At 40.2% G+C, this 259476-nt stretch overlaps 1 protein-coding gene and 2 long non-coding RNA genes across 3 annotated transcripts; 2 read left to right on the top strand and 1 right to left on the bottom strand.

The window, feature by feature from the left end:
- Positions 1 to 23016: 23016 nt before the first annotated feature.
- LOC119155485 lies at positions 23017 to 24847 on the top strand. Its single transcript, XR_005106738.1, has 2 exons — positions 23017 to 23264; positions 24307 to 24847. It is a non-coding gene; the product is annotated as an uncharacterized LOC119155485 (long non-coding RNA).
- On the bottom strand, positions 24482 to 226904 carry HMCN1 (hemicentin 1). The gene is made up of 107 exons (XM_037404235.1): positions 226581 to 226904; positions 193495 to 193565; positions 189277 to 189435; positions 188655 to 188777; positions 175558 to 175729; positions 173725 to 173831; positions 166862 to 166982; positions 166049 to 166312; positions 165634 to 165778; positions 159468 to 159589; positions 154393 to 154668; positions 142449 to 142590; positions 141917 to 142044; positions 141100 to 141213; positions 139733 to 139891; positions 138225 to 138419; positions 137179 to 137277; positions 135679 to 135806; positions 133418 to 133562; positions 131797 to 131909; positions 130336 to 130495; positions 129333 to 129507; positions 126724 to 126851; positions 124552 to 124824; positions 123569 to 123664; positions 122961 to 123155; positions 121760 to 121890; positions 120967 to 121114; positions 120353 to 120479; positions 119195 to 119349; positions 116306 to 116584; positions 115417 to 115698; positions 114215 to 114323; positions 113455 to 113624; positions 113069 to 113223; positions 112158 to 112281; positions 110742 to 110843; positions 108375 to 108551; positions 105724 to 105875; positions 104820 to 104943; positions 100764 to 100939; positions 100361 to 100457; positions 98351 to 98473; positions 96471 to 96632; positions 95481 to 95762; positions 94144 to 94311; positions 90464 to 90577; positions 86881 to 86967; positions 86108 to 86299; positions 85175 to 85348; positions 83855 to 83968; positions 82315 to 82460; positions 80264 to 80414; positions 79349 to 79552; positions 78199 to 78312; positions 76845 to 77032; positions 76189 to 76285; positions 72998 to 73159; positions 71901 to 72014; positions 71566 to 71768; positions 71253 to 71334; positions 71002 to 71133; positions 70627 to 70776; positions 69695 to 69854; positions 68990 to 69114; positions 67300 to 67483; positions 67036 to 67133; positions 66374 to 66652; positions 65593 to 65783; positions 64318 to 64399; positions 63384 to 63520; positions 60091 to 60232; positions 58877 to 59021; positions 57867 to 57994; positions 57318 to 57474; positions 57018 to 57139; positions 56651 to 56815; positions 56332 to 56439; positions 55692 to 55829; positions 55415 to 55549; positions 54872 to 55141; positions 54320 to 54507; positions 53731 to 53944; positions 53020 to 53154; positions 52373 to 52563; positions 51560 to 51641; positions 50491 to 50760; positions 49800 to 49970; positions 49423 to 49593; positions 48173 to 48343; positions 46748 to 46918; positions 45805 to 45975; positions 43673 to 43843; positions 43069 to 43218; positions 42599 to 42736; positions 42158 to 42279; positions 40414 to 40651; positions 38620 to 38682; positions 37023 to 37142; positions 36639 to 36773; positions 36034 to 36147; positions 35563 to 35688; positions 34636 to 34764; positions 30608 to 30958; positions 27722 to 27841; positions 26949 to 27075; positions 24482 to 25899 (listed from the first exon to the last, which is right to left on the bottom strand). The coding sequence occupies exons 1-107, from the start codon at positions 226849 to 226851 to the stop codon at positions 25533 to 25535; spliced, it is 16920 nt and encodes a 5639-aa protein (XP_037260132.1). The 5' UTR covers positions 226852 to 226904; the 3' UTR covers positions 24482 to 25532.
- Positions 36156 to 42752, top strand: LOC119155484. Its single transcript, XR_005106737.1, has 3 exons — positions 36156 to 36280; positions 37856 to 37935; positions 42686 to 42752. It is a non-coding gene; the product is annotated as an uncharacterized LOC119155484 (long non-coding RNA).
- Positions 226905 to 259476: the final 32572 nt, after the last annotated feature.

Raw genomic sequence — 259476 nt, 5'->3', positions numbered from 1 at the left:
ACTAATTAGACAGCTTGTTAAACAACACTGCCAATGACAGCTTATGACAGCAAACTTTCCACATGAGTTGGAAGAGGTCCCAGATGACTAGACTAGCGCAACATCTGGAAAATACTCCCATTAAGAAAAATGATTACAGAAAAAACTAAATAGGGACTTACTAGTCAAAACACATTTTGATTACTGAGTGAAATGAACAAATTGTCCTGAATGCATCTGGAAGGCATTAGCTACTATTGCACAGCAACACAAAATCATTATAGGCAAATGCTGAGTATATTTTCTTTCCTGTCAAGTGTAGCTTAGGTGACAGCCACTTAAAGTTATGCAGTATTAATCTGCTACTGATGGTGTATCTTCTGCAAAAACTTTTGAGATCTAATTTATACAGTCGTAAGTAATTCGCCGGTTCTGCACTGAATATACAGTACTTTTTCCCTGAACTGAATGAAAATTTTGCCAAGGTATTGGCTAGAAATCAAAGAATTTAGTTGAATCTCAAATTTTTAAAATGCATTATATGTGAAGCATCAACAATGAATGAGAGAGACCTAAATGGTTTCAGTGGGTTTTGTGTTTATTGATTCCAGACTCAGAATCCTGGGAATAGTTATTTGTAACTCTCTCTCAGAGCTAAAGGAAGTTTCCATTGAAACTTTTAATGGTCCTGACTCTCAGGCTTTGGGAGGGACTTTTTATTCAGAAACTATCCTGAAAGAAAGGGAGCTTTGATACTTACATCTTACGATATTACTTGAATCCCAACGTAATTCTGTTATCCCAAAACAATAAAATAAAACCAGTAAAATACTCAGTGATCCCAAGTGCAGAAAGCATGTAAAATGAGCTTGAGTCTCTTAAGGAAAATAATGTAGACGCCTCTGAAAAGGAGTGCATTTAGATGTGTGCTTGAATGTTTTCCTTACTTGGCCCAATGATTGTGCAGCTTCAGTATTTTTATGCTAGCATTTCTTTCTCATTTCTGCATTATCACAATAGAGGCAGTTTCATTCAATCATTGTGGATGCTTCTAATTGCTTTCATATCACAGCCATGCTTTGATAAATTAATTCCAGTCAATAAGAGTGCTTTTTTCATTGCTCTAGGAACACATACAATCGTTGTAAAAGTTTCTAGAGTTACTTAGACAAGTGTTAAGTGGAAGCACTGACATAGTGTCAATTAGCTATTCAGGGTTCTCTGCCCACTACCGACCTGCTTATGAAGTAACTATTGCTCTACATTGTGGGAAAGGGAACCCAAGGGTCCGAGATTTTATGGAGTTTGTTCAAGGTAATACACAGAAAAAAATATATATTACATGTCTTATAACAAGACCTTCAGTGCTGTCTTTAGCAGAGCTGACTGTAAGCTCGATAAAGAAACTCTGTGGTTTGAGAAGAAAGGTACCTGTCTATGGATAATTAAAGCCTAGTGAGGAAGCAGGTTTTAGGGTGGCTAAACAGGATCAACATGATGAGATAGGTTTTCTAGAGAAATACTAAAATCCTCGTAACTTAATTTATAAATTCATCAAGCAAAACATTTAAGATTGCATTGTTGAGTATATCCTCACTTTGTTATCTATGATATGGAGGAGGTTTGTTGACTCTTACATCAATTCACAGCCAGTACAACTGTGAGTCCAATTTAATACTGGCTAGTTGCCTGAGGTGAAGAAATATATCTAAAGCAGTAAATAAAATGTAACAGAAGACCAAAATTATTATCATGCTTTTGTTAACATGCTGATACTCAATTAAGTCACAAGATGACAATTAGGTACATACACAACTTGAAAATATGGGTAGTCATGATTGGCTGCTACAATTATTATGTTACAGGTATGTTTGTTTTGGTAGGATTGTATTGTTTCATTTCTCCTACAAATTAAGTTTTTGGATTGTCAGATGTGACATGGGATTGCAAAGTTTGAGTGACGAGAAGATAATAATTCCGTAAGGGTTAACAGGACGCAAAGAGCACTTCAGACACCTTCAAGCAGTAGTGTCAGGATTGCATTGAGATGGTATCTATGCAGGCACTTCACAGCGTGTGATCAGCTTCTCCTGGTCTTCCCTGTATTTTCAGGGATGGACTTTGAAACCCTGCTTTAAATTATTGTTACAGGTTCTGGGTGGTGGTAAGAAATACATTTACAGACACAATCAGAGCACTCATGGTGGACAGACTTTACTTGCTGCTCTTATGCGAAGGTTTGTGTGCCAGTGAAAAGGGCCGTAAGGGCAGCAGTGAAATAGTAATCAGGGAGCTGTGTGTGTAGGGAAGGGTTAGGTGGGGCTACATCTCAACCATTTTCGGGTTGAGGTCTATCTGAAGCAGACTTAGAGCTATAAAAAAGGGAAAGTAGAAAACATTCTGTTTCCTTATTTTTATTTCTATTGCATTTAGGGGAACAGGACTCATTACATTCGTGATGAGGAAGTAAAGATACACAGCTTCACCACCCTTTTTCTTCATTTTGGAGCAACATAAGGGATGTAATATTGTGGTTAGCCACCCCAGTTAGAAAAAGAGAACATTTTTTTAATCAGATATTTCATTGCTTCAGTTTGATATCAACTGACCAGTCATCTAATTTGGCTAGGGTTTCAGGCAACATAAACCCTTTTTTAAATCTTGTCACGTGTATCCAAAATCTTATCTGTATTTCCCAACTTCATCAGTGGATTGCATTTTTTTTGAAAAGGTGGTGGTAGTGGGGCAGGTAGCCTTTCCCTGTAAATCCTGCTTTACTTATATACTGAGATCATCACAGTTACAGTACTATTATTGTTATCTTTTATTTCTGGATTAATGGATTCCTTACATTGATGCCTGTGACTCAGCTATATTCTTATGCCCTTTCAAGCCCTGGCTTCTTCAGAAGCTCATCAGTCACATTTATGACAGTTTTTTTGCAGTAGTATTGCAATGAATTCTACTGTAGTAGAATTCAGTGGTCACATGGTCACACGCATCATCCAGTTGATGTAAATATAGACTTACTGCATTTTAAATTCCTAAACATTTGAGAGAATTGTTTAAAAGTAAGAAGTAGAGATAAAAATATGATTTAGAAATTATATTTGTCCTCACAGAGATAACAATGAGCCTATAATGATAGGTGGAAGATGACAGATAGAATCTGCATGTTTGCGTTATTTTTATAGTACTACCAAAATTAGTAGGAGAAATCTTTTTGTTACCAAAGAGCCTTTCAGCTCAGTACAGCTGCAGACATTACTGAATATCTTGAAGAGGAGGAGGAGCAGCAGATCTGCAGCTGTTCACATCTGTAGGTGTACATGACTTCCTCTGAGCCTTGGCCCTAAGACCATTGCTTTATAGCTATCATAATATTTCTCAGTGGGTCATAACAATTTCCTCTAAAAGAACTTTAAAGGTTTTTTTTCCGGAAGCTGGAGCATGGATTTATTTGAACTATGCTGGAATTTCATTTTATGTGGAATGTGTGTTCTGATTCATACAACAGGGCAGACTTTTAGTAACAGAAAGTTGCAGGGAAAACTCAGAGAATGTTTGCCAGAATAGGACTTTCCTAAATCAGAAATATTTAACTTTTCTTTCTCTTTTCTTCTTTCTCTTTTCTTCTTTCTCTTTTCTTCTTTCTCTTTTCTTCTTTCTCTTTTCTTCTTTCTCTTTTCTTCTTTCTCTTTTCTTCTTTCTCTTTTCTTCTTTCTCTTTCTTCTTTCTCTTTTCTTCTTTCTCTTTTCTTCTTTCTCTTTTCTCTTTCTCTTTTCTTCTTTCTCTTTTCTTCTTTCTCTTTTCTCTTTCTCTTTTCTCTTTCTCTTTCTTCTTTCTTTTTCTTCTTTCTCTTTTCTTTTCTCTTTTTCTTCTTTCTCTTCTTTCTTTCTCTTTTCTTCTTCTCTTTTCTTCTTTCTCTTTTCTTCTTTCTCTTTTCTTCTTCTTCTTTTTTTCTTTCTCTTTTCTTCTTTCTCTTTTCTTCTTTCTCTTTTCTTCTTTCTCTTTTCTTCTTCTCTTTTCTTCTTTCTCTTTTCTTCTTTCTCTTTTCTTCTTTTCTCTTTCTTCTTTCTCTTTCTCTCTTCCTTTCTCTTTTCTTCTTTCTCTTTTATTCTTTCTCTTTTCTTCTTTCTCTTTTCTTCTTCTCTTTTTCTTCTTCTCTTTTTTCGTCTTTCTCTTCTCTTCTTCTCTTTTCTCTTTCTCTTTTCTTCTTTTCTCTTTCTCTTTCTCTTTCTTTTGCTCTTTCTTCTTTCTCTTTTCTCTTTCTCTTTTCTTCTTTCTCTTTTCATTCTTTCTCTTTCTTCTTCTCTTTTCTTCTTTCTCTTTCTTCTTTCTCTTTTCTTCTTTCTCTTTTCTTCTTTCTCTTTCTTTTCTTCTTCTCTTTTCTTCTTTTCTCTTTTCTTCTTTCTCTTTTCTTCTTTCTCTTTTCTTCTTTCTCTTTTCTTCTTTCTCTTTTCTTCTTTCTCTTTTCTTCTTTCTCTTTTCTTCTTTCTCTTTTCTTCTTTCTCTTTTCTTCTTTCTCTTTTCTTCTTTCTCTTTTCTTCTTTCTCTTTTCTTCTTTCTCTTTTCTTCTTTCTCTTTTCTTCTTTCTCTTTTCTTCTTTCTTTTCCAGTATAGGAATTACTCCCCTCCTAACTTGGGTCTAGTGAAATGGTTATTGATTTGGATCCAGATAGCCTGATTAACAAGTGACCACTGCCTCATAAAAATGTCTCACAATATGAATTGTATTCCATATATTTTTTCTTTTTTTATTCATACAGTGTATGGACTAATTCTACTGAATAATAGCTAGATGAAAATGAGAGATTCAACAACAGGAAGAAACACATTTCGTGCAAGATTTGATTAATATGAAGGATGACACAAGATAAGAAGGATAAGGAAAATTAACATGAGAAAAGCAGGGTGCTTCAGGTAGGAGAAGGAGGTAAATCTAGGAGAAGAAGAATTTATACATGTCTATTTATAGCATAAAATATTATGTTTATCAATTAAACAGGCAATTAAGTTAAACAATTAAGTTAAAGCAATTAATTTAGTTAAATAGTAGTAGTGAATTAGCACTGGTTCCTGGTTAATTTGTGAATGAAAGATGCAGAATTCTTTCAGACCACAGTTACTTCATTACCACCTACAGGACTGTTAATAAAGACTCAGAGAGAGAGTCACCACTGTTTATATGGCTGAAGAATAACACCCTTGCTTTGGCGAAATAGCAGTGAAAAGGTGTCAGTTTTTTTTCAGACTTGGTATGAAGTAATTTTCTTGTAACATGAAGAATCATTTTTCTTAGACATCACACTCAAGCTACTATAAATAATCCTTTTAACACATTCTTGAAGCTTTCACCTCTTACATATTCAAGCAAAAATGGTCTGTTCAAATATGTATATTCAAGGGGGAAAGACTTGCTGGATCAGCATAATTGTACATAAGTGTGACAATATTTATACTTTTCTGAGATTTTTTCTTTTTTGGAACTTGTCTGCTGTTGCTTGACTTCAGAGCAAGAAATGAACAGTAAAACTTGTAATGTGTATTCAACAGGAAGGTCTCAAAGGTCAAATAGTAAGTTCATGTACAAAACCCACTCTCTTGGCAGTATTGAATACTGAATATTAATGCTAGTAGAGAAAGTTTTAGTTAAAGTTGCCAAAGGCTTGTGGAAGCTGCCTTCTATTCTTCTTATTGTAAACCTTTTTTTAAATCGTTCATAGTTTTATAAGAATCTGAACTATTAATCCGAAATGTCTACTGCTTTGCTTCCACCTTTTAGGGTTCTGTTGTGTAAGATGCCTACAGTGAATAAGAGTTGACTGGGCATTTGGCAGAGTAGATTGTCTCAGCATGATAAATCCCTTTTTCTTTATCGAAGGTAAAGATACCAAAAAAATGGAAAACCGACTCATTTTCCCTTCAGTTTCAATGACCTTTGAAGTAGTTGCATTCTCTTTTAAGTGCTTTCAACATTAACTCTGCCTCTGAGAAATCAGTTTTCTTCTTTATCCTTCTGCAAGAGTTGCACACACAGAGCATGATTGCAGGAGCACAGACCTGGACACAGAGTGAGCAGCACGTTTGCAGTTTAACAGGAAGATTCTTCCAACAAATAAAATGATTGTAAAACTTTAAATTATTTAGCATGGTACATCACAGGTTGTGCAATGCTGATCTAAGTCGGAAAAAGGAATAATCTACAGCAAAGGCAGGGTTATTAACGTGATCTGAGGGAATAACAAGACAAAATGAAGTTGTCATCCAAGTATCCTTCTGCTATATCAGGCACTTTCTAGGCATTGGTCTCTGCCTGTAATTAAGTCCAAGTTAGAACTGAAATAAGTAGTAGGTTTTAGAAATCTAAAACTGAAAGTCCACGGAATTACCTGTTTCTCAAGGGCAAAAGTAGCTGGGAGCATGCATGGTAGGAGCTCCCTTCTGATAGGGAGTTAAGTTCTTTACTTCCCCTAAACATTCCTCTTTCACAGCGTGGACTACTATAATTAAAAGCTACTGTTAGGGTTGGGGATCTGGACTAGTCCCCATATCCTTCCTCTGGTGTTACTATGCTTGAGGTTGGGGTCAAAGTCAAGCTTTGGGAGGACGAGTCCTCAAGAACTCTGTGGATTTTAAAGACCCTAAGAGTTAAAAGAGGGCTAGAAGTAGTAGGGATTGGTTTTTTTCCTGTTTAAATGATTCACCCTCCTTCTAGACTTCAAATTATGTTTATGGCTTGGATTAAAGTTACATTATAAGACTCTAGTGATTCATCTTTGCGGCTTTCAGTTTTAGGATGGTGTCTGGCGGGGCCTGTTTACTCCCATGTACTGTAGGGATTGATCACTATATTGATATTACTAAGAATATATTTGGGCTCAAGAGTTAGGGCTTCTGGTTTTGAAGCTCAGGTACTAAGATCTTAAAAGGAGGATGGAGGATTGATGGAGATCTTATCTTTTGTGTTATTGTAGGAATTGATCTCCAAAGTAAAATTCAGGTTTTGAGGTTCATGCTGTTAAGATCTTCATTTATAGTTGCATTCAGTATATGCTTAGTAATAGCATTTCAGTGTATTTCATTCACATTCAATTTCTACTTTTCAGTTTCAATCTACATTTTTCAGAAATTTCTGTGTTCCAGTTGCTTCCTGTGCCACTTACTGTAAAGATGGGCCTCATTCTTGTAACTGAGGTTAGCATAGGGATGTGGCCTGGAGTTGAATATTTGGGCATCTGCAGCTTTTAAGATGTGGGCAGACATGAACCAGAGGCATGTATTTTACTTTTATAAGGGGATTAATCTCTGGCTGTAAAGAAGATTGGATTTAGGTTTCAAGGCTTTAACAACATTCAACACCAATATATATGTGTCTGGGGACTTCAGAGAGAGGGGTAGAGTGGGAAGAAATCTGAGAATTAAAATGTAAAGATGTCCTTCTGGAATCTGTGGGTGGTTGGAACTGGAAAAAAACGGTTTCAGAAAACTTTCAGAATCCAAATCTTCAAGAGCATGTACTATTACAAGGTTCTCCAGAAGTTGTCTGGTACCAGTAAGTGCCTAGCATCTTGTGTTTTCTTCTAATGTTTGAATGAGTCTCATAAAATTGAGTCCCATAACTGAGTTACAGTGGGCTAGGGTAAGAGTATGAAAAATGTCAAGGCCTGTTTTATCTGTTAAAAACAGAGGGGTAAAACTATACCTGGATTAGGAATGGTTTCATTTTTTTTAGTGATTTTAGCACCATACTGTATTCCACAGACACTGTATGCTTAAGCAGTGTTTGATGTTAGTAGGAGATAATGTCTCATGTTTTGGGGGTGGTTTTGCATATATGAATCCCATAGTCAGGTTTAAAAGTTAGAAACTCGAAAGTCAGAAATCTGTGGCCTTCAGATAATCTGAAGACATAAAGAAGACAATTCAGCATCATAAGGACAAATGCTTTATATGCTGGTTTAGTATGCAAATAATAGGGGGTTTGTAGGCAGCTAAAGGGAGTTTTAGTTAATTTAGGCATAGTGTTACATTAGGGTTTGGAAAGCCAACAGCACAGGAGCCTTGCTCATTGATGAGCTGCGCAGGGTCAGAAGAGGTGGTGTTGGCAGGGGTCTTAAAAACTCCAGTAGTCTTTAACTAAATAGATGAATTTGGTACTTAAACTCAGGGTTAGAGGCTATAACTTCAGATTATGAAGTTTGGAGCAGGTATTCCCTCTTTGGTATAGATTCTGGAGGCAAAGATTGCACATTTTTGACTGTTGACGTGTCTGTCCCTTAGTTTTAGTTGGGGATCACCTTTGTGTTTGGAGTCTGAAGTCCCAGGGCCCTGCTTTTTTGCTGTACTTTAGAGCGCTATTAATTTGCGCTGATGTCATTCATTGGCTGTAAATACATAATAGTATTTTTTACTGCATAGATGGGTACGTTATATTTCTGGTTTAATGTTTAGGAAATTACAGTGTCAGAAACCCATTTTATTGATTGTTATTATTGGTATTACTTATCCTACCCAGTGTTTAGACTAAACCCATCACAAAATGTAGCCTTAGTAACAACCAGGGAACAAATCCCTGCAACGATCCCAGAAAGAGAAAACAGAAACATCTTTCCACCCCAGCTGACTCACACCCTTGTAGACTATATGAACATGGTGTATACTAGGCAGTAGAAGAATTAAGGGCTATCAAGTTCTGTGATCTGGGACATTATTAATCCCCAGTTAGCAACAGGAAAAGACACCTTTCTCTTCCCTAAGGAATAGCATTGAAGTGTTGGTGCATCTGACAGATTTTTGCACCTTAGTTGGCATCGTTGTGAAAGGAAGGGACAGGACACAATTCTGGCAACAAATTTCCATGTTTTCTGTAACTAACATCTGACACTGAATCAGTAGTTTAGTGTCACCCAACATAGCCTGCTCTGTTTCTGTGGAGTATTTGCTGATGGCTGTTTAACTCAACTTTTTGAGGGAATCTGAGTTGCAATGAGGACTGCAAGTAGAAGAAAATCTCTAGTAGGTAGAGAATTCAGGAGTTTGCATCACTCTCTGAATCGGGTGGCAGGTTTATAGACGATACCTGCCTGCAAGAAAAGAGTAGTTTGAAAAATAACTTATTTTTCATGGCTGAACTCTGAAGATTCCCTGTATAGTGTAGCCTGTGGGAACAATTATTTCCCCGCCCCCCCCCCCCCCCCCCCAATAAATAGAACAGGTTTTAGATGTTAGTATGAAGTGAGGAAGGAGGTAGATTTGTAACTGGGATGCCATGAGAAGGTGTTTAAAGGGAGAGATCATCCTTACAAGCTTTGTTCTTCCAAAGAAAATCTCATCCTTGGCTTTTATACTTTTGCTAGCCTATTCCCTTGCAGGCTGTTCTCTGCTGGACACTCTTAAGTTGGCAACAGATATCTTCTTTTTGTATGTGGCTGTGTCAGCGAGTGTTCATAATTTTTTTTAATTACTGTTGTTTCATAGTATTATTTTCATAATACTCAGAATCTATTAGGTGCTTTTCAGAACAAACACAAAATTGTCCTCACCCTGCACATCTAACAGTCTCATTTTAGTAAATCATCGGAGATTTATCTGGAGGATGAGACTTCTTACAGTGAGACTTCTTACAGGCAGTCTCTTTTCTTTATACCTTTCTTGTTACTTTTCAGAATGTAAAAATACTTTCCTTTATACTTTTCAAATGAGTCATAGGTTTTTGTGAGCAAAGCAGTTGGTTTAAAGATTAAAATCACAAATAATGCACCACTCTTAAGACAGTTCTATTCCAGAAAGATTAGGCTCAGTCAACATCCTTTGCTGAATTATTTTTCAGAAAACAAGAGAAAATTCTAGGGATGCTGGTAAAGAATATGTGTTGAGATAAGAATACTCTTATAAGAAAACATCATTTACCCTTTGTGAGAAACATGAGAAACAAATCTATAAAGACTTATCAGACTGGAAATCAAGGAATTTGCATAACAAAGATAATACACAATAACTATGCTGCTTAACAGCATGGCCTCCTAGAAATTGTCATTAATAAAATGGCATTGTTAATTCATTCCTTTTCTGCTGAGGAATGAAAACCTTAAGCAAGAAGTGTAGGTGTATGTGCTGAATTATTGGCAACGGATGTTACAGTCACTGCTCTGCCTATACTTGGGTAAATGATTCAAAGCTGCTATTAAATCCAGAACATGAGAAATGAACAGGATGGACAGACAAATTTTTTGGCAAAGCGCAATCTAACTGCATGCTAAAATCAACTCTTATGTGAACTTAGTGACTATATAATGATGTGAATAACTCTGAAAAGTCTGAGATGAATGTGAGGGGCCACATGAGAGAGAACAGTCCAAAGAAAGATGCTACAATGGTATCTCTTTGGGACTTGATAATCAGTTCTTTGTTGTCCTGAATCCATTGAAAGGAAAATGAGTTGAAAAGGGAAGCAGCTTGCTTAGCTTTTCATGCCAAGCTCAATGGAAATTCAGATCTCTTGATGTTTTAATTACTATTTTTTTCCTTGATTCTTCTTTAGGTATGCTAAGAGTAGGCATATCAAGTATCTGAGAATATGGTACATATTTCAATTAAGTATATGCTCCAAATTTACTAGTCTTTTCAGGAGAACAGCAGTTCCTTCTAAAAGTTTAGCTTAAGTTTTAGATTAAAGTAATTTTCTGTAAACGTAATATGAACTCCACACTTTCAAAATTCTTTTTAGAATCCTTAAAGTTGACATCTACTTTAGAATTACTAGAAAAGGTATAAGGACAGAGAAGTTAAAACAGGTGGACTATGGGCAATTTGTCAAATTCTAGGAAATTAAATTTAAGAATGCCCAATAATACCCAACTTGTATTTGCAGATAAAGAGCTCTCGAGGACAGCATATTTAAAATAAATAAACCTGTTCTTCTGTGAAATTATGAGATGAGTTTAAACCAGCAAGATATAAAGTATAAATAGAGATAAGGTACTGCTTTTTAGGCAGTGACCTTTTCAATTGGGTGTGTGTGCTATTATCAGTTTCTATGAAGAGATTTTTTTAAGCTCCATTAAGCCTAGAGAAGGGTAAATTTGTGACTTTGGCTTGAGTAAAAATTGTTTTATAAGCAAAATGTTTCAGGCATAGGTATTTAAATTCCAAATCCATTTGAATTTTAATGATTGAAGTGTTTTTTATATCCAAATACTAGAGTTGTGAGAATAGGATAGGCTAAAGGGTTATATTTCTGAAAAAAATCAGAGTATTAAATAGGAATTTTTTTCAAGCCTATGACATCAGATGTGCAGATCACAAATTGCGAGTGCAAGACTATTCCAAAACAGTAACACAGTGGCTTGAATTCTCTGTATCAGCCACAGTAGACCAGCAGGAAAATGGAGAGATGGGCTGATGTAGCATTACTCAGGTATGAGCAATACAGAATATAGGCATCGCTCTGCATCAGATCTTCTGGTGCATTGTTCATTTTACTTGATGTAAGGCTTTCTAATCATGAAACTGTCCTAAACACTTTAGTAGAGTGGAGACTGCTGGTGTTTTCAGTATAGGTGGCAGCAAAGTAAATCGTTCTGCATTTTGGTAAAGAACCAGCATAAATTCAAACCTGTAGATATTAATATAGTGCAAACCTCACCTTCATTCAGTTTGCTTCCTACAAGGAAAACTAAACAAATGTGCACATTCTTCAATCTCTGATGAAGCTTGAACACTTATTCCTAACACTATGTTGAAAAAGTGTGTAAATGTTGTGCCTAATTTTCATAGAGTGAAGAACAAACAGAAGAATTCAGTTATTTGCAGTACTTCATAGATGTGATGATAAGTACTTCATTTAGGACCTTGCAGAAGTAATTACTAAAAGATCGTAGGAAGGCATCAAGTAGGAAAATGCCCTAAAGTAGTTATTTACATCATTAAAATATATGCCTAAAATAATAGATGATATTGTAATCTATACCAGTTTATTACCTCTTAGTGAAAAACCACAAAAGAACCAAACCTTTTCTGAACTCTGTGTATAATAGAATTTAAACCTTAGAATGCTTTTAAATTCCCAAGGGTTACGCAGAAGGTAAGTAGTTTTCAGTTCTAAAAGAGTTTCAGTGTACGTGCGTATTCTGCATATTGTCTTGAGACTTTATTGAGATTATTGTGATGTTTCTTTCCAGTATTTTTGCTGAGGAAAACATGAGGGACAGGCTGGCACTATCAACTGACTGTCCTGTTTTGTAGGTGATGTAGGTGTGGGATGAGCCCTTCTGTTTCACCTCAAATTTACTGAAATACACGGTGATTAGAGGGTGAACAGTGCTGGTAGTTGCCTTCTGTTTTGACCAGCTGCATTATTAGATCTAGTGACAATTTGGGCCAACTAAGGTAAACTTGTTAACAAAAAGTTTAGCAGCAGTGTTACAGGCAAGCTTGAACCTTGAGTAGTTAAGTTCAAGGAGATGTTACAGGACATAACTAGAGACTGAGAGGCACGGAGAGCATAAATGAATACCTCAGTATTGGTGGAGATGATGTATTGGTTTGTTTAGCCAGCGGGGTGTTGATGGTAATAGGCTGGGCTGCAGACACAGGACGTGTGAGGAGAAGTAGAATTTGGCATCGGTGACCAGCCACCAAATTGTAGGCACTGGGGACTGACTGGAATACAGAGTCATGAAGGAAACGGGAATGGCCCTTGCTGCCAGGAGATGGGTTTATGTGTTTTTGTCTTTGGGAATCCTGTGGGGGTTGGGTGAGATGCCTGTGGAATTCACAAAGGTTGCAGGAGTCTGGCACCATTTTAGGGCTGATGTTATATCCATAACATTCTGTTCCAGGGCTCTGGCTTGGACTGATGACTCTGCATTACTTAATGGTAACGCCCTAGCGTTTTCTCCTGAGGGCTCGGGTTACTCAGTGAAGTTCATTATGTGGCCAGATAAAACTTCACAGTTATTGTGACATGTTGTTGAGAAGATTCTGGTGACATTTAGACTAGCACACTTCAGAAATTCTGGTTCCTGGTTTCAGTGAAAGTACAGAAAGTAGTTTAAAAATATTAACCAAACCCCAAGGTCTGATGCTGTGGGTATTTTTGGCTGCTCACACACAAGTTACTGAAACTGAGACAGGTGAAAAGAGAGGCTGCGACAATAAACAAATGGAAAGGTGCAAGAGGAGACCATAGAAGTGTTTAGCTTGTTAATTCTAGCAAAGAAGGGCTTTGATTTCTGTGTGTAAATGCCTCCACATGATAAGGATCTGGGGAGATCAGAGGAAGACTTATTTAAACTAAGGAGCAACAGCAGCCAAAACTCAAGTAGTTTTAAGCAGCTTGTAAGAAAGATTATTCAGGAAAGTAGAATAAGGTTCTTAAGCATTGTATCACTGAGGTTTTGAAACAGTCTAATCATCAAATGAGTTTTAAGATGGAGCTGGACGTGTTTTTGAATGAGGTGAAATGCTGTGGAAGAAGGATCTCGGTGATGCAGCAGTTCCTTCCTGGTGTCCCTCCCTTGCTGCCCTTGGTCTGCATCACTGAAAGAGAATAGTGAAATTGAGGTTGTGTTATTAACCTGTTGTGATTTTGTAAGCCTATTACTGTAAGACAGTAGAGCAGGGACAGTTATTTTAGAGACATTACTTCACTGTAAATGGATCTGATTAATTTCCATTTACTAAGTCATACATCATGGCCATCTGCTGAAGAGTCTTATTTGGGCCAGTTTAACTTTGCCATTACATAATTATATGGAGAGACAAACCCAGTCGTTTCCCACTTCCTGATGCTGGAGTGCAAACACTGATGGCCCTCATATTTTACTTCAGTCCCTTTCCTGCTGGGAGTAGTTGCAGTTTTCTCAGTGGCTCAGGGTACCTGGGATGAGGAGGGGAATCCTTCATTTGTTCCTCTGAACTTTGTCCTTCCACTTCTGTGAGCTCTGTACTTCACTTAGTGTTTTCTCTTGCAAACTGTGAAATTTAAGTAGATTTTGATGAGAATAAGAGTAAGAAAAACCATGGGTATGACAGTAGTCATAGAAGATAAGAAAGTAGTATCTGCAGCTTTCTGTGTCATATGAAATTTTGTAAAATATTCTTTCTTGCTGTTCAACACAGTTTCCCATTTAGGGTTGGTTTTGGTTGGTTTTTTTTAGTATCCAGAGGAATGTTTAAGTTGATTATATTGTTAGAGGTGATGCTGTTAAAGCATCTTGATCAGAGCACAAGGCCGTCTTTTAATCCTGTTTTGGAACCAAACCTAAATTTAATTTTGTGTCTTCTCAGTGACAAAGATGATCTCTGAAAAATATCTCTCTGAAATAGCAGTTCAGGTTAATACAAGATAATTTAAATGCAGCTTTCCTAGTTCATATATTTTGTAGCAAAATCGCATTACTAAATAGTGAAGAGTGAGAAACTGTAGTTATTTGTCATTAGTCCCTTCTTGCAACTGTTGAATGAAAGGAAATACTCGTACTGGCCCAAATGTGAAATGTTATGTACTTTTGAAGACCATTCCAGTCTTACATTTTTTAATGAAAACAATTTAATTCCTGCATCTCAGACTTAGCTATCTCTGTTAATCTACGAGTAGGCACTTGAACAATGAAGGTGTCCAATAGAGCATGATAAATATCATTTTCACTCCCTTTTTCTTTTCTGTTCCCTACCCCCCGCCATGAACATCATGCGTGTTCACCCTCTGGGATCTTTGGCTTCTGCCAGGACGGTAGTTTGCTTGTGATTCATACATGAACTTCAGAAAATATGGATGCATAGTGATGATTTCAGGGATATGATGTTACTTCCATCCTTTTAAGCTTTTTACATTTATAATAATCACTGTGACTGGAAAAACATTAAAGAGCATTGTAAATAACACTTACTTGCAGTGATTACTCTTTCACAAGACTGTCTGGCAGATTGCAGGGGTTTACCAGATGTTCTGATTTACAAGTACTGTTGCTCATCTTACAAAGTAAACTTAAATAGGACCAAACCAGCTTAACCCCCTCCACTACATAATAGGTAAATGCAATAAAATATTTTCTTTACTTACAAAATCTATCTATGGAAAACTGGGGTAGAAAATTCACTGAATAACTGTTATAGCAATGCTGCTCTCACTTGGACTAAATCTGTAAATCCATGGTGTAATATGAAATGTGATCTGGTGTTTCCTTGTGCCCTTTCTGATTTAATCTAGAGAAGGTCTGTCTTTGATTGTTGAGAGGTTTTGGTACTGATGAGAGACATTCATGTTCACCAATGTTCACTCATCTATGGAATTTTTCTTCTCTGTGGCTATCAGTTGAGGCCTACAAATGCAGATGGCAGCAGCTGTTATTTGCAGCACATGGCAAAGTCTAATTGTACCAATCTGGGTCCGTCCTCATAGCACCACTGGTTTATCACCGTGTGCTCCTGGTACTTAACAGCAACAAGGACTCATTTTAGTCATATCCCGCTGGCTACAGCTCTGTTTTCATTGGTAGCAGTGTTCATATTTTCGAGAATACTTCTGCTCACGAGTTTTGATGTAGCATCAGTGGGCAAATTTCAGTGCATCATTTATATCTAAGACTGTGGCCCAGAGGAACCCCCTGCCCTTACCCTAGGAGCACATTGTAGAGCAGGTCTTAAAATCTCTGCACACACATCTTGCATGTTTTCTGTCTGTAATGGAACAGAGTTTATCTGGACTGTAGATAGAGTTTGTAGAACTGAAAAAAGAAAACCAACTGAATAATCAAACCTTTCATAAGGTAAGTCATTATAAAAGTGCTATTTACCAACATGATGTTACACTGGAAGGTGTTTAATACCTTCCAAAACTATTATTTCATTTAACTTCTGCAGAAAAAGAAGTTAGACTTTCCCATAGTTATGTGCTCCACTATCTTTGTCTTTTGTCTTTGTTATCGTAACAGGAGTACTCTGGGGAAGGATTTGAAAGAGCAAAATGAAGTGCTTCTGTGTTGGCAGGAACTTCTGCCAAGTAAAAAGGCCAGTTTGAGAGGAAGAGCAAACATACTTGAAAGCCCACTAACACTGTTTCTTGACAGTAAAGAAAGGCTGCAGAGGACCTGAAAGCAAAGAAGTACTTGATATTATTAGACTAAGCAAGGGTCTGTGTAGGAGCAATCAGAATTATTGGGGGGTGGGGGAAGGATTTGCTGCAGTCAGAGGTAAAGGTTATTGTTGTTACTGAGGGGTAGCTGGGAAGCTGATGCTCAGGCATGTGAAGCTCATGCTGTTATAGGCGTTATAGCTTTTTAGGTGTGAATAGAGATGCCGTATTGTTATATGTGTAAATAAATAAACTTTGACTTCAGTGTAACTCAAAGCAAACATCTAATTTGAAGATGTTGTCCGGTTGTGTATCTGACTGTCAGAAGCAGTTGTTGAAAGAAACAAAGGCTGCAGAAAAGTCGGTGAAAAGATAGTTTTCATTTTGCCAGGTTGAGCAGACATCTGTCCATCCATCAGGGGATGTCAGGCTGAAATTTATCCTAGCTAGAAGAAAAAGGTATGGGGTTTTTTCTCGGCTCAGCTTTAAGTGGTCAGAGGTCTTTGTCAAAATGCTATCAACGTTTGCATCTTCCACCTTTAGGACTCTCTTTGCTGGAAAACTAGCTGAGTACCAGACCATGGCACTAAAGGATCATGTTAAGCATGGAATAAGTCGGTATAGAGACATACAGAGACAAGCTCTGTGATAAGCCCCAAGTAAAGGGCTATCTTGTCAAAGACAGTACAACGTGTATTACAAAGTATTAGGCAAATTCAATGCCCAGATGCAGCCAGTTCTCACTCATACAAATATTGTGAAAATCTACTGATGGTTAATTTATTCACCTGTCTCTAGATCATGAAAATGTTTCAGATTTTAGCACAACTGGGTTAGATTCAAGTTTCAAGCTGGAAATCCAGCAATTGGTATTTTCTGTTAATTCTTTTCTAACACAGAAGGTGGGTGCAAAACCAGTGCTATGTGATTTATTTAGATAATCAACAGGGCCTTGTAAACAGTAGCTAGTCTGGCAAAGGCTGAACTTCACTGCTGAACCTGACTGCTCAAATAACAGCTTTATTTCTCAAAAATGCTAGTTCTTAGCAAAATGCAGACTGTTTTTACTAGCTGCTCTGCAGATGCTCTTTTTCATGCTGTGGTTATTCATTCTGTGATGTATCCTTTTTGTGCTGTTTATTGTTCTCAAATGCCTATCAGGAAAATTCATTTTACATCAGCTCTATCTAAAACTTAACTTTTGCTATTGTTCTTAGTGTCTACTGAGAACCATTTATACGATTAAGAAATACTTTGATTAGATGAGGTGTCCAATTTGAAGGCAGTCAGGGTTTTTCAGCAAGCTTGTGACTAGCTTTCATTTGATTTGGCCTCTTTGGCAAACACTGATGGCTCTTTGCTTGTCTATAGTAAAGCTACCACACACGGTAAAAATACCGTGACAGTACCTTGCTGTGCATTTCAGTTGGAGAACACAAACCACTTCTGTGCTACAGGCTCATCTATTAAAGGACAACATTGTTTATTCACCCAAAATCTTTTCAAAACATGAGCTGTGAAATGTTAGCGGTAATATTTTGGCAAAGGCTTTGCAGGGTTACACCCAATTTGAGGTTCTCTATCAGTCTCCACATCACTGCGAGCATTGCAGAGGAACCAGTAAGCAAACCACAAATAATTTTTTTCAAACAAGGCCAGAGCAGAGAAAAGCACTCTGACCTGTACGATTGGTAAATACGTGAAGATTTGTGAGCTAGCTCTGTTAGCAGACGATGGTGAGGAAGGATGAATAAATTTGATGTAATCGGTTATTTACAAGATTTCTATTCAAAGTCTAGTTCCTTTAAGAAGAAGAGAAATCAAAGGTGTGATAGTTATGGTGTGGATTTGAACATCTTTTCAGCGTAGCTCCTACTCATAAGCGCTGTAGCATAAAAATTTGTCCACAGGTGGTGAATTGACAGGACATTTCTGCAGAAACAGTGCTGTTGTGGTACAAGAATGCCTAGCCCTCTCTAGTTGATCACCAAGGTTCCTGTAGTCCCTTCAGCATGTGTTTTTAATGCTGTTTTCTCATTTTTTTTGCTTCAATTTCAGTCACTCGCAGAGTGCTCTGCTGCAACTCTGTATTTTCTTCTTCGGACATGGAGAAGTCCTGTTTGTTTGCCTGCTTTCAATGACGAGCTGGTGTGCTTCTGTTGTTTCAGGAACATTTGGGAATTCATTGATCTCCCAGCTTTTCCATCCTCACTTTTTAGATCTACAGCGTCAGGTTCTGTAGGCAACCTGGCTAAAATCCTGTGAAGGCTGTTAGAGGGAGGAACTTTGACACTGCTTGGAATTTAGCTGTGGTGTTTCATGCACCACTGTGTTTATTAGGGACAGTAGTAACTAGGGTCACTTACAGGATTCTTCTCTTCCTGGATCCTGGCTGAGTTTTGTCTCTGAACCTGTAGATAATGTTGCAGCTTCAGAGCTGTGACAAAATTAGATAACCTTTCTTCATTTTTGAAGCTTTTACATACAACTTTAAGTGTTTGCCAGTGGCTGTGCTACAGTTTTGCATAGCAAAGGAGTTTGGCCATGCTTTGATTATGGGCTACATCATACCTGTACAGTCCAGATCTTGATACCTCTCAGGCATCCTCTGCAAGAGGCTTCCTTGAACACTTGTTGTGATCCAAGCAGAAGAAGGGCTGGACAATGGTTTGTATGATGGGGCCTGCTATTCGGTAAGTGGTTAAAAGGTTTGGAGGGAGGCTTTGTTTCAATCCTTAACAGGCTGAACCCCTCTGAATTCCAGGTGAATTCTGCACATCAGAGTTACTGTGCTTTTTCATAGGCAGCACACAGATTTATTTTTTTATAAATCATGCTTAGAGTGATTCTACTCAAGATGTCTTCTCTTGACCTGGTCATAAACTAGTGTATAACTTCCTGTGTCATGACAAGTTATTAATAAGGAAGCCAGCTGCATCTCACTACATTTCAAGCCCTATGAAGAACCACAGGAATTGTGCAGTCCTTCTTCTTGTGTGCTAGCTTGTCCCATTTTAGGAAAGATCTTTATAACACAAGCACTATATTTGCTATACCTTTTTTTTTTTCTTCTTCTTATACATATTTTATCCAAGAAATTACCTCAGCTTGCTCTCAGTCCCAAAATGGCCGCAGTTTTATAATCCTCATGTACATTGAAAGCTTAACTGAGATTCTCTTTTCCTCGCAGCAGTCGCACAGCATTATTTAAGGGCACCTCTTAACCTTTGCTCAGTAATCTGAACAACTTCGTGGCTTGATCATGTTTCTGATGCCCACATCATTTGGCTATTCATAAATTATCATTTTAATCTGTGTTTGTGTAAGATATTAAGGAACGCTTCTTTATGTCTGTGTGCCTTTATCTATAGCAGGTATTCTTTGTTTCCCTTTCTAATACTGTATTTATCAAACCAGAAGAATCGGCTGTTTGGCACGAGTTGCATGCTGAAGATGCTGAACAGCTGAACTCAAACGATCTGAAAAGTGTCTGGAGTTGTGTGGTAACTGTGTTCAGACATGCAAATGTGTTTATAAAAACCTACTTGCCAGTTAGGGATTACATTTAATATTATTCACAGGGCATGGCTGGATATGCTGTGCTTGGATGTTAAATTTATTAGTGCAATGCTGCTGGATGTGTGATGTGTAACACCCCGTTTAGCTCTGGCAGTCGGCTGGCACTCTCTGGTGTTTCCTTTCTCACATTCAGCTCACACCCAGAGCTACCCTGTGCCTCCCAGTCTGACCAGGGAAAGAAAGAGCAAATAAAGTCATTCACTAAGGACATCTTATACTTATAGCCCATGTGGAGCAGCAACTCCACGTGAACAGAGCATTGCTGTGTGTGCAGGAGTTGAAACAGTCTCTGATTTCCCAACAAGAAGTACAGATGCACTTAAGCAAGTCATTGACTGTTTGGGCTTTTCAGCATTGATGAACACTAATGAACTTCCAGACTTCAGTGTTTGATTTCTCAGTGTGGTGCTGAATCATTGCAGATGATACCTATTTGGTTTTGTGCCGAATCAAAAATCTTGTCCGAAGCAGAGGCTGAAGCCTAGGAGGCTGGAAGAGCCTTAACTGCTCGCAGGCTTTCTGCAGAAAAAAATGCGTGTGACCTGCCCAGCAGCCCTCACCCATCTATAGTTTGTACACTGCAGCATCTCAGCAGGGATTAGTTTAAACAGAAATGCGCTAGACGGCTTGCTTTTGCATCTCTGCCTGGGGGATTAACCGCAGCCGGCATGGTGGTGGCGATGCACAGTGCTGCATGTCCTGTTCTCCGCCTGTGTGCAACTGGGGGGTGGGTGGCTGGATTCCAGCCGCATAAGCTAATCTGTGGATTTCAAAGGTGGTAACATGCCAAGTTTTTATTGGCAGCAGCCTTAGATTTGAGCTGTCAGAACTAGAAATGTCTCTGAAGTCAAAGGGTACCAGAGCTCCCACTTGGACCCCAAGAGCAGAGTCCTGCCTGTAATTGCCACGCCAATGTGAGAGTGATGACGACTGCTTTACTCATTATCCTTCTGCTTCGTTTAGCATCAACTGTCTGGATCTGAGTTGGCAAGTGGACACTTATCTGTCAAGCACTGCTACTCTTGTCTTTTCTGAGCATTGTTCTCATCTGATAACTTGTTTTCCCTTTAACCCACAGTGCTATGTATTCTGCATTGATTTGTTACTGTACCCACTCAGTAGCTTTGAAATTCAGCCAGTGTGTGAAGAAAAAGAAAACCTCAGTGGATTTCCCCTCTCAAGGGACTGGCAAGCTGGATCTCCACAGAAGGTGTGACGGGGGGTGCCTCACCTGCGTTCAGTTCCTGAACCTTGGAAGCAGTGGTGGTGGTTGTAGACTTCCAATCCTCTCTGGCAATTGTCCCCAGGTTTGTCTGTGAACTCCTTTTCGTGCCTTACTCCTCTGCTAGAACTTACATTTGGAAGGAATTGTGCATTTTTTTTTTTTTTGCAAAAAAGTGATGCACCTAGCTTTCTTTAGGCTTTAATAAGGAAGGATTGTTTGCAGGAGGAAAAGTGGGTCCAGTTGTGCCCTGACAAAGGCTCAGACGTAGCAGGATGTTTTCCTGGAATACATGCTTGGGCCAAGCAGTCTCGGGCAGTGCTGCAGCAAGTGGGGAGCCAGTGTCTTATGTGTGTTCACCTGGAGGCGAGCTCAGCTGTGTGCTGCTGGAATGCCAAAAGATGTCACACAAACTACCAGTATCTATAAATTAACCTCTGTAAAGTATGAAACTTGTCTGCCATCTTTCATAGGGTACGTTTAATTTTGGTAGTGTAGTTAATGAAATGTTGTCATGTTTATGCCTAGGTGAGGCTCAGGAACAGAGGAGGTAGCTGGTGTCATGGGGCGGTGTTTCAGGAACAGGGTCAGCAGGGAATGCCGTGTTACCTCCCCAGGGAGTCAAATGTGCTTTTTTTAGCATAGAAGTCTGTAGATAGAAGTCTGAAGAAACAGTAGGCTCCTATGAAAGGATGATAGCACAGGCACGGGGTAACACTGAGGTATTAACTGTTTCTTCAGCACATCTCTGAACTACCCCAAAACAGTTGCTCTCACTGGGACCTCCTTTGTTTTTTTAAGCAGTTATTTGTTGTGGTGGTGTGGGGTTTTTTAATGAGAACTGGCTGCTTGGCATGCAATTAAATAGACATTTGTGGAGGGACCTTCATGCTTTCTGGGAAAGAGATTGTATCTGTCCGAAACACACATTCATACTAGACACTATGAAGAAAATTAACTCTTATCCCAGCCAAAACCAGCACACCGTTTAACAGGGCTCCTGGTTCTTTGCATGGTGCCTTTCATCACACCCTACAGATCTTTGGCTCTGTTTCCATAGTGGCTTCACTGTCAGGTCTGTGGGTCTGGGCTATATAATGCTGCCAGTAAAGGCACAGTTACAGGGCTGTGTCTATTCCTCAAGCTGAATGATAAGCAGCCTTCTAACTAGGAAGTCACCGATTTCCAACATTCTTCGTTGTGTTCTTTAATTAAAATATATCACGACGATTGAGATAAGGCCAGCAGAGAGTCAGCAGGTCCCATTCAGCACTGATGCAAACATAAACGGGCTTCCTCTAGAAAAGCCAGGATTGCTTCCTGGACCAGCCCTGGTTATCCCAGCCAGTGAGAGTTGGATAAAAAAACCTGATGATATATCTGGCTTGGAAGTAGGACACCAGTCAGCTTCTAAAATCCCACCCAACAAGCTCACCCTCCCACTGACAAAATCCTTACAAAAACATGTATCCTCAGCCTCTCTGTTGGAGGGGCAGTGTCTGTTGATATGGGGAACAGCTGTTCAGTTGTGGTCTGGACTATACCTGCAGGTGAAATTACTCAGAATTAGCTATTTGCATGTTGTCCACCACAATTTTCAGCTGCATTTCCTTTTGTATAGACAGTCTTTTATTTGTATAGGTTGGTTTGTGACAGGAGGACATCTGTGAAATGTCCTGTGATAAATGATGTTGAGATCGTATCATCCTTTCATAGGATTGCAGTGAACCTTTGATCTTGGGAGTATTTCTGCAGACTACTGGAGAGGATTGGGCAACGTGACTGCAGGCTCAGCCCTACAGCCCTTAGCTACTGAAAATTGCATCCAAGGTTTTGGTAGCTTTACCTGAAGTAGTAATACATACAGTAGAGTATTTACAAAATACATACAGTTGTTGTATTTACAAAATTTACAATTTGGATCTGTGAAATAAGGATTTTTGATCTTAAACAAATACACAATTTTATGTGGCCATGTACATACGTACTAACCTGCCTCTTACCTCTCAAGTTACAATTAACAAACGACAGCCTTTTCAGCCTGTTAGCAAGAGGGGCAGATAGATTTGCAGCAGGTGTTATTTGCTCGGAGATTTAATTTAATGTGTTTGCAATTCTTTTTCTTAAAGCAGAATAGATTGTAACTTTGTAATACAGAACCAGATGTTCAAGGAAGAGAAGGACATGGCACAAGTTCTCCTTTATTCGTAACATCCCTGTAACCAGTCAATGAGTGAAAATCATGAAGTTCACAACCCAAATCTCCCTGGTCCCTCAATCCTGTGGCATCATCTCAGTGTAACCAACAGCTTCCATATGGACAAGCAGCTCCTTGCTCTCAAGCTACAGCAGGGCACCTGAAAAGCACAGGATGAAACAAAGCTGTGTCTGAGTGACTTCTATCTGGTAAGTTCCTAACCCTAAAAGAAGTAATAATTTGCCTTAAAGCCTGTGAGCTCTCATACTGGTTGGGATTGTTTTGTTTTTCTCACAAAATATACCATAATAGAAATTTTCTTTCTGTCTCACAGTGGAGTTAAAATTCCCTTAAGGACATAATTTTCAGTATGATTCTCATGCTTAAAAGACATTGAGGTAACTGCCAGTACTTACTATAGCTTACTTTCATGACAAAGACACAAAGGCAATTAATTTTCTTTTTCTTTCTAAATGGCTTTTATGTTTCAAGTCAGGCTGCCAAGAAACAAACCTCATTTGTTTGAAGGCTGTCACTTGTATAAAGAGCAAAATTATTTTGTCACCCTTGTTTTGCAGGATTATCTATCTCACCTGTTGCAATGGAAACCGAACAAAAAGCAATGATAGGGGAAGACTGGTGGGGCTTTTACTGTGGATTGTTAATAATATTCAAGCATAATGTCAAAAGTCCATTGCAGAGCAATTCAGCCCCATCACTAAAAATGCACTTTAATGCTGCTGATAATCTTTTACTACCTATGAGTGACAGGTAGAGGGTAGATAGCTGAAGCCAGGTGTGCCTTAGTGAAATGAGTTATTCTTGGTCCATTCCTTGCAACCCAGACACCTGAGTCTGCAGCTCAGCCTCAGTGTGCAGCTGGAGAGGCTCTGGTGTTGCCTCTGTGTCTCTTGGACCAAAAATAGCAAAACTTTCACAGTGAACATTGCTGATTTCCAGCGGGCTCCAATCTTAATGTCCTTCACAGATTTTTCTTCTTCTTTTTTTTTTTTTTTTTTTTTGTAATATAAATTGGAACTATAGTGACTTATTTCATGTTTGGCAATGAGTTGATTGTATTTATGAATAAACACTGCCTTAATTTTTTGTAGTATATAAACTCTTAGCAAAATCCATCTTCTCTGAGAAAATGAGATATCTCTTAGTCTAATAGGCTCTGGATAAAATAAGAGATCTTACAGTAAGTGCATCAGTTTCCTGACCATTTTTTTTTTGTTTATTTATTTTTAGAACTTAAGGATGTGGAGAAGCCAGTAGCACAAAAAACAGGAGACGTGGTTGCATTGGTGCAAGTTGCTCCCTGGTTTGCTGGACACACTACCTTCTGCATCCTCCACTGGCACTAAAGGCAAGTGCTTTATGAATAGGAAAGAATTTTTTTTCGAAGATAAAACTCACAGCAATCTCAGAGGCAATGGGAACCTTTATTTTGATTACTTTCAATGTATTGACATTGTCCTTTTATGCAAACTTAACTGTAAAACACTCTTGAGATACTGCATAGAAAATACACATAGGAAAAACACATATATACACTTTCATAAAAATAGAATACATCTTTGCAAAATTACTTGTGTACAGTGTATTGACATTACTGAACCAAAATTACATCGTCTTTGGAGAAAAACATTCCATTTGTAAAAACCCCAAAACATTTTAACTGAGTTGGGAGTACTGAAATGAATATGGTTTTGAGCTAAATAAATGGCTATACCAGAATGTCAGAGTAAAAAAAAAAATAAAAAAAATTATAAAATACCTGCTGTATAAAGTAGAAGTAGCCATGTTGTTTTTTCTTCCAAAAAAGTAGTGACATGTCTAAACTTGCATGGAAATCAAAAAATGTAGCCGTTCTGAATTCTGCTGTAGATTCTTCAGCTGAAAACAAACGTTAATGTCACTTGTTTCAGCATTTGCAACCATTAGGTACAGTGGTATTTGGTTTTTTTGAGCACACGACATAGTACATTACAGCCCTAATTCTATCAGATATTTGACAAGAAAAAATCTAATAGGTATAAAATTGTGAAACACTTAGCAAGCTTTAAAATATGCAGACCACTTGAATTTTTTTTTTTCTTTTGGTTAGGCTTTTCTTTAGCTGCTTTCAACAGAGGCTGCTCCTTGCTTACTGCTTTGACCACATACTTTAGCTCATACTTTGGTTTTTCTGCTGGTTTTCCGAACAAACTGTTGAAAATGACTACTCCAGTGTAATAAATAAAGCAAGTGGTAACAGGTCCTCAAAGCCATGGATTTCCCTCTTGAATTGGAATAATGGGACAGGAGGGCAGCCTCGGGGAAGAAGGGGAAAACAAAAGAGCATAGCACCACTTTCAAGTTACATGGTTCACAACTGTTTGGCAGGCAGTAGAGTCAGTCTGGAAGTGGTAATGCCCACCGGCATTTACAAATGTGGTTAAAATACTGTGATTACTGTCAGGTAGTTGGAATGTTTAATAGGGATAGGCTGACACAGCTATATAAACAATGAAAGTTGTCCGATACTCGATATTTCCATCGACGCTGTAGGATAAGGCTCTGACTCCCATGCGGTAAGTCTTTGGCTCTCGCAGTGGTCGGGTAGTGAACACGACTCCTTTCAAGTTCTCATCTCTCAGGGCAAATGGGATTGCTGGCTCCTCATCTGCCATTAAGAAGGTTGTCCTTGGGTGCATGACTTGATCATGAGTATAAGCAACCAGGCGGATTAAATCCTGACCAGCAGCTATGCCGAAGGGGAGGGAAAGGAGTTTGTACTCCAAAGCGTAGGTACTCAGATCACACTCCAAGTCATTGGCTGGGCAGTTTTTGAGGCAGAACCTAAGAACAAGCAGAGCACCTTAGCCCAGGGTGAAGGCACAGTATCATAAATAGTGCAGTAGGTCTTGAAGAGAATTTCTTCCCCTGTTTACCCTGTCACAGTATGCAGATTAAAACTTCACTAGAATATGCTCATGCATGATTTTTATCCCTTGTTCCTTTGAAGTTGGAGCCCAGTTTAATGCCCCATTCTCCCTCAAAAGGTTCATCTCAGAAAGCGCCCAGAGGCAATATAAAGATATCAGATACAATAGCTGTTGCAGCCAATGGTTTACGTTTTAGTGACCTTGCTCTTAAATATTATGGTTGGAAAAGCTGGTTTAAAATGTCCAGGCAGCTCCATTTGAGAGATCATAAAGAACTGGAATGAAGGGCAAAGTGAATCTCATTTTATTAATCAGAAATCAGAACAGGAGATATTTCCTAGCTCTGCTTGTCAGTGCTAACAGATGTTAGCAGGTAGCATGACCCATTTCAACTTAAATGTCAGTCGAGTTTGACTGCAAAAGATGGTTTCTGATTAGGAAAGAAGCTTTTTTCCTTGAGTATATTGAAAGATTAAAATAATGTCTTTTCCAGAACAGGGGAATAAATAGAGCAACTTAAAAATAACAAAAGTTGCCGTGAACTGTAGCGTTATTTTCATGACTAAAAGAAAGTACTAAATGTTTTGAAACTGATGGCAACTTAGTCCATTAGGGAAGTCGGAAACCTTAGATGCAAAGGCAGCCCTGTAAGTGACAAATGAATGACACTGAATCAGCAGAAAGAATTGCAGCATGCTGCCTGCCAGGGTTCATATAGTAAAGGACCATTCTGGTGCTATTTCCTTTTGAAGTAATTGTAAAATACTGCTTCTGCTGCAGGGGAAGCATGGATGGAACACTGCTGCTTGAGAAACTGATGATCGTTTTGGCTATCAGTGCTTTACCTTTTGCTAGTACGAGCTTTACTGGTGTCAGTCAAACTTAAAAAGTTTCTTCTTTAGCAAATACAGGTTGAGGATCTGAGCTTGGGGTGGGCGACAAGAGGCTGAAAATAAAACGTACCCAGAAAGAGGCTCTCGCTGATAGTTTGGTGGACAAGGTGTGTCTATGCACTGGTAGCTTCCTCTCATGTTGAAACACATCTGATTTGATCCACAGTTAATGCTCTGTTCGAGGCACTCATCAATATCTGAACATAAAAAAAAACACATGCAAATGATGAGTTGCTGGAAGAAGAATTTAAGTATTAAAAACAAGCTGGGTAAAGGCTGAGCAGACTCCAGGGCATACCTCTACACACAGTGAGATCTTTCTGAATCCTATCTTGCTGTCTGAGATACTGGAGCTGCTGGTTCCAATAATGTGCATTTATTCTTGTCAGCACTTTATTACTGTGCAGGATGGCGTACTGTCCAGAAGTTCCCTACAGCCATGATCCAACATAAGCCATAGTTGTCTTATCAAAAGATGCCAATTTTTTTTAAAAAAAATAGTATTTTTTTTGTGGATCAGAACATCTGACTACCTTTTTTTGACAGAGGCAGGTTAAGGATTATATTGGGTTTGATGCCAGAGCTGGTTTTCTACTTGCCTGGAGTTAAATGTGTAATGTCAGGTCACATGAGGAAACTTCAGAGAAGAAGTTGCAATTGTCTCATTTGCTGATGTTTTATGAAACATTAAAATGGGAAATACAAAAACTTCTGAAACTTGAAATTTTGAATGCCGAATCGTGTATAGCAAATTCAAAGAGGTGGCTTGCACATGTACTGAATATTATTTGTATCTCGTTTATTTACAAATGTATTTCTGAACACTCAAAGGCATCTCCATACCTTGACAGGTTTTGCCGTTGGGCATAAGGCGATAACCAGACGGACAGGTACACTGATAACTTCCCAGGGTGTTTCTGCATTCGTGCTGACAGGTATCTCTGGTTTCACATTCATCGATGTCTGTGGGAAGAACCATAAGCACCTCTGCATCAGGATTATTTGAACCTGGTACTGAACTTAGGTATTTTTTGTCCTATTTATGTACAAGCGTATAGACAGAGTTGGTGGATGTTTTCTGGATCTTGTTTTCTGATGGGGTTGAATGTCTAAGAATAGCAAGTCCTTTCACACCTTACCTGGGCCATTCCTTGAAACTTTTTAATGACTAAAGTCAGCTTTGAAGGGATCCTCACCTCTCCTGGCAGCGGCCACAAAACATATTCTAGCTGAAGAAACCAATCCTGATAGAGACTTCTGGGAAGAAAGGGGGATGTGCTCTCTGTATACATCGACAAGGTGATACAAACACGGTCTTGCACCAAACAGCAAGCTGAGCTGCCTGCTCAGAAGGTTTTAAGCAATATGCTTAGGAAACAGCCAGATTACTTATCTCACCAGAGGAAGCCTTGTCAGCGGGCAAGTTGTTCTTACAGTTACTCCCTTGTCAGGCAAAGCTGTTCCCTTTCCAGACTGGTCTTCCCCATGCCATGGGGATGAAATAAGCTCGGTATCTGGGAAGACTATCAATAAATGCTTTTAACTTTTTTTTTTTTTTTAAATCTCCCTCTCAAATACAGAAGTAACAGACTACTTTATGTAAAATTTTCAGAGCAGGCTAGTGTGACTTGATCTGTGACACAGATCATATATAACTGTAATTTCTTTTGAAACACCTGCCTAATTCAGGACGGAAATAGAGACCCTACTCAAGTTAGGCTTGTGCAAGAGTTAAGACTTGCATGGTTAAAACAGTGGAAGGAAGGTCTTTGCTTCCCCTCTCTGTCTGATTTACATGGGCTGCACTAGGTAAAAATGTAAATGCAGAAGAGAAACAGACATGACTAGAAATTTATGGTATGTTGTTACCAAATTCTGATAATTGTCTATTGAAAGAACTTTCTTTTAAAAAAGCATCATTTGGGTGTATTTTCCATATTATATAATAATTTTTGAATTTCAGTCTTTGTTCCAATGAAACAGAAGTGCAAGAATATTAACTAATTCTAACTGGAAGCTGGGGTAAAGACGATAGATTTTAGCTTAACCCTTTCATCAGTGGCAGCTAAATTCCTAGGCCTTTCAACTAAACTGCTGTACCTATAAGCTGCATTATAAAGACATTTCAGTAGCTGTATACATGTAAACGCAAGGTTTGATGTCTGCCTATCTAAACTTCTTATTAATAGAAGTATATTCATATTTGTCAACATTAATATATTATATACTGCTATAGAATTCCAGCAGTAATTCTAGCTGCTAGAATCTAGCTGTAGGTCACTGTTCATCCTGGAAGGATATTGTGCCTCCTATGAAGTGTCACTGCATGTGACACTAACGCACCACAAACTGCTACGTTACATGCAGTGGGACAAGCGCTAGTAAGGCCTGGACTGTGGTGCCCTTAGTCTTGAACCCAGCAGTATTATCACAAAATAACTTTTTTTTTTGTTTGTTTAAGATACTCAAAATGTGAGTAAAGTTGGCAAAATCTGGCTTAAGAGAAGCATCCTTCAAAAGATGAACTCGTGTTTTACATCCTCCTCTGTCCTGTGTGTGAAGCATCAGGTCTCGTGACCCCTCCTGAAGCAGGCGGCGAGCCCTGGCTCCCAGCACAGGGGTGGCCCCTTTCCAGCCCAGGTCTGTTGGGCTTCCCAGGGCAGGGAGCGGAGCTTGCTCGGGGGGGGGGGTGCTGGGCCCCAGCGTCCCTTCTCTGGCTCCGGACCAGCAGTTACAGAGGGTCTGAGGGTCTAGATCCATAGACACTAGCTACTGCCACATGGGACAAACCTAACTTTTTTTTTTTTTTTTAGCAATAATTTCTAGGGGGGTTTCTTTGTTTGTTTAACTTCTTCACATTTAGTACAAATCAGTCCATGAACAGGACAGGCTGCTCTTCATTCTGACTTTCACAAGGAGCCGAGTTAAATTTTTAGTATTTGTGAAAATAGCAGCATTTCACTGGAAAACCTCACAGAGTAAGGAGGAGGTGAGCTAAATGCTTGATAGTTAGAGATGCCACATCCCTTTGTTTCCTGTTGATCTTACAGTGTATCCTGAGGCTTTGCACCTCTTAAAAAAAAGAAAAAGGGAGGGGAGGGGCATCTGATCTTGCCAGTTACCATAACTACCCTGCTCTCCTCATCACAGCAAAAGAAATGGCAGTGCACAAACCCATAATTGCTTACTTATAATCAATCTCTCCATGCTCAGTGAATGATATTACAACCTGCTATATATCATAACTACAGATAATTTAAAAGCTTCTGCTTATATTGCCTGTATGGCAGTGACTACCATCCTGTAGCAGTGCTGGCTTTGGCTCTGGTGTGCTCAAATCTAAAATCTTCATTCAAAACTTTTTTGAACCCGACTATTAGTACCATCAGTGGGAGTCTGACACAAGCAACATCCCCAGGACTAGACTGGGTCTACTGGTGTTTTCTGAAGTGTGAGAAAATTCATAAAAGGTAAGCTACCATCATCAGAAAAAAAACAGAGAGAAATAATTTTCAAACATTAAAACAAGTGGTTAGAAGGAGGTGGTTTGAAAACACTTTCGCTACAACGTGCTCAGAAGACAACAACATGCAGAACACTCTAATATTTATCAGGATAATATGAAAAAAAACACAGCACCACAAACCATCAGCCCCTGGTACATATGAAACAGTAACCTGAGAATAAGGACCAAAACAAGAGAATTGCATAGATATGACTGACATTTACCTACACATCTGCCATTTCTTGCCTCATAGCCTTCAGGACAAGTTTCTCTAATGTTCCTTCTAGTCCTGGAGAAAGGTATTCTGCTGTTTCTATACTCTGAGAAGGAGCTGTAGATATTTGAGGAGTGCCTGTAATATTGTTGCGGTTGATAGTTGTCTCTCACAGGGGAGAATTGAGCATAGTTATAGCTATTGTAATAGGCACCATAATTTGGCAATCTCTCCAATCCAGCGCAAGATTTCCCATCACCTAATAAATGTTGTCCAGGTGGACAGATACACTTGAAGCTGCCGGGGGTGTTGGTGCATTGAAATGCACAGGGTTTAGGCACTTGTTCACATTCATTAATGTCTGCTCATGTGACATGATCCAGAGCAACAAACCATGTGGAAAGGAGAAAAAACAAACAAACAACAACACATAACTATGTGTCTATATATACATATATACTTATCTCAGTCTGCGGAACAAACTGAAGACATAGAAGTGAGATCTTGAAGGCAGTAAAATACGGAGAACACAATGCTGAGCAGGCAGGTTATCCTGTCCTGTACAGTAATACACCTTGATTCTTCCTGTAAAGCTACGTGTGACATAAAACTGTGCTCATGCAGGACCAGAACTCTGCTGCAGGTTTTGCCTCAGGTGTTACTGAAGGTAAGACGCGCCTGGAAAATGTGGATCTAAGTCTGTTCCCCTGTTTTTACAGAGGCAGGGCTTTGTGATAGCCTGAAAGCTGCCAGCTGCGATGTCTACTGTTTACCAGAAAAGCTGCACTCTTAGAAGTTAGTGGTCCTTTGGACCCACACTGTTCATCATTCCATCCTAAGCTCTTCACTACTACTTTAGCAATTATTTTTTTTCTTAAATGCTCTACAGATGAGTGGGAGAAGCTGTCAGGCCCTTCTTTAAAGGAGGATACTTAACACAGAGCATTCTTGACAAGCACAGCGTTAGAAATTCATTCAAACTGGCACAGAGGGCTGCTCAAAAAGCTCCAGTACGGTTATTGCATTATGCATCAGAGGAAAAATCAGGTCTCAACGATGTGTCACAAGGCTGCAGGGGAAGGAGGTCAGGTATGTTCTAACCTTTGATGTTGTTATTGGTCATTCCAGCTGTGAAAGGTTCGAGACTTAATGGTAAATATTAATTCACTTAGGTGCAATTAAAAAATAGAATTACTTCTGTTTTCCTAAGGAATGCTTTTTTTAAAAAAAAGTTCAGTTTCCCTTTGAATTGTAATCCAAAGTAATTTGACCAACCCTAGCACTAAATGTCCATCCTTAAATCAAAACAGAGTGGTGAGCACACAAAGTATGGTAAGGGGTTTAAGGATATAACATGATTGGTGTCACTCACTCAAAGTAAATATGAGTGTTCTTGGATACTGTAGGACCAGGCCTTCTCCCACAGTCTCTCTGGCAACACCAGAGAGAAATTTTCTAAAATTTTCATCAAGTTGCTTCAGGCCTAGCTGAAAATTTGACACACATGGTATTCCTTTGAAAATTTACAGTCATTCTTTACTAGAAAAAGACAAAAATCTGCTAATAAAAAGGAATGTGCAACTCTGCAATGACCAAAAATAAATAAATGGATACAAAGATACATAAACCATATCTATAATTTACATATATTATAAACCTTTTTATGCTAGAATTTCTGAACATAGTACTTTGAGCATAGTTTGTAACCCTCCAAGACACAAATGTTTGATAATGCTATTTAAAAATTAACACTGTTCAAAAACATAATAGAATACTAGACTGCATTTTTATTAAGTTTAACATTTTCTATATTTTGAAGTTTTAAAGTAATTTGGGAGTATTAATAATCAATGTTTTAAGAGTTGGAAATCCAGGAGTAATTATGGCAAAGTATTACAGTATTTTCCAATTGTTATTTCACAAACATGTAACTGAAACTTTATATATTGATTGAAATGTCATTAGTGTTGTCAAGTGGCACAAGCAAGGGAACTTTGTAATATGGCAACAACTAATATGAATTTTGAGTTTATTGATTTCAGGGTGTACTTAAGATGAAAATTTTGTTACTCATATACATGTAAAAGAATACCAAAACTCATAATTTCCTTAGCACTCAAGTTAACTGCCAAGTTTTACATTCTTTACCTGCATCAAAATATTGCTTTTATATCACAGCCACCCCTGTGAGAAGTGTCACTGACTGACTGGTATGCCTAAGTCTCCACTGGACAGTATCCCTTTGATTATGCACCATAAATGTAACAAATTCATGAGAACAGGTGAAAATGAGTTTGAAACTTTGATTTTAAATTTCACGTTATAAAGCATTTTTGCATGTAACACCTTTTGATAGTGGCCTTCCATCTATCATATGGCATGTTGAGATCCACCCCAGTTCACAGAAATATTGTAATTCAGTTCGAGTGCACATATATCTATGGGTCTTGTGATGGCAAATGAGCATCTCAGCCCCATCCAACAGACATGGAATTATGGCACAAAGGATTTTACCCGGGGCAGAAGGTAGCACAGGTAAGAACAAAGATCAATTCTTCTGTTTCAGTCTGGGGTCCTGCTTACTTTTCAACTTTCCCCTGTGCTCGCTGGAAACACTAACAATTACTAACACATAAACTAGTATCTTTGATGAATCTATGTTTTAAATTTTTAAGTGGATAAAAAAAATATCAAAGGTGCGTAAAGGTCATACTTTAATTTAAGAGGGAGTTTTCAGTGGTCCTTGGTCAGAAGACAGCTTTAGGGCAGCTGCCAGTGTTTTGTGAAAATCTGTAGTCCTAAACTTTATCTAGCTTATTACTGACAGAAATTTAAATGGTTTCAATATACGTTAAGGAGTCTGGGATTGATTTTATTTCAGTAGAGAGCTGCTGGTGGAAGTAATGTCTTGGTGTACAGCCAGATGTTTCTAACTGGCATTTAATCTCTTGTGAACAAAAAAACCAACAAACCAAAACATTCCTGGCTTTTGGTAGTACAGAATCTTAGGTTGTTTAAAAAGAAAAAAAATCCTATTTTCCACAGCAGCTATTTATCACTTAGGAAAGCTAATCTTGAAGAGGTAATCATGGAGGAATGCTTCTCTGATATGATAGATGAGAGCAACTGAAACCAACTTTGTGTCATATACTAACATTCATAAATCATTATTATCAGGGTGGATCAACTATTATATTTTAAATACAGAAAGGGTGAAATACATAAATAGAGAAAGGGTGAATCTAAGTGATCCTAGTGCCATTCTAAGGTCTATTAAATGCCAAGGGAAGTGTTTTATGCACTTACACTGACACCATACATTAAACTCTCTTGCTATCCCTGTTAGAGCTACAAGAGCATCCTTCAAATGCTGCCCCTGTGTGCGTGGGGGAAAGTTCTGCACATTTTTATGCCAAAAGGTTCTGTGCAGATAGCACAGGGCAGTAACTATGTGGTCAGCATTCCACTGACTGACAGGAATCCTCCTTCCCTGCTGTGATCCACCCAAACCAGAAAGGGGAGTGCTGAGCGATAAAGGCGTATCAGCTTCCTCCGCCCTACCCGTTCGGAGCACCCTTCGCAATTCTAGCAGGCAGGGAAGTGTGCCCATGGCTGTCACTTGCAGGGGTGAGTCTGGGTCTGGGTGTATCATGCCTCTTGCAACACACTTCCTCTGGGTGTTCTCCTTTAGCGGAACCCACATCACTCCCTGCTTGACTGCCTTCAGCTGTGCATCAGTGCAGTGCAGGGTCTAGCCAGCCACATTTCACTGCCCTAGCAGCTAACAAACCTGACCTGATTTTTATAAATGAAGCCTCATGCAGCAGCAGCTTGCCATGCACCAGCACCCCGAGATGCTCGTACATTTTGTTTTCAGAGTATGGTCGTGTAACAATCTCCCTTTGGAATCATTTTGTTTTGACTATTTGAGTGGGACACTTAGTTTTAGATGGGCAGTTTTGAACTTCAGAGCAAATTCGTCTGTATAGCCTGGTCTTCAGATGGGATTGCATTGTTGGATGTTTCTGGACAGCTTACCCACACAAGGTCTTCCAACTCCCTGGGACCGGTATCCTCTTGGACATACACAACGGTAACTTCCTCGTGTGTTTTCACAAATCTGGTTATAGCGACACTGGTGGGTTCCATCCCGACATTCATCAACATCTGCAAGCAAGACGGCAAGGGGAAATAGTCAGTTTTTTCTTGAAACTTCTAAATGTAGAAGGAATGCAGTTAAGCAGTGAGTGAATCTGGCCACATAGATAGGTTTGGCCTCTGAACGTACACTTTTCCCACCTGGTGCCATCATCAGGCATTACTCTATAACAGTTTGTGTTACGAATCACAATCTGCGTTTCACAATCTAAAAGCAGATTTTGAGCAGATACACAGATGCATTTTTCAACCATATTATATTTACACACTCTTTTCCTGTTAATTTTCAAAACTTTTCAATGAGGTTTCCAATGTGATCAGCTACTCTTCAAAGAGATATAATCCATTTTCCTGTCACATCCCACTAGAAAAAAAGATTTGGTAGTATATGTAACATCGGTTCTGTTGAAAAGCATCCCTGATAAGCAGCAAGGACCTGTGATCATGATTCAGAGATCCTGAGATAAATTCATAAGCAAGCATTCACATGAGGCAAAACATTTTGGTCAATGAACAGTTTGTAGAATTCAAGGTGACAATGCAGAAAAGATGCTGAGGAAAACCTTACTGCTATTTTTCCGTTTCTCCGAAGAAAGAAAAGTGGCAAGGGTACATCTATTATTTTAATACCAATTACAAAAAAAGTTAAATACATATGTTCTCATAAATGAACAGAAGTTGGTGCCTTAACATGCAGATCTTAGTAACTGGAGATGGACTATCTCCAAGATTATTATTTTTTGAAAAAAATTCATTGTTGTCCCTTCCTTTACCGTCATTGTACAGTGCATTAACACTTCTACTCACCAATACAAGTTCCATTTTCTGCTTTGGTCATTCCATTGGGACACAGATCAATGCACTTATAGCCACCACGTGTGTTTTTGCAAAGTTGATCAGGCCTGCACACATTCTGCCTGCACTCATTTACATCTTATTTGGAGAAAAAAAGAAAAAAAAAGGCAAAAATGGAAATGAACTCATTTCCTTATGTGCAATTCCTAAAGCACAGAATAATCCAGCTGTAATTTTACTGTGTACGTGCATCCGAATGCATTTCATGCATCTTTATCAGTCAGGCCAATTCCCACTTCCTCTGGCTTAAAAGCTGAATTTGTTTGTACTGCTTTACAAACAAATTCAGAAATACATCCTAAGTAGATCATCCACAGTAGTTTTTTCATTCATAAAGACTCCTGATTACAAATATAGCAACACCTACATGTCGAACTATGTCCGTGGGAAAGAGGTAATAAATACTCAAAAATTTATTCATACCCATGCATTTTCTGCCCTTCAGCTGATATCCTGGATCACAACCACAGTGGAAACTTCCTATAGTATTGAAGCAATGCTGATGACAGGAGTTGGACTCTTGACACTCGTTAACATCTGTTGAACAATACAAAACCTTGATACCATAGCTCTGAACTGTTGTCGTCATTTACCTGAACTGTGCAGTGTTTCGGTTGAGTCAACCAATGTTCTGGACTCTGCTTGGAGCTCTAGTTACTACACTATGGAGGTATGTTCAGCAGTGTTTACTTCGATCACTTCTTGGTAAAGTAATATGCACGTGTGACACAATAGCAAGAATGTTAGGTCCTGACAGGACTTTACACTTTTTTCTAAAGATGCAAAAAGCAAATGTTTCAAAAAACAAAACAAAAAACAAAACAAAAAACCCAACCCCAAAACCCAGAACAAACCCCAACAAAAACACAAAAGAAAAAACCAAAAAACAACCCCCCACAGTGTTAATAATGAATATTTATAGACACTGTATTTGGAGATGCAACTTTTTAAAAGTTAGTTCAGTTGTGTGAAAGACAACATTTTCAGTTTATGAAAGCTAACACCAAAACCCAGAGATGTCTGCATACCTTGGCAGCTAAATCCATCAGCTGTCCTCCTAAAGCCATTCCCACATCTAACCACGCAGCGGTAGGAGCCGATGATGTTTTCGCAGTCCTGGCCAGCATGGCAGCTGTGTCCCCCTAACACACACTCATCAATATCTGTAATTAAAAACAAGCTGTAAACCTCACGGTGTCAAAATGGAACACAGATTAAGCAGTGTCTCGAGCATGATCAGCTATGAAATACTTGATTGCAAATATATTCAGTTATTAAATACTTGGAATACCACCAATAAATTATATTCTTATAATGAGAAAATGGCCCAGCCCCAACAGAACGTTTCCTTAGTGATTTTATTGCCATGGGGCTTTTTGTATCCAACCTGTCCACAGCAACACTTCTCTTACCCTGGCATGCTCTACCATCCGCAGAGATAGTGAGGCCCTTTGGGCAGGAGCAATAGTAAGATCCCATCGTGTTATGACAGGTATGGGAACAAGGATGTCGCATAGCACATTCGTCTTCATCTGGAAGAAGGAAACATTTGAAAAACCAGTGAGACTTTACAGCAAGCTATACCAAACACACCCTTCGTAAGAGATACACCTGGTAAAGCCCACAGGGCAACACCAGATGTAGCAATGGAGCAGCTTCACAGAAACCATTCAGTGGTGTGTTCTCCACTATTTTTACGGTTTCCAAACCTCCGCTAACACTGTTTGCTGGAACCTTGTGTTAGCTTTGCAGGACTGGGTCAGCTACCCTTGTAACGGATGTTTGATACAATCATTTCCAGAGAATCTCTACAACAGGACAGATGGGTTTCAGTGTTAAACTGAAGATTTCCTAGATACGTGTGCAAAGGTTACTACATGTTCCATGTTTAAAGTTTTAGAACTCATACTGTTTTACAGACAATACTGCAAGTGGAGAATTGTTTTAGTGACCTTATTTTCAGTTTTCCTAGTTTTAAACCTTTTAGAGGGTATAGTGTTTGCTTCTTGTGTAATTTCCTTAACTTACAAACTTTCAAGGGGCAATGAAATAAGCCCACAAAAGTATATCCGATGATTGTTCCCTAAACCAAATATGACTCGGTCACCTAGAAGAGACCGCTACAATGCTTGTAACCTTCTCTTTACCTCCATCCCCCAAGCAGGAGCTTGTGGGCTGTTTTCTAGGTTGCCAACACTTGTCCTTCCTTCTGTGCAGATCATAAAAGCGCTTCATTGCTTTGCAGGCTCAGCAGATACTGTGGCTCTGGTCTGACTAGTAGCTGAGTACTGATGAAAAGCTGTCTGGGCACTACTTCTATTCTAGGTGAGTACAGAAGTCTTCATCTGCCTTTGGACCCACAGCCTTTTTCCAATCGTAACTTACGCTTTTTGAAGTATGTACTGCTAACTTACGCTTTTTGAAGTATGTACTGCATGCTTTGAAACTCTAAAGGTGATGTAAATTCCGGTGGCGAGCACTGCAGCCAGCTGGGGGGCCCCCAGCACAGGACAGACATGGACCTCTGTGTGGCAGGGAGGCCACAAAGGTGGTCAAGAGGGCTGGAACCCCTCTGCTATGGAGGAAGGCTGAGAGAGTTGGGTTGTTCAGCCGGGAGAAGAGAAGGCTCTGGGGAGACCTTATTGTGGCCTTTCAATATATAAAGAGGGCGTATAAGAAAGATGGAGAGACTTTTTACCAGGGCCTATAGGAGCTCTGGTAAAGGGCCAGGACAAGGGGTAATGGTTATAAATTTAAAAAGGCTAGATTTCGGTTGGAAATAAAGAATAAATTTGTTACAATGAGGGTAGCCAGGCAACAGGTTTCCCAGAGTGGATGACCCGTACCTGGAAGTGTTCCAAGGCCAGGTTGGATAAGGCTTTGAGCAACATCGTCTAGAGGAAAGTGTCCAAGGTAGAAGGGGTTGGAACTAGAGGATCTTCAAGGTCCCTTCCAATCTAAAGCAATCAATGAGTCTAGGATTACACACTACCCTTGTCACATCATTACCTGAACAGTAAGGCCCAGTGGAGTCCAAACCAAACCCAGCAGGGCACTGGTTGCTACGATCTCCTGCATGGTAAAGAAAGCACATGTTACTTGTGGATAAAAATATGGCCATTTTATTACTTTCAAAAAACTTTAACATTAAGAATTCCAGCCCAGCTATTTATAAAAGATTTATTATACTTGGCCACTAAAATAGGAACTTTTAAAATCCAGACTTTAGTGGTTTTTCTACTTGGGCATTAAAAGTCAGTAGTACATAGTTTTTGCTGGTTTGAAAAACATTAAACTCTGAGGGGTTTCCCTCAGGGTAAATGCAAGTTGCATCCCAGCCCAATACATCCTGCAGAGTTCCTCCATAAATTTTTCGTTATTAGAAGTATAAAGACCATTTGGTTTCACTTCGTGTAAAAGGAGGGAAATAAATACAAACCAAACCAATCACCACGTCGCAGACTGTGGGAAGTCACTGTAGAACACCACAAGTGCACACTACAAACTGTAATGTAGAACTCTGGCAGAGACTGCTCAAAGACCACACAGTTTTTGCTGCTTGAAAACTGATTTAATAAATAGGAAATTTTTAAAAAAGCAGTCTATTAATTGTTGGAGGAACTAAATGCAAATTCAGTAAAGACCTGGCCGGATTTATGCATAGGCATAACTTGATCTGGAGACTTCCTTTTGACAGACTCCTTTTTGAAATGCTATCAACAACAACAAAAAAAATCTTACTTGGTTTTCAAATTGCATAATGAGTTTGTAGTCTGGCAAGTGGAAAAATCATTATTTTACTTCACTTAGAATGTCATAATTGAAAAGAAAGACTAAGGCAGGCAATCTCACTGTTTCATTTACTTTCGAACCTGAGTTATTTCCGTACTATGTAAAATAAGCCCAAATAGTATTTAAAAAGATAACAGGACATTCTACTAACCAGTTATGACTTCTGAAAGGAAAACCCATTTACACAAACACATGCCCTATTCCTTTAAGATCACCTGGGTTATTAAAAGCCAGCAGTTAGTAATGCTGACACAGTGCAACAGACGATAGAGCTACTAGCTTGCCACTTCTGTGGTAGGACTCACCGGCTTTACAGACTGTACGTAAGCCTGTGTCTACAGAGCACGGCGTAACTGTGCACCATTCATATCTGGCCTTAAAAAAATGCATCCATAAAACACCAATAAAGTTTTCAAGATGCAGCTTTGCATCATATTTTCCATATATGCCAAATAATTCCAGAGAAGTTCAAACTGAGGAATGACTTAGGACATTTTACCCATTTTAGTGCTAAATTACAAATGTTCTTCCACTTCATTACTACCTTACTTACATTTATGTGGGTTTTGCTGCTAGAAGAAAATACAGAATCCTTTTTCTCAATAGCTATGCAAAACCAAACTCAAACATAAAAACCCACCGACAGCTGACCCCATGAAAAAGCAACAGTAATTTCATTTTAGAGAATGAACGGTAGGTGAAAGGAAATGGAGAAGTATTCTAGGTTGACTATCTGAAGCTACTGACGACGCTGTTGGAAGTGTTAGCAAATGCAGATGTACATCATCGATGACAACTACAGCTATAGTCAGTGCAAACAGCTTTTACATCAGTTTATGGCTATATTAACAAGACACATAGGTTCCAGGATCTACGATAAAGTTACCCAGGTTTCACAGAATTTCCTCTTTCAAGGCCGTAACCAGATTTTAAGAATACAGGCCATGAATTCTAGAAAGATAGGATATCATTTTTGAATTGTTTCATTTTGATGAAAGATTAGAACAATACCTTTTGCAATGGAAGCATGGATTTTAAAAGCCACAGTTTCTTCCAGTGGGTTGTACTCTGTTGTAATAGAGGAAGCATGGAGCGTTTCCACCAAGAAAGGCATCTTTCCCTTGGTGTAGTCATAGGTGATGGTGTGGTTCCATGTATAGGGAACACTAACTCCATCTACAGTGAAGAGACGGGTAGAATGGGCATACAGTTGCCCAGGGCCGGTTTGAATATAGTCTTCTGTGTAATCCTGAAACAGCAAGATTCAGGCATCAGCTGCTGGGTACGGCCAACACCACTGTGGTCTTCGTATTTTAAAGTGGTACGAGATGTATTCTGAGAAAGAGTCTTTTTTTAACATCAGAACAAACTGTGTTTTCCACAACACACGCCTTTTCTAGTCTTACTTTAGCGGCCAAATCTTAACAGCATCTGGTGTATTTCTTTAAATAACAACATGTGGATGCTGATGATGGGGGCCACGGCAGAGCATTTCCCAAAAAACCTGGAAATTATCTCACCGTTCAATAATCATCTTTTGAACTAAGTATTTTTTTTTTTTTATTATTCTAAGTCAGATGCTGACAACATGTATGTGCTAAATAAACAGTCAGTAGAGAAAAATCTTGCCACTGAAAACAGGTATATATATCAGACATGCTATATATTGCAGCGTATTGAAGTATCAAGAACTTCATGTATATTTCTTGTACTGTGGGATTAATATATTAAAGCATTTTCACTGGTTACCTACCAACTAATTACCACCTTTACAGAACGTTCTTTTACAGTAAAACCAATTATCAAGCACCTGTTTTTAAACCAAAACTTTCATACCACATATTATATTAAGCAAAACGTTTTTTGTGTCTTAAACTAAATCAAAAAGATAAAAAAACAGTTCCTTTGAACTCCATCCTTCTATCAGGAGTACAAGGTCTGTGAGAGAAGCTATCTTACTAGGAGCAGTAGAGTATCTCCTAGAAACAACAAGCAGAGAAATTCAGTAGCAAGTTTACAACCTTTTGCCATATGATCCCACAAACTGCCCCCTCTAACCGCTCCTGAACAAGTTCATAGAGAAAAGTGTCATTCTTTGAAAAATCAAATTCTGTAAAATATTTCCGATTAATTGTATAACGGGACTATTTGCCATAATAGATATCTCCACAAGACAAAGTTGTGATGCTAGAGGAGAGAAAGGAGCACATCACTGACGGCATCATGACAGTGTGCACAGTAAGAACACATAGAATGCCCTGTGATATAATCTGATTTAGAGTCTGTTAATCCCCTGTCTTTGCCATTTTACCAGCCACAGGAATGTGTCTCTGCCAGACCACATACAGTTGTAGCTGCAAACAAATCATCAGCAATATTCAGAAATTTTTGCAAGATGCCATGGTGTAAAAGGGCTGGTGGCATCCTCAGGGAAGCCAAGAAATCAGACAGGTTTAAGATGCACCTTTATAGCTCTACTGAAAGCAACACCTCACCTGCCTGCCTCTGATAACTAGCCCCAAAGACACCTCTCAGTACTACCTTCTAACATCTAAAAATCCTGAGTGACCAACACTACCTTTCTGACAACAACTTGTTTTCAAAGGCGATGTTAACACCTGTCAGTTAAACCAGGCACAAAATAAGTTTCACACAGTAGAACAGTGTTCAGGACTTAGCGCCTACTGCTTTAATATAGGTGAGAGAGGACGTATATATCGATGAGAGAAGGGGTAGTATCCCAACGCAGCTTTACCTTCACATTAACATCAGCTACTGACTGGAGCTGAAGCACGTGGCCACTCACAACAACGTCCAGCAGCAAGGCTCCGTCTGAATCCAAGCCCCGGGCAATATGCGTCATTCGCAGAACCTCCCCTGTGAATTGTAAGAGCACATTGGTTTATAAAACATCCTAACCAGAGACTCATGTTAGCCACACGGTATCTGAACTGGCATCCCTTGACCAGTTATTTTATACTCATGTTTTTATAGTGTGTACCATGTCTATAAGAAATTACATGTTTCAAATTACAGCTCTAAAAGCTGTATTTAAGCCTCAGAAAGCCATAGTCATTCAGAAAATACTGATGTAAGCACAAGACTCAAAATTCAGCAATAGTTATGTGCTCTTTTTTAAGAAATGCTGTATCCATCAAGCTTATTGAAAAGAGACGGTATATCACAGGGAACTAACCAGTTGCAAACTCCACTTGCGTTTCCCTCTTGAAGACTGCATCAGTGAGGGTAAACCCATTCATCGCTTCTCCGATTTCTTTTGCAGTTGTCCAATAAACTGGGCTGAGTATAGAAACAAGCTTCCTCATCGCTGGACCTGAAAGAAACGCGACATAACATTTGAGAGCTTTTTACTTAACATCATACGACCCACGTCAGTAGGAGATGACGATGAAGACCTAAAACTAGTGGAGCCCTTAAGATTTAAACCAGAAAAAAGTATGTATTGGTGTATTCAGAGGAATCATTTTACTAATACTAAAGTACTAGAAGTAAATACTGAAGATTCCCTTTTTCTCTCTCTGTCTGTGAAAAGTTTAGAGCAGTTTCTTCAGTGAGACTCAACAAAATGAAGTGGTGAAAACTGCCACTGCACAGAACTCAGCCTGGCTCAAGGAGAAAAAGTGATAAAAAGTAAAAAAAGCTTACCGAGGCTCCAAGGGACATTTGTAATCTTTGCTTGTATTACTCTAGTTTCAGAGTCAGGGCTGTCTGTTACTGTGGCGTTCAGGAAAGCAATTCCAAATTCAATGTCATTAATATTTCCAATGATGCTGCCTTTGGCATGTGAAGGCCCACCTGTGCGGTGGAGGGAAGGAAGGGAAGAGGGAAAAAAAAAACACGCCCATGTGAAAACTCTGATGTCTGATATTTTGGGGGACAGAAAATTCAAAAATATTGTCCAGCATTTTAAGAAGCAAGGACATTTCTGCAGATATTGCTACATTATTTGCAAGAGTAAAGTTCACAACCTGCAAATAACAGGATGCTGCATATGCGCAGTCGGAGGTACACGCACAGTAACACAGGAATCACCTTATGCACTCACCTCTGTCTGAAAAGCAACAGTTGTTTAACAGCATACTGTAGAGCTATGGAACAGCTTAACAAAAAAATTATCCAGCTGAAGTTGCAGGGGATACTTAAGCCAAAAAAAATGAAATTACTCAGTCAACTGGCTGAGACAGTCAAATCAGGAGTGCTGCAGGCTTTCACCATATCGGCATTGCGTGCAGGCTGTAAGTGAACTCACCGGGACATGCTTGGGTATTACACCTGGATATTTGGGAGGAGTCTCCGGGACAAGGACGTCCACGATTTAATGGGGCTGGATTGCTGCACAGGCGTATGCGAGTCTGCTCTCCTCCTCCACAAGAAGCAGAGCATCGGCTCCATGTTTGCCACTGCCCCCAGTTTCCATCCACTGCAAAATAAAGAATGAAGAAAACTTTTTTGAAAAAAAAAATGTTTCAGGCTGCATCAGTGATGCTATAGTGTCATTCCTTCTTGATGGAATCAATGTGTTAGAGAAACACAGTAACTCAGGGGATGACAAAAACACCTTAATGGGCAGGCATGAACACTTCTCCGCTCAGAAAGATGCTACCTGTAACATTCTGTCTGTTGCTGTACTGGAAACAAGGCGGCTCCTCCGGGGGATGTTTCCGTTGTAACAACTGGGGATTCAGCAAGAGCCTGGCAAAGTTCTTCCCTACGTCACGCTGAAGAGGTACCATGTCACGGCTGACCAGGGAAGCTCTGTTCAGCGCAACCTACGTGCGCCCTGCACAAGCCTGCGAGCCCCGCCGTGGCAGCAGAGGCCGGGTGTGCAGGCAGCAGCTCAGCTGGCTGTGGGTGGCCACCCACGCGTGGCTCCGTGGCCGGGAGCTGTATGACCAGCCGCGCTCCCTGGGGGGGTCAGCCCCAGAGCCGCCTCCTGCCAGTCTCCGTGCCCATGCCCTGAAAGTATCTCTGAAGGGCTCCAGAGAAACCGATCTCAAAAGTAAAACACATGGTTGGATGTATGTGGAGCCATCACAAACCAGTTTATAAAGAACAGCTGTCACACTTTTGGGCAGCCTGTCACAAGAGACAACCTGTCCGTCTAGAGCTTTGAGTGATTTTACTGCTCCAAAGAAAACAGCCAAGGCTGCATAGGTATAACACCGATGGAAGAGTCCAAGAAACTAAACCAAACGTAAATCTTGCAAACCAAGGCACATTTTCTCACTATCTGAACTCTCACAAGAGACCAGTTAGAGTTGGCTTGAACTACACACGTGTGGGAGTCTGCACGGCCTCGGTAACAACAGTACAGGAACATGAGTGCGTGTTGAACAGTTATCTGGGAACGCTTGGTCGGATACAATGCTTGCCCAAAACTAGCAACGATAAGAGGAAAGTAACAAAACTTTGCTTCAGACAACCATTAGCCAAAATGCCAGTAATGAGGGAACTGGGAAGAATCACAACAGCAGCGTGAAAATGAGTGACTGGGGCGGATAAACCCAACCAAGAGGAGGGTGCACCAGGAACAGCGTGGGCTTGGTGCTGTAACCTCTATCGAGCCGTGATGGCGTCTCCCTCCACGCCGCGAGCAGCTGGCACCCAGCTATGGGGGCTGAAGGTGGGGGCTGCAGGAAGCAGGGTCCTGCATCCCGGGGGGGCTGCGGCCTCGCCAGGGCTTTGTCACCAGCACGGGGGTCAGTCAGGTGCCGAATGCGGCACACGTACGCAATAATGCTGGCTCCCACAGGAGGAGGTTGTGTAAAGGGGTGCATACAGAGGAGGGACTTAATAATTTTTTTTTTATTACACCAAAATTAATAATAATTTGATAATAATCCCTTTCTGGCATGAGTTATAGAAGGGTGTTTAGAAATCTGTAGGTGTTTAGCTAGTCTCCTGCATTGTGGTTTATCTTCTGTATTGCTTGTATTGATCCTGCACGTGCAAGTTCTCCGACTGCCCTTTAGCTATGCATTGACAATAAATCAGTCAACTGCTTTGACTGTCATTTTATTTAAAGAATTTGAGCTAAGCATTTTTCCCTGCTCCCAGAATACATTATGAGAGTTCACTGGGAGCCTCAAACTATTTACTGTAAAAACTAAGTAGAATTACTAGATGCAGGAGAGCTTTTCATATGCTGTTTCCTGTTTGGAATTATTCCACCTCGTTTTGGGAAAATTTAACATGTGAAGGAAGAAATGCTTGTAAGGTGACAGACACGTAAAGAAAAAAGTGAGAGTGGATTATTAGATTCTATGAAATGGTAAATAATTACAGCTACCTTCATAATACGAAAATCTTACACGCTATATATACCCTGAAGTCTCCCAGGGAGAGCTGCAATTTCATTTCTCTGGTGGCCTGAGCACTCACCGGGGCACAGCTCAGCGCTGCATCTCTGGACCTGCATGTCAGGCCCTGCACACGCCCTTCCCCCGCTGGCAGGGCGAGGATTGTCACAGGTCCGGTATCGCCTCATCTGGCCTCCGTTGCACGTTCGACTGCAAGTTCCCCAACTACTCCATGGGCCCCAGTTGCCATGAACTGTAAAAATAAGTCAGATTTGATCTGTCTTCCTCTTAACAACGGATGCTTAAAACCAGAGAGTCAAGCTAGGAAAATACTCCTGTTGGAGAGTAACTTTGAAATGTCTTTTCCCAAAATAAAAGAACCAGACAAGTAAAGATCTAAGAAAGTTATCCGTCCAGCATTCAGTGATTTCTCGCAGTATATTAACCAGCTCCAGAACATCGCCGTTCGCAGGAAGGTACGCAGCACGCATTGCCACCCAAGGGAGGCACCACGCTACCGGGAGGCACACAGAGCTTCACTCCCCGGCACTTACTGACTGCACCGTTGTGACTTCAGGGGTGTGTGACCTCCGGCAGCCTGGCCAAGATCTTACGGACCAGCTGCTACTGCTTTGTGCTCCTGACAGTCGATGTTTACAATGTCCCCATCGTGCTGACCGATGAAGACAGGCTTTCCCTCTTGCCAGGCAGCTAATACCGCTACCTGTGTTCAGACCCACTGAGTTTTGCGGAGTGCGGAGACTTGTTTGACAAGCAAGTCAAACCAAATACAAAGCAGTCCCTGAAACGGCCCCACTGGGGTGCGGCTGGTACAAGTGCCATCCCAAAATCCCAGTCCTCCCTTGCGTGTCCTCTGGCTGCAGCTGCACTGCCTGAAGTTGCAACCACCACCACCTTCTCCCCGCCCCTTCCCAACCACTCTCCGATATACTGGCTCAGCTGTTGATAGGAGTGATTACTGAATTACCAGCCAGTGGGTAAGCAGCCCAGCCCAAGGTACTTACTCGGACAGGGATCACTGTTGCAAAAATCAATCTGTATGTCATTTCCTTCACATTTGCGACCCCCGAACTGTGGGGCTGGGTCTGAGCAGTGGCGCGTTCTCTGCCTGCTGCCTCCTCCACAGGACACGGTGCAGGCACTCCAGCTGCTCCACGTGGCCCACTTCCCATCCACTGGCGAGAAAGGCATAGCACGGTACAGTTACAGCCTCTGACATCAGAGATAACGAAGTAAATCAGCGCTACATCAAGGTAAAACTGACTGTAGGATGTTACTCTTTCTAGAGCATCTCAGGTACACAGGGATTTCTGTATAGGGATTTCCAGGACAGAAACCTGGCACAAATATTTTCAAAATAAAGGTTTAAAAAAAATCTTTTAAATAACCTGTAAGCCTGACCAGAATCACGGGCATGGACCACCTGGGGATCCAGCTCAGCGACACTCACGTTTTTAGGTATCTGTAAGCAAGTCAAACCAAATACAAAGCAGTCCCTGAAACTGCCCCACTGGGGTGCGGCTGGTACAAGTGCCATCCCAAAATCCCAGTCCTCCCTTGCGTGTCCTCTGGCTGCAGCTGCACTGCCTGAAGTTGCAACCACCACCACCTTCTCCCCGCCCCTTCCCAACCACTCTCCGATATACTGGCTCAGCTGTTGATAGGAGTGATTACTGAATTATCTCACAAGCCAGGTCTAAGCAGCTGAGTGCTAGCATCTCTGATCTCCCAAGATGTGGTGACACAAACTGTCAGGGGAGCACTGGAGCTGGTGGCTGAGAAGAAGCCGACGAGTCCCAAACCAGCTGTAAGCAACAGCATCCTCAGCAGCAGCACATCGAGCTGGATAAACGTGCAACATCAAGCCCTCAGCTGCTCAACTACTACAAGGTGAGTTGGCAGTTACAGTGGGGACTCAACATAGGGTTTGGCATGTGCAAAATGGAGCATGAAGCCAGAAGGCTCTCGTCTGAACTGCTGCACGTTCCGCTTCATGAAATATCCCTCTGTTATCCCTGCACTCAGCCAAATACAGAGGTCGTATTTCAAAAATACGAGTTTTCCTACCCAGTCATAAAGGACTCGTTGAAATGTGGAAGAAAAGGATAAATGAGTAACAGAACCTAGGAAAATTTTAACGAGAAATGTTTAAGAAACTTGTAATTTAACTGCCAAGGATTTAAAACGCAGCTTTTGCACGGTGGCAGGGTAAAGGAAGAAAGACAAGCACAGGAGAAGAAAACCCGTATGTTAGGTCTATAGAGGGATGTTAAAGACAGCGACGGGGACCAGTGAAAAGAAAAGGCTTGAATGGAATTTTTTCAAGGACCACACCTGTAGAACTGGAAAGCTTTCAATGTACGGTCAGTAGAATTTGGAAAGGAAGTGACAAGTTTGTCCTTGTTCTCTCTGTGCCCGACACATCTTACCTGGGCAGCGTCTCTTGTTGCAGACCTGCACCTGCGCGTCAGGCCCCGGACAGTACGACCCGTCGTGGGCAGGAGGAGGGTTGCTGCAATGCCGCAGGCGGCTCTGGGTGCCCTTCCCGCAGGTCTCACTGCAGGGACCCCACGGCAGCCAAGGACTCCACTCACCATCAACTGCAAAGGCAGCACAGCTATAAAACTGTTCAGGCTACACAGCTGCTTTAACTTGAAATTACAGCTCCTCAGCCTCAGGCAAAAAAGCTACGTCATTTAATATCAATAAATGAAATATCCTGGATAAGCCTGTGAAAAAAATCTTTGCCTTAAGCATCAGCTGGAACAGATCAACAGTTTGCAAAGGAGATGAATTCTTTCCTTTTTGTTTTCTGAATACATCACTGCACCTCACTATAATCTCGGAACCACGGACCTGAACACTTGATCAAATCTGGTGTTTTCCCAAGGCCCCTGGCTCCGAGTGCCCCGTGCCAGGCGGAAGGGGTCGGCGGGGCGAGGGGCGCACTAGCCACAAGCCGGCGCACAGCCTGAGCAGCTACTGGGAAGCAAGAGCCAGAACGGACTTTGTTGCCAAGATCCAGAGAAATGAATCTCAGGCTGGTGGATGAACATTTGGCATCGTGGTGGTAGCAGAGCCAGGAAAAAAGGGAAAAATCAATGTAATAAAAATGGATTAGAAGGAAACACACCGGTGGTGAAGGGTTATGAATAAACTACAACCTGTCAAACACGGGAAGTACTACCAAGGCAGGAAGAAAACCTGAAGATTCAGTTAGGAGAAAGACGTGGCCAAAAATTAAACCAAAGGAAAATATACAGATAATGCCTGAAATTACTAACTATCATGTTTTACATGGCTTTTTAATGGTTGGTGGTTTGGGTTTGGGGTTTTTTCCTCTTATTTTTATTAGCTTTGCTGCATAGGTTTAGAGTAGCAAGTTTTACTCTGTGGGAACATGTATTGGAAAACATCAAAATTTAAAATTAACGTTTTTATTGAGGGTGGGGAGAGAAATTCCTTAGCATATTCCTTTCATTTACTTTTGTGACTTCTGTTTCTAAGACCTGGTGCCATTCAACAAACTACAAGCAATTTTAAGACAAAAAAAATGGGAGCTTAATTCTTTTGTAACGTAGTAAGTGGAAACAAACTGAGAGAATTCAGGTTTGGAGAGAAAAAGAAACATGTATGGGAAGCCCCTTGTGCAATCAATTTTGAACCACTCTTCTCTTACCTGGGCAAGGCCTAATATTACACATGACTGAATCCACAGCGCTGCCATCACAGGGCTTCCCACCGTGCTGAGCTGGTGGGTTACTGCACATTCTGGTTCTGGTCCTGTTGCCTCGTCCGCAGCTCTTTGAACACTCTTCCCATAATCCCCACTCTGACCAGTTGCCATCCACTAAGAAACAGAAACCCCCGCAGTTTTAATTTAAAAATATTTTCACGGTATTTATTGACATTTTCTCTTTCTTTCCACAGAAGTCAAAATGAATTCCAGCTTCTCAGAAAAATTAATCTGTCATGAAGATCTCTGGTGATTAACAGTTCACCGTTAGGGCACTTAAGCTAAGGCACATGAAAAGTATCGATTCATTACAGAAATACCTGGACATGGTTTGCTGTGGCAGCTGCGTACGTCTGTGTCAGGCCCCTCGCACCTCCTCCCACCGTTAGCTGGAAGAGGGTTGTTGCACTGACGGACTCGCTCCTGGACACCCTGGCCGCAGGTGACGCTGCAAGCTCGCCAGTCAAGCCAATCAGAAAATCCACCGTGCACTGCAACGGGAAAAACGATGCTCTGCCGGTACGTGCTTGTGCTTAGAACTCCCTTAGCTTAGCAAAGTGAAAAATGCACTTCATAAGCCATCCTTGGAAAGCCAACTCACTTCTTAATTACTGGAGAAACAGCTTACTCCGGTTCAGAGAATACTTCAGCTGCTCTGAAATATTTATTGCTTATGCTCCTAAATGCTTTTCTTTAGAGCTACAATTAAGTTATGATATGTGTTCTGAGGATGGCATCTAATTCAAGATCCTTTCATCCTTATTTATGTCTTTTGCTCCTACACACTCCTCTGTCGCACACAGCTGGATGAGTATAATGGAGCAAGATTCCATGAAAAAGAAACCTAGTCTGAGATGTCAAGTAGCTTTAAGAAATGCCTAATGCACATATGGAAGATAAAATACCTTATCTATATAATATGGATAAGATAAGATCTTGATGGTAGTTACCCTCAATTAATGCTGCAATCTACCAGTTTGACAGTCACTACCCTATATTTTGTGCACCTACCCTGGACAGTCAGTGGCACTCTAACAAGAACAGATCCCATCAGATTCCTCGCTACACACTTATATTCAGCCGTATCCTCCTTCTGTGCTGCAACAATACGCAAGGAGCCGTTAGACAGGGCAGTCACTCGCTCGTTGCTCACAACCGGGTGACCTTGGCGGGACCACGCGATGGTTGGAGGCGGCTCTCCCTTTGCCTGGCAGTTCAGCATTGCTGTGGCACCAGCTTCAACAACTGTCTCTACAGGTTCAACAGTAATGACTGGAGGACCTGAAACAGAAGGGTTTCTTTAGGCAATAGCACATGTTGACGTTTTTTCATTGCGTTGACTATTAAAGGTCTGGTCAGAACAAAGGCAAAAAAAAATAAAAATCTTAAGTCAGTCAGTTTATTGTGACAAAAATGATTGTTGATCTTCCACTGTCAAAAATATATGCAAGTTAAAATGACGACAGGCTGTTTTTAATGTGCTGCGATCTGAGTTGGGATCGAGGCCTGACAATATGAGCAGTCTGCTTTATTGCTAAAATGTGTCGCTTTTCATAAAGCCTGCAGGAAGATGCTATTAATCATGTCCAGAGGCAACAAGACGTAAGTAACAGATCCATACTGCTCAAGGGAACAACAGAAAGGGGATGTTCAGAAATTCTATTGCTAGTGAAAAAATAATTCTAAAATACGATTTCTGCCAAAAATTAAATGTTGTCAGCGAAAGCTGGGATTCAACTCACCTAACTTTCTTAATTTAAAAGTATGAGTCTAGTTTAACTCAGTTGCACAGACATCCTTGCTAGTCAACTAACAGAAACAGCCCTTTCAGAAGGGGATTCACCCTGCTCTAAGCTGGTTTCTAAGATGCAGCTGAATCACCCTCCACATGCTTCTCCTCTTCCACCTCAATCACTACCTTAGACTAGACTCTGAAATATTACTGGTGAAAGATGAGATGAATCTTAACCTACAGTGCAGCGCCCACCCTCCAAAACTTCAACGGGAGCTGCATGCACCTATCCAAAGGTAGGTCATCGCTCCAAACCAGCGGCATGACATTTATCACTTTGAGTCTTACTCTGAAGTGTCAGCGTCAGACTGCGTTCCACCACCCCAGCATCATTGGTAGCCACACACTTGTAGTCACCAGCATCTTCATTCTAAAGACAAAAAGCCAACAGTCAACATGCATGTAACGGGGGGTTCCATTTACACTGCAATTCCTGCAAGCTGGCATTTTCTGCTGGCACGCCACAGATCTTAGGAGGCACGCTGTTAGATTCTAGAGTACCTCAGTCTCTAGGGTATGCCTTTATTAACATTAAGCTGATATTGTGAGTTATTTTTATATTCCATTTTTTGCTTCCTTCAGCTCCTTAATGCTGAGGATCAAATTGTGTGTGTGTGTATACATATATATATAGTATTTTTTTTTAACTGAAATTCAAGGGAGCTATTGTTTTTAACCCTGTTTCAAAACACAGACATGAGTTTATGGGGGGGGGGGAAGGATCTTGCCATTCATATTAGGCATTTAGATGCCAAGGGATTTCCACAGGTAGAACACAATTGCTGTTCAGCTGACCCGATCTGCAGAACCCAGGCTTCCTTAAGGTCAAAAGCAAAAGTCCCATTTGATTGGGCACGACCAGGACTTCACGCACCAACAGTCAGGATCAAGTTTCAGCCCTTCTGACAAAGAGAACGATAGCCCCCTGGGTTTTTATCACACTAATTTGAGTCTAATTCTAGTCTGAATTAACATTTCCTAAAGGTAAAAAGCAAAAGTGGATTAAATGTCTAGCCTCGCTCTTCCAAAACAAGGTGATCTGGAATACCTTTATTAACCAAGTACAATGCAGAAACACATTGTAACAGACCAGTGACTCACTACGGTGCTGTAGATAGCAAGAGAACCATTGTTAAGCTGTCGGATCCTGTTGCTAATCTGAATGCCAACTCCTTTTTTGCTCCACTGGATGGTTGGAGGTGGATCTCCTCTGACTTCACAATTCAACATAGCATTGCCACCCAAGGGCTCGATTCGGCTAGAGTGGTAATCCCCTTTGAAGACTGGAGGCTCTGAAAAAAACAAGTGATAGCAGAGAAATAGCAGAGTCAAAATAAAATGCCCTTAATGAAATTGCTGGCAGGGATCATTCACCTCTGACTTTCTGAAGTGTGAACTTCACCCTGTTTCAATTTTTCTGATTCAGTCATATACAAGGCATTGAATACGAGGGGTAATGGTTTCAAACTGAGAGACGGTAGGTTTAGATTAGCTATCAGGAAGAAATTCTTTACTGTGAGGGGGGTGAGGCACTGGAACAGGCTGCCCTGGAAGCGTTCAAGGCCAGGCTGGACGGGGCTTGGAGCAGCCTGGTCTAGTGGAAGGTGTCCTTGCCCACGGCAGGGGGGTTGGAGCTCGATGATCTTAAAGGTCCCTTCCAACCCAAGCCATTCTATGATTCTGCTATCAAAACAGATGACACTGTGGAACTGTGCAATAGTAACTACAACTACTGTTATTTTACATACCTTTGACATACACAAAACCAATAGCCTTGATTGAGCCAACGGTGTTTTCTGCTGTGCATACATAGGTACCAGAGTCATCTTTAGATACCCTTTCGACAACGAGTTCGCTGTGTCCATTTACATCGTCGTATTGTGCTGAAGGGAGAACACACCGTAAAGGGTTACTTCAGTGATTTTAATCAGCATCATCTCAGTGCCTGGTGGGGCATAAGCCTGTTTGAATTACAGCGCTGTTCGGCAACGCAGCTCGGCAGCGCTGGGCCACTTTTTTTCCGAGGCGCTTCAGAAATGCATAGAAAAGTCACTGCTATGACGTTTGCCCACATGCGTATGCTCGCTTAAGGTGTCCCTTAATTTGGAGCTTTGTGCATCTGCATTCTATGAACTGCTGAGGTTTTCTTCATATTTAAAAGAAACAGCATTAGTTGTTGGATGCTCAGTAAATGCCATCTGATACTGAGTGTTTTTAACGTGTTACATTATTGCCTATAGAAGAGGAACAATTTTGTAATTATGTTCCTCACAGTTTTGTCTCAGAGGCAATTTAATTACATGTTTGCATAACACTGAAGATATTCCTCACACAACCACTGCCCAACAAGTTTGTTCCCTCTAGATTTTTTTTTCTTCCTTATCTTAAACTAATTGCAATGCTGCGTGGGGAAAAACAACTGTAGAGTGGAATGGCCAGGAAGACCCGGTGTCCCCCACCTGGAATGATGTTATTGTTAAAGGTCCATGTTATTTTGGGTACAGGTATCCCAGTTGCTTTGCACGTTAATCTGAGCTGTTCTCCCTTAGTCAAAGCTACATCTCCAGGCAGTTCCGTAAAAGCTGGAAGCACATGAACGATCAACGTGACGGTGTGTGTGTCTTCTCCAGCAGCGTTGTTGGCAATACAGGTATAACTGCCGGCATCTGCAGGCTGAAAGAGAAAGCACGTTGGGGAAATTTCAGCTGTGATATATCCCACACAACACTGCCACCTGTAACGACAAGAGCCTCTCAAAAGGTTTGGAACAGGCATTCAGCAGAAATGCTGACCTGAACGCTGTCACTTCCTCTAGATTTGAGTGATGACCTATACTTCTTTTTGCCCTTCCTGAGAATTTATCACTACAAATTCTTCACAGATTTTGTTCTTCAGTGGAAAATGAAATGTTTATAAGGACTTTGGAATATTAAGAACAAGAAAACAGAACAGAACAGTGACTAATCCAGAGGTGGCTGAAAACGAAGAGAAGCGAGGTCTTATTATTGCCAAACCTGTCAAGTCATAGCTTGGATTTAGGGGACTTACAACAACGTTGTCCAAAATGAGGTCTCCACCTGGGACAGCCCGGTATTTTCCTCTCTCTGTTAACAGCGTATTGTCCTTCTTCCAGTTTATTGTTGGTGTTGGAATCCCATCAGCCACACAGGACAGCACAGCCTGGGAGTCTTCTGTGACTGTGTACTGCGCATCCGTTCTGCGAATCTTGGGTGGAACTGTGAGAAGTTTATTAAAAAGATTTACCGCTATGTGTGCTTTTACAGCAGTGCTTGGATAGTGCAATACTGGACTGAAGAAACCATTGCCTGGACCTTCTCTGTTGTTTCTTGTCTCCATCAATGACCACCATTAAGTATGTCAGAGAAACGTGTGACATTCTTGTAACAAAATATAAACCGAGTTACAGAAATGTGACGTTCTTCCTGAATTCAAGCAATGTGGCTGATAGATACTATAACCCAATAAAACTCACCATTAAGTAGGCTAATTTTCCTGAACACCTCCCTTACATCCTAGCTCCTTACTCTCTGCAGTTACACGCTGTGACAACGCGCCCTGTTTCCGTACAGCCCCACTTACTGTGCACAGCGAGCTCCATGCTAGAAGTGCTGGACCCTGCAGGGTTCGCTGCTATGCATGTGTAACGGCCAGCGTCACCAGGCTGGACAAACACAACCTGCAGAGCACCAGTGCTAAGGATTCTTCTTCTAATAGACTCCGTTATTTGCTGTCCATCCTTACGCCAGCTGATCTCGGGCTCAGGGTAGCCTTCAGCCTCACACTGCAGTGTGACAGCCTGATCAACAGGAACAACATATTCCTTGAGGTGTGGCTTGGTAACGGGAGGAACTGAAAAGAATTCAGAAATTTTTTTAAAAGAAATTGATGTTGTAAGAAACATGGAACGCTTCAGTTCTTCGTGAAAATAATCCTGAAAGATTATTTTGATGCTAAAGTAGACAGCCAACTAAAGGGAATAAACCTCCTGGGCTCTATTCAGCATCACATCAAATAGGAAAGCATGAGGTCCGTTTCTATTGCTCAGAATTGTGTTTGACTAACAGAAAGCATGCACAAATTCCTTGTCTGTAAATCACTACAAGAGTTTAAAAGATTATTTACCTTGAACTTTCAGTTTGATCTTCCCCAGAGCAGTGCCAGCTGGATTTTGAGCAACACATGTGTAAGTGCCGGCATCTTCAACACTTGATTTCGCAATCTGTAAACTGCCACTTGGAAGAACCATGTAACTGTTGCCTAAAACAAATTCAAGCAAAGTATGGCACTTTTGTTCTTAAATTAAGGGGTTCCTTATATCTAAGTTTGAACATTCAGAAAAGAGAAAACAAGTTTCTAAGTTAGAGCACTTAGGCTGGAGGTACAGGCTTTAGGAGGTTACCTGTTGTGACTACATTGATGCCCTCCTTTTGCCATGTTACTACGGGTCGAGGTGTACCCGTCGCTTCACATGGTAGTAGGATGGGATTGTTCATAATGACATCCAGTGCCCCTGGCTGAGTATGGATAACTGGTGGTTCTGCGGAATGAAATAAAAAGAAAAATGCAACAGGTTTAACCTTCAAGGCTACAAAATACAGGAGATGCTAAAATTGCAAAACCCGAGAGTCTGAGGCCGTACGAGCAATGGTTTTATTCTGCTACCCATATGAAGAGCTCAGTGGAAGCGCTTTTAACTATAGCAACACGTTCAGCATGAGTGTGTGTGTAGAATATGGCCCTACCTCATGCAGTTTGCCATCACAAATACCTTTTAACTTACCAAAAAGCAAACAAAAACCTTACTAAAAAATAAAATAGTAGAGCAGCATGGAGTGGGGGGACTCTATCCAAGGTACTGGAATTGTAACACACAGAGTAACGACTTTGGGAATAATCAGCGCATCCACAAGAAGTCAGCTGAGCAGGACACTACTCGTGATGGTCCACCCTGGCCTCGCCGTTACTGCGCAGCACAGGTATGTGTTAAATGGGCAACATGTGCTGAGAGAATGCACCTTCTCTTCAGCTTCCCATCTTACCCTGAACGTGCAGAGTGGCGTGCCTGTGGGCTGAGCCGGCCGCGTTCCGGGCCACGCAGGTGTACTGCCCCCCGTGCGCCAGCTGAGCAGCCGGGATCTCAACAGCACCTGCAGCAGAGAGTGCGCGTCACAACACACAGCAGCAGCCGCATTCACAGGAAAACGCTACTGCAGCACCGTCTTAAGAGGTGTGTCTTTTTATTCCAAGAAATTGGAGAGGGGTTGTTTGCATTTAATTAATTCATTACTTCTGGATGTGCACAACTACAGCCTTTCACTTTCTGACTTTCTGCAGCTGAGCGCCAGTCGTGCACAGTACCTGAGGAGAGAATTCTGTAGCCATCTCCCCTGGGAAGCAACTTTATGCCGTTTTTGGTCCAGTGAACTGACGGGGCAGGAATCCCCGATGCAGTGCAGGAAATCACTACTGGAGACAGCTTTGTTACCAAAAGGTCCGTGGCTTCATCTGCTATGGACGGGGGCACTGAAAACAAAAATCAGCATAAAGGTTACTTGCCCGTTTTCATTTTTATGAATTTTTGGAAATAACTTATCTCTCTTGGGAATACCAGAGACTTATGGATATCAGTATCATAAAAGAATGATATAAAAATCTCATCTCAACATTGGAAGGCCCCAAAGCAATTCTGGGTGCCATACACATGTAATAGCAATATCCCCTCTACCTTGAACAGTGAGCTCAACTGCTCTTTGATCTTCTCCTGCATCATTTGACACAGAGCACTCATAGACAGCAGTGTCATCCACAGTGGGAGAAATGATTACTAAGGAACCTGAAGATAGAAGTCTGAACAAAGAAAAGAGAAGAAAGTAAAAGCCATTGAAATACTTCTTTTCTTCTCAGGTAATCAGACCACTGAATGTGCTGGCTATACAAGATTACATTTAAGCGTGGCTAGATTTTTAAAGTGCCAAAATCATCCCTGAAAACTTTAAACCCACGGTGAAAAGAAAATCTCTCTCACCTGTATGTATTCTGGTTCTGGTCAACACTAAGCAGATGCCCGTTCTTTTTCCAGCTAATTGCTGGTCTGGGAATTCCGGTGGTCTCACAAGGCAAGGTGGTCTGCACATTTACAGTAACTGTAATATTTGTATGTCCAGGAGCAATAGTTGGAGGAACTAAAGACAAACAAAGCATAATTATTCAGAGTAATTATATATATATGTATGCCCACACCCCTCTCTCACACCTATATAGAGCTGAACTGCCTGAACACATTTACTCGGTTTTTATAAAGAGTAACTTGACAGTATTAAAGTTACTAAACATTTAGCATGGCATGTGTCAAGCCTTTCTAGTTCCAGTGCACAAGGAATAAATATTTTCTTTTCATGAATATTTGGGTTGTATTCCTAAGGCCATAAATTTTATTTTTATTTTATTTTTTTTTTAACCAGAGCAGCTAAAAAGGGGCTAAACTTAAAATTGGATCTGGCAGAACAGAAAAATTATAAAATTGGACTTCAGACTTATAAAAATGCATATATTTATCTAAAACAAAAATATCTACCAAGAACTTGCAGATCAATTCGTTTGCGTTCTGTGCCAGCTGTACTGGTTGCCATGCACACGTATCTTCCCGTGTCAGTCACGTGTGCCGAGTGGATGTGTAGAGACCCATCCTCTAACATGGAGTATCTGAAACAAAGCCATGTGGTTTTTTTCTGCCCCTCAATCAACAGAACCGTAGGCTATCCTGGTAGAGCAGAAGGAAAAGATGACTCAGGGTACACAACAAACAGCCTAAACACATGGTGTCTTAATCTGTGCACATGGTTTTCTCATTTATTGCACTTATCCTGAGCTCACTCTTTCCCAGGACATCCATTTTTCAGAGAAATTATGAAATTTAGCTGACACAGTGGTTACACATAAATGATGCCAGATTTGCAGAAAATATCCAAAAGCCCTTTTTATGGTTTCTCATTTAAGTTTAAAAAACACTAATTAATGCTTTCTTTTTTTCTTTGAAATGTAACTGAATTCTTTAGTGTTTGCTCAGTTCCAGAAAATGCCAAACTACTTCCCCTTAAAACAGTCAGAAGACGGAAACCATTCACTGTAATAAAAGTTGATACTAAAACATTTACAGAAAGTTTTATATATTAGAAACTGCAAAGTACACTCAGGTAGCTTCTGGTCTTCATGAAATTGCTTGGCCTAATCCCAAAACTCCATATACATAAAAAAAAGATAAGGATCTTTCACGTTTACTGTTCAAAATCTTTAATATCAGAAGAATTATTACTACATTTGGTTGTCAAAGGAGATTTTTGTCCTTCACAACAAAAGCATGAAACCTTTGGCATGCTACTTTTCTGTAGAACAACTTCTTTATGTTACTGTTTCTATCACTGTATTTTCCACATTTAGGTCTGATCGAGATAACAGTAGATATGCTAGTTCCGATCTGTGAAAACAAAACTAATTTACAAATCACAGATGTCTTAATTAATCTTTCTGTAATTAATACATTCTTAAAAAACAATGAAGAATATTTATGCTGCTTCTGCACAATACCTCGTGTTGTTTCCAGTAAAAATAGCTCCATCCTTCCTCCATGTAATTCTCGGGGTCGGCACTCCTTCTGCAACACACTCCAGAACAGCAGAAGCATTTATACGCACGACAACAGCCTGAGGACCACTTCGGATTGTAGGTGCCACTGTAAAGGGAAAATTGCTGATAATACAAAGCAAATAAAAAACTTCACTCCGCAATGACTGAAACGAAACACTTGAAACCAGATGCAGTAACAGACACGGGAATCACTGCAAAGACAGAAACAAGTTTCTTACCGTTTTGTGTAGTGCACAGTAATTGCCATGATGCAGTAGGGAACGAGAAGGAAAGTTTGTATGAAATGCAGTGTAACAATCATCTTTGCAAGTTACTGCAAAGGTCATCATATAGCTAAAACAGTAAAAGAGTTCAGCATATTTAAGTCAGCAAAATAAGGCTAAGGTTATATCCGTGCTTCCTAATTATAAATTAAGGAGAAAAAAAGAATTGTCATTGGACCAGTAAGGACAGTCCCGGGGAGGCACAGTGTAATGCAGGTACACGTGACTGGGTCATGAACAGAACAGAAATAGGAAAAAAGTTCCTTATCATCACCTGAGTGTGTGAGAACAGAACAGTATCTCATCAAAGTACAGGTGAGAAAATATCTAGGTTTAAAAGGAAACTGAGGGCAAGGCTGTGGTAGCGCAGGACAAGTATCGAGATGCATAGGGCCCTTCAAGCCCTGTCCTCCTACTGTCTCCTGCTTACAGGTCCAGATAAGCCACCACAGCTTGCAAGTAACTTGCCAAACTGTTGGCCAAGCCGGCTATGAAACCAGTCACCCAAGGTGCCAGTCAAATGCTTTTAAGAATTTCTCTGAATTTATCCAAAAGCATTTCTCAGTCCTGGACCTGGGTGTTCATTCTGGATGTATCCTGACTCCCTATCAGGGTAACGGCCACACGCACAGCACCCTCCACTAGCAGGAAGCACAGACAGATGGCGAGTGAGCCATGGTGAGTCCCCAGCAGGTCCTTTAGTGTAGGGGACAGCTGTGGACTCCAATGGTGGCACCGGTGTGGTAATACACGTAGTCCTACAGTTTAGACACAACTGACGTGGCCAACACTTGGCTAGGAGTAGACTACTAATGTTTCTTTCTTGCCATTTCAACTCCTGCAGAAATACCACAAAGATCAAAATGCACAAGACCGGATCCATGATTTTACCATGTACTGTCAGCATGAACTCCCTGGTCATTTTTCCTGCGATATTACTTGCCACACATGTATAGCTTGCGGTATCGCTGAGGTCAGCGTTATTGATCTGCAGGTATCGTCCGTTGGATAGGATTCGAACTCGAGGAGTTCCCTAAGGGGAAAGAGAGAGAGTTTGACAGATTTAACTTTACCACTACTCTCTTTATGAACACAGCACATTCTTTCGTTGTGGAGTAATAAAAGCCATGAAAAGAGGCCAAAGATAAACCAGGGACAGAACTCATTGCTGGCTCAACTTTGTTTACATCCGTGAAGATGATAGGGTAAACAAAGCTTTTAAAAACTGCTTGCTTAATGGCTCCCCCTTGAAACCCCTGCTGGGACGTGTGTCTGAACAAGACAGCTTTTTGGGGTTATGTACCCAAAGGGCTTTTGAGTTTTTATAGAAAGGGACAGCTAATAGCACATGATGAATTGTATTTCTTTTTCAAAAATCCATGCACGCTACAGGCAGAATAAAGGCAAGCTTCTCTACACTGTTCGTCACACATCACAGCCTTGACCAGGTGACAGCCAGCATGAACTCAGCCTACCAAGTTTACTAGCCAGTAAGTTTACTAGCCAGCGTTTCTGAACAGGAGGATACCACTCTTCTCAGCTCTACGCTCCCTCTACAGCACCGCTAGGCAGCCCCCTGAAGTCACAGCTTTTTTACCACATCAGTCTGGGTCATATCTGCACGAATGACTGGCAGTAACATCAACTACAAGTGTTCAAAAACCTGAGTGGATAAACAACAACAAAAAAAAGACCAGAAACTCAAACTTTTTCAGTATGTGCTACCCACACTTGAGATGAAAGTGAAAGCTGACATTCCCATCTGCTCTTTTGGTTAGAAGACCTGAGAACAGCATCAGACAGGCAAAACTCCTCCAGTTCTGCACCCTCTGCTCTAGCACCCCAGCGCGCCCATCTGACACCAGGCACGACTCAGCCAGTGCAGAAGGAACGGCACTGCTGAAGCCTCACGGGTGACATGATTCGCCACCAGAGCGGATTACAGACAGATTTTGGGTAAAGGCTGGTATCTCCTGTCGAGTACACAGCCTGTGCTACGGTTCCTAAACACAGAAGCATATCGATGAGGAAAGACAGGCAACAAAGCTTATCATTTGATCCCTACGGTCTACTCAAGGTATGTCAGAAAACCCAGCTTTGAAAAAATACGAATTCAAGCAGTTATTTTAATGTTTAAATAAAGCCAGGTTAGGTCAAGATGCTCCTACCTACCTACATACTTCTTTATTTAAAACTCAAAACACATTTCCAAATCAATGAAGAGTGCAAGGACGAGGCTAGATCTTCCCATAGCTCTGCTACCAGAACCAGTGATGCTGCACAATTACACCCCTGAGCATACAGGGGTCTGGAGCAGACCTCAAAATCTGCACAGTGGAAGACAACAAAACCAGGAGGAATGACACCCTGTGAAACAAGGCTTTTTCACAAAACCAGTGATGATTTAAACTGAAATCACACTGCAGCCTGATAACCTTTCTCCAATCCTGTCTTGTCGCTGTGAAACCTCATTTTTCCAAGATAACGAAGATGCTGTGCCACAGAGCACCTCTCTTTCCCTACCCGAGGAGAGCTCTTTTCCAGCTGCTTAGTATTAATAGGCTATTACATTTCTTTAAGGTTGAGAAAGCAAACAGGCATTCCATAGGACACCAACATTTTCCTAATACCTGGGGTATATATTTATATAAGCTAAACTGAAGACTAAAAAGAACAGTAAGGAAGAGTAAACCTGTCTGCTACCCAAAGTACACGTGACAAATTAAAACTGCCATGTCTGAACTAAATTTGTAACTGAAATTTAGTGCTGGTGGAAAACTAACTCTAGAGACTGAAATTCCCTAGTCTATCATAAATCAGAAAGCGGGGGATTGACCATACTGCACAACCAAGATGCCTCCGCCCTCACACACCAACATGAACTCATGAGGCAAGAGGAGAACTAGTACTGTAAAGGTTAATTTTTTAACTTTTTAAAAAATACTTGTTAAAAAAACTCAGCTGAGTACCTACACCTATCATAGTGCTCCTCTATTGCTTTGTTTTCTGGGGAATATTTGTAACAGTGGCTTCTTCTCATGGTTTATTTTTCTTAACTACTGCTTTTAAAACACAATCTTTCCAAGGAGGACCGAGGCAAAAAGTATTCACGTATTTAACTTCCAAGCCTCGTTCAACCTTTCATAAAAAAACCCCACTACCCAAATCAACGGATCAACCACGCAGAAGAGTGCTTCTGTTAAACTTGTTTCTAGCTAGTTCTTGTGCTACATTCAAGGTCGCATGCCCTAGCAGCGCTTAGTAACACATAATTGCCCACCATATTTTTACTTCTTGCAGTAATACTTCATGCTTTTTAATTTACAATAGAGAAAGAGTCTGAGGAATGGCGTATGAGAAGGAAAGGCAAATAAGCAGAACTTCAGGTGAGGACTACTGATGGACTACAGTTGAGGTTGTGTTAAGGTTGAGTTAAGGGAGACACAACTCATAAGCTGAATTTGTTTCCTCTTGTTAATGAATAAAGATCAATTGAGGGAAAATTATCAATTAATTGAGTTCAATTAATAACTGAACTTAAATGGTTCAGTTGGAAAGCACCTGGTTTCTGAGTGACCCCAAGAAAGAGGATGGGAAGTAAAAAATTCTTTCTGTATAAACCATCCTCGTCTTGCTAATTTTCTCTCAACCAGCAAAGACTCGATGCCTTAATGTGACACTACACAGAATTCTGAGTGAAAAAGATGCATTTGATACAAAACTGTGGTGATTAGAAACCCTTTTTCTTTCCTTTTCTTTTTTTTCTCTTTTCCAACGTAAATTAATGTAAATTCCTTTCTAAATGCTACTAGAATATGAGGATGCATAATATACCCAAAGGAAACATATAGTGTAGTCTTTTCTCAGCTACCTTTCCTGGGAAGCCATTCAGGAGTATACCGAAGGCTTCTAGCATTGTTCAGAGGATCCAGGAGGAGCAAGGGATCCCCCTAAAGGAAAAAAGAACAAGTAACAGCGGGATGGCCACTTCACATGCTTGCTAGCTTCAGGTACTCATTTAGGACTAACTGTATTTGCACTGGGGCTACTCAGCTTCTCTCGATCAAGGCACCGTAACTTGGACTGCACTGAAGGGGCAAGTGAGCAGAATAAGAAACCTCAAGCACTGTGTGTAAAAAAATCAAGGGAGCAAAAGACTAGTACAAATAATGTAACCGCTATACCTCTAAAAGTTCTCCATTTTTAAGCCACGAGATTGTTGGAGGTGGCACCGCATCTGACTTGCATTCCAGTATAACTTGTCTGTTCTGCAACACAGTGAGGTCCTGTGGACCACCGGTACCAGCAATGTTAGGAGGAACTGTTATAAAAATTAAAAAAAAAACAAACACCACCACACATATGAGCTACCATTAAAATCAGTCATTGAAAATTTCCAATTTATTTCTTAAGTTTAAAATAAATGCAAAGTTACAGTAACATTAATTAGTTCTGCCTTTCAATACCTGTGTTAAATATGCCACAGCTCTTTAACTGGTGAAACCTGTTTCCCAAGTCACACAGTGGAAACTACTGTGACAGAAATTGAAGTCCCTTCTCAGTGAGACTACCAGCATTTAAGCCAGACAAAGCAGACATCACCAAAGTTCCATGAACTGTTCATCAATAAGCATGGGAGCTATAATCAAGAAGCAACTCAAGGCATATTTTAGAACTGCAGAAATCCCACTTAAACTTCCTTTACTGTTGTTACATTTCGTGTGTTCATTTCTAAATACATTTCTTACCTTTTTCTACCGAAACCCTACAATGATCACAGGTATCGGTATACTTCACATCCTTTTTCAACAAGCGCAACAAACTCAATCTGCCTGCACACTGATATCTATAAACTTCCTAGGTATTAAAAAATGTGAGACTTAGAATTATAACAGAAATTAGTTGCATGACATGGAACTTTCCCTTTTAACTGTGTATCACGTTCAGAACAGTTACCCTTATTTAGAAATGTTTATTATGTTAATACGGTATAATATCACTTTCTCAAAATATGTAATATTTCTTCTTTAGTAATATTTAACATGTAAAATAAGATCGGGTATGTACCTTAGTAGTTTACACTTTGAAGGAATACATTTTTTCCTAAATTAAACTTACCATGCACTCTTACTAAATACTCCTTATCGTCATCTCCTGCTGGGCTAGATGCCAAACACGTGTATCTTCCCGTGTCCTCCACCTAGAAACACAGGAACAACTTCAGCAGAAACCTCAGAATATGGGAACAATTCAAAAAGCCGTGAAATACAAACATGGACAACAACATATAACAGGCAGCACTTGAGCACGAACACAACAGAAAAGGAATGCCTGAAAATAAATTAATGAAGTTCTTGAAAACTTGGCTATTTTACCATGATAGGATTGTACAGAGATGGATTAGGAGTTGCAGGATCCCATAAAATATCTCTGGATAATGTGTCTCCAGCAAGAACCCTTCTCTCTGTGACGGTTTTTGCAACAGGTGATCAATAAAGATGGAACTGGTTACAGGTATCCATCTAAGCAAGGGTCACTTTTGGGTATTATGGCAATTTTTTTTGTGCACACATGCTCATTAAAACCTTTATACTTTCTCCTTCCTGTAAACTCTTTATTGTAAAGACAAGTGTTTGCTTTACCAACAAAACGAGCAGCAATCAGTCCCGAGCCCTGTCCCATGTCTGCTTGGTGAACTGCAGTCTGGCTGTCCACAGCTGAATACAGCCTTAGTTTATCGGTGCAGGTTTTTAAAGGTTATTTTTCCCTGGGCTCTTTTATTGTCTGAATTCATCTGAGAGTCTTTCTATTGCCTTAAATTATTTTTCATTAACTTGCACACAGATGACTGCAAATGCAGCTTTTCTCTGTAGTCTATGGCTTATACATGTGAGAAGCAAATGGATATTAATAACATCTGGGCTGATGGAAAGAGAGGAAAGGCTGAGGAGGAACTGCAAAACACAAAAGAAGAAAAGCAAGAGCTAGTAACAAGAGTCAAACTGGTAGGAAATGAACACGAAGCGATTACAAACACAGGCTAAACCCAGAAATAACCCCAGAAAAAGAGGAGTCCCTAGCAGTAGTTGTTCTGCTTTGTAACAAGAAGCACCAATAAATAAAACAATTACAGAATTCTGAAATGAAGTTGAAACAGTAATACTCAGAAGAGGCAGAAGTGCTTGAGCACTCTCAACCCATAATACTGATGTTTGTTCTGTCTGGAAAACTCCAAGGCAAGGCTTGAAAAATATATTCTCTAACCGCAGATGCAGGTGGATGATTTTATAGAGGCTTTTTAGGTCTTCTCTTAGGATGGTCCTAATAGCAGGCAGTTCTGCACACTCCTCTAGGCTTTGCAAAACTGAGCTTGTTTGGCCACCACAACTTCACCTGAGCACTGGCTATTCGAAGGACTTCTCTTAGGACATGAACATTGTCATTCTGCAACAGCGGGCGCCCATCCTTCATCCATGAGATTTTGGGGACCGGAATGCCAGACGAGATGCAGAGGAGTTCCAGAGGGTTGTTAACGATGACAGAGAGCTCTTCTGGTTCATCTGTACCGTTGATGTGAGGTGGCTCTGCAGAAGGAAAAACATTTGAGCTCTTTCCTGACTCAAAAAGCCTACAGAACATGATACACAGGCTCGGGGTTAGAGTTCGCAGAAGTAGTCTACATTGGTATTATTTCTGACTCTGTCATGAACTCACTGAGTATCTCATGTAATTTCCACCTGCCTCTATTAATTTGCATATTTTATGATTTGGAATTATTAGTTAGAAAATGTTTTCACAATCCAAGTAAAATAGAGTATATACTATCGGTGAATATATTTATTATCCCTTTAGCTGTTTTACCTTCAGCTATGCCTTCAGTTCTGCTATCATCCTGTCAAGCTACATTTCTACTAACCAAAGTTATTAATTTAAACCATATTTTTTGTAAATTAGTTACTATTAATTATAGCATATTTCAGTACTCCAGAACTGTTGGGAAATATATACTATATTACACATTCACAAGTCTTTAGGTATCTTCCATTTCTCTCATTATGACAGCAAATGTTCCTTGAAAATACTCCTTATCCCTAGAGCATTCTTCTTAATTGTTGTCCTGAGTAAATACTCACTAACTGCTCACATTTTGTTCAACTGAAAGGTTAACACTTACCCAGCACTTTTAGGGAAAAGTGCTTGCTGGTATCTCCAGCTTCATTGGATGCCACACAAGTGTATTTGCCTGTGTCACCGATCTCTGCTTTCGCAAAATGAAGGACCATTCCTTGGTTACTTGGCATCAGGTGAGCCCCGAGGCTTACAGGATGTCCATTTTTAAACCAGGACATGGTGGGGGCAGGAGTGCCATCAGTGAGACACTTCATCGAAGCTGAACTGCCTCTCACTACAGTCACGTCCTCTGTTCCTCCGGCGTTATCCAAGTTTGGTGGCACTGCCGAGAAACGACAACTGGGTTCATACAGAGCACAACCCAGACGTTAATTCTGAATATAAGAAATTCGGAAGGCAGCTACCCTTTTACATTTCCCTGCTTACATTCATGTTTAGCATGTGTTAACACATTATTATTATTTCTAAAAAATCTGTGACACATTATGGGTGCCAATTCCAGTAAGGACTCTTCTAGGGTTAAAACAATTTAATTATTAAAAAAAAAACACTGAAAAGTTACTGTTTCCCCCATGTTTCCCCTACCTACATAAGAGATACTTGTGACTGCCTGCAGGTTCGTGTTGGTGAGAAAGAAAACTGAATATTAGGTTTACAAAATTAAGAAATAAGATTCTTTACATAAAGCACTGCAAAGAAACTCACCAAAAATCTGAAGTTTGAAATGTTTGTTGTCCACTCCAGCCCTGTTAGATGCTACACAAGTGTACACACCAGTATCAGGTATCTGCACACGGGCAAGTCTAAAGAGAAAACAATTTTAAGCAAGCTGTAAATGGCATACATTATTTTTATTATGGCACACTTTGGATCAAATTTTACTCTCGCTTCCAAAAATACTAGCAGAATCATGCCGATATAGCAAAAGAGAACAGAAAACTCAGCTAGTTAAAATAGATGAAAACCAACCTGAGAATTTGCCCAGCTGACAACAACCTGATTTGGGAGGAGACAGACAGAGGAAGGCCATTCTTTAGCCAGTTTATCTGTGGTGGTGGGGTTCCAGTAGCAGTACATTCAATATTTAGGGAGGTGTCCAAAAGGGCAGTGAGGTCCTCTGGTTCGTCTTTATTATCAGCTATTGTCGGAGGAACTACATTTTGTAAATGTTGAAAAGGAAGATATTAAAACTGGCTCTTAAAATAATTCCACAATTGTTACCTTGCTGAAAATCCTGCACCTAATGACCCACAGACAGTTTAACAAGATCATCCCCATTTTTTTTTAAGAGTAAATCCTCTAACAATTATATTGAGCACTAATAAATTATCTGTTTACGTATTTTAAATCAGATGCATTTTAGTGCATCTACAGCAGTAGGATTACCTCTTCGATTTGTCAGGCTGTGGCAAACAAGGGGGTTCAGAGCCTGAAGCACATGGGGGGAGAATAACAACGCAGGAAGGAACAAGTGGTCACGCCTCAGAGGGGATGGGCTGAACTGCTTAAGGGCCACGGGGGACTTGGCAGTTTGCTGCCAAACCTACCTCCTTAAATAAATCTTTTATACAGTGAAAGCTAGAATCATGCAGGAAGAAAGCCCATCGACTTCTAAATGCGTATGCTGACTTCATTCTTCAACACAGAACATTTCAAAATGCCTAGTTAAGTATTCTGGCAGATTATTCTAACAGGACTGCTTCTGGGGCTTTTTGGTTTTGGAGGTTAGTTTGAAAGCCTCGGTCCTGGGGGCAAGGGGGGGGACTCACTAGATAAAGGCGGCACAGCCACGTGCAGCTCCAAGCTCTGGCTGACTCAAGATCCCACCACACACCACGGCAGTTGCATAGATAGGACCACTGAAGCTGGTCATTACTTGAACCTCAACCGAAACAAACTGATCCCCAAAATCCCCACTGCTGTGCAGTGCCATGCCGTCCCAGACGCGTGTCCTGTGCCATTCAGCTGTTATCTGTTACATCAAAGGTCATCTCCTGCTACTGTGCTCGTGCCCATAGTCCAATTGATTCTGAGTCTGTACAACCAGGACAGACACACCACTGTGAAATGCTGCCCAGTTTCACTCTTTCACACTATCATTGTACTTAATAGGCATAAAATAAAAATATCCACTCTTTACACTGCTGGAGAAGAGTTATGCTCACTATCTTCTGTACGTCAAACTGTGCAAGAGACGAATTTCCTCCAAAACTATCGTTTTTCTTTTAAACTCTAGGGACCTTTAACTATTAGTTCCCTACCACACTACTCTGGGTTTAGCTGATGTACTTTGATTGGAATTAGTGAAGATAAACTAACACATCAAAAAAGCAGTATCATAGTAAATCAGCCTCAAGCAAATCTTTCTCTGCAAGAAAAAAAAAAATAATCACCACAAGCAGAATTCCTCTATTATGAAATATACCAAAGGAATTAATTTCTGTTTATCCCAAGACACACTCACCAGCGATTTCAATCATTTTGTCATTAACAGAACATCCTGTATAATATACCGTGGTATCTACGGTACATGAAATTGGAAACACGTGCAAGTACTATTACACTGAAGACAGGCATTCGTTTCTTGGCCCTCTCCTGGGAGTGCTTACAAAGACAGGATTATGGACCAGATCTCAGCTTCACATCTGTGAAAACTCACCATATACATTCAAGTTGAAAATCCGGTCTTCCTCTCCTGCAGGATTGGTAGCCACACAGGTGTACTTGCCTGTGTCAGAGCTGAGAGCTCTGAAAATGTTTAATGTGCTGCCATCTGGAGTCACTCTGCGAGGAAGGACATAAACCAGGGTGAGTTCATTTACGTGTTCCTGTGACCTGGTAAATAAACGGGTTTGTACATTGAAATCAACTACCTCTATCCTCTTGGGAAATCAGGGAGAGAACCTTAAAGATAGGCCAGGAAGTTTTTCCTGGAGATGCCCTGTTTAACCTTGTATTGAGATTCAATTTCAGGCAGGCTTCTGAAGAACCCATAACGAAAAGCATCAAAAGTAAAATGTTTTAACATCTCAGATTTTTTCCCCTCCAAGGAACTGAGTGGAACTTACTAACCTTCATAAACTTTAATGAACCTGATGAACTTTAATGGAAATTATTAACTGAGACAGTAATAGGTATCATATGCTTATCTCTGCACCAAAAAAAAAATAAAAATCAAATTAGTAACAAAGTATACTAGATTTATAGAAGCTAAAGAGGGAGACAATGTTCTTGACCTGGCTGAGCTAGGGTTCAGGTCCTCTTTACAAGACCTCCTAGGGCCCTCCCTCATGCTCCCTCTCTAAGACCCTCTAAAGGTTTAAAATTACAGAAGAGAATGCAGTGTCTGCTTAGTTCTGCTTGCCTCATTCTTTGTAAATCGTCACTGGCAACTGGTTTTCCATCTTTAAGCCATTGCATAACAGGTGTGGGCACTCCATTGGCATTGCAGACGAGCTGGAGGCTTTCTCCCAGGAGGACGCCAACCTCACTAGGCATCTCAGAGCCCACAATATTAGGAGGAACTGGAAAAGCACAATGGAGGGAGGAGAAGATTCATCAGCAAGAAACATAATCTAAACTATAAAAACTTACACTGCGGTAGCTCATGAGTGATAGCATTTATTGCAGTACCTCCATTCAAACTCAGTTTAGAAAGTGTGTAATTACATTGTTTCTAGAGGGAGCTCTGCAAAGATAAATTCAAAGCCGCTTTAAACATTACTTAAAACAGCTAATTTAAAAAAAAATATTACAAACATGTATCTTTGCCCTTATATTTAATATCTACAGTTATCTGCTCAAACAGTGCTAACAGGTACAATATTGTGGCAAAATCCCATTTCATTAAATAAAGGGTTTCTCATTTGACCAGGGTAGGGAAAAAAATCATAAGGAAATTCTGCCGGTATTTCTTCCCTATCTCCTCCTGCTGGCTCTGGCAAACAAGGCTACAGGTATCACTGCTTCCAAATGCACAGATGCGTGGTGCTCCACACTCAGTCAACCAAGGTAGCTTCAGTGTTCAGCAGGAGGAAGGATGTGATCCCTCCTGATTGCTTTCAAGTTCTCCTACAATCAGAGGTTAAGAATATTCTTTTTCATGCAAATTTCTGACTAACAGTATATAATCCTCTAAGCATTTTTCCCCACTGCTTGCAGCTAATAGAAATAACGATCCAAATTCTCCGCATTTCTACATTTCTACACTGGTCTTATCTCAGTGTCTCTAGCACAGACACAGCGTCATACCCAACCAAGTATTAACCAGTTCTGCTCATCATTCTCATGCCTTACCTTGAATGGAAAGCACGTAAGTTTTCTGGGCTTTTCCCTCTATATTTGAGGCAATACATGTGTATGTCCCACTGTCTAGAAGCTGAGAACGAGCAATCTGAAGCTTGCTTCCACCAGATAAAATATGAACTTCAAGAGAATCGGAGTTTTCTGAAAATATGTAAACAAGTAGTCATTCCAAGCCAGGCCACAGAAAGCAAACATATCCTGAGAATTTTTTTCATCGAAATTTCCAAGAAAAACAAAGATACCAATCAGTTAACATAAGAGTCTGTCTAGAAACAGATGAAGAAGAATCAAAGAACAGACAGCAAATAGCACAGTGGTGCCCCAAAGGGGTAAAAAAGAGCAGTAAAGAGCATGAGAGAACATTACCTATTGGTTTTCCATTCTTAAGCCACAATAATGTTGGTGGAGGAATTCCAGCAGCATCGCACACAAAGGTAACAGGATTACCGATAGCTTCATGGACCGACTCTTGCTCAGGGCCCTCTATATTTGGTGGCACTATAAATTTAATGGAAGCAATAAGAGCGGTACATTTTTGTAAACTCATTTTGAATTGTCTGCTCTACAATGTCTGTGGTATCATAATAACTACTGCAGATAATGCAGAGTATGCTCACCATAAACATTAAGATGGAAATTTTTATCATCTCGCCCTGCAATATTTATGGCTTTGCACACATATTGGCCCGTGTCAGAAACCTAAAATGAAAATAAATAAGGAAAAGCCTTATTATGGAGTTTCATTTTAATGCTACCGTTTAGATTAACAGCCTTTGCCTCTGCCAACTTAAGGTCCCTTCCACAGACTAAAAGGCCTCCAGCAAATACATCTCCTACGTACAGCTAGCAGAACACCGCAACAAAGAGCAAAATAACTGCCTAACAGTAGCAGAGTAGCGGCAGTTGCAGCATCCCACAAGCCTGGCCTACCTCAGCACCCTTGATTCGTAACGTTTGCCCCTCTGCTAAGATCTCCACATTTGCCGACTCTGAAATTATGCGCCTGTTCTTGTACCAGGTGATGACCGGTGGGGGAATAGCATTGGATTCACACTCTAATGTCACCGGGGCACCCACTCTCACGTTCAGCATGGTCAGTGAGGTTCCACTATGGTCTTTGATGCTTGGGGGCACTGTAGAAGAAGCTTAGAATTATTTCTGTGTTGGTTTTGTGAAAGGGCAGAAAACAAGCTAATGAAAATAAATACAAAATACTGCATTTTCAAAGCAATAGATATTATTTCAGAAACCAGTAACAAACGAACCAAGGATGGTTAGGAAACTCTTCTTCTGGCTTTCCCCAGCTTGGTTTCTGGCAATACAAGTATATTCACCATCATCCGGTAGTTTGGCTCGGGGAATCTGCAGAGTCCGAGCACCTGACGGAAAGGGAGAAGGCTTGAGCTTTATTCTGTGGTTACCGTATCAATCTCAAATGCTACCTTAAAACTGCCGGTTGAACAGACTGAGCACAGACACCAAATATAACCTCAGAATCCAGTCAAAGTAGTAAAATTTTAGGGTAAATTCTATTAGCATTGATAATTGGAAGTTAGAAGCACAAATACTCCTTTTAGACCTGTTTGTGACGTAGCTGCTAACTGCTGTCACCTGCCACAGCCGTGCCCTTCCCACTGAACTGTCACTACCCCATTCTTGATTCCCCACTCTCACCTTCTCCGTTCGTGAAGCTACGTAACTGATCTGCACGTGCCTCTACTGCCATTAGCGATTTCCATGCCTGTGCCTGACTCCGTGCTGTACCACAGCCCCCAGCCCCATTATGCCAGCAAGACAGGACAGAGCAACACAGCGAGTGACCTTCACTTGATACCCTGGGCTGAAGATAAGCAGCAGGAGCAGAAATGGCACCAGCGCTCATGGACCTTATTTAGCAAGCGGCTTCAGGAGATCTCAGAATGCAAGGATTTCTTCCTGAGAGTTCAGCAGGGTGAATCCAGTTTCCCACTGAATTCAACATGAAGGTTGTTACTTTTTGTCATCTAAGGCAGCAGAATTTATCTTGGCCTCTGTCATAATTTCTGGTCATTTCTTTGAAAAGCGAGTCTAAGTGACTCAACTTTAATCAATACTTACATCAGCGTATCTCTGTTCTGTGGCTTGCCCTCTAAGTCTTTTCCCCGCAGTTAATTTCAGCAGCTTTCAGCCTGAGCCAGTTTTCTTTAAGGGAACCCACCCAACAGCCAAGAAATTATTAAACACAGTAGGCCAAGCGTCTTGTCTACTCACTGGAGCAACAGTAAGAATATACCAGCTCCATAAATAGCGGCCATTGCTCTTATCAAAACAAAAGAGTCAGAAGCTGAGTCCAAAGGCTGTAGAAATAGCTGAGATTCCTCACCAGGCACAATAAAAGTGTTGGTGTTGGAACTGATAGGTTTTCCATTCTTGAGCCAGCTGAGATCAGGAGGTGGAAAGCCAGTCACCTCGCAACTCAGAGAGATGAAATTATTCACCACCACAGTCAAATTCTCAGGATTATTACCAACAACACTTGGAGGAACTAGAGAGAGAAATACATTTATAGTATCTATCACAGTATCAGCAAACAATATTCCACAAGATCCTGATTTACTCAAAGCTGAATTGCTGAGTTTTGCCAAAGGGCCAAGCTGCAAAAATCTTTCACATGCTGTGAATGGATCCACTGCTGTTTTGGATCTATCTGGAAATACGACTGAAGCTGATCTAATGGTCATTCCTTTTCCTGTAACTCACAAAAATGTCAGTTATTTCATTTGCAGTCCTGTGCTTGAGATTTGGGAAGGCTAATTAACCTGTAAGAGGATCCTGCAGTTCCTGACTAATGCACTATCAGTTTTAAAACGCTGTACTCGTAGGGCATTCGCTATGTCGGGCAGGACAGATTACATTTACCTTGTCAGGATATGTGGGATGACTGAGTATCGTTTCTTCCTGATAACTGTATTGCTCATACACTTTCTGAAATAGTCCATTTTATCATTATAGAGAACCAGAAAGGATTCCTTGTGATACAGTTCAGAGCTCTTCTGTTATCCAGACAAATGCGTTGTTCAGTAGTGAGCTAAGCAGTTTAAAATTCTGGCATGCCAGCACTGCTCTAAGGGGTGCAATTTCAAGCTTACAAGTCCCAGTATTTTTAAATACAATAATATTTTGGCATTTCACCTTTCTACAAGAACTATTTAAAATGAAATAGCTGTAAATCTCTTCCTTTTAATAGATCCCAAGTTTTAGTCTCTATGTCTTTGCAGTGTGGCTATATAAAACGCTTAAAAGGAAAGCAAAAGCATGTTCTTGGCTCTATTGGGTGGAAAAAACATTCCAAAGAACACATGGAATCCTCTTCTTCAAAGACAGAAATGTGAAAGTATTTTGGATCGTATCCACCAGAAATACTCCAGCTGCTTTCTGTCACTTGAATGACACAAAACAGTCATTAAGCCAAGTTTATTGCTCCTCTGTGGCACTGCAGAAACAAGAGGAGTCAATGTAAACGGGGGAATTCAGTCCATATTTTTCAACTTGGAACAAGTGAAGTTTATTTCCCTTATAATGAGCACTACATGGTTCACTAGAATAAACGGAGAATTCTGATCTGATATTTTATAGTTACTTGTATTTGTTTACTTTTACAGTTACTTTCCCACAGATGTGACTATTGGCAGTGCAAGACAGTGGTCAATTTAATATACAGGGCCAAATCTGAGCTATCTTTTAATGAATTTTCCTTAAACTATGCAAGTGGTAGATTTCAAATTCCACAGCCGCCCCCCCCCCCCCCCCCCCCGTGCAAAGCGCTCACAAACGCACCACAGGTAATCCACATATGCGAAGGTATTCCTGTGTGCCTACAGATGTAGTAAGTGGGCTCAATTTTAGTATTTAGTGTGAAAATTACCTATTTATTATATATTAAGGTCAGAGGTTAAGATTTTAAAACTGGGTATTTTTCATGTTTTCAAAGGTTTTATTTTAGTTTTATTGCTCACCTTTGAGTTAAGAAGTGAATTTCTCAACTTAGTCAAGAGCATCATCTTTAATATTTTATTATAATCTATGAAAGTAGTTCCAACAGAAACTTACAAAAATGCTGGAAAAAGACCTTTTTTTGACACTGACAAAACAAAGATCATGCTGCTTAGTGACAAGGCGTTTTCATCAGTCCTTCAATCCCTTCCTGAACCTATAGTCTCTCTCTTCAAATGAAACCACATACATAGAGAGTAATAGATCTAAACTGGTGATACTGTTAAGCTAGAATTAAAGCTTCATTCAGATATTTCTTTCAAAATAATAGTATTAAACTATAGTCATTAGAAATAAATATTTTAAAGACAATAAGTTTAAATTAAACCACAAATGTAAATAAAGGCAAAGTATTTTGATTTAAAAACAAAACTCAAACATCGGGAAATCTGGACAGACTCCACTGAAAGAAAATAACTTCTCAGAGAATGACTCCAGGGCAACTCTTCCCATGACAATACTATTTTTGACTATTTATATTTGTATTACAGAGCAGAAAAATGCATCATAAATTCACTTAGTATGTAAATCTGCTGCATGTATGAATGAGAAAAAAAAATTTATTTCTTCTGTATGTAACAACTCAAATCGTCAGACTCCTGGGATGCTGGTACTAAATTTAAGCAAGAGAGAGATAAGACAGCACTTGTTTTCTATCTGCTATGTAATCAGAATATTAGCTAGCTAACAAGGATGTGAAAAATAGTACTGTGGAAGCAGATAGAGATGTTGTGGCCAGTATTCCTGGGTAGGTTTTAAAACGTAATGGTGGGGATGAATTTGTGGGAATAATGCTTAATTTGATCTTCAATTCATAATGGAAAACTGAAAGCAGTGGGGTGAAGAGTGGGCAGAAACAAAAGGGAAAGTCAGGGTTTACTCTGAAATGTTATTTAAAAAGATATCCTGATTTTCTGAAGCTATCAGGAGAGGTAAGGGAAGGTGGTGGAGAGACTATTTTTTAAAATAATGGAAAATATCTTAGTTTCTGGCTTGTATTTGTTTTAGACTTGTGACGCTTAAGGCCAAAATTTATTTTAACTTTAACTCCATAACAAAAGAAAAATAGAAGAAAGAAATCTTAAAGAGTAATTTTTTTAAAAAGTTAGCTTTTACAATGTCGTATCTCTGTTTAACGCTTTCTAATCGTTAATTTTCTTGGAAAATGCATTTTATGAACATATCAAAACAGACTATAATCCAACCTGTTTGTAATTCATGATTTCAGGGCTTAGCAACCCCTACACAGTGTACACATACAGCCAGTACATAAGGTTCCCTCAATAATAAATTCAACCTATACGGAATACGTAAAAGGAGCTAAAGGCACGTGGTATCAAAAGCCATGTGCTATCACGGTACTTTAAACTTGGTATGTCAGAATCTCCATTACATCCAATAAGATGACTTTACTTGCATAAAGCTAAGTATGTGCCGAAGCACTCTGCTAAATCTAACACATTCAAGCTAAACTAACATTTGAAAGAAGATAATCAGATAATTATGGATTATTTTACTTACCATGAACATTTAGGTTAAAATACTTCTTGGCGCTCCCAGCTATGTTTTCCACAATGCACACGTACCTGCCTGTATCTGTTACTTGGGAATTCAAAATCTAAGGGGAAAAAAACCCAACAAAACAAATAAAAAAAGAGAAAGATAGTTGTTGAGCTAATCCATAAGACAACTTAGTGTCAAAGCATCAAGCGGAGAGCATTAAGCTCAGCTCTCTAACTGATTTAATACTTTCATCCAATTTCTTTCATTGATCAGAAAGGGTCATTCTTCAGAACACAATATTTTCTTAAAAAAAAAAAAAAAGAGGAATATATTTTGCAATAATTAAACTCCATTAGGGAAACTTGGACAAAATTGACAGCTACAGGCTGTTCTTCACGAAAGTCAATGTTATTTTAAACCAAGTGATTTCACCGATGCAGGTCACAGCATGACCTCACAACCAGTTGGGTTAGCACAACTGAGGGAACTGCACAGGAGTGAGAGGCAGCAGCATCTCAGGGACAGGAGCAAGGGACAACAACTCCTTGCTTCTGCGACACCTTGTAGAAAAAAAATAGTAATTCAGAATCGCATGCTCAGCATACCTAAACAGTTTTGTCTCTATGGCAGCTTGTGTTTTTGACGCTAGAAATCAGTTTTTCACGAAGAGCTACCTGTAACCTCCTTCCGTTGGACAAAAATGTGTGTTTGTCATCTTCTGCTAGGAGATGGCCGTCCTTTTGCCAGGCAATACTTGGAGAAGGGCTGCCACTTGCAACACAGTCCATCGCCGCAACCTTGTTCACAAGCACAGTCACTTCTTCAGGGAGATCACTATCAGCTCCACTAATGGACGGTGGTACTACAAAAGAACAAAATGTAATAAGAATACTGTGGCTTAGCACCACTCCGTGTTTTCTGTTGTCTTGTTGGTTTTTTTAATATTGCAGACAAATTTTTTAGATGAGGCTTTTAGAAGAAATTAGTGAAACCTTCAGCGAATACGGTGAGAGCTAATAAAATCCCAAGACTAGTTTAGCTACTAACTACTAGATTTAGAACAGATCAGTACAATACAAAGGACTTCAGGAGAACTACACTTATTCATAGCAGCCATAAAGAAGAGGTAAAAATTCATCTTCCAGTTAGTCCATCATAGAATCATTTAGGTTGGAAAAGACTTCTGAGACCATCAAGTCCAACCATTAACTCAGCACTGCCAAGTCCAGCACTAAACCGTGTCCCTTAAGCACCGCATCTACACGTCTTTTAAACACCGCCAGGGATGGTGCTTCCACCACCTCCCCGGGCAGCCTGTTCCAAGGCTTGACCAACCTTTCAGTGAAGACGCTTTTTTTAATATCCCATCTAAACCTCCCCTGGTGCAAGTTGAGGCTGTTTCCTCTTGTCCTGTCACTTGTTATCTGGGAGGAGAGACTGATCCCCGCCTGCCTCCAACCTCCTTTCAGGTAGTTGTAGAAAGTGATAAGGTCCCCCCCCCCGAGCTGCCTTCTCTCCAGACCAGACAGAAAAAGCCCTTTCTGTGCAACGTTTGTGAACAGATCGTACGCAGGCATTCAGTGGTTGATCTAAATCATCAATTCCCTTAAGCCTTTGGGAGTTTTGCAGGTATTTTAGACAGCGATGACCAAAGTAAGGAGAGAAAAGTCCAGCAGGTCAGAATTTTGAACAGAAAACTGGATAGGGAACAAGAGACAGCAAGATAAATCCTGGATTTCTACCTATACTTTTCTTTCTGGTGAAGCCTGACAGGGGTAATACAATTGAGTTCCTGTAATAATAACCTAAAACCATACCAAACTAACAACATTAACACTATTTTCATCCAATTGTGTATACTTCTACAAAACTCTTAGCACATTATATAACCACATTAATTCCATAGTTTACAAATATGCAGAGTTTATGAACTTTAAAAACATTAAGTAAATCTGGACTATAGTGCTTCAGAATACACTGAACTTTTTTTTTGCTATTAAAAAGAAAAAGCAAAGCAGGAAAGCTCACAGAGCACGTGGACATCGTAATGAATGGAATCCTCCCCAGCTTCGTTTACTGCCACACACATGTATCTCCCGGCATCTTCAGCCTGCACCCGCGGAATCTGCAACACTCGGCCTCCTGGAAGGCAAATGCATTCAAGGTTTAAATGCATCATCAAGCAGTTTCCATCATTTCCACACCACATTTCACAAGAGACCTGAGCAAGCAAATTTATGAATGGTCAACATTTGTTCTGAATTATAAGTAACTGAACACTTTTATTTCTAGCTACTTTTTCTACTGGCAGATACTTGGAATTCAGCAATGTCCATACTGAAATGTTAAAAAAGACTAATTAATTCCACATAAAGAAATAACATTCTTCAGCAATATGCAGCCAGACATTATTTTTCAATCAAAAAGATATATTTCTCAGCAAGGTGACCAAGGACAGAAGAAAATATAAGCACATAATATTCTGATAAAGCTGTTCCAAACAGAAAAAAATTACTTCTGAAGCTTACAGGTACTTTTCACTCTAGTCCTCATTCAAAGCATAGCCGCATAAATGGCTTCAGAGAGCACACATTGGGAATACATTTTGGGAGTGGCTGTCATTGGTGTCCCAAGAGATAAGCAATAGCCGGACAAAAAGCCATTATCCCCACCACTGCCCTTCTTTACACACGCCATCCCAAACCATCCTCTGCACAGGAAGGCTCCCTTTTTGTACTCTCAGCATCGTAAGCACCTTTTTCCCTTTTCCGTATGACGTTAAGTAGGAGCTCGTGGTCATTTTTCTGCTAAAACATTATTTGCATCCCTCACTCCCTGGTTGAGAGGCTTTTCTACACCAATTACGATTTTGCCAAAGCAAAACTTAACAAGCCAATAAATCAGGAACACATCAGGGAGAAGGCATCATTGTTGTATTTCATTTTTCAACACATCATATAAAAGTTAAGTGGTCACATTCACACCATTTTAGGGATGATTTTTTTAAATGAAAGAAGGAAACAGCTTAGTCCAAGGACCAGAGAGAAACATTTCCAGTCAAGAAAGTCTGAAAAGAACATTAAAGCAGAGTTTTGAAGGGGGAAGGTTTGTTATTACTATGCAAATACTAGCACTAACACCATTTCTTAAGGTCAGAGTGTGACATTTTAATACTCACCTGGTAATATTAGTACTTTATCACTGGAGCTCAGAGGATAGCCATCTTTGTACCACGTAAGAACTGGGGGAGGAACAGCACTGGTCTCGCAGTACAGCGAAAGGGGATTGTTGACAATCACATCTTTACTTTCTCCACCTCTTCCTGTATCTACTGTGTTACCAGCTTCCCATTCTTTGTAAGGCTTTTGGAAACTAGGAGGAACTACAACCCAGGAGGGGAAAAACATTAGAATTTTCCAGCAGAAACAGCTGGTTTTAAAGAATTGTTAAAATACCAGCAGTAAAAATTAAGTGTATTAAACTAACCCATCCCCTCAATTCAAATCACCCAGGAAAATTCTAGTTCTTTTCACCAGAATGAATAATTGAGCAATTTACTGGGTATTTTCTGAAGACTAATAAATAACAGTGTAAGAATACCTGATAACAAAACACAGGTGGTATTAATCAACTATAATATTTAAAGAGTAAGTCCTCTGGTTATAATTTCAGCTAAATTTTCTGAAATAAGTAATGATTGTTTTCTTGTATTCACATATAGTGTGTAGGCCAATGGACAGCTTTTGTCTGGGGTCTGTAAGTACTACTTAGTACAGATTAATAAAATATGACAGCTTAGTTAAAGCTGAATTAAAACTTTTTCATGTCATTTATAGGAAGATCAGAGTTACTATGTCGTTCCACTGACTTCAGAAATACTGCATAGGTCACATAATATGAAAGAAAGAATAATCAAATACTGTATTTCTTAAAAATGAGCAAAATATACATGAAATGAAAATCATACAAAACATAAAAGCATTGCATTGGACCAAGCAGGCCTAAAGGATACAAAATTGTAAAGAATTCCAGCATCCCAGAACATTAGAGAAGAAGGCTACCAGAAGAATTTTATCATCTGAACTCTGTTTACCTTGTATATTTACATCAAATTCCACTTCATCCTCTCCAGCAATGTTGGATGCCAGACAAGTGTAACGACCAGTGTCTGATACTTGAGCCTCTTTAATCTGCAGAGTCCGGCCACTAGCTTGGATAATGAGATGATCATCTGGTTTAAGTGGCTGTAATGTAATTTTACATGGAAATTAATACTTGTCAAAACATAGCCATATTTCTGGAAGTAATATCTGTCTCCTGGTCACATTCAGTTTGTTTCAAAATCCTTCCTAGGCAGTATACTGGGAGGAAGAACACGTTTTGGTATTCTGTCTGTTTTGATACTCCTAACAACAGAACATCCTTCAGTTTTTGTTAATGCTTCCAGCAAGGTCTGCTTTCGATCTAAGCAAAGCAAGCAGCTGCTTAAGACACCAAATTACTGAGGGCCACCACTTCAGACACAGTCCTAAGCCAGATGCTCTTGGGATGGCAGCCTTGGCCACTGGTGGGGCAGCCCAGCTCTCCTCTCATCTGCTCCTCCTCTCCCTCAGACCAAAAGCCCTTCCTCCCTGAGTAAACTTGAACCTAGCTCCATGTTCCTGGAGATGGTTTTCTTTTCATGGTTGTCAGAAACTCTGCTTCTTCACCTTTCTGCTCTTGGCAGGTGGTCTCCTAAGAGGATGCGGTTTTACATCACTCCCAGTCCCAGCTGGAAGTTGCTGCTGGAAGGAGCAGCGCTGTCCACAGCAGGTAAGGGCTCTCATGAGTTCAGTCACCGGCCAAGTCAATGAGCTGATGTAAAACCTACACATGTAAAACTATCAGGTGTTTTTTATGAGCTGAACAACTCATCTAACTCACCCTAGAGCCAAACAACCACTAGCATCTGCTGCCCAGCAAGGGCACGGTGTGACCATAAAACGGATGCAGCAGCAATGCAGATACACAGGATAAGGTGTTACTGTCCCTAAAATTTTCATCACACATGACAGCAGAGACTACACTAATAAACCTGTATCTCTCATTAATGAAAATGGAACACATTAGGCAGTCAGCCCTGAACTCCTGGCCTGCAGGGGACAATGAATTTAGTCCGTGGATGTGAGTGAAAGCCATTTACCCAGGGGCAACATATGAAAAAACTGCTGCTCTGACAGTGGCAGCAAACTGCTTACAGCCACTGTCTTTCTTTGGGGACCTCTCAACTCGCCCCAACATAATTTTTCATTAGCAATACAATCAGTAGACCCAGGAGATCCTAGAATTACAGCATACGCTCAAAACAGACAGTAGATACACACAGCCTCTCCTGTGACTCCAAGCTGTTTCTGCATGCTCAGCAAACCCAGGAAGAGCTGGTCCAGCTGCAGAGGCCAGCAGCCTGCCACTCGGTAAGTGCCCTCTCAAGAACAGCTAAAGCAAGAGATTATCTTGTCCTTTCTTACGGAAGCATTGCACTGTTTCTTTTTTATTTATAGCCAGCCTCCAGTAGACTGCACATCAGCGCAATTCTGTAGCGGTGCCCTTCCAAACTGCTCCTCCTCCAGACCCACGTTGTTGTGAAGACTGTGTGTGGCACGAACCATGCCTCGCTCCCCCTCGCAGAGGATCCAGATGCTTTTGCGGCTTTGTGAGCTCTGCCAGAACCAAGTGGGAGGCTGATCTCTACATCTGCAAGGGCAGCACTTAGAGGAACCAAGCATGGGGGCATTGTGTAACAGGGCCTTTGGGGACTTTACACAACGGGAAAGGGACATGTGGCCATGCTATGGGATGCTACTGCTAGGCAGCACCCTCCCCCTTTACAGCCCAGGCCAGCGGTACGCCCTGGAAACTCCAGCAGTGAAACCTCAGTGGCACTGCCAAGCACCCACAAAAAAGCAAGGGTGGCAATCTGCAGAGGTCCGGCCAACAGCAAACATCTTAAGATGCACAAGGGGTGCGATCCTGCCAGCAGGATGGTGGGAAGGTGACTTCCTGCTGGCCTCAGCACTGCAAGTGAGCCTGTTACAAGTGACAGTGAATATGCACTTGTCTCTGTATGAAATGCACCCGGTAGAAGGAATCAAGTTTGTGACTGGCCTGTCCATCCTTGTACCAGCTGATGGCAGCAGCAGGAATGGCATGAACTTCACACTCCAGGGTCAGGCTGTGGTTGACTTTGATCTTCACTTCTTTAGGGGAGAGACCCATCCCTGAGATATTCCCTTTGTTAATGGCGGGTGGAACTGCACGAAAACAAAATGGAGCGAGAGTGACTTTCCAAACTTACTGTCTTATGCAGAACTTCAAAATTTACTGGACAAAGGGAAAACCTGGACGATAACTTCAGGGAAAGGAAGTGCATTCCCCCTATAATCTGCCTCTTCCCCATAGGTGAATTTTAATTTTTTTACACACACACACACACATATATATATATATGTATTTTAAACTATTTTTAGTATATGTATTATACATAAAAATATACAAAACTGTGTTCAACAGTTTCACACATGCAAACCTAACTATCGCCTTACCTAGCTGTAGCACTTTATTATGTGTTCGGCTTGAATTCTCTACAGTTCAGTGTACTACAAAGCATTTTAATGGAAACTAATATTCTCAGAAACATATGTTTGAACTGAAGTCCACACTCAGAGTAGCTGGTCAAAACTCAACATTTCCATTCCATTGAAATCCCAGTGTTGCAAAATCTCGTCTCCTTCTGAATCAGAATGAAACCAGAACATTTCAAAATTCTTAAGCTACTCCCCATCCTGGTCTCATAATATCTTTTAAATTATTTTAAATGCTTTCAAAGCATTTTCCGTTCTTTTTTCAGTGGGAAATTTTAAATTCTCCCTAATGCATACAGTACCATAACTGACAGTTGCAATGGCATTTGGAAGTGGGGAGCTTGATGTTGCTACGTAGCCATACTTCCATAATGAACTTTTGTCATCTTCTCATTATTCCAAATCCAATGGGGCCTTATTAGGGACTTGGTGTACTTAAAATAACAGCACAGTTACTGTGAGGGAGCAAACCAAACTCCAATGTAGACTAGGAAATAAAATATAGATGAAAAATTATGCTTGACAGCCAATAATTAAGGGTTTGAGCATTAAAATAGAGTATTAGGCACAAACGCTCAAAGACAATGTGCTGACAGGAAGCCATGAACGGGAAAGCTTTTGTGCATAAGGTATTTTATGGAAGGATATAAAAATAGCATCCTCCCGTTTTACCTTACTCAAAAAAGTTTCCAATTAAATGTTACAGGTCCCCTCCCCTCTTTTGTTCTATCATAGTTTCTTTGCTCACATCTCCCGTTGTGCTGCACTCATCTGATTTGAAAATCAGTATCAAAAAAAGCATTTTGGAAGAAACAGGAGTTGGATGTTTCTTAAATGTCTTCCCCTGGGTGGGATAAAGATTTTTTAGCCCAAAAGCAGCATTTGTAAGGGATGCAACAGCAAACTCTTCTGGTGTCTTTACTCAAGCAATGCCATGAGCTAATACAGATGTTTGCTAAACAAAGCTATGAACAGAGATCCTTGTATTCGCCAGGATAGGTAACACTGCAAAGGGGAAGAAATGGAAAAATGAAAAAAAAATAAAATTGTAAGTATTTACGTACTGTAGACTTTTACTTCATAGTGTTTCAAAGTTTCTCCAGCCTCGTTTGTGGCTATACATGTGTATCTTCCAGCGTGGTCCTCCTCTGCTTTTAGAATCTGCAGTGTTCGCCCACCTTCCAAAAGACATCATTCTTTATAGCATCTATGTTACACTCTTGCTTCCCAATTATTTAAATAGTTCCTGCAGCACACTTTCAACCCTTTGGTCCAAATTCTGCTCTTCAACAAACATGAAAACCCGATTGTTTTATATATACTCCATGTATACTGTGTAATAAATGAGTGCACAATTTGCAGGAGCGCTTTGGATCACAACTCCTGTTGCATACAGATTCTTGGAAGATTTGTTAATGTAGTTCTGTACAAGAAATTTCTTGAAGATATTTAGATAGGAAAAAAGTGATTTAGGGTTCTGCACTTCACAGAAAAAGGGAAAGGAGGCACAATCAGTAAGACTAAGCAGAAAGAGTCTATTCCACATACAGGGGTGGATATGAGCCTCTGGACTGCCTGTTTCAGAGCACTAGTTCATTTGAAAGAGGCCTTAACCCCCTCTGGAGAACCGACAGAAGCAACAGCTACAACGTGAGAAGTGTAAACATGAATGAATCAGTAGGATTTAAGATTTCAGGTGGCCTCTACAACTCTGACGTCCATCAGTTTCTCTCCCATAGTGTCTTGTTTGCTTATGATTTATACTGTCTGCGTTCTCAGAGGTGAGTCACTATTTCGTTTGGCTGCAGCTCTTTTCAGTCTGCATTCCTAAGGACTATTCCCCCATGTAGTAATTCAGCTCCTTGCTACCAGTATCAACGCATCCTTCCTCTGAACACCTGCAGTTAACAACGCTAAAGTACTTGTTTATCTACATTGCTTCAGTGTTACCGGTGAAGCTTGTTCCTGTTTTGCACCTCCATAGATGTGCTAGGTAAGAGTTACTCCGCAAATTAAAAATGGCAAACTACTAATGACCTAGAAAAATGCCAACTCGTTCTTTTTACTGATGTTGTTTATATTACTATCTAATTCTCACACTTAATTTCGAGTTATTTACCATTATTATCAACTCCAATGAACTTGTTTACCATCACTTAGCTTTATGGAACAAAAGGATAAATACCTAAATACGAATAAAATACAAGTAAATAACCAGTTATTTGTGAAGCACTTAAATATTTGAATGGGAATTGCTACAAAGTACAAACATTGCACTTAACAGAAATACATCCTTTGATTTTTCAGGAAAATCTGTAACAGGAAACTAAACAATAAAAGAATAGAGTGTGATGTTACTTCTCGATAACAACAAAAAAATTTACCTGGCAAAATGCGGATATTTCTGTTTGATTCTAAAGGATTGCCATCTTTCAGCCAGGTGATTGTAGCTGGAGGATATGAGTAAGCCTCACAAACCAACGACATTGGACTGTTGAGGATAACAGTGACATCTTCTGTATTTCCATGGCTGTCTGCACCCACAATGGTTGGAGACACTAGGAACAACAAAATTATTAACCAAAGTAAGGACCTCTGTGAAAAGCCAATTTTCTGTTCCCTGTTCAGTCTAGGAATCTGGCTGCAGCCTTAAATAGCTGGGAGGCGGTGCACTGAAACCTAGAACCAGACAATGTTCCTCTCGGTTTACGTTTTGTCCAGAAGTCAAGGGTCAGCCCTTGTCGGTGGAATCCCTCCCCCCTGAGCCTTTGTCAGACACAGGTCACCAGGACGCCAGCCACCACTTCTTGCACAGCAGCTGGCAGAACTGCTGCTTGATGAACCTGTGAGCACAGACTGGTAGGAAGCATGAGCCTAGGAAATAAGGATGTGGAAAACAAACTCACCATTGTCTGCACTTGGTTATGCAATAACTGTCATTAAAAAAAAAAAAAAAAAAAAAGAACTGCAGATGGTTTCAGCTTTTATGAAGAGATCACAATCTGAAGTGCTCTTCAGATACTCCCTCCTTGGATCACAAGAAGCCAACGTACTGTCCTGCTCATTCCATACAACGTCCTGTTGCAGTTCCATGCTTTCTAGCTCTATATTATCTGAAGCACAGCACTGCTTTTTCTATCACACTACTATTATTTATCAATTAATAAGCTATAAAATTTTAATTGTAGACAGGTAACTTAAGCATTGCTGTAACTAAAGTGCTACAGAATTCAAATATGATTATCTTTTTCTTACTGAGATGAGTATTTTTTCTGCAAGAGCCAGCCCAGCTTACCAAGTACATTACCAAGTCTTACCAAGTACATTAAGACTGTAACTTTTGCTCTTATCTCCAGCTGTATTGGATGCAAGACACGTGTATCTCCCTGTGTCAGTGACTTGAGCATTGATGATTTGCAAGAAACGCCCACTGGACAGGACCTTGTGATCTTCATCCTCAGTCAGAGATTGCCCATCCTTTATCCAGGTGATCTGTGGTACAGGGTTCCCTTAACGGAGTAAAGAAAATGGCAAATATTAGTTGTTGTATAGCCTCTAGGATATGCCAAGATTTCTGAAAAACAGAAAAAACAGTTTCAGATGCCCTTTTAAAACACATCCTTCAGAGACATGTACTGCAATATGCACTCTAAATTCTTTGAACCTCCTAAAGTAATATACACATCTTAAATTCCACAGGCCTTTAGAGAATAAATATCACAGCTACTATCCTCTTGGCTACATTTTATACAACCTTTATAAGAAGGACTGCTTAGTCCTGCCATAAGCACCATGGTTAAATCTGAAATTTAAAAATCCCATGAAACCAAAAATTCCATTAAAAACAATCTGTTCAGAACAAATGATTGTAAAATCATAGAATCATAGAACTGTTTAGGTTAGAAAAGACCTTTAAGATCATCAAGTCCAACCATTAACCCAGGACTGACAAGCCCATCGCTAACCCATGTCCCTAAATGCCACATCTACATTTCTTTTAAATACCTCCAGGGGTGGTGACTTCCCTGGGCAATGATGACTGACATCACGGGTTTGATAAGCAAAGATAAGTAATATTGTAGATTTTTACCTATCACTTCACACGTTAGGGTAACTCTGTGCTTCTCTTTCACTTTCACATCTTCCAATTTATTTTCACCGACAATCCCTGGAGGCACTGCAAACAGACAAGACAACAACATCAGCAAGTATTACATGCAACAAAGACAGACTCAGGCTGTATCTCAGCATATGCTTCCCTTAATGCCATCAACTGATGAACGGCTCAGATCTACCAGAAGCAGGTCCGGTGAGAGACATCTTATAGCTAACCAGCTGTGTTCTGCACCCCTGAGCCTTACAAGTTCACACAAAGGGCAACAGAGGACCACAGATCCATAAGTCTCACTTCACCTTCAGAGCTAGGGAGATACTCAGGGTGCTGAGCGGTACGGTCTGTAGGGCAATATTTCTGAGTACAGTCAGTAGGGCAATGGTATTGAGCACTTGTTAGCGGGGCCAAGATTGATTTTATGCACCAGCAGGTTTTAAGTTTGTGCATAAGTTCTATCACCCATATTAACCTGCAAGTGATTTACTTGTGCAAAACCACGTGCTTAAGTTGAAGAGTTGTTTGGTTTCCAACAGTAATTGAAAGCATCTATCTAGAACTCTAGGGAAAGAATATACTGGGGGGGGGTGGGGGTGGGGGTGGGGAAGAGCTTATCTATTCACATACTACGTGGGGTTTTTTCTTCCCTTACCGGCATGCTCAAAGCAATACAATAGATTACCAACAAGTCGATGCTGCATAAAGGCATACAGGCGTTTTATGTAAATGCAGCTAACTCCATACAGGCAGTTGAACAAATTATATAGGTCTAAAGGACAAACTTATGTTTCTCTAGGGAAACAGATGACAATACCTTAAAATACCTATGCATCCCTGAAATAGCTAACTCAATACAAGGAAACCCTTACTATACGGCTGACCACTCGATGACATGTTTCCAAATAATCCTGGTCAACAGGACTGCACAGCCTCACCGGCTTCTGGATGAAGGAGGCCAGATTATGAGTGCGTTGGTAAGTAGCTGCGGGGGTGAAGAGCTCGGATCAACTATTTCTTTCAAGATAGAGGCATTTGTAGATTCAGGCCAGCAGAAAATGGCACAACAAATCAAAGTAGGTCGGGGGTATAACACATTGAAAAGGAGTTCTATAGTTATAAGAAAGCAAGCCCAATCTCAGAAGGACTTTGCAAAGTTTTGTAACAAAAATGCCAGACTAGGGAGCCAGATACCATGCTTTAATATCCTACCAAATGCAGACTTTCAGCTTAAACAGAAGACTAAAGAAAGAGGAAATAAAATATATTCAGCAGATTATTTATGATCCACCACTAAGTTGGAAGCAAAAGTTTTATAAAAACACAAATCACGGCAATATGCAACATTTATTGTCAACAGAGAAAAATAACATTACACCAGATTTCTGAAATAATAAAAGACACAAACTAGAGTGAAGAAGGAAAAAAAAACTGAAAGAGGTTTGTATCTCACTTGACTGGAATGGCAAAGATACTACTACTGCAGTGTGGCTAAAAGCTGGCCACCGAACAGGACGCACGGGGAGATGCGGGTGAGCAGACTTCAGCGTGCAGGAAGATGTGGCCAGTACTGGCACGGTCACCCACTGGTGATGCAGTTACGATCAAATTCCCTGCTGTGACTGTACAAGCAATGCAAAACAGACTTTTGTATGGTTTCTAGTGTCCAAATGCAATGAGACAAAGATGCATTAACTACTGAAGGAATTAGGTGGGGGAAAATACAACCTAAAGCCATAAAGTTCAGGACTTGTAAGTCAAGTCAAAAGTTACTATTCATAAACAGACCAGCTCATCACTTTGGCCCCAAAATAATACAGTAAGATGTCAACACGCATTAATTTCAGAAATCTGACAAAGCCACACCAAATACTTTGCAAATGCGTAAATATTATGCTTATTACACCAAGCTCTCCATGCAAACTTGCTCGCCTTTTGCACCTCCTACGACAATTTAGAGAAACACTGGTATGTCTCTGTACAGTTCTTATTTACAGTCAGCCAGTGAATATTCTGTGTCACTATCAGGCCACATTCCAGTAACTTTCCTCTAGAAAGACAAAGAAATTACCGGGGGGAGGGAAGAGAAGACTGAACAATGGAATTTTCCACTTAGCCCACTTGAAATCAGCTTCACCGAGCATTTTTCTTCAAGGCAAACAAAGCCTATGCAACAGAGATTCCCAGAACCCTCAAGAACACCCTGCTACTAAAATCCTCCAAAGAAAACAGTAAAACAATGAATGCTTTTCAGTGTTTACCCATCTCTTCCATTCTACCAGAGTTACACTTCCATGAGCTCATCAAATAAACATGAACTGACATGAATGTGAGTTATCATTGACAGGCTGAGTGTGCCTAAGTCAGCTGAAGGCAAAGGAAGCTGACAGCGCTCAGCACCTTAGAGAAAAGCAACTTACAGGAAAATGATTTACAGTAATGCTGTAAGACAACCTGCATCAGGCCTGGTAATTACTGATAAAAATAACAGTTACTAACCTGAAAAGCAGTATTTTCGGGGGAAAACACTGGTTTTATTTTTAAAAGTAAGTGACAAAATTACGTATTAAAAGTTCCAAATAGCTATCTAAAGAGCTGGCTGTGCCAGTCCTTGTCTAAATACATTAGCAGGATCACCCACTACCACACTTGGTTTATATCCTTCCCAATACCAAAGGTTCTACAGACTGAAGGCTTCCACTGGATCAAAGATCTTTATTTTGCAGAAACAGTTCCAGCTCCAGTGTTTAATGTCAGTGTTGGTTCTGGCTCTGCCTTCATGTCTTTGTTGCGAGAGGTTATTACCATCATGCCACTCAGCTATACATATTATACCCAGCACTGCTGGTTTTAATTCATGAGTAATATCATACAGCATTGCATCTATTTGCATTTGAGCACTAGATACAACAGTTACATGAATTTCATATGGTTTCCTGGGGCCGTAGTTTTCTTTTGACTGAAATTCAGGCCGGTGCCAAAAGAAATTGCGCTATTCCCCTGACCCCTCGACTCTTGTTATCTTCCTTTCACCAAAACTGGCATTTATAGGCTGTGTGCTGAACCAGTAGGGAACCGATCTGGCTGAAAGCTAAATTGACCAGGAAAACACAAAAAAGCCACCCTTCCAGATCACCTATGAACTGATTCACTTGTTCATGACACCCAAGGGATAGCGAAGCTATGAGCAACAAGAAAGAGAGGATGGGAATCCAGCCATGGGCATCTCCAAGACTTCTCTCCCACTGAAGCAACAACCTGACTGAAGCCAGTTACATAGACACAGCTCCTTTCCAGAAAAGAAACAAACAAACCACAAAACTGAAGTAACTGCCATTTACTCCAAATTATGCCCAAAGAATCTTCCTTTTAAAACTAACAAACAGCAAATTCACATATAGAAGTTCTTTTTAAAACCTGATTTTCTGAACCATGTTAGCAAATTCACTTTTCCCCCCTCCCCTAAGGATGTAGGTTTTAGCATAACAATTTTTAAAATACCAGCAAAGGACAGGGTAGACCCCCTTATCATCTTCTACTATAATTAAAATTATCACATACTTACCCAGAATAGAAAGGTCAAAATCCTTCCTCACTTCTCCTGCAGCATTGGTCACTACACAGGTATATTGACCTTCATCTGCTACACTCGTGTGTGTCAAACGGAGCGTTCTGCCCCCTGACGAGAAAGCCAAAAAACATCAACATTGAAGTCCTGCTCCAACCAACATGCTCCCAAACTGTCTGTGCCAACCTGTAACTTTCTTTTTAATGTTTTGGGTAAATTTACAGCTCTGATTTTCTTTAATGTAGTCGATTTATTTAATATGCTTTCTTTTGTTGAAAAACAGGAAGAGAAAGTGACGGACCTTACTCCTACTCCCATCACTTCTTTATGTCTGCTCAGGCCCTCAGCTCCTCAGTGCTTTTAGATCTGTGCTTAATACTGATCATACTATTCCTTCTAATTAGTAACTTACAAACTACCCTGACACATCCCCCCCTTTTTTTTTTCCCCCCTCCAGAAATTACATTTAAGTGAACTGTGAGGTAGTCAGACATTTTCCAGGAATTTCTGGATGAAGTCAGTGACCAACCAGAATGATCACTGCAAAGTTCAAGACCACCTGCAGCACTGGCACAGAGATGGAACACGCTCCACACAGGTCACTCAAACTACATACAGGGGTACAGTGCACACATGATCTATCGATCGGTGCAGACACTTCGGACGTGGAGGGAACGCTGTGTTTGCAATATGCAGGGTTTCTGCACGTACTCCCATGCAGGGAAATGGGACAGAACACAGTGCCTCAGGCAGCGGGAGTTCCTGAGTACTTTGCTATACAGAGAATCTAAATGACTATATGGGAAAAATAACGAAGCCTCATCAGAGGTGGCTGGGTATGTATACATAAGCTTATTTTTATCAACACATACAAACAGTCCTTAAAGTTATTTGCACATATACAGATAAGGAATAAAATCCCACCCCTCTCTTTTAGCATTTGTATTAATTGTGCCATCAATAATAATGACAGGTGACAATAGTACTGGTTTACAAGTAATGTTTTAAAGTAACAGATTTCTCTTAACACTATAGCAGAGCAGTTGCTGGAACACATTTGCACAGGCATGCTAGTTTAAAAGGAAAAAGATTTGCAAGTATATTTGACCAAAGGACCAAGAATATCCCTGCTTTGCCATAGCAGAGTTACTTCTCTTTGCTTCCTTTTTGGCAAAGGAACAGCAAAACAAACATCGGTGAGCATCTAAGTGTGAAAAAGAATGTGGTGGCCACCCTTCAGCTTTTTCCAGTTTCTTATTAGCAGCTCTCACATTATCAATGATTACCACAGTACCTCACATCTGAACTGTGCATCTCCTGCCTGCAGATATCCACAGGGTCTCATTATTGGGATATATCCCAGAAACGTATGGTCGTGGTCAAGGGGTTTGAAGGAAAAAAAGATGCTGACCTGGGTAATGGATGTGCCTCTGCCCAAGGAATCCCACCTGCTGGGGGGAGTACTGTGAGACTGAGGAAGGCTCGGGAGCAGCCTCATGTGCCCTTATCCCTTCTCCCATCCACACGTGAACAAGCCACATAAGGAAAATGAAGCAGATACCTGCCTGCAGGAGACACTGACTTTCACTGGTATCACATACCACAGCACACCCAGGGCTCCACTGCTCAGGCAGGATAGAATTTTCTACATTTAGCTAAAACTTATTAAAAGCTAAAAGCTTTTCTCCTTCTTAAAGCTATTATACAGCTTAACGCATGGTCTGCAATGAAAGCAGACATGGTACAGTGGAATTTTTTTTCTTTTTTTCCTAAAGGATATATAGGAAGCATCATCAAAAGAAAACATCAGTGTAATATCTGCATTAACAGCTTAGAAGTTGCCAGCAGTGTGTCCACACATTTAAATCATCTGCAATGCCAAGTATGTTTTCAATCAACAGAACCAAAATCTTCCTTTGGCAAAGTATTCCACCTCCTAAATTAGCTAAGAGGGGGATTTTGTTATTGTTTTTGTTTTTTAACAGCTGTACAAGCACAAATAAAGTTCCAAATGCCATGTTGGCTACAGTTCACTACCACAACTTGTAGTTTTCTGAAGCACAAAGTTTGCTGGAAAACAAAGCACTAAGTTCTGGCACGTTTCCCCACTCCCACTGCAGCTAACGTTCAGGGACAATAAACATCTTTTTGTCTCTCACCCTTCTTGACTCGGCAATCCGGGTGGTGAATTAGCGTGGGTGTAGAAATCAACAGACAGAACAGAAACAGTCAAGCCCAGAAGACATTATTTTTGTTGATGGCAACTTCACACAAAAAGGAAGGCACACCAACCAGATAATAATCAGACACCCACTCCTTTTTCCATGTGCCATATGTAAAAACAGGAAAGCAGAGGCCAGGACTACCTGTAATGTTTAAAGCTACACTGATGAAAAAAAAAATCCTGAAACATTTCAGCTTCAAATCCAGTCATAGCTGAGCTTATAAATACCTTCCAGTTCCTTTACCCATCTGACAGTTTCCTTGTGCTCATGCTGTACTTCGCATGGTGGCTATGTCAGAGTATTAGAAACTTCATCAAAACTTACTTTCATGAGATTTCTAGCTGTGAGGGCAAACCCAAGATCAAAGAAAGATCTCAGTTGTAACCAAATACTTAATTGCTTCTACACCCTCCAAAAAGCTGAGCCCCAGACACATGAAGTCAACACAAAACGTACTGCCTGCCTGGTATGCATTTTCCATTTGTAATCTCAAGGGCTGCTAACTCAATTTCCTACTGTAAACACAAAGCTTTAACAGCACTGTGGATGCCAGTCAAGTACTCTCACTTCTCTATGGTATTGCAGGAAGATATTTTTTACAGGAACAGATACCAAGCCACTCCTATATTTCAGACACCTCTGTCAATTACTACCATCATAAAGAGGCACCTGAACTTTTTTTGTAGGTTATTCCAGCCTGAAAATTGAGATCCCTGATGAATTTGACCTGTTTCTCTGCTTGCCTAGCATAAGTTTCTCCAGATCCTATGGACTAGCCTTCCTGCTAATGCAGTGTTCTGTGCTGTCTTTGACTGATCATCTAATTCCAGTTTTTATTAGATAACATTCTGAAGATCATATTCACTTAGCTCCATGGCCAGGGAAGTATTTTACATGCATTAATTTCTGAGGCTCATGAACAGGTTTCCCTTTGTTTTAATAGACAGAGCCACAGAAGTGAAAGATGTGTTCTGTTTGCTGTCATTTGTATTCATTCTCTCAAAGATTTTTCCTCTTGAGAACACGTGAAGGGGAAGAGGTAGAGAAAACTCATCAAATGAGAGCGTAACGCAGTATACATACTGGCACTGACAAAGCCAGAGTTATCATCTACCATACTTCTGGAAATAAGCGCTGGACTAGCATAACAGCCAGGATTACAGTTTAATCCATGTCACAGACCAAACAATTATCACGCCTTTGGCCCATACACATAACGTTTGGCAACAACTTCAATCGTTTACACTAGCTACTCACCAGGCACTCCAGCCAGTCTGACCCCATTTACTGAAAAGCTTGGAATCGAGTAACAGCTTCTCTTCTCTCCTTGTTTGTATAGATGATTAAACCAAACCTTCTTGCATGTGAAATAACAGCACTGTAGATGCAGAGGGCCCTTTGGCCCCTTCCCTTTTTTTTTTTTAATTTTTAAAATGACTACAGCTTTTGTACCTGAGAGGATTCGCACTGAGTTGTTCAAAGTGACAGGCCACCCATTCTTGAGCCATGTTATTGATGGCAAGGGAATTCCTGAAGCTTCACAAACCAGAGAGATGGGATTCTTCTCCACAATGCTAACATTTTCAGGCATCTGCAGGTAACCAGCAATACTTGGGGGAACTACAGAAAAGAGTAAAGGAAAGTCGTATTTCAGAACAAATAAAAATTACTGTTCCTCTCAAAACATTCTGTCATCCAAATAATAATTCACTAAGACAAGCTTAGCAAGTGAAGAACTACACAACTGAGACATCTAATACTATGCACTCATGACAATTTCTTACTGTTTAACAGTATGGAAATATTAAAATCCAGTTTTATCAGTTCTATTACCTTTATTTCATGGCTTAAGATTCATAGCAAATAACAGTTCATAATAGTTCTGTCCATTCTACATTAATTATGATTTCCAGTATCTAATGAAACACTAGGGAAAATTCTAACCCTGACAGAACTAATGGAACCATGCTTTTTCTAATGGAAAGAATAACCCTCTATTAAAATAACTACCACAAATTTATTTTTAGATTTTCTCTGCTAGGAATAAGAGTATTTCCACTTCAGAAGCAGTTCTGCAGTTCTACAGTTCATACCTTAGAACATAAAGCCTGAGGTCAAAGCCTGACCAACATCCTCCAGCACTCTGAGTAGCTTGAGGAGGTTTGAAGTTTCTCTTTACTACCCAGAAGTTTGATAATACAGTACAGCAAATATTCCAAATAAAAAAAATACAACTAGTCAATAATTTTGGCCTCTTGTTTTCAATAAGAATTCCTGTGTTAGTGTAATTCTCGGATCAATGCCATGAAGTCAAAATATGGAATTAATTATAGTTGGAGGTGCCATCTTTCAATTCCTCTGATTATCCGCTTCCCTTATGTAGAATAATCAGATACTTGAGATTCGGGCCATCCTTGGGTAACGGTCCTCTGGTAGTGGCCACAAGCAGGGTGTTCTTGGTTAAACCTTGATTTCTATCTCCAATAGAAAACTTCCCATCATGAGACTCACCCCAGTATCATATAAAATTATACCATATCTTGGTTTTCGCCTCTCGGGAGATGGAGCAGCTGGGGGTGGATTGATATTAACAGGGACAGAGGTAAGTTTTTTAAATTCAAGATTTATAGAATTGGGTTTGGATTTTTGTAATGGTGCAATTGAAACTGCATCACATGTAAAGGCTGCAGTATATATAGGTGGTGCATTTAGCTACACAACTGTTTCCTGGATGTCCTTGGGTGAATTTTGACGTCTAATTTGTTTCTGCCCATTTTGCACATACTCACCATGAACATTTAAGTCGTATTTTCTGTCAGATAGCCCTGCCACACTGGCAGCAACACAGACATAGCGGCCAGTGTCGGACACCTGGGCATTTTTCAGTTGAAGCAAGCGACCACCGTGAAGTATCACTACGTCCCTTCCAGGGCCCAGCAGACGGCCATCCTTCATCCATGTGATTGCTGGTTCTGGAATGCCCTGTACCTTGCACTCCAAGGAAATTTCATTACCTTGGGTGACAACAACTTCTGATGGGTGGCTACCACTGTTTAATATAGTTGGTCGAACTAAGAAAGAAAAACACAGTGTAGAAGTCCACTGGAAGGCACATTTCAAGATCTTCACCTGTTTCTGAACAGAGCAATAAAGTCTGACAGATAAGCATTTTAATAAAGACCAGTTATGGCAGGTTACTGCTGGCAAATCAGTTAGGAGCACTCTGTAATTCATAGCATTTTCCACAGGAACAACAAATAACCTCCTCTCATCTTCCTCTATCCCATGAAGTAAAAGTATTTTTAAAAATGCAAACAGGAGAAAAAATAAAATTTAAAAAGACCGCCCCAAATGCTGTCAATCTCTACAGACTTTTGAAGATTCTTCTCTTTCATTGGATTGTTTTAAAACACCTCCTTTTATTCCTGACCAAAATACAGAAGTAGCAGTAAAATCTTAGGGAAATTCAAGTTCAGTTAGTTGTCATCACCACTACAGTCTGATGATGAGAAACATTACACTACCCAAAAACATTACATCCCTAATCATCTGTGGTCAAATGCACTTTCAACAGGCCTATGGCAATGCCTTGGTCAAGCTCCGAGTCCAATTTGCCAAAATTTTAACCACTTAACATTCTCCTCTGAGTACACTTAAATTGTCCTATAGCTAGACATTACTCTCCGAAAATCTTGCAGCTTAGCATCACTGTAGTGGTAACATTTTCATAATGTAACTCTGTTGGTAAACCATGAGCAGAATTTTTCATGGTAACTTACTGTATACTTGCAAACTGTATTCTTTCTTTGCACTTCCAGCTACATTTGAAGCAATACAAGTGTAAGATGCAGCATCAGACTTTTCAGCAATTGAAATCTGTAGCTGTCTGCCTCCAGATAATATCCGCACCCTTCCAGAAAGGTCAGCCACCAGTGGAGAGCCTGCAAGAGACATTCTTTCAGATAAAAATATAGAAAATGTAATGAGCTTGTTCACATGGCGTAAAGTCTACCGGCTCATTTTAAAATTACTGAGCTGCACAATTGTCCATTTTCAGAACTGCTCTTTCAGTCTTCCCAAATATCAGAAACTTTACGCAAGTAGCTTCTGAGAACGACCCATATGAACTGCCAACCTCGTGGCATACAGCAACCCGAGCTAAAGCACAATAACTCACCACCCTCACATCCACCCAGAAAGTTTTGGACACTTCCACTGAGCAGCAAATTCAACACTTCCAGTAAAAGCTGACTCACTGTCCAGTATCTAACTGTCTCACCCAGCACAGCCAGCACTTAGAAACATGTAATTCAGTTTTCAACGCCAGACCATCTGTGTATTGTGTGTCACACAGCACATGCGCATAGCCCAGGAAATCCTCAGCAGAAATGTGACAGCAAAATAATATTGTGTTCTCTGATCAGAATTTTCAATCTTGGAGACCTCTGATTAGGCAACTATCTTCATCTTTACAAACTGCAGGAAGACACTGTGAGAACAGGAATATACCTGCCGCTGGTAACTCTTACAAGCTGAATTTTCATTTCCCACTTGTGCATTTAAAATCCTCTCTATGAACAAGCACACCAAATGTCAAACATGATGAAAAATCTGGCTCTCGAGTAACATCCAAAACTGCATTACTTTCCAACTGCCCTTCTAGACTTTCCAAAAGGTTTAAGTTTCCTTTCTGCCATTTAAGTGTATACGCTTTAGCCTTGCAGTACATTATTAGAATATGCGATTTTGGCTTCCAAGAGACAGGATTTAAAAATAAATTGATAAACTTTGTTTTCACTGAAAATTCTATGCATTTGAAAAAGTGTTTTCTAATTAAAATCTGCTCTTTCCACAAGCCAAAATTAATTAAGGTAGGCACATACCACACTTAATTGTGTCATCTAGAAAAACAGAGATGAATAGGCAAGTGATTAATAACACTTTTACCACACTGGAAGAGATCAACATCATATTTTGTCTAATATTCTGTCTCCAACGGTGTCCATGTTTAAAAGGACGTGCTAAAGAGCACCTGCATTTGTCTATGGATTCACAAGGAAGTGTTTGTCAACGTTACTTTAACCCCTAAAGCAAAAAGGTGTGCAGACTGCTCTTAAATATTAAGATGGGATGAGAGAAAGCTTCAGTAAATCGCAAAAGCAATTACTACAACCAGATGTATTTTCATCACTTGGCAGCATGCCATGGCTGCAATTTTAAAAATAACTCAGAGAATAGGGCTATGTTATGGACTGGATGACGGGGCAGAGACCCTCAATGCAACACCCCAGGACTCCACAGTGACTCGCAGCCCAGCCGACTGGGATCCACAGGTAAGTCTTGTTGCACCATGGTAAATAAGCATATTGAGAGGGGTTAAGTGCTTCACAGTCCATTTTTAAGGCAGCTCAGGCATCTCTGCACTGTGCTTCTCCCACACACCTTTAGGAACAACAGCTAATCCAAGGAGAGGTGAGTTAGAGACAAGGGAATAAGCTACTACTGCCATTCATTTTACTCAGTATCGGGACTGTTTAGATATCTGCATGCTTGAACTCCTCAGAACACACCATCTAAAATGTTCACAGGAAAAAAGAAAAACCGGTAGGTCAGAATTAGCACATTTTCTTTATAAAACAGACAATGGACAGTTACCCACCGTTCTTTTTCCAGGTAAGACTGGGTGGTGGGATGCCACTAGACTCACATATCAGGCTTATCAGGCTCCCTTCAGTTACAGTCAGTTGAGAGATGTCATCTGAGCCATAAATATTTGGTGACACTGAAAAGAAATGTCAAATAATTGCAGCATTTGAAACAAAACATCATCAACCAACAACCAGACCCAAATGACCCTCATACACATTTGTCTTGTTAGGCTCTGAAGCAATTGCAAGGGTTGTATTCTCTTGCTGGCAATGCAAACCAGACCCTGGGTAGGGAATAATATACTTACGACTGACTGCATCTCTCCTTCCAGCCTCTGAGGTCTGGTGCGTGCACAGGCTCAATTTCTGGCTGACTTTTGAGTGGACTTCACAGAACAAAGCCGTTTCTGTGAAGGATGTAAACTGACTCCAACTCGAAGAGCCTGCCACATTCACAGCCTTAGCTCATAAAGCTCTAGATATTACTGCGTGTCCCTGCCCGTGGCATGGGGGTTGGAACCAGATGATCTTTAAGGTCCCTTCCAACCCAGACCATGCTGTGACTCTATGATTAGGTGGAAAGTGACTTTTAAAATTCAGCCTAAGTTTTTCCTTTGGATTTTTCCTGCATCAACACACTGACTGCCACATCCAGGGCTAAGGACCTCATCCCTTTGATTGCCTACTGTAGCAGAGTGCCAGCTTTGCTCTACAGCTCTGACCGCAAGCCAGCTGCAGACAAAAGGGACCACCGTTTTCACTCTGATTCTCAAAGTCTTAAAGAACTTCGGTTCAATCACTAGGGAAGGGATAATTGCCTTCTTGAAATCAGGGAACCATTTTTACCAGATGCAAATAATATAGGCAGAGACCAAAAAAAGCAGAGGAGAATGTAGGTTGAAATTGGTGAATAAAATTCCACTAGCGAATAACTTATCCAGCACATTTTTAATGCACATGACAGTAGACAGCTCCTCCTTCTGACACTTCAAACTCTTATTTAGCAGCAACCAGATGGTTTCCGAACAACTGACTGCAAAGGCCTTTATTGTACTGGGTACGTATGAGTTTCAGAATGACTGACTGCTTTATCGTACTTGCTTTGTATTAAAAGCTTACTCCAGCAAAGCTACTAACTAGCAAAGAATCATCCCTCCTCTCAAAATCCTACTGAAAGGGTCTCACTGAGCAAAAGAACAAATCCATACCCCTCCAGCAGCAAAGGTCCTCTGCAACACTGCAAATCTTACAAATGTGGGGAGGGAGAGATGAGAGCTGAAGATGACACACACAGTAAATGGGTATATGCTTTAGCATGGTAATACAATCTCCACCTCTAATTTAAACACCAGGAATGTTTCTTTTTAATAAATGATGGCAGATTTCTGTACTAAAAATTGTAGTTTTATCATTACAAACCCTGTTAGATAATTCTAGCCTTGTGATTTCAAAGCAAAGCAAGAAATTGATTTGTAATCGCAAAGAAGGGCACATTTCAATTTGCATACGGGGAGAAAATTACGGTGCAGAAAACACACTCAAAAGAAATTATTAAAATAAATGTTCTAAGCCACATTCACCATCTAGCCACAGAAAAAAATTTACTACAGCTATTTCTTGATAACTTTGCAGAGCAAATAAAGCTAGGTAAACCAGGCCTTCTTAATCTGAGTTTCCACGCTTCAGCATTTAAAGAAATAGGAAGTTGGTTGTTTACTTTAAATGGCATTCAAGTGCATAAATAGGAACTACGGAGACAAAACCAGTTAGTTATAGCTCTAAACTACTATCACACATGCAATCCCAGCCCGACAAAGGGCTACGAAATAGCTGGTATTAATTTAGAACCAAACCAAAGCAATTTGAAAAATGTGCATGCTTTCTTGGGACTGTTAAACTACAGCAAACACAGTAACATCTCCCTGCATGAACCTCAGCGGTTGCGTATTTTATGAACTATCACATCATAATTTCACTCTGAGGCCCATTCCCATTCCTGGAATAAGCTTAATAAATCTTACCCCAAATATTGACATTATAGTTCTTTTCAGTTTTCCCAGCAATGTTTGTCGCTTCACAAGTGTAACGGCCAGTGTCCTGTACTTGAGCTCCTTCAATCTAGCAAGAAAACAAAAACCCGGATTTCTTCTTACATTGTGATACATGAAACTTGCAGGGAGAGGCTGCTCAGGTTTCAGATTTTATTTTTACATCTGTCTCCTTAAATATTAATACAATATTACTCCTGCAAAATCTGTACGCAAACATCCAGGTGTCCATGACCTCCCTCGCTCCTCACCCACTACCCTCTGTTGCGCCAGAGGGCCCAATGCTATCCAGTCTCTAATGGGTATCTCGTACCTTTCACAGTGGGTGTAACTCCCCAGAAAGCAATCACCACCGGAGCCTGGCTGCCCAGTTTACCTTCAGTACACTTCCATCTTCAGAGATGCTAAGACCTGGCTTCTTCAGCAAGGGTCGTCCGTCTTTGAGCCACGTCAGCACGGGTGGAGGAATAGCATTGCTCTGGCAGAGCAGCTCCACTGCTTGGCTGATGAGCACTGAGACATTTTGTTCCTCCCCCATGATGTTTGGTGGAACTACAACAATAAATCGAAACAAAGGACCTTTGGCCATTGTATATTTTCCAGAGTAAAAACACAGCGTGGAATTAACAGTCCTCATTTAACAAAAATAAAATCACAGTCACTACCTTCCTGACACACAACTTAAGTCTCCTTTGTATCACAAAAAGCAGCAAAATAATTTTTGTTTCTTACAAAATATCCTCTACACAAGATAGATGCTAGTGAGATACCAGATACAGAGAAACCAGGTAGATAAGCCAAGACTAGCAAAAAAATACTTGAAATATAGACAGAAAGGAAAATCACCTGTACGTAAAAATGGGGAAGTACATTCCTGCTAGAAAGAAAAAGACCTGGTGAGTGAAAAGGCTCAGAAGATAATAACCAGACCCAGGTGCTGAAAATGTCTTAAACTGTTCCAAACAGTGCCAAGACGGATACTGGGCTTTAAGGAGAATTCTGACTTTAGGAAGAATTTTGTCCAGAGGTGGCCAAATAGAAAACAGAGTAAGAACTTATATGGCTGCAGCCAAGTGAATGGGTTAATGACTTAATCATCAAGTCATAATACACAATTACTTTATTGTCTATCTGTTTTGTGTGGTACCTGCTAGCTAGTTATTGCAATTGTTGGCACTGAGCACTATATTTAGATTTGTAGTACTGACTACAGTTTCAGTGATAACCCCCTTATTACACTATTATTTCTGAATTATAGGGTAGAAAAATCAGCTTTCAGCATGGAAGTTTTCTGTGTAGGATTGAAAAAAATAAATGCATGCTTCTGGACATTTAAATTGAAGCCAATTAGCTGTTCTTGAATAATGTCAAAATTTAACAACACTTTTTTTAACCTCCTTCTGTAAAATTATTTGTGTTTGCAGAGTCAAAAAGACAAAGGAACTGAGAAGGCAACTGAGAACTAAAGCTTGGAACACAGTAAGCCAGCAGTCTTCCATGGGGAAAGTGTTCATGGTGGGAGTTGAACAGAACACGGAGGAAAGATTAGACCGATGAGATGAAATAACTGAAAAGATTAAAGCCTGAAAACTGTTTGCCATGTATGGCTTTGTATCAATATTCACAGCAGAACTAAATATCCTTTGGTAACTGCACGCCGTACCATTGGGCAGAGGAAATTGTCAGACTCCTCAGGCAGCTCTGAGTTGTTGACAGAACATTGCCATATTAAAAGTTTTAAAGTAGTTCAGTGTCAGACACATGCTGACTTGGAAAACAGCAAGAAGTGGTGGGGCTATCTCAACCTCCACTGCTGTTGCTTACCACCAGCTCTCTGCCAGAGGTCCCCTCTCCCAGATCAGAGCCGGGGACAGAACTGGAGGCACTTGCCATGCACATGCATGGATTCCCTTTCCTTTCTTGTAAAGTAAAAACATAAAGCACGTTCACTGTAAACTCTTGACATTAATACAATGTTAGATCTGCAATTAAAATATTTACAAAACCAAAACGCTTATAGCAAGGATTACTTTGTCTGGTTACACATATCCAGTGGGATTTCTATGCTTGTTGTGTACTAAGACTGTTCAGTTTGCCCCAAAACAGTTGACCAGGGCCAAATATAAGAACTTTGATTGTCACATTTCATTCGCTTTGTAGTTTCGCAATCCGTTACTCCAGAAATGGCATGCCTGATAGCTCAAAATATTGGGGTAAGAAAGAAAGCAGTGGGACTGTCTGTGAGAAATACTCTGGGCTTCGCTCTGAACAAAAAGATACAGAATTAATTAGCACACACAAGATTATAAAAATGTCCCAAAGTGGTACTCAAGTAAACCAGCAATACAGTTCTCAAGCTGTCCTGAAAAATATTATTAACAGTAAAGCTTTGTTTTTCTTGCACAGGAAGGACTAAGCAGGGCAGCTGATTTCACAGTTTGGAAATAATTTAGGGAAAAGTCTGGTCTCTGTGGATAAGAAATATAGTAACTGAAAAAAAATCTGTTTATCTTACTTTCTTTGTAGAATTCACAAAGGCTCAGATTCTTTATGAGTGTTGTGGAACTGAAAATTGGAAGCTGATCCATTACCGCAGAAGGCAAATTTATTTCCAAATACATTTCCACCAGTTACTTTTCCTCTCAGCTAAATTAATTGAAATATGTTCAAAAGGAAACTGAGTTTATGAAATAGAGACAGACACTAAAGCATTTGTTTTTGAAGGAACAGGATTTAAAATTAATCTAATTATGCTCATAGCAACTCTATATGTTACCCAGATTGTTCCAACTCCTAGACTGGCTCAATGCACCACACATTTAAACCATCTCAGCTCCAACTGCACTCCAAATTATTTTCCTCCTGTGACTTCTTAATTAGATTACCCATATGAGGCAAGTCCTAAGAGTAGTATTACTTTTTGGTGACAGCCTCACTCAGGATGGCCCTGAAGCTGAGCTCAACCCTGGCCAGCTTCTAATACAACAGTGATTTTAAACATACACAACTTCTAACCAACTCTGAATTTCATCTAGCTAAAATGGACAGAGGTTCCAGAAAATAAAAAGAGAAATAACAAACATAACCGTGCCACTTGTGTGGTTACATATACATACACACCTGTCCTCAGACTCCAAAAGGGACCTTGATATTCCCTGTTCTAGGCATAAAATGTTCCAGCCTATGTTAACCTTGAGCTTACACGCCATGCCAGAGTCCTGACCTTCTGAACTGCTCCTTGCAGATGCAGAAGTAGCCATGACTCAAGTCACAAGTATCCTAACCACAGTGCATTTTACAAGGAAATCAATTCTGAAAGCCAAACTCAAAAACAAGTAACCTGGCCAGCTGTTCTTATTCACCTTAGAAAACATCCAAACTTTGAACTTTTCTTGCAAGATTTTCCAGACTTCTGCTTAGGATTGCCATAAAGCTGGAGACTGGCAGTTAAAACAGTTCTCACTTCACTGACTTACTGAAAGCAGAAGCAAAACCACAAAGGCTCTTCAATTCCAAAACCCCCTCTCCACCTCTGGTACCGTAAGATTTCTAAAACAAAAGGCAGATCATTGTTCATCTTCATTTCACCAGTGTACAAAACCACTGAGCTGTCCAAGGAAAATTAAAACTTGCTTCAGTCAAACTCGCTGGCATCCCTCCTGGCGGTATGCCATGCTCTTTGGTATCTGCACATCATGGATGATCTCTAAGAAGGCAATATAAACCGGCATCTTCTACAGGTTACAAGAAATCAAGACAGAGCTCATAGAAGTTACAAGCAATCAGAAGGAAGGATGGATTTACATGAGTTCAGGCAAAAAGATTTCAGAATTAACTTATGACATCATCTGAAAATGTGACAAAATGCAAAGAGCTATATTTCCTGGTTCTTGAAAGAAACAAAGTTGACTGGTTGGGCTCAAAACAGTGTCACTATCAGCACTGAAGAAGTCACCACTCTTTAGGCAGGCATAGCAAGGCTTGCAAATGGAATGGAAACTAGGGAGCTGTGCAGCAAATGCACATTGACTTATTCTGGTTCAATAAAGACAACTGAACTCTGGCCCCAATAACATGTGTTGCCCATGGGATCTATATTATTATTATTTTTTTTACACAAAGACAAACATACTTTCTCCTATCATTTACAAATGGGCCATTAGGTATTAACCTTGTAAATTCACTGTTGCAGCTACATTTCTTCCAGGATACACAGAACTACAAATATATTTCAGTACATGTGTACATATGTGCATGTGTATATTTTTACTTAGGTGCACATACATCCCTCTGCATCACTTTGCTTTCCATTAAAGGTTGGAACCATTTTTGATCCATGTTGCTAAAGGTCTGGACCACAGTGTGTTTAACTAAAGCTCCACTAACAGCTCTCATGACCAAAAAAATATAGGTGTTTGTCAGAAAATCTCACCATAAACTCTGAGATCAGTATCTCTTTGGCTCTCGCCCGCAGCATTGACTGCGACACAAGTGTATTTTCCCGTGTCACTGATCTGAGCGCTAGTCAACGCCAAGACTCGGCCCCCCGACAGAACCTGCAATACAAGCACAACATGTTCAGAATACACGCCTCAGTGGAAAACAGAAGCGGAGAGAACTATTCAGGTTTCATTTCAAAACGAAGTACTTGTTTTGCCACTGCTTCCCACCATGTCTCTGCTCCCTACACTCTTCCCTGTACTTTGTTCTCTTTTGATTTGGATTTGCAAAAGCAGAAGTCTGACCTCACGCAAGTCCATAGGGAACTCCTGGCACTCGCAAGTCCCTGCGGGATCTGGACATTCCTCCCTCTTATCAGTTTCAAACATCCTGTTACACAGTTTGTCTGTGCCCTGAGTTGTCCCCATAGTATACAAATTTCCCCTTTTCCTTTGTATCATAAAATTAGCTTTCAAAAAAGCAGCCATGCCCTCTTCTTCTAACTCTGAAATATCTCCTTATATCAGCAGTTAGTCTCTTTTTCTAAATTACTGTGTTATGTAATGAGATACTACATGACCTTGAGCTCTGGGGATCTCTTCAGCATAGGAATATGGTCCAGTTGCCTTTACTGGCCACTAAGTGAAAAAGTTGTTGATGCAAACTCTTACCAAGCATGAAATCAGTTGAAAGGACTACCTTATTTCAATATAGACGTATCTTCCACTTCACATAGTACATACTGGAGCTAAACTTGCACTGATAACCTCGAGCAAAAGGCCTCATACTTTCCTTTTAAATCCTCTAACTTACATCTGTTCCATTAAACTGCAACCGCTTAGAAGTCCCCTACTACAGCAGGAAACAGCACAGGTCGCAGGACTGGAACCCAGTACCTGGAGTCCATCGCTGTAGCTGGAAACAGGGCTACCATCCTTTAGCCATGTTAGAATAGGTGCAGGGATGCCTCTTGCTTCACACTCCAGTCGCACTAGATTATTAACCACCACTGTCACCATGTCACTGCTGCCAGATATTGATGGTGGGACTGAAAAAAAAAAAAAAAAAAGAAAAGAAAAGAAAAGAAAACAAAGCTGTAACAGTAGCATAAGGGTATTAATCACAATGAAATTAAATGGGCCGCTTACTTTTGGACATTATTTCTCTCTCTGCAAGGCACTTCACTGCTGGAAAGGTTTATCATGTTACTCCTAGTGAACTCTTGTCATTTGTTTGCTCTGTGCCAAATCCCACTCTTGCCTTGCATATGCAGTTAGATAACTTCACTGAAACTACTGTGAGCAAGGTAAGCAGGACTGGGCCCACATCCCAGAGGACAGCTGTGAAACCCAGGAACCACAACATAAACCCAGAAAATATTCCCTCATACTTTTATAATATTTCATTTAGACCTTGTGAAAGGCATTCAGCATGGTGGGGATCAAAGAAAGAAGTTTACCATATAAAAGGCATAAATCAAATGCATACACAGAGTAATAAATTGGCCTTGCAGAGCATATGTGAACATTTACCAGATTGGACTGTATAACATCTGCCTGTCTGATGGTAAAAAACATCTTAATGGAACATCTCAAAACACCTACTATAGGTATACACTCCAGCAAATTTTGTAGAGCTATATTAAAAAGGGAGACAAGAAGTATTAAAAAAGGGAGATATTTCATTTATCAGGAGAATCAAAACAATTTTATTTGCTCCTACCACTAGTAACTTAGTAATAAAGCTTTACAGTCAGTATCAGTACAAAATGTAATACTTGAAGTCACTCCTAGAAAGAGATGAGAACAGTGTGATCTACAATACTTATCCTATGTGAGGAAAAAAAAGAAATGTATAAAATTCTGTGCTGAAAATAAGATTCATAAATAAACTCAGCAACCTCTAACAGAGTGTAATTCAGGCTACTTAATCTTAGATAAATTCCAGTAATAGCAGAAATGGCAGGAAAAAAAAGCAAGTGTGATTTCATAATCTTTTCTTCTCCACAGACATGCACACAGTTCCCCTATTTCACTACAACAGCATCCATTGTTCTCATATGCCTGAAAAAGTTACAGTGGTGAGAAAGAAGTGGAAAAAAATGAATACAATGAAATCATATTGAATATACTAAAGTAGAATTCAACCTGTTTCCTTCAGCAGGCCTGCCTAGTTCCATTTAATGTTAAGCTTGCAGTATCAAGCATTGTTTTTAATGCAAAAATGATCTGACAATTTCTGCCATAGCTACAGCATCCACAACACTATTAACAACAGCAGCTGTTGAATACAGCCAGTAACTGACCAACAGAGCTGCCCATTCACAAGGCAACAGACATACAGTAATCTAGAGCAGGCTTTCAGTAAATGCAGCATAACTGTTTATGCTTGACACCTCAGTCTGTTCTCCATTAAGTGGTCATTCTTGCTTCCACTATTAAAAGGAGGAAAACCCCCTCAATTTTTCTCTTCTCAAATTCATAAACTGTAAGTAAACTGGATGATAAGTCTGTGCATGGTACATTCAAAAAGCGTTCCATTGTAAGCCTGGAACGACACAAGGTGTAATAAGTAAATTCATGGATAGGTGTTTCAGCTTCCTTTGTGCTATTAGTTCTGGCTGCCACTGCATATATTCAGTTCTAGAAGGGGAAACAATTTTATGTGTCTAAGTCAGAAAGTATTAGTGCCCTAGAAAACTCTGGACATATCTGCTGAAATTCCACCACCCAGAAAAAGACAAGTGTATACTTAGGAGGTATTTTTCATTTTTCGGTTTAACCAGAATAATGACCTTAGTTCTAAATATTTCCTGTGAATTAATCACTGGGTGGGGTTAATTGCCTTTGACCATGTCTTGAGCCATCAGTTTTTCCCATGATGGTCATTAATTCCATGGAAACGTACTGCCCAACTCATTATTTGTTAATTAACTTTAATAAGAACTACATACTCTGTGTGCATCTCAGCTGGGGACACTGTGGCAAATTCGGGCCACAGTTTTGCATGAAGACTCCCACAGAAAACCAGCCACATGCATATGCACGTATCAAAGATAAAAGTTTGGATTATGGCCTCATCCAAAAGCCACTGAAATCAGTGGAAAAGCTCCAATTTGGCTTTTGATCAGGTGTCTCATTCTGCAAACACCCACATTTCCACTTCATCTTATTAGACAGAGTACATTTTTCTTTAAAATTCTTGGATTATGAAAAGAGCATTTTATCTGTGTCCTTTCTTTATCTGCTTTGAGCTTTAAAGTCATCTACAGCAAACCCCAGCAATTGCAATGTTGTGACTCTTCCACAAATCTGGTGTGTCTGCTCATTCCTTCTGAAACTGACTTCCCTTACCACATCTTCCCAATTCAAAACATGTATTCTAATGTCAATGAAACACAGAAGAGTGAATTTTCTTCCCTCTGACCCCTGCCACATCTCTTCCAGTACAAAAGTGTGATGAGGGACAATACGTCTGCTAAGCACGCTTGAAACTTGAAAACAAAGGTGGTGCATGTACGTGGGTTTTGTAAGTTTTTAATACTTACCGTGAACCTGAAGACTGTAAAGCAGCTCAGCTGTGCCCGCTGTGTTGACAGCCACACACTTGTAAACACCAGTGTCAGAGATCTGAGCGCTCTCAATCTGCAGAACCTGCCCTCGGTTCAGGAAAGTGGCACTTGCAGCACTGGTAAGTGGACGATTGTCTTTGTACCACGTGGTAGCTGCAGAACGAAAGGAAAGATGAAAAAACTGCCAAGAATACCCCCATCATGAACAATGGGATCAAACAGTCTTCAGACCATTCCTTCTAAGTTTTCAGATACATAACACCAACATTTACAAACCAATATCAATATTTATTGTTATTAAATACAATAAAAAGGAAGTAGAAAATGAGGAAATCTGTAATATTTGTTCAAAATACGGACCGTGCTCACAGTTTTCAACAGCAAATTTGACACTATCATTCATGTGCACCATATATTTATGAAAAAAATATTCTGAAGTTAAAATATTATCACACAAAGCATACTTATAGGGTGTTTATTCATCTCATACCAAGGTCAACAGCAGCTGTTTAAAAATACACAATAATATGTTCTATATAATTTTTTCACCTTTTACCCTAAAGCATTGCTGCATTGAACTGAAGCACCTGGGAAAGTTTACAGAATCAAAATGCAAACAACCAAACCAAAGTTCAACTGGCAGGCTGAAAAACTGAAAAAATAGAACCAGAAAGCTGACATTATTCCAAAAGAAAATTTTATAGTAACTTGATAACCAACCAAATTTGAGGACTTTTTTGCATCTCAGCCAAAAGATGGCACCCTCCATCAGTAGAATGTGTAACTAATGCTTTACAGGCATCACTTCACTGTTCAGTTAAATGAAACTGCTATTTACCGAGTCATTTTCTGTAATACACAAGTTTCTTATGAAAGACTCACATTCAAGAAGTAATCTGGTCTGACTGATAAACAAGACTGCTGACATGCTTCTCTCTTCCACAGTGTGATGTTGTGCTATCATTTTTCTTAACTAATATTATAACTTGACATTAGTATGTGGCATCACACCATACATAAAAAGGTGACCAACTGTTTATTGCAAAAATTATCTGAAACCCATCATTTCAATTGTTTTTTCTAAAATAATTGTCAATTTGGTGAGAAAAAAAAAAGGATAAGAAAAAAACCACAGCAGGGCAAAATAGATATAAAATCCTTTTATTTTTATAAACCCCAATATTTTCAAATTCTGTTTTATACAAGTATATATGATTCTAGAAAACAATACTTTGCTGTGAATTAATTCTTTAAAAGGTAGAAAAGGTGAACTCGGAAGCTCATCTGAAATTTAGTAACACCTTTCTTCTGAACATGTTACTATCATCAGCATGAGAACAAATTACTGTATTAGATATAAGGTATTAGTAATACACTATTCTCTCAGTTTTGCTGTACAGTCATTAATACAGAAAACTGTTCTCATAATAACATGGCATTTTCATATCTCATCAGAAGAAGGTGGGAACAAAAACTACATTGGAATAAAAGAGGAAATAATTTTTTCTCTCCACATCTCAACAACAAGAAAGATTAACTGTAAAAAAAGACCTAATAAAAAAATTCTAGTGCCAAAAGAAACCCAGCAATGAAATAACCAAAATGCAGGAGCCAAACTGCTTCAGTTCTCACTTGGATAAATGTCTATTTCTTAGGGAAACTTGCCTCAAAAAAATAAATAAAAAAAAAAAAAAAAAAAAAAAGAGGAGGTGGGGGTTATAAGTCCCCAGAATGCGAGGAAAATAAAACACAAGCACATACACATGGCCTGATTTTCAAAGCTCAGAATATGGGAGGAACCAACAAATTCTTGAGTATAATTTATCATCAGGATAAGCCACAGAACACATTTTACACACAGAGAAAACCTACTCATTTTCATGTGCACGGGGCCCAGACCAAAGAGCCTCCTATTAATTTCAATTGACTTCAGATAACCTGCCACACTCACACTCGACAGGCACACTCAGTACACAAGTTATTGGTTTAAGTCTGCCCTACACTGTAACATGACAGGAGAAAATAGTGGATGTGTCTAAAGCTGATTCAGTAGAAAACTAACAGTACTCTTGCCTATGGACAGGGCATGACTGATGCACAAGCGAGTATATTATCCCTGTGGTTTTCACTCATTTACTTAAAATAGTGGGGATTACTGAATTCTCAATACTGACTCCACATCAGTCAATACATTCCCATTATACATAATGTTTAACAGTTTCTAGCTACTTTAAAAAACAGAATTAACTTCATGTTCAGAATATCCATTATTTTCAAAAGACACGTGAAAGGGAAAACCTTTTATCAGATCTGCTTTGTGTTCTCAAAGGTGCATGTGCATACCTGGCAGAGGGTTTCCAGATGATCTGCATTCAAGATGGATTGGATTATTCACCACCACTGTTTCATTTAACATTTTCCCTGCATCTTCCAGACTGGGTGGTTCTGGGAAAAGACAAAGGCATCAGGATTTCATTAATTCAGCCACCCAGCTAGCAGAACATCCAATCACAAAGTAATCTGCCCTCTGAGAAACTTTGGGCAATGAATTGCACAAGCTTCAACTGAATGCTGGATGACTGAGGAATTTCTCAAGAAAGTTCATCTTTGAAACAGGAGTACTCTCTAACTACATAACCTCGTTAGCGTTAAGAGAAATAAAACATGAATTTATTACTTTTTATTTTTTCAGGAAAAATGGCACTTAAAATGGACTTGCAGGAAATGGGTGCACAACAGAGAACAGTAATTCTTGTAATGGGGCAAGCTCATCTCACTTGAACTGGTAATGCTAAACTGGATGACGCACACTGCTTTAACAAAGCAAGACTCATCTTACTAATAATTATAAATTTGGAACATGACAGAAACATCAGATAATGACACTTAGAACATGAAGACTGAGAGCAAAAGAGACACTTATGAGCATGGAATTGACAGTAAATTTGACTATGATGCAATTTGAAGATGAGAGCGGTTTCTCTTTCTAAGTCTGGAGATCATGGAGATACTGCAATCTTGCTTCATTTCAGTTACTGACTCTGACAGTCAAAATCAACATAATCATATTCATCATGAGCATTTTGCCACAGTCCATTCCTGCGCCTCCTGAGGATTCCTGCACCTCCTCCGAGGACTGGTTCACATCAAGAATGCACAATACATCGTGACCACTTCTGAAGCAAATATATGTAAATTATGGTGAAAGCATTTATTAAATTCACATGCAAACAACAGCTTCTCAAGTTTCCCTGATTCCTTTTATGTTGTTTTTAGATGCAAAATAAAATTCTTTTTAAACAGTCTGAAAAATCCCCTCATAAGAGAATGTTTCTTTCTCAGAAAAGTCATTCCTGTAAAATTCCCCATTGCAAGGTCACAGGGAATACCATTCTTCCCAGAAGACTTGGATCAAATTAGTAATGCCACAGTGGTACAGCATAACTTGATTTAGAAACATGGAGTACCCGTCTGAGTGCTGGGTTAGTGGCCACGCGTTTGGCTTCTTGGGATACCTCTGAACTCAAGAGTTACCTGGAAAGAAAACTCTTAATTTCTGTGGCCCTTGGTACCACAGGAGAAAGACTGAATTCCAAGGCAGATTTTGCCCTCATTTCATCCTAATGGAGTGGGACAAAGACAGACAGATGTGCAGAGAGAACAAAAATGCTAGACAGCTTAGAAGAGAAGGGAATACAGACATAAAAATCTCCCCGAAAACAGCCATGTTTAGCTTCTAACTAGAGGCAGAAACGTTACCATGCACATGAAGCCGAACGTGCTGTTGGGCTTCTCCTGCAGCATTGGTTGCCACACAAGTGTATCGGCCAGCATCTTCAAGCAGGGCCTTGACAACTTGCAGAATACGGCCTGAAGACTCCAGCTGTACCAAAACAGAGAGCAGGGAACCACTTTACACAACGATCCCAAGCAGAGCCACTAAGCAAAATGGCAAAGCAGATGTTTATGCTGAATACAGCCAGTCTTGTCTTTCCTCTAACCTGGGGCTAATATTCATGCAAGGGGTGTTTGGGAGTTCAGAGACTTCAGTGATGCTGGGACACCAGGATTATTAGCTGTACAGCTGTAAGGAGACCTAGATAGCAGAGGGTCAGGCAAGCAAAGTGAAGAGGAGACTGCAGGCAGAGAAAGCTGCCGCTGGCACGATGTCAAAAACTGCTCCAGCCTAATGTAACTCAAAGCCATTACAAGCACTCACCCCCCTGGAGCATGCAAGCACTGGGAAGGGCTGTTCATCGAAAGTCAGAATCTCAGTGGGAAGGGAACTTATAGGTAGGTGCTGCAATAGCAGTGCTTATAGAAAAACACATCTAATCCCGCCTCACTGTGACAAGTGGGTAGAGCCACCCCATAACTGGCAGACAACCGTAACTTGAAGGTTAAACTACAGCTGAAAAGAGCCAGATGCTGCATTTATAGTCATGGAGTCTTCTGATATGGAGGTATCTAATGGGATTCAGTCTACTTGACACTGCTGTTCAGTCTGAGACACCATCTGATTCAGGTAAAAAGCCCACTGCTCTACAGGATGGGTCTTTAGTATCTTTATGTCACAGCACGAGGGAAGCAAAAGGAAAAGAAGCACTAACGTGTACAATTTATTGTAACTATCCTTCATGGTTTGAATCCCATAAAAGAGTAGTGCTTACTCTTATATTTCCTCTGGCTGTGTTTACTGGTTGACCATCTTTTAACCAAGTTATGGAAGGGCTGGGAATGCCATTGGCTATGCACTGCAGTGTCACAGGCTTGTGTATCACAACAGCTCTCTCAGAAGTCCCAGCTGATTTGATGGTTGGAGGAACTGCAAGAAGCACCAGAAACAAAAATGAAGAATCATTTGAACATATACATTTAAATATATAGAAGCAATATCCCACAGGTAAGAGTAGCTCTGCTTCTAATTCATCTACTCTCATCTCTAATTTTTCAACTTACTAATGCAAATGAATGTTTACAGAAAATTTGAGCACCTTCTTGCCAGCAACTTAAAATAAAGGCAGTCTGCTGCTTCCCCTCCTCTTGAGTAACCTACCATGCACAGTAACATCAAATTCCTTTTCATGTTCTCCTGCCTTATTTGTAGCCACACATTTATAGCGGCCAGTGTCTGACACTTGAGCTCGAGAGATGAGAAATTTTTGTCCATTTAGTAAGATCTTATGTCCAGCTCCCTCTTCAACTGGTTGACCATCTTTTAACCACCTACCAAAGAGAAAGTACAATCTCAGCTCTCTGTGAAAGTAAGATTAACAACACTCCTAAAATACACACAACTGTATTAAACAGAATGTCTCAGTAACTCTATTTGCATTTCTAGGAAGGTTTGGAGATGTCAGATAATATTCCACTTTTCTGAGTGCCATGGACTGAAATAGTTTATCAGAAGAAGGGAGTACAGGGGCACAGGCACTAAAGAAGTCAGCAAGGTGACAGCTGGGAAGCAGTAGTGAAAGCGGATACCACCAGAGACAGACAGTAATCTCCAAAGCAAAAGCAATCACTGGTGGTGGATGAAAAGCATGTGGTTGCATTAGCAAGGGAATGAGAGTTTTGTCAGCTCTTGTTATCTATCCTAATTCCCAGGACATGCATATTGACACAACATACCAAACTACTTGAAAATAAAATCCTGATCCTGCCATGCGTCTGTCTTCAGCGGAGCCAGGAGTTTGTCCTCCGTACATTAACCACCACTAAATAACATGGGCAGTTCATAAAGACTATCTCCAAGCTCACCTAATCTACCAGCAGATTTTTTTCTCTTTTTCTTACTGTCACACCAATCCCCTTACGTGATAGTCGGTGAGGGTGTCCCTGTTGCTGAACAATCCAGCTCCAAAGGGCTATGGAGAATCCCAATGTAGTCCAAGAGCTCATCCCCACCTTCCACAAATGGTGGGACTGTAAGACAGAAAAAAAAAAAAAAAAAAATCAACAAAAACTTCAAGCATCAGAACTATCATCAAAATCTACCTCAAATAGTAATGTTAAAAACAAAACAGTCTTGACATCTATCTCACTTTGGGACACTCACCGATATGTAGTTCATTATGCACCACTGTTCCTTTTTGAAGATAAACACCTACCCAAGTGATATTTTGGGGCTTCAGATCACTCTTACTCTTTCTTATTATTTATTGTGTTTGGGTTTGGTTTTTTTTTCAGATTCTGTCAGAACAACCTTGTAAACAGGGAGTGTGTGGGGAGTTTATGTATCTTCTGTCAGCAGAAAGAGAAAACAAAGGTGCAGGGGACCCTCTTCCAGGTCCTCTTCACCCCACCTCATTCCCTCGCAGGAGTGGGCAGGGTGGGAAGGAAGCACTGCCATACAGTTCTTCCCAGCTCCTTCACCGACCAGCAAGACCAGTGAGATATACCTGGAGCAGCAGAATGGATGCTCTATATCTGCATGCAATAGTATACAATGTTCTTCAAGAGAGTGCCTACAAATCAAGCCTTTACAGTTCTCAAATAAACCCTTCCATGTCAGGAGAATGTCATTAATGTTTGTACAATTCATTTACCTAGAGACACTCAGAAGGGACTGCTGAGATACAGACTGTAGTAAAGGATTCAAAAGAAAAGAAGAAAGAAAAAAAAAAGTATCTTTTCCAAGGAAATGTTCAAACTTTGCACAACACAACTCAAATTCAGAGAAAGATCTTCTTTCCCCAGAGGCAACTAACTGTGTTATATTAATTGATACCTTTCATATCTATGATTTCCTTCTATGAAGGCAAGTTAAGAATTTTAAAGGTTACCAAAACCAGCATTTACACACCACGTGCACAAAAACTCTTCAAGAACTAACCTGAAAGTAAGAGTCTTCCAACTGTCCTGTAATCCTGGACAGAAAAAGTGTGCAGTGCCCAGTTTTAACTAGGCACGTAGCTTGACTAACTGACCTTTAATATAACGATATCAACAAAAATAAAAACAGACTTTATTAGGTTTATGGAAATCTGATAAAACAGTAGTTTTGCTACTCACACACCTAAGACTTCAACTTCGTATTTTATTTCTTGTTCTCCAGCTATGCTTGTGGCCACACACAAATACTGGCCCCGGTCAGCCTCAACAGTGTTCAGAATCTCCAGCTTCTTCCCACCAGATAAAATGCGGAGGTTGTCGCTTGCTTTCACAGGCACACCATCTTTTAACCAGGTAAGGAGAGGCTGAGGGTTGCCAGCAGCTTTACACTCCAACATCAGTGAATTTCCAGCAACCACCTGCCTGTTCCGGGCTGTGTCAGCATCGCCCTCAATTACTGGAGGAACTGTACAAAGGAAAAAATGAATTGCAAGCAATTAATTCTGTAGCCAGAAAAATGTATTAAGAGCAAATGGGTTAGTTCCTCCCCACCCACTCTGGCTCTATATGCTGTTACATCACACACAATTTCATGTGAGAATTTGCTGCCAGGGCAAGCCAAGACAAAGGGAAAACAGAGAAGTCAAATGCTGTAGTTCAATATTGACCAGTTGTTTAAAACAGAGGATCTGCAGGGCCCTGAGATGGAAGAACTAAGTATGAGGGTCTTGAAACAGTACGCTGAAAATCCCACCCGGAGTGGCTGTTGCAGGTAAGCGTTGTTCAGCACACAAGTGAGAAAGGATACGTGGAGAAAAAATAGTTTTGATGCTGCACTGAAGCATGACACAAGGCCTGTGAAGTTACGAGCTTTTTGAGTCACCTGAAGGACCGGGTGTAAACCTCCCTCTGCGCGGCCCTGCTAACACAGGCCAGGCTTTAAATGCAGCCACTGGCTGCTGTGCCCCCTTGGCAGGCCTGCGAGGCCTGCTGACGTGGCACAGGCCGCAAAGCTTTCCAAACACGCATCCTGTAACACGGCAAGTAACCGAGTTCCATAAACCCTCACTTACCGTAGACATCCACGTCATAGGTCTTCTCGGCAGCTCCAGCAGCGTTGGTGACATGGCAGGTGTACTTGGCAGAGTCTGATACTTGGGCCCGAGGTATCTGCAGGAATTGCCCTCTATCCACATACAGAGCCTGGGGGCTGGAAATTAGCGGGCGTCCGTCTTTGTACCATGTAATGGTAGGAACAGGGATTCCCTTGGTTTCACACTCCAAATTTATAAGATTGTTCAGAAGCGCCGATACCTCTGTGGTGATATTTCCTCCTTTAATACTAGGAGGGACTATTTCAAAAGACAAAATAACAATATTAAAGCCTTAGTATATAAGTCTGCAGGTTTAAAGGGATTTATCATTAGAATGCTGTAACAAGAAAAGATTTCAGTTTTAGCAGCCTTCCAACACTTCTGGTGTTTTATGTTTGGGTTTTCCCCAGCAGAGTTATATATTGCCTGCACAATTCTCTGGGGCACACAGAGCTGAAAGCACGACAAGAACACAACATCAAGGGCCACCATATATTTAAGAAACAAGCACCACAGCAAGGGGCACTACAAAGCACTGCTGCCTTGCTAGAGGTACCTGGAGACACTTCACCTCCTAGGCTCCAACACGTGCCAAGCTAGGGCAGCTGGGCCTCCGTGTGTCCTGCAGCGCGCTGGGGCACGGCTCTGCCTCTTCCCTGCCTCAGAGGGGTGACACAGGAACAGCCCCTGTATCGCTCGGGAGGTGCATCCTCCCAACAAGTAACAGAGACCTGTTATTTAAAATATCGAATACATTGAAAAGCCTCTACAACTGGAGTCTGGAGTGGGAACTGCTTAGTTCTCAAAACTTCTGAAGATGAAGTCACTTACTTTGAGACTAAATATGAGCTTAACAGTCTAGCTTTATGCTCCTATTTTTGAAACTTTTGGCTCACAGTCATTTCCCTTGCTCACTAGGCAGCAGTATTCAGATTTTTCTAGCAAACAAGCTCTCGTGTAAATCAGCCAATATAAAGAGTTCGTAAATCTCTGTAGAAGTAATAAAAACACACTGCAATTGGCAACAACTAAATTTATGACCGCTGAAAGTACCAGACACATCTGGCAGACACATTAACTCCTCTGCTGCCAAACATGCTCAGTATATCCTAGACTTCCACTGACTTGCATAGTGTTCATTTAAAATGCCACTGCAGAAACGTAAAGCAAGGTGTCAGTGAACGGACCTCCACCTATGAGATGGATACTGCAGATTTTCAGACCATAATGAAATATTTTCCTAATTAAATCATGTGTGCAAAAATACGCAAACCTATAAAATACGCTGAAACACACCCAGTTCAAAGATGAATGCATTTCCCTATCAGAAATTGCTTTCATCCACAGACATGAGGGACGGTTTTAACATGGTGCTTTAGGAAAATCCCAAAGCCAGAAGTAGGACTAAACAGCTAAACCAAAGTAAGAACTAGCAAGAACTAGCATCTAGGTTTCTCACTCCATGGGCTTCTGTTTGTCCAGTCAGGATTAATGAGAAATTTAAAGTAAAGAGATACTCCATCCTACTACCTACTTGTTCTGAAGAAACTGAACTAAGGTCTACTCATCTGTGAGGACTTTATTTGCACGGGGGTTTTTACTCCTCTAATCTCAAAACAGCCACAATCACCTGCAAAGTCCTCCTAGCATTTTCTTTGTTCCCAACAGAAAAAGACTGCACTATGACTATGAACAGGCATATTTCTATGCGTGTGATTGCTCCACACTTCAGAAATGTCCCAGATGAGGGAAATAACGTATAGTAAATTCACAGTTATCAGAAGACACACACTCTTCAGAAGCAAATCCATAGCTAATGAGGACTCATCAGTTTAAGGGCTCACAGATTCAAATTCCTACCTTTTCAATTCCAGGCACAAGAGACTCACACCACCTATACATTTCTTCACTTGTTTCCCCCTAATTTCTGCTAGCACTGTGCTTTGTCAGTTTTCAGGTCTGACTAGGCTTCCACACATCCTTCAAACTGAAACACTTTTCCTCTTATCTCCTTTGAAGTCTTCCTTCAAAAGCTACTTCTTTCTTCCATGAATCTCCCCTCCTTTTCTCCCAACTGATGATCTCCTAATTTACATTAAACTTATGCAACACTGATTACAGGAATTGTCTGTTCTCCATATCTTTGCTAAGACTCCACTGCTTGTAAAAACACAAAAAGTATACTCAGTGTACTACTAACTTCACAAAAATAATAATGTTAACGTGGTTATCTCATGCTAGTGCTGCTTCTTTTGCTATAAACGGCCTCACTTGCTGTAAATGACCTCTGTTTACACCAATTTAAGCAAGATGACATACCACACTACCTGAAGATCATCTGGAGCAATCTTTTTCAAAGACTACTTGGATCTGATTCTTACTGGTTTTGCATTTGGCTTTATAATTTTACACTAACTTAAAATTATTCCTGGCTGAATTTACTCCTAGCACTAGGTTAAGGAAAATAAGAGCACGAGTATCTTAGAATAAAAATCTTCCAATTAATTTTCTCCTCCCTAAGACAGATCAAAATAACAAAGCCAATGTGATAATAAAGTAATTCAGATGAAACTAATCAATAGCAAAATTTAAGAAGGCCCTTCAAGATTTTTGGCTTTTATCAATTAGAAACTAATAAAAAGTACATGAACGTCACTTAAAGGCCAAGCTTGCAAAGACTACATCCATACTTAACTTGATACAAATAAATGTTCAAGATCACTTTGTGAACAGATGAGTATTATGTTTACACACAAATTTTGCAGGATCAGAGCCTCGATTTATATTTGTCTGAGTATCTCGATTCAAAACCAAATCTTTTGAGCAAAATTAAAGGATCTTCCAGGATAAGGCACTCTATAAGCTCACCATGGATGATCAGCTTGACCTCCTTAACTTGTTTGCCGGCAGTGTTGGTGGCGCTGCACTGATAACGACCTTTGTCAAGCCTTCGAGCATTCTTTATGTGTAGAACTTGATCTTTGTCCAGAAGCTCAACATTGGGATCACCCAAAAACAAGGGCCTGGAATAGAGATTATTTTACTTCACAGGACTCTGAACCCATCCTTTTAACATTAAACTGACAGTAATAAGAAGGGGTCCTTTAATGGCACTAATTGCACCATTAAAGAGTACCATTTAGCCTAGACTAACAGCATTAATCCAAAGAACCACCATGAAGTGACAAACTATTTTAATTAACTTTATTCCTAGTTTTTAGAAGAAACTGAAACACAAAAGTACTTTTTTCAGGTCATCCAGGATGCCAGCATCAGAGCCAGAGTCCTATTCCTGACCTCAGCTCCTTTTTCTAATTGCTTAGTTCACAACAGTCCTTTGTTGACAATAAAATGTCAACTACTACGTGAAAGCGTCAACATATCAATACCAAAGAGTAAGGAATTGTCACTCCAGAATACCTGTGAGTACTAGCCAGTACCTATACTGAACTACATTGTTAAACACCAATGCCTTTTAAAAACACAGCCCATTTTATTTTTCAGCTCATATTTAAGTCGCCAAGAATTCTTCTCTTGGTATGCTTTCCTGGAAGATGAGAAGAAGAACTGAAACATGCAGGCTACAAATGTTTTAAAACTTTTAATGTATATATGCAGAACTGCACAAGGCACTAGCTAGAAAAATGTTTGACATGGGTACTGTCTACCAATGAAAAAATCACGTCAGCAAAACAACTGTATCTTCACTAATGGTACGTTTAAAATAATCTAGATAGAATAAACTCAAATAAATGGTTATGTTTATATTGCCTCAAGCATTGTCTGCCTTCAAATACCACAAATCTGCTCTGCAAGTGCCAGTGTCAGCAATGGGACAGTTCACGAAGAAAAGCAGGGTGCTAACTTTTGGTTAAAGAACTTCCCACGTCACACCACCACAAATTGTATCTAATGACAGTAACTTAACAGTAGTTAAAAGCAGAGCTTGCTGGGTGTACCACCTTCTTCTATGTTCTACGGGAGGAATAACCTAGACACAAACATCAGAAGTTATAATATACTTACTTGCCATCTTTGAACCAGTGAATGTCAGGAAAAGGGAAGCCTTTGGCCCTACATTCCAGACTAATTTCCTGGTTGAGGATCACTGCAATTTCACCCGGGGTTTCAGCACCTATTATACTCGGTGGAACTTTAAAAAGACAAACATTACAAGAAGAATTGGTATTTAACCAGAAAAGGTATGCTGTGAAACTGGAAGAAATGCAGTAGTGGATCATACTACTCCCTTGAAACAACTTTAGTTTTCACTGCAAAGTGACTTCTACTACATCACAACATCATTTTTACCATGACAAGCACTTCCACACTTACGCTGGTGAACTGTATGTAAGAAGACTCCCATGTTAGATTGCTGTACACCCAAAAATACGAAACAAAGTACCGAAGACCAAAATCCAGAAATGAAAAGCAGCATTTTGTGTTACTACAAGAACGGCAAATTTTAAGTATTCAAAAGCCATCATGATGAGTGCTTTGGCAGCCAACATTTCATGGGCAGTGAAAGGAAGCATCTATTTATAATGAGTTGAAATTTATTGGCTTCTTAAAGATCAATTGTGTTTCAGATCACCAACTTTAAAAAAAAACAAACAAAAAACCAAAACCAGTGAACTAACCTAGTATATCTAGGTTAAACAGCTTCTCAGAACTTCCTGCTGCATTTATGGCTTTGCATGAATATTGTCCAGCATCATCAGTTGCAGCTTTAAGGAGCTTAAGTATCTTCCCATTGTGCAAAATCTGGAGAGTACTGCTTTCCACAACCTTAAAAGAACCCGAGACATTAGCCTTATGTGATCCAAGTTACATCAGCCAAATATTACAGCTGGATTTTTATAAGAAAATAGTAGTTTTAGTCTAAGAATAGTCTGTTTCCCCTTTCAGTTACAGCACTAATCTCCTGAACTTCTACAACCTACTCAATATGACCTGTAGCTAAATATACAATACAGAGTGGGAAAACCAGAGGAGTTCTTCATCCATCAGTAATGATTAGTCACAAAGGTGCATAAAGGCGTCTCTCCTCATCTTAAACTATCACTTATCAGCTACAAGAAGCAGCGTAGGACTGAAGGATAGCCATGAGGAATTCAAACCACCTGCAAAAGTTCTTATTTCTCCATCTACAGAATGAAGACAATACCATTATTGGTCCCCTCTGAAAGGGCTCTGGCATCTACAATACTGGGAGATTGCTAAGGGCAATTCCTAGGGGAATCGTGAAAATAAAGAGTTTACTTATGACTTATTGAGCAGCTTTCTGAACGGGTGTTCTCAGTGCAGTTTAAATATACATAAAGGCATGTATGTGTATTTACTTTAAATGAGTTCTCATATCAAGCACTCAAAAGCCAACACAAAACTGACTGATGATGGCTATGTTACTTCAATTAGGTTAATCGTACATACCTGGATATCTTCTTTATACCAGGAGATGATTGGAAAGGGGTTACCAGATACTTCACAGAAGAGACTTACAGGGTGATCAACAACTATAGATGTATTTGTCACCTTTTCTTGATCTCTGATTTCAGGAGGAACTATAAAAAAGCTCAAAGTCATGTATTAAGCCTTCTATTCCAGTGATTTCCTATGTCCACCTCCTCCTCCTCCTCCTCTTCTCCCCTGACCATCAAGGACAACTGTAATCTGAATTTCTCAAGACCCTTTTCACTCTCTCCCCAAAATCTCATCTTCATTTGCCTTTTAGCCCTGGACATATCTCCCTGTGTCCTTCTCTTTTGCAAAAAACGAGTCTTCTCTTGTCCAGTAACAGACTCCCAGGGAAGTTCACTCAAATACAACCACCATCAACATTTTAAGAGAATAACCTTAAGATTTAATTTTGATCTTAAATTTAATATTTATCTTAAAATCTCATGGGTTAGCATATAAAGGAAGCAGATTCCAGAGAGTCATCCTTCCTCTTCACTGCTCCAGTCACACCCAAGAACATCCGCCTATCGTTTGTCCCACTACGAATGCAAAGGGTCTTAACTGGTGGATTAGAAAGTTCAGACCCCACTGATGAGCCCTGCTGGCACAAAATCGAATTCAGAATGAAGATAAGGATATAATCCTGCTCAGGCGTCAGAACTATCATAGGAAGTGAACAAGGCTGGAATATAAGTACTCTGTAAGAAGCAAAACATCAAAATATATCTCAGGACCACCTGTAGAGTTTCTATTTTCCAATTAGGATTCTGGAAGAATATCAGCAGCAAGACTTCTCCTATCCTATTTTCATTCTGATAAATAGTTTTTCTCATACTTATATTTCCAATGCAGATCTATCCCCAAATCTTTAATTTCTACAGTACAAAAGTCTTCGTTTGTTATTTGCATTAAAGTTTTCAAGTATAACTAGAGCCCCCTACCAATGAGATGCATCTAACTCTGAGCAAAACAAAACTGGTTTGTGCATAAAGTCACAGAGAACAGAAACAACAGAAAAAAGTACAGACAGTACCAGAACAACAGTTAAGCATGTACTCAGATTAGATTTTATAATTTAACTGCACACGGGCAGATTTGGGGCGTGAAATTTCCAACAATAAAAGAGAAGATGTTCTTCAAAAACAGTTTCCCAGTCGTTGTATGTATTACTTACCAATTACTTTCAGGTTGTATTTTCTTTCTGCACTTCCAGCTTCATTGGTCGCCACACAGATATACTCTCCGTTATCAGAAGGTGTAACAGAAGCTATGATCAGCAAGGTCCCATCCTCCAGAATGGAAATCCCTGCTTCATGGCCGGTCAGCTCTCTTCCATTATGTAGCCATTTGATGACAGGCTTGGGAATACCTAACGAGAAAAAGGTGAAACATGAAGCAACGCTTCCCTCGGCTCAAAATAAGGATTCAAGCAATTCCCACTGCCTGCTAGAAGTCTTACTGCCAAAGACAATTCACAGGGAGGCCATGAGCTTTCAAACTTAGAGGAAGTCCTGACTGTTACAGTATGATTTTAAAATTAAAAATCTTAAGTCCTAAACATCATAATATCCTTGTTGGCTAGCAATGACTTTCCACAGAACTTCTGCACATGGTGGTTATTTAAATCACTGTTAGTCTGAATTTTTCCACATAAAGTATATATGGAAAATACTGTGCAGATGGTACATTTTTACCATGCCAAGCAGTACCCAGAGACTTAGTAACTTTCGATGGTCAACAGAAAAATATACTTTTGTCACTGGAAGTGGTAACAATACCCACCTTTTGCTGGACATGGGAATGCAACGCGTTGATTTGCCACTCTTTCTTGAAAGGGACTATTGTACGGAGGGTCCAGATCCTCGATAGTAGGAGATTCTGAAAGAAAATTAGACCCCCAAAAAATTCTTGACCCCTGCTCCTAAAGGTAAACACACAGTTTGGCAACACCTAGTGCTTCTAAGCCTCTCTCATTCACACAAGGTCAGATTCCAATAACCCTCTTTAGATTGATCAGAATGTGTACTACACAAGCAGTCTTGATTTCAACAGGAATAATTAGAAAGTAAGCAGTACAAAGATACTTTCAAATTTGACTGAAGTTGGTTCTCTCTAAATTGCTGGATTTGTTTCGAGGGCAAAGACAGTGTTTCTGCAAAATCTGAAAAACACTATTTAAACTGTTTTTTCTCATACCACATATTAGTACTACTTCCATCCTTTGTTCTTGCACCTCATTTTAAACTTGAAGGTGGACTGAAACTATACAAAGAATATTATTTATAATCAAATAAAGTTAGTGGCAGTTCTTTGTAACAAGCAGTTCTCAGCAACTCTAATCCAAAGGGACCCAAACGTTGCCTTTAGACTATTACAAAGAAGAAATAATTCCTGCTTAGCTTAGGTCAGTCATGCTACAGTGACGTATGCCAGCCCATCAAGTGAGGAGTTATACTACATATTTACATTGGCACATTGACCACTCTTGCCCTGTCACCATTTCAACGGCATACTGATTGAGTAAAGAGCTCAGTTTCAGCTCATGAAACTTTTTCTTATTTCTGCAAACTCTCTGAACACTACTTGCCTGTTCTAATTTTCCTTAAGTAACATCAGAATGAAACAGCTAAAACAGATTTGGATTTTGCATCATGTCACAGTTAACAGCGAAGCACATTGCCCCCCAAAACACAAGCCACACAGCACCAGCATGAAATCATACCTAGCCAGAGCAGGAGGCAAGATTACAGCCCTAATATAAATACCTTGAACTTGTACTGTTATCTCTGCTGCGTCGCTGCCCGCTGCATTACTAGCAACACATTTGTAGATTCCAGCATCAGGAAGCTGAACGTTGCTGATGCCTAGAGCTCCATCCATGCTGTGGACAAACTGCCCACCATCTATGGGCACAGCACTGCTGCCTTTGAACCAAGTGATCGATGGGGGAGGGATCCCCTGGGCACTGCAGGGTATATCAACTCTCTGGCCAGCTTGGACTTTCAAAACTCGAGGCCCACGCTGTATCTTTGGAGGAACTAAGGAAGACAAGTTTAGTATACAGTAATGTGAAGAAAATGACGCACAAGATCATTCTTAAGGCTGAGAGAGCTGGGTTTTTTCAGCCCGGAAAAGAGAAGGCTCCAGGAGGACCTTACTGCAGCCTTTCAATACTCAAAGGGGACTGATAAGAAAGATGGGACAGACTTTTTAGCAGGGCTTGTTGCAATAGAACAAGGCGCAATGGTTTTGAACTAGAAGAGGATAGATTTAGATCAGAAATAAAGACGACGCTGTTTATGATGAGGGTGCTGAAGCACTGGCACAGGCTGCCCAGAGAGGCGGTAGATGCTCCATCCCAGGAAACTTTCAAGGCTACGTTGGACGGGGCTCTAAGCAACCTGATCTAGTTCAAGATGTCCCAGGGTTGGACTGGGTGACCTTTGAAGGTCTGTTCCCACCCAAACCATTCTATGAAACTCTTTTCCATTTTTGTCATTTTAGGAAATGTCCATTATTCACTGAAACCAAATTCCCCCAGGTGACTAAGAAAGCAGACCTGCATGTTCTCTGTGTAGAATAGGATGTATGACAACCTATTGCTTAAATTATTTGAAGCAGCTACATTTCAAATTCTGCTGCTTGAGTACCATATGAATAGTGTAGCATTATTATACTGAGCAGATTTGAAGAGCTGTGGGTACTGGCTCTCCATAACACAAAACAATTCAAAAGCTTTCATGACAAAGTTAATCACATTTTCCTTTTGACATTTTAATTTCCTTCCCATAATCCCTGATCTTTGTATGCTTCCAAATACAAGTTCGGACAAGGAGACAAAATATGACTGGAAGAGATTTTGCTGGTCCCAAAGAATAATATAAATCCACCACAACTCTTTTGCCACCATGTTTGTCTTTCTTTCTAAGGATCATTGGCAATGAAAAGACTTTAAAAGAATGTCTGAAACAATAACAAGTGCCATTTTTCCAGACTCTCTGTTAATTTACAATTACAGATAAACAAAGATGTGCACTGATATGAGACTCTTCTACACACAGCACCAGACAGCAGTCTGTTACAGCCACTGCAATGGAATTCACATAGTCGGAAGGTTTCAGAGCTGCTGGGGAGAGGAGTTCCAACCTGGTACGTTTGCAGTGTGATCCACATCAAAGACATGTGCTGGCAGCGGGCATTGGCAGCAACACTTCCAAATGACATGAACATGAACCACAAGAGAAGTACCCATACACCCACAATTACTATCTATCAGTATCGTCTGGGCTGTGCCAGGCCACGGCTGTGGCACCCGCTCTCCTGTGTTTCTGTCTGACACAGGTGAGGAGGAATAAATGAGAGAGCATGGAGTCAGCTGTGCACACAGGCAGAGGCAGCTGCCTACTCACAGATGACACAGTTGCACATTGGTTTCACACCTGAGCACGTGTAAGCAAACTCGGACGTGCACTACCGTAAGAGTTTGGATATGCGATTCCCTTCACGTTGGCGAGCAGCTGTAAGCCTCAGCCAACACTGCTATTCACAGCCACTGTTTGCAAACTTAACTGCTGAGAAACCTCTCACACAGAGCACATCCAAGTGCATTAGAACAGAAGTTTTCAGTTCCTAAAATCCTTCTGGCTGCCTTAAAAAGAGTCAACTGTCATATTGTGCTGTAAGTTTTCCACAAGTCTAAGGAACATTAAAGGAAGGGGTATGCATGTGTGTATATATATGTATACATATGTGTGGGCATACAGTATTTCCTTTCCACATAATCCACAACAACAACTTGCATATGAAGATAATATGACCTGAAAGACTATAGGTCAATAGTATTTAATGTACATAAGGACAAACATTTGAGAAGCACTGCATGATGCTAAATTCCATGAGGAAACTTGTAGATGATTATCCTTCAAGATAAAACTTACCATGCACACTTAACTTCACCGATTGAGTCACATTCCCAGCAATATTTGTGGCCACACAGATATACATTCCGCTGTCTGAAACTTGTGTCTCACTGATCTTCATTGACCCTGAGGGTAGGAAAGCATGTCTGGAAAAAGAAGAAAATACACTGAGTAAACGTGTATTGAAAGGTGAATGACCTCTACTTACACATTGCTAATGATCATTACAAGCTAAAAGAACACCATTCTACAGGGCACACTGAACCGTGCCATATTACTAAACTATGACTTATATTTTTTCTAACTCTTTACTGAGCCACTACATTCAGAATACATAGCAAATACCTAAAATATAATATATCTAAATTGCAAAATTAGGTTCTAGCTACTTACAGGACATATTAAAGTCTGACTTGTTTCTAGAAATGAGGAAAAAAGAAGAAAAAAAACACCACCCAAACCCCACCCCCAAACCAAAAAAAAAATCCACAAAAACCCATTAAAAACCAACAGGCAAAGAAATGGAGGTCTTCAACCTCCTGTCAAAAATTTTTGTTTAGCCCCGGTCAGTGAGGTCAGAAAGTTAAACTTTTGATACTACTTCACCTTGGCAAAAAAAAAGGTGTTACATTGATTTGAGATAGAAGAGGGGGATTCTGAAGAGTATTCCAATTCAAAACCACCAGTTTTGGTGTTTATAGACATTGTCGTCATTCATCACTAAACAGTTAAGTACATAGCATTAATTTTTACTACAGTTCTGGTCAGAAGCTTGTTACATTACAAGATACATTGGCTAGCTAAGCCAAAACCTTATGTAGAAGTCAAAAGTAAGAGGGATAGGGAAAATAAATGAGGAGGGAAGAAAAAGTGACAGCTAAGAACAGATAAGAAGAAATTCGAGTCTAGCACTTAAGGTTATATACAGAACTTATGCAAAGTTGGTGGGAATTGATGTTATCTGTCCTCCTTTCTCTGGCACTAATTAGTACAATGTTATCATAAGGGCATAAATGGTGAATTTTGGGATTGCAATGACCTGGAGAGATGAATAAAAAGTGAAGTGTATTTCCTCCAGGCCACCACCCAAATCTGTCTGATATTATGGTTCTTCCTCTTCTGACCATTTCTTTCTAAACTTTTTTTAAAAAACAAACAAACAAAAAACAAACAAACAAAAAAAACCCAAACAAAAAACCAAACAAAAGATAGATTGCTGGGTAAACTTCCATTAATTTTGTCCACTAACTACATTTGCTTTCTGATTAAAGATCCTTCATTTCTGATTTCACTCTTCTTTTGTTTACTGGTCACATTTCTAACATCATCTTTGGGTGGTCTCAAACAATTTTGTTTGGACTAATTCTTTAACTTTTGCTGACATCTGTAAACAATTTTATGGAATGGGCTGAGCTGGACTTCTGTTACTCTGGACAACTTGGATCTCTCCACAACAGCCATGAGCAAGTAGCCTAATTTGTCAACGTTTCCTGAGGTAAAACAAGGACAAGGGACCAAGAATGCAACTTTGCTAGTGCATGCAACGTGCTCACAGGACACAGAGAACAACTGCACACAGATCACTACCAAGAAATCTCTGTGCACAAGCCTCCTTCACCCAATGTGTGGGCCCAGCAGCTATTAGTTGCTGCGGCTGCCTCAGACTCACTGGAATGGGCAGCTCTGAGGTGCAGGTTTGGCCACAGGAGAGACAGGCTCACCTTCAGTTCTGCACCATTCCTTGATTCAGCTCAGCTGCTGGCTGACGCCTTCCACTTGGCTCACTGGGAGGCACTGGACAACAGGCACAGCAATCGCTACAGCGTGCACCTGGCCAGTATTACCATTCCCTGGTTTATGAACACAGCTGTAGCCTTTACCCCTTCAGAGGTATCTTCAAAACTAGAGACCACTAGCACGCCCCGTGACAGTGCCTGGCACTTCAGTTGGGAACACACAGACAATAATCACCTACTTGTCTCCTCTTACTTTGTACCGTACTAAAATAATAAGGAAGAACTGCAACATTGTGGCTCATGTATACAAGACAGTCCCCAATTTCTCATTCTCTAAGGCTGTCAACTCAACATTTTTATGAGCATTTAGCTATGTTTTCACACGTTTGAGAATATCTGGAGTTTTTGGATCCAAAACACAATGAGCAATGAGCCCCTGTAAACACTCCCAAACATTTATCATCATCTATATTCTACTGGCAGCCCAGACTTCATCTGAATAACAGACAACGCTCCCCTGAGCATAAACATGAAGTGCTTAAGAAAAGAAAAACAGTTTTTAAACATTTCTGATCAGGCACAGATTACATGGGTCTCTGGCACTGCTGCAGTACTAATATAACAGGATCTCTTTTGTCTCAGCCTCCTGAGGCTGCACATAAACACACATTGCACTGGAAGCTGTACAAAGGTCTTAGTTTCCTTCAGAAAGAGACATATTCTTGTTTTCGGAAAGAGAGTTTTAAGACTTAGTAAAACAGAGTCCTCATGCAGGAGAATTTAATACCTTCTGATTGATCCTGTGGCAATTAGAAAATATACACCCTTCCAAAATCATGAGACCTTAAGACACAAATGCACTTTTCTTTTGTTTTCATCAAACATTGTTACCTCGGAGAGAATGGAGATATGAGCTGCATTTCTTTGGCCCAGGTAATTATGGGTGGTGGCAAGCTCTTTACTTCACATGGAAGTGTGACATCTTTCCCTGCTATTACTGACATCTCTATGGGTTTATCATATGCATTTCCTTGCTGGTGTCCAGGCCTGGATACTCTAGGTTTCACTACAACATGGAACATGTTAAGAGTCTGCAATGAATATACATATTTGTACAAATGTAACACCATACAATTTTATTTCAGATTAAACTTCTATTTTTTTTATCAAGCATATAACATTACAATCCTATTTTTAATGACATGCTTGCAATGGACATAAATCACTGTAATGCTTCCGTACAGTGCCTGTAGCCCAGACACTGGCTGATGCCTACGTGCAATACCACAAATACCAGGAGGACTGCACTATCTCTACCCAAAAAGCTGGATAGCAACCAGTGTATATAGTTCATCCATATCCTGGGTTCTGCGCTGCACAGGTAGTTTGCAACCACTACATGAACTATGTTACACTACAGCACCAATACCTACAAGCCATAAATGCCTTGCAAAGTAAGCGTGCACCTAAATTATTTTTTTTTCTAATATTGGGAGGTGTTAGGAAGCTTTGGGACCAGGGGGATTAATTGATTTTCATTCTTCTATCAGCAGGAAATTATTTTCCTATACAGATACTTCCTATCCACTTCCATAAAAGATGAAATTATGATCAGTCCAAGATGAACTCAAGGTAACAGGTATCAGGAGGTTTTAAGAGAATCATAATGGCTGAAGGACAGACCTTTCAGTAACAGCCATTTGTAAAATCGCCTACTATGTGGACCCAGTGATCTAGGACAAAGTCAAAAACACTAATTAGGGATCAGTTTAAATCCCGTTTGCACTGTGGGTATCTTAGTTCACAATCCACCTGAGTGGGATTTACCATCTAAACAGAATGCAACGGGAGGAGGGAGACAATGGCACTACATGTGATTGTAGCTCACACATACCATAGACAGTCAGCTGGACTTTACGTGTAGCATAACCAGCAGCATTTGTTGCAGTGCACACATACTCCCCAGTCTCTTCACCCCCTGGTGAAACTACATACAGACTTCCATCAGACCCTGCAGAAAATTTCACATTGCTGGAAAGAATTACTTCCCCTTTCTGTGGAAAGAAAAATAAATGAAAAAAAAAATAGCCACAGCACCTGGATTTTCTAAAATAAACCAAATTACAATAATTTAATTCAATAAAAGCTCAAGCTTACAGTGCTAAAATCTTCAAAAACATTAAAACTATTAAAGGAATATAAAAATTGTTAGTGCCTGTAGCATGTCCCCTAGCTTACCCCACTGCAGTGACCGATTCTTCACATAAAGAATACTGTGTTTTTAATATAACACTGGGTCTTATTTCTTACTGTGCAATATGCTCCATGCTCTTCAATACAGTTCTGTAGACCAAACAATTTGCTGGCAGTCTGACTAAATTGAGCAATATTTTAATTTACATTACAGTACTGCTTCGATTGTTTATGGCTGAGATGGACAAAATATTTTATATTAACTAAGAAGCCTGGCCCCAAAGTTCCATCTATAAGAATTAACTAACTACAACTAACTTTTCACACTCCTTGAGTGTCACTGTCTAAGCAGTAATAAGAGCAGAAGCGCAGGGATTCTCATGCAGAAAACTTGTTGCATTTTACAGACTACAAATCTTCAAAGAATATTTAAAATAAATAAAAAATCAAGATTTCAAGAGTTAATTTTGACATTGGTTTCTGATATCAAAGCAGATCTTGCATACATTACATGAAATGTTTCTTAGATAGCTGACTCTTCCTTGTCTGTATTGAATCAGTGATAAGAAAAACCGCTCCTCCCATGTTTTCCTCCCTCCCAAACCAACAGTCAGCTGCGTGCTCTTTTTTCTTTTAAATAAAGCTGTTCACAAGGTCCCAATCCATTACACCCGCACAGCTTCCGAGGCACAACAGTGCCTTCACAGCAATGTCGGGTGAGCTGTTAACGTACCCTGAATAGTTTAGTACCAGGAATTATGCTCTTCAAGTAGGGGGAGACAGCAAAAAAAAAAACAACAACCCAACAAAAACCCCACACCTTAAAGAAAAGCTCCAAAACAAAAACGAACAATCAATCTGTGGCAGATTGCCTAATCTGAAATTATCAACCCCCAGCAGGAATATGAACAATTTCTAAAGTGTTAAAAACATAATGATATGGCAATAAACAAAGCCCTTCCAAAGAACGGAACATTGATCTGTGGCTGGACCCTGGCCAGAAAGCACTGCTCTAAGAAACAAAAGCACATATAAATAAATAGAGCGGTCCAGGTCCCTCAGCTGTGCTTTTGGCCATGTTTCTTGCATACAGTTTTCATGACAACTAAATGATGTGTTCAATTCATCTTTCACCATGAACAGCTCGGAAATGAGAAATTACCTTGGACCAGACAATAGATGGCTTCGGAACTCCACTTGCTTTGCACGGTAACGTTACTGGTATTCCTTCAATGGTGCTGAATATCTGCTGTCCATGCTGAATAACAGGCAGAACTAAAAATAAATTCCAAGATTAAACACATGCAGGAGACATTTCAAACCATGGCACAACTTTTACAATAAAATCCCTTTACTTTAATTAGCACTTCACACAGGCAGCAGGGTTTGGGAATTTTCAGCCTCTTCTGCCGAACCCTGCCATTGACAATGACCAGCCACTTCCCCCTCCACTCTCCAGTCTTTCATGACAGAATAAATACCTGTTTGTAATAAAGCACGTCAGCCATCGGTGGACCACTGTATTAGGTACACACAGTTTTAGACTAATTGTAGGTATTTCACATAGCTGATTGCAATCATTTCAGAAAGTCTTTGTCACACTATCCTCTGACAACATTTTCAGCTTCCTGAAATGATACTGTACACAGATCAACCTATACAGCACCTTTCATGAGAACAGGATCAGCATTTTTGCTGCTGAATCAATTTCATGAAATCCGATGGACAATATTTTGAACAGAGCAGATAAGAGAGTGAAGAACTGATCACACTCCAAGCTTACTTCATCTTTGTTACAAATACTACAAAGCTGTGCTAACTGCAGCAATGGTTTCTAATACCAGATCATTTCACAAAATCAGTAAGCAGAGAAAACAACAACCCCTGCTTCCCTGCTGAGGTGGTTTTGAATTAACAATAGAAAAAAAGTTGGTAATATTTAAGGCTATAATACCAAACACTAGATCTTTCTAAAAACACACGAATGTAGTCCTTTCTTTTCTGAAGTTATTGAGATATCAGAATATTGAAATATTCCAAAAACTAGTGCTGACATTGAAGACTGGATCAGATGCTGAGTATTTGTCTGTATAATAATGGTCGTCTTAACATAAAAAGATGTTCCAGCATCTTCAGTGAAGCTTAAAATCAATCTCTCATGATTAATTTAACACATGAGAAAACGTCAGGTTGTAAAACATGTGGTTGTGACCCCACACAGAGTGAATACAAATATCTTCAGCAGAAATACTGACACTTTGTCTTGCTATCAGTGTAGTCTGGGGTATGTTTTAATTAAAGCAAAAGAAAGGGCAGAGGGTGGGGCACGAAAATAAACAAAACAAACACATTTTGCCTTACTCATATTTCATTTTAACTCTAATTCTCCCATGAGTTGTGCTTTCTTACACGAGTTTTGAATCCCCCCAGCACTGTTTTTCATGGTTTTCCAGTAAACTCCCACTTGCATCTGTTTTGTTAATAAAGCCAGAGATGAAGAATGCACAGCCCAATCTTTGTAGCTATTTCAAAATTAGGATCTTTTACAATGACAAAATGGTGTCATTTTTGGTTTATTTTTAAAAACAGTCTCAACTGCTCGGTTCTTTCCTGTGCAGTGGATCCAATTTCTCACCGTGTTACTTTACGAAGAAACATCATTACATATGAGGAAATTTGAGAGATTAGTATAACTGTAACCAAAAACCTCTAGTGAAAGGTGCTGTAAGAAATGCCCTCTCATCTTGCATTCAGCACAAAAGCAACAAGACAGTGCTCCTTACCATACACATTAACCGTAGTAGTTTTGTTGCTTGTCCCAGCAACATTACTTGCCATGCAGGTATAATCGCCACCATCCTGCAGCCGAACTCTTTCAAGGTGCAGGCTTCCATCACTGCGAACATTAATGTAGGGATTGGGAACCAGCTGCCAAAAGAGTGGTGTGACTTTTTACTGAAAAAAATACTTGTGGATAATATTTACTTCGGGATGCAGCATGGCTTTATTTGACTATTTCATATCCTTAAAAATTATATGTTCCTGGAGAATTTTAGCAGATTTTTTCCTACCGTCCACCTTTCATAAAAAGCTGATTTTAAAACAGAATTCTGGTAGCAGCTCATATTTATTGCTGAAGTGAGATCAAGATCTGCAACAGCAACTCTGCTCTGCCACAACACCTACAGAACTGTAACTCATGCTTACAATCACACACTGAAGCAAAAACAAATGTAGCCGACTTATTTTTCTGCATTTTTATCAGTTATTCCATTAACCCAATTTGATCCTTGATGAGCTCTTGATAAGTGCAGTGACTTGTTCTTCAACAAGTAGATCTTTCTTTTGTTTATTATTATTATCAAATCATTATTGTTATCAAAACCTTCTAACTTGCCATATCCATCAAGTAGAAGAGATCAGCTCTGAAGATACCATCGTGAAAGACAAAAAGTTTCAATTTTCAGCAAACAGTAATTTTTTAAGAATTATATACCCTATAGCAACATAAAAAAAAAACAAAAACAAAACCAACAAACAGTCCATGAGCTCAACGTAGACTTGCCTTACAGAAAGGCTGTTAAAATGAAAAATTGTTCCAGCCATGCCATACTCGGAAAAAGCTGCATTCTTCTCTAAATATAACTTACTCCAACACTTTCCTTGGACTGTAGCTTTTGCCACAAGCTTACAATTATAGGAAACTAGCGCTACTATACAGAGGAATTAGCAACTCGACAAGGACGATCCTGCTAGTATTTCTCACAGGAGCTACAGCCTGTGCTACTTGCCCTTACACAGTCTAAAGAAAAGGCCAATGATTCCCAGCGATACAAAAATTGAGCAGAAAACTCTAGCAAGCAAACGGTCAGGTAGTGCCAGGGTTCTGATTCGTGACAATAAATAAAAACTTCACTGACATTTTTTAATTACAGCTGTGGAGGAAGGGCTTTAGGGAGACATTAGCAAGCAAGATAAAAAAACAGACCTTCACAGAGATATTAAAATGAGTAATTTGGCTACTACTGAAGAAACTAAACTTCACTCGAACAAGTAACCTAGGTGTGGTGGCTCCGCCACCTTTCTGTCTGCAGGAGTTACAAACTGGCACCAGTGTGCTCCCAAGGGGAACAGAAAACACACATTTTCATGCTCTGAGCAGTGCATCACTGGGAAAGGAGTATCTGGTACAGGGATACTGACATTTCTCTCATCCCATCAGCAACAGTAAATCACATTAAAAAGGTCATGTTAAACCCTAAATCTACAGAAATCTTCTGGTATCTTTATTTAAAGAAAAAAGAAGAAAAAGAAAAAAAAAAAAACCAACTCAAAAAACCCCACAACAACAAAAAACAGGGAAAAATAAATGCTTTTCAGTACCAGGGCTTAAATTCCAGCATTTCTGTCATTCTGGTAGGTATATTCCACCAACATTCCTATATTCAGAGCCCAAGGCTGAAATTCAAGAGCTAACGAGAATGCATAAAACTGCTTTTGAAAGTAAGTAAAATAGAAGATAAAAGGACAAATGACAAATATATTGGTTCCAAGTCCTTTTATAGACCTCCACATCCCCCGTTACCATCTCCTATTCCCTCATCTATTCTTCAGAGTTAGAAATTCTGTAGCATGGGCAGTGCTCAGTGAGGTGTAACTGTCAGGATGCCACACTTCCACTTCCATATTTTGAACAGTAATAAATTATCATTTCTCAGGGGCATGGCTGTACTCTGAATGACAGCACCTGCAGAAACTCGGAAGCAGCTACTGCCTTACAGATACAGCCAGCTGGCTTCTTCCAAGGAGGCTGCAGCTCCTGCCGAGTGGTGGCTGTCTGCTGTAATTCACCTGGGTGACATCAGATCCTCGTTTCCAGCAAGCTAGTCTAATTGCACAAAGCATCTTTATTTGTAAGCATAGAACCTATCACACAGTTTATACATCAACTTTTGTAAATTGAACCAAGTTGTTATCGTGACTTGAAATGTCAGTTGTAGCTTTCCTTTGCCAATAAATCTTACAGAAAACAAAACAGTCTTACCACCATATTGTTTTTAATCCACCTCCGGTCTGGAATGGGGTTTCCAGCAAGCAGTACGCATGGCAAAGTGAGCTGCTGCCCCTCAATGACATTGGCTGTGGGTGGACTTACTCCAATCAGAGGTGTAACTTCATTAAATGAGACAATTAGAAAACATTATTAGGAATTTTTATATATTCATGTAAAGTATTAAATTCAAATTTTTATTTTCAGTCCTGTCAATAATGCTACTTGCAGCAGCATCAGACAAAGGTCTCCTTGAGCAAGGTATTATACAAACATAGAGCAAGAAACATTTCCAACAATGAAAACTATACAATTTAAACAGAAAGGAAAAACGGCATATGAAGAAGACGTTGCCATCAAAAAACTGGTAAGAGTTCCAACTTACTTAATTTTATGACAAAAAATATCAGATGGGATTTCGGTATCTGAAATGTCAAAGATGCAGGCAAGAAAAGAAGAAACAAACAATTGAAGGGGTGGGGTAACATAAAGACTAAGGAATGGCAGCAAAAGGAAGACATTGTCCAGCTGAAATCAGATCCAAACCAGCATTTCCCTGAAAACTCATGTTCCCCTGATACCAAGTTGATAGATTATTTTTCCTTACTTGGACCAAGTATTGAAGAACAAAAGTAGCAGGTCTGGAGTGGACAAGAAATAAGTGGTAATTTCCTTTGGGCATAACATTTTAAAGGATTAGAATAGCGGTTAACAGCCCAGCAGAGAATTCTGCATGCTCTGTAAAAAGCCAACAGAAAGCATTCCTGGGCACATGCCTGGTAAATTAATTTTAAGTCATGGAGATTAAATAACACTTTTAAATAGATAAAAACATGTCTGTCAAATACTACTAGCATTACAGATTCCCACTACGGTTTAAGTTAACAAATGCTTTCTTTGATGGCAGATGGACTCCTTTCTTATCCTCACACAAATGTATACATTCCACAGCATTATTTTTCCTTTTATTGCCAATTCTCCAACTGAGATTATAAACAACTCCTTAACAGCACAGCTATTGTCAAAGCTAGACATTTATTGTCTTCTTGAATCACTAAGATTCCTTCCCAGTTCTGTCAACACACTGAACTAAGCAAGTTCATTGCTGCCCCCCTCCTTTTTTTTTTTAGATTAATTAAATGTCAGAAACCCCATCATTAGCATTAATCATTATGGTGATTTTTTATTCCTTAATAAATTTACTTAGGAATAAGAAACAGAAGATAATACAAATCACTTTTCTAAGGTCTGTGTTATAAAGCATAGAGGAACTAACTCAAATTAATTTAGCCACTCGAAAAGACAATGTTCTAACACACAAAATACACTGAATTGCAATATTCCATGCAAACGTCTTCTGATTCACATACATAACCCACAGGTGTCCTATTTATTGAACAAACACCACCAACTATCGCCTCATCCAGTGAATTCCACATACTGTAATGCTGCCAGTCTTCCCCTTCACCGTCATCACCGACATTAACCACTTACCCAGGCCAGTTACTGTGATAGTGGCTGGCTGCGACTGAATCCTTCCAAACTGGTTCTCAGCTTCACAGATATAAGTTCCTTCATCACTGACCCACAAATCTAGAGGGGAGGGAAAAAAAAAAAAAGAGATCCAATTGCAGTGTCTGAAATGATATTGAAAAGTTTGCAATACAAGAATACCCTATCCTTTTATCGTTCGCTTTCAGCCAAATCATTCCTTTCCATCTGTCACTATGTACAGAAGCAACTTATGAGCACTTGAGTAAAAAAAGCATTACATACATACATATATATGAGATACTTTTCATCACTTCATCTATTGCATATACTTTAATATAGTATATAATATGCATAAATAGTATGTGGTAGTACACTCTATATCTACGTGTACATACACTAGCATATAAGGCATTGACTATGGAATATTGCTTACTACATATGTGTGCCTGTATGTCAACAGCCAACCCACAAAACAGTACGTAAGACATGAGTTACTGCACTATATGTACAGTAGAAAGGAATTACTTCACCCAGCCTGATTATGCCTAGAAAGGAATAAAAACAGCTGATTAAGAAAATAGTGTAACATCAATTAGCATAAGGGTGACTGAAATGCTCTGAAGTAACCGAAGTCACAAAGCCACTTGCAGAATTTTTAGTTATTACCCAAATTAGGACTTGTCTAAGTCTAAAAGAGTGAGTTTAGAAACAATTCTCTCAATAAAAAAAAAAAAAAAAAAAGAAAAGAAAATTCATGGCTCCTCAGTATTAACAGAGACCATAGCCCACATGTATTTAAACAAAGGTGTAATAATTTCTGTGAAGAAGAATGAAGCCAATGACCAAACACAACTGAATTTACAAACTCTTGGGAAAACAAACTGAACATCAAAAGCAACAAAGCAGTATCAGAAACACAATCTCTGTAAAAAGACTGGATTTTTATCAAAGCTAATGATTTTATAAAGCAGTATACTAACTTAAATACATTGCATGTGTCGTGTTTCCTTCTGGAATCTTTTTTTAAAAAAGTTCAGTCTACCTACTATTAATGGACAGAGCTCCTGTTCTGAGTTGACTGACAGAACTAACTGCGAATGGTCTTGAGAAAAGGGAAGCACCATTCAGCCGCCTCCACTTAACCTTTGGTTCCGGGTAACCCTGCACGTAGCACGGCAGTGTGATGTTTGAGCCAATATCCGCAGATTCATCGCTGGGTTCCTGCGTGAAAACTGGGGGAGCTGGGGCATGGGGAAACAAGACAGAGAGTAGACAGAAATTGAACTGGGGTTGCACCGTGACATTAGCATTCTGCTCAAAGTATTGACAACCTAAACTTATGTTCTCTCAAGCACAGTTATTCCTCTAACAACAGATTCCCACCTCTAGCAATACCTTACAAAAGCACCCTTGCATGCTCTGTACCTACAATAGAGAGGCCAGAAATGAGCTAAATATCTCAAAAAAATTAAGATGCAGCCACCCCATCAGACAAACATGCATACTCAGTGTTAGTGTTAAAGAAAATGTATTTTGAATTAAGAAATTTAATGTGCTGAAGCTGCTAAATGGCAGAACCAGGCCTTGTCCCTCGTATAGCCCTAATCCAAGGCTGGTTTAAAATTTAGTCAAGTTAATCAGTGGGAGAATAGAGAAACAATAGATGACCAATTTGTGTACACAGGTGCTCTCAGAAACGCAGGTGTTTCTAGAAAAAATTACTATATGTGAACAGGAATTGCTTGTTCAGAGACTAAGTGTGCTTGAAGGATTGTGTGAGTTAAAGCAGGCAGAAAGAAGATCATGATCCCAGGAGGACCTTGGAACCAAGGTAGAGACTGGAACCAAATAGATGAATCAACTGGGACAGAGTCAGGTGATGGATTCGCAGAACTGACAAGACCAAAGGAAACTTCTAAAAACTTTGGACATTGACTAATGATTTGATGAGCGTATATAAGCTGTGCCGTATCCCTTTGTTCTCTGCCACTCACTGGGGTGGTGGCCCAGCTCTGAGCTGTGATTAAAGCAAACCTAGTGGTACCCACGTCTGTGTGAATGTTTCCTTTAACAGTCAGTATTGTTAAACTCCTTGTGTCCTTCAAGCAGTGTTGCTCATTGCTTCCAACAGTGTATGTGCCTGACAGGAACAGCACCTAACAAGAGGTGATGTGTCAGGCAACAAGCAGTTAGAACTTGAGAAAGAGGAGAGGAAGGGCTAGGCTTCAATAACCTTACACAGTAACTTAAGTTAGTATAATATATTCTCTATTTGAGAATTACATTAAGTTGAGGTTTGAACAGTTTCCTCCCCCTCTGCCTCTCTCTTCCTCCTCATAATTTTTATGCTTTACAAAAAAAGCAAAAGTGAAGGAAAGCTGAAGTCAAAACAGGACAAGGCAACTGTTTAGTGAACACCACCAAAAGGGTGTTCCCAGCACACACCAGACTTACACGTATTTGTGAGAAAGGTTTAGATAACCGAGGCACCACTGATCAGGTACAGAAACACGGCAATTAAGAGTATTTACTGTCTAGATAGCCAGGTACTTACAGCCCACATCCAAAGTTATCTTTCCAGAAGCTCTCCCTGCATCGTTGGTAGCCACACAGGTATAGTCACCAGCATCCAGGTCTTGTGTTTCCTGGATCTTCAAAAGACCCCGATGAGTATCAATAATGAGAAATGCCGATGCCCTCAACTCTAAGTCACCTAAAGTTCAGATAGAAAAAAGTCAATGAAATATAGCAATATCAAAATTATCCCGACAAAACAGTGTCCGAGTTTGAGATTATTTCACAGCATGGCTGTATTCATTTAGCAGATGAGTGCTTTGACTTGCTTTCAACTGAGTGAAAAAATTCATTACCACATTAGATACAATCTTTTTTTACTTATTTGTTTCATAAGGGGAACACAAACCCAAGTAGCTTTGGACAGAGATCAGCATCAGGACACTGTGCCAAGCTGTATTTCTCCTTCTCAATTTAGAGGCTACATGTGGTGGCCACTTGTCTGCCAGCTCTGTACCAAGTTGAGAATTCCACAAAACCTAGAAAACAGGTCTGCTACCTCTTAAAGCTCAGCGGGAGCCACAGTCATGACGTGTAAACATTCAAAGTTGGCCCACATGTACTCTTTTGGGATGAATATCAAAGCCTGTTGACTCCTGCTTTAAAATACAAGCCATCCATTAAGTGTAGTGAGTGCAGAAGAAGCTTCCTTTGAGGGAAGGTTATTTGCAAACAGACCACAGAGTTTTGTGCTTCCCTCCAACAACTGTCAGAGATGGAATATTGGACTAGATAAGTTATCCGTTAGCAATACCTAACAGGATTATTTCCAGAAAATCAGTAGGCAGGTGGTTTGTACAACCACACACTGGAGTCAGCTGTTTTTTCTGAGAATAAATGTTCAGTCTTGAGACATGGATTCTCTAACTCCCATTTAACTCTATAGAAACTTCTGCAGTTCTGGTAACCAATATACTGCCTCACTACTAAAAAAACTGTAGTAGACACCTCAGATTCGGAAGAAGAAACATAAAAATTTCCTAGATGTTGCAAAAGAATTAGAGAAAACATCCAACAGGAAAAAAAAGAAAAATGTTTTACGATTTTTGTAGCTGAACATTCTCTGACAGAAGAACAAACCTCATTTAAGTAGGCACAAGAGGCTCAGCTTTTTAAAAAAAATTATTATTAATTATGCTACAGTATGTTAATTCACTGTATTTGAACACAAGCAAAAATTTATGCCCCAGAGGTCAAGTGCCGTATCTTCTAGATTTAAAGAATGTCATACATCAGTCACTAGTTGAACACTACGTAAAGCTTTTGAGAAAACGAAGTCACTTCAAGATCACTGTTCAAAATATTCCTGCTAATATAAATAAACCAAACAAGGAGTAATAAGTGCACCTTTAAACCATTTAACTTGGGGATGTGGGATTCCAGTTGTTTTACACTCCATAACAGTTGTGTCTCCAAGAGCAACCAGAATTTCACTTTGAGCTATGGTCAATGTTGGGCCCTCTAAAAAGAAACAACATAGAAAACGTGAGTTCCTCATCCAAAGCATACCCCATTTTTAAGATATAAACGACAAAAGACTTTAATTTTCTCTTGTCATATGGAAGAATATTTGCACTGAAAGTCAAACATGCTTAAAAATCATGTAAGATGATAAATAAACACTAGGAAACATGAAAAACTCTGATTCAAAGCACCTGGATCAAACACAGAATAGACAGGGAATTTAAGGATAGAATCAGAAAAGTTTAACCTGTAGAAAAATAGAAAGATTAAGAGTCACTCTTCCTCTCCAGCCAGATGTCGTATGTACTCTGCTATCAATGCATTAAAATAGTGTTTAGAGGACACAATTCAGATGAGGACTTCAGAGTGCTAAGCATGCTACAGGAATTTACAGAAACATGATTCTCTTCCAAAGACCCGCTCAGGTTTGCAAGCTTACCCCCCTTCAATATCCAATTTTTTAATTTTTTTTTTTCTTAAAAATACCATAAGGAAGAAATAGTAAGCCCCAAATATCACCTAACAACACTACTCAGATGTGAACAAAAAACAAGTGACATTTCTGAGCTGTTCAACATCTTGTCTGAGTTTTTTGAAATTTCTACCAGTATGATCTGCATAGCTCCAATTTTAACAGTTCCTCCCTGATGATGTATTACTTTGCTTTTTTCAACTTCACTACATTGTTTCTTTAACTTACCAATGTACGTAAGGATGGATGTCTGTTTCTCTGTCCCAGCTGAGTTACTTGCCAAGCAACCATAAATCCCTGCATCTTTTCGAATTGCCTTTCTTATGATTAAGGTGCCTTCTTGGGTCAATCTATACCTAGGAACATGCAAAGGACCAACCAAAATGATTAGTTAAAGAAAAAAGAGTAACAGTTACATCCACATTCAAAGCAGCAACATGACTAGATGGTTTATAAAAAGGTATTGCTGGTTTGTTCTCATGATAAACAACAAAATATTATTATGTCTACCAGAGGATATCAATGCATTTTGTGAAGAGTTTAAATTAATCTTATAAAAAGCCTTCTGAAGAAAACTGAATTATTTCTATTTTAGAGATAAGAAAATTGAAATTAAAGTTATAAAAGTGAAGGCTGAGGTGCTATTTGAAACAGTCAGACTCCTGTGAAAGAAATAAAGAGTATTTTGGCATTCCTCAAAACTGCTTTCTCACATAGGAAAAAAAAAAACAACCAAAACAGAGACAGCTGTAAGCCCTACCTGCTCGAACCAATAATAAACATATCATTGTGTGTCCATACTATTGTCGGCTTTGGATAACCCATTGCAGAACACCTAATAGACACTTCAGAGCCTTCTGTAAAAGTCTGATTCTTAGGTGAAATGACAACCCTGGGTGGTTCTAGTAAAAGAAATAAAAACAATGCAATTCAGAAGATCCAATTTAGAAAACACAGATTATAAACAACTTTATTCCAATTCTCAAACAGCTCTACAGTGAAAAAACAATCCTACTGAAGGCCAGAGCCCACTTGTTTCCTCTCTTCCTCTAGTACAGTCTACCGAGTCCTCAGCATAAAACACGTATACCTTTATAAAAGTTAGTACGTCGGGATTCAGGGTACAGAGACCAAATCAATTCACGCGCCTACACGGTTTCCTGTATTCTGAGATCCAGAATTTGGAGCACCAGTTCTGCTGGAAGCACCTGGTCCATGAACCTTTCCCAAGTTCATTAGTTTTTCACTTGTAGATTTGATAAAAAGCTGCCAGAACCAATCAAAGTTCACCAACATGATCCATCAAGGTGACAAAGCCAGGCTGAAAAAGGCATAGGCTGTGCGGGGTTATCATTCCAAATAGAAACCATGAGAATATTGGTGGTTTCCCATGGATTGAACTTGAATGTAATAATTAACTCTGATTTCTTAATGCATGCTTAAAAATCAGCAAAGCAGCAACAGAACCAATTTTGAGAAATATAAAACAAATTTGCGGTGATTCCTGAAAACTAAAGCCAATGACCACAAATCTTCAGGCAGGCCAATGGTAAGAACATAAGCAGAGTGATAAAAATAAAATTAACAATAGACGTGCACACACAGAGGAAGAAATTAACAGCAAAATAATGTTGAAGACCACCAAGTCTAGTGTTAGCAATGCCCATGGACGTTCTGGATTTCAGCTGGATTTTCACCAGAAAACTGACCCGTGAACTTCATAGAATGCATTCCCTTTTATCCTTAGACAGAATTCCTCAGTAAAAAAGACCACCAAAACAATTCCCTGTGGCAACTGACATTTTCTTCTATGGTACATACAATTTGGTTTTACTTACAGTGGCAAGAAAAAGATCCACACCGCTTAATGGGTGGAAAAGTAGCAACCTGTAGTACCAACTAGTGCTACTTCATCTTTGTTAGGGCATGAAACCAGCTACTATATGATCAGTAGTATCAGTCTTCATCTTGGCAACTTTGCCTTTTGCTAATCCACACTGCATTAACATCTATTCCTCCACAGCTGATCTTTTTACTAGCAACCATGGAATGAAAAGCCTAAGCCTAACTCTCCCTTTTTGGGGAGTAAAAGGGGCTAAATACACTAACTACGGAGGTACCTTGAATCTAGGACTGCTTGCCTAGCGGTTTTTTATTAGCTTCAGCGGGAATTACACCATCCTACAGACTCAGGTGATGTTTGACATGTTTTCATGGCTACTAAGGAAAAACATGTGTAGGAGCCAGTACACACAATATATTTATGCATGGCATAATCCATCAAGGACAAGATGAAGGTGTGATGCTGTGCAACTTCCAGCTGAACAGTATAAATCTTTCTAGTTCAGTCTGTCATAATGCAAACAGAAACAACTCAGACTGCTACTACAAATACCTTTCTGGAAGAATTAATACCATGCCCTTTTCATCATCATTGCAGGGAGGGAGATTATTGTCTAAGTTCTGTGTTGCAATACCCTTTGCTTAAAAAACTACTCACTAAAATCCACAGTGTTTCTGGCCCAGAAGAGGAATCTCCCTGCAGAAGATTGTGCTGCTTCTAGGACGGAGGTGAAGCAGGTTCTGCCTCCTTGCAGGGCAGAAACCCTGAGGGTTTGAACCAGCAGGTTTGTAAGTGACTGGCATTGCAACACAGAACTTGGAAAACAATCTTCCTCTTCACGATCTCAGCACACGTAAAGACAGGGGATTAGTGACTGATAGAAAAATGAGATAAGGAGAAATTAAATAGTTTTCAAAGGCTCAAACATCAAATTAAGAGCACAGCTAAGAACAGCAGGAGATCTCTTCATCTTTTACATGGAAAATTTTATCAAGGGTAGCATAGGTTTAGGAAACACAGATTGGTGAGCCTATAGATACTATCGAGTGAGCCACACTGCTGACTTTAACAAGGTGTCAGTACCTCTGCAGGTCCAAACCCACATGATCACAAGGACTAATTACAGCACATCATAGCTGCAAGGCAGGGGAGCACATTACTGTCCCATGGATATGAGATACAGTCATAGTTACTATAGAATTATTTGTCCTGTAATACAACTTACTGGATAGGAGAGCAAGGATCCCAAGGAAATACTAGTTTTGAAATAAAACTAGTTGAAGCATCAGTACACAAGTCATAGACATAACTTTGATGTAACCTTTTTAGTATACTTTTATTTAAAATATATGCACTATGTTTTGTGTTTGAGTTTCATGAGTATTTCGCATCTGTTAGTGTTTCGTGCAAACTTGTCTGCATGCCCCTACTAAGCACATGAAATGCCTCTTTCAAAGAGAAATGGAATTGCTGCTGTGAGGAAAGCTCTTTGATGCACTATGGCACCTGGTGCTCCGGGCAGCAGAATTATTAGTGTCAGGACTGGACTGTTTTCATGGGAGTTTATAAAGGATTTTGAGACCTGTAAGTAAAAGTCTAGGCAAAACCAGACAGCTATACTGCCCAAGAGAATCAATACTTTAAATAATAAACAGCAACTAATTTGCACTAAGTTCCAAACTTGTGAACACAGATGCATATAATGCCTTATTTCCTTTCTTAAATTTGTGTCCGTTAACCTTCCCCAAGTTCATTAGTTTTTCACTTGCAGATTTGAGAAAAAGCTGCAGGGTTCTCAACAGTCTCTCCCATGTTTCATAACGTTTCTGAAACCTATACACTTCCAGAGGAAAGGCACCAGAGGAAGGCAGAGCCATAGTTCCAAAAGTCCTAGGATTAAACCCAAAAATGGGGGGGGGGGGGGGCCCACAGGCAGGGAGAGGCAAGAAATGGATCCAAGTTGCAGAACTGTTCTCCAGTGATTCACAACATGCACAGACTTCTCAGCTATTTTTCTTTTGTTTTATATCCTGCCAAGAGACACAAGGAGATCCCCTGCATGCTCTGGTCTTCAGGAAGGTCTTCTCTCCGTGTCGATATTAAGAAACTGTTTGTTACATGTTATGCTTTGGCAACACACCATTGCCCATGCAGTTATTTTCACACAATGATATTATCAGGTGAGAAGAAGAAGATGGAAGGAATATTTGTATTTAACATATAAGCAATGGAATGAATTGGGAAGAGTCAATATACACAGCCATAATAATCAAGCTACCAGCTTGAATCAGTGAGGCTACATTTACCCATTTGCCACTAATTAACCACCTTGTTTTCTTGCTCAAAGGCCAGCCACCAGGCAGGTACACAGAACAGGCTTTCTTGTATGACAGGTCACTGATTTTTTTTTTTGCCTTGTTCTTTGTAGCTTAAAGGAGAAGATTTGTATATGGGCAAGAGAAGCACGAGCTCCTTACAGTTGCAATCCCATTCAAGGCTGTAGAATAAAAGTTTTTAGACAAAATAGACCATGGGTAAAGCTTCTCAAGTGAAAGAAAGTTGGTGTGAAGATTGTAACTTGAATATTAGGGCCATGGATTGTTACATTAAAACCATTTGAAGCAGTTAGACTTAACATGAAAAAGGATCAGCAAATACCATTTTTTTTTATTTCATACAACATAAAACCTTCTTGTCACCCTTTATTAGAAAAAAAACAGACTTATTGCCAATGTTTTTCAACAACTTTCTGCATACTTTTTCTTTTTCAACAGAAACATAGCCCAAAAGCCACCCTGCAGATATGAGTAATGGATCATTCAAATAACGTACCAATATTTTTGTGCAGCACCCCCAAGATTCTTTCTTGCCTTTTACACTAACAAAAGTTTTGGAATAATTTTTTTGAAAACAGAATGGCTCAGCCTATTCAACTGACAAGTAATGCACTAACAAGGCTAAATAAAAACAAATGTGTATCTAGATTAAAAAAACACCATGTAGGAATGCAACTATGGCAGTAGTTTGCACACATTTGTTGCAAATTTTTTACAAGGGTTTGATTTTTGTAAAATTTCACTTCCTCTAGACCTTAGAGTAGGCATCGAGATCATCCTGCACACACACAGGTACCGGTAGAGAGTGGATGGAGCCCCATCCTCATGTCCCGTCTGTTCACTAGCAGCCCTGTGTACTTACAACCCATTCTTGTTAGCATCAATTAAATGGGTCTGAATTGACTACTTGGGTTTCTAACTACCAAGATACTACAAGAGCAGTGCTTATCACAAAGCTCTGTTTTTAGTAATGCAGGAACTGTAGTGTTGGTGTAAAAAAATAATTCTCTTCAGACAAAAGTCCTGTGTGACCACAGCAACGCCTACAAATTCTTGTGTTACTGTGAGTTTTATGGATATGCCTTAGTTTTCCCATGTGGAAACATAAATGGAAGGAAATGGCTTTGATCTCAAACTGTCTAAAAACCTACATAATGTTAGTGTCAAGAGTGCATACTGGGAAGGCACAGGGGGGAAAAGATCCAACTCCACTATTATGATAGCTATTAACATATGTCAGTGAGACAGAAGACTGGGACTATGAAGAATTCCTCCCAGAGCACAGATTTTCATTTTGATGTCAGATCGGGTACAGAATTCACATTATATCCCATGTTATGAAATAACACCACAAATACAACACATAACCCGTCACTACATTTGCACAAGGAATCCTCTCCATTCATCTGACTTCTATTAAATTTAAATCATGTTTTAGCAATATACATTGGAATTAATATTCAATAGAATTTTATACTTGTGTTCACAAGCCAAATGAAAAAAGTGTGGAAGAAATATTGTATACAAACAGAAAAACTGACAAAGGCTCCTGTTTGAATAGCAAGCTCAGAACAGATTTCTTACAGCATAAATAAAGATGAGAACATTCAATGGGGATAAACAAAAAGTAGCCTTCAGCATTAATCAGCCTGTCACATTCATCTGTACTTTTGGCATCAACCAAGTGAACCTAATTAAAAAGGAACATTGTCTTTGGACATTATTATCTCGCTTCATTCACTTGCCAGCCATCTCAGGTAGCTGCCAAGTTCCCACTGATCTCCTTCCCAATCCACCCTCAACCACGCAGAAGCGCAGGGGTGTGTCACCCTGCATCATCCCTCGTCCTGGCACTGCGAAGGCGACGCTGCACAACAAACCACGGAAACGTCTGCTTCCATAACTGCTTCTGCATTAGCTCAGGTGAGCAGTACACAGCACTGCCACTCGCGGTTGCTTTTGTCAGACTCTCCATGAAGCTTCCAAGGACCTACTTAACTTCTGTAGGGTAAAGGGGGAGAGTTATCTTCTTGTTCAACCAGTGAGTATACACAAGCTGCGATTTCACCTGTGCCAGCAGCACCCTCTCCTACCGCAGGACAGAACAAGTTGATCTGCTGTGCTATACTACGCAGCATCCAACCCACAACAAAGAAAGCACGCTGTGAAAGACAAGAAGGGAAGGAACACCCATCTTCTCTCTGTAGCCAAAAGAACTACTTCCCAAAAGACATGTAGATATGCACTACAGTCAAAGAGACTTCTCACCAAGGTTGTTTTTCATAACCTCCCTGCACTTCCTTTTAACCTGGCGTTCACTGACTGCATGCACACTATCAGAAATAGTTAAGCACCCAAGTATTTACTGGCTGTGAACAAGAGGCCATAAAGAAAGCATCTGACACCATACACACCCCATGAGTGACCTTTTCAATGGCCTTCCTGCAGGAGAACAACCTGCAGAAGGAAAGTACAGAAAGAAAGGCAGCTCCTTCCTCCTCATGTCCCTGTCGAGGTTTGTACTCAGCCCTAGAAGTTGGCAGGCTCAGGAAAAACCACCCTGTGAACACCTTTATAAATGAATATTAAAAAGTCAGGCTTCCTGCTCCAGCAGAGCAGCACTGACATGCTGCAGATACAGTACTGGTTTTCCAAGGTGATGTTTCTTTATAGAACATGAAATAGGGGACTTCAGCCTCCAGAACTTAGTGGGTTCCTTCTCAGGGGACATGTCCCCATCTTCACATAAGAAACACAGTTCACTTTATTGAAATGTAAACTGAACTTGCTTGTGCTCCTGTGTATTACCAAGGACTACACACAGCCCCCCTAGAAGGGTTGCAACTCCAACACTTTCTTATAGCTACAATACTTAACAGTTTAATTAATAAAAAGCACAAGGAAAACTGCTGCAGTAACAGAGATCAAATATTCTGCAAGAAGCTAGTTTCCAAGAGATCCACATAGTCTACTGCCTTGAACCAGAGGTTTATGTAGGTCAGAAGCCACCTACAAGTACTGATTTCTAGATGTTATGGTTCCATTCCTCCAAAACTCCTCTTAGAGATCCTTCTGAAGGCCTACATTTTCTGTGAGAAAGCAAGAAAATGCCGAGCAAGAAATCAAGTGACAGAAATTAAGATTAATTACACTAATTTCCTGTTTAATGCCCTAATATTTTTTATCTTTCATCAAGTTAGGACTTAAATTCTTTGGAGTAAAAACTCATCCTACATTGCATAATTTGAATACTATAAAAAAAATAAAAAAAACTTGATCACTTATTAGCTAATTCATCACAAGTTCAACAAGACACAGAAAATGTAAAGGTATTTCTAGCCAGATGAGCATGTTTTGTTTGTCTTGCTTTTCTACTGATCTGTAGAGGACTTCACCCAGGGAATATTACCAAAATAAACCTCCCAAACAGTAAATTCAAGCCAACTCATGAAATCAGGCCATAAGAATGGCTACTCTAATAATGCAAACAATTTTTTCCCCCATCACTTCCCTTTCACTGAATCTAGAAAAAAAACTCTTTAAGAATGGCGGCTGTATGGAGAAGACAAATGAACTTAGGGATGCTCATTCATTTTCCTGAGTGGCAGAGTACTCCAGAGGCTGCTCAGGCAACTCCTGACCCTTCTGCTAACCTGCATTTCTTGTGCAAGAGGATAGTTTCTGAAAAGCAGCTTAATGACTATCATTAAGCCTGCTGTGAATGACAGTTAGGAGCTGGGATATGCATTGATTCATCTTCTCTTTCTTTCAAAGAAAACTGACTTTTGCATCACAGAACATTGCCGAGAATTCAACTGTTTTACTTCCTGCTCTAGCAAGGGTGGAAGCATCACAGTGCTACCAGATAGGAGGTAGGAACTTCAAAATACGCAGCTGAGGAAATAATATCAACTCATCTTCTCAGACAGTTCCGAATAATCTAGAAAGCAGTACAGAAGGCACTAAACTGCTTTTCATTCTTTAGGACAGACACCTTGCATTTAATTAACTTTCTAAGTTTGAAATGGTAAGTAAAGCAGTAATACTTCTATTTTATTCCCTTCCTCATTTTCTCCACATTTGAAGAACTCAGTACGGTATAACAAATTTCTCCTTGCCCATTACTGTAGTGTGCACCCATGTACCAAAGTGAATGATATTCACACAATCAGTTATATAGAGATCTCAAAGGACTAAGATGTTTGTTACTGTAGTGTCTCTTTTCAGAGAAAAGAGCAGAGGATGTTCAGGGAACCAAGCACTGGGTTACACCTAGGAGGTAACTTACTTTTTGTCCATCAAGGCAGTCTCTTTCCTGGAATTATTGTAGATACAAAGTATAGGCACACTGAAAGTCCTGTTGTGTTTGTTCAGTTCTGGTTTCTGCTCCTTGTGTGGGATGTACCCAAGTATTACCATTGCTTTGGTCACATATATTGTCTCCTGTGCAATTTTTTTTTTTTAACCTGGATTTCAAGCGGTTAGTTGGCTGGTAGGTGCCCACATCAGCTACCTACAGTAGGCAGCACACTTGCAACTTGTCAATCTAACAGGTCCCACGTTCCGCCACTGCACGTTTAATGTGGTTGACTCCACTGACAGGACAGTACTCATCACGCATTGGCTTGACAAAAGATCACTTACAGCAATGACAATATTTCAATGCTCAAAGTCAAGAAATAAAGTTTATGTTTAGGTACATGGGTGGGTGGAACATGCAATATGCATGCTTACTTCTTCCAGGTGCGGCTTAGGTGCTTCTAGGACTTCCCTGCTAGCACAGATCACTCTGAATTATTGAACAGTGCTACTCATAAGCAAATGCTAAAAACACCTTCCAGTTGTGATGGTGATACCAGACAGGCATTGCAACATTTTTAAACGTTCAGCAAATAAGCAGGTAAAGGAAACCCACCCTGCTATGGACAAAACAGTAACTACAGCATCTATGATTTTATTCTACCTGTACATTCAGGTAAAGAAATACATCCAAACTGCTGACCTGCACGCTGTTCTTCGGTGATCTCAGTGCACAGCAACTGGCACTTGATTACCTTAGATGGATCCCAATTAAGACAGATTTTCAGTGTTGCTTCATTTCTTATTAATCTACTGCTGGAATTCATCATATGCTGAGATTACTAAACTCAAACATCTCTACTAATTGCCAACATAAACACAAGCAAAAGCCCTAAGTTTCTACATACTATTCAGCTGTGCTGTAGAGGCAAAAGACTGTTGCAATCCTTAAAAGAAGTGTTTCATTGTCTAAGCTTGCTTACTTACACCACAGAACACGCAAAACCAAGACGACCATGAAATTACATTTAGCATCACCCAAATTCCAGGGATCCGAGTTTTGATTTTGTATTTAAAATTCTTGGAGGGGGAAAGAAACAAAAAAACTCACCAACCAACACCCAGAAATCAATCTCTTCAGCATGCACACTGTTCCAATTTAAAAAAACCCAACCAACTAAATTTCTCAAATATACACATAAGTAATACTGAATGGGGGTGGGTGAAAATACCAGACTACCAAAACACACCATATTAATTTAACCTGATAAATATGCATATAGCAAACTTGTATTTTACCTACAAGACTGTAACAAACTGGAAAGAAAAAGTTTACACGCTCATGGAATTTCACTCATCAGTGAGAAATACATGATGGAAAAGTTTTGGAAAAGATCATTAGTGTTTTGCACTCCTGGCCAATCTCTAGCCTCACATGGGTGCAATATGTTCCTCCAGGCTTCTGGTAAATTATATGAAGCACCTGAAAAACAGGTGAATGCCCTTAAAAATTTTTATGTTTCCATACAAGACCAATCTGTTAGGAGGACTTGAGCAATTCACACTATGTAGCCACCATCTAACGACGACCAAAGATGAGCATGTACTTTAAAAGTTAGTCATAGCACTCAATAAGCAGCACTAAAATCCTAGAAAGGTTGAGAACTTATGTTCCTTGAAACTGCATTCAGTGACCTTTCAGACTGCTCTGAGCAGATACCACCAATCCACAGGCACGAATTTTAAATAGGATCTTCATCTAGCTGTGCTCACTATTAGTGTGGAACAACTAGTGACTTACTATAGCATGTTCTCTTTAACACAGAACATGCAACTTGGGGGAAAAGTCATCTCTCACTCAAGATTTTAGTCTCTATTTGTACAGCCACTGGCACAAAATCAGATTCATGTTCTCTTTCAGCAATGGCAGCATCAAACCGCAAGCTTTCAAAACAAGGGTTTACTACAATCCATTTAAGCATGTAAAGCAGATGCTGGGTTATTCGTAGAACTACCAAGATCTGTTCTCTGCCTTAACTCCCACTTCAGAAAGAAAAAGGGGATGAAAGCAGTGTACATTTTCTGATCCAAAATTCAGAGATATGTCACTGTCCCAACAATAATAAAGGGCTCCAACATGAATTTAATTTGACATTCTGAATTACTTGCAACTACACAAAGCACAAACCCATCTCAATGAATTCACAGGACTTCAAATTTCTCTTTGGAATATTAATATTGATAACACTATAAAGCTTTTACCGCTTACGTATAGCCATGCTTTTACTTGCTTGCTGCCAAATAGAAACCGTTCTTTTGAACAGCTTTTATTTTAGACCCCAAGAAGCGCTCCAGGTTGTACATGACAATCACCCAAAGTACCTCCAGATATCTGATAGAAATCATTTTGCCCAAGGAAATTAAAATGATCACAAATAATAGTGCATACAACCATTCTGATACCATTGGGTTTCTTCACCTAGACGTCTGAAAGGCTGGCAGTAGATTACTTTTACCAAACAGAGAGGCAGACACTACTGCAGAAATCTGAGTTCAGCTACAGCTTAGCATTTCCTACATATTTATTCTGTTCTAACCATCATTCACCAAAGAAAACATGACTGAGATGCTCAACTAAGCCTGTCTAAACTGTCCAAGAGGGTGATCTCAGAGACACTTTAAACCTGTTAGCAACACCAGTACCAGCTGAAATGTAATTCCCAACTATTTGATATAATCATTCTACATATATAAATTATTTTAAATTCAATATTCTGCTGCAGCAGCAGTAAACTTTTGCTTTGTTATAAAAAACTGCCAGAAGTACTTTGGTCATTGTGTTAAAGCTCTCAGCTGGTCTACAGACATTAGGGAGGAAAACCTAAACCCCAGGAAGAGATGAACGAGGGAGCGGTTTCTTCTCTTGCTGCCTTTGACATGCTTGAACGAGTGCCTTGATGGCAAAATCCTGCAGAATTTAAAACTAAGTTTTCCAAACATATGCAGACTGAGGTTTTTTCATGGCTTTTTTTTTTCCTCAGCCTTGCTAGAAATTTAAGTTTTAACTCTGCTGTAGCCATCTAAGGGTAATTCAAACAGATTAAGAAGAAACACCTAATTCTGCTGGACTCTGTAATAGGACCTACAGAACTGATTGCACATCTACTTATTCCACCTTGGTAAGCCAATATCCTCTTCCTATAAGAAAACTACATCCCATTAGTAACCATTACAATTCCACTTTTGACCTTTCTCTGTTTTAAAGCACCATAAGCCAGACAATTCCATTGAATTTTTCTTTTTTCCATAATTCTAAGTTTTCCATCGGTTAACAAAGTACTAGACTTAGAGCAGCAAAGTTAATGAAGCTGCCCCCTCTGCACAGAACATGATCCAGTATCATCAGCAAGAAGAAATCCTGTCAGTCACCTACAAGTAGACAGAATAGTTTTCTTTCTAGAAGACTCTGAGTTCAGTCTCTTCTAACCCACAGACACGTGGCTAGGACCCAAAGATTCAAACCTTCACATGACCAAGGTAAACAGAGAAAAACCTGCAGTACTTTCAAATTTTAAAAGGATTTGCTCCAAGATAAATTACTGTATTTATACATATTTTTTTGCAATGTGTTCCTGGTATGCAGCAACAGTAGAGGTTTAGACCTTGTTTGGTCTCACCCATGCTGTCTTTCTCAGTTCTGACATTTTTAAAGTCCTTGCCTTCATAAAATCATGATTAGTTCTTAGCTTATATTGACTGTCCTACGAAACTGATACATCATAATACACAGAAAAATTTAGAAGTACTATTCTGTTATAAAGAGATATAAAATAATACAGAACACAGAAACTTTCCCCTATTTAGTTCCACATATGTAACTGCAGTTAATAGTTTCACTGGGAAAAAAAATAATAATCCACACAGCTAGCCTGTAAATTTTCTCATTTTCTCAATGTACTTATACAGCAGTTAAATTGGCCATTACAGGAGGAAGATCAAACCATGGCTCAGAGACACACAGCACTAGGCAGTCTCACAAAATGAGCACTAGTGCGGTTTGGTGACTCCCACTGCCATTTTATAACAGGGAAGAACTGCATAATGTTCTGTCAGTCTCCAAGGCATAAATAAAACATGAAAGTTACTAAGAGAGACAGGGCAGCTCACAAGATAAAGAAAATAAAAAACATGACATGGTTAAGTTTTACATGCCATTTCCTTGTTACCTTGCACCGTAAGGAAGACTGATGCTGTGGTAGATCCACCCTCGTTAGAAGCAATGCAGTTGTACTTGCCAGCATCTGTGAGCTTAACATTCTTCACCTCTAAAGAGAGGTTGCTCATCATCCTTATTCGCAGGGGCTCCTTAAGCCTCACATCCCTGCCATTTCTCTGCCAGGTGAGATTGTAACGCACTGTGCTTAAAGTTAGGCAGGTCAAGATGGCTCCTTCACCAGGGACAACCGTGACATTATTGGGAACCTGAATCATGGGTGGAGGCTCTGCGTAGAAAGAAGAGAATAAAGAATAAAATCATCAGAGAAAAAAAAAAGATATGGAAACCTTTACTTCATTTGTGGATTCTTGATAAACAATTTCAAGCACACTACAGCATAAAAATAAAAGTAGTAATACTGGTTTAATATTTAGTTTCATTTCACATTGCTGAAGCCGTGAAACAGAGCCCAGGGCAGCATCCTCGTTCCCTGATGCTAAGCTACCTGACAAGAGCTTACAACACAAGAACACACCTCGTTTAGGTCAAAACTGTCTTATCACACAGGATGAAAGATCACATCATGTATGACAGAGGATGTAGCACTGTGTTGTTTGAGCTCACCTTGTACTGGGGAAGCCAACAAGAGGCCAGAGTGCCACAGCAACAGAAGAAAGAGACAGGATCACCACCCGGTTTCGGAGTGATCTCTGACTGAGGTGAGGTTACACATGGTGGAACCTGTGTACAACTAACAAACTGCAGGCTGGAACAGCTGGCAAGAAGCAGGTAAGAGGTCCAAGGGTATCGGGGCAACAGAGGGGCCATGCCAGTACTCAAGGGATCCGCAAATGGGCATGCAGCTCTAGAGAGCGGCATGCACGTGCTGTCACTGGTGAGCTACAACCCCTAACCAGTCAGGGAGGAGGAGGACAGGAGTTGGTTGTCCTATGTTTTATGCAAGTCCTGTATGTCGCTGCTGTTGAAGGCAGCACCTTGTCTGTAGCAGTCCGTGGAGCTGGCTCAGCATCCTCTGCCTGTCCGTGATACCTACTCAGCTTCACTACTGATCCATGCGCAAACAGGAAAGAAGCTGCAGTGTCCGTGGGGTTGGGACAGAGACCCTGAGGTCCCTGGGCACATGGGGCTGAGCTCCAGCAGCCAGGCAGGAGGAATTCCTAGGCTGGAGCTGCTTTAGGCAGCAGCCACTTAAAACATCCTTTAATACTTTCCACTCAAATCTTAGGTAATTTCATTATCTTTTCGTTCCTATTTGCACATACTTTATGTTGTAACTTCCACTATTATTTATTATTTCCTTTCCACACTACTCATCTCTACACTTCTATCACACTCCTGGAAGAAAGCAGATGCAATAATTTTGTACTGGAATTAAACTTTGAAACCACAGATGCTTAAAATAGGAGCAGTTATCCTGATCCTTCTTGAGATATCACTGATAAAGGAGGCAACATTTAAATGCTCAAGAAAGAACTTTAGGCATTTCCATTATAAATACATAAATACATACAACTCCCATTTATTCTTCCCCAGACTGGTTCTTGAAAAAAGAAAGATCTGCAATGAATAATATTCTGAGTGGGATGCTTTAGCAGATATAAGACAGCTGTGAGAGTAAGACCAAATCTGTATCAGTGCACGCTAAAACACAACTATTCTAAGAAAAACAAGGATAACGGCGAAAAAAAATCTCTATTTATTAAGGGTGAAAGTTACACCTAATGTCAGAGCCAGCTGTATCGCCTCCTCAGTCTCATGTGGGGTCTCAGATGAGGTTCACAAGCTCTATGCTAGATCTCTGCGTAGCAATGAATTGCTTGTACACTCTGCACGCTGAGTGTGCATTTCTGCTTCTCTATAAACACAGTCCCGAATAGCAATCACCCTTATCACCAAAACTGTATTTTAACACACACAGAGCAGAACCAAGAAAAGCTACACTAGCATATAAGAATGCAGTTTCTGCCCTGCACTTTAGGTTTTGGCTTGTTTGGGAGAAAAGACAAATCTTCTAATGCTTTCCAAGGGCTCATCACCAAGCATGTTACTTAAACTTAGAAAAGCGAGAGATGTGAGCCAGTACAGGACTCAAATCCCCATCTTTCGAATGTCAGTCCAGTGGGGCACAGCATCTTTTGGACTACACCAGCCTCTTACCACCATAGTGCATACACATAGCAATCCCCTAAGCTGAATTCAGAGCACTTCTTTACTGGCACTTTAGTTCGGGTGCCTGCACAAGCTAACAAGCCATTTGACATTTCAAAGATTTAGTACTAGTAGGAGAAAGTCAAACTCAAGTGTTTGCTTTTTCTGAAACTAGAAAATGTTGACACAGTTCCAATACCTTTCACACAGCAGTTGACAAAACTGATTGTCTGTGATATACTTTCTGTCAGCCGGGCAAACTAAGAATACTTGATAAGACCTTTACTTTGCTTAAAGAAGATATTTAAAGTATTTTTCTTCCAAATATTTGTACACGAACATTTCAAAGCATCTCCCTCACATTACTCCTCTGCATGGCTCAAAACAGAACTAATTGCTCATGTTTACATAGTGAGTCAGTATCAGCCAATCCCTCGGTGCTCTGTGAATGAGAGGATACGGGAATTTTTCCCCTCATCACTCTTGACTTTCAAGTGCTACCAATATCACAAGAAAAAAGTTCAGATTCTCTTTCAGTTTTCTCTGTGAGGAGGAGGTTAGCTGCAACTTCCATACTAAGAATCTTTATGCCCACATAACAGCTTCTGGTCCTCCAAAACATTGTTGGAAACATGATTATGGGAATACCCTATCCACCGGAAGGATTTTCATAGATAAAATATAAAACAGTGTTCTAGAGCTAGGACTGTGGTAAGTATTGATGTTACTGTACTATTCTAGTCAAGTATTTTCTGTTCCTGAAAGCATATTCCTCTCCTCAAATTTACCACTTGGCGTAAGAGGGCTGTTTCTCTACAAACTTTGCCTTGTGCAGAATCAATGATATCACACTGGTTTCTTTAGATTTACTCATACTGCAGTAAGAACAACATCTTGCCTGGAAAGAGCATCTGAAGGGGACAGTCATCCTCTTCAACTACTGAGTGGGTTGTTTTAGAGAATACAGAGCTGGAGTCTTCTAAGGGGTGAGGGGAGGGAAGGATGAGAACCTGTGGTCCTAGTCTGCAACAGGGGAAATTCTGACTAGACACGCACCATATTTTCCTAGTACGGGTAGTTAAGCACTGGAGGTTGCCTGCGGAACTTGGGAAATCTCTGCCCTTGGGGACATTCAAAGTTTGATTGGTCAAGTTCCTGAGAAACACGGTCAAGCTTGGAAGTTAATTCTGCTTTGAGCTGTGAGTTGGACTAGGTAACTTCCAAAAGTCCCTCCAGCCTGAATTGTTTTGTGATTCTACGATCCATAATTCAGGTTAGTTAACATGAATTAGCTACTAGAGGAGATAAAAGACCAGACAATTTTGACTTCAAGCACTTATATGAAACCCTGAGGATGAATTCAAGCTGCCGTTCTGAGCCCTACTATCCTCACTGACCCTGTAAATTAACTGGCTCTGCTCCAGCATTTTCGCTAGTGAAGAGCAACAGCTTACACTTTTGCATGGCAGATGTCTGATCAACACAAACAGAAGGCTATACTAGAGTGGATTGTTATTTCAAAATAAAAATTATCTTTCCCTCAAACTGCATTGCAACTGTGAAAAATTAAGTGACAACATCTGCTGTAGTTATGGGCATGGTTTTCAGGTCCCCAATTCACCCACCCAAGTGCTTAAGTAAGCTTTTCTTCTTAATTTTTTCCTCTAAGTCATCTTCCGGCAGAAGACCTCTACTACCTGCTGAAGCAGTTCAAGACCACGTCTGGTTTAACTTTTCTCCATCTGTGTTTGGGCGCATCTTGGTTCACATTTACTTAAACTAAATTCCTCTGATAAGAGTAAAAGGATTAACTTTGTGAAGTAAGGCCTGTTGTTTTACTTTCGGAAACATTTCTAGCTGATCTGCAACCGAAACTCTGCCCATCATAAGCCGCAGGCAATAACCACCACCCTGCTGGTGTCCCAGCGGCGGGTCAGACAGGTACACAAGCAGCGTAGCTTTACATGTGCTTCACAGGGCACCAACTCTTCTCTCTTCCTTTCTCCTACTCCAAGTTATGTCCAAAGCTTGACCCCTATGACCCTACCCACTTTTCAGGAAGGATTCTTTCTTACCACAACTAACTTGCAGTAATAATTAATGGGGCGCAATCATTTAGAGCCCTAAATCTGAATGGGTCATTAACTTACATAAGGAAAATTCCCTCTCCCTCAGCAAGTGGAATATCAGTGCTTTATGCTTTGAAACTGCTTTAACACATAAGGCACACCAATTCATACTAAATGGATGACCAGATTTATAACTAGTTGATCTTTAAACTGAGATTTTTATGAAGTTAGGAACATTATAAATTAAATTAAAAAACAAAACAAAAAAACAAACAAAAAGGGCCATTAAAATCACCTATTGGAAAGATAATGATTGCTAGCCATTTTGGGGCTAGCAACCAAATACTACTGCTTATTTAAAATTTATCTTTGTGATTAGCCTGATTTATTCCTCTTTTACTTTTACTTCCTTCATCCTAGTTAGTCACTCTTAAAAAATTCAAGGTAATAAATAAGATTTTCAACAATTCACTGAATCTTGATTTTACAGAAAAGCAAAAAACTTTCCAATGCAACTTTTGTAATTCCTCCTCTATCAGATAATAGATACATACAATCAAGTAAAAATAGAATTGTTACAGCTTGAAATAAAAATAAGAACTACTGAAATCTGAGGTTTCAATTCCTGCTTCTACAGGCCATACTTATTCTGCAAGTTCAACTGATAGCAGGACCTAATTAAAACAAATCCAATGTTAATGTTTAAAACAGGTGTACATGCATGAGAAAAACCACATTAATTAAAAATATACTTGGAACTGGACAAGTAGGTGCCATTGCTCTCCTTTAAGTGTTCCAGCTCAATGTATCCCCATGCCTTAGTGTAGAAGGATGGACTGCTACCCACCTGATACATCCAGAAATGTCTGTGCACGTCCAGTTCCTGCACTGCTAGTTGCCATACATTCATAAAAGCCTTCATCAGACAAGGAGACCTTGGCAATTTCCCAACTCATACTAGATGATTCTCTGGAGGAAGAAAAGGGAATGCTCACTAAATTCCTGAAGAAACCAAGAGGTACATGAACATGGCTTCCTGACTACAGGCGTAGGAGATTTTGACAATAATTAAGAGGAAAAACAGACCCTCTGATGAATCAAATTGCATCTAGCTTTAAGGATCTAGTAAGTATTAAGAAATACAAGTTTTTGCAGAATGTCTCACTTGCACATCTACAAATACGCCTTCAGCATACATCAACAGTTGTCACACAGTAACTAAAATCACTGTATTTGCAGTCACTCACTCAACTACTAGCACTCTTTGTTACATTTACTACTTGAGAAGATGCCTTGCCTTAACACCAACAAATTTCTATGTACAGCCAGTATGTGGTACCAAACCTGTGGCTCTTACTGGGAAGGGTACAAGGGTTCATCCCCCCAGCCTGAGCTGCTCAAACTTGCAGGTACTGATAGGGCTATGCATAAAGGAGACCCTCTGACCAGATACAATCCACCTTGCCCGCTCTGTATGCAAATCCACCCCTGGGTTCATACAGTAGAGAGGGCAGCATCTACCCCACTACAAGATGCCTATGTCCAGGCAGCTCTCTTTGTACTTTTTAAACTGCAGGGAGTACCTCCATCCCAAACATTTACAATCCAGAAAAACATGAAGTATCAGTATAAAGACAACTGGCTTCTGCTCTGCTGGCTGCACCTCTGAACTTAGGACCAGCAGCAACTACGATTGCCTAGCCATGCAAAAATTAAGAGCACAACACATATAAAGACAGAATTGACAGATTCAAGACCGAAAATGAAAGGTGGGGTACAAAAGAGATGTGAGAAAGATAATGTAACAAGAATTCTGAGAAATAGTTGCAGGTTTTTTATAAATCACAGCAAGGGCAAAGCTGATCAGCAATATTACCATGTATCTATCACATACAATGTTAAAATCCAGAAGATAATAAAAAGTATAGCTGTATTGATTGGTGGTCACCCGCTTAAAAACACATGCTCTTACAGCTTTTCAAGATTCAGGCCACCTGTTCTACAGCTAATGGTGCAACAGACACACAGGTGATGACATAAATGACCAAAACTGTAGTTCTGTGGCATCCTAGCACTCCCTGTGACCCACTGCTATGGCATATAAAGAAAACTGATGAGTGCTACAATATCTATGATAGCTTTGGCAATAATTGCCTGGTTATGGGAAAACACTAATTAAGGAACTCTTTGTCTCTCTTTTGTCTGAATAGATTGATTTATCAACTTTTAAAGGATATAGAAAGAACAAGAGACTTGGAATATGTGTGAAAGTTCAATGCTGCTGCACCACAAAACAGAAAATCCATCTGCACCACAAATCAAAATGGTAGTGACCTTAAATGGCTTCCTACTTAATTGTCTGTTACTTCATACTTACTCTAGATAACCTAATATATCATACATCAAATCTATGACATTTTACAGTGCAATGCTGGCAAACAGACATGGCAGTAACTGCCAAAACTAAAGAATAAGGTAGCATTTCTTCCAAGCAAAAAGTAAGAAACTTCTCTTTTTCACAGAAAGTATGTTAAAAGTGAAGTCACACAACCCTATTCTTCTTCATTCTTGACTTTTGCTACACACCAGATGTCGAACATACAAGCCTTGAGAACAGAAGCATAAAAGGAAATGTGTCCAGAGTGGAATGGCTTGGCAGAGAGAAACCTGCAGTGGTCTATTGAAAAAATATTAAATATAACAATGGCAGAAATGAATAATACACACCTCAAGGCATCTGTTACACAGTTCGGCACTGACTCTTAAAAAGCAGTAACTGCACACAACTTCGCAACATGTGTTACTGAGATAACTCAGCACCTTTCAGCATAGAGTCATTTCTTTACCCAAATCATTTTACAATATATGCAATCTGCTGATCAAGCTGCTTACCTACTCAGTTTGGAAAACGCAAACATGCTCCCTTAGTGAAACTGCAAAATCCGAAGTTACTAGTCACTGTAGAAACACTGGCAGAGAGCACAGTGATGTCCACGTTGTATCTAACTTCACCTCTTGGTCACCACAAACCACCTCACCCTGTACCACATTTTCAGCTGGGAAGTTCCCAGCAGCAGGCTGTGGCTCACATGAATGAACCAAAACTTAAAGATTCACTTGTGCTGCACTAGTTAGGACAGTTTGGAGGGATATTTTCTGCATGGTTTTAGCAAATCAGACACTACACTTGACTAGCACCACAAATGTCAGTTGATTTAGAGTAATTTTTTTAATTATTATTATCTTATTCATTAACTAAATTGATTGTTTTTCTTGTCAGAATTTCATGTATTATTTTTGCTGATTCTGACATTTGCAGGGTTGGTGGGATCTACCATTTATAATACAGAAGGGATTTTAAAGACACGTTAGCGTTCAGTTCCCACTGATTTCCCACTGGAATGAGGTGTTTAACTACCGTTCTTGGTCTCCTAAATCAGACTTGTCAGAAACGCACAAGGATATTAACCAAAATCCAAATTCTCTTACTAGACCATCACAGCATGCAGAAATAGAGAAAAACAAACACTGTTGCAATTTTAGAGGAATTTCTTTTTCCTATACATGGTAGGCATTAAAAATTAGGAATTATTACAGCTCATAGTACCTCTGGAATCAAAGAAGAAAAAAATTTTTTTTCAAAGCATATTCACTTCAAGAACTATCAATCTATTTTCATCCTAATGGTATTTTCACATAGACAGCTGTCATGATAGAACTATAATATTCAATTTATAGACAATTTACTTTTTGAAGTATTAAAAAAACATTAAGATGACATCTTGTCAACAAAACAAAACTCATTCAAATTCATTCAATGTAGAGCAATAATATAGCTCAAATCTGCATTAAACTAGTAAACTGGACAAATCCTGTATGGAACTTCACTATTAATAAGATGCAGGGAAGCCAAGCCAAATTACATCCTATGTGACTGTGATCAATAATATCTAGCATGATATGTATTTTGTTAAATTAACTTGGATGATCAATTCATTGCTTTGGTCTGTAATACAAAAACAAAAAATGCAACCCTAACATAAAGGTGCTGGATATGTGAAAAGCAAGAGTAGAAGAGTGTGGTTTGATAACTAAAGAACGGAAAAAGTTACACATCTGCTCAAGTATGTGCTGAGGTTGACTAAACGTAAGTGGCACCTCATAAAAAAAAAAAATTAAAAAGACAGAACTGCAGCATTTCACACTGCCAACAGTGTACCATGGAGCTTCAGAACATATTTATTTTGGTAGTCACATGCCTGCTATTGAATGCTAGAACTTAGCCTTCAGTCTTCTCCTGAAGTGCTTCAGGCCTTACAAGAGGTTGTCAACACCCTTCTAGTACATACTTCCCTCTTGTTTTTAACTACCAGAATTACAAGATGGACTTTATGAGTATTTTAATTCATTTGTAATTAATGTTTTTTTTAATTCTGATCTCATGCTACAGAGAAAGAGCGTGCAATCCATTTTCTACACAGAAGTCTGAAGGGCCTTCTGGTCCATTCAGTACAAATTTTGAGAGACTTTCTGAACAGAAAAATTTTCTAGGGTAGGTGATAGTACATACTTCCAGGGCACCCATGAAAGGCCATTAAAAATAAAGCAACTTAATGCACACTATGTAATCATCAACGTACCACGGAGGCGGGGGGCGGGGGGGGGGGGGCGGCAGGGGGGCATGGTATAAGTAGTGGTGCACTTGTGCTCCAGCAAAAAAGGTAGCTATTAATGTACTTTAGGTAACTTTTTCAAATATAAATTGAAAGCATTTGCCTTCTAGACCCAGTTTATCATAATTTAAGAGCACACCTTGAAGAGGGATTTTAGCCAGAACCATATAATCTCATCATCTACACAGAGTGTTCACCCTCTTCAAACATGTATATATATCATAGAATGGTTTGGGTTGGAGGGGACCTTAAAGATCATCTAGCTCCAACCCCCCCGGCCATGAGCAAGGACACCTTCCACCAGACCAGGCTGCTCAGAGCCCCATCCAACCTGGCCTTGAACGCTTCCAGGGATGGGGCATCCACAGCTGCTCTGGGCAACCCCTTCTGCCGCAGCACTAACAGCTAGCCGGCTGCAGCAAGGCTTTTACCATCACATACCAGGGTAACTTCAAGTAGTTCAACTTCTCACACAGTCCAGACACCTCATCCCTGAGCTCCTACACATATTCCTTCTTCACTTTTCAGCTTCTGGGGGCTGATCACCTTTCTTATTTGCTTTCTTGATATCTGGGATTTTTATTTTTTTTCTTCAGAGGGAGGTTCTGATGAGCTTATGGTACCTCGTCCTTTCACCTCCTGGGTCACACCAGACAGTAACCTGAGTGAGCTTGCAGCAGCAGCAGATCTAGAATACAGCACTAACTCATCATCCTGTGTCCTGAAAAGCTCCTAAACATCCTTGTGGTTGGCCATTTCTTCTATGAGTGGAGACACCTTTAACGAGCACATAAAGACTGGCAAGGGCCGAGCAGCAGCAGTGGTGGAAGCACCAGTGGCACCGTGCTGCTCCCGCACCTTCCCCCAGCACAGCCATCACCGCTGTCTGGCCAGACCCGCTCTGGACCCGCCACCACAGGCCGCTGCCACGTCTGGCCGTGCACTCTGCCGCTTCTGCCCACTACCCTCAGTCTCTTAGCTCCAGGGCAGTCAGGCTTCCTTCTCTTTGATCCCAACGGCTCACCTTTACCACTGTCTGATCCAGACCCCCAGGCTCTCCCTGCCTATCTCAATGTGATCTGGATCACAGGCTATCCCCGACTGTCTCTGCTACGTTGGGCGCTGCCGTCACCACTCAAAATGTCAAATATTCCCCAGCACAGCCACCACCGCTGTCACTGCTCATTACACTCAGTCTCGTAATCAGAAAGTCCCGAGGTCGAGCCTCACACGGTTTTTACTGTCGGTCAGATTCTACTGTCCATGCTGTTTCTCCTTCCTCCAGAGGTCAAACCACACTGCTCCTCCTCCCCCACACTCCTCAGGGCTATTTAACCACTTAGCAGGAATGACCCACTGCCTTCGAGGCCAGGCCACAGCTGCATATTATTGATGGGAAACAACCCACTGCCTTCACTCCTCCACACCCTTCCAGTGTCCCACCCCCTTCACAGTGAATTTCTTCCTAATAGCTAATCTATATCTACCCTCCTTTAGCTCAAAGCCGTTCCCCCCTGTCCTATCACTACCTGCCCTTGTAACAAGTCCCTCTCCAGCTCCCCTGTCAGCCCCATCAGGCACCGGCAGCTGCTATAAGGTCCCCCCGGAGCCTTCTCTTCCCCAGGCTGAGCAATCCCAACTCTCTCAGCCTGTCTCCACAGCAGAGGTGCTCCAGCCCTCTGACCACCTTTGTGGCCTCCCCTGGACTTACTCCAACAGGTCCATGTCCTCCCTGCGGTGGGGGCCCCAGAGCTGGGTGCAGCACTCCAGAGCCGAGGGGCAGAATCACCTCCCTCCACCTGCTGGCCATGCTGCTTTAGATGCAGCCCAGGATTCAGTTTGCTTTCTGGGCTGCGAGTGCGCATTGTCAGCCCATGTTGAGCTTTTTGTCCACCAACACTCTCTGCTCCCCACCCCACCCCCCCAAAGTCTTTCCCCTCAGCGCTGCTCTGAATCCATTCTCTGCCCAGCGTGTATTTGTGCCTGGGATTACCCTGACCCAGGGGCAGGACTCTGCACTTGGCCTTGTTGAATTTCCCAAGGTTGGCACTAGCACACCTCCCAAGCCTGTCTAGGTCTCCCTGGGTGGCACCCCTTCCTTCCAGCATGTCAACTTGGTGTCACTGGCAAGCTTGCCAAGGGTGTACTCAATCCCAGTGACATTCCATATATTACAAATCTCTCCATAGAATACAGCCTCCTTAATATCAGCAAAAATAACAGCATTGAAGTAACATGTAAGCAGTATGTAATAGTAAATAATAACTAGAAGTCATATAATAGGATATAAATAGGAAATAAAACACTATTTGGAGTGAAAAAACAAAGGTCACTACTTACTTGAAGAACTGATCCACTCCTAGTTTTACTCCATTTTTAGTAAAACGCTGAGTAAAAGGTATAAGACTTTCTACATGGCAAGGAACAGACCCTGGCTGTAAATAATATCCTGGAGTCTTGGTGGGCATTGTAACTTTTGGAGCATCTGAAGAAAGCAAATATTCCCCAGAAGATTATTAACAGCTACTAACATATATCCTACTTTTTCCTTTTTAATACAAGCAAATTCAATTTCCGATAAAGTTATACTTAGTAGATAATAACATTAACTTGTCCATCACAAGCTAGAGATAGAACTTTGGAAGGAAAAAGCACAGAAAGTACTTGTATAAGTTAGAAAAAAAATGCTAGATATCAATCTCAGCTGATTCAGATATGACAAGTGCACATTTAGTTAAAGTTTAAAATCTCTTACCAGGAGTAATACTAGAAAAGGAAACACTTGAAACTCTCTGGAAAAGATAATCATCCTTGTCATAGCCCGTTATTTTAACAAAAAAAGCTTCATCTGGTGGAATGAAGTCAGAAATATTCCATAGTCCATAGGGCTTTCTGTCAGGATAGTATTTCACAGGCAAGGTCTTAAGAAGTTCTCCTGTAATACTCAGAAGTTCCAGTCGGTCTATTCTAGCTGGAAGAAAGATCCCTGTGGTGTTTAGCAGCACGAAAGTAGGAATCCCTAGAAAAACAGAAACATACCATTTTAAGTGCTAAAAAAATAAAAAATTAAAGAAGGAAAGGTTAAATTCCATATGTATGGCTCACTACCCCATGAATGCACCATTCAGGTTCGACCCTTACTAAGTAGCAAAAAGCTTAAGTTCTGCTAAGCTGTGCTCTGCTCATTAGCTGTCAGGAGACACAGCAATGATTAGGGTTTAAATTACTGATTTCTAACAGGTGTTTCTGAAATAGCAGCCTCTTTATTAACTCCCCTCCACATCCCAGAGCCAAAGGCTTCCTCTGACACTCCAAAAGTAACAGAAACAGTGTTGCAATTGAGACATTTCATAACTATAAATAGATGGATTTATGTGACATAAAAAAACCAAAGCTAATTGAAAAAATACTGTAGTATGACAAAACAGCAACACTGGCTGCTCTCACACATTCAGAGCCCAAGAACCCAGGTTTATCCCAAAATTCACCAGAGATCATCATAGAGTTCTGCTTGATTCTAGGGGTCAAAACCGGTTATTGTTTATCACTGACTGAAACGGAAACAAACCTTGCACTGGTCTGCTGGATGTTTTTTTAAAGTCTAATGTTGGCTTCCTAGAAAACCCAGCTCTAAAGTCAATAGTGCTGAGTCCCGTGATCCGAACAGAGTGCCTTCCGCTGCTCGAGGTCTGAAAAAGCAGAGTGAAAGACTATGGCATTATTAGCATTTCAGGAATTGCAGTTTCTGATCCATCCACCGAGTTCAGTAAACAGACTGCAGCTTTCATCAAAAAACAAGATAAAAAGGAGGCTGATTTCAAAAGTTGCAAGTAAATATGGCTTCAATAAAGCTTTACTTTTAGATACTGTACCCTACAGTTGTAGTGTCATTGAAAAGAGCAAATCTGTCTTAAATGTAAATCATAACACAAACACAAAATCAACAATTATTTGGCACATGCTAGTGATTATAATGGGAGACTGCCTGGAAGTTAGGATTTTAACCATCATAAAGTATACTACAAAATGGTAAATGAAACATGTCAGAGCAATCAGTACATATATTATAACCAGCAAAAGTTTTACAATTTACTTCTGCTGCTACAATAATCGATCTTACCTTTTTATTTATTAGTAAGTTCCCTTTTCAAATCTCCATAAAACTAATTTTACCCATGAGGCAAACACAAACATCAAAGGCACTGCATATCAATAAACAAGTGGCAAGTACAGACCAACCTCAATCAACACTGTATATTAAATGTTCTTCTCTTTCCCAGCCAAAGTCTCAGTTGGAAAATAAAGCATGCAGAATTACCTCTCACCTCTGTTCTCCCCCTGCCACTTTGTCATTCTGGTTGAACTGACAAAAAACAAAACACCCACTCTTGAAAAGCCACAGCTTTATGTTGTTTGAGGTTACAGTTACTTTTATGCAGTTTTTCAATCTTGCAATTATTTTGGTTTATCTTCTTCAAGTTCCTTTCTATAATTCTATGCTGAGAAAGCACAACTGCTATTTGCAAGAGTGCACAGAAGCCGAAGGCTTTTTGTCCTCATTACTTTCACACCTTTCAGGTGTTAGGTGGGAAACACAAAAAACAAAAAACAACAAACCAAAAAACCACAAACTACCAACCCCCCAAAAAAACACTAATGCACTGCACTGAGCATGGAGTTAGATTTTTACAAACTTAACAATTACAAATCCATGGACAATTTCAACCAGAACAGCAGGAAAAAATAAAGATTCAAAAGGCTGTGAAGAGTGATATCTAAGCTATATTATGCCAAGATCAAATCTGCAGTTAGTAGAACCTACTCTAAGTTTTTGTTCAGGGAGACAATACAGCACACTAGACTGGCAATGTAAAAGGAAGTAAGTATTAAAATGAAATAATTCCTATCTATCTAGAGACTATGACCTGATCCATTCTCAAATACATAATTCCTTCAGTTTAGTAACCAACTCTGATACAGCTGCATGGGAATATTAAACATTTAACTGCCTAGGAACAGCCATTTAGACACTATGACAAAATGATGTCTATCTGATTAAAAAAAACTCTATTTGCTGAGATTTGGTTAGCTTTTCACATCAGAAAAAGCACTACTAAAGCCTTTTTTATCTAAACCAGCTGTTAACTACACAAAGAAATATATAAGCATGCCAAACTACTCATGTTATCAAGCATTAATTGGCAGTTAAAATTTCATTAGACAAACTTTTTTTGACAAAGTTTCCTTTTTATATGCATTCTATTTCTTTTTATGCATCTGTAGAAGGAATTTATGGTGTCAATAAACTTTTCACAAAGTCAGTTGTATTTTTATCTTTTAAGTTTTCAGTCACAGCCTTAAAAATCTTAGTGCAAACAAAACAAACCAGTGACTAAAGCAGAGTAAACAATCCATAGAAAAATACATTGGCAAACTATTTCTCCTTATGAATTATTCAGACCTTTGGATACTTGTGAATTTTTCGGGCTACAACTACCTTATAAAATTTTACCATTTACTAGTAACAATAAATTAATCTATCACTGTCGCTCCTAGGAGCCAACAGTCTTATGGCAACACCTAGAACAAATTGTATCCCAAAGGACTGCTTTGCAATCAGTACCTTTGCCAACTCTCTTTTTAATTATCTGTAGTTTAACATGGATCACTGATAGTGTACCTTTGTGTTTCTCCTCCCAGACCGGACAAATATGACAAAAAGAGCAAACACTTATCTGACACAGATGTCAGGAAAAAATGCTTTCCCCTCTTGCAAACAAGACCAAGGAAGAGTGCACAGAATGCGTGTATTTATAAACAGATGTATGAAAAAATGCATGAGTTTTAAAAAAAACAAACTAATTTTCACACAACGGAAAAACCAAGCTACAATAGCCAAATTAATTGCTGATTGCATGGTCATATGTACATATTTACAGTGATGGAGACACACTGTGAATGAGGCTGTAAGGAATGTGGTCATTCAGTGGAGACCACTCCAGACTGGTTTGTTATCACACTCCATTGAACCAGCTGCACTGGGCTATACAGGTGTAAGGCAGTAACAGCAGTCATTAAAAACCCGTCTGCATTACAAGAACAGACAAGATTTTCTGCTGATTTCTCATTGCTTTTCATCTCCTTTTCTCAGTCACACAGATGATCACTCAACTCTGCACAGCAGGAAAGTTTTTGTGGCATTGTCCAGCTGAAAAAGCTATGGCCTAATGATTAACCACAGAACAAAACTGCAGCTGATGACTTCTCCAGCCCTCACTGGCCTTTTCGACTGCAAACACAGGCAGGCAAGGCCTTTAAGGAGTAATTAGATACTCTTCTTGCCTTCCAACGCTGCTGTCCTGGAGTGTGCAGATAAGTGTTGTTTGCAGGATGTTGCATGCCTCCCAAACCCCTCCAAAGAACACTAAGAGGAGTCCATAGGACACGTCTTCGTGGAAGGGAGTTAGCAAAACCAAACTGATACTCCCTCTTCTCTTAAATAAGTCAGCCTGTTCCTGCTGAGGCCCATCTTTTGGTAGGTATCTCAGCAGCAGGACCGGCAGCTAAATGGAGTCTGGCAGCTAGCTCGGAGGTGCACAGAACACATGTAACAGCCAGACCATCTTACTGAAGATGTACCCTTCCTTCTGCACAAAATCTCTCCCGTTTGCTGAAATGCCATGGAGAGAGGAGCCGCGTGCTCATCTCACATCATTGCTCTTTTCAAGGCTCCTGTCACCTTGTAGACCAAGGGTACAGTGGCAGAGCTAGAAGAAGAACTTATTTGTAATATACACATATGGGCACAGGTTTATTGCCCTCATAACCGAAGTAGCTGAAGGCAACCAGAGGCATCCTGCAGCACAGGAGGCAACTGGGTTGCATACTGCGTGTCTGGTGTTACTCAAAGCTGTAATTTAAAGACTTCACTGAGCACTTGACACTGCACTAACACTTGTTTGTGGATCAAAGTGGGATCTGCTTGGACTGATCATTCTCCAGTTGATTTAGTAGTGGCCAATACTGTTTAGCTCACTGTGATTTTTTTTTTATTTTTTTTTTCATACTAAAATGATAGCTTTTTGCACTTCTGGTGACAAAAACCTATGTAAGCTCTCTGTAGATGCCTAATTAAGACCTGGTTTCCTCACAAAAATTAATTAAAATATGTCAACTATATTCAGGACTTTTTTTGCTTTTTTAAACCCAAAATACATAACTTTGAATGGTTTATTCTCCACAGAATTGGAGACAGCATTGTGCTGAGCTTAGAAAGACAAAACCAAAAAAATTAAAACCCCTTACTGCAGGAGCAGCCTGATGCTTTGGCCAGGACTGGTCTGCATCTAGCTGAGCATGCTGGCCTGCCTCCAGCTGAGCCACTTGGCAGTTTGCACCACGCTGGGTGCCAGCTTCAGCTTTAGGAGAGCTTATTAGCTTTGAAGGATGTTACACACTGAGCCCATAAGAGTGGCAAGCTCCTCTCTTGGCAATTCCTGGAATCCAGAAATTTGAGCAACAGAGTGCAGGCATACACAAGTAGTTCCACATGGCTCAGCTCACATCCAAAAAGGTTTCAGCTTAGCAACAGCCATACAGGGCCAGGGGGAGATCACAAAGGGCTTTTGCTTTTCCTGCACTCTGTTTCTCTGTTGCATGAAATTGAATGTTTACTAGATTGCACACTTAAGACTCCAACCAGCTACAGATTTGAACACTAAGGCACTGACTGTGGAAAACTTCTCTCAGTATCCAGTATGTCTGATGTTACCAAGTCCAGCAGGATGTAAACCATTTTTTTCATATATATATTCATAAAAAAAAATTACTACACACACACACAAGACCACCAAGCTGTGTCAGTACCAGGTCTTTTGGCATTTCTGGTCCTGAAGGATAGACAGACATTCAAATAATTCTCCATAAAGCTGTTGAGTTCAACATGTTTTTCTAGTTCCAGTTCTGCAGTAGTATCAATAGTTTCCTACAGTGCTGTACATGAATTAATAATCCTTTTCAAACTACCTCTACGCTTATGGCATGGCCAATATGCAGCATACATCCATTCAGCACACCTCATTGTGAACTCTGCTATAAAAGTTCCTTACATGGGTGCCTTTCCCTCCAAAAATGACAATATAGTATTTATACTTCTAGACTAGAATAGTTCAGTTGAAAGGGACCTATACTAATATGACTGTTGCCACATCAATTTAGGAAAGCTGGGACCATGCTCCTTTACCTACATAAAGTATACAATAAGACAAAGCACAAGACAGTTTAGGCCGAAGTTACACAAGGGTTGAGAAGATGTAAAAACTTAAGAGTTCATTATATGTCCCTTCTTCTCCCCTACTCTCAGCATGTCACAACATGCTGCCCCCTGTGAACTAGCTCAAGGTACAGGTTCAGCTTTATTTGTTCAAAGATAATCTGTCCACAAAACACTTAAATAGTGTGATTTCTACATAAACAGCCTTGCACAGATTTTCAGGTGTGGTAGTGGGGTGTCAGTTGTTAGCTAATCCATTTCAAGTATTTTGAAACATCAGTATCCAGCCATAAAAACAATGCTGGGGCTAGTTCTCAAGTTTAACTAAATACTATCTTACCCATAGCACCATCCTTAAGGTTTTAACATTCCATTCACATTTGGTGCAATTACGTTTTGAGCAGTTCATTAAAATGACATAATTAACACAGCATAAAACAAAATGAATACCTACATTTCCCTAAGTCTAGCCAAGTCCTAAGCTTCATCTTCCAGTTTACGATATTATAGTAAGAACATGCCCATCCCTGTACGATATTATGGTTTCAGGTATGCAATTTTTGGCCTGACACGCTGTGTTAACTTGATTCTCTGCTAAATTAGGGGTTAAGGCTATGAAGACAGGCTGACAGAGTTGGGATTGTTCAGCCTGAGGAGGAGAAGGCTCTGGGGAGACTTTCTAGCAGCCTTCCAGTAAGTAAAGGGCCCAGCAGGAGAGCTGGAGAGGGGCTTTTTATAAGGGCATGTAGTGATAGGACAAGGGGGAATGGCTTTCAGCTGAGAAAGGGTAGATTTAGATTAGCTATTAGAAAGAAATTCTTTACCGTGAGGGTGATGGGATACTAGAATGGGTTGCCTAAAGAAGCTGTGGATGCCTTATCCCTGTAAGCATTCAAGGCCAGGTTGGATGGGGCTTTGAGCAACGTGTTCTACTGGAAGGTGCCCCTGCCCACAGAGGGGGGTTGGATTAGATCTTTAAGGTCCTTCCAACCCAAACCATTCTATGATACTATAAGGCTGATCTAAGCAGCCACTTTCTGGACCCGATTTACACCTATTTCATGCACACATTTACTGATCTATGAGCAGTAAAGATTTTAGTTGCACCAGCTTCAGCTCACAGCTGCCACGTCTTTTGTGTCGCAACAGGTTATGAGTGGTCTTACAGGTTATTGCATTTAGATATCTGGCTCACCACATGCCTCACAACCAGGATATGGCACTCGGGGGGAACACTGAAACCAGCACTGACACCCAGAGAAAAACCCACAGAACCAGAGTTTTTTGTGGCCCTTTCATCACCAAGACATTTTGTTCTTTCCTTTCAGAAGCAGGTATATTAACGTATCATTACCTAGGAGCTGGTTGCTCGCTACAACTCTCAGAACAAGTAGGTACAATTGCTCTTCATCTGTTTCAGTGCATATTGACCGTGCTCAGTGTAAGGAGCCTTGAGCCAAACACTTGGTAACTTTCCTACAACTGTTGTAGGAGCCACAACCTTTGGCATAGGGAGCTTGATCAAGGGATCACGCTAAGTTGCTACAGTCAGTTCCGAGAAGACCATTTCAGCAGCCTTAATGATCCTTTCTTGTTTGGTTATTACTGCTAATCACATTGATCTTAACTTCTTGACATTTCCAAATTCTTCAGGGTCCTTTCTGTAACCTGTGTGCTAGGATAGCACTCACACAAAGAAATTCATTCATATACTATAGTATTTACATAATTTACTGATAAGGAGTTTGAATTAGATGTATGTTTATTGACTTTGCGAACCTGCTAATGAAATCTGGCCTGCAAAGTGCACATCCTCTCCCCCTCAGTCCTCCAAACATGCTACACACAGCAAAGCGGCCCCTGTGCCTACATTCCTACATGTCTGCTCACCGTACTCCAGAAATTTGGTGCTCACTTCATCCTTTTTCCATCCAAAGCAAAAGGATGACCTAAGGATTTGACTTAATATAGTAATGTCTAATATGTTATCATCTTGATAAGAATTTCATACTACTGCCTTCCGACTATGTTGCGACATGTACGTCAGAAAGGACATTTATTATAACAAGCTCATCTATGATCAATAACATAGTAAACCATTATAGAATCCCTTTATAAGCTATAGGGCAAGTCAGACATGATTTCTGCAATAACTTTACCTTAATTGTCCATGTTCCAGGCTCTGGATCTTTGACATTTACTACCTTTGCAGAATTGTGGATATTTAGCAATTCGTTCAGTCCTGATCCTTTACTGATCTGCTTGCCTGAAAAAAAACAGGGAGTAAATACAGTATTGCCTAAAAAAAAAAGAGCATAAATACAATATTGTTCTTCTCTGCTGATGTATTCTTGATATTTGACCTACTTGCTTTTTAGCAGTCAATGACATTTACAACAGTCAAAATTCCCTGTAATTTTGATAATAAAAATGATGTGCTAGAATACTAAAAATGTTCATTCATTTTTATTTTTTTCATTCACTTGGGAAATTTAATACAGTCTGCAACAATACAGAGCTGTGGGAAACCCAGAAACTGTAAGCAAAACAAATTCTCTTCTTCATAGAAGACACCCATCTCTCAGTGAAAGGAGACAGCACAGAAGCAAATTCCCTCAAAGCAGATCTTAGAACAGATGTACCCTAACCTACCTGCCAGCTGCTAGCCCACTCGCTTTTCCATCCTCTAGACCTATTTCAAGCACGATAAACTCCACTAGTGAAAATATTGATAAGCCAGGTTCTCCTAGCAGAGAGGCATTAGCACATGACTAAGGGTGGGAATGCTTACAATATCCTCACAGGGAATTTAGCCTGTTAGATGTCATAGATAGCAACAGAAGAATACAAGTTTTCATACTGCACTGTACCACACTTTATATGTACGCCCATGCACACGAATACATGAATACTTGTATGCAGGAGCTGGTTCTCTGTTCTCAAGGCTGACTACAGGGTACCACCAGCACTAAACACACATCTGGTTCTTTCAGAGTGCTAAAGGGAAAGGTGAAGTCAAGAATGGGATGTCCCAATGTCAATTTTTAAGTCCTTATTAGACAGACCTCAACTAACTGTTGTGAAACTATGTGGATTTAGAAGCTGACCTATGAAAAAGGAAAACAAATAGATGGGGTCAAAGCTTCAGCTAAGCCTGACGGTTGCACTCAGGACTGTGCGTGATCAGGGTTTGAAGAGAGACATTCTGAGCAAATTTATTTCCTGTGAACAAATACGAATGCCTCAATGGAGGACAGATCAGATTATATGGCAGGGAACCCATCCTGTGCATAGAATATTTCCAAAATACTAAAACTTAAGTTATATCCTTAGCCAAAAGTCATTCAGAAAATTCATAATATGATCTGGATTTATTTCTGGAGTGCTGTTCCAGATTCCTAAGGCATCAACATAACAATGAACAGCAGATTTGTTCAAAATATCTTCAGTTACAAATTAGCATCCAAATTTGTCCTTGCCCGTCTCTACCTGAACAGCGTGTGATGGGGAATGCACATGAGACAGGGTTTGATCCTGAACGCTGTCATAGTTCTAAGAATCCAGATCTTAGGTTACCTTTCACTACACAAAAAATAACGATCATGTATAACCTCTAAATAACAGTTCAGTGACTACATAAATGCATGAGAAAAAAGTGTCCAGAAATTTGGAATCCAAAGACAAACGGTAAGAAAGTAGACAAAGGGGATAAGCAATCAGAATAAGGAGGACTTCCAGTATCCTCCAAGTCAAAAAAAAAAAAAAAAAAAAAAAAAGGAACGTTGGGAACAATTTAAATATCAGAAGTGCACATATCTGAAGATATTTTATTTTTAATTTAAAAATAATCTGAAATCTTGATACTGGCTTTCAAAGTGTGAAAGACATTTGTGAATCACAAACATGGCCTTCCCTACTGGAGACAGTAGAAATTATTTGTCTTTTTCATTCACTTTTTTTATTACCACAAAAGAAGGTATAAACTACTTCACCTAATGGATCATGAATTTCAATTGATGGTGAAGGACCACTCAAGGACACTGTAACCTCTTTCAGACTTGGATCAAAAGGGATCTGCCAAGTATTTACAGCCATAGTCAAATGGTCTGTAGACAAGAGATGCACTTTGGAGGCTTGAACTGCTTCTTCAACCCATTTTAACACCTAGAGGAGAAAATAACAGTTGTTATTATACTGTCAACAGTATATTTGTAATACTTTCTGCTGAAGTACTGTCCCTATTGTCTTGTAGAGATTCCACGTTAACTTCTATCATAAGAGAAGATCACTACCTTCACCTATGATCCTCTCGTCTGATGACACGCAGCTACCACATCACCCTGAGTAAACACAGTGGGAAAGGACTTGCCTAATACAACCCAATGCATCCGTTTCAATGAAGAGATTCTGGAGACAGCACAAACAGGATTTCAACTTGTATCATGAACACACAAAAGCACAAGAAAGAATAGATGACAGCATGCCAGGAATATACAGGAAACAAAGCACCAACATCAAAGCAAAGGTATGCTTCAACTTCTACTGTCCAATGTGAGAATCGATACACACGATATGACAAAACAGACAGCCTGGAAAAACAAGGACCAAACCGATGTTGTCTTATCAATGCAGTTATCAGTTCTGAAGTGAGTAGACTTATTTGCCACATTAGGGCAAATATATGAAAAAAAAATACTAATACTTAAAAGACACACAGTTTTGATAGAAGATACTACTGAAGCCATGATCAATGTGATGTTTAAAGGAGTACAGACACCTGGATACATCACTATGCAACATCCACAGGTACACTTTGAAATGGAACTGGGGATACAAATCTATGTGTATTTCTGGTCATCAACTAACGATTACTTGCCTGAAGCAAGGAGGAAAACTCCCTTATCCAGAGGTACTGAGTAACTGCCATCTTTGGACTTTTATAAATTACTTTCCCTTAACACACCTAATATGAGTTAATATTAGACACAGCATACAAGTCAGAATAAAATGTAACAATACTTTAGAAGATAAAACCTTGTGACCAGACCATACTGGTCAGATTAATACTATGACCCGGCCTGAGAGAAACTGGGTCACACAAGTGATGCCAAATTTCCCAGAGCATTTTACACAGGTTTTACCTCAGGTTTGTGGCAGGCAAGAGGAGGCAAGATGGTATGTTGCCCAAGTATAAAATCAGAATAATACAGGCAGATGACACTACTATAAAATTTGTTTATACAACCTGCTTTATCCATGTGGTTGGTCTCGGTGGCAAGGTGCTGGCAGCGGGGCGGCCTCTGTGAGGGGAGGCCAGGAGCTGCCCCACTGGACACGGCCCAGTCCCAGAGGGTTCGGCAGCAGCACCCCCACGGCCACAGTCGAGCTCCCCCGCCATGCTGCTGGCACCACTGCGGAAATGTGGTTAAGAAAGGGCAAAATGCCATGTAGGTGGGGGTAGGAGTGTGAGAAACAGCCCTACAGTACCCAGGTGAGGGAAGGAGGGGAGGCGTGTTGCTGGAGCAGAGATCTCCTGCAGCCGGAGGGGACACCACGCAGAGCGGGGATATCCCTGCAGCGGTGGAAGACCCCACAGCAGAGCAGATTTTTCCTGACAGGGCTGCAGCCTGTGGGAGAGACCACAGTGAAGGAAAGCAAGAGTGTGAGGAGGAAGGAGCCGCAGAGAGAGAGAAAACCTGATGTACTGACCACAGCCTCCATGCCCCTGTGGCAGTGGGGCAGGGAGGAGGAGTCGGGAGCAAAGCTGAGCTTGGGAAAGGTATTCGTACTTGTCTGTTTCCCACTACCTGAATGAGTAATGAAATATCTCTTTTAATTGGCAACAAATTAATCTTCCTTAAGTCGAGTTTGGTTTGTCCTTAACATTAATTGGTAAGTGATTTCTCTCTTTATCTCAACCCAGAAGCTTTCTCGTGTTGTTCCTATTTTCTCCCCCTGCGGCTACAGGGAGCAAGGGAGCAGCTGAGTGGGAGCTCGGCTGTTAGCCAGGGCTAACCTGCAGCAATCAGAAAAACCCAAACTCCCCCCCAAAAAACCTGGCCTATCAAAGTTATACTACATCAGCTCTGTATGTCACAAAGCTGCAGCATATTTTTTTTTAATCCCATTGAAGCAACGTTGGTTTCGTATGACGTTGCGAGTATGAGTCACAGTAATACTGAATCATGACTTTAGGTTACAGTTAACCACGGCTGCATTCCGAAACATCTTCTAAAGGAGCTTTCGATTATGCCAGTTCAACTGGTTGGTGCACAAGACTTCGAAACCAACAATAAACTAACCTGGACATGACATCCCTCAGCAATGGGGGACTCAAGCTTAAGTCCTTAGGTCTAGGACCTGACTCAATACACTAGGTCCTAAAAAGCCTCATTTCCTTGACTTGTTAGGCATAATTTTTCCATTAATAAATGAGTTATACCATAGGTTTCTGTGCGAGATAGCTTTGTGACAGAAACTAGATTGCAGCCTGTTTTAAATAAAGCATATGGATCTTACATGTTATACTACGAATGTCCAGCAACCTTTGGGTAAATGTGAAAGAAGTTTAAGCAAGTGCAGGGCATTGTTCAAAATGCATTTGAAATGGTGGGGACATTTTCATAAATTATTATCCCTCCACTCCTAGTAATGCCTCACGTGAGACACGCTGAATGCTCCCAACACACTGTGAAGTGAAACGGCACTGACCATGTAACAGTGTCGTGTGCCCTCTCCACAAGGGTCTGCATAAGCAAGGTACTTAAGCATACTTTCAAAAAAAACATACAAAAATCACAGTAAAATCAACTGTACTACTCAAAGTCCCTGAAGTAATGTGACCCAAGAGAGAAATATGGTTTCTGCAACAGCTAGTGCCATCAACTATTCAGCAACTCTGTTTGCTTTAGACAGGCCTGGAACAGGAATCACAAGGCTTCAAAAAGATCCAGCTTATTTTAAGTTTTACCTCTAGAAGTTACATATTTGGGTCCAAAACGCTTCCAAAAGAAATGTCAATCTCTTCTACTTGCATATATTGAGATGAGTACAACACTACTTTTGGACCAGGTGTATGGAAAAATTTCCTTATAATGCCAGGATCTTAAGTCCATAGGTAAGTTTTTAAATTACCTGTAAACATTAATGAGTCTACACGAATTTTTCAGAAGAAAGGAATTTTCCAGCCTAGCTTAAATTCATTTCAAGCGACTTAAGCAAAATAAATCAAGTCACAAGGTAAATATCGTTGCAGGAGCTTTGCCAATATAGATAAGAATTGGAATCACATTGATATTTATACACTAAATTCTTTCTTAAGCTCAGAAGGGTTAATATTACATAGCTCAAAATTTGGTAAAACGCCATTTTAACACAAATATGACAGGGGAATTTTTCCAAAATTATTGGTTTTTATGTTTTTTTATGTGTCATTCCAAAACTACTTTTCATTTAAACAACAAAATTAGTTTTTAACAATTTTAGCTTCTGTGACACATTTTTGGGGTCCTTAATCATCATTACTTCATCCCCAACCCATGAAGACCAACCTGCCGTGCTTCTCCCTGAGCAGAGCCGGCAGGGTGAGGATGCCAACCCACCTGTTCAGCGCTCCTGGGCCAGTTCTGGTTTATTACTCGTGCCTGGGAAGGGTTCAAAGGTCCAAGCCTTCAGCAGCTTAGCTCACTCTCACACTCCAGCCTCACAAGACAGGATTCTCTACAATTTGCTTAGTTTTCTATTAAAGCCATTATTTCACAGCGAAAATCAGCTAGAACAGACATCATAGGTGGAAAACACACACAATTCTACCTCGGTAAATCTGCAAGCACTACTAAAGCTTCCAAACCATCTCCCCACATTATAAACCAACACAAGACATTGGTTCAAGATTGCTCTAAGCTGTTCCTGCATTGAATGTGAAAGGATTTAAGACTGTTAGAATTACAATTATAAACTTACTAATTGAGAGCATACACACATACATGATCTCAGTAATCCCAAAGCACTTTGTTCACCTTTGACAACAACTGCAATGAGAAAAATCCATCTTAAAAAAAAACAACACAGAGTACTGGCAATGACACTATTCTAGCAGCTCTTACCAAAAGATACAAAACAATGCCTAACAGCAGTCACTCTGGATATAAAATGCACCTGGAGCCAAATTATCATCTTGCCATTAGTTACTTCCCTGGGGTGCTCAGGTTTTATATACTGTTTTTCATATGTTGTTGTTCACGAGTACAGCCATGTAGAAGAATTGCTTCTGAGGTGAAACCAGCATTAAAAAAAAAAAATCCTCTTTTCTCCTTGCAACTGCTCATTCTCCTTCCTGAAGTTCACTGCCCCTACTTACCTGTTTCTGGGGTCATGCTGCAAGCCGGACCATTAAAATCTTAGAATAATTAAAAGGATCTGGATCAAAAACAACTCAAAAGAGGAGGAAAGTGTCTTAAACCAGTCATCAAAAACTCCATAGCACACAAATTCAGCAAAAGGATTTAAAGTGGGTCCTTCCAGCTTTAAAACTTTTTTTTGTGTTTGTTGTGAGTTTTTTCCCTAATTACTCTTAGTCTACTACATGGTATTAATTTCCTTTACAACAGATCTCACTTTCACACAGCACAGTTAACTTCAAGTCACTGCAAGACCAGGCTGCTTCTACAAACTTGGGAGGCAAGCGGAAAAGCTCTCCAGTGGGAAGTTTATCAGCATGCAACCATTTATTTCAAAACAAAAATCTAATCAAAACGAGTACTTTTACGAGCCCCAGATATCCTTTTTGGCAGGCAGGAGAGCTAAGCCATGGAAATTGTTCCAAAAGCTCACTTTCCTTCAAAGGTAAATTATAAAAGGCCTTCTAGCCTATCACTAGAATCACAAGCAACAGTTATTTAATGATGCACAGCAGTCTAGTGTACTTTAAGAGAAGAATAAAGAACGCTTTCAAATTAGAAAAGGAATTTTCAGTAAAGTGAATCCAGTCTTCTACTCCTCTCCCCTGTCAATGACAAAGAAGTCATTTCAGTTAACCATCAAGTCAATTCAGACAACACTCTGCCACAAAAATACCAACATCAATTCAAATAGCCCGGGGAAAAGAAGAGCCTGCCTTGCACCCCAGCTCCTCACAGGTCCACTGCTAAAACAACCAGCACACATGGCAACTGTGCTGCTACTTGGACTGTCAGCACCTCTTGGGCATGTTCGGCAGGGATCAGGCATCAATGATTTTTGAGTGTGCAAGGGAATCAGCTCGTTAGGTTTTGGTTCCTTTGTTAAGACAATCCAGCACAGGGTTCACCGCATGTGACCAGGCTGGTTTTTGTCAAGGTGAGGATACACCTTACCAGAAGTAGGAGCTAAGCCTCCCTGATAAAATCAAGTAAATAGTTCATCGGTACACAATCAAATCAGGTCAAAAATCTAACCCGATGGGCGCATATTCAGCTGTCTCAGACTCCGTTAATAATGGAAAACATGGGTCCAAGGGGTTAGCTTCCATATGCTTTGTCAAAATTAAAGTGCAATTGAACTACCACGACATGATCCAGATGTCTGCATTAAAAACACAAATAAGTTTGTATGCATTCATAAGATGACGCATTCCAGAAGTTGTAAATCACAGTGATTTGATTGATTTCCAGAGGTGCGTACTGAATGTGATTCCTTATGGCATTTCCCAGTGCAGCTGGGGAAGTTTCTCAATAAAACTACTTTTTAATAAAGACAGAGAGAGATGATACATCTGAGACAGAACTCTTTGAACATACAGCTACCGCTGCACAAAAATACAAAAAATAAAAATAGTGCTAACATGACCAAAGACCACCAAAATCGCTATCACTAGATTCTTTAAGAAGTCTCAACATAGAGAATATTACATTTTCTTTCCAAAAGCAAAGGTAACATTTTCCTCCATCTCCACCCACCTCCCCCTCTGCTCCCATTTTTTACTCTCTTTTTACAAATAAGAACATTCCTTCAAGAACTTTCCAAATCTACTAGACCAATTTAAGGTTTGAGTTAGCATGTAAATGTGAACTTAACACAGTTAGTCTCATTTCTTTAAAGCAGTAACACACACTGAAAGCAAAAACAAAAAATCCAAAGACAGCCCAACCAATTTTAACATTCCCTTGCTTTCAGAAGACTTCAAAACAGCAGCTTCAAAGAAAAAAAAAAAAAACAAACCAGCAACCCTCAGTCTTTGATTTTTAGATCAATTTAAGCCAGCTGAATTTCAATTAAGAGAATTTTCAACTGAATGGTTGAGCACATGCTAAGTTTTGAGGTCCCTGCTGCAACCAGATAATTTGCAGGCAACGAAAACAAGTTCTGGAGAAGTACAAACATTAGAACATTACCAAGATCCAATCTGAGCCCAGAACAAAGAGCTCAGACTTTTCTTTTTTAAATCTTTACCATGTTGGGTTCTGTTCTTAATGAAAACACTCTTCCACTATACAAGAGCTTCCTAGACACCTTTACTCATCTGCTGTAGTTTGATAATTTAGCTAATTGAACAGATGTAAAATTAAAAGAGGAGCATTGCCACAGTTTCATCTCAGATGCACAACAAATTTCAAGAACACTAGGCTTCCATCTGTGTATCTTACAGAATGAGAACGTTTAGTTGATCTTGAAGCACACCATGAGGTTCTTCTATTTCTGATTATCTTTTAGTCTTAATACACACACTTAATTCTATTATCTTTCCTTATCTTTCTGAGCACCTGAAGTGGAAGGTGACAGGGTCCTGTCAGCATGGATTTTTTCCAAAGGAGGTAGGGGTTAGTCAGCTGAGCTGTTTCACCCAGTTTATCTTTAATGAGAGTTTGGTCTTCCTTCTTTCATTCCAACTGCTAGGTAGTCAGATGAGGACATGAATACAAACCACTGCCGCGATTCTAAAATAAGTACCTCCTACCATTTGTTACATTGGGGGAAAAAATAGTCTTAAGAAGAGTTTACGTCTTCCACTTTTGAGATCTATGAAACAAAAGTAATTAGGGCTACAAAACTGTAATATTTCTGAAGAGCAGGCATACACATTTTATATTTTGACCTATTGTGAATACAAAGTAAAGTGGGGCTGGCTCAGGATCTTCAGGGCAGCCCAGCCAACACTAAACATTGGGCATGGGCACTCAAGCACACATCACACCAGCTGTACCTGACCTTAGGTATATGGAAATGTATTTCCTTATATAAAAACATAACGATATAGTTATACAAAGTATGATTTTTAGACCCTCTGGTTCCTAGAACATTGACTAAGTTGACAAGGGTTCTCTCCTCATTCTTGTATTTTATTGCTACTGCAATTACTTTGCGTAACTGCCAAGTTGTTACATTAACCACAGGACCTTAATCTCTTTACGCTCCTTAACCACAAGGGAATCACCACCACATTTCTATTTTTATTATGCAAACAGATATAGCAATGAAGTACTTAGATACTACAGCAAGTGCTGTAAGCCTTAGCTAAAATTTCAGTTTATTAACTGTATGCAGGCTGGTTGATGATCCTGAGGCTACTTTAGAGTTCTCTTAGAGCAGAAATTGCCCTTAAATAAAATGTATCATTCCAGGTAAGATTTAGGTTGTGCAACTGCCATTTTAGAAACAAGAAAGCAAGAATATCTTCAGTTTTAAACCAAGTATATATATGAGAAGTAGAGAGAGTAGCAAGAGCAAGCAAGGGTCTTTCAATTCAGAGTAGAACCCAACTTCAGTTTTTGAGAATTTTTCAAGTTCAGAAATGAAAATAGAAGGCAACAGAACGACCCAGCTGCCTTAAGTCTGGCATTAACTTGCTTGTATAGTTCAATTTTTCTGCAAAGTTCAATAGGCAATTCTGGGAGATCCATTTCCCAACCCTGTCATTCCAAAGAGGTTTGCAATACTGCTGTAACACTGATTTGGAAGTAGATGATTTTTTTTTTTTCTTTGGGGACCCTTACAGAAAGCCCCAAAAACAACAGCAGCTTTTGTTGTTCTGCCAAAATAGGACTTGATTAATATTATTAGAGGGGGAAGGGCAAATACAGACATAGTTCATAATACTTCTCCAGAGAATTTGCTCTTGCAACCTGCCCTGATGTCAGGTCATTTCTTGGAATGCATACTGAAACCTGGAAAATCTATGGAGCATGGTCTGTATTCCCATCTGTTTATCCTGCGTCTCAAGAATATTTCTCAAACAGTCAAAGCAACAGGATTTGAAGTTAACTGTTTCGTTGCTCAAGTATATGTAGGCTAATACTTCTAACCAAAGTGAAAAATATTAAAATAATGCTTTTTAAATGCATGTCTAACATTATGAATGAGACAATGCATGTGAAAATTCTACTATGAAAATAAATTGTAAGTTATATATATAAGTATAATTACACGTATAAAAAACACACAACTGAAAAGTTCCTTAGCATTGCATCTCAAGCTCTTCAAAGCTAGCAAACAAAAGATTTAAGCCTGCCTGCTTTCAAATGTCTTTAAAACATCCTTTTCCAGTTGTTTTATGACAATCCTTACACAGATGATCACTTTTTTACCCCCAGAAAGTCCAAGTTCAATACAAGACAGAGAAAGGACAGCTGTAAATTTTTTTTCCCCTTCCTAGTTTGGCATTCACTGTACAATACATGTCTTCAGAGTAGAAGCATACTCTCCAAGGCAGCATTCAGCCACGCCTTCCATGAAACCATTCCTTCTTTTTCTGTGAAAATGGATACTGACTATTTGGGACAGAGAGAAGAGAAAGGAATAAATAGAGCTATGCAAGAAACCTTAATTCTATGCTGTAATTTTGAGCTTTTGACTTTGTCACCTTCCTATTATTCTTGTAAAGCAACAGAGGGGCATTTTACATTTTTAACAAAGCAGTACAAAATTTAGAATTGCTTTCTCATGTGGCATCATCCAACATACGATTGGTTCACACACACTACAGACCCTTAACACTAACCTGAGCCGTGTAGGTACAACTTCTAGGTTGCCATCCTCTGTGAGGACTAACAGCCAGGAGAAATAGAGTGTTCTTCAGTGGGCTTAAGAGACTTCTGTTCACAGCAAAACATTCATGAGTGTGAAGAATACTGAACTCCATTCCAGATCCACATCATCTTACAGACGTCAAGCTTCTGCACCTTCCCCACAAGAATGACCCCTTTTGCATCATTCATTTTAACATGTTCCATTACCAGTCTCGCCCTATCGGTCTTCAGTCCCCTCCCAATCTCCTCTAATTCACAGGCTTGTCACCCAAAATCCAAACCCTTTTTCACCTAGTCTCATCCACCTTTGAAGTCAACAATATCCCCTTTTTTTTGCCAAAGCCAACGCCATGTTTCCAGTCTCCTTCACAGTCATTCTCAGTTCTCCTCCCATCAATGTTCTATATATGGAACATCTGATTTAACTTTACTTACTTTAAAAATCAGTAAGAAAGCTGTATTTTTAAGCAGTCTAGGGAAAATTTTTCCTTCTTATAGAAAGGTTAGAATAAGAAAAATCAAGTAAGTGTTTCAATATTAAAAGAAACTGAAAACTACTACTACGCACTAGCTTATTTCTTGTGAACTCCCAGCTTTAGCCATACTGATCAGTCCAGCTTGTCACACACAGTAATGACTCATTTTTACCACAATCAAAATGGCCTGGAGGCGTGATCTGAACCACCAATAACTAATCTCCACTAATCTCCACTATTTTTTTAAGCTGTACAAAATTCATACTATGCTGATCATCACTGTTCATCTTAACCCCAGTTTTGGCATCAGTACAAACCTTTGGGCACCAGAATAATTTACAGGAATTTCCTTACAGTACTCCATTATGACGGGAGTAAGTGTGGCGCAATATAACTTCAGGTCAAAATTAGTACCTTCTGGAAAGATGAATAAAATTGGATATGGTAAGAACAAATTCTGTATTTTTATAAACAGGAGAATTTAACCAATGTTCAATGAGTATTCTCAATGCATTTTAGTTTTGAGCAACTATTGCAAATTAAGCCCTGAGCCTACACAACCTCACAGCAGCAAAGGAGATCTCTCCCTAAAGAAATAAGTTTCAAGATCAGGACTTAAATGCTTTGATAAAACAAACATAATAACCTAGAGACATCGAAGACAAAACGAGAACGCTACTGTTCTTTGGGATGAAAGGACATCCATTTTAGAACTAATTCAATAGGACAAAAATCTCAAAACTAGAGAGCAGGAGACAACTTAATTTGAAGTTGTTAATAGCAGCAGAACTTCAAAATTTGAACAGTAAACCTTTCCCTTTTAAGGACTCTGATCATTAAATACTTTTCCTGCCTTATAAACCCGGAATCAGATAATTAACCAAATTTTACCAAATTATTTGGCCTCTTACTATTAGAAACCTGTCATGGGTTTTGAGTATAGTTACCTCTGGAGATGATGTTACACCTGATGCTCCAAATAAAGGAAATATCTAGAAGAATTTTAGATAGTAAGGACAAAACTTGTGCTTTGGGCTTTAAGAATATTCTTATTAATCTAATTAACAGAAACCATGGCAAACTTGTCAAAATATGATGTTCCCCTCACACCATTAGGAGCGCTTCATTCAGTAATTAAGTGGAGATACTTACATATTTTACACTTCGCTGGACTGAACCCAACACAGTTTTGTCAATCAACAGTAATTTTGACCAAGTTAACTGTAATATTTGAGATCATAACAACTTCTTAAGAAGTGAAAAAAAGCAGAAAGCCTTCTTAGCCTCCTTGATAACACAAGCATTGGATAAGTATCAAGTACTGTTTTGTTGTGTTTCCTTGTAGCTAGCTTACACTATTGCTTCATTCTCCACTTAATGCACAAAGGGCAAGCATGAGAGTAATGGTTTGAAACTTCATACACTAAAAATAGCTTTGTTTGGGTTTTTTGGGGGTAGAACAATCAAAAAATGTTTTAACAAAACAAGACTTTGGTTTGGCAGGGTATTTAGAGTCAGTGATTTTGTAGCTCTTTCCTAATCTACACTTCAGCATGTCTCTAGACCCCAAACAGTGAATATGTTTGAGGATTTATAAACTTCATTCTTTACACATCATTGACTACTCTGATAAAGAGGGCAAGTTTTATTTCTGTTGAATTTTGCCTGAAGGCTATAACAAACTCAAATTACTACTACATCTCCTGTTCATTTGCATCCATCCACTGGTAGATACATTCCTTGCACATAGGATTTCTGATCCAGAACCGCAATCTGCAGCAAAGGTTTTATTTGGGATGACAGCATTTTGGTAAACTAATTTTCACAGTCCCTTAGCCCAGACACAGCTTTATGTAAGGTCAATGATCACTAAAATTATTTCAGAGTCTTTTGGGTTTAATGCAAATGGTTCAGCAGTTACTGTGGAAGACTTGTGAAAGTGATTTTAGAGGTGGGGTTTTTTTGTTTGTTTTGGTTTTTTTTTTTACCTAGGCGATCTCTTACAGCCTATGGCCATTGAAAGGAGATGCAATTATATGAAGTAGTGTGCTGTTCCCTCCCCCTCAAAAAAAACCCTGCAAGAGTAGCACCTACTGATATCACCACTTGCTGATATCAATCTCTGGCTCTTCTGCAGGCCACAGGCTGTCTAGCCCACAGATGAGGAGCCTATTATTTGCTCCGAGGAAATGCCAAGATGAAGCAGGAAGGAGGGGAAAGCAGCTACTGAAACCCCCTGCTGCAAACCTTCCTCAAAATTCAAAGGCAGACTAACCACTCAAGCAGAAGCTGGTATTCTTAGAAACAGGAAAGTGCCTAGAAGTTCAGAAAGCAGAGGCGGGCAGCCAGCCGACAAAACGGTGCATGCCAGCTCCACTTAAGAACACGGTGTTGCTTAGCACCTACAAGTGGCTTTTTCTGCTCACTTCTGCCTCCCAAAAGCCGCAAAACCCAAAACCAAAACAATCAAACAAAACTTTATCCTAAAACTTCAGTCCTGGCAAAGAGCATTGGCAGTATCACGATCCCTTCCATATAAAGGGGTTTCATGGAGTCTCACAGAAAGAAGTTTTACCCTTCATATACAAGTAATTGCAAAATGCAAGTCAGTAACTGTGCAATCCCAACAGTGAATTTCTTTTCCTCTGACTTTTAACCCATCTAAATTTTGGAGAATAAATCATCTGAGAAGTTCCTCTTTTTGATCACCTTCACATCATTGCCAATACCTTACAACATCCCAAATAAGAACTTCAGTTTTCCTAGGCAACAACAGTAGAAAACTGCAATTTATCTCCAACATTTGTCATTGTCCAAATTCTAGTAAAGAAAGAAAAAGGAACAAACCAAAGTAAATTTTTATTAAAAAACTTCATCCAACTATTGCTTATACCAGGAAGTCAAAGGGAAACATTTACAACACTTATAAACAATTCCAGCTCCCCAGATAACTAACATGTGATTTCATCTCCGTCCAAATTATTTTCTCATGCGCTATTGAAATTCATTCCTGCCCATGGCTCACTGGAGTTTTCAAAGAAAATAGTCATTCCAGACTGTGGGTCAGTAATCACAATCACTAGCAGGTCAGCAGAGCTGTCAAAAGTATTGACACAATAACTTCAATGAAAAAGGTACCACAGTTAATTTGTAAACAATGGAAGCCTGCTAGCTCAAACCTATCTGTCCATAACCTGAGGAACATTTTTGGCCAGGCTTATTAGCAATCCTCTGCTCGCTAACAAAATGCTCATTTAAAGCTGATACTGCACTCTCATTCAGAGCAGTAACGCCACTGGGCTACTCAGAGCACAGAACTGCTCCTTGTTTTAAAGGCTCTCCTCCTGGCACAGGTAGAGGGAAGTTGGTGAAGTTCTGTTTGGATGTGGCAGTTCACACTTCCCTACCATTAACAGGAGTCACAGAATTGCATCCCAATACAGCAGACAGAAAAAGAAGGAAGAGAAAGGTGAAACAGAGTCTGCATACCAACAGTAAAACATTTAGAAATTCCCCTTATGCTCCCTAACTCACTTTCAGGTCATTTAAAAACATAGAGTATAAGCCCCTACCTTTTTTTCCCCATATATTGCAGAACTCAAGTGAAGTTACCTCATTAACTTGTTTTTTATCCAAGTGAAAAACTTGACCAGAACTCGTTGAAGCAATTTCTTCATAGACCTTGTAACCAATATGATCCCTGTCATCACAGTCCCCAGTCAGCACAAATACTACCTATATTTAAAATAACAATAATAAAAAGGTCATTTAGCACATGGTGCAAACTTTAGTAGAACATCGTAAGGCATGGCAACAGAAGAACCGTGTCACTTGGCATGGGTTCACATTACTCTGCATGAAGGACAACCATATTGCACTCACCACTGATGGGGAAAAGCAATGAAGAAGAAAAAGAAGAGACAAGAATCACTTTAGAAATTATACTCATCTATCAGCGCTTGTACAGAATACTTATTTCAGAACAATATAAAAACATGAAGTGGTAAGCTGACCAAGAATACATACACTGGTAGAAGATTCAGTTGCAATATTTAATTCACAATATTAAAAGGAATATTCCTTTTTAACTTTCTATTTTTAGAAAAAAGATTTCCCTAGAATAGTAGTATTACGGTCCCCTCCAAATCTCACATAGAAGAATTTTACACTTCTAAATGGATAAAACAGGGCATGAAATACATAAAGCAGCTCAGAATGTAAATCCCCTCTGTACCTGTGATTGCTTCTGTTGAATGAGTTGAAGTACTTCATGGGTTAGTCTATAATCTTTGGATCGTGCATCAGTAAATACATAGATGAAAGAACCAGGAAGAGAAATTTCTAGAGCGATCTTTATTGCCCCAATGCTCATCTCTGGACAGTCTCCACCACCCTGTTGACAATTAGAAGGAAAACAAAGCATTATTATAAGGAAAAAAAGCATACCAAATAAGTTACTTTCTTTTGGGATATTTAGGACAGATGCTTTCTCAGCTTCTAATATTTTGTTCATTTTTATCATCCTAAGCATTGTATGGTTTCTGCAGAGTGCTGTCTACACTCACACTCACAAGCAGCAACTGCAAGAACTCCTTAGGGAAAACAAAGTCAAAGGAAGGGTTGTGGTTAGCCCTGAAAACAGCTGGTGTCACGGTCACTCTTATCTTTTCTGAGAGCATCATATTTTGTTTAGCTCCAGCTCCTGTGACAGCTCCATTTCCTATACTCACACGCTCCCTTACTGGCTGACAATTTAATTGCTCTGGTGGTACGCAGCAGTCGTGGGAGGTCACGGTCATAGACGCAGATGGGAAATTATCTCAGCTGAGCAGCGATGAGCTCCAGGAGGACCTTTAGATACCAGAACAGCAAGAACTTGACCTAAACTTAACACTGCAGGGCAGCCAGCGCAAGGAGCTCAGCAGAGGGGCACAGGTGATGTGATCTCGGTGACCTGTATTGCTAAGTAGACAGCTGCACATCTGGAGATTTTTCAGACCATGTGTTCAATCAAAATGCTTCCAAGTATGACTAACTTTATATGAAAAGATCAGTTTCTTTTCCTAAATCAAGAATTAGAGGAAAATCCTGCTTAAAAAAAAAGTTCACTTCAGCTTACATTAAAAAAAAAAAAAAAAAAAATCAACTGGCATACCGAATACAGAACTTTCCAAAGAGCTGAAAACAAACTGTATAAACTGCCCTTGTAAACAGCAACAGATCTTTGCACTTTCAGGATTAAATATAAAAGTTATTTCTTTTATTTCTACAATCAACATGCCTTCACACATACTTGCATATAAATCACATGCTGGGAAGGAAGAAAAATGATAATGCAATTGTTGCATCTAAATTTAATTCCTGAGATGCCATAAAAAAAATCATGTTTTGAGGTTAAACATTCACATAGACATATAAACCAGAAAAAAACCTTGCCTCCCACAGTCCCCAGTCCTCAGGAATTTCAGCTCTTCCCAATGAAACGTTCATGTCAGTAACGATTTTTAATCAGTATTTTTAGTCCTATTTCATACAAGACTATGAATAAACTTCTCATCTACGTTAAGGAACACGTACGCCATTACCATGTCCTTTTTATAAGTCAGTACTGTCTGAATGTAGTCTTATTTTTATGGGAAAAGCAAGTGGTAGACTCCAGACAGCCTGAAACTCAAGAGATAATTCTCCAAACACATTTTTGACACACGTCAAAACTTTATCTTGGCAATGCTTATACAATCCTATGGGACAGATCAGCATATCCCAGTTACTTGTCTCCTGCTCTCACAAAGTGAGTATCATGTTCAGCAAAAGACTCTTCCATGTAAAGCTTTTCTTTGTAGGCAAAGTCAAGATAATAGCTAATTTCTACAGACACCTACTTGGAACAATAAAATCTATTCCCACTTCAGGCCTGCTTGATTATTGCCTCATGTAATATTCTCTATGGCAGCATCTATTTTCTACATATAACAGGAAAGCACTGCTGAACAAAATGGTTATTCTGAGAGCAAGCACAAAATTTTTTATTCTTATAACACAGAAGAGGGATATTCTCAAAAGGCAGCTAGGCAGAACTATGAAAGAGAAATGTAATGCATTTAAAAAAAAAAAAAAAGACAACAATCTTCCTTTAAATGTTTCCTGCTTTTCTCTCCTAACTGCAATTAAATATGGTTACAATTGCCTTGTGAAGTTTTCTGAAAAGACAAAGAAAGCTCAGCAAGTCTCATTTTCCGTTCAGGTTGGATAGGCACACAGAAGTTTAGGTTGTTAGCTGAGCTAATTGATACTATTCACATTTCTTATGTCTTAATTTAATAGCTACATAACCATTTACTTAAATAGCTTGTAACCACTTACAGATACATAAATTCATTATCTGATTTTAAAAAAGTGTTATCAACAACTCTTAATACTACTTCCATTAAGTAGTCATTTTTACACTGAGAAATACTCAGGTAAGGTCCTTTCATAACTGTTGATGCAAGTGCGTTAACATATATATCTCACAGGATCATGTAACACTCAAACTAGTGAATATACTTTGAAATGGGTTTATATAGACAAGATTTAAGTGTATTGCTTATGTAAATAAACATCCATTGTGAAAACTGTATTTAATACAAGAATACACTGAACTAAAAAAAAAAAACCAAAAAACAAAAAAAACCCCACACACCACACTAATTTTTACACAATGTCAAATGCCAGCCAAAAGCCTATTTCTAATGTCACGTACAAACCCTTCAATCATTCTGTGACCAGATAGTTTTGTTGGAAAACAAGGGCTGGGCTTATCCTGATGTCTAGGGAGGACCAGTTTTGCAGTATTCCCAGAGAGCATATTAGATCAACATATATTGGTCTAATATGTTACACATATATAATATATAATATATATATATTTATATATATATATGTATAAATATAATACTCCTTAAAATAATTTATCTTCACTTTAGTTTTGGCTTTGTTCATTAATGAGAATATTTGCTTCACACCCTATTTCAAAATGAACCCTACCTTTCAAAATGAACCTTTAAAACTTCCCCTACTTTCACAATATTAATTCTTACATCTTTTAATTGTGTTTCTAGAAAAAATACTAATAACAAACATATACAAAGTGTTCATTTTCTGGGAGACCTACTGCAAGATGATCTATCAGTCCTGTTCTAATAACTTTTTTAATTTATATTTTGGCTCTCCACCAACATAATGAATGAATGCAAGTCCGTGAAAGTCTTAATTTTGTTCAATAAGCACATCTTGAAAGTAATTACAGAATATGCAATCCGTCAGGATTAAAGAAAGAAGCCTTAAATTCATTAAGCAGTAACTTAAAAACAACTTGCCTGTAAATGAAGAGTTTTAAATTCCTAAAAGCTTTATCTAAGTCATATACCTTTTAGAAACCGCTGTTATTTTCCAGTATAGCTATTTAGAAAACAAAAAACTGAAGACTGGAAGGATTTTTAAAGTTTAAATTTCCCCTATGAAGAAGAAAAGGAAAATAGCTGGCATCTTCTGCCACCTTCAAAATTTACTGTTGTTTTCTTTGAATTTCTATCTTTCTGCCAACTTGTAAACTACTTATTCTTCCCAAACTAGCACTATTGGCTTTCAAAAAGTATTTTATTACAGGGATTACACCATGTGCCAGGTTCTAAAGGAGAGTCTGTCTGGCACTACGGACTCCTGCAAGGTTCTCCACAGATCAGAAGCATTTTGCTTGATTAGAAAAGACAAGACAATAGGATCATATTTTTCTTTCAGTAAGGGTAACTCCATTCCAGTACTTCCCTTTCTTTCCATCATCCAATCCAGATGTCATCTGTGGTTTATTCTCACCCAGGCAAAGTCCACCAAGGGAGACACACTGGTGTGCTAGTTCAAAAACTGCCACTTGTCTCCTACGCACAGCTACAGAAGCAGTTCACAGGTTGTGCATAAGACGAGTACCGGAGTCAGCCCGATGCCTTTGAAGCAGTAGGTGCTCAGTAACACATGGCAGTGAAGGCAGTACCCAAGTAATACTTGATGGGGCTTACAATCTTTTCATACCTAAATTAGTTCATTAAAGTAATGAAGAGTTTTCATGGGAAATAAGTTCCAGAACACAGTAAAACAGATCATAAAAGTGTCTACGAACAAGTGGCAGGACTAATTAAAATGCAAAAAATGTTAGCATTATCTAATTATTCTTTCTTGTGTTACTGAATTGAGTCCCCATACAATGATGTAAGCTAAGACAAAATAATTAACCATAATCATACATCAAGGTGATCAGAGAACAGGAAGATTGCTGTTTGTGCGGGCAAAATGACAGAGGTTAACAGCCTACATCCTGATGAAGCATTATAGCAGAAACATCAACATGAGAGGAAAGAGTAGAGGGAGGAAACAGGGCCTTTGCTAGAACCACATAGAGAAGTAACAAGTTACTCACCTGAACATAAAGTTCCCTGAGTTCAAACTGAAATTTCTTGGGATCTGTAGTTATCGTCACTGGACCAATTTCTAGGATGAAAAAAATTGGGAAAATATGAGAAAAACACAAAGTTATCAAAAGACAACTTCAATTGAAGAGCTAACTGTTTCAGATTTATAACAATCCAGTAATAGAGAAACTACAAGCATTTAACAGAAAGGAGTCATGAAGAATGAAATTATATACCCAGTACTGAAATCCGTGATTCCAAATCTCCTATCATTCCAGTATTAACAACTCCTAGGTATCTTAAACATTTATAGGCGTTCTGTGTTGTGCTTCTTTCACAGTTGATTTTGACCGATCATTTAATTGCTCTTAGTAGTTGGAAGGGAACAGACACCCTTGAAACAAACACGGCTGCACCAAAACCCACTGTATTTTTCCAGGAACAGTTGTGTAGGTGAACACGAAGGAGAGGCCTCTCTGAACACAATACGCACACTAGCTTCACATCTCTTGCCTGCGAGCCCAACGCCCAGCCTCAGCATATCCAGCAGCAGTTGCCAGAAAGAATGAAAACAGAATCAACTCCATTTGTTGTGTTTGCCATGCCTTTGTATATCGAGAAAAGGGCACTGGAGTCAACTGGGCTGTGGACTGGGCTGTGTAAGCAACAGCAGCACATATTTGAGCATTTCCCAACCACACTAGCTGTACCACAAGCCTCCCTCTGCCCCTTCAACAATTGCCTTCCTAATTGGTATCAAATGTGATTCCAACCAGCTGTTTTCCTACGGCTGTGATTTCCTGAGAGTTTACCTTAATCTGTCTTGGCACTCATGCACTTCATTCTTTCCCTGGCCTAGGCAGGCATTCCTGCCCTGTCCTCGCGCCAGTAATGGCATTCATCTAACTCAGCAAGCTGGGTCAGGGTGCTAAGCCAAAAATAAATAAATAAATAGAAAGACAGGCACAAGAAGAAAAGAAGTGAATAGATTTCTACTAGTTTAATGCCCCAAACCACTCATTAAAAGATCAGCTGAGTACCAGCACACAAAATGGGGTTCAGTTACATTGTCAGAGTAAAAGAAAAGCATGAAACTGCAGCGGTGTCAATTTAATACAGCTGTTGCTTGCATGGAAGCACGGCCTCAGCAGACCATGCAGCACGTTCCAAGCTCAGTAAAAGTTAATATGTACTTATCTTCCATATAATCTAGACATTTTCCTTTTTTAAGCAGTCCAAAGTTTTATTTCACTGGAGTTTCAACAACAGTCATTGCTAAAGTCTACTACAATCACCATGCATTTGCTGGGGGGGAGGGGGGGGCTCTATTTACAAGTGCCTTTTGCAAAATATAGGGTTTAATCTGTTTGAAAGTCACTCGAGATCACACAAAACCTTTCCTAGAATATTAAACTGTCTTCAGTTTACTTCTGTATAGCAGTAAAGAACATTCACAAATATCATGAAAAGAGCAATTATAAGGATTCATGGTTCCTCTACATCATCCTGCCATGCTCACACTCTTACCACTCCACCTGGTACCATCCTCCCTTGAGTATTCTTTAAGCCAAACACCTGTAATAAAGCTACCTCCAAGTTGTTTACTTCAAATCCATCCCCTGCCAACCATTGTTCTAAAGTATGTAATAGAATGGGGTTTATACATACAGTAAAACCACAAGCTCCATTATTCCCCACCAGTTGAGGGATTACATTTTTCAATTCTAGAGCAGTAAATCCTTTGGAGAGGTTTTCTTTCCCTATAAAATAAAGATCTGAAAAGCAACATTACTTCAGCCAAGCTACAACAGCACACCCAGTTTAGATCGGATGAGAGTTCTGCCTTGTTGCTCGGCAGGCAGCAGGGGCTCGCTCCAGCAGCGCCAGCGGGTGCCAAGTGTGAGCCGGTGCCAGCATCCCGCAGGGACCACGCCGGCCAAGGCTCTGGCCGCCCTCTGGTGTGAGCTCAGCAAAGAGCAGGTCTTCCAAATAGCACCAGACTAGAGGTTAGAAAGGGAGCGTGGCCTAGTCGGCATCAAGTAGAGGGTTACCTGGTGTCAGGGCAGAAATGAGAACTTTGCAGGAGCTGTGCAGAGGGCAGATGTCCACAGGCAATTCTGCAACCAAGGCAGAGCTCATCAGCTTCTCCTGAGATCAAGCAAGGCCCCAGGTAGGACTGAATAGGGTCATTCACATCTTCAGGAATCATGACCTCCTCTAACGGACAATGGCACCGACACCCCCAGCGTCAGAAAGCAACCCTCTACGTCATGCTAGTACTTTGTGTAAACCTACAGCTACAGTCAGTTTGCCAGCCACTAAACTAATTAATCACTGATACAGAAGGCATCTGGAATGGTGACAGCCAGCCAACTCTAGGCTGGCATTGCTTCCCCCATCCGTATGATCCGAACTTTGCTCGGTTGTATGGCAGTCATTCAGCACTCTTCCCATGTAGCTTACAAGCCCATTGTTCCAGTCTAAATGGTGATGTGACTGATTCTCATCATATGAACATTCACCAACTTGTACCAAGAAACCCAGCATCTACTGTCTTTCGCATGCTGTTGTGCCACCAGCTCATGGGCTGCTTGCCAAAGCAGCCGTAATAGCCTTCACCAATTTAATCTTCTTTTATCTTCATTCTGCTGCCTCAAGTACAACCCAAGCAAGACTGTTCCATCAGTGCAGGTAAACACAGGCCTTCAAAGCATCCAGAATAGACAGACGTGAGAAGAAATTACCAGAAGTGCTTAAAGTTTACTTGCCAGCTAGAAGCTATTTCCAAAAAGGACTTTTGGAAAGAATAGCAAGTTCTCTCACCAAGCACAACAGAAAGTTATTATAGAAGTTTAAATTACTGAAATGGTAAGAACCCAAAAAACTGTGAAGTCTAAATCAAGTTGCAGTCATCAACCTGAACATGGCTCTGTAGAACCAGTGCCCTGAGGTGGGTCTGAGACCCCAATGCCTGTGCAATGCTAAACTACAGCACTGTTAAAGAACGACATAAACCATGGTGGAGAACTGTTCTTAGCACTTTCAAGATGCTAGCTGTGAAGCCTGAGTTCAGACAGAGTCTCTGAAGACACTTAAAGGGTTTAGCAGTTGTACAGTACCACGCTGTACAAGTTCACCCTGAGTAAAAGCTTTCATCTAAACAATGCTTAAAAGCTTTGTGGCACCAAACTAAGCCAAGACATAAAAAGCATGCAGTCAAGCTAACAAAAAACAGCAGACAATGCAAAAAGAAAGACCAATGTATCAGTGCTCAGAATAGGTTTTGGTGTCCGAGAAAAGCAGGGGAGGCACAACTGTTGTGCATCTTTAACAGTACACATATAGCCTGTCAACTCATAGGTCTCATTGCACATTTATCCATATCCAAAATACCCCAAAGTCTCAGTAACTGCACACAGAAGTCAAGCACATAAGTCAGGCATTCCTCAAATCAAGCACAGTCACAAATGTAGTATTCTAAATACAGAATATACTCAGAAACCAGACTCTGCAAACACTCCAAGCAGAAGAAAAAAAAAATTAAAGTTTCATTAGTTCTTTAGGCAAATATTGACATGAAATACTCTAACAGAATACGTTCATTCTGATGCTAAAGTATTAATCCATTTTTATGCACCAATACTTTGGGAATATTTTGGATTAGTTTGTTAAATTCTTCCCACTGCTCCCTGCTCCAAAGCTGTGCCCAGTCCTCTGGCAATTGTGTGAAAGGTGAAAAACCCGATACAGACACAGCAAGGCAGCGCGTCTTTGTTAGGCAGCAACTAAACTCTCATCTTAAGAGTCCAACATAAATGCCAGTTCTTTCAGACTGACTTGATGATCCAAGACTTGACACTGCACACACAGATAAAACTTGTAACACAGGAAAGGAAAGGTATTTTAAAGGAACGGTTGTGCATTACTGAACAAAGCCTGGACTTCCTAAACTGAAATCACAAAACTCAACGTAACTACTATGGTATTTGAGTGTGTACCTAAGGAATTAAATATGACAACATAAAATCGAGTACCAGTCCATTTGACAGAGATTATGAATCTTCATACTTCCTTTCTGAGGTAAATCTGATAAAAACCATCTCCTTTGTAAATAAGAACAGCCCATAGTAACCTGAGAAACTTGCCATTCTAAAAGATCCAGATGTTTTCCCATCACTTTCTGCTCCAACCTCAAACAGCTACATGTTTAGATACAAGCTGAACAGCAAGAACATTGTGAAAACCACAAATTACCCACTGACACACAATCACACAATTACCACTAAGGGTGATTGCAACTTTGGCACTCCCTTAATACTGACCACGTAAGACATCTGCACCAAATATCTGTTTTGGACAGCTAGATGTTTTAGGAGATCTACCAAAGGAACATGGAAGCCATTTGTCTACCTCTCATCAACTAAGAACACTGAATTTGTTTGTCCTGGAAGAAAAAAAAAAAAAAAAAAAAAAAAAAAAAGCTGCTCTGATTTATACTTGGTAGTTGAAGGAATTCTGGCAGAGATGCCAAGTCCTGTGGAACACTCTCACCCACAAAAATCCTTCTAATTCAGAGCAAGGATGTTTCCCCGATGCAAAACCATATCCAGGATTAAAACAAAGCATTCCCCCAAAAAGCCCGCACATCTTTGGATACTTCCAAAGAACACATAAACTTCAGAACTAGTACACTACAAAAGAAGAAGAAAAAAAAAAAAAAGGCAACAGCAGCAACAAAAACCTGATATTTTCATAACAAATGTAAATTAGAACAGCCTTTTACTGCATTCCTGTTTTGTTACACAGAATAACGTGTCATCCCAATTCTACCAGTTTATTGTAGAATTGTGCAGATTATTACCAGTGCTGCATCTTTGCAATGGAAAGTATAGCCCTCCAGCCTAGAACTGATCACTTCTTCATCAGGTAGCATCCAGCTCAAGAAATACATCGTTTCCAACATCTTGTAACACAAAGACTGAGTGGCAATTATCTTCTACATTCTTTTTTACTGACAAAGTGGACTGAGAAGTTCAGCCCTAGGCATCTGAAAAATAAGGATCTGTACTCAGAAAAGCATGCATGTTTTTTAAACACCCACTATGAAAACTTTGATATCACCATGAAAAATCATTTTCAGAGCTGCAGTAAACATAAGATCACTGCATCTTCATCAGGAAGTTGCATTTACAAAGCAATCACAGTTCTCACCATTCACTGCAGATTTAAGTGTCATGACTCAAGTGAAATAGTATGAATAGAGAATTTACAGGTCAAACTATGCAAATGAGTTATTTGTATCTTCACGCTGTAAAATGTATGTCTTTTCACACAATTTTGGGAGATTCTGATCTAATGGGATCATTGAAAATACATGTATGGCAAAGGCCAGGTGTGGGGCGGGGAAAGATGTTTGATTATGCAAATGGAATTAGGTAACCCGGTGGAGGCACCCTAGCATACATTTCTAACATATGTCAAGACTTAGCTCTTGAGATTTATGTCTGATGGTGGGAAAAAAATAAAAGTCACACACTGGGCATGGTTACATACATTCATTTCACGAGTACTGCCAGTTTAAGCAGTTCCTGTCTTGCCTTTCCATCCAAGTGCTGCTTCCTAGCTATGGCAATTCTGAGGTTTTGAGATCAGAAGACTAATACGGGTTTCATACACACACACTCCTGCCTGCCCATATTTTATTTATATACATGAAAGTATTTTTTTTATATCAGATCTGTCTTCCAGCCTCATTTCCTGTACACGCTCTTAAGTACTTCTACCACCATAAGTGAAGAGCTGATAAAGGATTGGGAGTGATCATCTGTGACAGCTTAAACGCCTAAGCCAAGATTGCTGCCAAAAGAAATTGGTGTGCAATTATTCCATAAGAGCTGTTTGCTAAAGCCTGATGCTCAGCAGTATTATCTGATTTAATGCTCTCTTCTCAAGCTTCCTTCTCTGTATCCAATTCATTGTAAAAGCTCTGCTTATAATTATTCTGGAGACCTTTAGGAGCAGCTACCTGCCAAGGATTAAGAAAATAAGAAAAATGATAGAGTTACTCTTAAGTAGCCTCCAGCCAGCTGTCTGTCTTAAGGGCACATAAGCAGAAACCTTTAATTTCCTAACAGCAAGTTGGGTCCTATACACCAGGACTTTACCTCGCTACAGAGCACTCATGAGGTGCCATCACAAACGTTTCACAGTGCTCTCTTGTCCTTTCCAATACCAGAGTGTGACATCACAGGTGCAACTAAATTAAATATAAATACCTTTACTTGCCATCTCAAATTATAGTGAACATTTTTCTTCCTCAGCTGACTGAATCAGAAGATTTTTTACCATTATGTTTTAACCATTAACACAACTACAATGCTGCTCCACTTCTAACTGCTTGCAAATTTCTATAGTACATTACTGAACCCAAGCAGCTGACTCTGAAAATAAGCTAGGTAAGTATTATTAACTACCACCTAGGGTTAAAAAAAAAAAAAAAAAAAAAGAAAAGAAAACAAACCAACCAACCAACCAAAAAACCCCCGAAACTTAAAGGCTTCTACTTCATGCTCTGAAATGAACGACACCCTCAGCTCACATTAAAGGTGATGGGAGCTGTGTGGACAAAGACATTGCTGAATTTCTCAAGAAGCACAAGCAGCACTGGAGACACTGCCTACAATCAGGTGTGCCCCAAGGCTAATGCACGCTCCACTAGAAAGACCCTCCCAACAGACTCGGAGAGCACTGGAGTAAGCAAAGATGCTTAGCACTAGAACATGTAATAAACTACTTAAAAGTTTCTTCCTAAATGATATTCCCTCATGACTTGATTGCTTTTAGCTTTCAGACTCCAACCTGAGTATAATTAAATATTTTAAGAGCCCAAGAACTGCAGTGAACAACTTTTACCAGATTCTTAACGAGACAGAAAAATGCCAAACCAACCCAGCAAGCTCACATGTTTCCTTAATGCAGTAACTTATTTTAAATAGCTTTTCAGCCTCATGACTTATGACTATTAACTTTAATATGCAAACTTCAGCTTAAGACAACAACAGATCGGGAGAAGTCAGACTGCACACAGTTTTTCTTGAGTTGGCTCTTCAAATAAAAACCAGTCCATGCAAACTACAAAGCAGTGTTAAACAGCCTAACCTAGCATCAGTGGAGCATTACTGCAACTCCAGCCTCACAGATGGTGACAGTCAGCACCCTCGGGCATCAAATTCTTCAGCAGTTACTGCAGGGCAGTGGTCAAAAAAAAAAAAAAAAATCAGAAAGATTTAACAGGAACTTAACTAAAAGTGTGCCTTAGTAAGTGTCATGTTGATATTATGTCCAATTGTTATAACATTTATGAGCCCAAGTGGGTTTTGTTTGTTTTTGTTGTTTGTTTTTTTTTAAAAAAAGGAAAACAATAATTGTTTAAAAAAGGGGTATTATATATGTTCACATTTCTTTGAAAAAGAAAAGCTAGCTTGGAAACACAGTAGATAAAATCTAATATTATCATCTTTCGCCTACCGCAACAAGCACTAAGTTTAGCTTATGGGTTTCAGTTGCAGTTGTCTGAAAGTTATTAATCAAATGCAGTAACAAATACTAAAAATCAGCTGCTGATTTGCCCAGCACAGTAACAACTACCCCACCATTAACTCCACCTTCTTAGGACTATGGTCATAAATCACCTCTTCTACCCAGAGACATTAAAATAAATCTAGGTTTGCTACAAATTCTGTCTTAAATGGGTAATGCACAAAACAACATCAGAGCATCTCAAGCCCCTTGTAGTACCACTCACACATCACACTCACAATGGAACCACCAACAGAAAAATCTACTCCCTCGGCCTGGAAATAAGAAAAAGAAAGCTTGAATTAAATAGGCTTACAGGTTGATTATTGCTCCAATTAAATAATCCACTTGAATACTCCTTCCAGTTCCACTGGTAGGCCAGAAGATTTTGTCTATTGCTGGTACACAAATAAAAGTGAAAGAGACCAGAAAACTTAACTCCATGTGGTTAAAACTTAAGTAACGCCAGTGACTACTAAATGGCCCAAATGTAAAGAGACTGACACAAAGCAAGGTGTTTTTTTTCCAGAATCCCAGCATCTGCAGGAGATCCACCTTCCTCCTCCCTTCCCTTGGTTCTTTGAACAGCCCCGGAGGTCTGTCCTCATCAGGGGGCCGGCAGCCATCATTTCTGAAATGACTTTGGCTGCCCCTAGCCAGCTCTCGGTGGATGAGTGCCCAAATCACAGAACACACAGCCACAGCCGGCAACTCAGCTGACAGTCCCGAAGAGAGGCCAAAGGACTGAAAGAGCCACAGAGCTTATGCGAGTCCCTTACAACTAGGTGGTCCCCTGCAGTCACACCTTGAGCCGTCCTGGTGAACTCAGTACGTACTGAACTGCTGCCTGTGCTCTTAGGCAGCTCTGCTGTGCAGGGGGCTTCAGTTTTACGCTTGTCAGCCCAGTGCTGCCAATAGGACAGAAGTTCATATTGCTGCTTTTCTTTTCCAACAGGACAAAGCCCCAGCAGGCACAAGAAGGGGGGGCAGAAGCATTTCTTGACACTACACAGCATTCAAGCTTTGACTGGTTTGCGTCCCTCAGTCCACCGTAAAGAACAGCTGATAAGGACCACGACCACAGCTTCCTCGCTGCACAGGATGGGAGCAGCAGTCCCCTCCCGAAGCTGGCCCGCGCTCTTAGCTCACACCGAACAGCTGAAAAGGTCATCAGATTACATTCTGGTTTTGTTTATTTCCCCTTGTTAACAACAATCTGAACAGAGTAAAATTCAGTTCATAATGCTCTTTAAATTCTTTCTCCAGACTGAACTCCAGTTCAGTCCAGGTCTATTTCTGTCTCATCTCTTGGTCTGCGTATTTTGGCAGTACCGCTTCAACACTTGTAACAGTGCTGGATAGAGAACTTACACTGAAGAATAGGGCAGGAATGAATGCAACCACAAATTCTACACTGCCGTTTTGTGATTAAAAACCTTGACATGTTGAAGTCAAATCAAACACTATTTAAAAATAAATTTTTAATTCAAAATTTGTATTTGGTATTGCATTACAAAACAAATTTATTTACTGCAACATCTAGCAAAAAATCATTCTGAGCTGCTGCTCACACCACTGGCTGTGCTACTGCCAGCTGGGAATAGCTGAGCTCCACTGGGCACTGCAGATTACCACAAGCTTGCCTGTAAGGCTCCTTCTTTTTTCACCATTCCCACCATGTCCCTAGATGTATCTCACTACAGGAGGGGTCCATAGGCTGACTGGCAAAAAAAAAAAAAAAAAAAAAAAAAAAAGAAATAAAAAAATCACAGCTTCTTTTATTTTTCCAGAATAGATGAATCCAACTACAAAGTCTAATTAAAAGCTTCTGCTGCTTGGAAGATAATATGCACAGATTACTTCCTTCAGAGAGACTTGGAAGATCCTTGGAGAGGGCTACCTTACTCAAGCCAAGTCAGCTTTTTGATCATGAGACATAATCAAAACTGAAAAAGCAACTGGCTTTTTCCTGCTGAAACAGCAGCCACATTGCTTCCATGAAGGATTTAGAAGTACTAATGCACTCAGCACCCACATCCACATAAAAACAGACTGCATAAGCAAATAAAGTTACCAACAGCAACTTGAGCATCCTGAGAGTAGAACCCAGTACTGCTCAGCCCATGTTGATGAGAAATACTCTACATTCATGTTATGTAGCATATAGTGGTATCCCAACTCAGGAACAGTACTCAACATGTTTAATTACTAGCCAGTTATTAATAAACCAGGAAACAATGTTTTCTGAAAGGAACCATTCTCCTAACAAGCTTTAGGAAGACCACAGCACTATCCAGTGCTTAAAACTGTCAAGACCATGGAAACATGGACTTTCCAGAATAAGTTACCATATTCATCCTATGCTGTTATTTAACAGGCTTATGTTGTGGTAATGCCTTCACATGGTAAAAGATACTTCTTTTAGAAGAAATCATAGATGGAATATGGTGTGTCATATCGAAATAGGTCTGTTTGGGTTTCTTTGACAAGAGGGAGTTACATGACCTGGGACACAACTGCTACATACGAAGCTCATACACAACGTGGTAAGTTTTAGGGGGTTTTCCTCCACAGAGGATAACAGAAACACACGAAAAGCAAAGACTGACATAAAATTCCTTCAGATGCCAGACACGATACTTGAAAAGTTATTTAAATAAATTTTGCTCTGCACATTGTCAGCAAACCACATAGGGCAATTAGCCCTAAACAGGGAGGAAAAGATGAGGCTAACCACAGACCAACCTACACTTGCATAATTAAAACACAACTAAATAAATTTGCCTTAGTTTTCATATCATGCCACCTGTCTCTCAAAAGAACACAAAGGAAAAAAAAGATTTCTTTTATAAAATTCTAGGAGAATAAGACCAAGCTTCTACAAGATGACATCTTGTGTGTGTGTGCATGTATATACAGATGCATGAATATCATAATTTCAATATTACAAAATGCTTTATGATGTATCCCATCAACATCCTTTGATAAGTGAGACTTCCAAGCATAAGAAAAAATTTGAAATCAGCTGCTAGGACAAAGAGATTGTGTCATGTTCAGTACAAAACTCCTGCTATTTGACATATGAGTTTACTCTGTAGCAAAGATTTTCTTTTTTTTTTTTAATAGTGAAAATGCATCTGCTTTCTTTTTTTAAGTCAATGACAGAATTTTTACTGATTTCACTTAGAACCGACCCCAGCTTCCCTCCAACTATTACACAATAAAATGAATTGCTAAAGGATTACCAGTGTAAAAACCATTAGAAACCCAAACCGTTTCTTTTCAGCCATTACAACTGTAAATTCAAATCTCCATGCATCACTCTAAATAAATGTCCAAGCCACAAAACTAATCCACATGCAGCTGACAGAACATGGAATTTTACAGCAGGTAACATTGTCTGTGTACACCGATTATTCACTCTGACAATATCCAGTTGCAAAGATTACCCCAGGGCTCTGACAACGGTTCCATGGTGCCTCAAAGACCACTGTGAATGAAGAAGCATCTATTTGTTTGTTAAGTTAAAGCATCTATTTAAAGATGTTAGAAGAAGGTCAGTTACTGGCATACCAGGTTAAAGTGAATGTTTTGCTCCTTTAAAAAAAAATTAATTCATTTTAATGGTGAAGACTTTCTGTATAGTTCATTTTCTATTTCTACTTAATAGATACGTTTCTTATTCCTGGCGAGGCTCTTGTTTGATAGGTTGGACCAGATGATTTTTCAAGGTCCCCTCCAGCCTGGGCTATTGTAGGATTCTATTGCACAAGAAAGTGATGGGAAAAAGCTGCAGAAAATATGACTGCAAAATTGCTTATTTGACAGAGCCAATCTGGGCAGAAGAGGATACTGAAACATTGTAATACTATTTAAAAAAAAAAATGGTTTGGATTTAGATGTCAATTTAAAAACAAAGATGCGTCAGGTTTTTCATGGCCACATAAGCCTCTCAAAACCTTCACTAAAGCACTGTTTACTTTGGTAACTGGCGAGTCAGCTGGAAGCAGCTCTCTACCATCCATTAATTTTTGCCTGTATCATTTGTAATTGTGTAATTTTCCAAAAGGCACCAACAAAAACATTTTCAAGCAACAGAAATCATTCAGTAAGGGATAAATGTATTGGAACCAAGCCCAAGAAACCCGAATGGCCACCACAACCTCAGCGTAAGGGGAAAGGAGTCACACAGCCAGGCTGAAGAGTTTCTCCATGGCTGCCAGAACAGCTTAGTAGTGACAACGGTCTTATGCGTCTCCTTCCTTTCTGTGGTCCAAACCAGTGAAAACTCCTTGTGTTGCGGCTTCTGGTTCTTCCCACTCTCACCCTGGAAGAGCGATGCACAAAGGCTGCCGCAGCAGCAGTGCAGGCTGCACGGAGGAGGTCCAGCCACAGAGTCAGCTCTAATTTGCACGCTGCAGTCCCTGTAAATTTAGCTGCTGGGAGCCACTTAACCTCATGGGAAGTAACAAAATATTCTTCTCCCCCCTCTCTCTGTACCATTGTACTTACTTCATCCCTTCAATCTGGCAGAAGAATCAAAAAACAGAACTTGTCCCCACAGTAGTCATGCAATTAATCCCTGAGAATGTTTGTTAAATAAATTCTGTTGCACAGAAGTCTCCAATTCTGACTGTGCTGCTAAGGATTTGGCTGCAAGCCAGACATACATACTTATAACTTTGGAAAGAGAATCTGCAAATTCACTGCCCTTATGTAAGCTCCATGGTACATAAACAATCCCCCAATTCTTGTCTAAGCATCATTTCTCCTGACAATCACATGCTGTATAAAACTGAGATCTCAGACAGACAGCAAAACACCTAATATTAGAACACCACAATTTTTAAAATCAACTGAGAAAAGACTAGAAGAGAACCAAAGCTGGAAGAGTTGTGCACTCATTCAGAAAGCACCAATCCCAGCTTGCTTCTCCAACTGTGACACAACAGCTCTGGGGTTTCATCACCAAGAGCTCAGCCATGCATGCAGGGGATGTCGCTGTCTTAGTGTGAGCTACCTCCATTCAGGAGTTAGCATCCTAAAAGCTCATCAGTCGTCTTCATCATCCTTCACACTCTACCTAAAATCTCTTGGGTATGAGAAGTGTTTGAAGTAGATAATGCTGACCTACTAAAAGGACGTTGCTGGTGTCACCACAGAAAAAGATACAGACAAGGGTTTTATAAATTGTATGGATTAAAGCTGAATTGACTATCAATGTTTTGAACTCCACGGGGGGAGGGGGGGGAAGGAAAAGAAAAAAAAACATCAAAAACCAGGCAGACTTGCAGCTTTAGCTGTTACCCCTTCCCAGCCTCTGCGCAGGTGAAGCAAGAGCCTTTGCTATCCACCAGCAGTGCTCCAGTGCAATGCCTTTGCTCGCTGCATAAGCAGCTACCAACTCCAGGAGGCAGCCAAAGCAGCAGGTTTGGCTCAAGATAATTGAGCCACCTCAAGTGTTTTACAAGAAACTAATTTTAAGGCTACAAAGCACAGCTCACAAAAATAACACAGATACATCTAGGTTACAGGACCTGGTCCTGCAGTAGTACTGAGATGCCATCTATGAGTCCCAGAAGTGGCATTTGTTTCCTTTCCACTGGCAGCTCCCTCACAAATATGCTGCCTTTTTGCCAAATCTACACAAGCAATGCCTCTAGGCAGCTCACTGCAGCAAGATTCACAAGCGCTTAACTGAGTAGCTACTAATCCACCCAGATTTACCCACACTTATCTACACGTCGCAGTCCAGTGCCATTGGCTGCCGTCAGCAGTGTCGGCAGGAGTAGAATCACGTTCTGTGCAGATTTCTATCGCCCCTTTGCCTCGTTGCCCTGGCACTGACCGCAAGGAACATGACATTACTAACGCAATGTGTGGTGGGATGCTGGAACACAACAGGAGGTTAATAGCTATAGGAAAGCCGGTTCATGGCTTTGGAAGAAGAAAGGAAAATCGTGAGAATATTTCTGCTCTTGATGCAGGTTTGAGTGTTCAGTAGTTTTTAGGAAGCTGTGGAAGAGAGGGAAACATTACATATTATCTGTGGATCATAAAATTCCACTGAGTTTTACTAGTGTAAAAATGTAATCATGCTCCAAAGTAATTCAAAAAGCAGATGTGAAGAGGGAGGAAAAAAGATGAGAACTTTAACTCTTACCCTAAACAAAACAGCCTTTTTCATTTTGCATGAGGATAACTTATATCAGTTAAGCAGGAATGTATTATGCAAAACCCTTGTTTTCTGTTTGCTCATCTTTTAAAATTTCTTCAAAATAATGCCACTCTATGTTTAGATAGAAATTAGCTCAGTAACTCATTTGCCTTGATCCCTGTATTTTCCAGTATCACCCTCCATCTGGCCTAGCCCAGCAAGACTGGGATGCACTCAGCTGGCTACTGGAAAAACATGGAACTCTCACCTGGAAATAAAAATTGCTAAATAATGACTGAAGTTACTCCAAAAGAATTACTAAATTTTTTAAATGAAAGCATTTACCATGATTATGGTTTTCACTAAACTGTTCGGCCTGTTTATACAGCACAGAGCACAAAGCTTTCTTCTTTGGAGAATTTGGACCTGTGGCCATGAAGCCATCAAGCTCCGAAAATCAATGCTACAACCTGACTTGCACTGTTTATATAGGTCAATCAAAAGCATATTTTCTTACAGACACAATGCAGACCCTGAACAAAAAAACCCCAACCCACTCACTCTCTGAACATGAAGGTGTTTTCAAATCCACTCTGACGATTCACACTTGGTTATTTTAAGTGGTAACCACTCCCCTTGCAAGTCAACACAAATGAAAGGCAAGTGCTAATTTCTCGGTTGCTACAGCTGGCAGCCAAGCAAGCTAAATGAAGATGCCACTGGTGAACGTGGGAAGTGTGCTTTCAGTGCAATCCGGGGCTTTTGTCATTCACCAGTGTTGCTGGGTAGAGAAAAAGGGCTCAAAGGCTGATCTCATCAGCTGAAGTCTGCTCTCCATTGACGGCATTTTCAGCTGCCCTGTTACCAAAGTTTCCCACTCTGTCTGTGCTAGCAAAGAAGTGAACAGGTAGGGGGCATGGTTTCAGTGTTTATTTTATATTTTCCACGGGCTTCCAGTCTCTCTCATTCTTTTGTCAGACTGACACAATACATCTAGACTTCTAATATCATTAAGACTTTTAAACAGCAGCAGTTCTTCTACATGTTACTACGGTTCACCACTACTGTCACATCAGAGCTGACACTTCAGCCTCTTCAGAAGAAAGTTAAGTTGCTCAGCATATAACATGGAACAATTTTTAAAATTATGAGCTTGACAAGACTCCAGTAGTACTAAAAAAATCTCATCCAAAAGCTCTACACCATTAAAAATAGCAAGGAAAAAGAATAATTTTTAGTAGACTGTATGAATTAATAACTTAAGTGGCCCATATTGTCACACAACACATGTCACTTGTCTGTCTTTAAAAAACAAAAGCATTAGTTATACATCTCTCAGACAGAATACATTATTCTAGCTGAAGCTAGTCTTAAAATAGATTGATATTGCCGTTACAGATTGGATCTGTCTGTTCTGGTGTGGGCTGCTCAGCGCTCCTGCTGCAGTCTCTCTGGCACACCCTCAAGTGCCAGTCTCACGGCTGATGCCCTGCACAGGCACAGGCAGCAAGGCTCAGGGGTCCAGCCACCCGATGACAACACCAAATCTTCGACTGCCCGTTTCCACCTTTACTTCCGCACTTTCCAAACATACCTTTCCAACAAAAGGCCTGCACTAGCAGGCACTAGGTGTCCAGGCACAACCTAGCTGTAAAGCAAGGAAGCACAGTCCTAGAAAAGGAACACCTTAACTACAAACACTTTTAAATAGCGTAAGCAGTTCAGATCTGAAGAAAACATGCTTCCGAGTGCCAACCTCTTCAGTGGGACCTCACTGCCCCACACAAGCCTCAGGCCAGCACATGATAATGGAATAGCCTCTCTTCCTCAAAAAGAAGTCTTTCTGGAAGGCAGCCTCTGGCAACCCCCTTTCTGCTTTAGAACATCTTCTCAAGAGCTTTCTCATTCCAGCCATGAGATTTCCACAACCAACTGCCCGAGAAATCAGAGCAGTTGTTCAGCCCATAGAACAGTCTTTTTTAAGAAAGCACGGGTATATAAACTGATGGCTGTGCTACTGCTATTTGGAGCTTCTCATTTATGCCTTACTTCTTGCATCCAAAAAGAAGGCTCAAAACCACAAAAATATGCAATTCTTACTGGCATTCACCAACCAACATGAAATTCCTACAAACATTAATAGTCAGGCTAACTTTCTTGAACACTAGTGCAAAGGAACAAAGATCATAAGTGCATGACTAACTCTTTCAACCACAGTTTGCTGTGCAGGCATCTGTTTTTATCAACTGCCTACTGGTATAATCATGGTGAAGGCTGTCACTACATGGAATTTAGGAGACATCCAGATACAAACATGACTAGTTATTCAGTCTTTCTGTGAAGCTCTTGTTCAGGTGTCTGCAGTACAAAATACATCCAAATGATTAAGACTGGATCGCTTGGGTTTAAATCACTAGTTCTGCCGAAGATTCTCTTTGTTGCCAGAGGCAAATCTTCAGGGTCTCACTCAAAAAAAAAATTCAAGCACATGTGAAAAATCATATAAAAATCAACAGACTATATAGAAAAACATTTTTAAATTCTTTCTTAACTACTGAGTTTCTTTGTGCCTAAGGTCTCCAAACTGTGAAGGAGGTGTGTTTCACCATCTCCCATCCTTTCTTTCTTTATCCCTAGAATAAGAACTCAGTATTCTGGGCAGGATTATTTATCATCATATGAAGGCAGATACACTGTACTAGTAGAAGTTCAACTGTAAAGATGTTAATACAAATGCTATGGATTCATTTCTAGTATGGTTATGTGGACGAAGACCCCACTGTACCAGCTAAACTGTGTAACAGATAAAACTGTCCAAACATCTAACCTTAATAATAAACCAAATTTAACTAACAGAATAATCTAGATGATATTCCTGATGTCTTTCACACATGATAAAGTACTCTGTAGTTCACAGTATACTTCTACAAAGCTAGCATAATGTCAGGAAATATAAACAAATTTTAATTAATCTCATTCTCCAAAGTCACACGCCGCATTTACTAACCTCTTTCAAACACATTATGTTGCTGAGTAACAGTAATGCCTTAAGGCACAACCTTTTTCCTTTTCCTTCTTCAGAGTTTAAAACTGCTTTGAAATATCACCAAAGCATACAATTCTTACTCAATGATAACGTCTGAGAGCACCCTATAATTTAAAACCACACTTTAATTGACAAAATGAGTCAAGTAGGAAAAGCACGATGAATTCAGATCCTGCCCCAAGTACAATGAAACTTCAAACAGTGCTGAAAAAAAATGAAAAACAGCTGAGCTAATAAAAAACAGACCCTGCTTAAACAATCTTTCATCAATTAAGTTTCACCTATGTTGTTACTCTTGGAATTTGGGAAAGTGGGAGGAGACAGCAAGTTCTGAAGAGGAGATATGAAAGGATATTTGGGAAATATGTAGTATTTATCAAATTAAAAAAGCAGATAACCAAAGCCAGACTCTGACCTCAGTTATACTGGTGTAAATCCAAACTAACATCAGTGACTGTAATGGAATTACTCTGGATTTACTCCATGTTAACCGACATCAAAATTTGTTCAATGAGACAGAATATCAAAGTGGAAAAAATGGGTTTTATATCTGCACAATGGGACATTTCATTGCAAGTAACTAAGAAACTGTTTAACGCTATGTAGCTACAACACAAAAAGGTGAGGTGGGCTTGATTCATCATACAAATATCCACAGCCAAAATTTCTAAAGTCTGAAAGGTTTTATGCACTTTAAATCTGTCTCTAAACAAGCCTTATGCAAATTAAAATTAAATCAAAACATGTTTCACTTATTTACAGCTTCTCTTATCTGATTGTTTTGTAAAGAGCATGGTTTGAGATGAAACAAGACTCAAAGTAGACACGGAACAGCATCTCAAAAGTTGCTTGCCTCATGCCCTTTACAGAAACAAATTAATCTCCTTATACCACTTGCTAAGTTACAGCTCCAACTCCACGAGCTACCACACCCCTCTGCACTGTGGAGTATTGCTGCACCTTCCCTCTGAAAGAAAAAACATGGGTACATATCAGTATAGGTGGCTATGCTGATCCACCAGGTGCTTAAAGACTTGCTTGAGGCGACAAAGCCACCAAATTCTTTAAAATGCAATTTAGCCAACATGTGTTATTTTTGTCTTCATATACCATGGTTCACTTTAGGTAAAGAACAATATTCAATTCCACTTTCAAGGGCGGGGAAAGGGTTGAGTTTTTACAGTAATGACATGATCTTCGTTTTTCACACCCTAAGCATGAGCAACAGTAATATTTAGAACAAAGCGTGATACACAGAGCAGCCACATTTTTTCCCCCCATTGTCAGCAATCACAGAGACTGTCTAGATTTGTAGACACAGAGATCCCATGTAACTCAATCTTTACAGCTCAATTCAGTTCATTAGCACTAAGGACACTCATTCCCTTCCCACTGCAGCTATGCCAGCTGAACAAACTGCCAGCCCTGCTCTCCAGAACCATCCTAACACAAGTCATCACCTCCTCTGCTTGGCAGCAAAGCAGTTCATGCACACTCTTTTGACCCAAGTTAGCGGGCTCAAAGGGTTTCAGCAGTCTCTGCTAACCTGGACCATTTTGGAATGAACCTAGAATTGCAAAGCAGCACTTCTGGCTGGGGATCAGAAAAGACCACAACCTCAAAAAAGAGGGAAGCAGACAGCAGTGCAGAGCAGTAATGTTTTCAACCAATACAGCTACACATTTAAGAAAAATGTATGTCCACAGATTCAGCCAATGTTTCAGAGAAAACAGCAGCCAGCTGGTCCAATTCAGACCCAGAACAAACTCCAGAAACGTACTCGCTTGCACAGCCAGCAGGCAAAGTGAGAACGACAGGTGTCCTTGCTACCACCCTCATTCATGCGAGGGCAAACATCAGACATACTGAAAGGAGAAAGACTTCTCCATCAATCAGTGATTCAGCATCATTTCTGCAGGATACAGAAACCTATTGGTGCTCAGCACTTCTTTCGGAGAAAGAATATATTTCCTTTAGCACCAACACATTTCATCACCAGGATCCAGTCTGTATATGCAAGAGACTCCAGACTGCCAAGAAACCTTGAGATAAAGGAGGGGATTACTGAGAAGGGACACTGAACCTCTGAAGGAAAAGGGTCAACGGAAATTTTGAGGAAGGGATGGGCTGAAGGCAGAGACTATGAAGATAAAAAGATGTGGCAGTCCAACAGGTCAGGAAAGAAAAGAAAAGGAATAAACATCTCAGGCACAAGTAAGTGATTAGTAGGTTTGTGGTTAACACAGCCTGTGACTCAGGAGTAAGTCACATTAATTCCCTGCACATTGATCTGGCTTATGTAAAATATAAAAGGAGAAAACATGACCAAAGCAAAACAAAACAAACCAGCTCTTCTGAAATACCCTAAGACACCAAGATGTAGGCTTTTGAGTAATGTGTTTTCAAACCAGTAGACAACAATCCCAGACAAGCACCACTGTCCAAGCACCATGGTATGTCCTCCAAATGCTGCAGGAAAGGAGTCAAAACGTCATCCCAACAGCGCACACCAGGTCTTGCCTCAGCGGTCTAGCAGGGGCGACGCTGGGGCTTGGCTTTGCCCGTGCCACTTGCTAGGGGGCTAGCAGTACCTCTGGTACTCAAACTCTGCTAAAAGACAGTGATTACTGTGTGCACAGTGATGCCAAGATCTCTAATTAAAACGACGCTGCTATTATCTTGGTGCTGTACTGTACAAGCTAAGTAACATAAAATGGAAAAGAAGTGCCACAATGCAAAGTGATTTGCCCAAAGACTGGCAGCAATCATAGCCTCCCTGCTGTGGGACAGACTATGACTAGTCTCTCTCATAATGCTCCAGCTATTGCTCTTTTACCTAAAGCCGTGTGCTTGCCTAACCATTTCACCTATTTACAATCGCCAAAAATTAGCTGCGACACAGTAGCTGTGAAGTCACAATCTCTTGAGGATTTTAGTAAACAGAAATATAAATGACTACAAGGGCATAAAAGAAACCACAGTACTCCTAGCTGTTCTAAGGGAGAGGACTTGATTTTCCCTGCACAACTTTCCTCCTCTTCTTCTGTTCCTGTATAAATTCTAAGTGCAAAAGCATACTAGTTCAGTGAACTAACTAAGACCTCACCAACTAAACAAAACGCTCTATCCTTTGGAAAACAGACTTGGACATACCACTGTACAGCTTAAGAGAACTCAGGAAATGTTTCAGTGATATTCAGCGTCCCCAGAGACACTTAACTTCAGCTCATGAAAATACACTGGTGTCCAAAACATGAAAATTACAATGGCTTCCTGCTTACACCCCCTGCCCCCCAGGCTATGAATCTAACTTAAACAAGACGGCAGGAATCCAGCAGTAACCTATAGTCACAGATTAGAGCTGCTATCCTGAACAAACAGACCAGACATTTAACTGGGAATATAGCAAAACAAGACATTCCTTCATTTTCATTTAATCATAAAAATCCACCCCCACTCATTCCACTTCAGCAGAGTTTTTCCAGTCTGAAGAACTGGGGTCCCATTCTGCTTTAGGTTAGACCTCATTGCAGAACAAGCTCTACTGATTGTAATTTATCCTATAGTTATAAAGTTGATATTGGGAGTTTGGCTCTACTATGTATCAGGCTATATAAAATTGTCTTTTAAAGCTGTATTCATATTTTGTAGTCCTATGGCTGGGAAAAAATAACAGCAGAGGAAGGAAGTATTACAGCTCCCATGAAAACTGAAGCACTAAAAGAGAGATAAAGCTCACTCTCTCTCAATTGCAATTCCACGACCAGCTCTGCACAGTGAGGGGGCCAGCTGTCTTCCCCAAGAGCCGGCTCACGCAGGCACCTTGAAAGAGTAATTTCAAATTCTCTCTGCACAATGCTCACAAATCCAAGTTTATTTTGGGAGTCCCATTACGTTATGCAGGGGCTCTGAACACTTATGTACATGATTCATTGTACCTAACATCACACACTAACTGTTGTATTACCAAGAGCATATGGTAAGGAAGCCGTTATTCCAGAGGGAACAGATGAGGCTGCTAATAAGGACACATTACTGAAAATAAATTCAACACTTTCAATTATCTTGTGTTGCATGTGATGTGTGCAGCTTGTTGGCTTGGTGTCTGGGAACATGTCATTTTCAAATATGCATATATTTTACCAGTAATGTTTTGCAGACTGAAATCTGTGGCTAAGTGTATTTTAGGCAAAGGGCTACAACTTGTGCAGAACTGGAAAACTGGACATAGTGTCTCTGTGAAAAGAAGTACCAAGGATGCCAAAGAAAATCAAGATGGAAGAGCACATGGGATACAGAACAATGTTAACATATCTTTGTAAATACACACAGCCTGTTTACATTTGTCATACACGTTAATAATGTGCATCACAACCCCCATTTGTGGCTTATCCCCCCAGCCGTTATCAGCTGCCAGTATTACCACTGTAGCTTACACAGGGGTCTGCTGAACACCCAAGGTTCAAACGCTGATGATAACCTGTGGTAAGGGCAAATGAGGAGTAAGACATTCTAATTAGCCACATTATTAGGCATCCACCAACACCGTCCACAAAGTGGATTTGCAGAAACCTCTCCGTTTACACTGGAGCTACCTGCACAGGTTGCCTCCAAGCGCTACTCGATTTTAGCTCAAAAATGCCCTACCCAGGGAAGTTCTTCAGCAGGGCTAAAGGTCTGGGGTTAGAACAGAGCCAGGGAGGACATCACCGTGTGGACACAACCTATTCCCCCATGTGAGCTAGGCTGATCTGAGCACTCAGTATCCATATGGCAGGATGAAAAACAGTATGAAACAAATCTCAGGGACTATTGTTTGGACAGTCATCCCCAGAGCAGGAAAAAGTTAGAAAGCAGAAAGCCTCTTGCTTGACTTCATACCTCCCAAAATCAGGGCTTCACCTGAACTAACTTTTTCTCCCTCTGCAGCCAGTGAAAGCAAATGAGACCTCCAAAGAGTATTTAAAAATTTACAAGTGATTAATTGCTCCATAGAGTTGCCAGTTTCTTCTCGTGAATTACAGAAAGAGCCTTTGGGTAGCTAGTGTCTCAGCTGACATTCTTCAGTTAAGTGAACTATATTGAAATGGGATTAATCCTGTCCTCAGTGTCATGACTTTATGTGTCTTGACATAACGTGATCCCATTCAAGTACTTCAGGAACATGAAGTCATTGTGCTTCTCCTCTGGCAAAAAAAGGGAAAAGCTCAACTCGCACCTACAGTTACCAAAGAACAGGTTGCACATGTTCTTCAAAAGGCAACAAGAGAAATTTAACCGCAGACCGTAAGGGAATATTCGTGACCCTAAACTACTCTGATCCCACTTAAAAATACAACATTGCAAACTATCCCCATACAAAATGCAAATGTTGGACTCAAAGTTGACACAACAACAACTGCATAGCATGAATTCACAATAGGCATAACTGAAAGATCTCATAAATCAGAGCTGAGAGCAGCACACCTAAAACAGGAAATCCTAAACTCTGGCAATGACTATAAAAAACTAATTATACTCAACAATGTAATTGAGGGGTAAAACACATTCTCCCTGGCAGTAGTAGTAGTAGTAAAGAAAGCATATGAAGCAGCCAGCTCAGAGCACATTTCATTAAAACCATCCTATTTCTTCTAACAAAACTGTTCATTATCAAGGCATGGTGAGCCGATCAAGTAACACCATCAGTCTCTTTCAACAGAGAAATTGTTTTGCCATTTGCAAACTGAAAAACATATGTTCTCAATATTTTTTTTCTGATGTATGCTTCTCCTTCAAAACCAAAGTCCACGGCATGTGCCAAAAATCAAATAATTGATCGGAAAATATATACCAACTGGCATCTGAGGGTTTTCTCAGTCTAAAGGGTTCCTCCTGTCATTCTTTAGGCCACGTTCAAAATCCATTAACTAAATGGAATATCTGCTCCTCTTCCATACCCCTTAATCCAGCTTATCCAGATCCTCTGCTGACTGAACTGAATCCACTCTAGCATGAATTCCAAGAAAGCCTCCAACACACACACAGAAACTGTAAAGCACAAGTCTGAAAGACTAGAGACATGTACCTCAAGCCCATGCAGCGTAACAGAAACAACTCTGAGGTTCCCAACAAGTTGGTATGGTAGGATGAAGAATGTCACTGACACATAACAAAGCACCAACCCAATATAAACTCATTCATAAGAAAAGTTCAAGCACAATTTGTAGCAACAAATGGAGTCCCATCACTACATGGCCCGCTACACAGGACAAGTACCGTTTACCCTCCTGCAGTTAACACACGCCCAGCTCTGTATCATGCGATATAGAGCTTTCAAAAGGCATGTGAGCATGTCCTCGTGCCCGATCCAAATCCCATGGGACTCCTGCATGGTAGCACAGCATACGAAGCAAGGATTAAGGATCACAGAGTCTTCAGTTCTTGGGACTGTTTTTTTTCTCCTTCATTCTTCTCTGAGAACTTAAGCTCCCCTCTTCAGCAAAGGCATTTGCCATTAAATCCCCACCACAGAAAGCATTGTTTTTCATAGTTTTCTTCTAGCTTTGCCACTTTAAAAGAGCAAGGTTGGCATTTCAAGAGGCAAGTATTCTCTGGTTAATCTCCTTGTCAACTTCCCTCTGTACACATCACTGACAACTCATCTTATAATGAGCACTACTGCCTCAGTTAAAGTGAGATAAGAGATGTATATAATATTTATGCCTCCTTATTTATTTCATTACTGTGCATTCTCAGACAATAACTGTTTTCTCCAGATGAGAAACAGACAGAATATATCAATCTCAGGGAAGAGCAGCTTAGACATAGCTTAAAAGCACTTGAGGATCTGCATCAAACACCTGTTTTTTAGAACTCATTAGAAATTTGTTTTGTGGGCATCTAAACCAATTCAGTAGATGCATACCTCATCAGAAAAATTTCTTTTCTTTCCATGCTATAGAGCTCCCACGAAAACTCATAGCCAATGTGGCCTACTGGTAAACAGTTCTTGCCATGAATAGGATTAACCTGGCTTCTACACATGACTGTGTGGAAACACAAACTACTGCAACTTTTGAGAAATATATTTTCAAGTAGGGTAAAGAAGAGGGGAAGGAGAATGGGGGAAATAAGAAGACTATGAATTCACCTCTTACACTGTTGGTATCTACCTTGTCCCCAGTGCTCCCAGTTATCAGACATTGCTATCTTTGATGAGAGCAAGTATCTCCCCCCTTGTGAAGCTGGGAATGAAAGCACAGCCCTCAGCTGCCCAGGCAGGCAGAGAATACAGCCTTGGCAAATCCTCCTTCCACTCTGTGTTTCAGAGGGATTAAACCATATTCACTGCTTGGGTGATTGAGGACATGATGAAACATGCTGTACAGCCACTTTTTACCCAGGGCAAGGGTTCACTGGTTTTCCAGTTTAACTGGCACCACCCTGACCACTTTCTAGTCTGGTTCAGTATTGTGTGATATTTACTTTGAGATCAATTGGCAAACTAGTTAAAGTAGCAGAAATACTGGGGCAGCAACCTCTAATGAGAGGGCAGGGACAAATCTTTTTGTGCAGGACAGCAGCAGCTGAAAGACCAGCCCGAGCTTCATACTGTCACTGTGTGGCTTTGTGCTGCTCTTCAAGTGTGTAGGCATACATCACAAAATACCCTTCGACACTGATGTCCCCAAGAACAGTGATGAGTGGCTTCTCAACAGGTTCCATTCACTGCAGGTGATCTAAAGACACAACTATATCTGGAGCAGAAATTACAGAACCTACCCATCACCCTTCGCTTCTTAGCAAGGTGTGTGATCCTGCAGCAAAGTCTACATTTTTGCTATCTACTATTCTTCAGAAAATAAACCAGTAGTAAGTGGTATGAAGGAAGACCTATTATACTGGGAAGTGAAAGAGTTTTTCAGGCGCATGGAGGGGTAATAGTAATGTAAAAATTCTAAGGCAACCAATAGAAAGCTCACACATGAAAAACCACTGTATTTGGGAGAGAATTTAAAACTCGGTACAATTTACTACATTTTTGTATACCTAATGGTTGAGTTTGCAATGGCAGTGTAATATAGTGACTACTATTTGGGACATAACAGCTGAAGTATCTTCTATGTAAACTCCAGAAGCTATAGAGAACAGGCATATACTGCTAAACAGTAAGCCTTGCGCTAAACGACATCAGTAATAATTATTGGGACAGAAAACATTGGGATGCATTACTAATGAGTTACAGAGCTTTTCACATAATTGTCACCACTTGGAGCTGGGGATAGCAAAGCAAACCAGAACAAGCAGCTTCTGTGTAAGTTCAGTAGGCAACAGTTTCAAACGTAGCACGAAAAATAATTCGTATTGCAAAGCAGAAGAGAACGACATATTTAACGCAGTCACTTTTTTCCTATTGAAAAGAAAATCTTAATTATCCCTTCAAGTAAAAACAGAGATAAGAATACTTCCCCTTGCAAAAAAGATTCAATAATCAGGGTGAAAATTTACCATTATGCGTATCTTCAAGGCTGGACAGATAGAATTAAGACAATAAAAATATAAGTTGTAACTGATGTTATAGTAGGCTTTTGGATGAGGTTGCAATATTTTGGCTGTCTCACAGATTTTGGAGCTTCTGGCACTGGCAATACTGTCTTCTGTAATCCATATAAACAGCGCCTTTTAGAGGAACCTGGGAAAAATCTTCCCGGAGGAACAAGGAAAAAAAGCCACGTAATCACACAGAATTGATTTTATAGATACCATGTCTCCATTAAGGATGACAACAAGGTTTCAAAATACTCATTTCACATACAGTCAGTACGGTTATCACAGAAGTCTCAGAGATGAAAAATACCTGTAAGTGCTTTGGACTTTATCCTTAACAACTCCAAACTGTTTGCTATTACATAGTATTGGTGACTGACATACAACATGACAGGAACAATAAAATTTAGTAGTAGTGACAATACAGAAGCAGTATTAGTGCTTTAAAGAAACAGAGCATTTCCTGCTGAAAATGTCAACAGTGAAATAATATTTTGTCACAACAACCCCACGCAACACTACAGGCTGGGGGCAGAGCGGCTGGAAAGCTGCCCAGTGGGAAAGGACCTGGGGGTGCTGGTTGACGGCCGGCTGAACATGAGCCAGCAGTGTGCCCAGGTGGCCAAGGCGGCCAACAGCACTCTGGCTTGTATCAGACAGTGTGGCCAGCAGAACTAGGGCAGCAAATGTCCCCCCTATACTCGTCACTGGTGAGACTGCACCTCCAATCCTGTGTTCAGTTTTGGGCCCCTCACTTCAGGAGGGATGTAGAGGTGCTGCAGCTTGTCCAGAGATGGGCAACGGAGCTGGGGAAGGGTGTAGAGAACAACTCTGATGAGGAGCGGCTGAGGGAGCTGGGGGTGTTTAGTCCCGAGAGAAGGCAGCTGGGGGGGGGGGGGGGGGGGGGGGGGGGGGGGGGGGGGACACCTTATCACTTTCTACAACTACCTGAAAGGAGGTTGGAGGCAGGCGGGGGTCAGTCTCTCCTCCCAGATAACAAGTGACAGGACAAGAGGAAACAGCCTCAACTTGCACCAGGGGAGGTTTAGATGGGATATTAAAAAAAGCGTCTTCACTGAAAGGTTGGTCAAGCCTTGGAACAGGCTGCCCGGGGAGGTGGTGGAAGCACCATCCCTGGAGGTGTTTAAAAAACACACAGATGTGGTGCTTAGAGACGTGGTTTAGTGAGGACTTGGCAGTCCTGGGTTAACAGTTGGACCTAAAGATCTCAAAGGTCTTTTCCAACCTAAATGATTCTATGAGTAAGTAACAGTAACACTTCAACAGTTACAGCACAAATGGGCAAATTTAACAGCTATTATTCTGGTTATCATTTGTCTTCAGGCATACCAAGGCAGCACTGAAAACTTGTAAATTTACACTGTGTCTCCTAAACTCTGAAAGAAAAACTCAAAATTTGGACACACGCTCATTATTGCTGTTGCTATACATCTAAGGAAGTCCAAAATAAACCAAATAAAAACTCAAGGTTGTGTAAGGTGTGGTGTTTTGTGTTTGGTGGTTGTTTTTTTGGTGGGTTTTTTTTTTTTCAGATAGGATGTTCAGAAATTTCTGAGGCCACCAAAGAACACAACTCAAAGATTAGCCATGACAACATTAACCCAATATTCTCTGATGCATCAGTAGAGCTACTGCACCAGAACAGAGAGACCAGACTTGTTAAATAAGCACATTTTTTTCCCACTTTGGATTTTGGGAATAATATGAAACCCACTCAACTCTCAAAATATGATGACTATTTCAATCAAGTGGAGCGAATAATTTTCTTTGCCTCTAACCTTACTCTCACCCAACAGAGTTGGGGCAACTCTTCTCTTTCCTATAAAAACTATGGGATTTTGATAGTGTTTGCAAAACATTTGACCACAGGAACTTCATTGGCAAGGAGTTTATTCCCCCTTGCCAACCTAGTAATTTGTCTAGTTGAAATATTAAATAGCTTTTATACAGTTTTACCTACCGAGGGGGTAAGGAGACCTGAATGTGGACAGAAGAGCTACTGCCCAAAGGCAAGCAGACCTACCCAGATTCCACCAAGTCCTCCATTCTTGATGGGCAGGGACTCCCATTTCCATCTCACTGCATAGTTTGCAGAACAAAACAGATTAATGTGAAGTCTGTCTAGGACATACACAGCAGCAACCCACTGAATTTTCTCTTTCTAAAGCAAAAGATATACTGTAAAACACTGGCAATATCTCTCCCCTAACTCTTCTCTAATCCCTCTATTTCCATTCACAGCATACTCAAAACTCAATTAAAAACCACTGTATTACACCCGCAGAGTGCTGAATGTCATGCACTAAGGAAGTTTATACCACGCCACAGCATGGCTTGTAACATGCCAACCTCAAGTGCGTGCCATTACTTACCCACAAACACAATGACACAACAGGTCTACGTGACCCCCAGAATGAGAAGGGCACACCACAGGAGCTCCCAGACTTTTCCCGTGCTGCCCCTATCCCTTGTACGAACACCACTTCTGTGGTGCTGGCAAACTTGGGTACAAGTACAAAATACTGCATTTTCCTTAAAATTGTCCTTCCTGCTTTGAAAACTCCTGCCATATAGTTTCTCCACAGACATGTTCCTGTTCTTTAGTAAAATTAATACCAAGTCTTGAAGCATTTCTTTCCCCATGCAAAGGAAGCAGAGGGAATCCCAAAGACAATGACCTTCTTTGGGCTATACCAGAAAGACCATTCAACTTCTCGCAAATGGGAAAAGATTTCAGACAATTGATTTATATACATTCAGCCTCTGCCTGAATAAGAGACACCCATAAATCTGAGAGTAAACCCTGAGGCCAAAGACCTCAAGTGACAGGAGAATGCAAAAGGCACTTGCAGGGCAACATGGTGGAGAAGCCACAGAAGAGGCTGGTGCGAGAACCCTGCTGAGCGGTGAAGGGTCAGTGATACTGTTTACCTGTAGATACGGAAATGACAAAAGCGGTGGTTCATACTGGGAAGGCTGGCCATGCAGCCACTGCAGTTGAATTAACAGGAAGAATTTCAGCTGAGCAGGGGTGAAAGTCTTATTGCTATACTCTGAGGACATTTATTTTCCATCATTCACAACTGTCTTTTTCAAGGCAGATATTAACACATAAAGGAAAGCTTATACTTCTCCATTTCCAAAAACAGCTTTCCATCTTTCTTTATTATCCATGTATATAAGCACAATTATTTTTATATCAGTAAATATGAAAAATTTTAATTCCATTAATAGCCTTATTTCTTATGTTCCTCCTCTGGAAAAAACACATTATTTCTTCTTCATTGTCACTTCTAAAAATAAAAAAAAACCCAAAACTATCAAACCTGCAAAAACCAAAGTTCTCATATGACCTTGGGAACTTCTTCCACTAGTACGAGACTCAGCAGCCTATCTGCTGTTATGGATATAGCATTGCCAGACTATTAAGTAAAGGAGAGCCCAGGTTATAAAGTTAAACGTAATTATGTACCTTTACTTCATAATATAATCAGAGCTTTACTCTCAAAAAAAAGAGGAGTGGGATCAAGGAAAAAAAATAATTAATATTGTATTTCTAGTTACCCTATGCATTTGCTATGTGACCCTAGGTGGATGACTTAAGTTCACCACTATTTTCCCATCTGAGCAAAGCAGTATTAAAGTTCTCCTCTTTCCTCACATAGGCAATACACTGTATCTGATATGTAAGAAAAAGGATTTAGGAAACACTCACATCAGAGATTTGTAGACATGCAGAGTATTAACAGGCAAACATCATCCTGTGCACTAGGAAGTCCAGAGGTTATACGCTCCCTTCGTTTTTCTTGTAATTAAAATTAATTACTTGAGTTTGGTCTATAAAAGTCATTCACAATGAAGGAATGCTTCATTAAATCATGCAGAGTCAGAGCTATTTCTAGTATAACTCCATTAGCTTTACAGAAAAATACTAGGGATGAATTTGTCATTTTAGGCTTATTTTCCATTCCAAAATTCCTTAATGGCATAACGAAAAAATAGAAAAGCTGGCTACAGATGTTAAATAAAGACATTCTGAGTCCAATCCCGTTTCCACAGGATACAATGGGAGTTAGTAGATCAGGACCCACAACACGCAACTACAAAAGCATTTGCTGATCTTAAGCTTTAGCTCAAATTCAAAATTTTCATGCCAAGACTTCTTCATCTTGGACTTCCCCCCCACCCCCATTTTTCCATTGAACACAAGTCTGGCAAGAGATTTCTTTGTCAACAGCCTTTTCCACTATGTACAAAACTCCTGTGATCACGTTTAGGTATTTAAACAAAAGAACCCAACACCACAATAAAAAAGAATCCTATAATGTGTTAAAGCATTGCACAAGAAGCAGAATCCAAAACAAAAGGCTTTTTCAAAATGGAGAACCCAGCATACCACCAGATGGTACAGCAGCATCAGAATATGAAACCCATTACAAATTTTTGCTGTAGGCTATAATTCTAGGCAAAAACCCTCAGGTTTCATAATAAAAGATATACTTGTTAATTATTACTGTTTTACCAAAATACCATAGTCTGAGCAAAATCCCATTGCAATAATCATAATGCTACATTTAAATCTACCACAAATACGTTGGTATATTACAACACAGCATTAATGTGCAGCATTTTGGTAACAATGTAGTCCAGTAAGATACAGGAGGATTTTTAAATAACACCAATTATTTGTAACTCAGCTGTACCCTGGGTGGTGTCAAGTACCCTTCCAGGACAGATTCTTGTATGGTTTTGTTGAATACACACTCCTTGTCAACAACTCTTTCTTTATGGTGCTTAGGAAGCACTTCAGCCATTTCACTGATCAGTACAAATCAAGCAGTACTGCAGAGTGAATCACTGGGGCACTGTTCAGGATACACCATGCAACACTAGGAAAACAATGGAGTGAAAAGCCAAAGCCTCGCAAACTTTAAACTGTAATTCACTATCAATAAAGAGTGCATCTGGATCAGGACGGCTTTACAGGAAGAGAAGCTCCTTGGATCTAAGGTCCTACTATATGTTGCACTCCTTGTAGAGTCCCACTTGCCTCATGGAGCACAGTACCTCACAAAAATATCAACAAAATTTTCTGTGGGGCAGCTACATAGGAATCTTTTTTTTTTTTTTTTTTTTAAGAAAAATTATCAGTTGAGCGATAACCAGACAACTGGGGGGATGAGGGTGGAATAAGCTCATGCTTATCAATTTAGTTGAGCAGTCTTCAGAAAGAAGAACACTAGGCAAATGAATTGGACACTGTGAAATAGAAGCCAAGCAGTGTTTTTTATTAGATTTTTGAGAAAAGTTACTTCTCTCGAGATTCAAAACAAGATGTTGAAGAACTGGTCACAACAACATTTCTTGCATTTCCTTTTCAAGTGCCTAAGCTTGGTCATCACCAGATGTAAAATACCACATTACCAGCAGTCTGAACTGCTATGCCCTTAAAATTCAGGGCAGCGGACTGTGGTGTGTCCTTCTAACTCAAAGGCAGAGATAGAGAAATCGTTTTCAGGAACCAAGACTAAATTGAAAGTGGAGAATGTATAATTTTAAACTTAAACAGCTTTATGACCTCACAAGTTATCCATCATGCTAAAAAGTAAAGCCCCCTCTGCCTGTGCAGGGAAGTTGGACTTCCATAAAGAGACATGTAACAGGATACATCAATATATGTTTGCCAGCAGTTCTTTGTTGTGTAGGTCAGCCCTCCGCAGGTTTAAGTTTCAGTTACTCTACTGAATGAAATCTAACATTTGCCAAGGAAGGGTTGTTGAATGAGAGGGAATGGGGGAGGAGGCAGGGAAGCAAGAATTCTACATGGGGAAAAAAACATGAATTGAGCAGAGGAAGGTGGCAGTGGATTTGTTGCTAGTGAGGTACATACAGATCAAGAAGGTGGTGACACAGCAAAGTATGATTAAAAGAATCAGTCTGTAACAGAAACAAAGATCCTGGAGAGCCAGTGGAAGCAAGAGGGTCGGGAGATGGAAGAAAAGGAATGAAAAGGAGAAAACGTGCAGAAGAAAAACTGAGTGAGGAAGAGAAAACATGCAGGATGAGAGAGAAAAAAGTAGCTATTGAAACAAAGGAAAAGCAGCCTGTGATGAAAGCTAAGCATTGGAACTACCCATAATACGAAAGTTGGAACTTCTTTCTACCAAGGATGTACAAGATCAAAGGACCATCCACACAAACCTGCAAACTAAAAGTTCACCACACAAGATCACCTTCTTGCTTCCACAGTTAGTAGAGATACCCAAGCCCTCTGAAAAAGAGAACTATAAATTCTTACAGTGAACCACTTTGGTGAGTAGAAAGGGAAGATGTATGAAGTGTGATTATGGAAAGAAATTAAAACAAAATACTCCCAAGCCATCCCGTTGATTTTCTGCCCCACCCAAGAAAAAAAAGCTCCAAGGAGAATGATTAGCTTGATTTTCCAAAAGGGTATCAAATTATTCTAAGCTCTACACTTAATCAAAATCTCTTCCTTCTTGCTTACTTCCATGGTATGACGCTTTTTAAGTCCCACATATGTTTGTTCCATAGAATAACAAAAAGGTAATGAGAGGGGGAAAACCAAAGGTGAAAACAGTAAGGTGCATCAACAGATCCTTTTGCGATAGGACACTGACATCACAATGATGGACTCTTTACAAGAAAAAAAAAAACAAAAAACCACACACCACAACCCTATACAAGCTTACAGATAACAAACCAGCAAAATTTGCAAAGACAAGTTTTTCTCTCATTTTCCAAGCATTTGGTTTAAGGTGTTTATAACAACAGCAAACACGTATCTTGTAAGCAGAAGTATCTATGACTGGGGGAAAATAGATGGGGCATTTGCCTTCACTTGATAACATCCCTTCAAAAATTCAACTGTTCAGAACTGACTTCCAGAAAATCATATTCTGAGATATGCCATGGCAACGAGAACCATAAAGGAAATTTTCAATGGCTTTTCTCCACTCTCTGGGGCTTTTTTCTGATTTTTTTTTTTTTTTTAACAGGAGTTTTTACCACATAGTGCAGCACGCATCACCAGCCTGGGGCATCCTGTCCTGTCCCCACTTCCTCTTCAAGTCACCAGAAGATACTTGTCAAGGAAAGAGGAAGAAAGCCAGAGAAGAGGGATAGGAAGGGAATAGAAAACAGATGCTGAGAGGAACGCACAATGTACAGCAGTCTTTTGTGGGGAAAAAAAAAAGGTAAAATGAGGGAAAGGACCCAAACTAAAAAACACATCATGTAAAAGCTTCTGGATAATTTCAGTGCAAAGTTTCTGAACGTAAACATAGGAGAAGACTGAAGGAAAATTGCAACTATATTGTGTGTGTTTGTAAGTGTATTCCCATAGAGGGGAACTAAAAAAAAAAACCAATTTAGTAGCTTCACTAGTAACATGCTCTATACTAGGAGAGAAGGTCACTGAGACCACTTCAGCTCGTATTAGAATTATTAAGGAGAGTATTTAAGCCCCTGAACTACCCCTCGGTGCAGGCAGCGTGCTCAGAGCCACCTCAGCTCGGCCTGCAGGCTGCGGGGCCACAGGCTGAGGCTCCCGGGCCCGGGGCTCGCCCCCGGCAACTCCCCGCGGCGGAGGTGGCGAGCACGGCTAAGACGTGACAGAAATACCTACTCTCCAGCCCCCTGGAAGCGCAGGAGACCCAACCTTTCATAAAAGCCAGCCCCGACCAGGGCCCCTCCCGCCCCCGAGCCCACCTCAGCGGGGCCCCGCGCGGAGCGACCCCTACCTGGGTCGTGGAAAGGGACCAACGCGAAGTTGTAAAGCGGCCTCTTGGGTCTTTTTAGCGACGTTTCCAGGATCTTGGATGCCCCCTCGATGACTTGCACCAGGTCGTCGTACATGGAGCCGGTCACATCAAACACGAACGCCAGGGTGGAGGCTCCCTCCGGCACCGCCTCGCCGCCGGGCTCGGGCGCAGCGCGGGGGCACAGGGCGAGCAGCAGCACCACAGCGCCCAGCCCCGCTCCCCGCGCTCCGCGGGCCCCGCCGAAACGCATTTTCCCCGGCAGCCTGCGCAGCTCGCCGGCGGCTGAGAAGAAACACTTGAGACAGTCCGCCCGGAGGAGCGCGGGGACCGGCGCCCGCCGCCCGCCCGCTCCCCTCAGCGCGGAGGGCAGGAAGCGCCGCGGCTTTTGTCTGCGCGCGGCTGCGGCCCCGCTCCGCCTTTCCTACCGGGCAGGGCTGGGGCAGCGCCGCCCCGAGGGAGCAGGCTGAGCCCCGTCCATGCCGCGGGGTGCGGAGCTGCTGCCGGCGCGGCTCGGGCCGGGGCTGAGCCTGCCGCCTCTGGAGCCCCGGCGGCGGACCCAGGCGCCGCGGCCCCGCCTCCCGTGACCCGCCGCGGCCCCTGCCCTCACCTCCGGCCCCTGCCCTCACCTCAGGGCCCCTCCCGCGGCGGCCGCCGGCGGGGCGGGCTGGGGCTGGGGTCGGGGCCGCCCCTCGCACCTGGCCGCCCGCAGCCGCCCCGCTCCGCCCCGGCACCGGCGGGCCGAGCCCCCGGGAGAGCCGCCCTGGCGGGAACGGGGCGCCAGGGTGAGGTACGGACCTGCCCGTCACCGAGCGGGGCTGGGCCCGCACCTGCCGGCGAGGGGAGGACGGCGGTGCCGACTTGAGCTCGTTCCTGGGAGGGTAGATCAGTGTGGCACTGTTTTGTTATTACAAACGCGTGATACCCGACTGAAGTCGCTGCTACGTGCACGGCTGCCCTGGCTCGCTCTGCCCTCACTCGGGTCACGCTCCCACAACTACTGCCTGAAACCCCGCGGCCGGACCCCCGCGGCCCCTTCCAGCCACAGTTCGCCTCAGCTCCCATGAACATGTTCCTACAGGGACTATGAAAAGTGGGCAGTAAAGACCCCAAAATGTGATCGGGCACATCTCCACACCAGGCACATCCCACAGCTCCAGGCACTCGCAGTCTCTGGGGCCAGAGCAAGACTGGACACTGAAGAAAAGAAAGTGGCCGGAGTGTTGTTTTAATCCCGCTCAGGCGATGGAAGAGGTGAAAGGCTATATATTTCAGAGCTCCTTAGTTGTTTAAGGATGCAGCCAGGTCCCAGCACGCACGTTGTGAAAATCTGATCCTAGGTGGCTGGCCCAAGGCCACGTGGAAGGCCTCGGGGAGAGCCAGGAGCCCGTCCTCGTTGCTCCAGCTCACTCAGCCTGGCTGCCGCAAGCCTCCCGCCATCAGCTGCGTGGGGAGCATCGGGACATCCTTTTGAACCCCAAGCGGGAGGGAAATCGCATCCTTTGTTTTCAGCGGGTGCATGACCCGGTGAGACGCGCAGCATTTGGCGCAGCTCAGAAAGGTAGACCGTGAAGTAGAATTTACCTCATTAGTTTCCTTCCTTGTTTTGCTAATCTTAAAATTGGTGCTAAAACTGCGCGCTATTGTGACTGGAAAATTAATCATGTAAAAACATTGCTTATTCTAATCAAGTTATAAGCCTGGAATTGAATTATAAAAAACAGATGTTTACATTCTTTCTCCCCTTCAGCACTGATGTCATGAGAAGGAAGCACATAACCAGAGCTGTGCAAAGCATTCGCAATAAAAACCCCAAACCATGGAAAACTTGCCTCATCTGTAACTCTGCTAGCAGAAAACTCAGACCAGGTTTGTCAAAAATACTCACAAATACTTTAAGTAGAGATATGTTCAAGCCGTAAAATAGGAATATGTATTTTGAATGCCCTAGAGACTGGCAGCACCTGGATTTAGTGATTTCCTTCGGTCCTTTATGAAGATGAATTCCTGTTACATCTTTCCTTACAAAGAAAGCCCTCACGTTCTTTCTGTCTTAAAGTATTTCTCATTTAGATGTAAACAAGCTGGAACAAACCTAGTGTCTCTATGAAAAAATAACCCTTTTGGACACATGCTGCTGCATCTCTAAAAAAATGTCATTTAACACAATTTTTAAGGTACAACATAAAGAAAATTCTTTATTTTGTAACAGTGGAAACGGATATTTATTTTGGTTGCCTAACACTTTCCACTATAAAATAACCTTGAACCTTGGAAGCTCTAAAACTATTATTCACAGCAGGCCTTTGAAATTTGCAGGAAGAAAGCCCTGTAGCAAGAGGAACCTTTTTTTTTTTTTTTTCTGCAATGAAATTATTTTCATAGTTTGCCAAAGAATCGTCTATTGAAAAAAAAAATCACTGTGTTCCTTCTGACATGTTCTACAGTAAAGTTTTGACAGCATGCCAGCATAATAACTAAGCGCACTCTGAGGTCAGGCCCCTGCCACTGTCAAAGCACACTGTAGCAGAAACACCTGGAGATTATCGGGCCGGGGGGGCTGGGGCAGGGGCCGGGGGGGGGGGGGCGGGGAGCTGGGTCGAGGTACCCCCCAGGGGAGAGGTACCCCACCTCCCCACAGACCCCGCTCTGCCACAGCGGGCTACCACCTTTATGGTTTCCAATAGCATCTCGGTGTCTCTTTTGTATGCACCAGGGTATTACAATTGCCTTTTACGCTTACTTCCTCATTTTAAGCATTTGTAACTTAATCTTGGTATTCTTTTCATGTCTGTTTTGGGGCTGGAATTTGACATTTTGTTTATGCAATTCGGTAGCATGGAAGAATTCAACGGATGTGGACTTGATTGTCTAATTCCTTCCCACCACACTCAAACACTGCCACTCTGAGTGTGAGCAGTGTTACCTGTCTAGCTGACTTTTAAAGGTCCCTTCTAACCCAAACTATTCTATGATTCCATCACTATATATTTATCCTGGATAGCTGTAAATCCTTCAGTGAGGTGGAATGGAGGTAACTCATTTAACTCCTTCTCTCTTCTTAGCTGGTCACAAATACAAAAAACATAAATTTTGTATGCTGTGGGGAAAATATACTAGTTTGGAAGATTGGGAAGGAAATAAAGTACTTTTCACCCTTTGGGCTTCTGTCTGAATCTGCTCCATTTTGTAATTTGCAGCTAAAAATTATTACTATCCAATGGCTGCTAATGAAGAAAGAACTGCTGGTTTCATTCTTGTTCGTAGTAAACAAGCATCCACTTCAAAAACTGGTTTCCATCTGAAGGGCAACATCAAAATGATTGTTTTTAAAGCTGATGCTACTCTCTAATTACAGAGCAAACTGCTGATACCAAAACAGATTCTCCTCCTGGGATCCCATGGACTGCTCTCAGCAGGCTGCATCTACCAGAGCTCTTTCTCACGACACCTCTTTTCTGGTCAGTGAGTTCTGCACGTATACCAGATACCCTGTACTGTTTTGTCACAGACATTTGACAATATTTTTTTCCACTGGAACTCCATACACATTTAAAGGTTTTATTCCCACTCCTTCAAAGTCATATCCCTCCTTTTTTTCTTTCCTTTGTTTGGACTTGATTAATTGTTGTGGAAAAGGAGGGAATCATTGCTCTTTGTTTTGGGCATCTGGCTTTGGCTGTCTCTGTGAGAAGTATATGTATTGTATAGCAAGAACTCTCCAGTTCACACACACAGTGTTTTCTTAGCTAGTCTTTAGCCCTGTCTTTATATTTTATGTATATGGCCAGTCTAGTCCTGCATTTGAGAGGTACAACTTGTATTTACCAAAGCCATTCACTACTCTAAAACTGAAAATAGTGTTTTGGGTCTCAGTGTTTTGAAGTAGTTTGCAGGCAGAACCTATGCTGCTTTTGGGAAGGATAGGGTTAAAATGCCATCCTGGAAGAGGAATGCTACAACAGGAATTAGCAGGTATGCTGAGGAGCCTGAAACCAGGTAAGGCAGCTCACTAGAGCTGCTGCTAACAGATCTGTAAGGAAAGATAAACAAGAAGCAGAAAAGAGAAAGGACTGATAGATTAATCTTTCATTACAATCTTCGCATTCATCTACAAAGACCATGAAAAGACCAGCATTACTTTTGGGGGGAGATTTTGCCATGTGAATGCCATTGTATGATGAGAGTTCAAACTCCAAAGTGATAAACTAAACACTGACTTTTTCCAGGCAGTGACTTCTATTTTTCAGCTGTGCAGCTGGTCTCACGCTTTGACACTATACTTTGAGTACTCCTCTTTCCTCACTGTGACCAAGGCGTTTTGCTTGTTACAGTTAAAAGCTCTTCTGCAGACAGAACATGATAGCCTTTATACCAAATAATGTCAATGCCTCTTGTTTTAGTCACAGTAGCTTCACGTCTTCCTGTGAGATACATTACCTATGCCAACAATAGAAAAACTATGACTTAATATAAAAATGGCATGTGTGTAACTTCTGTTTGACTTCTGGCTTCTGAATCTTCAGAGGGGTCATATATTGTAAGTTTTCTCCAAAATCCGCATGAGTAGAAACCACCTGCTTTTATTAAGAAACCAAACTCTGGGATTCTAGCACCATCGCCTCTGTAGGAACTGATGCTTTTAGTAGATAATCCAGATTCTGAAGAACTGCAAGTTTCTGATCTCCACTTTTCAAAGAGGTTTGTTTGAATCTGAAATCAAGCAATGGGCTATATTTCCTGCTCCTACCCTCTCAGGTATCAGCATGCAGAGATAAGCTGGAAACAGAAGTGTATTTTGAGCTAATCACACTTAATGAATAGTTCTGGCTGAATTCTGACCATCCTGTATTTTATGGTTACTGCTTCCTTTTTCAACTCAGTTTGCATCATGAGCCCAGAGATGCTGGAATTTTTCATGGCTTTGCCAATTTGCTTTACAGCAAAATCAGAGCAGACAGGTGAATGCTAGCAATCCTGTGTTCTACAAACATTTCTAGATGACAAATAGCTTGTAATGAAAAGGTTGTAAAAATGAGACATTTTAAAGATGCCATGTGTTTTACATTGTAAAGAATTTGGAAGTCCCACAGAGGTAATCTTTTGCCATTTTCGATCTTCTTTCTCTGCCCCACAGAAGTTTGCTTAAATATAAATATCAGTTTGATTCACAGATCAACACATTCCGAAATATCACATAATAGTGAAAAAGAGCTAGACACAAGCAGTAAATAGCTGTAGCAACTGGAGTAGCTTGTTTAATAAACCATGTGCCTGAGCCAAGAGATCATTTCACCCTGCTATAGCACTGAATCATCTCATCTGCAAGATGAAATTACTTTAGTTTTGGTTATAAAACAAGCCATCCTGTGATCATGACCTAGAAGTAAAAGTCAGGGTCCAAAAGTTTTGTTTCTGGCTCAGAAGCAGATTTGCTGCCTTTATTAATACAACTATGCATCAAGACCTGGACCAAGTTAGGACCTGCTCTGCTATTCCTTGTTTACTTAGAAAAAAAAAAAGTAGATAAAATGATGGATGGAGAAACGGAATAATCAAAAGTATGGGGCCTGTACCTACTGGACAAAGCAGTGTTGATCTCTTTATCAATCTTTGTTTTCTGCATTACAGTCTAAGCACTTCTTAGCACAAAGTACAAACACATTTCTAATCAACATGTCCTTACAAAACCTGTAGGCTCCATAACCTTGAGCTCTATAGTTCCCATCATACAAATGAGGAATGAAAGAGAGGACTAAATGACTTGCTGAAAGTCACACAGGAAATCTGTAACAGAAATAGTGAGGAACACAGACCTCAATTTCACCTCACATAAGATCATTATTCTCCTTTCTCTCTACTTTAAGATTCTTTGCCACGTAAAGGGAATTATGCATCTCTTTTTCCTTTACATGTTTGTAAGGAGGGAAGCACCAGCAAAATACAAAACACCTGTTGTTTGCTGTAGATATTGCCTTGAAAGTGAAAAAAATCTGTATTTCAGTAAAATTTTTCTATTGCAAAGTTTCATAAGTTTTGCTAGTCTCTTTCAAAGGTGTTTGTAGCTTAGTTTCTACCACTGATTAAATTTTTCCTTAGTATTTGCAAGGCGTTGTGTTGGCATTCTCTTGACTAAAAAGAACTTGTACTCACAATGACTTCTGTTTTTTAATTGCAGTCTAAGTTTTATCAGTTTTAGAAATATCTACACCATGTCTGAACAGCTGCTAAGGAATAGACTTATTTTCATCTATATCAGAGACCTATTTCACGATATTAAATATCCAATGAGAAAGCTAATGTATTTCCTTATGAAAACAATAGGAGTAGTTTCACGCACTGAAAGCAAAAGAACCACCATGTATTAAAGGTTGTTTTTCAAGATCAGTTCCATAAAGCTCAATAAATCCTATACTTGATTTGTTAAATTTATGCACACAGGAAATACATGCTGATTATACACAATTCCAAACTGCTTTTACCAACAGTCATGTCATCATGGAACCCTTACATGTGGTTATATATTAAGTACAGGGCATGAGGCAGCGTGGGCTTCATCACACCTAAAATACAAATATCTCCACTGACCATAGATGTCCACATCCAGCCTAAGCACCTTAAGCTCCTTTTCCAGTCCATGGAGATCAGATCAATACAGTGAATGGCAGCTAGGCCTTTACTGTTAGTAAAGAGAGTCGGAGGTGACCGGGTCAGAGAGAGGCATCTATGCAGCAGGTACCTATCTCTAGCCTGTGGGTGATGAATGCCACCTATACAATAGCAGTTCTATGCAACTGTGTGTATGTCTACTGTTTTACTTACAGATCACTTTGCTTCTGAGTCTTAATCTAAACTTTTGAGACAGGATTTTATTAGGGAACTCAGTATTGTTGCCTGAAGGTCCTTTTTGAAGTAACTTTTCCAAGACTTTTCCACTTAGGTTTCCATAAAGCAGTACTAGATTGTTCGCTGCAGTGGTAAGAGAAAGCAGAGACTATCACAATGGAGGTGTGCAATAAAACAGTAGAGATCTCCCGTACCAATGAAGAGAAACACCAAGTCACCCATGCCATTTCACAGAATGGTCGGGGTTAGAAGGGACCTCTGCAGATCATCTAGTCCAACCCCTGCTAATGCAAGTTCACCGAAAGCAGGTTGCACAGGATCATGTTCAGGCACATTTTGAATGTCTCCAGAGCAGGAGACTGCACAATCTCTCTGGGCAGCCTGTGCCAGGGCTCTGTCACCCTCAAAGTAAAGAAGTTTTTCCTCCTATTAAGATGGAACTTGTGTTGCAGGTTGTGCCCACTGCCCCTTGTCATGTCACTGGGTATGCCTGAAAAGAGAATTTCTTCAAGAAATGCCCATGTATGTACATCAAATTGCACTCATGAACTTTCCATCGAATTACAGTTATAGAGAACTAGATGTATAGACATAACAAACCAGATAAGACTATTACAACACAGTTACTGCTGTCAGCACTTCAGTAATTGCTTGTTGGATATAGGAATTTTGCAAAATCCTGCAGCACTATTATAAAGGTATTCTTAAAATTTTATCATTGACAATTATTGTCTTCTCAAGAATTTCCAGATATTCTCATGGCTAAACCAGGATTTTCAGTGGACTTTACAAATAATTAGGCAACCACAGTGTATTATGAAAATAACTAGGGAGTTTAGGTTGATCTTCAAGAACACTATCTCCCTCTACTGGTAAACCATAATGAAATGTTTTGAAAATAAGATTATAGGTACCATATATTTTTACTCTTTTTAATCAAGTTAGAGAATATGAAATTATTTTTCAGAGTTAAGGTTGAGAACAACCTCAAAATATCAGCAGAATTTCACAGAAACACACACACAGATGCCATCCCTATGTCCAAGTGTTTTGTACATAACATTTACACAAGTCTCTTCTACAGGGAAGTTTTTCTGGAAAGTAAGTTTAGTTGCACAGAGAGATTCTAGTAAGATGAGAATTCAAAAAGCAAGAGTACTTACATTTTGGAAAAAAATTATTTAGGGCATATTTTTTTCAAAACTGGCCCAATGACACATTTGTTTAATTAATGTCACCAAAGAAAATTTAGCGTTTGTTAGTAGTTTTATGCTGTCTCAGTAATACTTTTGAATTACTTACAACAGACTCTTGAAACTCTGAAAATCTAGAGAACTTCTATCACATTATTGCAAACAGCAACTTTCAGTATGAGGAACTGTTCTTGATTATCTTAATATTATAAGCAAGTCATATACACTGAAGAAGAAACCTGGATTAGATATTTGATGCAGTTCTAACAGAATTAGTCTAGCAATATAGCTCTGCAATCCCTTACCTTGCAGGCAAGCAGCAGTATTTCCTGGCTGACAACCAGAATAAGTTCCCGAAAGAAGAGGAAATTACTTCAGGTATCGTAATCCTCTGTTATAAATGGCAGGGGCATTGCCACTTTGGGCCACGGACTTCAGCTTGTTTTGGAGTCACTGATAGATACCCAAATAACAGATAACATCAAAACCCATCCCATTCCTCGCATACCAGGAGCTATCCTCTGGAATGCAGCTGGCAGATTAAAGTTTATGAGCTTAATTACTGCACATCATGCCCTGGAATGAACTCTTCTATTTTTAATTTCACAGAAGGAGCTAGTTAGGGTACAGCATTGTACCAACACTTCATGACAGGAAGGCCTTCCAATTAACAGAGCTGCCATATTGGTGTATTTTAACAAAACTGTAGTAAAAGAGATCTAGACCTCCTTGATCATAAATCGTGAAATAAAACTACTCCCTTAAAAAATAAATGAGTTCGGGTGTTTGTGCCATTCACATAACAAAGAAGAAAATAAGAAATTAAATGTTTGGTTCTCTAGAGTTATGTGCTTTGTTTCTTTTAAGCCTGTCAGAAATTTATTCTGTTTAAAAACAAACAGAAGTCCAGATTCCAGACATCTGTCTATACAAGCTAAGCTTATGTTGAAAACTACATGGCACTCCTCCCAGTACCTATCCTCATCCCCATGAAAGTGTTAGAAGAATTAGCTCACAGTTCCGATCTCAATATTATTTTTTTGTGTAGACTTGGCTGATTTAAATATTTCTCACATTATTAAATATCCTGCTTTAAATTTCTTCAGCAAGACAGCACTAAATATCTTCAGGCACATGAAGTGTGTTTTCCAGGCATTTGAAGAAACCAAGGTCACCCAATTTATAAGTTCGTCTTTTTTGAGTGATTTTTTTTTTAGTCTGCAGTTTCAGTTTTTACATTTAAGCCCATAAAGACCAACACAGCCTTTAAAATCCTGCCAGACTAAGTTAGCACCTCACCATTAGTTACCAAGTATAATTTTCCAAGGCCTCTAAGTAGTGGATAGCTAGTTTTACTACCAAACAGGACTATATTCTCCACAGTCACACTCTTCCTGGCATAATAGACATGTTCTTAAAACTTGGACTGTTTTTCACATAATATTTTTCACTATAGTCTGATACTCCTTCTACTGGGAAATGGGAGACTTTTGTCAGGCATATCATTTTCTAGGATTAAAGGGATGAGCTGGATAAGAATGGTCTTAAACTTTTATTCATAATAAGAATAAAAAGCCTTTCATGGGGAAGGGTCATAAAAAAAGGCTTCCCATTACAAAATATAGTTGGTATATGCACACACACATTACATACATAATAGCTAGGCTAATTTATCACTTGTCATGAAGTATCCTGGCAGTTTCCATTACAACCCTGTTTTCAGGCTTCCACTGTTTTATGGAACTCATGGTCTGGTCTGAAATGTTCCAGATATAATGTCTGAGGCAAGTTTGGTAATTTGAGGTCATTTTGTTGTTGTTCAACCAAAAGTGCTCAGGTGTTTCCAAGAGCACTCACTACCCCAGTAAAGACCGCCTGTATCCTTTTCTGAAAGCATTTTAAAAGTAGACCCATGCGGAGCACAGTGCAGGGAGTTGAATAGTGCCTGATGTACGAACCACCAGTACTGGGAGCTCTACATCCAAGGTGGAAAGAATACAGCCTCCTGAGTCCGTGCAAGGGGATCAATGCCATTGTAAGCATGGCTGCGGTTTGGTCACAGGGTAGACCCGGTCAAGACCCTAACTCATGCTCACAGAGGGTGACTGAGGTCAGTGCTGAGTGAGGTGCTCAGCTGGGTGCTGACAGCGTCATCCAGCCTGCTGCAGTACATCCAAGTGCACAGCCCTTGATCCTGACCTCCCTGAATCAGCTGAGCAGTCTTTGCAATCAGGTCCCTGTTATTAGGAGCTGTTTTCTTTTATTCTGTTGAAAATTAAATTGGTTTAGCCAGACTAAAAAAATTAAATTTGGTATGTCCTACAAGGCTCCGTATTTGCCACCAGCCAGATACTCCAGACTCTCCCACTACAAGTGCTACTCAGAACTGTGGCTTAGACTTTCTCTTATTCAGGCACTGTGTGAAGCAGGAGAAATGTCTGCTTGAACAAAAAAAGCGATGGTGACATACAGTTCTCCAGCTATAAAAGCTGGAGACCGTGAGCCACAGGTCTTCCTGAATACAACATACTTTCTGGACATGCGTCATTTCATACTCTTGATTCCTCATGTGCGATCAATACCACTCAGCATCTTTGCTATACTATGATGTATGTACACAACTATCCTTATCAGATCTGTGCTATTTCAGCATGCAAGTGTCCTTTAAAGCACATACTCTGATGCATTAAGGATCAGATTATATTATTAAGTAGTCACTTAGTAGTCTACCACACTGTAGAAAAGCTTTTTTCCCTATACATAACCGTAGAAGTGTTCATTTCATGATACACAGCTGTTTAGACAGGCAAGGGTAGAAAAGTATGGTATCATGTACTGTGTAGAGACGCAATATGTAATTGTAAAAGCTGTTACTATGAGAGAGGGGGATTTTTTGTTTGTTTATTTTCTTTTTACCACTCCAGAGATAAGGATGCTTAGACTGTGAGTCTCTTAGTCCTTCAGAGAGACTACAGAAAGGACTCAGGGAGGAAGGATATGATATTTCCTAAATAAAAACTAAACCAATGGACCTAGTTTGCCATAAATCTGTGGATGAATGACAATAAATCAGTTGTCAAACTCTACAGTTGGGTTGTACCCATACACTCTTGCTAAGATGCTGTGACATGCAGAAGCCAAACTTCTCTGGGCAGGTCAGAGCTGTCAGGCAGCTCTTCTCTCCATTTCTGCTGCGCTCTGCCTGCTGCACCAGCTCCTACTTCTGGTCAGAAATGAACTCCAGTTCTGGTACCCTTAAAAACCTCTGTTCATATAATATTTCCAGACTAACTAAAAGCAGGAGTTATCTGAGAAGTTATAAATCAATTTATGTTGGCAAGATTTCAAGCTCAATTTTCTGAGACTCGAGAAAAATCTAATTGTTTGCATAAATACCCACAGCTGCAGCAGGTCTACGCAGCCATTGCAGACTTTTCAGCTTTACCTTGCAAAACACATATGAAGCCAACTTGTCTGCAACTATAGTGGGTGTAAAATGAGGTCCCATATGGACCTCCTGAGGTTGATGCAGCATGGCAAAAAAACCCATGTGTAGTAGTTAAAGCCAGTTATAAGCAACAGCAGTAGTTTTCCTATGGTCACTGACTCCCTCAGCTGCCACCAGAGCACAGCAGTGGTTGCTGTGGCTAGTTCAAGACTTCAGCCTAAAATGAGATTTGCCAGTGCCATGTCACAGGCTAAACTTCTTTTATAACGTCTAACTTGCAAGGGAGAAACTTGATTTGAAGCCAAACCACAGTGGCATGTGAGACAAACAAGCCCATTCTACTCTAACTCAGTAGAGCAACAAGTGACACTTTGGTCATTGCCTGTGGTTTGTCTCTGGTCCAAAAGAGTTAGCTGCATATTTTCCTTACTTTGTATAACTTGATGACAAGCCCTTTCTTGAAGAACCCCAGCAGATCTTTATAAGTTTACATCCCGAATAACTAACACTAGCTGAGCTGGGAGGACCAATTGTTCCTGCAACTACAGCTGCTGGCCTATCCAAAAAAAAACCCAAAAAAAACCCCCTGAGTTTCTGTAAGAAAACAATCCTGGCTATGCTTAAAAAGACAAATTCCTATTTAAATGCTTAATTCCTGCTGTGTGGTTATCTGCTTAAGCTAGATTTAACTCCTGTCTTCAAGTTCCTGGTTCTAAGAGTATAAAAGCAAAAAAGGTTGTGTGTTATGTAAAAAAGTTTCCGAAATAATGTTGATTACAGTTAAGTGTAAACAATAACTCATTACTGGCCTGAACTGAAGCTCACTGAGGTTAACGGGCTTCTTCATTTTCACTCCTCTTTGGATCAGACCATTGCTTTTTATACAGGCAATGTGCTTGCACCCGGAATAAGCTGCTACTTCAGTACAAAAGACTGCATGAGAGGCTACACAGCAGACTGGAGGTAGTCTGATCAACTTTGTCACTTCTCCTATTTGTATACTTAATTTCTACTATGAGGTTTTCCAAATTCACTGATTAGGATGGCATGTACATTGTCATGTATAATAATTAAAATAACGCAGAGACTAGACTAGCAGGACATAGCTTAAGTTCATAGGTATGCTAGCAAAGCTCTGCACGACTTCCTTCAACCTCTGTCTGCATTCTGTAATGAACATAATCATTTTCATGAGTTTTAGAATCCAGTCAGTAAAAGATATAGACCTCTCCTTTCCAAGGCTTGAAGACTAGCAGAAGTGGAGGGAAAATGTCCTTTAAAATGTCTGTCAGCTACATTTTGTCTAAATGAAAATGAAGTTTAACACTTCCAAAAAGTTTTTTTTTTAAAAAAAAGTCACCACTATTACTAAACTTACCTCCACCACCACCCCCCTTTTTTTTTTTTTTTAATCTAGGAAAAATGGTTTAATTGCTGCCTACAGCACCTTTCAAGTGTCTGTAAAACACACATATTCTACTTGCCCAGCCTTCCTGAGCTGTTGTAAAGATTTTTAAGATATTCAGACTTCAATAACTTCAAATATAAACTTATGTCTGTGTAATAAAATTATTCAAGGGAATGTAATGCAGCAGTTTTTTTTCCTGTTGCACCTCTTGAATGCCAAGATAAAATTTAATTCTGCTTAATAACACTGGTGGTCATAATGCTGTGGTTGAGAATTTCCTTGTGATCAGAGCTTCTCTGCAGCCTCTTTGGGATGCTTATTTCAGTCATTTAAGTTACTATTGTTTGCAGTTCCATAGTTTTTATTGCTGCATCTTTTGTTCTTGGTAAAGTATTTCTAAATCTGCTCAACAAAAACACAATAAACGCACAACCACAGAGAAATACTATCTTTAGGAGTTGTCTTCTGATTGCATGTGTACCCTTTCCAAAAAGATCTCCATCTGATGATTCAGAGGAGGATCTCAACAGAAAAGAGGGGCAAAAATACAACCTGTTGTGTTTCTTAATGTTTCTTTCACTACAACTACACTAATTCTATTCGATTTTCAGCCGTTATTTCTTGAAAGACACTTTGCTTTTTGATGTGCCATTTAAACTAGTAGAGATTTTTTTAAGGGACAGTATAAATGGGGGAAGATGAGAACACATGTGATGTCCAGGACAGACGTGACAGAAAGGTGAAGATCATACATACAAACACAGACAAAAGGCCACACTAAAAGCACGGCTGTTTTCCACGGCCTACACCCATCCAGCAGCAATGACAGTAAGAAGGTAGTCACATCTTTCTCACGTGGCTATAACCCCCTCAGCACAGAGAGCCCCGTCCCAAGGAATGTGCAGACCACAGGGCACAATACTTGATTCAGAACTTCAGTTCTTCCCTGCTCCCCTGTGTAAGTGCGTGCTGTAAGTAAGCGGTGTCTTCACCCCCAGAGCTCCAGGGTCGTGTGAGGGTAGGATGGGGCAAGTGGAGCCGTCCCATGAAGCGCCTAGGTGGTGACAGAGGCCAGAAACTGTGGGCTCTTTCAGACCAAGGTCCCAAGGTCAAGTCCCTGCTGTCCACACATTCAGAAGACAGGACAATGTCCCACACTTGTCTCTGGGAAAGCAGTCTACCCTGATGACAGTTTTGTATGTATGACAGAGAGAATATACAGCTGAACTGCAACATTCAGCACCCAACTAAACTTTTCTGTTATTTGTCACACTACAATGTGCATAGTGTATCTTTTCCAGCACAGGCTGAGTAACTCAAGGAGCCGGGTTTGTAGATTTATAAATACTGGTATGCAATATCTAAAATGTATTTTAGAATAAGCTTTACTGTAAATGGCCTCATCAAGAGACTGCTCTTGCATGTCTTCAATTAAAAAGTCCATCTGGAAACAGGAGGTTTACCATTTCTTGCAAAATAAAATATTCAAAGGTTTCAGTAACTGGTTTTAAACAAAGGCATTTTATTTCACTGATTCTGAGGGTTTCCTGCAGTATTTTTAACTAACAAAACAGCTTTCAGAAATAGCCAGGCAATAAGATCTTGCTTTCAGGGCAAGACACCAGAAATAAATTGTGCACTGGTACCACTAAAATTTCTGATTTAGTGATTAGAGCTGGTCTCTTTATATATTGAAAGGAGTTTGGATATACAGAGCTCTCCAGTAAGACAATTACCTGCTTAACAAACAGTTGTGTTATTTCCCTGATACACCTTTGGTTTCCCTTTTGGGCTTAAAGTTGCTTGTTACCTGATATTCAGATTTTGAAGTCATATAGCTATAAGGACTAATAGCAGTCTAAATTATCAAGTTACATCTTTATGAACCAAGCAGGAGCTGCTGCACCAAATATTGCTTGCATAGCAGAGTTACAGCTCTGCTTTCTATGCAAAGTGTATCTCCTGGTGCCAAGACGTAGTAAGAAAGGTATAGATTAGATATGCTGCCTAATGCAAAGACATTCCCTGGATCTCATGATCCAGAGCAAAGTAGCATTTACATAAACCCAAAGGCACAATGACTCAAATACTGAGATACTGGAGATACTGGGACTTCTATTCCTCTGAGCATCGAAATGGAAACTGGGTAAAGAATGTGGTGTGACCGCCTTCGATCCACAGCAGTTTTGCCAGAGAATTGAAGCCTGGGAAGAAAAAAGGAGTTATCTGTACAAAAATGAAAGCTAGATAAGTGTCTAAGTTTACATTCTCACAGGATTTCTACAGAAAGGTAATATAGAATCAAACGGTAGTATGAACTGCTAAAGATTTAGATGGATGAAATTAAAAGAGTGACCCACTGTTTATTTTTTATTAATATCAATAATTATAAATTTTAGATCTTCACAATCTTTTAAAATTGACCTGGCAAAGCAAGAGGTACTGTTTGGTTTTGATGTAGTGAAATCTAGTTGTCTTGATGAAGCTTGTGTTTTTTTCTTTTAGAGAGCAAGAAAATGCATACAAGTTGAGAATATTCATGTGATCAGGGTACCTTGGGACTTCCAAAGATAAATTTTATTTTATTTTTTAATCAAAGCTCTGTTTTCAGAATATATTCAAAGACCTTATTAAGTGGGGAGCTAGAATTAGTACAAATCTCAGCAGTATACCAGCTGTCATAATCACAGACATGTAATCTCAGCAGAACACCAACTTTCATGATCAAACACAACCATTAAAAACACAGCTGTGTACAGTCCTGTACTAAGAATCAGTTCATATTTCCTTCGGGACAGGGGCCAGAGATAGAGGAGGTGAGAATGAAAGAACAGGTTCTGCTTAAAAGGGATGGCCTAATGCACCGCAGTTGGGTTTGTCTCTCTTGGCCACAGCACCTTCGGGACACAGCGTGGCTGCTTCAGAAGGTCAGGCTAATCGGGGCTGGGAGAGGAAGCAGAGGTTCAATCATCCTCTGGCTCAGGCTGCTTGCTCTGTCCCGTGAGACGGCCACAATCTTGCTAAAAATATTGGAGAGAAGACTGCTCCGAAGTTAAAGAGTAGTACATGTTTTGTGAAGGCATCTAGAACTTTAGTTATGTTTATGACTTTTCTTGATCTTATATAGTACACTAATAATTATATGATATGACAACTTGAATCACAAATAATTCTCTAATACTCCCAGAGTTTCTACTGTCCTTCCATCAGGTATTATAGCCAGACACAAGTGCCAGCTGGGAGGGGAGGGCTGGGAGCAGCCCTGCAGGGGCTCTGGGGGTGCTGGCCGGCAGCAGGCTGGGCAGGAGCCAGCAGTGTGCCCTGGCAGCCAAGGGGGCAAACCCCACCGGGGGGCATTGAGCACAGCGTGACCACTGTCCCGCCGCATCCAGCACTGGTGCGGCCTCACCCGGGGTGCCGGGTGCCGTTCTGGGCCCCGCCATTTAAGAGGGATGTGAAGGTCCGTGAATGCCTCCAGAAGAAGGAAGCAGGGCTGGTGGCAGGGCTGGAAGGAACGTCCCGTGAGGAGCAGCTGAGGACTTTGGGCTTGTCTAGTCTGGAGAGAAGGAGGCTGAGGGGCAACCTCATTGCCCTCTACGGCTTCCTGAGGAGCCGACGTGGAAAGCATGGGAATGTCTCAAAGCTGCACCGGGGGAGGTCTAGACCAGGCATTAGGAAGAATTTCTTTACCAGGAGGGTGGCCAGGCACTGGAACAGGCTTCCCAGAGCGATGGTTGATGCCCCAAACCTGCCAGTGTTTATGAGGCCCTTGGCCAATGCCCTTAACAATACATTTTAATTTTTGCTCAGCCTTGGAGTGGTCAGGCAGTTGGATGCGAGGATCGTTGTAGGTCCCTTCCAACTGAACTATTTTATTCTATTCTAAACTTGGTCAACCATATCTAGTCAAAAGCAGTTTCTGGTGTCATCTCTTAGCCGACATATACAAAATCTGTCCTATATTTTAGCTCTGTCCTGCCACCTGAGGTATTTTCCTGCAGTAGTCCTCAGCTGCTTTTCCCTTTGCCCCACCATGAAGTCATCTTTCCTGCAGCTGGTGATTTGCAGTCCTGGTCTGCACTTATGCCTAACTGGGTACTGATGTAGGACAGCACAGCACATTGGCGTGGCTGGTCCAGACTGACATCTTCATAGGTTTGCTAAAGGTTAAGCAAAGTGTGCACAACAACAAAAAGGAATGCAAACAGCATCCTCCACCTCCTCTTTTCAATCTCCTGTAGAAACATGACAGAGACTGAGTCACTGGCAGATGTGTGCAGTGTGTCTGGAGACTCCAGATGTCGAAATATCTCAGTGACATTATTTTTTCAGCAAAAGGTTCAGTGGAGCTTCCAGTCTGTGGCATTTCATTGCACATGCTTTGACAACCCACTGCTTCTAAACCACACTGTGTTGTCCGCTAAACAGCAGGACAACAGCTTCCTTCTGTTCTCAAGTGGGCAACCACCATTGTGGTGCGTTGTTTAGCTCTCAGAAGGAATACCACAAAAAGGCTGATGTGAAATGATGCTCTACCCTTGAAGACAGTTGCTCTCTCTTAGAGCCACTGATTTATTTCCCTACTAGTTTAGGGTAATCAGCAGATGTGAAATTAATTTGCCCTGCAAATGGAAAAGGCAGTCTGGAAATTTGGTTTTGATGTACAGCATGGTGTAAAGATCTGGCACGTCTCATCTCCCTTATGCTGGACACCATGATTCTGTCACTCAGATGAATCGTAGGACAGTCATAGAAAAGCCCAGGAAACCCCCACTTTAAAACCACCTTTCACATTACCATATGCTTTTAAGGGCTTGCCAAAGGCCATTTAGCAAAGTAAGAAAACGATTGCAAAAGGTACGGCTTGAATGTAAGGTTTTAAATTCAAGGATATTACCGGTGCTCACAGTTCAAAAGGCTGCACGTTTTACAGGAGCAGCCACAAGGTGGAGAGCTTGACAACAGATTAGTCCCAGAAGGACTGGTGCAGGGAACCGGCCAGTTTGGGGCTGGGGCAGCCAGCACTGGGCTGCAGAGGGTCCAGCTCTGCGGCTGGGGCTGGCACAGGGACGGGCTCCATCAGGTGCACAGATGTGTTTCTGAAATCCAGCTCTATTTTTTTGACGGAGGTTCTTCGTCAGACATTGGGGTCATGGGGTGGAAAGATACGCTTTTGAAAACATCCCTTTATACTGTTTCATAGGTTCCTGTTCCTATTTCTATTTCCTTAATTAATAAGAAAGGATGGAGGAGCAAAGAAATTAATATAAACCAGAATCATTAGCTAAAAATTCCTGCTTACAAAATAGATTTATTCCGTGCCTTTGAAAAAAATACACCTGCATTTCTCCAACAGTAAAACAGACGCTTTGCTACTTTACAGATTATCTTGACGGACTTTCATTTTTCCTTCAAGGTTTAGAAATTATAATATTGCTATTGCCTTTACCTGTTCTTAAATAGAAACAATAGGACGCACAGCAAGATGTTACCTCTGTCCAAACTTCTTTATTCTGCCCGCCTTGAACTCTATGAAGTAGACAGGCATCAATAAACCAAGGAACACCTGGCTGCAGGCAGAACAAGCTTTGCAGAAGATATGATGTTTTCTCATTCATGATGCCGTATGACATTAAGTCAACCAGTGCCATCATTCTACCAAAAAAGGCCATTAAGTCTCTTTAATAAAACCTACCTTTCACAAAAACCATTGACCGGCATTAACTATATTTTTAGCCTCTAATTCTTTGCTGATATAGTCTTGAATTAACTGTTCTATGACTTTTACCAGAACTGACATGAAGCAAATAGTCCAGTAATTCTCTGAGTCACCTCTTCACCCTTTTTAAATATTGAATGTATATGGCAAACCTCCAAACCGTGTTTTCCCTGTTTTCTTCAGGCTTTGTTAAAAGTTAACGCTAACAGTTCTGAGGAATTTCAGAAGGTAATTGGTTCAATTGAAAACAGCTGTGCTAGACTGAATTGTTTCAACTCACACCACATTTTTGCCTATATTTTAAATTACATTGTATTTTTGTCCTAACAGAAGAGCTTTACATGAAGAGCAGAAAATTAGATGTAATATGCTCCTGTTTGATTTTTTGCTTTGACAATGAAGCAACTGTAATTTCACTAACTGCGATTATAAAAAGTCTATATATAGGAAATAGCAGGCCATGGATTTCATCATGGACTCTAGAATTAAGTATATTAATGTAGTGGGAATATTTTTTCCCAACTTTTGGGAAAAAATGTAGGGCTAAAGATCTCTGTGCCATAATCTGATTAAAGACAGAAAGTGTCTCCTTGAGGAGGAATAATCTCCTTCGATACAAATGGTCTACAAATTGGCAACCAAAATAGGCAACTACAAGTTGACTGTAAAGGGCTATGAAATATATAGTATGTGTAATGCACAAGAGGTATTATTTATGCTACAAAACCCAGAAATCATGCTGTGAATTCTTCAGTACCATCACATCCATAAAGGCAATCTCCTTTCCATGCCCCATTCTTCCAAGAAGAACCTATTGTTCTTCATGAATAAACTCCAGCACCATCTGGTACTATATAACACACCTGGCAATTGCTGATCAAACACTTAGGGAGTTACCAAGTCTCATTATGTTTTATAACTAGTCCCAGATCTCAGATTTAGCTGATCACATAGGAATCAAAACTTTCATAAATAAAAAAGGAGTCCAAACTGTGAAGACCACCCACCCTGGGAGCATCTATATAGTTCCAAAAAAGCCAGTCCTATGAAAATGCCCTCCCTGACTCAGCTAAGAAAAAAATGCCAAAAAGCCATCACAAATTGTAAAACAATTGTAACATTTGTGTCTCTTACTTGTTTCTTGTGTACTTAAAATTGATAAATCATGGGATGCAAATGCAGCCACTCCCTCTCCAAGATACAGTCCTTCCAGATCATCTTGAAGGCACCTGCAGCAGAAAGCAATAGAGAATGTTCATTTCTGTTCATCGCCTTATATTTCCCTAGCAGACAAATCAAAGGCCATAATGTCCATTTTTTTAATCAAGCCAAATGTGCTCATAAACAGTAGCCTTGAGAATACATTTTAGTTTAAAATCTTGCCCTACAACTATAGTAACATACATGTAATGAATAGAAAATCTCTTGTGTCATTTAAAGGCACAGAACTTTCTGTAACACTGAGTATTATGATAAGAAGAATGGCAAGAAATGGTTACTCAGCTCTTTACACAAGTTATTTTGGTTTTATGTCTTGTGTTTACTTAGCTTAAGTAAATTTAATTTTCAGTACAAAATATTCATTCTTATAAATCTACTTGGCATTCATAGACCTCCAATGAAGTGCATCCACAAACCTCTAGAGAGATAGAAAAGTAATATTTTCACTTTAAAGACAAGGCAAAGGCATGATGTCCATAGGAGAAGCAAGTCATTGCCAGATTTTTTACACTAACTTCTCTAACTTTTCTACATTGCTACACGATCATTACAATAATTGCAAAGCATCAGACTCTCAACAGAAGTTGCATTAGATCTATATTCATAAGTGCACAAGTCCTTACCTACTTGCTATAGCAAGCAGGGACTATCTCAAGACTGTTTCCCTAGCAAGCAGAAAAGGAATCCATAAATTCAGCCTAGCTCGGGAGGAGCATGTTTTGCATCAAAACCCAAACACTGTACAAACCCTATGTTTAGGCACGGCCTTCATAAAGTATTCAATGACTGGTTGATCTGGAATATCTCAACTTTGTGGATGTCTCTACAGAATCAGCTTGAAAGACACTAAGAGTGAGCCAACATGCAATCTGCTTGTGTATATGTTGCCAAGACCAAACGCATCCCACAGAGAAAGACATCCAGTTTCCAGTACTGCCTTCCAGTACATTCTACAAAATAAGATGACGTGTTGATTCTGTGTAGGTTTTGGATTCTTGAGCTTTCCCCGTGTACCATGTCTCATTTTCTTACATAAATATTAACAAAAATGAATAGGAAAACTGTTAATAAGGAAATAAGATGTGGCCATATACAAAGCTACTTGTGTCATTAGGCAGGCGGTCTTCTGTGCTAGGTAAAGTACTGATTCCTGAATGTTGCATATATACATTTAATAAACCAAAGGCAAACCTTACTCCACAAGAGCCTGTCTTGCAACACCAGCAAGGCACGTTTCCACACAATTAATTCATCTCCTTTTACAATTAGTTTTATGTACAACACGCTTTTGTATTCTAATCACACAGTGCATCTTTTTCAACATCTGCTTCATACACACACCACGTATTGAAACCAGGAACTGATAAGGTCAGGAGCTTTAATATATACAAGGCTTGGGGTTTATTTTAATCAAAGGAGCAAAGACTGGATAATATTAGATGGAAGCATAAAGGAAAAGGAACAGGGACAATAAACATGTCTAGGAGGCCAGACGTATGGTAAATTACAAATTGCTTATATGAGGTTGAGTTAGAGCTTGCAAATGAAATGAAAATGAAAGATTTAAAACAAAAGTTTTAAAATAAAAAGCCAAAAAAATAAACATATGAAAATATTGGTTAAAGGAAATACAGACCTGTTCTATCACTGCTTCTCAACCTTTTAGTGGTGCCCAGGACAGCAGCAAGTAGTCTCAAAATGACTACACAGGAAAAAACCTCACATACCCCACACTGGTAAGCAAACAAGTAAACCAGAGGAAAACAGAGGGACAAATGGAACCATTTAGGCTAATTTTTAGCGGGTTGTAAATGCAAAAATCAGCATGAGCTGCATTTATATGTTTGGTTTTTCCCCCAAAAAAGGCTAAGTATTTCCTTTTAAAAGACTGAGAATCTCTTTCTACTGTGCAACAAGGATGGAATTGAGGTTAAATGTGATATAGGTATAGCCCCCGAAAGTAAATGAACATTTTACCTAGGTTAGCAATAGAGTAATGACACAGGTGGAGCAAAGATGCAGTACGTTTCTAGGAATGTGGAGGATCATGGTATCTCCAGAATGAACTGGATAGCTCAGGATATTAGAACAAAAATGAAATGACATTTCGCAGCACAAAGTCATGCATACACACTTGAGAAGCAGTTACAAAATTTCCACCTATAAATTTCCAGCTGGAAGTAAGAAATAAATAAATATGTATTTGAATGTATTAATCTTAAAAAAAAAAAAAAAGATGTCTATAAATTGCTAATGTTGTGCAATAAAAAAAAAGAAAAAAACTAATCCAAACGTTGACACATTATAAGCGACTTTGCATTAAAACCATGGAAATACTAGTATTTCCATGTAATAATGTAAGACTTCATTTGTATTCAATTTTGATCATATAAACTTACAAAAAATGTCCCAAATGAAAGCAAGTACAGAGGAAGGCTTCAAGAAAGTTCGCAGAAGGAGTCAGCTTATTTTCATTGGAGAAATTAGTCAAAAAAGAAAAACCCCAACCAAACAAAATATGCAGGAAGCCAACCAGCTGGTCACAGTCAAGTACGAGTGTGTACTAAACTCGACTCTGAGCTGGTCATTCAGTGGCTAGCTGGACTTTCTAGCTTTGCAGATAAATTCTGGAATATCTTTTATTTATTTTTTTATGCCCAAACTTGTAAGAAACAGATGAATCTGAACAGCAAAAAATCCACAAATTTTGTGTATTGCATCCTGCCAGATGCACAACTACTGGACTGAAGGAAAGAAATCCTTCTTTAGGGTAGAGGATATTAAGACTACTGACAGGTAACAAAGGGAGTCAAAAAAAGATCCATTTAAAAAGAGTCTTGACATGGATGTGGATATGTTTATGACTAAAACAGAAAGGGACATTTCATTTCTTTCTGACTCACTGATTGTGAATATTACCACAATATCCAAGCTTCAGATTCATCCCTTGTGAAATTCCTTTCAAAACAAATCAATATAGCCAGACAAGACAAGTGGCACATATTGTGGATATCTGGAATGGAAGGCAAGGTGTGAACATGCAATTCAAACCTGTAGACTTCAACCATTTCAGCAAAAGGGGAATTTGTATAGCATAGGTTTTACCAAATACACATGAGAGACCAGGAGGAGCTATCCCCCACTCAGAATCAATGTCAGGACACCACATTCAGATGAGAGTGTTTTCCTTGCACAGACACTGTAACACACAACAAAAAAACCAAATCACTGTAACACACAACAAAAAAAACCCACACACACACAAAAAAAATTTTTTTGTTCTCAATTCTTCATTTCTAGGTTCTGGCAGTTAAAACATTTCAGGCTTTTTCAGGCATTTTCAACGTTAATGCAAGAAGCATGAACACTTGTGTATCTCACTATGAATTTATCAGATTAAACACAATGGGCACAAAGTAAAACAGCATTACTTTTTCTATAGGAAAGCTATTTTTTACTCTGAAAGACATTGTAATAGATTATTTTTTTTCAGGAACTACTATGAAGATTTCCACTCCAAGAGTTAAATAACCTGGCAGAGAGCAATGGCCTGCCATATGACTTAAGCATCACTGGGATTAAATATTAAGTATGAATAATTACAAGCATACAACTTTCCTCTTTATTACCCAGATATCTCCCTTATGCAACACAAATCTAAATAAATCTGAAAACAGTGACTCATACCCATCTACTGTGCACTAAAATCAATGGTATGTAACCCCATTGTTCAAACTTTAATAATTCCATTCAGAGCTATCTTTTCTTCCTCTGCTTCGTCAGTCAACCCACTTTAACGCCCATAGAGGCTGTTAAATCTATAAAGCTTCTGATTTTTGTGTGGCTCATCTTGTTACAAAAGCTTATTACACAACGTAGCAGTTCTTTTCAGGGTACACGCTGATCAAGAATGGATACATCGCTGCTTTGTCAACGCGGGAGCATCAAGCTGCTCTAACCAAAGGACATGTTCAAGTTACCAAGGTATGTGTTCGATGGCTGCAGCTGGTACCTGGGTGTTTGGCTATAGTCAGCCTCCGTGTATCACATACATTTTGCAACTTTGATTGCTTAAGGAAGATTATTTTCTTTGCAAAACATTAGCATGTGATTTACTGTTAATCTTACCAATCTACATAGCCATCTTTTTCGTGAGGACAGACCTAAAAACTGATCCAGCACTGTAAAAACAAGTGACCACTTCTGTTAAAAGCTGATTTTGTGAAGCATTTCCTAGGACAGACTAGAGGACAATGGTTGAAATTCAAGATTTCTGCACACTGGTTTCAGCCCTGGACCTTGGGCAAGATATGCAGCTCCTTTGTGACCCAGGTTACTTCGCTGTGGGTGGCAAAAACAGCTTGAAGTTTTAAGTAGCATTTTCAAGGTACCTCAACAACAAAATCTACAGTCTTACATCTCCAGGCAAATGTCAATGAAGTAATTCAGCAATGAGTTTCCAGATACCACATTCCCCTGAATAGAACCCATTAATAAACCCAGGTTAAATCTATTTGGTTTGTTCAGCCTTACAAGGAGAAGACTAAGGTTAGATGTCTACAACCACCTCATGGGAAAGTGTAGAGATGATAAAGACAGACTTTTCTGGAAGTGCACAATGATACGGCGAGAGGCAATGGATACAAGTTGGAACATGGAAAACTCCAATCACATACAAAGTCTTTTTCACACTGAAGGTGGTAAAAAATGTCTAGAGTGTGTGAAATCCCCATTACTGGAGATAATCAGACATAGACTGGTTGAGGCCTGGATAAGCAGATCTAACTGGATCTTCTTCAAGCAGGAGGTTGGACCTAGGTCCCCTTCAGAGGTCCCTTCCAGTTTAAATTATAATGTGAATCAATGAGAATGATTCCTTTATTCTTAGATTAATATGCCAGGAACCAAAAGAGCAGGAAAAGGTAGTTTGTGCCAACACGGCACCTCTCCCCTGTCCCCAGGCCTTTTTCCTACCTTTTTGCTAAATGCCAAACTCAACCTTCTCCAGGAACACCTCCAAGGTAAATTCACTTTTCTGCTTTAATAGTGATTAATTCATTATCTGTTGAATAGCATAGTTTGTTTTCCCACTTGATGTCGTCAGGTAGTACTCTGGGTATAAAGTTAAGTGGAAATCCAGACTTTTTTGCAAACACCGCAAATGAAAGCCAGAGGCCCAAGGATGCTCATACTCTGATGATCTCCAAATACCGGACTAAATATTGTGAGCAGGGCCATTTTGTGTTCTCACTTTGGAATTATGCTAGTTTTTGGCAAGAAGTCCCAGCTCACCCATTTTTACTATGTGTGGTTTAGGTGTTATTTACCAGTAGAGGTGTTTTACTCACTTTTCAAACCTGGTTAAACAATAATGAAAATAATAATAAAAAAGATACACCTCATTAAACAGATGACAGACTTGTTCATTCAGTTTGAATTAAGGTGCACTGTTTGTTTTATTTCCTGACAGTTTCACTGCTTTCAGATGGTACATGTACATTAAAATAGTCTCCATTGCCTCTCTCTTTCCAGAACATTTCTCTATTATGTAGCTTGTTTCACTTAGAGATCTCAAAGCACATTTTATTCATGAAGATACTGAAGAAAAAAAAAGCAAAGAACTTGCCAGAGTCACAATTTGCAGTTCATTGTTAAAACAGAACTCAGTACATCCAATTCCCTGCTGCTCAGCCCACTCCTCTTATACAAGTACCTGCCTCAACAATCGGGGAAAACTTTCGAATGACTGTTGATGTGGAACACAAGTGGAATAAGAGCAAACCTTTCCAGCTGGCAAGCGGTCACGCAGCTTTCCAGACTGTAGTCTCAGACAACGTTAATGTTATTCCATTAGTGGAAGAGCTTTTCTCCTACTTCACTCCCCTAGAAGCGCTCTTGCCATCTCTTCTCATCTATAGGCAGAATGTTTCCCAAAACTATCCCTAGGGACATATCCTTTCACAGCCTGCCTAATCCCCTCTAACTGCTAAGGTCAAAATTTGGATTGTATCTCTTCACAGCAGTAAAGCACGTCGTACACTGAAAAACACTGCACGTCTAGAAATATTGTAAAGTAGCAAATAGTTCTTGTTTAAACAAATGGAAGAGAAACTGAATGAAATTCAAATGGTTGTGAAAACAAAGAACCCATCACCAGTGGCTAATAAAGACAATCAGATTATCTGCACTTCTATATTCAGAGCAGCATTATGAGTATTAAAGAAGAGAAAGAACTGGGAATGTTCCCAAAAGTTCACTAAGTCCTTTTCATTCCAAAATGAGATCAATTTCTCATGTATATCTACATCACGAGCTCTGCATACAGAAAGGACACAACTCTGCTTTCCATGATCATCAACATGCTTAGCATACTTTTCCTTCCCATTTGCACCAAGTCATTAAAACACGAGACAAGAAACATCGAGGGCAGACATGAGGGGGCTTAACAGACACATCCCCTCTCTAGCTTCTGTTTATGTTTCTCCATTTTTTCAAGCTTACTCTGCTGTTACAGTTATTTTGCCTGACGTTAGATGGTATTAGAATAATTTAGCTGATTTTTATATGAAGATGGGCTCGTAATTAAGTGACATAGGTTTATTTCTTTTTTCCTCCCTTTAGTTACTTCAGAGCTCCTGTTAAAAGGTTCTGGCTTGATAGCTTCAGATGATAAAGTTGTCCCATTGATGTAGCAGGTCAAAGAGAAATGTAGACTTTCTCCACAGCAATGCTGCTGTATAGCCACTCTGAGATGAGTGAACCAACCACGCACGGGTTTAACAGAGGAGAATGAGAAATGGAGGGAGAGGGCTGGTAAAAAAGGGGCCTTCTGGTAAAGCTGGCCTACTCAGCACCAAGGGCTTTCTGCCATCTTTCTCTATCCAGGAGTTTTTTCTGGAAGTCCTAAACAAATGGTCATGTTGCACACCCACAGCGGCTGTCCTGAGCAAATGCAGTTAGTTATCTCCAACATGCGCAGGAAGCACCCAGGCTGCTAATCAGGGATTTCAGAGAGAGGAAAACCTGAGCTATAGCACAGCAGAGAGTGAACTTCTTGACTCTCCTCATTTAAAGTGGATCTGTATCCTCCTCTGGAACCATGCTCGCCCTTTCACCAAAGTGGAAGGATTCCTGTTGAAATGGCTCATGGAATAATAAGGATTCCAAATATTGGTAACTGATGAGGCAGAGTAACCATGAGAAACCTCTCCACATGGTTGCTGGTCCTCAGGCACTGCTGACTTGGGCAAGTCTAATGGAACAACAGAAAGTCTCTTTCTAAAAGCTCCCACCAACCTCTCAGGAGGGGCCTCTTCCCACTGCCTTCATAGATCTAACTAACCGCGTCATTTTTTTCAAAGCCCTCGAAATTTCTTTATTGCACTTCTCAAATGGTGCAGTATCCCCATCCAGCAGGCAGCAGAACTGCTTTTATACACCAGGCACTAGCTTGCTTACAAACCTGACCAACCACTATCTTGTTAGCAAAGACCTTGGGGGCCAACTTACTCCTTTCTTTTCTTCTCTATCCACACTTTTAGAAAAGTTCTATGAGGTTTTTAAAATATTCTTGAACAGTGTTCAAATAGAAAGAGAACGAATTGAGGACTAAACTCTGTTGTGAAGGACATAAAGACAAAGCCTTTCTCCTGCTGCTTGGAAGGCAACATCAGCACTGAGCTGAACCCAAGGTCCAGCTCCTAGGAATGCTGGAAGAACAACATGTATGGTGGGGCTATAACCTTTTCCACTTGTAGGAAGACACCTGGAGCATGACGAAAGAGTTTCACTCTTCACTACTCCCAAGACCTGCAAGAAACTTCAAGGTTTCCAGTCTTTTATTTTACTTCATTATTTTTCTCATCTAGCAGTGGGGATGTGTCACCCAAGCAGAAGGTGTGTGGCATGGGAAGCTCTCAAGGAAGTCAGTATGTTCCCATTCTGCAAGCTCTTTAGCACAGGCAGATCAGTGGAAATTCAACAGCAACACCAGGACTCTGCAAAAACTGATCTACATCCCAAGGTTTCTGAAGAAACTTGTGTTCTTTACAGAGGGAAGAACATCAGTCCTAACAAAAGTTGACCAGGCCACTTTATCAGTGAAACTTTAACCTTTAATGGCTCAAAGACAGAATGACAGGTAGTTGTCATGTCATGATTCTGAATTTAACTTTTAACTTTTGTATTTAAAAAAAAGAGAATACTACCCTATGAAAAGCTACACTTACACTACTGGGAGGAAACCAGAGGGCAATCTGGCTGCTGTGACTCCAGTTCTTCCTCAAGTGTGATGGTGTTAACAGGACGGAACATAGGCTGTCAAAACATGGAAAAGGGTCAGCCCTCGATCCTATTAGAAAGTCTATTTTTTTTAGTAGCCAATACTAGAACCAGCGAAGTCCTGCGGTTCCCCCCACAATCCCTGTGCCCAGTGATGAACTTGTCCAATTAAACAAAGAAGAAATATCTTTCTGACTCCACCTAGGGACGAGGTTTAAAGCAGAATATAGAACACTTAATTTCTTCCCAGCTAACTGCAAAGTAAGCTTAGGAATCATTTCCTGCCATGCAGAAAACAATATGCTGGCGGCACTTATGCCTATGTGCGTTAGTGTACTGTATGAAGATCTATTGTTTTGCATGTAATTATGTTTGTGTACATAAACATTAATGAAATAGAGGCCAAACAGGAACTTAATTCTGCCTGGGAACTGCTCCTTCATGGCATACCCAGGGAAACAGGGAATGAAACATTCAGCAACTGTGAAAACTGCTGAAAAACAAACAGCTCTATCTTCTATTGCGTCTATCTTTTGTGTAAAATAACTCCGAGAAACTAAACAAGTGTGTTTATGCTGTTCTGAAGTAGAGTTTCTTGTTGGTTTTGGTTTTTTGTTCTGTTTTAAACTCTAACTTAATTTAAATAACAAGAACAGCCCAAAAAGTTACTCTCCTTGAGGAACTTATAAAGGAAATTTGCCTTTCAATTCCCAGGAAATTCACTGGTACAATTTAGGCTCTTTCAGCAACTATTTAGGATATATTTTACAAAGTAACTCTATAAGCCTTTTGTATTGCATAAGAAACCTTGTCTTCTCACAGTGTTCTTAAGGGAAGAACTACATATCAACAGCAATATTTACAAGGCAAAATTGTATTCTTCTCCTGTGCAATGAGCCTGTATTTGTTCTGCTGCATTATAGCAATTTTAAAGCCATGTGAAATTTTTTGTAATTTGCATCAGATAATCATTGGAGCTCCAAAGTGACTGGATTTTACATGCTACACAGACCAACTTTGCCAAACTCCTCTACTTTGCCGTTACATCTTTTACTTCTGTTTCCCACCTCTGGCCTATATGTGTGCTACAAATAGTTACGCAGTTGTTGCGTGCGCAGACATAATCTGGTCTGTATTTAGGCAGCCACTGGTACTAATGGCTGAGAAACTGCAGCAGCACATACATTAGCCCTGGATGCCCAGGTCTGTCTTGGGCACTAGCTCCTTTCTCAAACATACAGCTGCTGCCTTTACACCAGAACATTAAACAAAAAGATATTGTTTAGAAAGGACTCATTTCCCATACTTCAGAGAGGAAAAATATGCTTTCTAGGGATTAAAACAAGTAATTTCAAAAAAACCTTCCTAAAGGGGAAGTGGGGTTTGTGGTTATTGTTTTATTTCTAAAAGGATTATCAAAATTATTAAGTGCCAAGGCACACTGATTCTGAGAGAATGGCCAACTCACTGAACGTGAGGCTCTTTCTGAAGTTTCTGGAAGAAGCCACCCTTTAAAAATCTTTAATTCTTGCTGTGCTAGAAATTTTGTAACTATGACAGCGCTGTACCATCTGTATAACAGGCTCCTGTTACAGTATCCATCTGGTAAGTAAAGGATTACTTCATCAAATCTTACAGTTTAAAATCCATGCGAGTGGTAAATGCATTTTCCCTGTGTGGTTTGAATGGAAAGACACAAGACAGCAGAAGAGCTGGGAACTTCCTTGCCTGAATGGACAGACCATCAACATACACTAAGGATTTGAGAAGGTTAAATGGTTAAAAATGAGCCATTACTTCATTTTTTGTTACATTACACCTCCCTCCTGTCTGAACCTCTTGCTGGAGAGATCCGTGCTTGCCAACAGCTTAATACAAAGCTGTAGTTTCAAAGAGCTGAGAGGCAACACCTAAAGTAACAACAAAGCAGATGGCAGGAAAATGCTGTGCCTTAAATATTATGTTATTAACTGGTTTGTATGAAATACAGAAACCTGAACTCTGGCTTTATCATTTTTTCTATTCCCATTTATTGCTTGAAATATCAGGCTAATATTTATACAAAGGATTCATTAGTGAATTTTACAAGTGGATGAAAACACCCAGAACAAGGAAAGGAATTTATTATGCTTTGAAAAGAAAGTCATGGAGGGAGGAAGAGAAGCAGAGAGATATGGAGAGGGAGAGTTTTACAGAGAGGCAATGCAGTGACTTTTTCTATTAATTCTGTGGAATTAAATTATTTTTAAATGTTTCTCAAATAAAATTGAGATATGCTCTATCCAAGCAGCAGGAAGGCTTAAATCTGCCCCATATCTGACAATTAGTTCATCTCTAGTAAGACGGAAAAAGAGTGAACATCCATGAGAGGAAAAGACAAGTCAAAAGAAAATGAAAAAAACCCCATATAAACCTTTCAGAGAACATCATGGACTAGTCACAGCACTGAACCAACACCAACATCTTCTGAGGCTTATACACAAACCAGGATCAGCAAACAGCACTTTGGGGGCACACAGAAGCAAGACAGGTCAAAAGCAGCCCAATGACAAAGTGGAGTTGACAGGAAGGCTTGGTGAGCTTCCCAGCCAACTGCTTCCAGAAATCCAAATTAATATGAAAATTCAAGACTAAGTGAACCTCAGAATTCAACAGGCTGCTTTATCTCAAATGCACAGGTTGAAAAAAATAATACATTTCTACTAGCCAAGCTACTTCGAGTTGTAACCTCATCAGGTGGTACACACTTACCAACTTGTATCCCCCTTTTCTACTGAAATTATTAGAAATGTTTTTCATCCAGATACAATGTCATAAATTTCCATTTTAACAAGAAGAAAAGAAGTTTTGTTTCACCCTTGATTAAACTCATCTTTGGTATAGCCTGCCTCAAAAATATTTCTGTTCCCAAAAATTTTATAAAGAGAACATCGTCCATGTAGGAATAGTTCCTCCCAACTGATGTTCTTTGTAAAGTGAAGGAGTGAAATAGAAAAATTGCATGATCTTTGACCACTTTGGATAAAGCTTTCTAGCCCCAAACTCCTGGTGCCTAAAGTCATGTTCTCCACTGTCCTCTGGTGCAGGAGCTGATAAGTTAGTGCTTTAGGAGCAGAAATGATGTAGTGTTACTTCCAAGGCAGACTCAGGATGCTAATCATGAACAAATTCTGCAGTCAAGGTAGAAGGAATCCTATCAGTTTTGTGGGATGCAGCAGGTACAGTTATATCAAAAAAATAGCACCTCAGTGCCATAAAGTTGGCTTCACTGGTTTTGTCTTCAAATATTGCTCTCCATTTAGGACAATGGGTTGAGTACACCTCCTCTCTTGGCTACCTCTTCTTGTTTTCTCCAGCTGTGTATCATAAACATTTTACGTAATTGGTCATATCCTGCCATTCAGTGAAGATATAGGTCTACTTGGTTTCCTTTCAACTCACCTCCTCATTAAGAAAGGCATCAAAAATGAGGCTTGTTTAGCATGAATGATCAGTGTTTTATATGTATTAGAATGTTCAATCTATCACAGATGCACCCACAAGGAGCTCTGTCTCCGAGTTGCTTACACCTTGCCTTCTCCCCTAGCATCCCTTCCTCGTTCATCCTGCTGTTCGGACCACACCTAAAGAGATGTATTTGTACCAGCAGTTTGAGAAGGAAGGCAGTGATAAGAGGAAAGCCTCTCCCACTGCTGGCCTCGAGCAATTTACTTCAGTGTCAGAGGAGGAGATAAACTCTGTTTACATTCCTGTTCCCTGGAAAGATCATGAGATTATTTAGATGATGTCTGGACAGTGCTTTGAACATTTAGAAGAGCCACATAATGCTAAGCATTATGATGAATAGCGTCCCCTTTCTTTTAACACTCTAATTTCCAAATACATACAGGCAGCCCAAACCCAGAGTTGAGTATGCCAGCAATGCTGGTGTAAATCCCTGGCGTCACACATCAATATGCTCTTTCATGTGAAATTAAAGCCTCCTCTTTGAGCATTAATGAAAACAAAAGACGGGCACTCAAACAGTCAAAGGAAGAACAGAAAATGGGAAGAGAGGTGATTGGAACAAATTGGACTGAGCTAACGTGTCTGCTTAACTCTAACCAAAGGGCAGATGAAGAAAAACATTTTCTGTTCAGCTGCTATCATCTTAGTCACAAAATATCCCATGAGACTTACCAGCAGGCCCTGACCAATTGCATGCTATGTTTGATGCCCATCATGCATTGCATGCATCTTCTAGAGGATGTCTTCCATTTAAGAATTTAGTGTTAAAAGGTTCTGTGGCTCACCCTTAAATAGCTCTCCTGGAGTGACCTGGGAAAAATCACCTTTTTTCTGCATTCCCCATACAGAAAACCAGATAAAGTACAATTTATATACTGAATTCTACAATATTTCAGTCAGTTTTCATGGTAAAGCAGCTTGAAATTTCAAACTAAAAGGTATTATAGAAACATTACCAATATTAAAATGAAAGTCAATTTATTATTGGTTTTAATGAAATGCTGTCCTGAATGCTACACCCATTAACATGCAAACTGCTTTGAGTGTAGTGCTATTTCTAATTACAGCCAGTAATTTTGATGGTTTATCCAGTATGTAGGTTAGAGTCATGATACACTTTCACTTGGCTTAACAATCCCATTTTGCAAAGTCAATGAAGTGCTGATAGCCCTGTTACAGCCCAGTTCTATAGTTCTTGTGTACCCAGGAAAAGAGGAAATTAGGTTCAAAATGGATGTCCCTGTTCATCAAATTCA

Source organism: Falco rusticolus, chromosome 11 (assembly GCF_015220075.1).
Source record: "Falco rusticolus isolate bFalRus1 chromosome 11, bFalRus1.pri, whole genome shotgun sequence".
Classification (NCBI taxonomy): Eukaryota; Metazoa; Chordata; class Aves; order Falconiformes; family Falconidae; genus Falco; species Falco rusticolus.
Note: the sequence above shows the minus strand (reverse complement) of the source record. Positions and strands in the feature narration are given on the sequence as shown.

Bases quoted from the DNA above. Each gene is read 5' to 3' on its own strand.
- HMCN1 (XM_037404235.1), bottom strand. From the start codon at position 226,851: ATGCGTTTCGGCGGGGCCCGCGGAGCGCGGGGAGCGGGGCTGGGCGCT. The intron at 154,669-159,467 runs GTGGGTAGCAGT...CTTTCTACGCAG, and splicing joins GACATTTCTGGATGTATCAG to AGCCTCCACCCATGATTCAG. The intron at 60,233-63,383 runs GTATAGCGGTTA...CTTTCCCCTTAG, and splicing joins AAAATGGAGAACTTTTAGAG to GGAACTCCTCGAGTTCGAAT.